A 288358-nucleotide genomic window follows, 5' to 3' on the forward strand; every position below is an offset into this window, starting at 1 on the left:
ATACAGCAGTAAACACAGAAATAAATTCTTTGGCCAATCTAGTCTACATAAGCTGTTATCTTGCCTAGTGCCATTGACCAACAGCTAGACCATAGCATTCCATACCCTTCTCAACCATGTACTTACCCAAACTTTTCTTAAAAGTTGTATTCGAACCCACATCCACCACTTCCTTTGGCTGCTCTTTCCACATTCACACCACTCTCTGAGTGAAGTTCTCCCTCAGATTCCCCTTAAATATTTCACCTGAATCTATGACCAATAGTTCTAGTATTACTCAACTTCAGTGGAAAGAGCCTGCTTGCATTTAAGCTTCTATACCCTCATAATTTTGCATACCTCTATCCAATCTACTTCCTTCATTTTCAACCTCTCACTGCTATGGGCAGAAGTTTCCACTTGCTTCAGAAAGGCAACAATCATACCAGTGCATAAGAAGAATAATGTGGGCTGCCTTAATGACTATTGCCCAGTAGCACTCACATCGACAGTGATGAAATGCTTTGAGAGGTTGGTTATAGCTAGACTGAATTCCTGCCTCAGCAAGGACCTGGACTCATTGCAACTGGCCTATCGCCACAATAGGTCAACGGCAGACGCAATCTCAATGGCTCTCCACATGGCTTTAGACCACCTGGACAACACAAACACCTATGTCAGGATACTGTTCATCAACTATAGCTTAGCATTTAATACCATCATTCCCACAATCCTGATTGAGAAGTTGCAGAACCTGGGCCTTTGTACCTTCTTCTGCAATTGAACCTGGACTTCTTAACTGAAAGACCACAGTCTGTGCAGATTGGTGATAACATATCCTCCTCACTGAAGATCAACACTGGCGCACCTCAGGGGTGTGTGCTTAGCCCACTGCTCTACTCTCTATATACATGTGATCGTGTGGCTAGGCATAGCTCAAATGCCATCTACAAATTTGCTGACGATACATCCATTGTTGGTAGAATCTCAGGTGGTGATGAGCGGGCGTGCAGGAGTGAGATATGCCAACTAGTGGAATTGGGACGCGGCAACAAACTTAGTCAGTAAGATGAAAGAGTTGATTGTGGAATTCAGAAGGGTAAGACAAAGGAGCACATACGAATCCTCATAGAGGGATCAGAAGTGGAGAGAGTGAGTAGCTTCAAGTTCCTCAGTGACAAGATGTCTGAGGATCTAACCTGGTCCCAAATACCGACGTAGTTATGAAGAAGGCAAGACAGTGGCTATATTTTATTAGGAGTTTGAAGAGATTTGGCATGTCAACAAATACACTCAAAAATTTCTATAGCTGTACTGTAGAGAGCATTCTGACAGGCTGTGTCACTGTCTGGTATGGAGGGGCTACCGCACAGGACCAAAAGAAGCTGCAGAAGGTTGTAAATCTAGTCAGCTCCATCTTGGGCACTAGCCTACAAGGTACCCAAGACATCTTTAAGGAGAGCTGTTTCAGAAAGGTAGCATCCATTATTAAGGACCTCCAGCACGCAGGGCATGCCCTTTTCCATCAGGTAGGAGATACTGAAGCCTGAAGGCCCACACTCACCAATTCAGGATCAGCTTCTTCCCCTCTGCCATCTGATTCCTAAATGGACATTGAAGCTTTGAACACTACCTCACTCTTTTTAATATGCAGTATTTCTGTTTCCTTTTAAATCTATTCAATATATGTAATTGATTTACTTGCTTATTATTATGTTTTATTATATTTATCATTATTTCTCTCTCTCTCTCTCTCTCTCTCTCTCTGCTAGATTATGTATTGCATTGAACTGCTGCTGCTAAGTTAACAAATTTCATGTCACATGCGGGTGATAATAAACCTGATTCTGATTCTGATTCCGATTCATTCTCTTATGCTCCAGGAAATAAATTCCTAACCTATTCAACCTTTCTCTATAACTCAGATCCTCCGATCACAGCAACAGCCTTATAAATTTTCACTGTATATTTCAATATTACTGAAATCTTTCCTGTATGCTAGTGACCAGAACTGCACACAATACATGTTCAGACACACCGATGTCATATGCAATTTCAACATAACATCCCAACTTCTGTATTCAGTATTCTGAATTATGAAGCCCAATGTGCCAAAAGCTTTCTTTATGACCCTATCTCCCTGTGACACCACTTTCAAGAAATTATGGATCTGTATTCCCAGATCCCCCTGTTCTGCTGTACTCCTCAGTATCCTTCTGTTCACAGTGTAAGTCCTACTCTGGCTGATCCTCCCAAAGTGCAACACTTCTCACATGTCTGCATTAAATTCATCTGCCAACTCTTAGCCCATTTTTCCATCTGGTCTATATCCCACCGCAAGCTTTGACAGCCTTCCTTGCAGTCTATCTAAATATTTATATATATTTTATCCCCCAATAATTTACCCACTATTGATGTCAGGCTCACTGGACTATCATGAACCGGCTTATTCTTGAACAATGAAACAACATTAGCTATCCTCCAATTCTCTAAAACCTCACCCGTGACTGAGGACATTTTAAATACTTCAGGCAAGGCCACTTTAATTTCTGTACTAGCCTCACAATGTCGAAGTGGCCACTTTAACAGGGTTTGAGGACTTAACTACCCTAATTTGTCTCAGGACTGCAAGCGCAACCTCTTCTGTAATCCAGATATTGTTCATCAACTCACTACTGTTTTGATTAAGTTCTATAGACTCTGCATCCATGTCCCAAATAAATTCAGATACAAAACATCCATTTAAGAACTCCCCCATCTCTTTCAGCTCCACGCATAGACGACCACACTGATCTTCAAGAGAAACATTTTCTTCCCTTTGCTAATATTTGGCTCTTAATCTGTAAAACCCTTGGGATACTCCTTCGCCTTGTCTGTCAGAACAACCTCATGTTTTCTTTTAGTGCTCTGGATTTCCCTCTTGTGTCCTTCTAACTTTCTTATACTTCCAATTGTGTCATCTGTTCCACGCCGCCTATACCTGTTATGCACCTCCTTCTTCCTCTTCTACCATGTCCACAATATCCCCCCAAAATGAAGGTTTCCTGAACCTGTTAGACTTGGCTTTTGTTCTGACAGGAAATTACAAACTCTGTACTCTCAAAATTTCACTTTTGAAGTGAAACTTTAGAAATTTCACTTACCAAGCATCCCTTTGCCAGAAACCAACCTATCACAAATGAACATCTGCCAGATCCTTCCTGATGCTGTCAAGATTGCCCTTTGTCCAATTTAGATTTGCAATCCAAGGACCAATCTTATCCTTCTCCGTAATTACCTTGAAACTAATGGAATTATGATTACTAGATCCAAAATGTTCCCTCTACACTCATTTCTGTCACCTGCCCTGTATTTGTTCCCCAACAGCAAATCCAAGGTTACGCTCTCTCCAGTTGGGATTTCCATACACTAATTACGGAAACTTTCCTTATATTGTAATTCCACATGCTCATCCATGTTTTGCCTTATCTACAATATAACTTGCACGGAAATAGTTGAAAATCAGAACATTAGTTTTATCACTCTCAAACTTTTGGTTCCTGTCTTTGTATGTAGCCTTAACTTAAAAGACCCTATCGTTTCCACCTCCACCACCACCGCCGGCAGCCCATTCCATGCACACACTCTGTGTAAAAAACTTACCCCGACATCTCCTCTGTACCTACTTCCAAGCACCTTAAAACTATGCCTTCTCGTGCTAGCCACTTCTGACTATCCACATGATCAATGCCTCTCATTATCTTGTACACCTCTATCAGGTCACCTCTCATCCTCTGTCTCTCCGGCTGAATTCACTCAACCTATTCTCATAAGGCATGCTCCCCAATCCAGGCAAAATCCTTGTAAATCTCCTCTGCACCCTTTCTATGGTTTCCACATCCTTCCCCTCGTAACTCTAAATCCCCTGGAGCAGAACTAATAAATCCACGTGCAAAGATGTTGGTCTCCCTCCATTTCAAGTCCAAACCATTCTATTTGTATAGGTGCCACACTCCCTGTAAGAGAATCTAATGAAGCCTTTCCTTCTGTGCCATCTCTTCAGCCGTGTGTTAAACTATATTATCTTCCTATTTCTAGCCTTTGCAGCACATGGCACAGGTAGTGATCTTAAGATCAGCATCTTGAGATCCTGTTCTTTAACTTAGCACGTATTTTCCTCAGCTCACTCCATGGGACCTCATCACCTCTCTGTCTATGTCATGGACCACGATGCCTGGCTGCTCACCACTCCCTTTAGGAATGCTATGGCTTGATCCAAGATGTCCCTGACCTTGACATATGGGAGGCAACATACCAGCCATGAATCTTGTTCTTGTCTACAGAACTTTCTCTCTGCTTCTCTAACCAATGAATCTCCCACCACTACTGCTTGCATCTTCCCCACCTTCCCTTCTGAGTCACAGAGCCAATCTCAATGCTGGATACATGACCACTGTGGCTTTCCTCTGCTAAATCATTGCCCCAATAGCTTCCAGAACAATATACTTGTTATTGAGTGTAATGGCCACAGGGGTACCCTGCACTGGCTGCTTATTCCTTTTGTCTCTCCTGACAGCCACACAGTTACCTGGTTCCTACTGCTAGAGTGTAAGTACCTCCCTGTGTCTCCTGTCACACAGCCTTCCAAATGATCTGGACTTCCTGCAGCTCCAGCTCCTTAATACTGTCTGTAAGGAGTTGCAGCTGGATGCACTTTCCAAGTGTAGTCATCAACGATACTGGGAATTTTCCTGTCTTCCCATATCCAGCAAGAGGAGCACTCCACTGTCCAGAATCTCATTATCTATTGTTCTAACTGTGTGATAAGAAAGAAAGAAACTCACCAACAGATAAACTTAGCCACTACTTTTTCTCACTGAAGCCTCTTGAGCCAAACTTTCAACTCCCCAGTCAAATCTTGGCCCACTCACACAATGGCTGCTCCCATAATGGATGTTTCACTTAAACCTAACTTATTTTTTATTGGCCTTTCTCAAGTGCCCAATAACCTACGTGAACTCAAGCTCTGTTAAATGTCTCAACAGGCTCCGCTCACTTTTTAAAAACATTTCAGAATGATATTGATTTGTCCATTATAGCTCCTCATGATGAAAGATATGGAGGGAAATGAACAGTCAACACTTTGGGCCAAAACCCTTCATCAGCACTCTGTCCTCTTTCTTTTCAGTCCTGAGTCTCAGGGTCTCATCCTGAAACATAAAATGGCTCATTACCCTCCTTAGATATTGCCTGACCTGTTGAATTCCTCCAGCATTTTGCGTGTTGTCTGCAGAATCTCTGGTGACATAGTAACTTACTCCTTCTGTTACATTTTGAGACTGAATCTTGCCAATCAAATACTGATTGATTTAGAGTTTGATTGAACACAAGTTAACTTCCAAAGTATTTTTGATACACTTTGTCACTCTTAGAGACCAGCCTAGTCAATGTTGTTAATCTGTGATGTATTTTGTGGTTTCCAGTTGAAATGCCATTCAAATCCTAATGATGTCATAACACAGTAATATATGCACGGGAATTCCACCTGCATGCATCAATCATCTGCAAATTTGAGTTCCTTAGCCAACTGTAACAAGTGCATAGTAGTTTACATAAACTTGGCTGAAATGTCAAGCAAATGCTCCCCTTCTATTTTTGCCCTGCCTACCTGCTGTCTCGAACAGTGATTAAAATATTTATTTAAATGATGTAATTTTTGTTTTAAAAAAACCGCGTCCTTGTTTTCCTAAGTATCAGTTGTCTTGCTTTTCTGGGTCTATTGCATTTACTCCTTTTGTTTTTGTGACAAAGGTCATCAGCCATCAAAATAACACATCAGAGATATTGATGTGAAAGGCAAGCAGGAATTATTACTTATGGGATAGAGTAGCTCTGACCTAAAAAAGCTCATCTTGTCTCAATTTAACCTATTTTACTGAGACAATTTCAGCTGTCAATTCTCACAGATTAGGCATGTTCACAAGCCGGAACCCATAAATCTAGCTACAAACTGATCTTCTTTAGTTTTTGACAGATGACTCAGCAGGGAAGTGACCAACAAATCAATTTAGTGTCAAGTATACAGTACTTCCATGATTCAGTTTGCGGTTTTATTCAGAGGAATCCGAATCTGTGAGGGAACATCTAAAAGTCCAAATTATTTTCTTTCTGTTTACTGCATTATCAGTTTCTAAAACGTTAAATATGCCTCAGCTGGGTTTCACTAAAAAGAAAACACTGAACACCATTATTCTACAAGTATGTTAACTGACCTGCTGAACATTTACCAGATGTTCCATTATTCTGGGTATCCTGCACTTGCCCCAGACATGATGACGGGTCTTGGCCCAAAACATCAACTGTGTATTCCCTTCCATACTTGCTGCTTTACTTGCTTTTCCTTCGGCATTTTGTGTATGTTTTTCTCCTCCCCTTCCCTCTCTCCCCCACCTCTCTCCATCCATGTCATTCATCTGCCTCTGCCTTCCAACTACACCGCTGCTCCCCTTCCCTACCTGAGGCAACACCCCTGTCACATTGTACCCCACCTCAGTCCATCAGTTCTCCTGGACTCATTTCTTACCACTCCCCTTTTCCTCTCTTTAAACAGGCCACCTTGCCTCTCCACTCTCGTTCCTGATGCTGGGACGTTGACAAGTTCTTTCCTCCAGAGGTGATACTTGACCCACAGAGTTCTTCCAACAGATTGCTTGTTGTTCCATACTTCCTGGTTGCTTCTTTGTCCTTTAATCTGATTCACTGTAAGGATACAGGAGATTCTATGCTCTCATTGCGGAGTGGCCATATTAATTGCAATCTCCATCTAACAAGGAACAAACAACTCAGCACTTGGATGAAGCTTTTACCTCTCATTTGGCAATCTCAAATGGTAATGTTTATTCTCAGATTTCTAACTGTAGAACATAGTACTTCTTTAAAGAAATCACAGGCAATTTGCTGATAGGCACGTGTCTCTGGTTAACATAGCCTGTTTTTTTGGCAAGCGTTAAACGCAAAATCCTCTCTATCTACTGACAGGATAAGCAAATTGCCAATTTCCTTTCCCAAGCCAAAATTCTCAGCAGTGAGGCCAGTTCTGAAGTTTGCATGTCTGACATAAGATTACTGAAACAGACACTCATAGATTTATACAGCACAGAAAAAGAGCATTTGCTTCAGTTAGTTCACGCCAACCAAAATGCCCATCCAAGTTAGTCCCTTTGGCCAATGCTTAGCCCATAATCTTCTAAACCTTTCCTATCCACGTACTTGTTTTATGTTAGGGGGAGACAGAAAAAATGTGTAAAGATGTTCTCAAAGTCTCCTTTAAAATTTGCAACATACTGATTCAAGGGAGCCGCCTGGCCACTATTCTAAGTGGGGCAAATCGATTTGAGGTGGCATTGAGAAAATTATATCAACAGCAATTGGAAGTCCAGGATAAACAACAGAAGGAGTATCCTATCACATAAATTCCCCTTCTGGTCAATTTTGCACATGCCTCTTTTTCGGTGTAAGGTAGAATATTTGGGTCCAACACTGAGCTCATCAGTCACGTCAGATCCCATGGAATGATTCTGAAAACAATTCAAAATAGTTCTGACAGGCTGCCTGAAGAGCAAGAAGAAATGCAGTTTTGCATTTGCTTGACAGATGAATTTTTGATCTTGCTGAAAACACAGCTAATATCTTCAGAGAGTCAAACCTGCATTGCAAGATTAAGACACACAGAAACCTAGCAAAAGTTATAAATTCTAATCAATGTTGGAGTAAGTAGATACAGTTAGTCATTTGAATTAATTAAAAGAGCAACGTGTAAATTAAGATGTTTCACAACTTTGGCAGTGTGGCAGCTCAGTACTTTATAACACCAACTCATGGGGCTAGACAGATGAGGGATAAATTAATTACTAATGAGTTCAGAACTTTTGTGAACTCAGGGAAATGAGGAAGAGATTATTCCCTGCATCTCCCTTAGAATGGTCATAATATACTTTATCATTAGCTTTTAAAAATTAAGGATAAAAGTGCAGGGAAATATAACTAAAACAGAAGTAGAAACAACTTGTGAAGGTGAATTCATCTCAGCAAAATATGTAACATTTATAACCAGTACTCTATCAATCCAAATTTATTGAGTGAAATAACTTTGTACAGGTGAACTATCCTTGTTGGAATTGTATGATCAGTTATATATGAATTCACCATGCCATTTTTGTTTCCCCAATTGTAATTCGAGTAAAGATGGCACTGGTGAGAGACTCTGACATTTTTACTGGCAGCAAATAAAACTACTAACTATTCTTTTAATTACACTTTTTCTGGACAATGATCACTGTGACTTACCATTGGGAGTTGTGCTTTTGAACTGCCTGTACAACATGGCATTTTTGCGGTGTTCTGAGGGATTCAGAGAAGTGGAGCCTTGGGGGTGCAGCACTGTCGTGTCTGCATGGCTGGTGCAGGCCACATCAAGGCCATGGGGTCAGGCCTGACAGCGAGGATTGAGTCAATGTTTGGCCAATGCTACAGCAGGCTTGGGGCTGGATTAAAGTGGCAGGATCAGTTTCCAAGCGTGTGAGCAAAAATGAAATGATATTTGGCCATTGCTGGAGCGGACTTGGAGCCCGATTAAAGCAGTAGTGTCTGAGCCCAAGAGTTGTTTGGCCACTGCTGGAGTGGACTTGGAGCCCAACTGACGCGGTAGGGTCCGAGACCAGAGTGAGGAATGAGGCAATGTTTGGACATTGCTGGAGCAGACTTGGGACTGGATCAAAGTGACAGGTCCCAGGTCTGAGAGCGAGAAAGGAACCACTGTTTGGCTAATTTAAATGCCAGGCCAGAATAAAAAGGTCAGGGTGTCAGGTCTGGTTGGTGTTCAGCTCACTGCTCCATGAGGTTTACTCACCTCTGCACTGAACTGACTCTTTGGCTGTTGGGCTCCAGGAGCAGCTGCAGCGATGAACTGGCTTCGTGGCTGTGGAGTCACTTTCATGGACTTTGTTTACTTTTTATTGTTTAGACAATTTTTCTATTTTTCCACACATTGGGTCTTTGTTGTGCGTTTTTTTTTAAAGTGGGTTCTATTGTGTTTCTTTGTTTTGTGGCTGCCGGTAAGAAGGCAAATCTCAAAGTTGTACAGAGTATACATACTTTAATAATAAATGTACTTTGAGCTTTGGAAATTAACATTATTTTGTACAGGTTTTAGACTGTTCTCAATAACAATCTAATATAGGACAAAGCGGAAGGGACACGTGTTTTCTCAGAATATAGTGATAATATGAATAGGAATATAACATTCCTTTACTTTTATCTTTCTTAAACTAGAAACTAACCCAACTGTGTCTGCATGACGTTTACATTTTTCTTTACTAAACATAAGTATTGTCTTAATAGAATGGACCAGAGAAAACTCAGTACTAATTCCTCTACAGAAATTAAAGTAACTCAGGGATTTATGAACTCAAGATTCATTTGAACAACAGATAGTTTATACTGATAGTTCTGTGAAGGAAATTACATTAATATTATAGTATGCACCAATGACAAAGTAAATATTTGTCAACGAATTAACTCTGATTCCTTTCATCCTCATTATGCATATAACTAAACAGTAAAAATTGGGCCTAATTGCAGAATAATCACTAAACAGCAGCTAAAATAAGGCTAACAACAGGAATTCTGCAGATGCTGGAAATTCAAGCAATACACATCAAAGTTGCTGGTGAACGCAGCAGGCCAGACAACATCTCTAGGAAGAGGTGCAGTCGACGTTTCAGGCCGAGACCCTTCGTCAGGACTTCATCCTGACGAAGGGTCTCGGCCTGAAACATCGACTGCAGCTCTTCCTAGAGACGCTGCCTGGCCTAAAATAAGGCTGCATATTCAGAATGTTGAAGTGCGTGGAATGGACTGAGTATCTGCAAACTTGGGCTAGAGAAAGGGCTCTTGGGTGGTGTGTGTTTGTTTAATGTAGATGTGAAATGCAGAAACCGTTAGAGAAAGTGGAGAAAATGAACAAAAGGTAGAGACAGAAAAAGTCCAAAAAAAGAACAGGAAAGATGATGGTGCTCTTTAAGTGGGAAAAATAAACCACTTAAAAAAGTGGTACCATAAAATGAAGTAGAAGTAGATGACTGTAATCCACTGTTAATCCCGGGGAAATTATATTCTCTCACTAATTTATTTCTATTTTTCTTACAACTGTGAGTAATTTCTCCACATGCCTGATCCTCAAATTCCCACTGGGGGGGGGGTCAATAATACAGTCCCACTAGAAAGGCCCCCTCCTTCTTGTTTCTATTCATATAGCCTCATTGGATAATACCCCTCCCACCAGAGGAATGTTACCTCTAACCACTGCTGTAACTATTTCCCATATCAAAAAGACCATACCCCTGCTCAATTCCTTGTACCTTTTTCATGCTTGTAGCATCTGTATCGTATCCTGAAAAACTCAGCTGTCAGTCCTACCCTTCCCTCAGCTATGTTTCTGTCATGGCTATAACCTTACAGTACCCTGGGTCACACGCTCTGAGTTTGTCTGCCTTACCTGTTAACCTTGACCAGTGAAATAAACACACCTTAACTGAGTATTGCTTTCCCTGCATTTACTATCCCCCTGACTATCTAGATTACTAGACTTGCTCTCACTGACTTCTGCTTTACCCCCGATTTACTCCTGCTCAGTGTCCCAACCCCTTGCCCCTCTAAGTTAAACTTTCCTGTGTTGCAAATTTCCCACAAGGATATTGTTCCCTCTCTGGTTCAAGTTCAACTCATCCCTCTTGTGGAGGTCACCTCTACCCCAGAAAAGATCCCAATGATTTAAGAACCTGAATTTTACTCCTTGCACCAGCACCTCAATCATGAATTTATCTGGCCTATCCTTCAATTTCTGACCTCACCGTCAGAGACTGCTTGCTTTTAAGCTTCCTGCCTAATTCCTTATATTCAATCCGCAGAACCTCACCTCTCATTTTACCTATGTTGTTTGTTCGAATATGTCCAACCACCTTTGCTGTTCCGCTCTTCTTGAGAATTTCCTACAACTGCTCAGAGTTATTATGCCCAAACATCCTATCATCTTTTTTTAGGGCTACAAAATCTCCCGACCGCCTCCTAACTAGTAAATCTCCAATTAATTACTGTAGTTTTTATTTCCGTTGTGCTTAGGTAAAATAGGTTGACTGATCAAATGGATTTTTTTTAAATGCATAAGGAGGTTATTTCCTGTGAGATTCACCTACAACGTTATCTGACATGGTGTTGACAACAGATATAAAATGAGTTAACAGCTCATTTTGGAAATGGCAGATGTCACTTCCTATATTGAGACTACCTTTACTATTTTCATTTATCGTTCAAAATTCAGTTATAGCAAACAATGCTACAAACCTTAAAATACAAGCAAGTTTACTCTATATGACGCTGCAAAAGACAATGGGATGCTTATTATATACTTATTTAGATATACAGCACAGAAGATGCCCTTCTATCCCTTTGAGCTGTGCCACCCAGCAGCCTACCAATTAAACCCCAGCCTAATCACAGGACAATTTACAATGACCAATTAACCTACTAACCGGTCCGCCTTTGGAGTTTGGGAGGAAACCGGAGCACCTGGATGAAACCCACATGTACAAGAGAAGAAATGTATTACCATAATCGGTTGGAGGGGCCTCACTTCATATTCCATCTGGGTAGCCTCCAACCTGACAGCATGAACATCAATTTTTCTAACTTCCAGTAATTTCTTCCCCACTTCTCCTTTGCTCATTTTGCTTTCCACATTCTTGCTCCCCGCCTATCATCGACTTACTTGTCCATCACCTCCTTCTCTTTCTCGCATGGTCCACAGCCCTCTCCAAACAGAATCCTTCTTCTTCAGTCCTATACCTTTTGCACTTATTACCTTCCGTGTTCTAACTTCATACCCCTCCCCCACCCACCCACCCACATTCCACCTCATCTGGTTTCACATATCACTTGCCAGATTGTATTCCTTCTCAATACACCACTTTCTTATTCTGGTTTCTCCTCCTCCCCAAATCTGATGTAGGATCTTTGATTAAAACTTTGACTGTTTATTCCTCTCCAAAAAAATGCTGCCTAATCAGCTGACTTCCTCCAGCACTCTGTGTGTGTTTCTTACAGTTTACCTGTAGCATTAAATCCATTTCTTTTTCTGTAGATGCCTAAATTCTGCCTAAATTTTTATCATCACTTTTTATTCTTACTTCAGACTTGTCATATCCAGTTTGCTTATGATTCTCATTTTTAGCAACCTCCCCAGTTTAGATGTGTTCAGCTAAATTCACACTCTGAATAAATAATGAAAGAATTCCCTGAGGCACTTGAATTTCAACCAGTGTGTTTTACTTTTTGAAAATGGTATGGTTTTGAAGTTCACACAGAAATTCATCTTGTATTTCCATAATCAACTGTTTCACTTATTGCCTGGAGAAGCCACGTGAGTAACTTTCAGAATGAGGGAAGAGCCCTTCAGAGAGTGGTTCAGACTGAAGATAATCAGCTCTAGCCAATACTCTTCTTTGGCAAGGTTACACTAGGTTTCAATTGTGTTCAGCAGTCTCAATGTTACCTTGCTACATGATACTTAGATTTAGATGTACCTATATGACCATTTTTGCAAAGGAAGAAATAAGTCAAAAGAAATGAATCCCATGAGTTTGAAAAAAAAATGAAAAGACAAAGATATTCAGAAACTGATAATAATTTAGATCAGGGTTTAGAAACTTGAAACATGAATAACCAAGGCCAAATCTCCACTGAAACTGTAAGAGAGAGAGAGCTTAGGATGCTGAGGGTACTTCTCCCAGAGGTATGCGTTTTGGCCATTTGGCTCATTGGGTATTGGTTGTACCAAATTTTTGGAACCCATTTGGTCCAACTGCTCCACTCTCTCCCTCGAACTTTGGAATTTATTTATCAAAGTATGTATATGTCACCATATACTACCATTAGATTTATTTTCTTCACAGTGAAACAATAAAATCACTAAAAAACTACACACAAAGATGGACAACAAGCAACGGGCAAAAGACAAACTGTGCAAATACATTTTAAAAATGACTAATAAAAGCAAATAATTAAATAAATACTGTAAATAATATTGAGATGATAAGTTGTGGAGTTCTTGAAAGTGATTCCACAAACATAGGTTGTGGAATCAATTCACTGTTGAAGTGAGTGAAATTATGCACACTGGTTCAGAAGCCTGACAGCTGAGGGGTAATAACCGTTCCTGAACCTGGTGGTGTGGGAACTAAGGCTCTCATACCTCCTTCCTGATGGCAGCAGAGAGAAGAGAGCATGGTCTGGATGGTTGGGGTTCTTGATGATGGATGCTGATTTCTTGTGGCAGTGGTCATTGTTGATGTGCTCAATTTTGGGGAAGGCTTTTCCTGTGATAGTCTGGGCTGTAACCACTACTTTTTCTGCATTTTTCTGTTCTTTGGCATTAGCGTTTCCAAACCAGAAACCCTGCATTTGTTTTTTGAATTGAGCCCTTTTCCCATCAGTAGTGTCACAAAAGAAGTTGGGGGAGAGGTAAACGTCACCATTGACAGAGCAATGACAAACAAAAAGCACAAGTATCCTATAGGCATCATCAAGAGCAAAATATGTCTGTTCAACATGGTTCAACCCGTGGTGCTGGACTCTCTTACGAACATTACACATTTAATTTTCAATTTCACTGTTGAATTTCTTCAGCAACCAGGTTATGTCATGCTGATATTTTATTCTGTGATCCAGATTTTCTATCAAGTTATTTTACAATGGAACACATGGAGAAGAGGTGTTGTACTTTGAAATGTGTTATCAGTAATATTTACTTCCAGGCATGTTAATCATATTTACTAGCCACACTCAAACCTTGAAATTAAATGTCAGAGGAACATCAGCATAAAAATTAATAATACGTTTCTTAAGAACTAAATTGTGTCCTGAGTTATGGTAATCACATTGACGCTCATACTTCTGAGTTCACTGAAAGTAGCATCAAGGCTGCCAAACAGGGATGTGGATAAAGTGGTATTGGAGATAAAAAAGCAAGCGGAAACTTTCGATTGTCATTCATAAATTGCTCACTGCTTATGCAGCAGAAAGCTCAGCCAATGTAATTACCTCAAAAATACAACACTGCATCTTCCTCCAGTGGCATTATATGTGAAATGAACGTGAAGGTCCTTTATGTATTAGCATGCCAGGTTGATGATATTATACTCACACTGTGTGCTGAAAACTCTATTCATGGAACTGTCAGATGCAGTGAGCACTTACAGTTAATGTACCTTCATTGAACAAATTTTGCCAGTTTGGACTGATTGCTAGATAGATATTGAGCAGATCACTTACCTCTTTGAGGGGTCAATATGATTGCTTATTCTAATCCAGAGAAACACACTTCCCATTTGACAGTTAACAGCAGTTCAGAATCTTAAGTGCATTCACAATCCATAACCTATCTTGCATTTCCCTTAATAGCGGTTCAAAATACCATAAAAGAACAAGTATAAAAGAGTAGAGACCATTATCTGGTTACAATGGCAGGATACAACAGTATTTGCAAAGGCAAGGTGGAACAGTATTTCATTTTCAGGCTTAATGGTTCTCAATTTGAACAATGCTGACCAAAATGTATTACTCATAACTTTAATATCATTTTCTGTTTAACATCTCATTAAATCATGTTACGTAAAATGTTGGACAATCTAAAGTAAAACTAGCAGGTAATTGTATTTCTTAAGTATATTAGACAAATGGAGATACAAAAGACTGCATACTTTATACTTTATACCTTATTGTCACCAAACAATTGATCCTAGAACGTACAATCATCACAGCGATATTTGATTCTGCGCTTCATGCTCCATGGAGGACAAATTGATAGTAAGTATAAAAAATTTAAAATATAAATCATAAATAGAAAATAGAAAAGGGAAAGTAAGGTCGTGCAAAAAAACTGAGAAGCAGGTCCGGATATTTGGAGGATACGGCCCAGATCTGGGTCAGGATCCGTTCAGCAGTCCCATCACAGTTGGAAAGAAGCTGTTCCCAAATCTGGCCGTACGAGTCTTCAAGCTCCTGAGCATTTTTCCGGAGGGAAGAGGGATGAAAAGCGTGTTGGCTGGGTGGGTCATGTCCTTGATTATCCTGGCAGCACTGCTCCGACAGCGTGCGGTGTAAAGTGAGTCCAAGGATGGAAGATTGGTTTGTGTGATGTGCTGGGCTGCGTTCACGATCGTCTGCAGCTTCTTCTGGTCTTGGACAGGACAACTTCCATACCAGGTTGTGATGCACCCTAGAAGAATGCTTTCTACGGTGCATCTATAAAAATTAGTGAGGGTTTTAGGGGACAGACCAAATTTCTTTAGCTTTCTCAGGAAGTAAAGGTGCTGGTGGGCCTTCTTGGCAGTGGACTCTGCTTGGTTAAACCAAGTTAGGTCATCTGTGATATTGACCACAAGGGACTTAAAGCTTTTGACCTGTTCTACTTGCGCACCGCCGATGAAAATGGGGCCATGCGGTCCGCTACTCCTTCTGAAATCAACAGCCAATTCCTTCGTCTTGCTGACGTTGAGGGATAGGTTATTGTCTTCGCACCATGCCACCAGGTTCTTAATTTCCTCTCTGTACTCAAGCTCATCATTACCCGAGATACGGCCTACAATTGTGGTGTCATCAGCAAACTTATATATTGAGTTCGATGGAAACTTCGCTACACAATCATGGGTATACAGCAAGTACAGCAGGGGGCTGAGTACACAGCCTTGTGGGGCACTGGTGCTCAGAGTGATTGTAGAAGAGAGCTTGTCCCCTATTTTTACAGCCTGGATCCTGTCTGTGAGGAAGCTAAAGATCCAGCTGCAGATCTGAGTGCTAATGCCCAGGTTCTGGAGCTTAGGAATCAGTTTATTTGGAATGATGGTATTAAAGACAGAGCTGTAGTCAATGAAAAGAAGCCTAACATATGCGTCTTTATTCTCCAGGTGTTCTAAGGAGGAATGTAGGGCCAGAGAGATGGCATCTATCATTGACCTGTTGCTCCAGTGGGCGAATTGCAAAGTGTCAAGGTTGACCAGTAGGCTGTAGTTGATGTGTGCCAAAACCAATCTCTCGAAGCACTTTATAGCAATTGAGGTCAGAGCCACAGGTTGATAGTCATTCAGGCGTGCCACCTTGCTCTTCTTCGGCACCAGGATTATCGTTGCCTTCTTAAAGTATGAGGGGATCTTAGACTGAAGCAAGGAGCAGTTGAAGATGTCAGCAAACACTCCAGTTAGCTCGCTCGTACAGGCCTGGAGAACCCATCCCGGGACGCCATCTGGGCCCATTGCCTTCCTTGGATTTATCTTCAGGAAGGCCCTTCTAACATCCTCCTTGGTGATGATAAATCTCGATGCCACCAGGTCTGGTTCATCCTGAGGGAACAGGATGCTCCTCTTCTGTTCAAATCTTGCGTAGAATACGTTAAGTTCGTCAGGAAGAGAAGCGCCACAGTTATTGATATTCCCAGCCTTTTCTTTGCACCCAGTGATCTCACTTAGACCCTGTCATAGTCTACTGGCATCCCTCTGGTTAGCCTGGGCTTCTAACTTGGCTCGATATTACCTTTTGGCGCCCTTAATGGCTTTCCGGAGTTCGTGCCTGGATTCCGTGTAGCGACTGGTATCCCCGAACCTAAAAGCCGCAGCTCTAGCCTTCAAAAGGGACTTGACCTCATAATTCATCCAAGGTTTCCGGTTAGGGAATACCCGGATCGTCTTGCAAGACACACAGTCCTCTGTGCATTTCCAGATAAAGTCCGTGACAGCTGAGGCATACTCATCGAGGTTAGCTGCCGAGTCCTTGAATACCAACCAGTCCACTGATTCTAAGCAGTCACGGAGGACCTCATCCTTTTCCTCCATCCCACATGACACCACTTTTGACACCGTGACCTCCCGCTTCAGTTTCTGTTTGTAAGCCGGGAGGAGGAGTACGGCCTGATGGTCCGATTTTCCGAAGTGAGGTCGTGGGACGGAACTGTAGGCATCCTTGACTGCTGTGTAGCAGTGGTCAAGTATATTCGGGCCTCTAGTGGGGCAGGAGACACATTGGTATACGTTGGAATGTGAAGCCAAAAAAACAAACTGCTGGAGAATCTCAATTGGTTGAGCAGCACCTCTTAAAGAATAGGAATTCCTTCAGCCCTTCCTGCACATGTTGTACAATCAGTTGGGGTCCTCCAGCAGTTTATTATTGAAATTAAATAGGTGCCATTCTCAACCATGTTAAATCTTCCTGGGATGAATCAAACAAGGGTTTTGTAATGCTTGCTGAAGAGTGGCAAAGCATTTAAGTGGAACCCTGCAGCAAACTGCTTTTGATTCTAAAGTGTTGAAGTAGAGCCTTTATTGGTATTTGGGGTGCCATTTTATAATGTATCATATTATAAACAGACACAGAATATGCCTGCAATATGTGCAATATATTCAGATTATAAATTTGTTTCCCTAGCAACTAAACTATCCAATTGCAAAACTTGAATTATATCATAATGGAAATGTATTCAGTTTAAAATTAATTTGCTTATTGCTGAATAATTTGAGACCAAATTTAGACTTTCCCTTGTAAACCAATGCTTTTGGCTTTTATCATATGTGCATGTGATGCAATTTTCATTGAACTGCTTCCTCACTAACACATTTTCATTGTAACTGTTACTCAGCATATCTGGGCATATGACAACAAACTCAGCTAGCAAGTAAATAATGTGCATCCTCGGAAACTGGGCATGTTGTATATGAAGGGAATAAGAAATTGCGTAAATCCTCAATAATCAGGAGTTCAGGAAAGGGAAATACTGAATACAATGTACTGAACAAGAAATACATATTAAAGCACTCTGCTGACCCACGACTGCAGCAATAAATACACAGCTCAAATCACATCATCAAGTTCGCCGATGACACGACAGTGGTGGGTCTCATCAGTAAGAACGACGAGTCAGCATATAGAGAGGAGGTGAAGCAGCTAATGGACTGGTGCAGAGCCGGCAACCTGTCTCTGAAGGTGAACAAAACAAAAGAGATGGTTGTTGACTTCAGGAGAGCACGGAGCAACCACTCTCCACTGAACATTGACCGGTCCTCCGATGAGATCGTTAAGAGCACCAAATTTCTTGGTGTTCACCTGGGGAAGAATCTCACCTGATCCCTCAACACCAGCTCCATAGCCAAGAAAGCACAGAAGCATCTCTACTTTCTGCGAAGGCTGAGAAAAGTCCATCTCCCACCCCTCATACTCACCGCATTCTACAGAGGTTGTATTGAGAGCATCCTGAGCAGCTGCGTCACTGCCTGGTTTGGGAATTGCACTGTCTCAGATCGCAAGACCCTGCAGCGGATAGTGAGGTCAGCTGAGAAGATCATCGGGGTCTCTCTTCCCGCCATTACAGACATTTCCACTGCACGCTGCACCCGTTAAGCCCACAGCATTGTGAAGGACCCCACACACCTCTCATACAAGCTCTTCCCCCTCCTGCCATCTGGCAAAAGTACCGAAGCATTCGGGCTCTCACGACCAGACTGTGCAACAGTTTCTTCCCCCAAGCCATCAGACTCCTTAATACCCAGAGACTAGACTGGCATCAGCATCATTTATTATTATATTGTAATTTGTCCTCTACTGTGCCTGTTGTCTTGTTTATTATTTATTGTACTGCCCTGCACTGTTTTGTGTACTATATGTAGTCCTGTGTAGGTCTGTAGTCTAGTGTAGTTTTTGTGTTGCCTTACATAGTATAATGTAGCCTTGCGTTGTCTCCCTTAGTCTAGTGTAGTTTTGTGTTGTTTCATGTAGCACCATGGTGCTGGAGGAACGTTGTTTTGTTTTTACTGCGTACTGTACCAGCAATTTATGGTCCAAATGACATTAAAAAGCTATTTGACTTGACTTGAAGCAAGATAATTCAATGTCAAGTTGTATGTAGATAAAAAAAAAGAGCAAACAGCAGGATTAAGAAAGAAAAAAACAGAAAATTTTAACAAACTTAAAAGAAAATTAAATTTTAATGAAGGAATGAAACTTCTCTGGTTGTTAATTTTCAGTGTCAGCAAAGTGGCAATTAGCACATCATTTTTTTGAGGCATTCTAAACAGAAATCATCTACTCGAAGCAGATATTTCATGACATTCATTGTACTTTAATTGTAAGTAAGGCAGTCGGATGTCACTTTCACAAAGCTAACAGTGGTGAGGCACATCTCAGACAGCAGTTCTTGAATTGTTAGTTTAATCATGCATCCTCCCCACACCTGAATTTGCCTGTAGCCACACCATTTTTTGGCAGAAACAAAGGCATGCTTTGATGACATAATAGACTTCTATATGTCCACAAGTTCTTCTTTATTCTATCATACTAAATAAAGGTAAGATGTTTTGAAAGCACCCTCAAAGTGAGCTGAAGTAATACAAGGGTAACTCTAGTAATCGTTTAAAGCACTGTAGCGTAACATAAGGTGGTATTTGTTGTGTTCACTGTTGGTGTATATCACTAGTGAATCAACAACCTAAGTTAAATTTAATAATCTTACTGTTTAAACACAAAGATAATTGAACCTATGATATCAACATGTCTTTTTTAAGGCTCAATGGTCCCTCTCAGAGGAAATGTACTTTCTGTGACTGAAGATAAAGAAGTGATACCAAGAGGGAAGATACCACATTGTTGGTGCTCACAGTAAAGCTTTGAAAGAATGTGAAGATAATTAAAGCACAAATTTTTGGTAATTTTCAATTCAGGAATCTTCAGCCTACAACATTGTTTTAAACAAATACCTATTGAAGGCACATCTGTGTTCACTCATTTTAAGTAGCATATATTTCACTCACCTGCTCAACTAAAATTGCCTTAAAAGAATTTTGGAACATGTATTCTGTGGGAAAGTAATTACTAGGAATGTGATTAATATCTGTTCTACTGAATTGCATGCATCACACTCTTCATGAAAAATACAGATTATATTGCATAATAATCTTGTAGTATAATACATTTCATGGTCATTTGATTGTCACTTTTTATAATGGTGCACAGAAGGCTACTAGGTGATGCCTGTTGTTTCAATGTTCTACACACAAACATTTTACTATTCATGTTTTCTTTGAACTCCAAGTGAACCCGAGTGAGGTTGTATAACTCAACCCTAATTATGCTTCTGTCTGGGCCTGTTTGTTCCTTGTTCTTTATTCACTCAGTGAGTGCCTATTCAGAAATTTGAAGGGCAAAAAAAATACTGCCAGCCTAAAACAAAGTCAGTACAATTAATGCAACTGAGATGGTGAGTAATGTGTAAAGTGGGTATTTCTTTCAAAAATGCTGTTAAATCTAAAGGCTAGAAACAAACAGTAATGTGACATAATTGGCTTTAATCACATAGATCAAAACTGGCATAAGTGATTAGCAGCAGTGTTGAGTAATGAATGGTTAGAATCACCCACTATGGCTGTAATGTATCCCTCGAGGTTTGATCACATCACTAGTTCTCATGTGATGATTTATTAGATGATATTGGTTACAGTTAGCAGATATTAGATAAAATGATAATCTTACTTGAACAATAAAATTGAAGCATATGAAAATATAATTAAAAGTATCAAATTGAACTAAAAGTAAATTATTTGAGTACCTTCCCTTTTGCATTATCTTTCCCTGTTGCTACCCACAGTCCTAGTTATGCATGAGGTCACATTCATCTGAAGCCAGTCTAAAAGTGTGTTATTTGCGATGTTGTAAATAAAAGTAATTTGATGTACTGGAGCTTTAAACATTCTCGAGAACGATAACTAATGACCATTGACCCATATTGTGAAATAGCCTCTGATGCACTATGTGATACATTGAGAGTTTACAAACAGGGACAATGCATGGTGTTCCTGAGGTTTTCCTTCCTGGATTTTTCACTGCAGTGCTTATGGATTGATTTTCTCATTCCTGGAGACATTTGCCAAGATCCGTGTTTCATAACTGATGAGTCATAATTAACTAAAATTGATGAAAAGTCCCATCCCAAAATTCCTTGATGGACCACAGGACTAATTCAATGCAACTTCAAACAGAAATTATAACCTATTATAGACTGAAAAAGATCTTTACGTTCATAAACACATTTAATTAAAGGACACAATTTATGTTTCTGGTTTTCTTCACAGAGGTTTTGCAGTCTGACTTCCTGAGAAGTGACCAAAGAAATAAAAATAACTTCACAAGGAGTCAATGAGACCAGAGCTCTTTCCCATCACAACTTCTCAATGAAAACTTAAAAGCAATATTACTTGAGTTAAGATGCCTTCAGAATTAAATAGGGCACTGAAGACACACTGAGGGAGAGATTTACATCAATTGTGCCTTATAATAAAGTGAGGGGGGGACTGGGAGCAAAACCAGGCAAACTTCAAGGTAACCATGGACGTCAGATTAATCTGTACAGACAGGGGATATGTACAGGATGGGTAACGTTCAGAGTTGCAGTTAGAGCTTATTGCTTTGCAGCAGAGTTACAGTTAAGTGTAAGATCACCACAATATAAAGACTGTTGTGAATAGTGTTTTATTATAGTCTACTAGGTTTCTTGGCCTGTAACTCTTCTGTCATTTCCTGTTATATGCTGTGTTATTTATATTACATAATATTAGTTGGGATATTGCTTAGTTTAAAAATAAAAACTTTAAGGATGACTGAGTTGTTCTGCTCTTTGAGTTTTAAATGGCTTTCCTCCACCTAGAAGTGCTCATTGCTATGCATCATGAACATGTAGTATCAGGAAGAACTTAAATTCTAAGTTTGATAAATGTTGTCAATTTTCAGTTTTCCTGCCATCTCAGTCATTAGCACAAAATGTAAATGCCCAAATGGTTTATAAATTGTCGAGCTTATTCTGACATGCCTAATGGCCAAATTACATATGCTCAAGTAACTACTTCACATTTATCAGTCTTCGGTATCTTGCATTTTCACTGACCTAATTCATCCCTCTATTTTCCACCAGTTTTGATTCATAACAATCATTGTACTGTACTTAACCTATTAATTACACTTGTTGACTCAGCAATAATTAACAATGACCACGAACTTATGGTTTGTATATCATGTTCTTCCAAAGAATAGACTGAATGAAATTTACAGTAGAAACTCTTAATAGCACTGCTTAGATGGTTTTGAAGATAGTTATTGCTGAATCTTTAATAGGATGTGTTTGTATATTTATTTTACTGGAACTCATCTCATTTATGTTCAATTGGCAACCTGTTTATAATCTACATATTGATGTCTACAAAGCAGTTAAATAAAACACAAAAAAATCTTCATTTTGTTGCCCTGGTACATCATCAGTACACAGGATATTATGCAAATAAATGAAATGCATGATTTCTAGAACTATGCCCAAGGAAATTTTTAAAAAATATATACATGGGCAAGGTTACGGCTTTATTAACTATCTGCAACTGTTATTGTGTAGAATAAACTACACCTTAACTAATAACACAAGAGATTTTGTAGATGCTGGAAATCTTGAGCAACACATCCAAAATGCTGGAGGAACTCAGCAAGTCAGGCAGCATCTATGGAAGGGAAAATACAGACTTCCTTTATGAAGACCGGAAAGGAAGGAGCTAGAAACCAGAATAGGAAGATGTGTGGGGGGGTGGGGAGGAGAAGTAATACGAGCTTTCAGTGATACAGGAGATGAGATGAAGGGGAGAGGGAAGTGAAGCACGAAGCTAAGAGGGGATAGGTGGCAGAGGTAAAGGGCTAAAGTATTTTAATAGAAGACGACAATTGACCATGGGAGAAAGGGAAGGAGGAGGGGCATGTCTATCCATGGTCTCCTCCACTGCCATGATGAGGCCAAGCTCAGATTGGAGGAACAACACCTTATATTCCATTTGGATAGCCTCCAACATTATTGCATAGAGATCAATCTCTCCAACTTCCAGTAATCTCTCCCCCTCCATTCTTCTCTTTTTTTTTCATTCACCATTCTGGGTATCTTCTCACCACTTCTCTTCTTCTCCACAGTCCCTTTGGTGTCCCTTCTCCTTTCCTTTCCTTCATGGTCTTCCGTCATCTCCCATTAGATCCCTTCTACAGGCGTTTTCTTCTTCCACATCCCCCCCGGCCAGCTCTTTACTTCATCCCCTCCCCCACACACTCACCTTCCCCTTCATCTACTCTTACCTATTACCAGCCAGCTTGTACACCTTCTTATTCTGACTTCTACCCCTTTCTTTTACAGTCCTGATGAAAGGACCCAGCCCGAAAATTGACTGTCTTTCCACCTCCACAGATGATGCCTGACTTTCTGATTTCATGCATTTTACTCTAACTATTGGGATCAAAATATTGATGCAACTCCAAAGAAGGCAGAACAGCAGCTATATTTCGTTAGGAGTTTGAGGAGAATTGGTGTGTCACTAAAGACTCGTAAATTTCTACAGATGTACCGTAGAGAGCATCCTAAATGGTATTCATCACTGTCTGGTTAGGAATGACCACTGCACAGAATCAGAAAAAGCTGCAGGAAGTTGTAAGCTATGCCAGTTCCATCTTGGTCTCTCGCCTCCCCAGCATACAGAACACTTCAAAAGGCGATGCCTCAAAAAGGTGCATCCATCAAGGACACCCATCACCCAAGACATGCCCTCTTCACATTGCTACCATCAAGGAGGATGTACAGGACCCTGAAGACACACACTCAATATTTCAGAAACAGCTTCTTCCCCTCCACCATGAGATTTCTGAATGTAACTTATAGTTTTTTATTATTATATATTGCAATGTATTACTGCCACAAAACAACAAATTTCACAACATATGCCAATGATATTAAACCTGATTCTTATTAGCATTTTGTTTAAAGAATAGAAGTAGAGAAATCAGTAAGCAACAAAAGCAAAGGTAGTTTCTGAAGAAGGCTCTCAGCCCCATAACGTTGAGTACCTATTCATTTCCATAGATGCTGCCTGACCTTCTGAGTTCCTTCAGCACTTTAGTGTGTGTGTGTGTTGCGATAGATATAACATGATTGCTTTCAAAATATCTGAAGGCTGGATTAAGATTATGTATGCGTTCGAGAATAGTGCAGTGGAGTAGGCAAATGGCCCATCAAACAATACCGGCCACATTGAAAGAGCAAACTTTAACTATCAAAGCAGTGTTCCTGATGCTCAAGCAATCAGTAAATTACGGTTGAAGTTATATCTCAATGTGAGCATTTCTTTATACTATGTTTATACCATATACCCCATATTTAATAATGCAACATTAGATCTCAAGTAGCTGATCAGTTCAAAACTTTTCAATGTTGCTTATTTATTGCTCACTTTCTACTGATGTAAATTATCTGATTACTAAAAGACCATTTGTAGACAAGGGACAATAAAAAATATCGGACTGAATGGCTTAGTGAGCAAATTTCTCATTGTAATACAATGTGGGTTTGAGGAAGATCCAAGGTTAAGATAAATCTTGTTACTAAAAAATGAAAAACAAGGAATTGTTTGAAAGATAGCAAATTCTATTCTATCATCATAATAAATGAAGACCAACTTCCAGGGAGTGAAACTCCTAATTGTAGCCTTAAAGATCAATTACAAGGTCTGATAGTAAAACTCATTGTCTAGGAAATAATACTAAATTAGGGCTTTCAGGAAAGAAATTGGGGGAATTAAGAAAATGAGAGCTTACTCTAACTGAACTAACTGAACTGAAGGAGTTCATTAACAGGGACAATGTTAAATGATTGATAAAATGCCACATCAAAGACTCATCCAAAGGATAAATATACATAGAGTTGGGGATAATATATTAAGCATAGATGGAAGAGAGGTTAACTAATAGAAGGCAGAAGCTTGGGATGAATGGTTGTTTCTCTGGTTAGTAATCAGTCAAATCTGGTGTGTCATAGGGGTTGGTGCTGGGCATGCAACAATTCACAAAATACATTAATGATTTGTAAAAAAGGGACCAAATGTAACATTTCTAAATTTGCTGATGACACGAAATTGAGTGGAAAAGTAAATTGTAAAGAGGATGCAGAGAGTCTGCAGCAAAATCAGGGAGGTATATACAATACAACACACATCAAAGTTGCTGGTGAACGCAGGACTACGTTAGTCCTGACGAAGGGTCTCGGCCTGAAACGTCGACTACACCTCTTCCTAGAGATGCTGCCTGGCCTGCTGCGTTCACCAGCAACTTTGATGTGTGTTGCTTGAATTTCCAGCACCTGCAGAATTCCTGTTGTTTGAGATATATACAATAGATATATTAAGTGAGTGGGCAAGAATCATGTAAATGTAAGATCATCCACTTTGGAAGGGATTATAGAAGATCAGATTATTATTCAAACGGTGAAAAATTGCAGCATGCTGCTCTGCATGGCGACTTGGGAGTGCTTGTGCATGAATCTCAAGAGATTGGTTTGCAAGCGCAATTATGGAGGTTATCATGAAGGAAAAAAAGAATGTTGGCCTTCATCACCAGAAAGATTGAATTTAAGAACAGGAAGGTTATGCTGCAATTGTACAGGGAACAAGTGAGGTTGTACCAGGAATACTACATGTATTTCTTTTCTCCTTAATTGAGGAAAGCTATACTAGCTTTGGAAGTGATGCAGAAGAGGGTTACCAGGTTGATTCTAGAGATGAATGGGTTAGCCTCCGAGCAAATATTGAGTCAACTGATAGTAACTTGTTGGAATTCAGAGGAATAAAAGGTGACCTTACAGAAACATAGAAAATTATAAAAGGGATAGATAAAATAGAGGCAGGAGAATTGTTTCCACTGGCGGGTGAGAGAAGAACTAGGGGACATAGCTTCAAGGTTCAAGGTAATAGATTTAGGACAGAGATAAAGGGAAATAGCTTTTCTAAGAGAGTAGTAAATCTGTGGAATTCTTTGCATAGGGAAGCAGTAGAAGCCTCAATAACTCTATTTAAGACACAAGATAGATGTTTGCAGATTATGGGGAGGAGGCATATAGGTGGAGCTGAACCCATGGTTAGATCAGCCATGATTTTATTTAATGGTAGAGCAAGCTCGACAGGACAGATGGCCTACTCTTGCTCCTCTTTCTAATCTTATGACACACATTTCCATAATGCAAATTGGCTACAATATAATTGAAGGATTAGTGAACACTATGAGCATTACACAGACAACATAGTTCATAGTGCTATTGCCATCGGGAAAGCCTATTCAAGTCTGTGCTTTAAAGATATGTATAGCCTATTCTGCTACAGTATGAATTTTTGTAACACTATGTTTCCTAGGAATGTATCTATCACTTTAAAGCAAAGTACATGTATGCCACAGATTTTTTTTAACATTTTATCTGCAGCTTTATAAAATTATATATTTTTGCTCTAATCAAGGAAACAAAAGAAAAATGGTGAATTCTTTAAAGATAAAACTGTGGATTTTCTCTATCAAGGTAAACTCACAAAATGCCTGATACTCATCTAATAATGCAATCAATGCCATTCAACCCTGACCAATTGCACTACTTATCTCACATTACCAGAGCCTTAGCAGAATACTGATGAGTAAAATACTTACTGCATTTCAAAATATCTCTACATGATTGGCAAAAATAATCCTGTCATTTACCTTTGACCACTTTTGATAACCAACATGTAGAATTAGTACAATGCACAGAAAAAAAATGTTTTTCATTCTTACACTGATTTCTCCAGATGTACACAACCCCAGTGGGTCCATTCTGCAGTCTCACCACAGTACTTCAGGGAACTCTGAAGCTGAGTATCTTCCATAAAGTCTATGGCAAGGCCACCTGGCTCTTCTTTGTCTACCTTCTTTAGAACATACATAAATTTATGGCAGCCTGCTGAATCCACAGTGATCCATTTTGCTTGAATGTTTTTAAAAGTCTCTGTAAGACACATTGTCCATGACACAGGTTGATTTGCCAATGAATTTTTCCTTTCCTGAGTCCAACACATTGACTAACAGTGGACTGACCAGTGTTCAACACATATACACTTCTTTTCAGGATCACAGAGAGCAACAAAAAGAAGAAACTTATGCCTGATTATCTCCTTTGCCCACATAGCCTGGACTCCCACTCTACTCTACTTTAGGAGGGATATAGTTGACAATTACCACTAAGTGGTGTAAGCAAATTCAGTGTGGATTAGAGATGGATTCTGAATCTTAACTGGTGCTGCATTGTTTAGCGCATCAGCGACCCAAGTTTAATCTGACTTCAGCTGCTGTCTATGTGGAGTTCACACATACTCATTGTGACCAGTGGGTTTCTCTCAGGTGCTGCAGCTTCCTCCTACATTCTGTAGGTGCTCTGATTTAGTTTGTTAACAGGCTTCTGTAAGTATCCCCTGGTGCAGGTTGGTGCAGAGAAATCAAGGGAAGTTGAACATGCGAGTCAGAAAACAACTGTTGGAATGGGATAAATGTGATTACTGTGAATGTATTTGTCAATGAGCAGCTGAAGAGGATGAGTGACATGAATTAGCACACTCATCTTCTAAGTACTCAGTGGGCTACATATTTCATGGAAGAGAATTCAGGTTTCAAAATCTTTAACCTTCGTCAATGTTAGAGGCATTTCATTACTAATTGGATACAAAAGAAAGCATATTTTGATTTTGAAAATGACTTTTTTTTTCAAAAGAAGCATGCTCTTATCCAGCCCCAATGAACTTAAAATTGCTTATGTAAGCTTTGCAGGAGAAATTTGTCATAGAATTGACAAAAAAGCGGTGCTTCTTTAGGTTAGGCATGTTACCACTTTAAGTATGGTAATAGTACTAGAAATATATCTTCCCGTTTCCCTATTTTTAAATAAAAACACTTTTCTACTAAGTTACTCATCACTAAAATCATCACAAAATTCTGTTTCTTAGGTGAATAATTTAACTATAGATCACACACAGTTTATTTGCCCAGGTTCTCAATTTAAAATAAATTGGCTTTTCTACACTTCATTATGCAAATAGAGGTTAGAGGTTGGAGATGAGTAGAAAAATACTAATAGTCAGCCTCTTGAGATAACATAATGGAGAAATTTGTTCATTGCAATATTCAGATTCCATGGACTTGCCTAGAACTGAAAAAAAAAGTTCTTTACATTGTAACGTACAAACCAATGATAAAGGCAATATCAGATCACATAAGTTTACTTTTTACTATACTGGAAATATCTGTTTTACAACAGTATATTGTTAAACAGTTCTTCAGCCCAAGCACCATCGGTGTCTTTTCAACAACAAAGTAAATGCCATCTGGCACCCCTAACTTCTTCAATGTGCCAGATGGCATTTATTTCATTGCAAGCCAATCATATTTAAAAAACTCAGAACTACAGAACAGCAACAGAAGCTCTAAAGTCCTTATCCCTGGGAGAGGAAGGGTCTTTGCCTGGAAGATATATGAAATTGTGTGATGAAACTGGAAGACACAGGGTCAATCAGCCTTTAGCCCAGGGCAGAAGATCCTGGTGAGCTGCATTTGGTGGCCTATGCCCCAGAAGGGGTGACGGGTTTAAGATGAAGACATTGAAAATATTCCTGAAAGTTACTGCGAGTGGGAAGATAAAAGACATGGACCACGTGAGCTCAGCTGTCATCTAAAAAATAACCCAGTGATAGAGTTGTCAGAATGCCAACTGTATTTCAGCTGTTATTTATGTACTGAAATAAGATTTTCATCAAAGCATCTCCTTTTGATAAACATTCAGAAATATATGTCAGATATATTGATCAATTTGTCTGATAATTTAGTACAGATACATCAGTCATCGGATGTCTTTTGAAAGTAGAACTCACAAGAATAATGACCAAATATTGTGCAAATTTAGAGCTGATCCTAATGCAGCAATTAAAAACTCTTCCTCCCCCTAAAGAAAATCGAAACAAAGCTGCACATTCAGTTTCCCTTCAATGAAAAGCCTTTATCAGATACATGTCATCCATCAATCTGTATGTCTGAACATTATGATTTCTGAGTATATATAGATTTGTATTGTTGGGAAAATCTGATGCCATCTGGTTGATTTCCTTTGGCTGCAAAGATTCTAATTGAATCAGCTTATGAGGTGACTCTAGCAAAACATTGTGATTGGCAAATTAAGCTTTCTTAATGGGAGCCAAAGAATAAAACTTGTTAGTAACATTAAGGAGAAAATTGAGCATATAAGATTCCCCAAATTCTTTTCATTTCACCAATTCAGCATAAAAGGGAAAATTACGCATACAAAGAAAAATCTGGAGTAAGTCCACTGAATTTAAAACATGTTTTTCTTCAATGGAAACTTGAGTATGGTGTCTTTAAACACTGTAAAATTTTGCAGGAGAATTAACAAATAGAAATTTGACATCAAGCTACAAAAGAGGTAAAAGGGTACAGGCATTAAGTGTTAACAACAATTTAGAAGGAAGGGAGAGAGGCAGAGAGGGAATTGCAAACCTTACAGACCAGGTAACTGAAAACATATTCCTCATTGTCAGAGCAAACACATTCGGGATGTTGATTAACTTGCAATTATTATTTTTTATATTTCACTAACCTGAATCAAAATTAGAGTCACAAAAGCTTTTGTTCCTTGAATATGTCTCATGAGGAGATGTTGCATGAGCTCGGGTTATTTTCTTTTGAGAGAAAGAGGATGAGAGGAGAATTGATAGAGTTGCATAAGATGATAAAAAGCATAGGTAGAGTAAACAGCCAGCACCTTTTCCCCAGGACTGCAATGGCTAATACCAAAGAACATCCTTTTGTGAACTGCAGGCAGATTTAGATGAAATGTCAAAGTTTTTTTTAAAAGACATAGAATTGAAAGTGTCTGGAATGCATTGCTAGGTATGTTAGTTGAGGATGATACTATGGGGTATTTAAGAGACTCTTAAGCGCATGGATGAAAATAAGTGGAGGTTGGCGAGCTATGTAGGAGTGAAGGGCTATAATGATCTTGGAATTGGTTAAAAGATTAGCATAACATCGTGGGCGGAAGAAACTGCACTGTGCTGTACTGTTCCATGTTTTATGTACTAAGCTAAAATGGGAAGAATGAATCCAGCTAAGTTCTTCTTTCTGATTTCCAACTTGTGCTTTGCTAACTCAGGATAGATCACAGTTCAAACTGAGATGCTTTTGAGTGAATAACTTGGACAAACAGCATATATATTTTATGTCTTGTCCTTCAGGTGTAGATATATAGCCAAGTCTTGACCCAAGGTGTCAGCATTCCTATGTTGGCCATCCATTTGTGAAGTGGCTGTTCAGTCTCGTCGATACACAGGTGACCCAACATAGGAAGCTAACACCTCAGGACAAGACCCAGCTGTATATCTACACCTAAAGGTCAAGGGACACATCTTTGATAATAACAATGTGCACATTTTGGACAGGGAAAACAGGTGGTTAGAAAAAGGTGTTAAAGAAGCTATCTTTGTCCAACTGGAAAGCCCATCCCTGAACAGACGGGGTATGGTACGACACTGCCTATCAGCTACTTACAATGCAATCCTAACATCTCTACTCTGACATCTCCACAACAGTTCACACCTCCATCCATGCAAAGATAAGACTAATTACCTCTACAACGCTTAACAACCCTCATGTGATTGCTATACCTTTAAACAATTCACGGAGTTTATAAACCAGGAAACTACCCACCCTGGATCAGAACTGAAGAGGCCTCTTGAATAAGTGGTGAAACGTTTTCTAGGCAACACAGCAAGTCCAGTTGCTTTGATTTACTACTGCTTAATATTCAATACCGATGTTTCAATTAATCACACTTTTCCACACAACACAGGAGCAAAACCAAAACAAGTGAGCTTTCGGCACATAAAGCATGATTTTAATTTTGCGTGTACAAACATGGGAGCAAATCAATAAACACAGGCCTAACTCTGATATTACATTCACTGCATTTGATATGAGTATTATATTTCAATTCACATTCATAATTTGAGGCATTTTGGAGAAGTTTTGAAACCTGGGTTTAATTCAATTCATTTAAGTTTGGCTTCAAGTAAGGTAATTGTGATCCTTTGGTGAAGAAAGGTAACAACAGTTGTGTATCTTCTAAACTTGAGCATTTTCACCTGCATTTTTAATGCAGGCTCAGAACAGGGCAGGTGCGTATGAGTCACAACCATGGGTGGAAGGTAGAGATGAATGGAATCCAGCAGGAAAGAAAAAAAAAATCAATAGCTTTACAGAACTTTGGGTGGGAAATCCACCCAATGACCTGCATCAAACTCCATTCCATTTACTTGAAAGACACAAGCTTGGGCTAATTTTCTTTATATCATTATATTTCTTGAGCTGCATAACTCTATCTGCTTTCTATCAAGGGTGTTTCAGAAGCAGGACACCTATACAACTCTGTCCGCAGCCCAGTCATCATCCAGACTTTACTACTGTACATGAAGATTCAGGGCAAAGGGACCCTGGATGGCAAATCTGAGCAGGACACTAGGTATTCAGGAACCAGCCTATTGAGCAATTGAAACAGTGTAGGCTGAAGGCATGTCATAAAACAAAAACAAAAAAAAATAGAAAAAGGCTTTTGCAGAGTTCTTCGTACTTATTCTTTTTTAATGTTGTAGCTAATCCCATATTGGTAATCGTAGTGGCCATTTTCGACAGAACAAATCATGCAAAATGCTATTCATCTGATTCCAGTACTGTTTGTGGAGGGAGGGAACTTTGAGGACTTCTTGTTCTTGTAAGTTACAATACAGCTTATTGTTCAGCCTCAGATATCTTCTTTCTCGTCAGTTGTAATTTGATCACAGTAGCATAGCAGTTGGTGCAATGCTACTACAGCTTGTGGTGTCATAGTTTAGAGTTCAATTCTGGGATTCTCTGCAAGAAAGTTTGCACATCCTTCCCATGAACACGTGGGGTAACTTTGGGTGCTCCAGTTTCCTCACACAGTCCAAAGACGCGCCAGTTGGTAAATTAATTGGTCATTGTAAATTGTCCTGTGATTAGGCTAAGGTTAAATAGGTGCGTTTCTGGAGCTTGCTGGACCGAAAAGGCCTGTTCCGTGCTATATCTCTAAATAAGTAAATAAATAAGCTCTCTTGACCTCTCCTGAAACCTTTACGATCTGATGCACTAAAAATATCCAACAATAATCATCTTCCCATTCACAAAAGTCATTCTTTAGCCTTGTAGAAGTACGCCAATACACATTATCAAGCCAAATTTGATACCAGACCTCTGTGCACATACATCTATTGATGCTTCTGGACATATCTTCAGTGATGTTCCTGGAATCATCGGGTGTTTCGGGCCTTTCAACATCATACAACCTCCTCCAGGTGACCCAGCCGGGGCTGATCAGACCCCAGCTTGTGTCCAGATGGCTAGCTACTTATGACTCCATGGCTCCCCTCTTTTGAGCCACAGCCATCTTGAGGCCCTCTCTGCCGCATCGGTGGTGCTGCGGATGGCTCTCCTCTTCCTCTCTCCCTCGATGCCCACAATGCTGAAGGCCCTAACTAAAGAACGGGCTATGAATCCCCTACGACCAACCTCCACTGGGAGACCTCTCGCTCTCCATCCAGCCTGCTGACAGTTGCTGACCAGTCCTGCGTAATTGGAGAGCTTCCTTTCAAAGGCCTCCTCCAAGCTATCTTCCCATGGGACTGTCAGCTCCAGCAGCACCACTTGCTTAGTAGACTCAGACACTAGGACAATGTCTGGTCGCAGGGTGGTGGCTGCGATACGGTTGGGGAACTTCAGCTGCCCTTCGAGGTCCACCAACAGCTGCCAGTCCCTTGCAGAGGTCAGAATGCCTGCAGGTGTTCTTTTGGCAGGTGTTGGCTGCTCCCCAGCTCTGACAAAGGTAATGGTCTGCTTGGAGGGTCGGGACCACTTCACCCACTCAACTTCTGCGCTGACGGCTTCAGCGATGGTCTTCAGGACCTGATCATGCCTCCACCTGTACCGTCCCTCACCAAGTGCCCTTGCACAGCCACTGAGGATGTGCTCCAAAGTTCCTAGTTTGGAGCACAGTGGGCACGCAGATGACTCTGCCTTGCCCCATGTGTGCAGGTTTGATGGGCTTGGAAGCACATCGTACACTGCCTGGATGAGAAATTGGATGCGGTGTGGTTCGGCTTTCCAAAGATCAGCCCAGATCACTTTCCTCTCAACCGCATTCTCCCATCTTGTCCAAGCTCCCTGTTGCTTCATTCCCACCGCCTTGCAGGCTCTCATCTCCTCCACTACTGCTCTCACCTCCTCCTGAACTAGATGACACCTTTCCTTCCCTCTGGTGTCCATTTGGGGAGTTGGAAAGGATCCTAGCCCAGCTCGGCCTTGTGTGACCACTCCCACCAGCCTCCTGTGACGCAGCCTCGCCTCTGCCTCCTGAACAGCTTCCTCTGCCCTCCACTTCCTGCCAGTACTTACTTGGATCTCTGCTCTAGCCACCTTCGGGTCAATTGAGTCCCTATACTGTAGCACTTCTCTGGCTCCTGTTACCTTGAATTCTTCCTCCAAGGATTTGAAGGGCAGTTGCAGTTTGTTGTGGTGTCCAGGATATAATAAGGGTTGAAGATTTTAAGGAGAAACTTTTAAAAAGCTACAGGTTTTAAGCACCCCCTTTGAGCGGCTCAGTAGTGTAGCGGTTAGCATTACAGTATTACAGCACCACCAAGCCAGGTTCAATTCCCGTCACTGCCTGTAAGGAGTTTGTATGTTCTCCCAGTGACTGCATGGGTTTCCTCTGGGGATTCCATTTTCCCCTCACATTCCAAAGAAATATAAGTTGGTAGGTTAGTTGGTCACAATGGTGTAATTGGGCAATGGGGCTCATTGGGCCTGAAGGGCCAGTTACCGTGCTGCGTCTCTAAATAAAAATAAATAAATAAGATGCAGCAATGTTAAAGGCAATATATTTTTCAATAAAGAATTAATCACATTTTTATGACATCAGACATGTGACCTTTAATTAGAGAAACTAAACTTTTATCCTGGGAGAATTTTGTTTCTTATTAATTGCATTAGTCATATCCTTTCAGTCAATATTGCTAATGTCCTGCATCATTACTAGAAATACCATATAAAACTTGTAGATTGAAGGAATTTTTCTTCTTTCTCATTCTTAAGGCAACATTAGACTCTGAAAACACATTACAATCACAGCTACCTGTAACTGGAAATGCAAATGATAAAAAAAATGGTGTAGAAATAAAACATTCTTGCCTTTTCAAGAAGATTCCCCTTAAATGATTATTCTTTGTAATCACTGTTGTATAAGTTCCTATTGAACTTATTATCAAAGTCCTATGAATCAATAAGTACTACAAATCTTGGAAATCGAGTATTTAAGCTGTTACATCTACCTGCACCAAGTTAGCTTGCACTGTGAGATTTGCACATGTATCTAATGAAATGGTATAATATTTATGGATTTCATTCGAGCATTGTCATTTAGTCTCCTTCTCTACTATAATACTGCCTATGATGACATGCAAGGGTGACCCTGACCTAGCTGGATCCAATTGTTTAATTTTAAATGTTACTTCCCTATAGTTTAACAATCAATTATCTGCTTGTGTTTTCTGTAGCCTTTATATACATAACAGTTTAACAGTTTAATACGCCTCCAGCGTCTATCATAAGTATAATTCTGGAAGCTTCTTAGCTTCTTTGTTCTGAAGGAATATTTCCTCATTGGCTGATTTTATTCCATTAATTTCCAATTGGATTATTCTTATCTATGGAGTTTTCTTAACTTTGGATAAAAAAAGTAGCTGTTTTATGTTAGGCATTAACACTTTCTTTAGCTTTTCTTCAAAGTAGTAAGACCCCTATCACTGTCCTGTTTCAGTTTTATTTGTTCTATTAAATCTTAAGAAGCAATTGTCAAGCAACATTTTATGCATTTCCCTGACTCCAAAATAACCTGGGATTCAAGATATATCAGAATCCTACAACCGTGTTTTCAGGAAATGCTTGGGAAAGAAGAAGTCAAGGCTTGGCTTTTTTTTTTTACCTCTTACCTGGGTTGTCATGATCTTTAATTAAATTGTTGTCATAAATTTGTTGAAATTCTCATAGTTTTCTATATATGCTCACTATGAATTCCAAAAGAACTTGTGTAGAGCTGGTACAGAGGGAGATGTGTGGGAATGAACAGCAATTACAGAATGAGCTACCTTTGTTAATGAAAGGAAAGGTACGATGCATCCGGAATATCTCTGGTTAGCGGACGACTTCCGTCCACACCACTGTGATGTAGACGGAAGTCACTTACGAGGCAAGTTACAGCAGTGGTTTGCCATTGTCTTCTGCTGGGTGAGTTTCCAAAGAGGTCACCAGCTCGTAACCCAGCATAGATGGAAAGCATGAAGGGGAGCCGGCTGGATTTGAACTCGGGATCTTTTGTCCCGAAGTCCGGCACTGATGCCACTACGCCACCAGATACCGGTAAATTTGTCCTCTTCCCCATTGACAAATTGAAAATTTGCTGAAAAGATTACAACAAAGAATCTGATCTTTCTTGCTATTATCAGAGTAGAACTGGGTCAGATAAATAGAAATATGACAAGACCAGGACTCTGATACCAGGAAGTATCACACAGTGCACAAGAAAAATTCCCAGAAGGAATAGAATAGAATCATCTTTTGAAGGATTATTCAATTTTTTATCCATATACTGACTGATCATAACAACGTAAAAGCATAAAATACAGTGGATTTCAGTTAATTTTTACACATCAGGACCAGTACATTTTAGGCCATGTAAGCTACTGCCCCAATTAGCCGAAGTTTCAGGTATAAAAAAGACTAGCCACCATTTAACTGAGTAACAAATTATGTATTTAAATGAAATACATAACCAATTAGAATGCTACCAAAACTACAATACTATAAAACTCTGTAGGAATTCTTCCAGAAAACACTGCCACGTTCTATTGATTGATTGTAAATGAAAAAAAAATCAGCGCAGATACCTATTGCAGATAATGATTGCCTTCAACAATGCATTCCATGATTACATCCTCCAAATCTTCATTTTCCTTGTAACTTTCAAGCTGATTGTTGATACATTCAAAATCTGCAGAGTTTTTAAACTTGTAGAAGTAGTGAAATTGTTTCATTTTCACTCCTGGCTGTTTCTGGCATCTCCCAGCCTGATTGCTTGAAATCGTAGTGAGCAAAACAGTTCTAAATCATCTTACTGCTTATTACTAGGCAAATGTCTGTGACAAAAACCACCCCTTTTTGAACACAAACACACACAACTGAAGCTATTTAAAAATTATTCACTCTAAGCATGGTGTGGTGTCCCTAGTTTGAAACTGTTCAGCAACAGTCTGGAGTCCCAATTAATGAGCATAGTACTCCAAATAAACAAAGGGCTATTTCCTTGATTAGATTTTGTTTTTAAGAGTTGTCACAAAAAAAAAGCAGCTGCCCCAATTAACCAGAATCCACTGTACTCAATTAAACAGCCATTATTTGAAAGTTTCAGTTGGCATGTCAGCAAGACAAAATGAATGCTAAAGTAATGCAATCTGACAGATAGGTACTATTTTGCTGAAAAATGCAATATACTCTACTATTTTCTAACAGCTGCCTTATTCAAAGGTGAAACTGACAAGGTTTATTATATGTACAGAGCTGAATGTCCGGTATAAATGTAATCAATTTGGAATTTGGAGCTCCTACTACATCATTAAATTTTGACCACCAAAATATTTTTTATTTCAGAAAACAGTTTCTCATTCATTGATTCTCATGCTCAGCAGAATGGTCCCCATAGATAATAAAATGCCTTTGATTAAGCAGTAGATCTTCAAAGCAAACAATTAGAACTTTATAATTTTCTAATGCATTATTGTGCCTTTCGAGTGTTGTATCTTTGCAGGCATCAAAAAATGCCTTAAACTCTCACCAAATGCTTCAAATGGAATATTTATCTATCAAAACTTATCATACTTTTTGTAATCCATTAAATCTCCGAAGTTTTAGTTGCTCTTGTGGAACTAGCCCTATGATTTCAATTGCACTTTTGCAAATTATGCTACTCACTCCTGGTATTACCCTGCTAAATCTGCATTAAATGTTTCCTGCATCTATAATGTGCTTTCTACACGAGGGTAAATGAAATTTCACACAGTACTCTAATTATAACTGAACTAAAGTCCAACCTATTCAGTCATTTGTATAGAAGACCCACATTTTTCCACATGCACTGAGTATCCAGGATTCATTGAGCAACAGATGGCACATCTGTCACCGAAATGCTCATGGAGTTTTCTGGGATTGCCCATGGTGTAGAATTTAAGGCTATTGATTTCAATAAGGATTCTAAACCTTTAGACAGAGGGAAGAGATATTTCAATCTATTTAGTTGTTCATTTATTTGCTGAGATACAGTTCGGTGTAGGGTCTTCTAACCCTTCGAGCCGTGCTGCCCACCAATCCCCACAATGACCAATTAACCTACCAACCAGTACGTCATTGGACTGTGGGAGGAAACTGGAGCACCTGGAGGAAACCCATGTGGTCACGGGGCGAGCGTACAAACTCCTTAGAGGCAATGGTGGGGATTGAACCCATGTCATTGGTACTGTAACGCGTTGTGCTAACCACTAGGTCACCATTGTTAACTTGTTACTACAAATTACTTCAATTTATCCATGTTTCCAAATGTATGTCAAAATCCTGCTAAAGTTACTTACGGCTTTGGCTGAAGAAAATGGTCCATTAATAGCCTGCCTCCACCAAGGACTATAACTGTCAGGGAATGGAGCCTCTCCACAAAATTCCTGAACCACAATATCTGATTCCAGGGTGCAGAGTGTCAAAGATTATGAGCCCTTGCATCTCGGTCAGTTAATTATGCAAGTGTAAGGGCTATGAAAAGTGATTCTGAGTACTGGTCTGGGTCAAGCAGAAGACTGGAGAATACATTATCCAGATGTATCACTAAATTTGGTTTAATATTTTCTGCACGTTTTGAGAAATAAATGAAATGATTTTGCTTCTATTTTCTCAATCTTTATCTACCTCATCCCTTTGGGAAATTAAGTAGAGCCAAGTTTAGGTTATCTATTGAACCACATCCTTTCATATGTGCATATATTCACTTCATTTCTCCCAAACTGGATTACCTCAGAAGCAAAATCCTTCTGCCAGCAGTGAGACGCCTGTTGTAGTAACTACACACTCACTTTTTGTAGAGCTGCACAGATCATCAGTGGCAAGACACCGTGCAGTGACTGGACCTTGACAGTGACCTTGGACTGTCACATAACCCAGGGAGAAAGTTGGGGATAGTGAAAGATATGCGACATGCAGAATAAGCCTGAGCTTTGAGATAGGTGAAGCTGTTTTGACAGCCAACTAAAGCACCCAGGTATAGCTGGCTGTCAAACCTGTCAAAAGCTAAAAATATTTCCAACTCATTGTGATATTGAAAATTATTCAAAAACCATCAAAATCTGTTAAACCTCAAACAAACAAACAGTAATGCACAGAAAGTTAGGTTTCCAAGGTTAACCCATTAAAAGAAAAAACACTTAATATTAAAGTTAATATATAAGTAATTCATCCAAATTAATATTAGCTAATATATCTAATTTTATGTAAGATCATTGGCAGATATTTACCTCTATTCAAGTGAATAGACTTGCTGTTCCTCAGCCAGGAAAATCCTCTAGTGGATTGATTCAAGTACTCAAATTGCAGTTGGTGTCCAATGTTAGAACAAAATTGAAAAGTTGCCAAAGAATGGCTTGTAAATTTAGGAGTATTGCATTTGTCATATCCTAATCTCAGTGGAACTTACAGAGAAATGCAGACAAGTCCATATAAAATTTATGATTTTTTTATATTAATCACTAGACTGCTGTACATGCCACTAACATTCTCCCATGAAGTACACACCAAATTTGCATGGCTGTCCCCAAATGACAAAGAGAACAATCAGGTTCACATAAAGGAACACAAGAATTGATGGTCAAAAATATATCTACGTCCCATCCAATTTGTCTTCATACGAGGCAATAAAGAAGTGGGTTGATTGATTATATATAGTGCATGATACTGTGGAACGCAAGTCCAAAATGTAGAACAGAAAATGGAGAGACCTTCAAGTGGACTGATAATAAACATAAAAGACTATGCAAATGCTGGAATCCAGAGCAATGCACTCAAGATGCTGAAGGAACTCTGCAGATCAGGCAGCATCAGAACTAGAAAGGAGGCAAGAAGAAGCCAAAATTAGAAGGCGGGGGGGAAGGGAAAGGAAATCAAGCTAGAAGGTGATAGGTGAAGCCAGATGGGCGGGGGAGGGATGATGAAGTAAGAAGCAGGGAGGTGATAGCTGGAAGCAGTAAAGGGCTGGAGATGACCAAATCTGATAGGAGAGGAGAGGAGAGGAGAGTGGACCATAGGAGAAAGGGAAGGAGGAGGGGCTCCAGGGGGAGGTGAGTGGTAGTTGAGGAAAAGAGGAGAGCAAGAGTGGGGAATGGCAGAAAAGAGGAAGGGGGTGAATTACCGGAAGTTAGAGAAATCAGTACTCATGCTATCAGGTTGGAGGCTACTCAGACAGCATATGAAGTGCTGCTTCTCCAGCCTGAGAGTAGCCTCACCATGACAGTGGAGGAGGCCATGGGCCAACATGTTGGAATGTGAATAGGGATTGGAATTAAATTGTCAGCCTGCGGAAAGTCCTGCTTTTTGCTGATGAAGCAAAGGTGCTGATAGGACAAGTTTATTAATAGTTCAGTCACTGATTATGTATAGTTATTAAATATTAAAGTAATGCATGTCTCCTGAAAACACACTATCTCCAAAACAGACCCTTGAGAAAAGTAGCAGAGTACCTTCTCCACATCTTGAAATGCTAATTAAATCTTTAATCTCTTTTAAGACTGTTCAAAATTTTAAAATGCACCAAAAGGAAGCAGATCCTAATGTATCTTTTATGAAGCACTGACAGAAGTTTTGCTGTCTACAAAAGGAAAATAACCAGTCTTGAAAAGGTTAATGATGCAGGAATGAATGTCTGCTCATATGTTACTGAGAATGGTCAAAGATATCATTTGAAAATATGCCCTGCAGCATACATTTCCGTTCCTTATTTATGCAGATAATGATGAATGCACTGTGAGTGGGCTGAGCACCATTAAAAAATAATGACTCACAAAATCATTGTGCCTCGCAATATTTTCTGTAATTCTGCTGTATAGAAAATTTTACCTTTGCCCTGGTGGCAATAATAAACACTGTTACACTGCTGAATTGCAGGAGGCAGCTAACTGTCACTGACCTTCCAACTTTAGAAGTCTATCACTCTTGCACTTCTTTCATTTGTTCTTGACATTGCACTGAAGCATTAAAAAGAACTCAGTTTTCTATTCTGTAGTTTATCATTTACATTCATCATTTATTATTATTTCTTACTTTTTGGAATACATAAAATTAAGCATTAACCTTTCATGAAGTGAATATGGAGACATACCATGTAAATAAGTAACTGCACGTCTGTATATGCAGTTATATAAATAAACTCATAAAAGGTGTATATACAACTTGTTAACACACATGTTCTGATTCACAGTTCTTCACATTGTAAAATACACCCAAATTGCATTCTCTGCAGTCATACTTGATGTTAAGGCAAATTATGTGTTCAAACAAAATGGAAACTAATTGCATTGTTGTTAATTTTAACTACACTGGGAGAAATAATCATGATTATTAACCTTGAGTTCAATTTACCCAAGATCCCACCTGCTCATAATTTCTGTGGCAAAGACCATTGCTATATTCTATACAATTCATTCCAGTATGACCACAGTAAAAAACTGTCTTTCCATAACAAGTCATTTGCGTAAGGAGAAGTCACAAAATAAGAGGCAAATAGCAATTTAATATGGTACTTAACTGATTAATAAAGTAAAAGGTGTAATATACAGCTTCCTCATCACTTACCAACAGAGAGCATTCTACAGTCAACTCTTTCTCCAGTCTTGCCACATTCCGCTCAATACCACAATAAATAACAATCAAAATGACCTTACCTATAAAAAAGAGACACAAAAAATATCATTAACATCTTGCATCTTGATGAAACCATTCCATTTGCAAATTGTAAAAAGATTAATCACTTAACTTTGACATAGATTAGCTGAGCTGAACAATATGTACCTGTATCTGCTGTAAGTTCCTTTTAACTCTGCGAGCTATAGAAAAAGACAGTCTACGGCTTGCCCAATATCATATAAATAATAACAAATTTATAGCTCTTTTACAAATTCCATGCCATCTGCAAACTTACTCATCACACCTTTAATACTAGTTCCTTCTGAAAAATGTTTCCGACACAGTCTTCACTCACAGCTTGAGATTTTTTAATAGCTAAATATACAGTGCCTTTAAGAAGTATTCCCAACGCCCCCCCAGAAGTTTTCATGTTTTATTGTTTTACAACATTGAATCACAGTGGATTTAATTCAGCTTTATTGACACTGATCAACAGAAAAGACTCCTTCACGTCAAAGTGAAAACAAATTTCTACAACCTGGTCTAAATTTTTTTACAATTATTAAACACAAAATAATTGACTGCATAATTACTCATCCCCTTCAATTCAGTATCTAGTAGATGCAACTTTGGTAGCAATTACAGCCTTGAGTCTGTGTGGATAGGTCTATCAGCTTTACACATCTGGACACTGCAATTTTCCCCCATTCTTCATTACAAAACTGTTCAAGCTCCGTAAGATTGTATGGGGATCATGAGTGAGCAGCCCTTTTCAAGTCCAGCCACAAATTCTCAATTGGATTGAGGTCTGGGCTCTGACTTGGCCACTCCAGGACATTAACTTGTTGTTTTTCAGGCATTCCTGTGTAGCTTTGGCTTTATGCTTGGGGTCACTGTCTAGCTGCAAACACATCTTCTCCAAAGCTGCAGTTCTCTTGCATTCTACATTAGGATTTCCTCTAGTATTTCCTGTATTTTTCTTTTGACCTTCACAAGCTTTCCAGTGTCTGCTGCAGTGAAGCATCCCCACAGCATGATGGAACCACCACCATGCTTCACAGTAGGGATGCTGCTTCATCTTTCAATGAAACCATAGAACCTTTTCCAGCTGACTTCAGAGTCTCCCACATTTCTTCTGGCAAACATTAGATGAGAGTTTTTTTCAACAGTGGCTTTCTCTTTGCCACTCTCCCAAAAAGCGGAGACTGGTGAAGCACCCGATCAACAGGTTGTATGCACAGTCTCTCCCATCTCAGCCACTGAAGCTTGTAACTTCTCCAGAGTTGTCATAAGTCTCCTTGTGGCCTCCCTCATTGGGCCCCCTTTTTGCTCGGTCACTCAGTTTTTGAGGACGGCCTGCTCTAGGCAGATTTACAGCTGTGCCATATTCTTTCCATTTCTTGATGATCGACTTAACTGTACTCCAACGGATATTCAGTGACTTGGAAATTTTCTTGTATTCCTCTCCTGACCTCTGCTTTTCAATAACCTTTTCACAGAGTTGCTTGGAGTGTTCTTTTGTGTGCATGTTGTGGTTTTTACCAGGATACTGAGTCACCAGCAGTTGGACCACCACCACCAAGTCCACCACCTCCACCACCTCCACCACGACCACCTCCACTACCTCCACCACCTCCACCACCACCACCTCCTCCACCACCACCATCACCCCCACCACCTCCACCACCACCTCCTCCTCCTTCTCCTCCACCATCACCTCCTCCTGCTCCTCCTCCTCCTCCACCACCACCTCCTCTTCCTCCTCCTCCTCCTCCTCCTCCTCCACCACCTCCTCCCCCTCCTCCTCCTTCTTCTTCCAACTTTTAATGGCAACTGGCAATCCAACATAAACCTGCACTACCGCCACCAACTGGACTGGAATGTGGTGTCTAGAGTTGGGAAATAAAACCCCTACTAGTTATTTATCAGCTGAAAACCAAATTATGCCCAAAACCCCTATAGATTTTAAATAATGAAAGTCAATATTGTGAATTAAAGTCACTTCCGTAACTTAGTAGTTTTTAACTGAAAACTGTCAACCCCCAAAGCTAGTAGTGCACCCGGCATTTGCTTTCTTTCAACTTTGTGTGCTTCACAGTGTAAAAGAATGTGTTCAACTGTTTATAATGATGACAACACCTACACACCCCAGAGTGATGTTTTCCAACAAGATATAAGGAATAATTAAGCAAAGTACTCCCAATTCTGAGTTGAGTCAATATAATTCCTTCCCTTCTTGTCTTACTACCTTCTCCCATCAATCCAACAGTTTTATGTATTCTGTAAAGGGGTCTCCCCTTATGCCCAATGTCCCATAATCCCTTAACTCTTAGCCCCACAAACCCTTTAGCTTCTGATTTGCTAAGTGGAAGGTCAACATCCAAATATGAATTTTTAACGTCTTCTTTGGCTAAACAATCAACTCACTTATTCCTCTTAACACCTCTATGTGAAGGAATCCATAAGCAGAAGACATGTAGACCAATACTTTGAATATGAAATAAAATTTGAAGAGCTTCCAGCATTAAATCAGACCTACTGCTAGAACGACTTGTTTTAAGACTAGTCAAAACTGAAAAAGAATCTCAACAAATTGTAACTTTGTAAGGACAGATTTCCTCCACCCACCATAAGCCCAAAATTATGGCAACCAGTTCTGCAGTATACACTGATAAATAGTTAGTAAGACATTTCTTTATTGTTAACTGAAATTCAGGCAAAAAACAGCCACACCAACATTTCCATTAAATTATCAGTAAAAATGGTTAACACATCACAATAATTCTCCTTAACGTACTGATGAACCAATAAACTCTCAGGCATATTAGGATCCTTGGATTTCATTAAGTCATGCAACCTGAAATCAAGTAAAACCATTGGAAAAAAACATGGTGGGGTTACCAAAAAAACTACAGTAGGACAAATTACATAATCCAGCAAACCCATATTCCCTGAGTGATGAGAACCCAGGTAGTCCCAATGGTCTTCCAACACACTTTTAACAAGGTGATCATTCCTCTGCCCCCTCAGGTTAACCCAGTATGTTAACAACAACTTTATCCTCTGCAATTGTAAAGGTAATTTTTTTTTTATTTCAAAATATACTTTATTCAAAAATAAATATATACAATAAACCATTCAATAACTTTTCATCCTTTACATACATTTCCATTATAGTCAGTACATATCCGTATTTATAGCCACCCGCGTGGCACTCCAGTAGTTGCCATATAGTAAATACCATATCATTGTTGAGGGATATACTCCCCGCCCCCGACCCCTCCCACTCCCACAGGTGGAGAAACCTATACTGTTGTCCTTCCCCACCGGGCCCTTGCGGTAGCTGCACCGAGTTTCAGTGCATCCCTCAGCACGTACTCCTGCAACCGAGAATGTGCCAGTCGGCGGCATTCTCCCATGGACATCTCCATGTGCTGGTAGATCATCAAGTTTTGGGCCGACCAAAGAGCGTCTTTCACCGAGTTGATGATCTGCCAGCAGCACTGGATGTTGGTCCATTTCAGTCAGTTAAACTGAAACAGGAGATGACCTTACTGCACCACAACACAGTCTTACGTATCACATCCAAACACTTTAAAGTGGAAGGTGAAGCTGATCAATAAGCCACACAGCCATAACCAAGTACCGATCTAATAAAGCAAATATATAAAGTCAACAAAGATTTGCATATAGCACTCCAAGAAAACCCACATAGATAACTAAGGATATTTAACACCCCTTTACATTTGTCAATTATCTTACCAATATGGTACTTTCATGTCAGCTTATTATCCGGCCACATGCCAAGAAATCTTACTGCTGACACTTCGTCAAGAGTTTGACGATACGATTTCAAATTGAGTGCAGGCCTATTGACACACACAAAATGCTGGTAGAACGCAGCAGGCCAGGCAGCGTCTGCAGGAAGAAGTACAGTTGATGTTTTAGGCCGAGACCCTTCGTCAGGACTAACTGAAAGAAGGGATAGTAAGAGATTTGAAAGTGGCTTCAAATCTCTTACTATCTCTTCTTTCAGTTAGTCCTAACGAAGGGTCTCGGCCCGAAACGTCAACTTCCTATAGATGCTGCCTGGCCTGCTGCATTCCACCAGCATTTTGTGTGTGTTGCTTGAATTTCCAGCATCTGCAGATTTTCTCGTGTTTGCAGGTCTATTGATTCTCTTTGCAAAACATATAACTTGTGTTTTAGCTACCGAAAACTTAAAATCCCATGTATTTGCTCACTGCTCGACTTTATTAATTGCTAATTGCATACAGTTAAATGGATTTTTTTTTTCCTCTAGTCAATAAAGCTCCATCATCTGCACAAAGTAATTTACCCACACCAGTGCCTGTCTCAGAGAAAATATCAGTAATCATAATATTAAACAATAAAGGGCTGCAAATACTGCCTTGTGGAGTCTCATTCTCTATTTCACAGAAGCCTGAATATACCTTTCCTACCCTTACCTGCACAGACCGTCCAAATAAGGAACTCAGAAAAAAAATTATATAGCCGTTCTCCCACTGATAACGTCCATAATTTAATCAAAAGCCCCTCCCTCCATAATATATCATATGCTTTATCAATATCAAAAAAATTCTGCTATTACAACTCCTTTATTTACCTTTGCTTTCCTAATATCATCTTCCAAACATAAAACTGAATCCAATGTCATTCTACCCTTCCAAAATCCACTCTGATAAAACGCTATATCATCTCTTTTTTCCAAAATATAACTCAACCGCTCTATTACCATATGTTCCATAAGTTTACACAAATGGGACGTTAATGATATTGGTCTATATCTAGAAGGATTCGATGGGGTTTTCCAGGTTTTAGAATAGGCACTACTACTGCCATTTTCTATGAAGAGGGAACATGACTTAAGTTCCAAATATGATTCAGAAATTTTAATATTATCTTATGAGAGTTGTCAACCATATGTTTAAACATGGAATAACATATATAATCCCTTCCTGGAGCCGTCTGACCTGTACCATTAATAGCTTTCATAAATTCACACAAAGAAAACTCTACATCATTAATACTATCATTGCTACAGCTGGCTTCCAACACATCTGGATATTCACGTTGAACCTTATCCTTACATTGTTTAGCCTCTTCACTTAAATTAACTTGATCATGAATTGCAGCAAATGACCAAGCCAGTAACTCACATTTCTATTTCAGTGACAATCACATTACCTTCTTTAATCAATTTTGTAATGTTATTAGCCCTATGAATTCCCCCATATTTTTTAATCATTCCCCAAATATCTCCCAGTTTAATATCCTTTCCAGTACTATCACAATATGACCTCGAGTAAACCTTTTTCACAACATTCACAGTTTTCCTCACCATGGCCTGTGCCCTTTTATACTTAATAAAGTCACTCAGAGAGTGATACTTCTTAACTTCCCAAAACATCTTATTTCTCCTAATTGCCTCTGCACACTCCTCAGGGCGCCATAGTACAGCTTTTCTCCTACTAATACCCTTTTTAATTGGAATTATTTCCACCGCAGTTTGACAAGTAGTGTGACATAACCTTTCATTGCAGAAATCTACATCATCCTCAACATTCAGCCCTGACAGATATTCATCACATAAAACCTTAAACCTCTCCCAATTTGCTTTACCAAAATTCCACCTCCTAAAAGTGGCCTCCTGTCCGCTATACCAATTCACATCCAAGCTTATAAATAAAGGAAAATGATTATTTCCCAATGTTTCTTCTCCCATGACATCCCACTCGCTCATTCCAGCCAGAATGTTTCAAACTAAGGTTAAATCTATAGCAGTTTCAGAACTATTATTAACATTAAATCTTGTGCCCCTCCCATCAATAAGACACATAAATGTGAAATAGCTAAAAACTTTTCTACAATCAAACCATTACCAACATTCTGCAAACAACCCCACAGTGAACTATGTGTTAAAATCCCCACATCATACAACCCTTAATGAGCTAGAGCTAAATATGCTTTCCAGAAAATCAGTCAAGAGCATTTCACAAGGATTTTAAAAATTTGCCACTTTAATACCCCAGCTGCTGAATCAAATACTTCTACTGCAAGTGCCTTATGTACTTCATTTACTGTACATCCACAAATGTATGTCCTATCCCTTTCCTTATAAAACTTGCAACATCACTCCCTCTACCAACTAATCTATCACACATAATTGCAATACAGTCCTGCAAAGAAAAACTTAAATGTGATACAACCAGGTTTCCTGAATATATGTAACATCAGGTGGATCTGATAAATCAAAAACAAACTTTTTAAAGTCTTGACCATTAAAAATCAGTCTTCTCATATTACACTGCAATATTCTAATATCCATTATGTACCTTCACAAGGAGACTGAAATACAGATACCCCAGCCATCAGAGTTTCATTTACAACTTCCCACATAATGCCAGTTATACCCAGATACTTTTCAGCAGCTTTCACAGTAATTTTAATTTTCTCAGTACAACTAAATGACTGAGCACTACAATACACCACATCCATTATAAACATCACAAACGTCATTTTATCAACTAGTGGAGTATCTTTAGTAAGAGAAGTACAATGCCGACACAAAGCCTCTGACTCCACAGTCTGCTCTCAGACTGGTAATACTTTATCAATGTTAGGTTTAACTTTTTGCACAGCCTCTGCATAAGTCACACCTAACTGTACTTTAACCTTTTGAACTTCAGCTGCCTTCATAAGCACTTCTCATCCTCTATAAACTGCATTACGTTCTCCTCTGCAATTACAACAATTAAACTTTATGCCTTCACAATCTTCATATTTATATTCCCCACCATTCTTACAACACCTTAGTTTCCCACGACATGCTGCCACAATATGCCCAAATCTCAAATCTAAGTGGGGGGTGGGGGGAGAAGTGGAATATAAGTTTGAACGTTATAACTAACATACCCCAAGCTAAATTTATCAGGGGCTTCACTTCATAAAAACATATCATTGAAGCACCTTGACTGCACACAAGTAATTGCCATTTAACTTATTATGTGACTTCTAAAACCAGCTGGCTGGACCAGTGATGATTTGGTTTGCAATATTAAAGGGGGGGGGGAGGGGGAGTGTTTTTGTCTTTTATATTTGTAATCAATTTCGATTACTTTGTAGAAATCTATTTTCCCTTTGATGCAAAAGAATCTTCTTCTGTTGATCAGTATCAAAAATGCCAAATTAAATCCACTGTGATTCAATGCTATAAAACGATAAAACATGAAAACTTCCGGGGTGGTTGAATACTTTTTATAGGCACTGTATAAGAAAACTAGATATGAAGTCCTTTGCTGTCTGCAAATGAGTTCTCCACAATAAGCAAAGACTTACAATGTTCAAATCTCAATGCATTTTGTTTGTACTGGGTTTCGCCTTAAAGAAACAGCACATGCAGCATTAGATATCTGCGGCTTATGGTCATTGCAAACTCAAAGGTTATCACTTAAATCTCTTCAGTCCATCTAATAGGATTTACCAACTATCACTTGAGCATTGCTTCTCATTGAGAAAGCCGCTTACAGAGATAAGAACAGTAAAAAAAAAGGCAAAACTTGACAAATGTTTCATGTCATAACTATGCCAAGGCTTCTTTAGCCCTTTGAGTTCATTGAGGCATTCTTGAACTTTATCTGAAAGTTACCTGTATTAATCAGCATTTTCAGCCATTTTCTTTGTCCACCACCCCCATAAGTTTCTGTATACATTATTAGATGTCATGAACTGAAAGTATTGAATGCTGTATAAAAATGAGGAAATGAACTTGCAAGCAGAATATACAGTCAATGTCACTTCCAATTTTTGTCTTGTTGGCACTTTTTAATTTAGCTCAGCAAATAAAGTAATGCTTGCAGTTTGTGCAACAATGTTTAATCAATTTATTTGACAGATCAGTTAAAGGCTCAAGAAACTAATAAGCAACTGAATCTGCAGCAAATTTTAAATTTTCCACTGCTCAGGTTGACGTGACAAGATATGATTGCACAATACAGGACCAGTGAAAGAAGAAGGGAAAAGGCAAGTGTCAGGTCTTCTCAGAAAGAATGGTATTAAAAAAGATTATACTCGTAAATTTCCTATCAACATGTCTGCATTTTGAAACCCCATTCCACACTGATACTGAGGTAGTCAACTGTTGATGCTGAAATTAGGCATTCAAATATAAATAGTTTTGCATGATATAGGGAGGAAATTTGTACGAAATCAAGTATCTAACAGAAATACCTTAGCACCATCTGTGACAAGTGCGTATTTAACATTAGAATCTAAGATGAATCTTGGGAAAAGGCCTTTAATAACAGTTGACCAAACAATGTTACTGCAGGTCATGAGGGATATTTAAAACAACACAGTAGGGTATGAACTGCAGAATTGTTTAACAATGGAGAAGTTCAACAATTCGTCTCCTTCCCTGAACCTTTGTGCCTATCAGTGAAATCCACAAATCAACACATAAATAAAAACCATGATTCTACTTAGCCAGCATTTGTAAGGTCATATAATTTTCTTTCAAATAAAATCACTGTTTCACTGTTTCACAACAACTATGTAATTTATTTAAGTCAATTAATTCATGGCCCACTGAGTCTGCTTCGTCATGTGATCATGGAGGGAAAATTTATTTCTTGCCTTCTTCCTGTGACCTTTAACACCTTTACTAATCAAGAATCTATCAACCACCACTTTAGATATTCCCAATCATTCAGTTTCCACACTCGTCTATGGCAATGAATTCACAGATTTGCAATTTCAAATAAATATGATCAAAATATGGTGTGCAGAAAGACATTCAGTGTTATCCAATGTATTTTATAACATTAAGAGCCACATAAATGTATTTCTGGTGTCTAAAAAATTTGCACATAAACATAATATACAGTATTTATGAGCTGAATTCTTACATGCTCAAGGCCAAGCGACTCAGAAGTGAACAAGAAAGACTTGCAGTCTGTGGCCAGACAGAGCAGAATTAGTCCATTTGGCCTCTCAGCCTTCTCCACCATTTGATCATGGCTGAATTATCTTCCTTCTTAACCCTATTCTCCTGCCTTCTCTTGTAACACTTGATGCTTGTAAAGAGTAGGGAGAACAGCAGCTTCAAAGACAAGTGAAGCCAAGTCATGGACAAATAGAAGCTGTAGAGAATAAAAGTCCACATTAGCTGTAAACCACTATCATCCCATCCCATGCCTGCATTTTGTAACGTCCGATCATCTGGCTAAACTTCTACTCCCAACATATAGGCAGAGACTAAAGATCGCAGCACCACTGGTGAGGACCAAGAAGGTATAGTCAAGGGAGATAGAGATCAGGAATGCTTTGAGTCAATGGACTGGACAATATTCAGGGATTCATCTTTGAATCTGAATGAATATGCTACAATTGTCACTGACTTCATCAGACTTGTGTGGACGAGTGTGTACCTTCGAGAACATACCAAACATACCCAAACCAAAAGCTGTGGATGAACCAGGAGATTCACAGTCTGTTGAGGGCTAGATCTGTGGCATTCAACATCGGTGATCCAGAACTACACAAGAAGTCCAGGTACAACCTGCAGCAGGTTATTTTAGGAGTGAAGAAACAATTATGCTTGAAGTTAAGGATGGAATTTGATGCACGCCAGCTCTGGCAGGGTTTGCAGGCCGTTATTTCCTACAAGGCAAAACTTAACATCATGAATGACTGTGATGCTTCACTCACACATGACTAAATGTCTTCTTTGTATGCTTTGAAAATGAGAATAAAATTATACCTGTATGAATGTCTGCAGCATCTGATAACCCTGTGACCTCTGTTTTGGAAGCCAACATCAGAACAGCTTTCATAAGGGCAAACCATCACAAGGCATCAGGCCCTAATTGTGTACCTGGTAGGGCAGGCGTGTTTAAGGACATCTTAAATCTCTCACTGTTGCAGTTGGAGGTTCCTACTTGCTTCAAAAGGGTGACAATCATACCAGTACCCAAGAAGAGTAGGTTAAGATGCCTCTATGGCTACCGCCCAGTTGCACTCACATCTACTTTGTTGAAGTGATTTGAGAGATTGGCCATGGCCAGTATTAATTCCTGCCTAAGCAATGAACTAGAACCATTGCAATTTGTTTATCACCACAATAGGTCTACAGCAGATGCAATTTCACTGGCTCTCCACTCAGCCTTGGATGAAAAGGACAAGAGCAACACTTATGTCAGGCTGCTCTGTATTGATTACAGCTCAGCATGCAACAGCATCATACTCACAGTTCTAATCAACAAGTTCCAAAACCTGGGCCTCTGTACCTTCCTCTGCAACTGGATCCTTGACATCCTCATTGTGAGACCACAGTCAGTGCAGATCAGAAATAACATCTCCTCGCTGACGATCAATACTGGCATAGCTCAAAGCTGTGTGCTGAGCCCATTGCTCAAATCTCTCTACACCCATGACTGTGTGGCTAGGCACAGCTCAAACATCATCCATAAATTTGCTGATGTCTTAACTATAGTGATGAGGAGGTGTACAGGAGTGAGATATATCAGCTGGTTGAGTGGTGTTGAAACAACAACCTTCCACTCATTGTCAGTAAGACCAAAGAGTTGTTTGTGGACTTCAAGAAGAGGAAGTCGAGGAAACACACACCAATCCTCATTGAGGAATCAGCAAAGGAAAGGTAAGCAGTTACAAGTTCCTGGGTGTCAACATCTCTGAAGATCTATCCTGGGCCCAACATAATGATGCCATTACAAAGAAGGCATGACAGAAGCTATATTTCAATAGGAGTTTGAGGAGAATTGGTATGTCACCAAAGACTCTCAAATTTATACAGATATATTTTAACTAGTTACATCACTGTCTGGTATGGAGGGGCCACTGCGCAGGGTTAGAAAAAAGCTGCAAACAGTTGCAAACTTAGCCTGCTCCATTATGGGCATAGCCTCCCCAGCATCGAGGACATCTTCAAAAGTTGAAGCCACAAAAAGGAGGCATCCATCATTAAGGATCCCCATCACCCAGGACATGCTCTATTCTCATTGCTGCCATCAAGGAGGAGGTACAGGAGCCTGCAGATACACACACAGCATTTCAGGAACAGCTTCTGCCCCATCAGCATAAGAGTTCTCAAAGGACAATGAACCCATGTACACAACCTCACTACTTTTTTTTCTCTTTTGCACTATTTATTTAATTATACTGTATAGTTTGTCAAACCTGACAAACCTGGTGCAGATATGGGTCTCTACTGTGGACTGAGAGTGGGAAGGAGGCTGGGAGAGGGGAATCATTGTTGGGGAAAGACAAAGGGAGAGGGGAGGGAGTGGGAAGCACTAGAAGGACATTCTGAAATAATCAAAAAAACAATTGTTTGGAATAATATAACCTTGGCTGGTGTCTCTAGGCTGGGTGTGTCTGCGTTCATGCCAACCCTCACCCCTGGCACTCCTTCGCTGACACATGCCCCACACCCCTCCATGGCATCCACACTTGCCATTCCTAACATCCATTGTTTCCGCTAGATTTACAATCTTGCTCTCCACTCCACGTTGACAAACACAGTACTGTGAACAAGTCTTAGGCACCCAAGCTACAGTACATATAGATGCTTAAGACTTTTGCATAGTACTGTATACTGTATATATACATATACAATATACTGTGTATATATAACATATAATCTATTATATATACAATATGCTGCTCGTGTGTGTGTGTGTGTGTGTGTGTGCGTGCGTGTAATGTACTGCTACTATAAAACAACGTATTTCATGACATTCACCAATGATATTAAACCTGATTCTGATTCTAAATAAACAGCTGTTCACTTGGGAAGACAATGGAATTGAGAAGAAAATACCTGGTCAAGCACCTTCAATACAGATATTGCTATCAGACCAGAGCAATCTGGACAATAATTGGAATACACAAAATCTTCAGTGGAATAATCACCGGGATGGGCATGGGTATGTGGGTTAGGCATGTAATTAATAGGGAATGGGACATTTTGATATCAGTAGTTAGCTTGAATTATTGCAATCTTTTCATTCATATTAAGGCAGAATTACATATAATATGAAATTTGTATCTGTCACCATTTATTAAATTCATCCCCTTACATTGCTAACAGTAGTTCAATCCCTATCCATTTTAGACATGTGCAGGCTTGAGTGAGATATCTGTTTGACATATAAAACAGCCTACATTTAATAAGTAGTACTGAGAGCAGAAGTGAAAGGGGGAGGACAGCAAAACAAACACTGAAAGGAGCTTCCAAGAACTATGATAAAATGAAAAAACTGGTATTGGAGCTAGAGCCTGGTGATCCTCTGAATAGGAATAATGCTTATGCATTATGAATAATGCTTCACATCCTTTAGGCCAATCTAGAACAAAAGATTTCATAGATGTCATTGCTCAACATCTGGGTAGACAGGCATAGGTAAGGCATGCAACAACTGATTCCCTCACAAATATAGTTGCTTTACACAGCTCAGAGGAAGCAACACCTAAGGATGTCAGCAAATATATGGAATGACTTGATCCATTGATTGTTCTAAAGATTTTACAAAGTTGGTTCTTGTTAACAACAGTTGATATGTAAAGTTATTACAAGTAACAGAATATATTTCTTGTTCTAATTATGCAAAATGTATTTGTATCAATTTAAATTTGTAAAATGTCTGGGTAGTCATGGAAATAGTCAAAGACTCGGTGCATCATTATACTGTATCTGCCCATTGGAAACAAAACAAGGTGCAGGAGAAGATGATGACTTCAGAAGAAGACTTGCCCATTATTGGTCCTTGGAACCAATAAGCATATTGGAAGCAAGCTGAGGAATCTTCTGGGTGTCCCCTACAGCTTGTGGATGAGAATCTCTGGAATTTCAGTTCATGCTAAGTGTCTGAAGGTAGATTTTAAATTTTAAAAAATGCAGTCAGAAGCGTGAGTGATTAGATGAATGGGGTATCAAAACAAAAAAGCTGAGTATATGATAGTCAGTCAGAACAGCAGATGGGATGGGATAGCTAACAGAACATAAGAAATGTTTTTGGAGGAGTAGGCTAATTGTACAAGGAGCCCTTTGCATAAATATCTAGTTTTATTCCACTGGGAACACAATAATGTTGCTTTTATCACTACTTTGATAAATTTAATTTTAAATACCACTTGTCTATTCATCCCTCCCCACTAATCTCCCTCCTGGTATTTATCCCAGGAAGTGGCCAAAGTGCTACACCTGCCCATTCAGCTCCTTTCTCGCGTTCATTTAAGATCCCAAACAGTCTTTCCAGGTGAGGCAACACTTCACCTTTGAAACTGATGGGGTCATCTATTGTGTCTGGTGTTCTAAATGCAATCTCCTCTGCATTGGTAATACCTGTCTTAAATTGGGGCAACACTTAATTAAGCACCACCGGTCCATCTGCCAAAAGTGGAACTTCTTGGTGGCCAAACATCTTAATTCCAATTCCAATTTCTGTTTTGGCATGGTGATCCATGGCCCACTCTTGTACCACAATGAGGCCACCCTCAAGGTGGAGGAGCAATGCCTTATATTCCATCTGTGTAGCCTCCAACCTGATGGCATGAACATCACGTTCTCCTTCCAGTTAAAAAAAATCCTCCCACTCTCCTCTTCTTCTATTCCCTACTCTGATCTCTTACTTCTTCTCACCTGCCTATAACCTTCCACTGGGTCCCCCTCTTCCTTTTCTTTCTTCTATGATCCATTCTAATCTCCTATCAGATTTCTTCCTCTCCAGCCCTTTACCTTTCCTACCCACCTGGCTTCATATATTTCCTTCTAGCTATCCTCCTTCCCCTCCCCTCACCATTTTGTTCTGGCATCTACCCCTTCTTTTCCAGTCCTGAAGAAAGATCTTCAACCAAAACAGTGACTCTTTATTCATTTCCATAGATGCTGCCTGACCTGCTGAGTTCCTCCAGCATTTTGTGTTTGTTGCTCTGGATCTCCAGCATCTGCAGAATCTCTTGTGTTTACAGTACTCTTTTATGGCAGCTTTTTTAGCCCTTTATTAAGCACATGAGCCCTGGCTTTCCTGAAATTGCACTGGGAGCAAACAAAATGTTTGGCATGTAGGTTTAAAACAGTTTATTTAACATGTACAACAAGCTATGTTTGTCAGACTGTTATAGATGATTACTTTGAGACATCTTACCTTTGCCTGCACAAACATATACATTAATATTCATTTAAGAATTTTAAGATATAACATTAAATAAATTGAGAAAATTGTTACTTGACATGATGGTTTTTGAAAAAATTTTCAAGGTGCAACAATGTGTAGATCAGAAGAATTTGAGACAATAGACATAAGCCTGCTTAAGCAATCCAATTAGTAGTTCATGCAAATTAATACATGTAACATAATCCCTCTTCTAAAACTAATGTAAAAAAGGTGGTGAGGAATTTAAAAAAAGCAATAATTCATGGAGATATACAAAGTAAATTCCATGAAGGTGCTATCAGGAAGCAAACAAAAAATCAGGAGTGCTCTCAAGAATACTATTACAGAATTGACTTGTATTCAAAATGACAACACATGGGACATGCATTTTCACATTTTCCTTTACAAATCAACAACTGAGGCTTACTAATACTTAATTAGGCAGGCAATAGTTTAAAAAAAAAGTTTTAAATTAAATTCCAGTAGAGAAATGATTAATGTGGTAGAAGTAAGTATATACAGTGGTGATCTTTGCTCAGTTGTTCAAGCAACCAGACATCTTTAAAATTACAATGGAAAGTGCTGAAAATACACAGTAGAACACAGAGCATATGTTGAGAAACAAACAGGCTCTTAACGATCTCTGTAGAGATCATTAGGAGCACCAAATTTCTTGGTGTTCATCTGGCGGAGAATCTCACCAGTTGCCTCAACACCAGCTCCATAGCAAAGAAAGCCCAGCAGCGTCTCTACTTCCTGCGAAGGCTGAGAGAAGTCCATCTCCCACCCCCCCATCCTCACCACATTCTACAAATTGGTATTGAGAGCATCAAATTGTGGCAATGTAGGGTGAACTGTACTTCTTTGAACACAAGAGATTTCTGCAGATGCTGGATAGCTTCAGCAACACACACAAAATGCAGAAAGAATTCAGCAAATTAGAGGTAACCTGGCGATATTTTGCACTGAGACCCTTCAACAGGTTGGTCCCATAGCTGTATTGAGAGCATCCTGAGCAGCTGCATCACTGCCTGGTTCGAAAATTACACCATCTTGGGTCGCAAGACCTTGCAACGGATAGTGAGGTCAGCTGAGAAGATCATTGGGGTCTCTCTTCCCACCATTAAAGACATTTACACCACATGCTGTATCCTTAAAGCAAACAACATTATGAAGGACCCCACACACCCCTCATACAAACTCTTCTCCCTCCTGCCATCTGGCAAAAGGCACCGAAGTATTCTGGCTCTCACGACAAGACTATGTAACAGTTTCTTCCCCCCAAGTCATCAGACTCCTCAATACCCAGAGCCTGGACTGACACCAATCTACTGACCTCTACTGTGATTATTGTCTTGTTTATTATTTATTGTGATGCCTGCACTGTTTTGTGCATTTTATGCAGTCCTGGGTAGGTCTGTAGTCTGGTGTAGTTTTGTGCTGTTTTACATAGTTCAGTGTAGTTCTGTATTGTTCATGTAGCACCATAGTCCTGAAAAACATGGTCTCAGTTTTACTGTGTACTGTACCAGCAGTTATGGTCGAAATGACGATAAAAAGTGACTTGACCTGAGGCAATGACCCCGTATCAGAATTAATTAAATTTAGCCCATTGACCTGAAATATGAACTGTCTTTCAACAAATACTACCTGACTTGCTGTGTATTTCCATTAGTTTCTATTTTAATTGCAGATTGTTATCATCTGCAGCTTCTTTTTTATTTTAAAAAATTATATTTGAACTAGAAAATTGTTATGGATGTTTGTGAATCCCTGCAATGAATTACCCTTCTTTAAATTTTAGGTACGGCTATGTTTTTGCACAGAAGGCTTTTTAAGAAGTACTTCTTCCTCCCTTCAAACTCTTTTCTCTCTCGAGGGTAGTGAGATGGAGTTTTGCTCTGGATTTTTCAGAAACTGATTAATAGGATAAGATATCACTGCCAAGGCATGCACTTAATGTCCTACGGACTTCCCTAATAATTAATTCTGTTATGCTTAATTGCTTTCAGAGTTTACCCAGCTATGGGACCAACCTGCTGAAGGGTCTCAGCGCAAATATCGCCAGGTTATTTCTGATTTGCTGAGTACTTTCTGCATTTTGTGTGTGTTGCTGAAGCTATCCAGCATCTGCAGAATCTCTTGTGTTCAAAGAAGTACAGTTCACCCTACATTGCCACAATTTGACTAAATTGTGTTTGTGTATAATCCATACAATGATCCATCTCCACCTTCATCTTTCTCTCTGGGAATCTCAAAGCAGTTTTACCACCCATATCAGTACATATATCTACTGGTTTTATTTTTAATTATTTCCAATCATAGAGCTTCTAAGCATTTATTTCATTTCTCGATTCAGGGTGCCTAAAACCATTCTTCCACTCTCTCATTTGCAATTGTTTCTCCAATCTTTAAGAAGGGAGGAAGGCAAAAGAAAGGAAATTATAGGCCAGTTAGCCTAACCTTAGTGGTTGGGAAAGTGTTGGAGGCTATTATTAAGGATGAGGTTTCGGGGTACTGGAAGACCAATAATAAAATAAGCCAAAGTCAGCATGGTTTCTGTAAAGGGAAATCTTGCCTGGCAAATCTGTTAGAATATTTCGAGGAAGTAACATGCAGGGTGGACGAAGAAGAGGAAGTGGATATCATTTACTTGGATTTTCAGAAGGCATTTGATAAGGTGCCACACATGAGGCTGCTTAACAAGATAAAATCCTATGGCGTTACAGGAAAGCTACTGGGATGGATAGAGGCAAACAACAGGAATTCTGCAGATGCTGGAAATTCAAGCAACACACATCAAAGTTGCTGGTGAACGCAGCAGGCCAGGCAGCATCTGTAGGAAGAGGTGCAGTCGACATTTCAGGCCGAGACCCTTCGTCAGGACTCCTGGCCTGGCCTGCTGCGTTCACCAGCAACTTTGATGTGTGGGATGGATAGAGGAATACCTCACAGGTGAGTGCAAACAAACTTTTCTGGTTGGTTGATAGTGACTAGTGGTGTTCTTCAGGGGTCAGTATTGGGATCGCTACTTTTCACACTACCTTCGGGTTTGACCTTCCAAAGTGCATCACTTTACAATCCAGCTGCCACTTCTCATTCATGTTCTGAATCCTTCCTATGTTCTGTTGTAACCTATGACAACCTTCTACACTATCCACAACACTATCAAATGTTTTGCCATCTGAAAACCGGGAAACCCATTTCCTCACGGAAGTCACTAATCCAGCGGTCCCCAACCACCGGGCCGCGGACCGGTACCGGGCCACAGAGCATGCGCTACCGGGCCGCGAGGAAGCGATATGATTTGCCGATATGAGTCAGCTGCACCTTTCCTCATTCCCTGTCACGCCCACTGTTGAGCCATTACCCGCGCATCGTCCATGTCAGCACGGGAAGGAGATCAACTCCTCGAGCTTGCAAATGACGGCGAGCTGAAAAGTCTGCTTGACATAACATCTCTGCCGACATTCCGGATCAAAGTCAAGGCTCAATATCCTGAAATAGCCACGGAAGTACCGAAAACGTTGCTTCCATTTCCAACATACCTGCGATGAATGTAACAAAAACTAAATTGCGGATTAGACTGGACATAAGGAACCCCATTCGAGTATCGCTGTCCCCCATCACCACTCGATAGGACCGTCTTGTTGCAGGAAAGCAAGCCCAGGGCTCCCACTGATTCAGTGATATTGGTGCGTTGCAATGATTTTATAAGTTCATACGGGGAAAATATGGGCTGTGTTTAATATCCAAACGTTACTTAAAATGTTATGATGCTATTGACTTATATAACCATATAACAATTACAGCACGGAAACAGGCCATCTCTGCCCTTCCAGTCCGTGCCGAACTCTACTCTCACCTCGTCCCACCGACCTGCACTCAGCCCATAACCCTCCATTACTTTCCTGTCCATATACCTATTCAATTTTTCTTTAAATGATAAGATCGAACCTGCTTCTGACATTTCTACTGGAAGTTTGTTCAACATTTAGCTCCCCTGTCCTCCCCTGATAATTGACTTATCGCTATATTCACGTGAGGAAAATGGGCTGTGTGTTTAATATTAAATTTGTATCTAGATAAAGCCTTCTAGAAACGAAATTGAGTGTATTAGCCACTTATCACCGATATTCCGGTCGTGATTAACACCCCCCTCCGAACAGAATCGCCACACACGATTTGTGGAAAAATAATCGGCAGGTGCACGCATGCGCAAATCAGGCATGCACACTGGTGCCCGCGCAAGGCTTCATCGTCATTGTAGTCTTTCTCTGGGTAAACGCAACGTATTTGACTGCTACTCTTGTCCGTTGGCAACCATCCCACCCCCCTCCCCCCCAGTCGGCCGGTCGGCAAGAATATTGTCCACATGAAACCGGTCCGCACTGCAAAAAAGGTTGGGGACCCCTGACTTATACAACTCACAACATACAGGGATCCCAGAGCATATCCTTGCAGAACACTACCAGTCACTGACACCCCGTCTACTACTACCCCCTGCCTTCCGCAGGCTAGCCAATTCAAAATCCATGCTGCCAAACTTCCATGCATCTCATCTCTCATGACTTTCTGAATGCGCCTTCCATGATGAACTCTGTCAACTACCTTACTAAAATCCATATACACTACATTCACTGCTCCACTTTCATCAATTTGCTTTGTCATTTCTTTGAAAAAGTCAATCAAGCTTATGAGGCATAACCTTCTCCTTACAAATCCATGCTAACTATCTTTAATAAGACTAAGCCTCTATTTACATATTTGTAGAATCTCTTGGGTTTTCCTTAATCCTACTTGCCAGGGCTTTCTCATGTCCTCTCCTAGCTCTCCTAAATAATTTATTAAGCTCCTTCCTGGCTATCTTAGGACTCTCAGAGCCCTAGCTGATCATTTTTCCCAAATCGTAAGTATGCATCCATTTTCCACTTGAATAAAAGTTCCAGCTCTCTTGTCAACCGTGTTTCTTCACCCTATCACCTTTTCTCTGCCTCAGTGGGATAATCCTGTCCAGAACCTCATGAAAGTTCTCCTTACAGAATCTCCACATTTCTGCTGTGCATTTCCTTGGGAACATCTATTCCCAATTCATGTTCCCAAGGTCCTGCCTAATACCCTCATAACTAGCCTTTCCCAAAAAATACTCTCCTGTACCATTCTTGTCCATGGCTATGCTCCAAAATGCTCAATGATAGAGAGATCTGTCACCTGAGTAGGTTCATTACCATGTACCAAATTGAGTATGGCCTCACCACTAATCGGCCTGCTCACAGACAGCATCAGGAATCCTTCCTGGACACACCTAATGTACTCTAACTCAAATTGACCTTTTGCACTAAGGACATGTCAATCACAAAAGGGCGGTTATCTCTTCCATTCTTCATTGTTATTATAATCTAGCGCTACACATTAAATTTCTTCATGACTGGTAGAATGAAAAATAAAGGAATAAGGATATGAAAATAGGTAATTTTTGGATGAATGATGACAGTGAAAATATGTGGCTTTTAAGTTCATTAGCAGTCCCAGAATCAGAAGGAAAAAAAAACAACGGACTGATAGAGATTGGGAGGAGAAAGGAAATTTCTCCTAGATGCTTTAAAAGAAGGGTTAGAGTTAGTTGGACATGTATTATAATCCAGTTGAATCAAAGTATATGGTAGGCACTAGTCTCATGACAATGAATAATTAGGACCAAGATGGATCCTCATGTTTGTAACAAATGTCACAGAGACCACAAAACCCCTTTCAGAAGAATGTAAAAGTGGAGATAGTTTGCCTGCCCTTTGGTCAATGCATTATAATCTCATAGCAGAAGCCCTAGTGGCAGTAGGACCTGCAAAGCAACAAGGTGATCAAGCAGAGCCAGCAGCATCAAATACTGATTGATCGCATGCACAATTCTCTCTGATTCGCTCTTTGATTGTAAGAAATTGTCTGCACATTGAATGAAGATATTTTAAGACAATATACCATGCATCTAATTTGACATAAAAATCTTAAACTCTTGCAGTCAGGGAGAAAATGAATATCTTCTCCCACTTTCTACTCTAGAACTGGTTAGAGTAAATTTGCTTCTGTTTCATGCAGAGAAGACATGGTGTAAATAATTCTTCTTTCGACAACAATGCCCTTCATCATTCTGCAATTTCAATGTTTTCCTGATACCTCATTTTGTCTTAGTAACATAGACCTTAATCCCCCAATTGGCAGAATAATATTTAGCTATAATAGTCATAGTAGTCATACTTTATTGATCCCGGGGGAAATTGGTTTTTGTTACAGTTGCACCATAAATAATAAATAGTAATAAAACCATAAATAGTTAAATAGTAATGCCTTGCATTATCAAAAATCTCCCATCCTAATTCTCTGATACTTCCCTTTCTCAATCAATCAAAAAAGGCTAACGAAAACCTATGATGTTCAATCATTTCTCATTAATTGAATATCATAGGTTTTCGTTAGCCTTTTTTAATCTAGTGCACTGGCTTACATTCCTTTTACTTGTTTCATATCTGCTTTATCCTGCCTTCCTTATAGCATACTCCGTTCTTTTGGCATTAAAATATCTTAACAAGAATAGTCAATATAGTACTGTTTGGTAATTGGGGAGGCCTATAGATTAACACTGAGATTTAAGCCTAGTGCAAAAATAGTCAGATCGTTTGGAAAGAAGTTGGATGACCAAGGGATGTCCAAGTTGACTGATCTCAATGTAATCTGGAACATCTTCCATGCATTCAAAATGCATTTTAACATGCACCATGCTGAACCACAACCAAAAATCTTCGTTCCCCATTGGATAATATATTACGCATTTCTAATTGCTTAAAAATACAAAATGGAAAGAGTGATGACTTATTGAAAGAGTCATTAAAATATAGAAAATATTGGTTCTCGAAGCTGCTGCATTTTATACTTGCTCGGCATGGTTTTGTTCAAGTCACATTATAAAAGAGCATCACTTTTCCCAAAACCTGTTATTAACTGGGGTGATTACTCTTGCAGTTTAAATGCTGATATACAAAATAGTTTTAAATGAAGCCAGTCATGTCAATCATGTCATGCCAGTCAGGTAAATACTTTGCACAGCTTGTCCGACAGAGTGAATTTGCATAATATACCCAAATAAATGGAGCAATAGCAAACTTGGTTATTCACCGCAGTCATTGTATTAATGTTAAAAGTAGCATTTTGATTGAGAAAAATGATTAAGAATGAAACTTGAGCTGAGTTATTTATGACATACAGTTTGGAATTCTGATGATCAATTCAAAGGTCCAAGACCAGAAGACTCTAGCACAGTATTTCTCAACTGGCTATACATATGCACAAGGTTATAAGGTTACTGCTTCTTTGTGCAGTATATTAGATAATTCTAATTATTTAGCCCAGACATTAGCCTCATGTTACAGAGGTTAATGTCTGAGCTAAAACTGTGCACCAAGATGAAGTCCTAAAATGCAATAATCAATGCATGAACACAGAATAATAAATACATGATACTGAAAATTCTGATCCACTGGCTTTGAACATTACGTACAGAGGAGAGACACTAAGATTTGTAAGATTAATACCCAAGGAAAAGGCTGCATAAATATTGTTTGCATTCACCTGGGCTTTGCAGACTGAGGGGAGATCTGCTCAAGGTTTTCTAAATGACAAAAGGGTTTGATGGAAGAGGTCATAAAGTAATTTACAATATGGGATCAATCTGAACATTGAAATTAAATCACTTGGAAGTGAAACCAGGAAGGGTTTTTGTCAAACAAAATATAGTGGAGATTGCAACAGTCTTTTCACAAGCCTGGGTCAAATGTTAAAAGTGAGAATGTTAATTGATTTTTATAAAGCAAATGCATCAACTAGTAGATTAATGCATCTGAGGGAAAGTCTAGTCATAAATTAATAAAATTATGAAACAGACACAAGGGGAAGAATGTCCTAACCCTATTCCTATATTCATATATATTAAAACCTCTGTTAAAAAAAAATAAGCTTTGATTCACTCAGCAATTTCTTCAAAGTAATACAATGAGGTCACATTTTAGATCTTGAGGTGACTTATTCTCTAATACTCTTTACTACAATACCGCAGAATTCAATATTCAGGGATTCTCAGGATGCATAAAAGATTGATTCTCAGAACTCAAAACATCCAATAATCTCTTTCAAATCCTCATTAGAATTGATTGCATGGTACTGTAGCAGCAGCATGATTATATTACCCACTACTTTATGCAATTCACCGTGTATAGTTTTCACCATCCAATCTCAATAATAATAGAGGTCTATTGCTGCACACTGAATGAGTATAGTCACAAGTGATTAGCCAGGACATAATCAATTAACATTTTTGTGGTCAATTAATTGTAAGCTGTATTCTGTTTTACCTTACAAATTGGCACTTAACTGCTATTTCACTTCACAAATTGTTTGAATTGTATTGCTTGTGTTATATTCATGACTGGAATGATTCAGGAGAGTTTGCTGTTTTGGAGACAGATAAACATAAGGTGAAATGGAGCAGGCTTTTTTTGAGCAGCAAATAGCAAAATGGAGACCATACCAACTACTCATGTCTTTTTGAAATTGAACTTAAGATATATTGTCCTCACCAAGACTCAGGCGAAGGTGAGATGTTGCATTTTAATTAGACAAACAGGTATAGGACATACACAATAAATTGTCAGTCCCTGGGAAGTGTTGCAGGACAAGGCAATTACATACTTCCTTGAAAGTGGTGACACAGGTTGACAGGGCAATAAAGATGGCAGTTGGCATGTTTTCCTTCACTTTTCGGAATATTGAGAACAGCAGTTGGGACATCATGCTTCAGCTGTGCAAGAAGTTGCTCAGGTCACATTTAGAGAACTGCATACAGCCCTTATCATCCTGCAGTAGAAAGGAGATTACTAAACTAGAATCAGTGCAAAAAAAGATCTGAAGGACGTAGGCAAAATTATGAGGGGTATAGACAGGGTATATACATTCAGGATTGTTCCCGACATTGGATGAGACTAGAACTAGAGATCAGAGGTTTAGAGTAAAAGGTGAAATGTTTAAGGGGAACATGAGGCGAAACTTCTTCACTCAAAGGGTGGTACAAGTGTGGAAAAACTTGCTAGTGGAAGTGGTAGAAGCAGGTCCAATTGTAACATTTCAGAGAAGTTTGGATAGGTACAAAGATGAGAGGGATATGGAAAACTATATTCTGATTGCAGAGAGATGGGACTAGGCAGAAAAAATAGTTCTATCCATACTATCCTTTGGCCTTAACAGTCACATACTTACAGATACTAATTGCAACATTTCAATGGTAAACCTGGCCAACTTCCTCAGGCCCAAGTTAGTCAAATGAGATCCCCCTAGAGAGACCTCCTTATACACTAGAGTTTACGTTAAAGGTTTACCATTGAAATGTTGCAATCAGTATCTGTACATCTCAGAATCAGGTTTATTATCACCAGCGTGTGTCGTGAAATTTAATAACAGCAGCAGCAGTTCAATGCAATACATAATATAGAAGAAGAAAATAATAATAAATGTATAACTAAGTAAATCAATTATTGTATATGTTTATTGAATAGATTAAAAATAGTGCAAAAACAGAAATAATATAAAGTGAGGTAGTGTTCACAGGTTCAGTGTCCATTTACGAATCTGATGGCAGAGGGGAAGAAGCTGTTCCTGAATTGCTGAGTGTGTGCCTTCAGGCTTCTCTGTTAAAGCCAAATCGATAGATTTGATAACCAGGAAAATAGTGCATCATGAACTAGATGGGCCAAAGTGCCTGTTTCTGTGTTGCAGTGCTGTATAACTCTATGACTGTAGAGCAAATAGAGTTAAACTGAGAGACAGAAGATTTAAAGGGACCCGATGGACAAGTTATTTCACACAGAGGGTGGTAGGTATGCAGAAAAGACTGCCAGAGGAAGTGTAGAGTTGGGTCCAACTATGTCATTTAGAAAACATTTGGATAAGTAAATGGAGGATTAGAGTTCAGAACAAAATGGGCAAACGCAGGGAAATGCAATGAGCTCAGTTAGGCAGCATGGCTGGCCTGGACAAATTGGGCTGCTGGGGACATTTTCCATGCTTACAGTTGCATGACTCTATGACTTATTACCACAGCCGATGTCTTTCCATGGCACTTGTGCTTTCAAGCATATTGCCACTGACCAGCCTCTATAACACCACTCTACTGCTATATACTGGCAATCTCTCCTTTTTCCTCTCAGTCCTGATACAGGGTTATGATCTCAAATATTAATATCTGCCATTTGCATTAATAGATGTTGATCAACCTCCTGAGTTCTAAGAGTGTGCTGTTTCATGTTCAAGACTTAGGACATTTATTTCTCAAATACACGACCTATCTTTGTATTTTATCAAGTTTAAGACACCGTGAATCAATTGGACTTGAAAATTTAATGCTACTTGTTAAAACAAAGTGTCCAGAACCTGGTATGGCTGCTGGCAATGTGGGAGTAGCTTCATTACAAGAGTTGCAACTGTTCTGGGAGGTGAATTACCACCATTTTCCCATTGTTTGCTTGCTAGCTACGTCAGCATTCCAGCAATGAAATTCAAGGTTAGTGAAAATGTAGCATAATGAACCACACCACTATTTTTGGTAGAATCTCCGATGACAACAAGGAGGCACACAGGAGCGAAATAGATAAGCTGATAGAAAAATCTTGCACTCAATGTCAGCAAGACCAAGGAATTGATTGTGGACTTCAGGAAGGGGAACTTGGGAGAAAGTAAACCAATCTTCATTGAAGCATCAGCAGTGGAAAGGATGAACTGTCTCAAGTTCCTGGGCATCAACATCTCAGACACCCATCATATTGGTGCAATCATGAAGAAGGCACACCGGTGGCTATATTTCATTTGGAGTTGGGGGAGATTTGGTATGTTACCAGAGACCAGCAAATTTCTACAGATGGACCACGGACAGCATTCTGACTGTTTGCATTACCATCTGGTATGGAGGAATCAGTGCAATAGATCATAAGAGACTAGCCAGCTCCATTATGGGCACTAGCCTCCCCACCACTGACAACATGTTCTAAAGGCGATATCTGAAGAAGGCAATATCCAGCAAGAAAGGACCCTCGCCATCCAAGATATGTCCTCTTCTCATTACTACCATCAGGGTGTTCAACTTTTTCATCTTTTTACAAACAGTTTCTTCCGCTTTTTCATCAGAATTCTGAACATTCCATGAACATTACCTCAGTAATACTCTTTTGCACTATTGATTTATTTATTATATATTCTTGTGATTTATACTTATTTGTTATGACTGTACTGTACTACTGCTCCAAGTCAACAAACTTCATGAATATCAGTGGCAATAAATCTGATTTTGATGCTGATCCTGAATTTGCTAAAATTTTGATAAAGCAACTTTGTCTTGTTGAAAAACATACAATCACATTTAGAGTCAAAGTCCTGTCCTCAGTCCGAATTAAGCCAGCGTTCCATTTGCCTCCACTTAAAAATGAGCAAAATTACTTGTCAAAGGGAAAATAAATAGACACAGCTGAGAGCTTTGCAAGTGTATTAAAATATTTATTTTAGCACAGTGCATCATATTTGCACTGACCACAAAATGCGTTAATTATGTAGAGTGGAGAATTGCAACAGCGGTCCTAATGGAACGATGTAGTAATCTTTATTTTTATTACTGATCACTGGGCAGATTGAATGGTTGTGTTGATCATTACCTGTTTGGTCCTAATTTGGGATTGGTAATAAAAGCTGATTTTACCACTGAAGGTGGCCTTGAGGAATGAGTAATTGGGAAAAAAAAAGTTGCCTTGGTGAATGCTGCTTATTGCAATCCTTGCACTTATTTCACTTTAAGGAACAGAACCCCACCTTCTCCTCACAAGTCACATTGAACTTGCTGATCATGGACAATGCCTGCAAAGACAAATGGTGCTAATTATTTGTAATTTCCATTGGCACCATGCAAAACTGTATCAGTCAGCCAGCTACTCTGAGTAATTCAATAAGTATCTTGCATTCCTTGTTAATGTGTGATTACCTTAATTGTGTAATGTTCGCTACCTATGCTTGAACATCTTTGCTGATTGCAGAATATATGAAGTGTTCATTAAATGTCATTCAATTTGTACAGTTACCAAACTGATCATTGGCAAAGAAAACGACAGAATGAGGAGATTTATTTTTATTTCACAGCTGGTTCTTATGATTTAGAATGTATCACCTTGAAAGACATAATCACAGAATCAACTATAACTTTCAAAAAAGAATTGTATCTATAATTAAAAAGAAACACTTGCAGGACTTCAAAGCAAACAAAGGAGAGGCAGAGACAGAAACAGAAAGAGAGGAAGAGACAGTCAGACAGGAAGACAGACAGATGGAGAGAGAAACAGAAAAAGAGTGTGAGAGAGAAAGAAAAAAAGAGGGAGGAAGAGAGAGACAGTGAGACATGTAACTGGGCATTACTTTAAAAGATTTGATGGGCTGAACGTACTCTAGTATATGGCTTCATGATTCTTGTTTCCCAGTAGAGTCAAAAGGCAAGAAAAATTGAGTTTTAAGAAAAACAACTGGAATTAGCAGGTGAATGTTTAAGTTTGAAGTTTCAGCTAAACCTTAAGTTTTAGGAAATAAAGATCTCTTGAGAGTTATAAGGAGGCCAGGAAGGAGCTTAAGAAGGGATTTAGGAAAGCCAAGGTAACACACACAAAATTCCGGAGGAACTCAGCGGGCCAGGCATCATCTATGGAAAAGAGTAAACAGTCGGTGTTTCGGGCTGAGACCCTTCATCAGGACTGGAAAGGAAAGGGTAAAGAGTCAGACTAAGAAGGTGGGAGGAGGAGATGAAGAAGTACAAGGTGGCAGGTGATAGGTGAAACCAGGAGAAGGGGAGGGGATGAAGTAAAGAGTTGGGAATTTGAATGGTAATAGAGGTAAAGGGTTGAAGAAGAGGGAAGGTCACCAGGGGGAAGTGATGGGCTGGTATGAAGAGAAGGCATGAGAGGGAAACAGGAATATGGAACAGTAAGGGGTGAGGAATTACCGGAAGTTCGAGAAATCAATGTTCCTGCCATCAAGTTCAAGGGGACCCAAACGGAATATAAGGTGTTGCCCCTCTAACCTAAGTGTGGCCTCATTACGGCAGTTGAGCAGGCCATGTATCGACATGTCAGAATGGGAATGGTAAGTAGATTTGAAATGGAAGTCAGGAGGAAATCGTGCTTTTTGTGGCAGACGGAACAAAGTTGCTCTGCTAAGTGGTCTCCCAGATATACAAGAGGCCACACTGGAAGCAGATGACCCCAACATTCTTGCAGGTGACGTGTCGCCTCACCTGGAAGGACCGTTTGGGGCCCTCAGTGGTAGTGAGGGAGGAGGTGTAGGGGCAGGTGTGGCACTTGTTCCACTTACAAGGATAAGTACCAGGAGGGAGACCGGTGGGGAGGGACAAGTGGACAAGGGAATCGTGTAGGGAGCGATCGCCGCAGAAAGCGAAAAGTTGGGGGAGGGAAAGATGTGCTTGGTGATGGGATTGCATTGGAGAATTATGTGCCAGATGTGGGGTGGTAGGTGACGACAAAAGGAACACTATCCCTAGTGGGGTGACAGGAGAATGGACCGAGGGCAGGTGTGGGTGAAACGTGGTGGTGCGGGTGACTGCAGTGTTGATGGTGGAGGAAGGAAAGCCCCCTTCTTTGAAGAAGGAGGACATCTCCTTAATTCTGGAGTGAAAAGCCTTATCCTGAGAGCAGATGTGATGGTGATAGAGGAATTCAGAGAAGGGGATAGCATTTTTATAAGTAGTAGGGTAGGAAGAGTTATAGCCCTGGTGTCTGAGAGAATCAGTGGATCTTAGTGGGATGTAGAAACAGGAGGTGTTGGGTAAAGGAACTACGAGGTTGGTGGCAGTGGGTTGGAGATCCCTCGAGTTAATAAGGTTGTTGATGGTGTGTGAGACAACGGCCTGGCACTCCTTAGTGGGGACCTGTTCAAGGGGTAGGTAAGAAGAGGTGTCTGAGAGTTACCATCTGGTTTCAGCAAGGTAGAAGTCAGTCCTCCAGACTAATACAGCACTTTGCCTTATCTACGGTTTTGATGGTGAGCTTGGAATTAGTGTGCAGAGAGTGGAGAGCAGTGGTTTCAGAGGGAGTGAGGTTTGAATTGAAGAGAAGAACTTTATAGTCAAGATGGTTGATCTCTCATCAGCAGAGCAGGCAGAAGACCAAGGCAAGGTGTCCAAGAAGAGGAGAGGGGTTGAAGCTGGGAGAAGGGGTCATCATTGCATGTGCAGAGACCTTGCTAAGGAAGTACGCTTTGAGATGGAGGCGACAGAAGGAGAGCTCCGCGTAATGGCAGGGACGGAACTCACTGAGGTGCAGGAGCAGGTGGACAAATGTGAGACCCCTACTGGGGACAGTAGGTGGGGAAGTTTGCAGGGAATTGTGAAGACTTGGCATGGATGAGAGCTGGAATTAGAAGGGAGAAGAGTGTTGGAAGTGTTTGAAGAGTGAGGATGGTTGGTGTGTATAGGGAAGGTGGGTAGGAGGAAGATGGATGCTCCAAGGACCCAAGGGCTGACGGGACGTGCCTGAGGGACACAGGATTGTGAAGTGATGGTGGAGGAAGGAGAGACTGGGGTCCAATGGAAGTGTGTAAAGTTTCGGACTGGAGATGCTGTCCAGGCTGGAGCCGAAGTTAGAGTTTGAAGGAGTCTGGGTTCTTAAGAACCGGTGCTGCTGGCGGTGGAATCCATGTTCTGAATCCGATCGGGATTGTTGGAATTGGCGTTGGTTATGATAGTGCCACCAGTATCGAAGTGTCCAGAGCTAGCAGGGCTGAGGATGGATTCAGAGAGATTCATAATCTGATGGTATTGAAGTCCAAGTGGGAAGCAGCAGGGATTGCGGTCTAGAGAATCTTGGGACATCGGAGTTGGAGACAGCAGCATCTGCAGTCTGGAGATGGGCAACCTTCTGATCCTTGTTGGACACGAGAAAGGCGAAGAATTGGTGGTTGAAAGCATAGAACCAGCAGAGGATAAAATATCAGGGAGGTTTATTGCAGTTGGAAGAGGGAGAATCCCACAGCTGTGGCAGCAGTAAGGCTAGAAGGGGATATGAGAAATTCATGGCAAGTCGAATTAAGCAAAACTCCAAGGCATTCTACATGCATTTGAAGAACTTTATAGTGAAGTTAGGAAATTATATACCAGTGAGTTTTACATCAGTGTGGACAGACTATTGGAGAGGAACCTTACAGACTTTTTTAAGGAAATGTCAAAACTATTGATGAAGGTACAGTGGTGGATGAGGTGTTTCCCTGCAGTTTGAGATGGCGAAGATAAAGTCAGATGTATCAATGTTGTAAAGTGAATTACGGAGGCATGAGAAAGTAGGATGCCAAAATTGATTGGAAACAGACACTAGCAGGGATGATGGCAGAACAGCAATGGCTGGAATTTCTATGGTAACTCAGAAGGTTCAGAATAGACCCATCCCAAAGATGAAGGAGTACTCTAAAGGGAGGGTGACAAGGGAAGTCAAAGATAGCAGAAGCAAAAGAGAGGGCATATAACATAGCGAAAATTAGAGGAATGGGAAAACAACAGAAGGCAACTAAAAATCCATAATGAAAGAAAACATGACATATGAAGGTAACATAAAAACATAGAAACATAGAAAATAGGTGCAGGAGTAGGCCATTCGGCCCTTCGAGCCTGCACCGCCATTCAGTATGATCACGGCTGATCATCCAACTCAGAACCCTGTACCAGCCTTCCCTCCATTCTCCCTGATCCCTTTAGCCACAAGGGCCATATCTAACTCCCTCTTAAATATAGCCAATGAACTGGCCTCAACTGTTTCCTGTGGCAGAGAATTCCACAGATTCACCACTCTCTGTGTGAAGAAGTTTTTCCTAATCTCGGTCCTAAAAGGTTTCCCCTTTATCCTCAAACTGTGATCCCTCGTTCTGGACTTCCCCAACATCGGGAACAATCTTCCTGCATCTAGCCTGTCCAATCCCTTTAGGATTTTATACGTTTCAATAAGATCCCCCCTCAATCTTCTAAATTCCAACGAGTATAAGCCTAGTTCATCCAGTCTTCCATCATATGAAAGTTTTACCATCCCAGGAATCAATCTGGTGAACCTTCTTTGTACTCCCTCTATGGCAAAGATGTCTTTCCTCAGATTAGGGGACCAAAACTGCACACAATACTCCAGGTGTGGTCTCACCAAGGCCTTGTACAACTGCAGTAGTACCTCCCTAATCCTGTACTTGAATTCTCTTGCTATGAATGCCAGCATATCATTCACCTTTTTCACCGCCTGCTGTACCTGCATGCCCACTTTCAATGACTGGTGTATAATGACACCCAGGTCTCGTTGCACCTCCCCTTTTCCTAATCGGCCACCATTCAGATTTCTTTTTTCTGTTTTCCTGTTTTTCCCACCAAAGTGGATAACCTCACATTTATCCACATTAAATTGCATCTGCCATGAATTTGCCCACTCACCTAACCTATCCAAGTCACCCTGCATCCTCTTAGCATCCTCCTCACAGCTAACACTGCCGCCCAGCTTCGTGTCATCCGCAAACTTGGAGATGCTGCATTTATTTCCCTCATCCAAGTCATTAATATATATTGTAAACGACTGGGGTCCCAGCACTGAGCCTTGCGGTACCCCACTTGTCACTGCCTGCCATTCTGAAAAGGTCCCGTTTATTCCCACTCTTTGCTTCTTGGCTGCCAACCAGTTCTCTATCCACATCAATACGTTACCCCCAATACCGTGTGCTTTAAGTTTGCACACTAAGCTCCTGTGTGGGACCCTGTCAAAAGCCTTTTGAAAATCCAAATATACCACATCCACTGGTTCTCCCCTATCCACTCTACTAGTTACATCCTCAAAAAATTCTATGAGATTCGTCAGATATGATTTTCCTTTCACAGATCCATGCTGACTTTGTCCGATGATTTCACCGCTTTCCAAATGTGCTGTTATCACATCTTTGATAACTGACTCTAGCAGTTTCCCCACCACCGATGTTAGGCTAATCGGTCTAAAATTCCCTGGTTTCTCTCTCCCTCCTTTTTTAAAAAGTGGGGTAACATTAGCCACCCTCCAATCCTCAGGAACTAGTCCAGAACCTAAAGAGTTTTGAAAAAATATCACTAATGCATCCACTCTTTCTTGGGCTACTTCCTTAAGCACTCTGGGATGCAGACCATCTGGCCCGGGGATTTATCTGCCTTCAATCCCTTCAATTTACCTAACACCACTTCCCTACTAACATGTATTTCCCTCAGTTTCTCCATCTCACTGGACCCTCTGTCCCCTACTATTTCTGGAAGATTATTCATGTTCTCCCTAGTGAAGACAGAACCAAAGTAAGTATTCAATTGGTCTGCCATGTCCTTGCTCCCCATAATCAATTCACCTGTTTCTGTCTGTAGGGGACCTACATTTTTCTTAAGCAATCTTTTTCTTTTCTCATATCTATAAAAGCTTTTACAGTCAGTTTTTATGTTCCCTGCCAGTTTTCTCTCATAATCTTTTTTCCCCTTCCTAATTAAGCCCTTTGTCCTCCTCTGCTGAACTCTGAATTTCTCCCAGTCCTCAGATGAGCCGCTTTTTCTGGCTAATTTGTATGCTTCTTCTTTGGAATTGATAATATCCCTAATTTCCCTTGTAAGCTAGCCAACAATGTCAAAGGGATACCAAAAGATTTTTGGATATATAAAGAGTAAAGGAGAGATGAGAGTGGATGTTGGACCACTGTAAAATGATGCTGGAGAGGTAGTAATGGGGAACAAAGAAATAGCAGTCTTCACTGTAAAAGTATGCCAGAAATTTGAGAGTGTTGGGGCCACAGAGAGTGTAGTTGCTATTACCAGGAAGAAGGCATTTGGGAAGCTGAAAGGACTGAAGGTAGCTAAGTCACCCGGACCAGATGGATTCTACCCCAGGGTTCCAAAAGAGGTACCTGTAAAGATTTTTCAAGATTTACTTGATTCAGATTTCTGGATCATTGGGACCTCCTTTGGGGTAGGTGTGACCTGTACAAAAAGGACGGGTTGCACCTGAATTCCAGGGGGACCAAAATCCTTGGCGGGGAGGTTTGCTAAGGCTACTGGGGAGTGCTTAAACTAGAATTGTTGGGGGGTGGGAACCGAACTGAGGAGTCTGGGGAAGAGGAGGTTGGCTTACAAGTAGAGAAAGCTTGTAGACAGTGTGAGAGGGAGGATAGGCAGGTGATAGAGAAGGGATGCGCTCAGACCGAAGTTTTGAGGTGTGTCTATTTTAACGCAAGGAGTGTTGTGAACAAAGCGGATGAGCTTAGAGCGTGGATCAGCACTTGGAGATATGATGTGGTGGCCATTACAGAGACTTGGATGGCTCAGGGACAAGAATGGTTACTTCAAGTGTCAGGTTTTAGATGTTTCAGAAAGGACAAGGAGGGAGGCAAAAGAGGTGGGGGTGTGGCATTGTTGATCAGAGATAGCGTCACGGCTGCAGAAAACGTGGACGCCATGGAGGGATTGTCTACGGAGTCTCTGTGGGTGGAGGTTAGGAACAGGAAGGGGTCAATAACTTTACTGGTTATTTTTTATAGGCCGCCCAATAGTAACAGGGATATCGAGGAGCAGATAGGGAAACAGATTCTGGAAAGGTGTAATAATAACAGATTTGTCATGATGGGAGATTTTAATTTCCCAAGTACTGATTGACACCCCCCTAGAACAAGGGGTTTAGATGGGGTGGAGATCGTTAGGTGTGTTCAGGAAAGTTTCTTGACACAATATGTAGATAAGCCTATAAGAGGAGAGGCTGTACTTGACTTGATATTGGGAAATGAACCTGATCAGGTGTCAGATTTCTCAGTGGAAGAGCATCTTGGAGATAGTGATCATAATTTTATCTCCTTTACAATAGCATTGGAGAGTGATAGGCACAGACAAGTTAGAAAAGTGTTTAATTGGAGTAAAGGGAATTATGAGGCTATCAGGCAGGAAATTGGAAGCTTAAATTGGAAACAGATGTTCTCAGGGAAAAGTACGGAAGAAATGTAGCAAATGTTCAGTGGATATTTGTGTGGAGTTCTGCATAGGTATGTTCCAATCAGACAGGGAAGTTATGGTAGGGTACAGGAACCGTGGTGTACAGAGGCTGTAATAAATCTAGTCAAGAAGAAAAGAAAAGCTTACAAAAGGTTCGAAGAGCTAGATAATGTTAGAGATCTAGAAGATTATTAGGCAAATAGGAAGGAGCTTAAGAAGGAAAGTAGGAGAGCCAGAAGTTGCCATGAGAAGGCCTTGGTAGGCAGAACTAAGGAAAACCCCATGGCATTCTACAAGTATGTGAAGAGCAAGAGGATAAGATGTGAAAGAATAGGACCAATCAAGTGTGACAGTGGGAAAGTGTGTATGGAACAGGAGGAAATAGCAGAGTTACTTCATGAATACTTTACTTCAGTATTCACTATGGAAAAAGATCTTGGTGATTGTAGTGATGACTTGCAGCAGATTGAAAAGCTTGAGCATGTAGATATTAAGAAAGAGGATGTGCTGGAGCTTTTGGAAAGCATCAAGTTGGATAAGTTGCTGGGACCGGATGAGATGTAACCCAGGCTACTGTGGGAGGCGAGGGAGAAGATTGCTGAGCCTCTGGCGATGATCTTTGCATCGTCAATGTGGACAGGAGAGGTTCTGGAGGATTGGAGGGTTGTGGATGTTGTTCCTTTATTCAAGAAAGGGAGTAGAGATAGCCCAGGAAATTATAGACCAGTGAGTCTTACCTCAGTGGTTGGTAACTTGATGGAGAAGATCCTGAGAGGCAGGATTTATAAACATTTGGAGAGGTATAATATGATTAGTAATAGTCAGCATGGCTTTGTTAAGGGCAGGTCGTGCCTTACAAGCCTGATTGAATATTTTGAGGATGTGACTAAACACATTGATGAAGGAAGAGTAGTAGATGTAGTGTATATGGATTTCAGCAAGGTATTTGATAAGGTACCCCATCGAAGGCTTATTGAGAAAGTAAGGAGGCATGGGATCCAAGGGGACGTTGCGTTGTGGATCCAGAACTGGCTTGCCCACAGAAGGCAAAGAGTGGTTGTAGATGGGTCATATTCTGCATGGAAGTCAGTCACCAGTAGAGTGCTTCAGGGATCTGTTCTGGGACCCTTACTCTTCGTGATTTTTATAAATGACCTGGATGAGGAAGTGGAGGGATAGGTTAGTAAGTTTGCTGATGACACAAAGGTTGGAGTTGTTGTGGATAGTGTGGAGGCCTGTCAGAAGTTACAGCGGGACATTGGTAGGATGCAAAATTGGGCTGAGAAGTGGCAGATGGAGTTCAACCCAGATAAGTGTGAAGTAGTTCATTTTGGTAGGTCAAATCTGCTGGCAGAATATTGTATTAATGGTAAGACTCTTGGCAGTGTGAAGGATCAGAGGGATCTTGAGGTCCGAGTGCATAGGACGCTCACAGCAGCTGCGCAGGTTGACTTTGTGGTTAAGAAGGTGTACGGTGTATTGGACTTCATCAATCATGGAATTGAATTTAAGAGCCGAGAGGTAACGTATATCAATAGACAATAGGTGCAGGAGTAGGCCATTCTGCCCTTTGAGCCACCATCTCCCTTCAACACTGGTCAGACCCCACTTGGAGTACTGTGCTCAGTTCTGGTCGCCTCACTACAGGAAGGATGTGGAAGCCATAGAAAGGGTGCAGAGAAGATTTACCAGGACGTTGCCTGGATTGGGGAGGATGCCTTATGAAAATAGGTTGCGTGAACTCAGCCTTTTCTCCTTGGAGCGACGGAGGATAACAGGTGACCTGATAGAGGCGTATAAGATGATGAGAGGCATTGATCATGTGGATAGTCAGAGGCTTTTTCCCCAGGGCTGAAATGGTTGCCACAAGAGGACACAGGTTTAAGGTGCTGGGGAGTAGGTACAGAGGAGATGTCAGGGGTAAATTTTTTACTCAGAGGGTAGTGAGTGTGTGGAATGGGCTGCTGGGAACGGTGGTGAAGGCGGATACGTTAGGGTCTTCCAACAGACTTTTGGATAGGTACATGGAGCTTAGAAAAATAGAGCACTATAGGTAAGCCCAGTAATTTCTAAGGTAGGGACATGTACAGCACAACTTTGTGGGCCAAAGGGCCTGTATTGTGCTATGTTTCTATGTTTATGTCAATTCCAATATACAAGTGTAAAGGAGAATAAAATAACTGTTACTCCAGATCCAATGCAGCATGAAAAACACAATAAGATAAAGAACACAATGATAATTTAAAAAACACACTAAATATCAATACATAAAATAGTTTATATACCTAGATGGAATGTATGTCCATAAGATGACATTAGGCATAGGAGTGTCTTTACATAAGGTGACTAAGAGGAAATGATAAAGTAGCGGTGGTTTGGAGTGTGAAGGGGTCTGGATATGAAGGCTGATAGGGTGGTAGGTTAAGGACAAGGAAAACTTTGTCTTTGTTATTGCAGTGGGAAGGTGCGGGGAAGGTGAATGTCCTGGAAATGGTGGGGATGCAGGGGAGAGCAGCATCGAATGCAGAGAAAGAGAATCCCCTTCCCTTTAAAAAGGAGGACAACTGAGTGAGATATTGCATATGCATAGGTTTAACAGGATTGTTAATTTTTTAACACTTTCATTAATGAAATCAGAAATGAACAATTCATAAGGAAATAGTTAACGTCTCTGGTACTGAGGAAAATTCTGATTAGCAGTAACATTGCTCATCATAATGGGAAATGAATATATTAGCCTCCTCTGCATTACTCACTCTCTCTCAGAACCTCGACTCATTGACATTGTATATCCTGACAGCTGATGTTAAATCTTGCACTACATTTCCCTCAGTGACAGATGGTATTCCAGCTTGTCTTGTACTCCTGACAGCTCTAGCCTTGACTTGCACTGCATCCTTTAACTGAGAGCCTATGTTCCAATTTCTGCTTAATTCCCTTGCTGACTGTGGCTTTTATAACCTACAAGAGTACACCAATTTATTTAAACCTTAACAATCAATGCGAAAAGTGTCATAAATCATCAGTCGTGTTTGGAAGCTGCTGAGGAATTTGAACATTGTCCACATTAAGTTCTGAACCTGAACACTTCTGACATATAGAATAGCACAGCACAGTACATAAGAGTCTCTTAAATGTCTCTAATGCATCTGCCTCTATCACCAGCTGGAACAATATGTTCCATGCAATTACCATTCTCTGTGTAAATAAACCCAACCCCTCCACTTTCCTCCAATCACCTTAAAATTGTGCCCTCTTCTATTATGTATTGCTGTCCTGGGGAAAATAAGATTCACTCTATCATCTTATCCACCTGTATCAAGTTGCCTCTCATTCTCCTTCACTCCAAAGAGAAAAACCTGAGCTCAACCTTTCATCATAAGACGTGCAACTTCCTAGTATATCTCCTCTGCACCCTCTCTAACTCTTCCACATTTTTCTTATGATGAGGTGGTAAGGATTGAGTAAAATATTCTAAGTATTATAGAACCCATGTTTTATAGACCTGCGACATTGCCTCATGACCCTTGAACTAATGAAGGCCAACACACCATACACCTTCTTAACCACACTATCAACTTGCATGGCAACTTTGAGGGATCTATGGATGTGAATCACACTGCTAATATCTTACCACTAACCCTGTATTCTGCCTTCAAATGTGACGGTCCAAAGTGTATCGCTTCACACTATTGAACTCTGTCTGCCTCTTCTCAGCCCTGCTCTACATCCTATTTCTGTCCTGTTGCAACCTACAACAATCTTCTACACTATCCACAACACCACCAAACTTTGTGTCATCTGTAAAATTACTAACCCACCCTTCTACTTCATTATCCAAGTTCTTAATAAAAATTCTTTGCCCATTATCCCAATCTAAGTCTTTCTGCAGTCTCCCTGCTTCCTCAACACTATCTGCCCCTCCACCTATCTTTGCATTTTCTGAAAACTTGCCCACAAAACCATCAGTACTGTCATCCAAATCATTAACCTGTAATGTGAAAAGATCGACCCCTGATGAACACTACTTATTACTGGCACCCAACCAGAATAGGCCTTCTTTGTTCTGATTGTTTACCTCCTTTCAGTCTGTCAATCTTCTATCAATGCTAGTATCTTTCCAGTAATACAACAGCTCTTACCTTGATAAGCAGCGTCAAGTGCAGCGCTTTGTCAAAGACTTTCTGAAAATCCAGTAAACAACATCCACTGACTCTCCTTTGTCTTCCCTGGCTGTTAGTTCCTCAAAGAACTCCAACAGATTTGTCAGGCAAGATTTCTCCTCAAGGAAACCATGCTGACTTTGGGCCTATTTTATCATGCACCTCCACGTGCCCCAAAACCTCATCCTTAATAATTGACTCTTACATCTTCCCAGCCACTACAGTCAGGCTTAGTGGCCTACAATTTCCTTTCTTTTGCCTCCCTCCTTTCTTAAAGAGAGGAGTGACATTTCCAATCAAGTAAATCTTGAAAAATCACTTGCCAGCTTGTCCTGCTTCCCTCCTCCTTCATCTCCTTATACTGGCTTCGCGCCCCCCCCCCCCATCCTTTCCAGTCCTGATAAAGGGCCATGGCCCGAAACATCAACTGCTTATTCCCCTCCATAGATGCTGCCTGACCTGATGAGATCCTTTACCTTTTTGTGTTTGTTGCTCTGAATTTCCAGCATCTACAGAGTTTCTTGTGTTTAAAACTATGGCATCAATTCTAATTCCTCTAATCACCGATAAATATATTTCATGTAATTTTAAAAGAGTATTCATGGAATGTGATGTCATACATTTGAATCAGACTTGAGGAAATAGTGTACATGAACCAGAAGAGTGGAAAGCGAGTGGAAAGCCACAGGAAAGATCAGAGGTCACAAAGCTGACAAGAAAATTACCAATCCAGAATGACCAATCAGGAGTCATGCCAATTAAAAAAAGAGGGCAACAAAGTAAATTGCACAAATTAAAATTTTAATCTGCTCTCTGGTTTGCCTGCAGCTAGTGTCATTGTGTGAAGATGTTATTTTTGGGAAAATAATATTGAAGTAAACATTTACAATTCATATCAAAATTTTGATGCAGTATTTGAAAGGTACACCAGAGATGAATTTAAATTGAATCTTTTTGCCTGTGCTGCTCATTGTTCATTCATTGACCTTGCATCAGAGCTGGGAATAATTGCAAATGATACAAGCCTTTAGTTACAGAAAATACAGAAAGAGAGTGAAAACAAAGGGAAGGTGGTAGGGCAAGGACTAAGAGAACTCAAACTACATATGTGGTATTGCGAACCCTCATTGCAATACATGGTTGTACGTGGGTGATCAAATTATGTCAAATAAAATCTGAAATACTAGTAGAGAAAAAGGTGTTTCATTTGTCTCCTATTTTGACTCATCAAATGGCATCAGGAACATCTGTGGCTAGTCCTGGAAAGCAATGATGATTTAGTATGATGCTGATCTTGATGAAGGGTCTTGGTCTGAAACATCGACTGTTTATTCCCATCCACAGATGCTGCCTGACCTGCTGAACTCCTCCAGCATATTGTGTGTATTTCACTATAGTGTTGCCTGGTATGAAACATTTCAGTTATGAAGAATGAGTGTATGGGTTGAATTTGCTAACCCTGAAGTGGAAATGGCTGATAGGAGACTTGATTGAAGTATACAAGTTATGAGGAGCATTGAGAAGGTAAATATTAAAAAACATTCCCCATAGCAAGGTGGTATCCAGAAAACAGTTAATCAGTAAGAGGTTAGAAGGATCTTAAGAAGAATATTTTTCACTTGGAGTCTGTTTGGACTCTGGATTATACTGCCTAAGGAGTTTCTCATGGAAGATCCTCTCACAACATTTAAGAAGAAATTGGACAAACACTCCAGTCAAAGTAATAGAAGGCGACAGACCAAGAGCTATAAATCAATACAGGTAATGTCACCATGGAAATGGTGGGCCAAAGACCGTATTTTTGTGCAATGTAAAACAATAATGTTGTTTCTCTCTCCACAGATACTGAATAACTGCTGAGTATTCTGAATATGCTCTGTTTTAAATTAGAGTTCTTTTATTTTTAATACTTTTAGTATACCTTCTCTAAGTGTGTCATCAGCTATAAATCATTGTGAGCTCTTAACATCAAGAAAAATACAATGCAAATTTAAGTAATTTTCTTGCAATTAAATTTCTCTCACAGTTATTCCATCCAACTATTTATCCAATTCGAAAGCATTTACTGACTCTCCCTGCACCAAATTACTGGACAGTGCCATTCAAATCAGAATCAGAATCAGGCTTATTATCACTGGCATGTGTTGTGAAATTTGTTAACTTAGCAGTAGCAGTACAATGCAATACAAGAAAGAAAAGTAAATCAATTACGGTAAGTATATACATGTATATATACATGAGAAATAATATCAGAAATAACATATATTTAAAAATTGAGGCAGGGTTTATAGGTTCAATGTCCATTTAGAAATCTGATGGCAGAGGGGAAGAAGCTATTCCCGAATTGTTGAGTGTGGGCCTTCAAGCCTCTGTACCTTCTTCCTGATAGTAACAATGAGAAGAGGGCATGTCAGGATGAAGGTCCTTAATAACGAATGCTGCTTTTCTGAGACACTGATCCTTGAAGATGTCTCGGATAATATGAAGGCAAGTACCTAAGTTGGGACTGACTAATTTTACAACTTTCTGTAGCCTCTTTTGGTCCTGTGCAGTAACAACCCTCCCCCCCACCCACTCCATACCAGACGGTGATGCAGCCTGTCAGAATGCTCACCATGGTCCATCTATTGAAGTTTTCGAGTGTTTTAGGTGAAAAACCAAATCTCTTCAAACTTTTAATGAAATATAGCTGCTGCCTTGCCTTCTTTGTAGCTGCATTGATATGTTGGGACCAGGTTAGATCCTCAGAGATCTTGACACCCAGGAACTTGAAATGGCCCACTCTCTCCACTTCTGATCCCTCCATGAGGATTGGTTTGTGCTCCCTCATCTTACCCTTCCTGAAGTCAACAACCAGCTCTTTCATCTTACTGACATTGAGTACAAGGTTGTTGCTGCAACACCACTCAACTAGCTGGTGTATCTCGCTCCTTTATGCCCTCTCATCTCAACAAATCACAACAAACCATCACACAAGAGGAATTTTTCCTCTCTTGGCTCTTTTGTCAGTCACCTGTTCACAGATGCAAATGTAGGACTATCATAATGCAGCTGCGTTATTACATTCTTCACTTTATGAAGATTGCAGGATGAAAGCTATTAGCAACAAAAACGATGCACTAAGCTAGCACCAATTGCTCCTTACGACTTTGAAAGGATAAAAAATCTTGGTCAAAGGCCTTCCTTTTTTCCCATTCTGATTGTTTTATTCTGGGATTCATTGCTTTAGGCCCCTCAATTATTCTTTCTCCCATTGAAGACCAGTCACAAAAGCACCCATATCTAATCAAATGTTACAGAAGTCTCAGGCTACATCCAAACTAGACTGGATAAATCCACAAATGAAGCTTTTTCTCTTAGTTTTGACCCTCTGTCCACACTGAAATGTCGTTTTCCTCCCCCGAAAATGGAGCTTTTCTAAAAACACTCTCCAGAGTGTTTAAATCTGAAAACGCCAGTTGGGCGTTGTAGTGTGTATGGGGTAACTGGTGGTTTTAAAAAACCTGTCGTCCCTTTCATCAGTGAAGAGACTATGACTGTAGGAAATGTTTCCAGGGTGACCCCTCTGTGGGAGTGGGGAAGCTGTTGGTGGGGCCACCCGGGGGTCTGTGTGTCCGTATGTGTAGCTATTGTAGTGGCTGTGAAGCTGGTATTGTGGCGGTGAAAAGTACTAGCGGCGGGGGGAGCCATCATATTCCTCATCATTGCAAATCCCTCTGCAGCAGAGTTAGTCAGTTTTTCAATGTTTGTCGTCAGCCGGGCCATACTGTCCGTGAATTCCCTGTCGGTTGCCTCCATATGCTCCAGTATTTGATTTTTTAGTTTTAAGTCCTCCTGCACGAGAGCCAACAGCTGTCCGTCGTTTGGCAATTTGCTTTTAAGTTTTTCTAGTCTGTAACGGGACAAATGCGCAACAAGTATATCGTTTCCTCTTTGTTTGTTTTCTAAGTGTCCTGCGCATGCCCAGTAGGAGGAGATTCGCCCAAATTCCCGTTTTAATGTGGACGACGGAATTTTCAAAAACACCTGGTGTGGACACCTATCATTTTTACGCAAAACTGGCATTTTCAAAATCATCCAATCTTGTGTGGACGTAGCCTCAGTTCACCAAGTGGATAACTTATCTGTCACCTCAAAATGGGGCTTCATAGGGAACAAACACTTGGTTTCCAATTTAATACCCAACAAATTTACAAGTCCTTAAGAATCTTATTAAATAACAGGAGTTTCTGTCAACTATTCAGTTCTGTTTGTTAGTTGTAATTATTTAGCCTAATGTGCAAGATATATCAAAATGATTTATGCACAATGATTTACATTATCATAGTGTACTTTAAGCATGCAAATTGCACAAGGGTACATAAATAGTCTGATCTGGATGCATGATCAAATTGCACTCAAAAGGGAGCTTTGAGCACATAAACAACATGGCCTATATAACATTATTACTCCACTGTGTAGAAATCATTTGTAAGAAATAATACCATTTAAAAACATTTATTCAGGAATGGGAATTTGATAATATACATTTACACAAGAAAAGGAAAATAATTCTATGAAATGGAGAAGCCAAAGCATGAGAGGCTACTTCTAAAGTAATGAAATAATTGTACATTTTTACAAATTTCCAAATAGATTTATTTATTCTTAATTAAAAATATAATTACTAATATGATATAAAAACAGTGTATCTCAAAATCCTCAGCAGATCAGGTACCAATATTTTTTATTTCATATTTCCAGGTCTTGCAACATTTTGGTTTTCTAAAGTCTCTTACTATTTATATTATTAAGTACTCCAAATCATATGTGCTTCTAACTAAAATATGTCAGATTGCAATATTTTGAAAGAAAAATTGTGATAAATTCAAACTGGCATATGAATTTCTCGACAAGGCAGTTTTTTATAGGATTCATTCCAATGTTAGCCCAAACACAAATTAAGCTGCCAAATTGGAAAAAAAAGAGCTTGATTATAGAGAAGCAATGTTGTCAGCAAGCTTTACATTCAAACTCACACTTGGTAATGTCCCTGAGCACAAAGTAGTTGGTGAGACTTCATGCTGAAAGGAAATCCACCATCTGGATGTAACACAAACAAGTTGTTGCTTGTGTTGCATCATGTTATCATACATTTTGAAAATCACCAGATAAATTATAGCAGGGGAACACATAAAAAGGAGAAAAAGGTTGGGGTGTCCTCTCATTCTGATGCTCTTTGTAGGTTGTTTTGCAGAATAATTTTGTACAGAGAGTATCTGAAAAATATGCATTGTTCTGGCAAAACTGCTTCACGATTGGAATGCACACAATACCAGTTACAATAATCCATGAACAGATAAAATGGTTTATATGCAATGATAATTAACTGAAAATCATTGTATTCTGGCTACTAGCTACAAAATAAATCTTAGAATAATACACATACATTTGAAAAGAATAAACAAACTTTATTTTAATTTTAAAATCTTTGGATTTTAAAATAATTATACTACAGGAATTATTTTTTTCGGTGCCAAAGAATCTGATCAACAACATGCATGTGATCTGATAAAGGTTTATTTACACTTCAAGCATTCACTGAACTGTTTTCAGTGTTCTGTTTTAATTGTATGCACCAAATGAAGTTTACATTAAGTCACTGAGTCCATGCTAATTTCCTTGGCAAAGTCTGGAAAACTCCGGAAGAGTTGGTTGTCACTGACATTAAATTCAAGTTTTCCACTTTGGTATAAGTGAAGCCTCAAGAAATTGTTCAAAGCTTTGCAAAGTAAGAATTGAAAAAAAATAGTGATTTGCAAAAACAAGTTTCAGATTTATTCAAGATTTTTTAAAGGGATGTTATCACATGCACATCAAAGCACACAGTGAAATGTGTTATCTGTGTTCACAACTGCCACATCCCAAAGATTAGTCTCACCACACATTCTGATGACATAATCACATACTTGGATGTATGTGCAGCAGGTAATAAACCCATTTATTCCTCAATCAATAAAAGAGATTCCCTGTTTATGGGATCTATCTGTGTGCAATTTGTCTTCAGAGTTACTAACATGAGCAAATGATTATAGTTGAAAAGTACTTCATTTAATGAATATCATTTCTGAGTTCTTCATGATATTTAAGGTGCTAACAAATTTAAGTTACATGATTGTATCTTAACCACAATTCATTGCAACTTAAAAATACCTAATTTAGGACAACATTAGCATTTAGATTAAGCTGAACTGTCTTAAAATATTTTGTTAAAAATTCTGAACAGGCATTCTTTTTCAAAGACGAATCAAAAATGTTTTCTAGTATAAAATATTAGAAGATGTAACCCTGTCCTGATGAAGGGTCTTGGCCCAAAACGTTGACTGTACTCTTTTCCACAGATGCTGCCTGTTCTGTTGAGTTCTTCCAGCATTTTGCATGTGTTGCTTAGATTTCAAGCACCTGCAGATTTTTTCTTGTTTGATATTTTAGAAGATTTTTCTTTTTACTATAATAATACTAACTCCCCTAACATGAAGCTCATCTCCAAATGACCACATATCAATCACCAGACAGTTCCTGAGTGAAGCAGCAACAAAATGTCTTAACTGGGAGGCAAGGATGAGCCAAAGCAAGATCCACTTATCTCAGTCCATGTGCCAGCTTTACTGGCTGTTGAAACAGCATAAATGAAATGTATCTCTGAATGCAAATTTTAAAAAATAATATTATAATTTCAAAAATTGAGTACATCTGTTGCAATCACTTGAAAACACTTAAATAATGAAATATCATTAAATAAACCACAAGTAATTAAATAGAGGGCATTTACCATAATCATCTCTTTCTTTGCCAGCTATCTACACTCCACCGAGTTTTCCCAGGTTTAGCCAATATAATCATTGGGGAATCTTAGCTGCTTGACCTATGCAGCATTTATTTGGTTGGCAAAGTTTCATCAATAAGCTGGAGAACTGTGTTTGTACAGCAGCATTGGAATTTACTGGCTTAGTTCCACTAAGAAATATTGGCATTTACCAGCAAAATCACAGGTCTCTGTAATTTCCTGGCAAATATGAGGGAGCAATTTTAATGCAAACATCTTAGCAAACAGTATGGTTTTCACCCAATTTACTTTTACGATAATTGTAACAGTAGACTAAGTGAATACCATACTGCTTTAAGTCAGTCATCCAGTTTAAAAAAACTAAATGGTTAATTATTCAACTGACAATCCAAGGTGTCTGTTCTATTAAAGCATAAATGAATGTGCCAGAGGCAAAGGAGATACCAAAAGAAAGAGAATTTAGATTTAATTTCTTATCCCAACAATCCACTTAATGTTGACACCTATGTGAAGACCATGAAGTAGTTTATGGCATTATATATAAAACAGAGACAGGTGATAAAATGCAGCATCACTGCAACAATTATTCAAAAATAAATGTTGATTTATATCACTGGACATTCAAAAGGAATCTGACAGCATCTTCATATGAAATTAGATGCATAACAAAATATCTTCAAGGACTACCCTTCCGCTTTCTGTATCTGGGATAAAGCCATGTTTTAAATTCAGTTATGTGTATTGTAGCTATTAATATAAAAACAATATTCCACTTCCCTCAGGCTACTTACGTCTGAAAGCACAATGAAACAGTTGACATGTCTTTCCCTTTTCTGATTTTACTTATAGATAAAAACAAATTACTTATTCAGGGTGAACAGTAGCACAATCCAATAGCTGAGTGTAGAGATAATGCTAATGTTTTGTCCCTGGGGCTATTTTGCCTGCAAGAGAAATATTTATCTTGGTTTTGGGCAATAGTTTCTACTCAAATCAAACTACAACAGAGGACCTTTTGTCTCTGAGTAGAATAATTACAGTTTTAAAATAGAGGTCAACTGGTCCAGTTCTCCTTTCAACCAAAATCATCTTGAGACAAAATTCCACAATTAAGTTAAATTTAGTAGAAGTTTCAACAACTTCACGTCCCAAAGTAGTTATATAATATATATCGTTTAATATTAGTCTGACTCAGCTGAAGGTTTCTTCCACAGAGCTTTGCTGCTTTTTGTCATTGGAAGCAGACCAATTAACAATCTCGTTCATGTATTAACTCTAATAAGTTTTGATGAGCACGGTAAAAATCAGCCTTTAAAGAAAACACATCTTGGATAAGGCTGCTCTCTGAGGTAACAAAAATATTTAATTACATAAGCTAATGATAGCTTATGTAATTAAATGTCATACACATGACTTTAAGGCTCCAAAGAAAACCTTTGTTCTAATAGCACTAAAAGGACGAGCTTTGTTTATGTTGCCTTCAATGCTGAAAGTTATTTTCCCTACGACCTTCTTCCAACTGACGTTGCTTAAGCAATCCAGCTCTCTTGACAAAAGAGCCTTGTTTCAAAATCCTTTCTAAATGCTATTTTTCTGAAAAAGATGTTTTACAGGACTGTCATGTCTGGTGCTCTGATTTAAAAAAAATTCTGATATCTTATTTTACTTTGTAACAAAGTATTTGAGAAAGGTAAAGGTAATTTAGGGAATGGCTTCAGGATTCAAGCTGATGCAAAATCAGCCAATAATTGATAAACAATTAGCAGTAAAGAAATAGATTTCCTTTGAATGCTGTGCAATTAATTATATGTGTTTATGAAGAACAAATGGCACAAATACACAAAGAAATCTGAAGAATATTTTCACCAATGTGGCAATACACTTCCTTAAATTGTATGCCCTACCACGAAAACCATGCCAACTGTAGAAATTAAAATAAAGTTCAACATACTTTGTTTCCTTTCATATTGTCAGTCTATGGAAACACATTCAAGTTAAATGAACACTGCCTGAGCTTTCATAAATATCTGGATATCTTGCATGCAATTTACTCAAAACCAGCAGAATTAATGGACATTAGAATGCAATTTTCATTTTGTGCAACTCAAGCTTCTGCAGTTGGTTGCAGTGCTTTTGTTTGCAAATGCTGGGCATAAATAAGTCATACCACACCCTGACAATTTGCCATTCTCCCACACTACACCCTTGTTAATGCCAGCACTGAATTCTGAAGTACTTCAGTACTTGAAGCATTTGTTGAACTGGAGCTGAGGTGTTGTTTAGACTTGGCTTACTACCAACAGGCTTCTGTACATCAAACTAAATCTTTCCCTCCCCCACCACCAATCCCCAACCAGAAAGTAATCCATTTAATGAGCAAAGGAAGTAGAATATCTGACAGAAACTACTGTCACTTTCCCCAATAAAACCAGAATAATTTCTGGTGAGAGATAATGAGTGAAGGATTGTGATACTGAAATTATTGGTGTTGTCATCAGTTTTTTCAAAATTGTGAAATGAATGAGTCTATTCCATGCTGGCCGGGAAAATGCTATTGTAATGCGCAGCTTTAAAACTTAAGTTTCAAATGTTGGATGCAAGGGCACTAAAAGAGCATAAGGCAAAGGAGCAGAATTAGCCCATTTGGCCCATTGAGTTTGCTCTGCCATTCCATCATGGCTGTTTTATTATCTCTCTCAACCCTATTTTCCTGTCTTCTTACCCATAATATTTAAAGCCCTGACTAATCAGCAACCTATCAATCTACCATTGCCACAGCCATCTGTGGCAATGAATTCCACAGGTTCACCACCCACTGGCTAAAGAAAGATATGATTTAAGAGCTTCTAAGCAATTTTTGTTTAAATTTATTCAGAATTTGATACCTACGACAATGTAAATGTAAAACATTTTTCGTTGCAGGTAATTGTATACAATTTGAATCTCATCTCTTAGTTTTCTTAGACTTGGTAGATTGTCGTTGAACCAGGACCAGAGTAGATGCTTGGCTCTTCACTCAACCCTGGAACATCTCGATAGCAAAGATGCATACATCAGGATGCTCTTTATTGACTACAGCTTGGCATTCAATAGTATCATCAAAACTAATCAATAAGCTTCAAGACCTTTGCATCATTGTGCAATTGGATCCTCGATTTCCTCACTTGCAGACCTCAGTCAGTTCAGATTGGCAACAATATCTACTCCACAATTTCCATCAGCATAGGTACATCACAAGGCTGTGTGCTTAGCCCTTGCTCTACTCATTTTCTACTTATGACTGTGAGGCTAATCATGGCTCCAATGGCATATTTAAGCTTGCTGATGACACCATTGCTGCTGGCCAAATCAAAGATGGTGATAAATCAGCATGTAGGAGGGAGATTGAAAATCTGGCTGAGTGGTGCCACAACAATCTTTCACTCAATGCCAGCAAGACCAAGGAATAGGTTATTGACTTAAAGTGGAAGAAACCATAAGTCCATGAGCCAGAACTCATTGGGAATCAGAGGTGGAGAGAGTCAGCAATTTTAAATTCCTCAGTGTTATCATTTCAGAGGACCTGTCCTGAGCTCAGCACATAATATGAAGAAAGCACAGCAGTATCCCTTCTTCCTTAGAGGTTTGCAAAGATTCAGCACAACAGCTAACACTCTGACAAACTTCTATTGATGTGTGGTGGAGAATATATTGACTTGTTGCATTGGAGCCAGGTATGGCAACATCAACGCCCTTGAGCAGAAAATTCTCCAAAAAGTAGCGGATACGGCCCAGTCTATCTTAGGTAAATCCCTCCACACCATTGAGCACATTGATAAGGAGTGCTGTTCTAGGGAAGCAGCATCCATCATCCTACCATCCAAGCTAAGCTCTCTTCTTGCAACTGCAATCAGGAAGAAGGTACAGGACCCTCCGGACCCATACTGCCAGGTTAAGGGAAAATTATTAACCCTTAACCATCAGGCTCTTGAACTAGTGGGAATAACTTCACTCAACTTCACTCACCCCATCACTGAACAGTTTCCACACATTATGCGATCATTTTCAAGGACTCTTCACCTCATGTTCTCCATATTTATTGCTTATTTATTTATTACTATTATTTCCTTTTCTTCTTTTGTGTTTGCAGTTTGTTGCCTTTCACATTTTGGATGTTTGTCCGTTCTGTTGGGTGCTGTCTTTCATTGATTCAATTATGGTTCTTGGATTTACTGAGTATGCCCACAAGGAAATGAATCTCAGGTGATATCAAACCAAATCCAATCAAGTTTAGTTCTTATTCAAACCATACAGAGACACAGCTGAATGAGACAGGGGCCAAAGTGCAAAACATTCAAAATAACAAGCAAACTTCAAAATAGCGAATAACATAATTAAAATAGCAAGTAAAGAAGTATATTCACTTGAAAAAAAAGCCTGTATATGGTCCAAGACCCTAAGGTTCTGCATCTGGCAATTGAGGGTACAGTCTCCCGGCAGTGGGCAGACTCACGCATTCCACCACTCGAACATGGGAGGGCAGCACTGATGGCAGAGGCCAGGCCTCAGCCCAGCATGGATACAAGATATAGTGCTTCCATGTCCTTCTCCTGCTCTGCAACAGCAGACAAGCCTCAGGCTTGAGGCCTAGTCCTTGCTACAACTGAGGCAGCATAGCTCCCATGTCGTTTATCCCACCACTGGACAACTGTGACAGGCCTGCAGTAACTTACACTCTCACTGTCCAAGAAAGTCTTGCAATCGCAAGTGAAATGTCTGAGACAATCTCCCACGGTTACTGATGGAGTAGCCCTGCAGTATCCAAAGTTATTGAAATAGAATTGCCTTGTGATCAAAAAAAATAAATTTTACAAAGAAAACAAGCTCCTTTGGTTGGCCCCAGAGAGGCCCTTGCAATTGCATGTGTTGCCATCTTACTGGAAGTAATCTATGTATTTTGATAATAAATCTACTTTGAACTTTGTACTTTGAAATGAAATTTGAACTTTGAAAATGCTTATCAGCTAGCTTTGGCTGTATTCAAACCCCCATGTCTTCACTTCTAAATATAGGAAGGAATGTAATTTTAACTGAAACTTAAAAATAAAATTCATTTTAAAACACTGCCTAACTGTACAGATTAACAGCAGATTGTGCACTTTGGATATGCAGGAGGGGCAATCCTTCAAAATGGGCCTGAAAATAAAAGAAAAAAAAGTTGTATCCAAAGTCAAAACTCTCTTGCAAGAAGTTATTGGTTCAAAAAAAATTCAATGTAAAGAACAATGAAACTACATTAACATTAATAGATACAGAGTCAAGAATCAAGAGATGAATCAGCATCAATTGTGCATAATAATTAACTACCTGAGACTGCTTGGCCAGTTGCCTGATTGCATACTTTAGCAAGTAAACTGTGTTTTATCATTTAGGACATTAAAATGAGCTGGAATAAGAACCACCATTATAAAAGGGCCTTGCTGATTTCTTCAGTATTGTGTGCAATTGTGATCTGCATATAATAGAACTTCTGTTATTGCCACAGGGAGAATGCAGCAAAGATACACCAGTATGATTCCTAAACTATTGTTACTGAAGGACAAAAGGTTGGGTTCACAATGCTTTCATTCACTCAAGGTCAGAAGGATGAGAAGTGACACACATCAAAGTTGCTGGTGAACGCAGCAGGCCAGGCAGCATCTCTAGGAAGAGGTACAGTCGACGTTTCAGGCCGAGGCCCTTCGAAGGGCCTCGGCCTGAAACGTCGACTGTACCTCTTCCTAGAGATGCTGCCTGGCCTGCTGCGTTCACCAGCAACTTTGATGTGTGTTGCTTGAATTTCCAGCATCTGCAGAATTCCTGTTGTTTAGGATGAGAGGTGGTCTCGTTAAAATGTGTGAAATTTGACATGGGGAGTGTGTTTCAATTGGCTTGGGTGACCAAAACCAAGATCACAATCTCAGGAGAGGAAACCAGGGATTGATATGAGGAAAAGTTTCTTCAAGTAGAGGTTGTGGAATTTTCTACCTGAATGACAGTGGATGCCAAGTAGATGAATATGTTTAAAAGGATACACATAGAATTGCAGACATAAATTATCTCAAAGGGTCTAGAGAGAGAGTTAGAATATAGTGCCGAGAGGAGAATCAACCACAAGGCCTTTTCCAGCTCATATATTGCTACATTTCAGTCATCAATATTGTAAAGTCATATTTTTGCAATCACACCAATCAATACTCTCTAGGAAATATATTCAGAATTTTACAGACAGCACAATTTAAGGGTAAAAGAACTTTCCTTTTTGATTAAAACAAACTGCTTAACCATTGACTAAAATTGCAGTTAATGCACAAGTTCCGTATCACAGAAGGTAAAAGTTATTTCTCAAATATTCTGTAAATCCATAAAATAAGGAGCTTTTAGACGTCATTTGCGACACAGCCTAATACTCTGCCACCGGCACAAACAGTAAAACTTCCCCCACATTCCATTATTTTTCACCATTTGCAATCTATAATGTGAACATTTTAAAATGACAAATGTAGAGCAGATCAAAAGATCAGCAGAAGCAGAGTATGAAATCTAAAGTGGAGTCAGCCAGAGGGATAAAGTCCAAGAGCCATCACGGTTATTTATACATTGAAGAAGAACATCTGTGATTAATTATTTAAAACTCTTAGAGGAGTTGAATGATCTTCTTGCAGGATGTAGGAGGGCAAGGATACCTCCAGTGTCCCTGACGATTTCACCTGCAAGAAGTGCATCCAGCTGCAGCTTCTGACACTCCCCGTTAAGAAGTTGGAGCTGGAACCGGATGGGCTCCAAGATCATTCAGGAGGCTGAGAGGGTGAGAGACAGGATATATAGAGAGGTGCAGGACACAGGAATCTGGGTGACAGTCAGGAGGGTGAAAGGGATGAGATAGCCAGTGCAGAGTACCACTGTGGCCATACCCCTCAACAAAAGGTATACGACTTTGCGTACTGTTGGGGGTGGGGGGGGGGTGACCTTGCAGAGGAAAGTCACAGTGGTCAGGTCTAGCTCTGTGAAAAGAGAGGAGCTGTGGTGAAGTGGATCAGTTAGTTAATGGAACAGAAAGGAGATTCTGTGGGTGAGAATGAGATTCCTGGATGGTATTTTGCCTCCGGGGGCCAGCGCCAGGGACATCTCGGATCAAGTCCTCAGCATACTTAAGAGGGACTGCGAGCAGCCGGAGGTCGTGATCCACATCCGTACCAATGACAGAGATACAAAGAGAGATGAGGTTTTACAAAAGAGGTTCAAGGAGTAAGGTGCTAAGTTAAAGGACAGGACTTCAAGGGCTGTGATCTCAGAATTGACACCCATGTCACATGCTAGTAAGGCCAGAGCGGGAGGGAGGGATTAAAGGGGGTGAGGTGGCATTACTAGACAGGGAAAATATCACAGCCATGTTCAGTCAGGACAGACGGGAGAACTCATCTAGTGAGGCTTTACAGGTGGAAATGAGGAATAGGAAAGTTATGACAATGTTAATGGGGCTATATTACAGACCACCCAGCAGTCCTGGGGATTTAGAGGAACAAATTTGTAGAGAGATCACAAAATGCTGCAAGAAACATAAGATTGTGATGGTAAGTGACTTTAACTTTCCACATACTAACTGGGACTCCTACACTTTAAAAAGACTAGATGGGATAGAGTTTCTCAAATGTGTTCATCAGTACATAGAAATCCCAATGACAGATTGTGAATTACTTGATCTCCTCTTTGGAAGTGAGACATGGCAGGTGAAAGAAGTTTGTGCAGGGGACCACAAATGTCATTAGTTTCAAGGTAATTATGGAAAAGGATAGGTCTGGTCCTTGGGTTGAGATTCCAAATTGGAGAAGGAGCAATTTTGATGGTATCAGAAAGCATCTGCAAGTGTGGATTGGGACAGGCTGCATTCTAGCAAAGGTGTATTTGGTAAATGGAAAGCCCTCAAAAATTAAATTTTGAAAGTGCAATGCCTGTCAGAGTCAAACATAAGGGTAACAGGTTTAAGCAACCTTTGTTTTTGAGAAATACTGAGGCCACGGTTAAGTAAAAAACAGAGATGCGTAGTAGGTATAAGCAGGTAGGAGCAAATGAAGTACTTGAGGAGCACAAGAAATACAAGAGAACACTTAAGAATGAAATAAAGAGGGCTAAAAGAAGACATGAGCTTGCTCTTGCAGACAATGTGAAGGAGAATCCTAAGAGCTTCTACAGATACGTTAAGAGCAAAAGAATTGCAACGGACAAAATTGGTCCTCTTGAAATACAGAATGGTAATCAATGTGTGGAGCTAAAAGAGATGTGGAAGATCTTAGATGGATTTTTTTCATCTGTATTTATTCAGAAGACGGACTCAGAGTCTGTAAAGTGCAGCAAAGCAGCAGCAAGGTCATAGACCCCACACGATTACAGAGGAGGAGGTGTTTACTGTCATATCAGGGTGAAGAAATCCTCAGGGCCTGACAAGGTGTTCTCTCGGACCCTGAAGGAGGTAAGTGCAGAAATTGCAGGGGCTGTAGCAGAGATATTTAATGATCTTTAATGACAGGTGATGTACCGGAGAATTAAAGGATAGGTAATGTTGTGCCGCTGTCTGAAAAATGCTCTAAACAAAAATCATGAAATTATAGACCAGTGAGCTTGACATCATTGGTGGGAAAGTTATTGGAAGCTATTCTAAGAGGCCAGATATATGAGTATTTGAATAGCCAGGGTTTGATTAGGATGGCTTTGTGATGGGAGGTCATCTCACCAAACCTTGAGAGCTTTTCAAAGATTTTCCAGGCAAGTTGATGAAGGCAAGGCAGTGAATGTTATCTACATGGACTTCAGCCAGGCATTTGACAATGTCCCACAGGGGACGATGGTTGAGATCTTTTGGCATTCTAGATGACATAGTACATTGGACAAGACATTGGTATTGGAGAAAAAGCAGAAAAGTTCTAGTAGATGATTGCCTCTCAGACTGGAAGCCTGGGACTAGTAGAGTACCGCAGGGATCGATGCAGGTCCATTGTTGTTTATCGTTTATATCAATGATCTGGATGATAATGTGGTTAATTGAATTGGCAGATTTGCAGATGACACCAAGTATTGGGGTGTCATTCACAGCAAGGAAGACAATCAATGCTTACACGGGGTTTGGACTAGCTGGAAAAATGGGCTGAAAAATAGCAGATGGAACTCAATGCAGACAAGTGTGAGCCATTGCACTTTACTTTATACCTTATTGTTGCCAAACAATTGATACTAGAACGTACAATCATCACAGCAATATTTGATTCTGTGCTTCACACTCCCTGGATTACAAATATTAAATATTAAAAATAGTAAAAATTAGTAAATATTAAAAATTTAAATTATAAATCATAAATAGAAAATAGAAAAATGGGAAGTAAGGTAGTGCAAAAAAACCGAGAGGCAGGTCCGGATATTTGGAGGGTACGGCCCAGATCCGGGGTCAGGATCCGTTCAGCAGTCTTATCACAGTTGGAAAGAAGCTGTTCCCAAATCTAGCAGTACGAGTCTTTAAGCTCCTGAACCTTCTCCCGGAGGGAAGAGGGACGAAAAGCATGCTGTGTAAAGTGAGTCCAAGGATGGAAGACTGGTTTGTGTGATGTGCTGCGCCGTGTTCATGATCTTCTGTAGCTTTTTTCAGTCTTGAACAGGACAACTTCCATACCAGGTTGTGATGCACCCTAGAAGAATGCTTTCTGCAGTGCATCTATAAAAATTATTGAGGGTTTTAGAGGACAGGCCAAATTTCTTTAGTTTTCTCAGGAAGTAAAGGCGCTGGTGGGCCTTCTTGGCAGTGAACTCTGCTTGGTTGGACCAAGTCAGGTCATTTGTGATATTGACCCTGAGGAACCTAAAGCTTTTGACCTGTTCCACTTGCGCACCACATATGTAAATTGGGTCGTGCGGACCGCTACTCCTTTTGAAGTTAACAACCAATTCCTTCGTCTTGCTGACATTGAGGGATAGGTTATTGTCTTCACACCATGCCACCAGGTTCTTAATTTCCTCTCTGTATTCAAACTCATCATTACCCGAGATACGGCCTACAATTGTTGTGTCATCAGCAAACTTATGTATTGAGTTTGATGGAAACTTGGCTACACAATCATGGGTGTACAGTGAGTACAGCAGGGGGCTGAGTATACAGCCTTGTGGGGCACTGGTGCTCAGAGTGATTGTAGAGGAGAGCTTGTCCCCTATTTTTACAGCCTGGGTCCTGTCTGTGAGGAAGTTGAAGATCCAGCTGTAGATCTGAGAGCTAAGGCCCAGGTTCCAGGGCTTAGGAATCAGTTTATTTGGAATGATGGTTTGGGAGGACCAACCACAGTAGGTCTTACACAGTGAGTGGTAGGGCATTGAACTTTATTCCCTTGAACCTTGAAGATTGAGTGGAGATTTGACAGGGGTATACACAATTATGAGAGGTATAGATAGGCTAAATGCAAGCAGACTTTTTCTACTGAGGTTGGATGACACTACAATTAGAGGTGATGGGGTTAAGGGTGATAAGTAAAATATTTATGGGGAGCATTAGGGGAAAGTTTTTCACTCTGGGAGTCGTGAGAACGTGGGACGAGCTGCCAGCACAAGTGGTGAATGTGATTTTGATTTCAAAGTTCCAGAGAAGTTTGGAAAGCTACATGGAAGGGAGGGGCATGGAGGGACATGGACCAGGTACAGTTCAATGGGACTAAACAGATTAAATGGTTTGGCAGATACAGGATGAGCCAAAGGGCCTGTTTCTGCACTGTAATTTTCTATCACTCTATGACTCTGAAAACATTCTTCTACACTTAAAAATTGACAATTTTTTTAGATAGAATTTCCCATTTAAAATTTTTCATTCTATTGGTTTATATAATGCAATAATGCTTATATATGGAAGAGAACATTACACAGTTCAAAGTTCAGAGTAATTTTATTATCAAAGTACATATGTTACCATATACAACCCTGAGATTCATTTTCTTGTGGGCATTGTCAATAAATCCAATAACCATAGTAAAATCAATGAAAGATGGAACCAGCAGGGCAGACAGCTAGTGTGCAAAAGACATCTAACTGTGCAAATATAAAATGAAGGAAAAATAACTAACAATAATAATAAATAAAGAAACAATAAATGTTGAGAACATGAGATGAAGACTCCTTGAATGTGAGTCTATAGGCTGTGAAAGCAGTTCGGTGATCGGGCAAGTGAATTTGAGTGAAATTATCCCCTTTGGTTCAACAGCCTGATGGCTGAGGGGTAATTACTCTTCTTGAACTTGGTGGCGTGAGTTCTGAGGTATCTGTACCTTTTTCCTTACGGCAGCAGCGAGAAGAGGGTATAACCTGGGTGGTGGGGGTCCCTTATGATGGATGCTACTTTCCTGTGACAATGTTCCATGTAGATATGCTCAATGGTGGGGAAGGTATTTTGCAGGATTTTCCATTCAATGGCATTGATGTTCCATACCAGGCTGTAACGCAGCCAATCGAAATATCGAAATGCTTTGCACCACATATTATAAAAGTTTGACAAAGTTTTAGATGACATGCTGAATCTTCACAAATTTTGAAGGAAGTAGAGGCACTGTCATGCTTTCTTCATAATTTTACTGAGGTGCTGGGCCCAGGACAGATCCGTGGAAATGATAACGACAAGGAATTTAAAACTGCCGACCTTCTCAACTACTGTTCTCCAAATGAGGAATGGTTCCTTGACCTCCAGCTTCCTCCTCTTGAAGTCAATAATCACCTCCTTGGTCTTGATGGCATTGAGGAAGTGGTTGTTGTTGTGGCACTACTCAGCCAGATTTTCAATCCCTCTCCTACATGCTAATTTGTCACCCTCTTTGATTCAGCCTACAACAATGGCGTCATCAGCAAACTTAAATATTGCATTTCAGCAATGCTTAGCCACACAATTATAAGTGTAAAGCAAGTAGAGCAGGGGGCTAAGCACACAGCTTTGTGGTGCACCTGTACTGATGGAGGTTATGGAGATTGTGGAGGTGATGTTGTGAAGAAAATCTGAATAAAATATCTTCTAAATTCTGAACTAATAAAGGGCTATTTGCTAGAACCAGAGCAGTTACATTTTGAGATCTGACAGTGAATCGGCTGAAGATTAGGATATTTAAACATCCTAACAAATGCCTTGACTACTCTGCATAATGAAGTTGAGTGTATCTTCCAGAACTATATTCAACTTGTGATACAATTTTGGATTTGCTACTAAATTAGTCACTGGTGTTGTACTTAGTCATGCTCTTTGGTAGTAGAAATAAATGTGCAGATTATTTTGTAAATAGGGAGAAAATCCAAAAATCTGAGATGCAGATGGACTTGGGATTCCGTGTGCAGAACACCCAAAAGGTTAACTTGCAGGTTGAGTTGATGATGAGGAAGGCAAATGCAATGTTAACATTCATTTCAAGAGGTCCAGAATACAAGAACAGGGATGTGATGCTGAGGCTCCACAAGGTGCAGGTGAGGCTTCACCTTGAGTATTGTGAAAAGTTTTGGGCTCTATATATAAGAAAAGATGTGTTGCCATTGGAGAGGGTTGAGAGGAGGGTAACAAAGATAATTCAGGGAATGAAAAGGTTATCATACAAGGAACATTTGATGGCTCTGGGTCTATACTTGCTGGAATTTAGAAGGATGAAAGGGGATCTCATTGAAAGCTTTCGAATGCTGAAAGGCCTAGAGAGGGTAGATGTGGAAAGAATATTTCCCTTGGTGGGTCAGACTCGGACACGAGGGCACAGTCTCAGGATAGAGGGGTGTCCATTTAAAACCGAGTTTCTTTGGTCAGAGGGTGGTGAATTTGTGGAATTTGTTACCACAGGCAGCTGCGGAGGAAAGGTCACTAGGTGTATTTAAGGTAGAGATTGATAGGTTCTTGATTGGGCTCAGCATCAAAAATTATGTGGCGAAGACCTGGGAGTGGAGCTGAGGAGGGAAAAAAGAATCAGCCATGATTGAATGGAAAAGTAGACTCAGTGGGCTAAATGGCCTAATTGTGCTCCTATGTCTTATAGTGTTAATCAAGAAATGAAAATCTGCAGATGGATTAAACCTGAAATAAATACACAATACATTGGAGATTTTCTTCAAATCATTCATATTTATACAGAGAAAACAGAGAGAAATAGAAAATTATTTCAGGTTGATGATCTTTAAACAAGTCTCTCTGTACACATGCTGCTAGACCTTCTGAGCATGTCCAGGTTTTTGATGCCAATTTAAACCATACATGTGTCTGAACTCTGGTTGTATTCCTCCATCACCTGCCTGTTCACGTACCTACCTAATAGCCTAAATTATCTTTGCTCGCATCACATGCCGTGACAGAGCAGTCCAGGTACCTATCAGTTGGTGCAGAAAACTTGCTTCAGATATCTGCTTTAAAGTTTCTCCCTCCCACATTAAAACCATGCCTTCAGTGTTCGATACTTCTACCTGAAAAAAGACTCTGCTCTATTTACAAACACGAGAAAATCTGCAGATGCTAGAAATCCAAAGCAACATACACAAAATGCTGCAGGAATTCAGCAGGCCAGGCAGCATCTATGGAAAGGAATAAACAGTTGATGTTTCGGGCCGAGACCCCTCATCAGAAATTATGGCTCTCACAGTTTAATATTCTTCAATCATGTCACTCCTTAGCCTTTGATTCTCTACAGAAACAAAATATCCAAATTTGTCTACATCACAGTTTTGCAAATATCTTTAATCAACACAATATCCTGAACCACATATGCACTCTCTGCAAAGCCTCCACATCCTTCATGTAGTGTGAATATCAAGGACAAAAAGTGGAGAACAAAAGGATTAGCATGGGATGTGGCCACGAGATAAATTCAATAGGCAGAGACAGCAATACTGCAGAAGAGATTTGGGATGAGCTCTGTGTCCACAAGAGTTTCTTGAAGTTAGTAAATGACTACAGTCAAATACAGCTCTGGCTGAAAATGTTAAAGCAGGACAGTGTTGATGAGAGGATGTTATTCAGAAGTTCTGAAATTTCTATGTGAGATGTCACAAAGGGTATGGAGACATTGATATTAGCAAATACAATGTCAAAAGAGTGGTGGAAACAAAATCAGAATCAGTTTTATAATCACTGAAATATGTCATGAAATGTGTTGTTTCGTGGCAGCAATGTAGTGCAAAATATAATTATTACTATTAGTTACAATAGATAGATAGATAGACATAGAGGCATATAGATAAATAGTTAGATAGACCGAAAGAGGTATAGCAAGGCCATGTTTATGGGTTCATGGTAGAGCACTGAAACAACCCAGTAAGGGCAGATCAGAGATAATTATGTCTTCAAAGGGGCCTGCAGGAAATTTAAATGCTCTGGAATGCAGAACCAAAGACAGATATAAGATTAAGATAAAGTAAAACTGCAGCAACAGAAAAACGCATAAATGCAATCACTGTATATATTGCTGAAAATGCTTTCATATCTCATAATGCTCCAAATGCAGTGTTCATTTGTAACTACTGCAGTAGTTGATAAAAACAATTAGCCTGTATGAATTTTAATGTTAATAGTTGCAGTTATTGAGGCAATTATGGCAAAAATTGGAGTAGAATGTGAAAGAGCAAATACATTTTAAGCACTCTGGAGAAATAATTAACTGGTATTATAAGTGCCTGGAGTGAATACTTCAAAGATACAATTATGATTGATGACAAAAGTAATAAAAATGCAGATGCTGGAAATCTGAAATAAATTCAGAGATTGCTCTGACCAAAGTACTAATTGTTCCTTTTTCCAAAGGTGCTGCCTGACCTGCTGAGCTTATTGAGATTTTTTTGTTTTTATTATATGATCCAGGAGCTTGTATTAAGTTGATCAAGAGACTCCACAAATATATTTGATTAGAATTATGACTGCCTACATTTGTCTTCATGAATAATAACTATATAACGATGAACAATATAATTTCATCCCTGCAACTAAACAACTAATGTTTTAATGTTATTAACGTTAATGGCTATTAGCTCAAGTGGCTTCTTACAATTTTTAAAGGGAAGCAGTATAGTATATGAGAGGTACTGAAAATTTAAGAACTGAGTTTACCATATAATATGACTATATACTGTATAATGTTATACCAGCCTTCGTTGTTAGTGGGAACTGACTGTCTTCAATAAAGAATGTTGTGCTGATGTCTCTACCTTTATTATTTGCTACCTAGTAGAATTGACAACGGCACTAGAGATTATACTTTATACTTTATTGTTGCCAAACAATTGGTACTAGAACGTAAATCATCACAGTGAAATTCGATTCTGCGCTTCACACTCCCTGGATTACAAATACTAAATATTAAAAATGTTAAAAATAGTTTAAATTAGTAAATACTAAAAATTTAAATTATAAATCATAAATAGAAAATAGAAAAATGGGAAGTAAGGTAGTGCAAAAAAACCGAGAGGCAGGTCTGGATATTTGGAGGGTACAGCCCAGATCTGGGTCAGGATCTGTTCAGCAGTCTTATCACAGTTGGAAAGAAGCTGTTCCCAAATCTGGCTATACGAGTCTTCAAGCTCCTGAACCTTCTCCCGGAGGGAAGAGGAACGAAAAGTGTGTTGGCTGGGTGGGTCATGTCCTTGATTATCCTGGCAGCACTGCTCCGACAGCGTGCGGTGTAAAGTGAGGCCACAGATGGAAGATTGGTTTGTGTGATATGCTGCACTGTGTTCACGATCTTCTGATTCTCCGTAAATCATTCACAGATATCCATTACTCAAGATTTTTAAATAATGCAATAATTTGCTCTCATACGAACAATACGTGCTTGTAACAGACTTATCAATGTTCCATGTTCTGATGAGTGATCATTACCAGCAACAGATGATTTACATCCAGAGATAGCTAAGATTTGTCCATCTTCAGCAAGGCTTATTGTCATCTCTACTTCAGATCCTAGTGAGCAGCAACACCAAAGATACTAGAAATGCTACCACCAGTGCACTAGGAGTGATTGGTCAGCTCAGCATGACAAAGACCTGCATTGGAGGTCGGTAAAATAGGTTCACTCGCTTGGCATTCAATGTGAAGTAGTAAATTGGATTAGACATCGGCTTTGCAGCAAAAACCAGAGACTTCCAGTAGATGGTTGGCTCTTTGACTGCAGGTCTGTGACTAGTAGTGTGCAGCAGGAACCTGTGCTGGGTCTATTGTTGTTTGTCTTCTATATCTATAACATGGATGAATGTGATAAACCAGATAGACAGATTTGTGGAAGACACCAAGATTGGAGGTGTAATGAGGAAGACTATCAAAGCTTGCAGTGGGATCTAGACCAGATAGAAAACTAGGTTGAAAAATAGCATTTTAAACATAATTTAATGTAAACAAGTGTGAGCTGTTGCACTTTGGGAGGACCGACCAGGGTAGGTCTTACACAGTGAACAGTAGGGCACTGAGGAATCTTGGAAAACATCTATAATTCCTTGAAAGTGGCATCACATATTCTGTTGTAAGTCGTAAAGAAAGCTTTTGGCACATTGGCCTTCAGAAATCAAAGTATTGAGTACAGGAGTTGGAATGTTATGTTGAAATTGTATAATACATTGGAGAGGCCTAACTTGAATTATTGTGTGCAGTTTCTGTCACCAATCTACAGAAAAGTTCCAAATAAGATTTAAAGAGTGCAGAGGAAATATACAAGGATGTTTTCAAGGACTTGAGGACCTGAGTTATTAAGAAATGTTGAATAGGTTATGAATTCATTCCCTAGAATGTAGAAGATAGAAGGGAAATTTGCTAGAGATATACAAAATTATGAAGGATATAGATAGAATAAATGCAAACAGGCTTTTTACACTGAGGTTGGGTGAGACGACAACTGTTGTGTCTGTGCAACTACGTATCAATTAAATAAAAGCTGGCACATGGGAAATGGCTTTAACTGGTGTATTCATATTGCGGCGAGACAGAGAGAGAGAGAGAGATCAATGTGTATGCAGAGACAGCATGTTAATTTGCATGTGTAGACAACAGATCATACATAGTGCCAAGGGGAATCATTGCTCTAAAGTAAATAGATTCAAACATTACACTTCCTCCCCATTTAGATTAATGTATTATAAAACTGTATAGGTACAAAACATTCAATTACCCTTTCCCAAACCATATTCAAATAAACATGCTTTCACAATAACAGTCTATAACTAACTTTGCTGTTCTAAAGATTCAATCTTTTGGGTGGCACTCTGTTTCCTTCAGGATGGCACATCTGAAACTGTGGAGTGGCATTTGGTTTGGCAGTTGTCTTGTCTAAGACAACATTCTCGGTTGCCAGTGTCACATTGCTGTCAATGACATGATCATCACTGAGACGCAAGTCCAGTGGCTGTAATGTATCCATCTTGTTGGATGCAATCAACTGAGGTGTGTTCTTTGGTGGAGCATCCAGTTTCTGGTCCACATGAAGTCCCCATGTCTGATCTCCAACATCACTGTATACATCAGTGGTCCAGTTCTTGTAGCTATCCTATCAGGTGTGCACTTGTCTTCTTGGTAATCATGCACCAGAACTTCCTGTCCAACCTCAAAGCTCCTTGCTGCTTCACTTGTCAACTGGCTGAACTGGTTATTCTGCACTTTCCTCCATAGATCTGGTTTCAGGAGGTCTATGTGAGATCTCAGATTCCTGCTCATGAACAGCATTGCAGGTGTTTGATTTGTAATCACATGAACAGAGTTCCGATACACAAAAAGGAAATTGTCCACCTCGTGCTGCAGAGAAATGCCCTCCTTGTCCATAGCCTAAATGGACCTTGAATATTTGGATAAACCTTTCAGCTAACCCATTTATTGCTGGGTGTTAAGGAGCTGACTTGAAATGTCTGATGCCACTTTTCTTTATAAATATTTGGGATTCTTCTGATGTGTATTGTGGTCCAATGTCAATCACAATTTGTTCTGATAAGCCACTTCTGGCAAAGATTGCCTCAGGGCAGAGATAGTCTTTGCTGAATTGGTTGACTTCATTGGTATGACCTTCGGCCACTTCAAATGAGAATCCATGGCAAACAGAAACATGGAGTCTATAAATGGCCCAGCAAAGTCAATATGTACTCTTTGCCATGGTGATGATTGGCACTCCCACGGGTGTAATGGTGCCTGTGAGGGTGCATTTTGAACTTTTTGGCATCCCAAATAGTTTTTGGCAAAGTCTTCAATCTGTTTATCTATTCCCAGCCACGGCACATAGCTCAGGGCAAAACTCTTCATCTTGACTGTCCCCAGGTGTCATTCATGCAGACTCTCTAACACTCTGGTGTGCAGTTTAGAGGGAACTACAACACAAGATCCACACAGCAGCGTTCTTTGACATACCAACAGTTGGTCTAATCTCACTGAGAACTCTGGAAACATAGGGTTACCATGAGCTGGCCATCCTTGCATGGTAATGTCACAGACTTCTGACATTAGGTCATTCCTTGTTTCGCTTTCCATTTTCATATTTGTTACTGGCAACTGGTCCACCTCTACTGTGTGGAACACTTCTGCTGGGTCACAGTTTGAAGAATTTTCTTCTTCAGTTGCCAACAGTGAAAGATGTGACAAGCCATCAGTATTGCTCTGTTGTTTGGTACCCTTGAACTCTATGTCACTAGAGTGGGCTCCTAGGAACAGTGCCCGACGTTATAACTGGTAGCAGTCATCACAGGACTTCCCTTCCTGGGATTGAAAATGGACAGAAGGGGCTAGTGTCACCAGCATAAACGTTGTCCGTAGAGATAGTGGTGGAACTTTTTTATTCCCCATATGAGTCAAAGAACCCTTCCGTTGATCTGAGCTCATCAGTGATCTTAAAGAAAATGCAATAAGATGTTCAGATCAGTTTCAATTAGTGAAAAAATGGCTCTAATGCCATAAGGGTTGCATTGCACACAGTCTGATGGGTAGAGATGGGTCATAATGAGTGAACAGTTCATCTGGTGTTATTAGTCTCTTTGTTTCTTTGAATGCTCTTTCATATCTTTCTGAACACTCCTACTTTGCTTCAATGGTTGCAGCACTGTAGCAATGTTTGGGGGAAACTCATGGTAGTAGTTTACAAGGCCCAAGTATGACCTGAGTTGTGACACATTTTCCGGTTTGGGTGCCTGTGGCACTGCTCCATTCTTCTCTTGTGACTTATGTAAGCCATGCTTGTCAATGACATGTCCACAATATGAGATTTCATTCTTGAAAAATTCACATTTCTCTCTCTTTGAGCGCAGACCATACTCACTCAGCTTGGTAAGCATTTTACCAAGGTTCTGGAGGTGCTCTTCCTCATTGTTGCCAGTCCTGATGATGTTATCAAAGTAATATTGTGTTCTGGGATATCCTGGAGCACTTGGTCCATTGCTCTTTGCCAAATTGCTGGAGCAGATGCAACGCCATAGGTAAGGCAATTATTCTGGAACAGTCCCCTGTGAGTGTTGATTGTGAGGAACTTCCTGATTGACTCCTCAATCTCCATTTGCAAATAGGCTTATGACAAGTCAATCTTTGAAAACCTCTCCCTGCCTGCCAAAGATGCAAAAGTGATTTCTATTTGTGGCAGGGGATACTACACAGTACACACTGGGTTGATGCTCACTTTGAAACCCCACGTATGCGAAAGGCTCCGGCCTTCCCTTTCTTGATCACTGGGAAATGGGCTTGGCCCAGTCACTCCACTCAACCTTGGAGAGAATTTTAGATGCTTCCAAGATCTGCAGTTCAGCATTCACTTTAGGAAGTAGTTCAATGCTGGCCTTCATGCCTTTGAGTTTACCAATCCCCTTCTCAAATACCTTCTCATTAGAGTTAAGCAGCTGTGCCAGTCTCTGGTCAGCCTGTTGATGCCACAATCAGAGCTTTGATTGTGTGCAAATCTAGTTGGGGTTTTTCCAATCCATTCACACCCGACAAGTGCTGGCCCTCTATTTTTTGCTACATAAAGCTCTAATTGCTGTGATGGGTCACCATACGTCACATTTCCTTTCAGTTTGCCTTTGGGAGATACTTTTTCACCTGTGTAGGTCTTTAGACCACTGAGGTCTTAGAAAACAGACTGTTGTAGTCAGCCTCTCAAATTATAGACAAAGTTCCATTTTCAGTTTTACACCAAGGACATCTATTGGGATCCATATGATTTAGTGATCTGCTTCAGGAACATTATTCAATTCTCGGCATGACAGCTCACCTTTGTCAGACTCTGTTGTTTGAATCTGTTTCACATTCGGTCACTGTATGCATTTGCTTAGTTTTGTATTTGAAACTTTTCACTCGGCTGTGCTTTTCGTCTGCCTTGCACACTTTCTCTATGTGAGGTTGACTGTGACACTTTCTGCAAACTTTTTCTTTGAACCAACAGTCATTTGCATCATGGGAGGATTTGTCACATTGAAAACAATTTTGGCTTTTTGCATCATTCAGGGACATCTTGTGCATTTCACATTCTAACCTCTCTTTCTGTAGTTCTGCTGCATCCTTTGCTGCATTCTCTATCAATATTGCAATGGTCAATGCCCGTTCTAAGGATAAGTCTCTTTCTGACAGTAACCTCTTTGGAGTGCTTTGACTATGCATGCCACATACAAGCCTGTCCCCTAATGCATCAGAAAATCCACCTGTAAAGTCGCAGTACTGGAAAAGTCTGTCCAGTTCTGCAATGTATTCAAAAATGTTTTCATCATTTGACTGGTTGCTTTTATAAAATCTAGATCTCTCAGCTATTACCAGCGGGTTATGGCTCAAGTGATTTTGTAATATTGTAACAATTTAATCAAACATCTTGCTTGTTGGCTTTTCAAGAGTTACTAAGTTACGGAAGAGACTGTATGTTCTTGCACCCATTAAGCAAAAAAGCTTGTTTTTTTTTGCTCATCCATGTCATTCGCCTTACAATACAGTTCAACCCTCTTGATATACAACTCCCAGCCTTCATTAGCACTATTCAGTCCATCAGCTTTTCCAAATGAAGCCATCGTCACATTATTTTTACTTTAACCTTGCAAGTTCCATCTTTCACTGTATACTATGCACTGTAACTCACGCATCCCTTTATTAGCATCCTTCTTCATATCTTTAACTCTTTCCTCCCGCTGTTTCATCCCGTAACTGTCAGTGCAATTGGCTATATTCTCTGACATTCAGGTTCATACTTATTGCCAATTTGTTGTGTCTGCGCCACAACATATCAATTAAATAAAAGCACACATGTGGAAGATGGCCTTAACTGGTGTATTCACATTGCAGAGAGAGAGAGAGATCAATGCAAATGCACAGGCAAGAGCTCAATGCTAATGCAGACAACAGATCAATATGCATGCATAGACAACAGATTACACAAAGGGGAGTTGTTGCCCTAAAAGAATAGGTCCCAACTAGAGGTTATGGTTTAAGAGTGAAAGGTGAAAAGGTTAAGGGGAACATGAGGGGGATCATCTTCACTCTGAGGGTGGTGACAGTGTGATATGAACCGCGAGCGCAAGTGGTGGCTATGGGGTAAATTTCAACATTTAATATTAAATTTAGATAGGTAAATGGATGGGAAAGGTATAGAGAGCTATTGTCCGGTTGTAGGTCAATAGAACTATGCAGATTAATAGTTCAGCATGATTAAGGGCCTGTTTCTTTGCTGTAGTGTTCTATGACTTCATCCAAAACTGACCTTTTGGCTGCAAGCCAACTTCCAAGTCTTACAATAGGTCAGCGATTTTTTACATGGCTCGAAACATACTTGTTGCACCACTGTTGAACAGGCAAAAGATCAAAGGGAAAAATATGTTGTAGGAGCTGACAGAGTCACTGCCAAGTGTAGTTTACTGGAGGGAGACAGAGAGGACTGTGAATTTGGACATGGTGCAAGAGGGGCAGAATGTCAATCATATGGAAGTGGGAGGAGGAATGGGAAGACGTTAACTGGAGGGCGATAGATAAGGAAATCATTGCTTGAAAGTGCAGATCTTGTGCAGCTCAGTCAGTTAAATATTAGTTATGTGAAATATGGGTAAATGGCTATACATTACAATAAAAATCAGAATCAGAATCAGGTTTAATATCACCAGCATATGTCATGAAATTTGTTAACTTGATGACAGCAGTACAATGAAATATATGATAAATAAAGAAAAAAATACTGAATTAGATTAAGTATATATATATATGTCTATTAATTAGCTAAGTTAAAATAATTAGTACAAAAAAAGAAATAAAGGAAGTAGTGAGGTCACGTTCATGGGTTCAATATCGATTTAGAAATCAGATGGCAGAGGGGAAGAAGTGGTTCCTGAATCGCGGATTGTGGGCCTTCAAACTTCTGTACCTCCTTCCCAATAGTAACAATGAGAAGAGGGCATGATCAAAGTGAAATAAGGGTATTCACAAATAAGTTAAATTAATAAGAATGTTTCAATTTTAATTCTAATATTCAGAATTTACCAGAGCAGCATGTCCTATACCCCAGCTGTCAATAAGGCAGGAGTAAGGCACATTTGAAAGCAGTTCTAAATTACAACTTGCATTTCAGAATGATAGGTTACCAACTTTCTCACTTAACTGAAGCAGTAAAATCACAGCAGGTATGACCCAGATATGCAGTATAAATCAGTATGTCAGGTGAAATACAAATAGGAATGGAGTTTACTGATTTACCACACAAAATATAATCATTACTCATCATTATCTAGTCATCCTTTTCTCATTTGAACTTGGCAATTTTACTACAAGTGAGTGCCATGTTTACTGTTGCTACTCATATTTAACAGTGTGATAAAATGAAGGATCACAGAAGGGCAGCTCAATAGGGCATCATTTGGCCTATCCTGCCTGTGTTACTTTTTCCCCAAAGAGCAATGCAATTAATCTCAGCTCATGTCTTGCAGCCCAGCACTTTTTTCTTTTTAAATTAAATATTCAATTTGTTTTAAAAGTTAGAGTTGAATGTATTTCCAGCAAACTTTCTGGAGGTGCATTATCACAATTCTTCAGTTTCTCATCCCTCCTCTGGCTCTTTTGCTAATCATCGTACATCTGTGTTTAGCAACTCATGACTTTCTTGTTTATTTTCTTAAACCTGACATAGCATTGAATACGCCAATAAAATCCTCCATCCTCTGCTGATGATCTTACGTTTATAATGGCTTTTTATTAAATCTGTAAGATGCTTCAAGGTGCCATTAATTTAAATTTGTTTAAAGTAAGTTTATGAGGATCGAATTGGCAGCGAGGATTATAGTGTCATACAGCACTGAACTAGGCCATTCAGTCCTTCTCAGCTACAATGACCAGTGGGTACCCTTGCATGTTAATTCTATCATCCAGCAGTTGACCCATTGAGTTTGTCTCCTTGACAACATATAGTTTTAGAGTGATACAGCATGGAGCCAAACAGGCCAACATGCAGTGAGCTCCTAGAAACAAAAATTGAGATAACTGACCAGTTAACCACTTTGCTTGTTAGTGTTGGTGTAAGGACAATAAGCATGCTTTAAGTGCTATATAAGAGCCAAACAGTGTCACTAGATCCTTCACACCTATATAGTCAGATTCAAAGACAAAGCATTTGGCAGAAAACTGTGTTGAATCTGCTGTGTAATTATGATAAGCTCTTCCATTCGAGCCAAACTTCAGACGCAGATGAGTCTTTTGTACAGAAAGACTGCATCTCTGAAAAAGAAGAAGAATCCATTATAATGGCATTAAAATCTTAAGATATGGAGTTCTGATACCAGATGTAAGAAGACCAACAATTCAAGAAGCAGACAATTAAAACAGCCCAGAAGTTACACTCTTTCATATCAACATACATTAATACAGCTGTCTTTAGTTTACTGGACTCAACCCTTCAATTAATTCCCTTAACCTCTTCTCCTTTAAGATATACATACATATTTGACCTATCACCAATCTGAATGCCTTCTTCCTTGGCTCAATATCAAGAGCAAATTTCTCATATTGGGATTTATCAAAGCTTCTAGACTTACGTACATAAATGACTATGGTAAAAATGCTACATAAATGAAAGTTGTTTTTCTCCATTTTGCAGTTCAGTTTAAAAAATTGCATTAAATATTCATATGAAAAGCATAGTTCCAGGTTTCTACAATCCACAAATGTGGGCTGTATTATAATACCTTAAGACATAGGAGCAGAATAAGGCTGCTCATTCGATGAGTCTGCTCCGCCATTCAATCATGGCTGATTTGTCATCCCTTTCAATCCCATTCTCCTGCCTTCTCCCTGTAACCTTTGATGGTCTATCTAATCAAGAATCTATCAACTACCACTTTATATTAACAGCCGTCTGTGGCAATGAATCCCACATATTCACTACCCTCTGGCTAAAGAAATTCCTCTGTTCTAAATGGATGCCCCTCTGCTCTGAGGCTGTGCGTCTCATCCTAGACTCAACCAATACAGGAAACATCCTCTCCACATCCACTCAACTGAAGCCTTTTAATATTCAATAGGTTTCAGTGAAATCCCCTCTCATTTTTCTCAACCCTAGTGAATACACATCCAAAGCTATCAAACATTCCTCATATTTCATCATTTCATTCTTGGAATCATTCTTCTGAACCTCTGTTGGACTCTTTCTAGATAAGGGACCAAAAACGGCTCACAATGCCTCAGCATCACTTGCTTGTTTTTATGTAGATTGGGTGAACCAAATTGGTAAGGGTGCTGAGGAAGAGGATTTCTTGGAATGTATGGGGGATGGTTTTTTGAACCAACATGTCGAGGAACCAACTAGAAAGCAGGCTATTCTAGACTGGGTATTGAGCAATGAGGAAGGGTTAATTAGCAATCTTGTCGTGAGAGGCCCCTTGGGTAAGAGTGACCATAATATGGTGAAATTCTTCATTAAGATGGAGAGTGACATAGTTAATTCAGAAACAAAGGTCCTGAACTTAAAGAAGGGTAACTTTGAAGGTATGAAATGTGAATTAGCTAAGATAGACTGGCAAATGACACTTAAAGAGTTGACGGTGGATATGCAATGGCAAGCATTTAAAGATCGCATGGATGAACTACAACAATTGTTCATCCCAGTTTGGCAAAAGAATAAATCAAGGAAGGTAGTGCACCCGTGGCTGACAAGGGAAATTAGGGATAGTATCAATTCCAAAGAAGAAGCATACAAATTAGCCAGAAAAAGTGGCTCACCTGAGGACTGGGAGAAATTCAGAGTTCAGCAGAGGAGGACAAAGGGCTTAATTAGGAAGGGGAAAAAAGATTATGAGAGAAAACTGGCAGGGAACATAAAAACTGACTGTAAAAGCTTTTATAGATATGTGAAAAGAAAAAGATTGGCTAAGACAAATATAGGTCCCCTACAGACAGAAACAGGTGAATTGATTATGGGGAGCAAGGACATGGCAGACCAATTGAATAATTACTTTGGTTCTGTCTTCACTAAGGAGGACATAAATAATCTTCCAGAAATAGTAGGGGACAGAGGGTCCAGTGAGATGGAGGAACTGAGGGAAATACATGTTAGCAGGGAAGTGGTATTAGGTAAATTGAAGGGATTAAAGGCAGATAAATCCCCGGGCCAGATGGTCTGCATCCCAGAGTGCTTAAGGAAGTAGCCCAAGAAATAGTGGATGCATTAGTGATAATTTTTCAAAACTCTTTAGATTCTGGACTAGTTCCTGAAGGAGGGTGGCTAATGTTACCCCACTTTTTAAAAAAGGAGGGAGAGAGAAATCAGGGAATTATAAACCGGTTAGTCTAACATCGGTGGTGGGGAAACTGCTAGAGTCAGTTATCAAAGATGTGATAACAGCACATTTGGAAAGCGGTGAAATGATCGGACAAAGTCAGCATGGATTTGTGAAAGGAAAATCATGTCTGACGAATCTCATAGAATTTTTTGAGGATGTAACTAGTAGAGTGGATAGGGGAGAACCAGTGGATGTGGTATATTTGGATTTTCAAAAGGCTTTTGACAAGGTCCCACACAGGAGATTAGTGTGCAAACTTAAAGCACACGGTATTGAGGATAAGGTATTGATGTGGATAGAGAATTGGTTGGCAGACAGGAAGCAAAGAGTGGGAATAAACGGGACCTTTTCAGAATGGCAGGCAGTGACAAGTGGGGTACCGCAAGGCTCAGTGCTGGGACCCCAGTTGTTTACAATATATATTAGTGACTTGGATGAGGGAATTAAATGCAGCATCTCCAAGTTTGCGGATGACACGAAGCTGGGTGGCAGTGTTAGCTGTGAGGAGGATGCTAAGAGGATGCAGGGTGACTTGGATAGGTTAGGTGAGTGGGCAAATTCATGGCAGATGCAATTTAATGTGGATAAATGTGAGGTTATCCACTTCGGTGGGAAAAACAGGAAAACAGATTATTATCTGAATGGTGGCCGATTAGGAAAAGGGGAGGTGCAACGAGACCTGGGTGTCATTATACACCAGTCATTGAAAGTGGGCATGCAGGTACAGCAGGCGGTGAAAAAGGCGAATGGTATGCTGGCATTTATAGCAAGAGGATTCGAGTACAGGAGCAGGGAGGTACTACTGCAGTTGTACAAGGCCTTGGTGAGACCACACCTGGAGTATTGTGTGCAGTTTTGGTCCCCTAATCTGAGGAAAGACATCCTTGCCATAGAGGGAGTACAAAGAAGGTTCACCAAATTGATTCCTGGGATGGCAGGACTTTCATATGATGAAAGACTGGATGAACTAGGCTTATACTCATTGGAATTTAGAAGATTGGGGGGGATCTGATTGAAACGTATAAAATCCTAAAGGGATTGGATAGGCTAGATGCAGGAAGATTGTTCCCGATGTTGGAGAAGTCCGGAATGAGGGGTCACAGTTTGAGGATAAAGGGGAAGCCTTTTAGGACTGAGATTAGGAAGAACTTCTTAACACAGAGAGTGGTGAATCTGTGGAATTCTCTGCCACAGGAAACAGTTGAGGCCAGTTCATTGGCTATGTTTAAGAGTAGGTTAGATATTGCCCTTGTGGCTAAAGGGATCAGGGGGTATGGAGGGAAGGCTGGTACAGGGTTCTGAGTTGGATGATCAGCCATGATCATACTGAATGGCGGTCCAGGCTCAAAGGGCCGAATGGCCTACTCCTGCACCTATTTTCTATGTTTCTATGTTTATGTTTCTATATTCCAGTCCTCTCAAAATGAATGCTAACATTGCATTTGCCTTCCTTACCACCAACTCAACCTGCAAGTTAACGTTAAAGGAATCTTGCACAAGACTCCCAAGGCCCTTTGCACATCTGGTTTCTGAACTTGTTTTGAAAGTCCACCTTTAATCCTTCCTCCAAAGAGCATGACTGCACACTTCACTATGCTATATTCCATCTGCTAATTCTTTGCCCACTCTCCCAAACTATCTGAGCCCCTCTGCAGATTCCATGCTTCCTTAACACTACCTCCCCTCTACCTATCTTTGTAAACTTGGACACAAAGCCATCAATTCCATCATCCATATGGTTTAACAGTAAAAGAAGTGGTCTCAACTCTGACCCCTGTGGAATACCACTATTCATTTTGTTCCTTTTCACGCCTTGTGACGCATGGGGCAGCATTTTCGCTGTTTCCATAGCATTTGATTGTTTATGTTTTGAGGCCACGTTGCTAGCTTGACGCTCATCCCAGTACAGATGGAAAGTGCACAAGGAGCCAGCTGAATTCGAACTCAGGACTATTTTCCTGAAGTCCCATGCTGATGCCATTACACCAATTGGCAGCCAACCAGAATACACCCCCTTTATTCCCACTCTTTGCCTCCTGCCAGCCAGCCAATCTTCTCTCCATGCTAATGCACACAAAATGCTGGAGGAACTCAGCAGGCCAGTCCTGATGAAGGGTCTTGGCCCAAAATGTCAGCTGTTTACTCTTTCCCTTCGATGCTGAGTTCCTCCAGCATTTTGTGTGTGTTATTTTGATTTCCAGCATCCGCAGATTTTTTCTTGTTTGTATTTCTATCTTTGTCTAACCTGCCTATTCTTTCCTCAAGGAATACCAACAGGATTGTTAGGCAAGATTTCCTCTGAAGGAAACCATGTTGACTTTGGCCTACTATATCATGCACCTCCAAATATCCAAAACATCATCCTTAATTATGGACTCTAACATCTTCCCAAACACTGAAGTCAGGCTAACTGGCGTATAATTTACTTTCTTCTGCCTCTCTCCCATCTAAAAGAGTGGAATGACATTTACACTTTTCCAGCCTCTGGAACTATTCCAGAATCTAGTGATTCTTGGAAGATCATGACTAATGCCTTCACAATCTCTTCAGCTACCTCTTCCAGACAGTGGGGTGTAGTGCATCTGATCCAAGTGACTTATCTATCTTCAAACCTTCCAGTTTGTCAAGCACCTTCTCCTTACACTCATTTCTGCCCCTTGACACTCTCGAACTTCTGACATACTACTAGTGACTTCCACAGCAAAGACTAACTCAAAATACTTGTTCATCCACCATTTCTTTGTCCACATTACTACTACTACACCACCATTTTCCAGCAGTCTAATATCCACTCTCACCTCTCTTTTACTTGTTATATATCTGAAAATACTTGTGATATCCTCTTCGATACTATTGGCTAGCTTATATACGTTTCATCTTTTCTCTCCTTACGTTTTTTTTTTCATTTGCCCTCTTTTGGTATTTAAAAGCTTCCCAATCCTCTAACTTCCCACTACATTTTGTTATGTTTAATGCCCTTTCTTTTCCTTTCATCCTGTGTTTGACTTCCCTTAGCAGCCAAGGTTGTCTCATCCTCCCTTTAGAATACTTCTTCATCTTTGGGATGTATCTATTCTGTGGCCTTCTGAATTGCCCACAGAAACTCTAGCCATTGCTGCTTTGTCATTATCCCTGTTAGACCTCCTTCCAATCAACTTCTCGTTCATGCTTCTGTAATTCCATTTACTACACTGTAATACTGATACATCTGACTTTATCTTCTCCCTTTCAATCTGCAGGGTGATCTTGATCATATTATGATCACTGTCTCTGCTGGGTTCATTTACCTTAAGCTCCCTAATCAAATCTGCTTCATTACACAACACCCAATCCAGGATTGTCTTTCCCCTAGTGCAGACAATCAAAAACACCATTTCATAGGCATTCTACAAATTCCCTCACTTGGGATCGAGCACCAGCCTGATTTCACCAATCTACCTGCATATTGAAATCCCCCATGACTAGCATTATATTGCCATTTTTACATGGCTTTTCTACCTCCCATTGTAATTTAGATCCACATCCTGGCTATGGTTCAGGGGCCTGTATATAACTCCCTTCAGGATCACTTTACCCTTGCTGTTTCTTAACTCTACCCACAAGGATTCTACACCTTCTGATCCTATGTCACCTTTTTCTAAAGTGTTGATTTCATTTTTGCCAACAGAACACATACATTCCCTCAGACTACCTGCCTTTCCTTTTGATAAAATGTGTATTCTTGGATGTTAAGCTCCCAACTATGATCTCCTTTCAACCGTGACTCAGTGATTCCCACAATGTCATACCTGCCAATCAGGACTGATCCAAGCGAGTAAGGGTTATATAAACACGAGCACTCCCAGAGAGAAATACCAACAACTGTGCACTGAGAATGTCACCTCGACTGGTGATGAAATGTCGGTAAGCTAATTGCCAAGCTCAGTGAACACTGCAACATCAAATCCCTGCCAATCTCTAACTGCACTACAAGATCACCTACCTTATTCTATATACTGCATGCATTTAAATATAACACCTTCAGAAATATAGTCATCACCCATTTCATTTTTCTCTATGTTATACTTCAACTCATCTCACTAACTGAAGTTTTGCTTGTCCTTCTTTAGAGTCTCACTACACACTGCAATTACTTATATACCAATTGCCCCTTCCTCAGCCCTGTCACTCCAGTTTGCAATCCCCTGCCAAATTAGTTTAAGCTTTAAACCAGCCTCAACAGTTCTAGCAAACTTGCTCGCAGATATTGGAACCCTCCGTTTCAAGTGTAACCCATCCTTCCCCAGAAGAGATCCCAATGATCCAGAAACCTGTAACCTTGCCCCATGCTGCACTCCCTCAGCAATTCATTCATCTCCACTATCACCCTATTCTTGCTCCGATTAGCATGTGGCATTGAGAGTAATCCAGAGATTACCACATTGAGATCCTGATCTTCAGCCTTTTCCCTAACTTCTTATACTCTCTGCACAGGACCTCTTCCCTTTTTCTATGTACTGTATGCCATTGGTGCCAATATGCACCACAGCATTTGGTTGCTCACCCTCCCCCTTGAGAATCTTCTGTGGCCACTCTGAGACATACAGAGCCTGAGCACCTGGGAGGTAACACACCATCCTGGATTCCTTTTCATGGTCACCGAATCTGCTATTCATTCCCCTAACTCTCCAATAACTATTGCTCTGTTTGGCTTTATCTTTCTCTGCTAAGCCTCAGAACCGGCTGGCTGGCTGCTGCTGTGCCCTGAGAGATAAACCCCCCAGCAGTACCCAAAAGGGTGTGCTTATTGCTGAGGGCGATGGCCATAGGATAGCCATGCACTGTTTGCTTACTTCCATTATTTTTCTTGGTGGTCACCCACCTACTATCTGAAGCCTGCATTCTGAGTATGACCACCTCAGTAAAAGTCCCATCTATGTGATTGCTCATTGGTCTTGTTATGATTGCTCTTGTAATATTATAAATGTTTGGGAAATTTGAAAAGAACAAACAATTCAAATATCGATTACGTCAGCTTTGCGTCTGAATTCATTTATCATTTTTTTATTGTTGCCCAGAGGTACTTCAGATTGAATCAATTATAACAAAACTTCTCAAGGAAAGAAAATATGAATATAAAGAAATAAATTTGTAGTAAAGAGATCCAGGCATTTGTACTAAACTATCATTTTGTCCTTAAAATCTCATTTCTTTAGGACTGAGATTTATTTCCAAGGTGATTACCAAAAATGGTTTGATCTTGCATTTCTAAAGATTTCACATCCCCCCAACAAGTTCACTATTATTTGTTGTGCAAGAAATTATATTCAGAGATGAAAGATAAATAAATACTGGGGAAGACTTTAAAGCTCAGTCCAAATGACCAAAAGGCAATAATGATCCATTATACCATCGGTAACTCATACAAAATGCTGGAGGATCTCAGTCAATCTATGGAAAGAAATAAACAGTCGATGTTTCGGGCTGATACCTTTCATCAGAACTGGAATGGAAGGCAAAAGAAGCCAGTATAAACAGATGGGAAAGGAATACAAGCTAGAAGTTGATTGGTCAGACCAGGTGAGGAGGAAGGTAGGTGGGTGGTGGAAGGGGGATGAAACGAGAAGCTGAGAAGTGATAGGTGGAAAAGGTAAAAGACTGAAAAAGAAGGAATCTGATAGGAGAAAAGAGTGGACCATGGGAGAAAGGGAAGGAGGAGGAGAAAACTGTTGAGAAGGTGTAAAAGGATAGTCAGTGTGGGGAATGGAAGAAGAGAGAAGTTGGAGGGAAAATTACTGAAAGTTAGAGAAATCAATGCTCATGCCATCATGTTGGAGCCAGATGGAATATGAGGTGTTGCTCCTCCAACCGGGGGGTGGCCTCAGAGTAGCAACAGAGGAAGCCATGGGCCAATATGTTGGAAATATAATGGTTAGCCACTGGCAAATCCTGAGTGTTGCGGCTGGAGCGAAGCTGCTCAACAAATCGGTTCCCCCATTCTACATCGCATCTCACCAACACAGAGGAGGCTGCACCAGGAACACCAGCAGTGATTATACTTATTTAACTTATTCTTCACCAGGAACTCAAAGCGCAAGTGTAACATCTTCTGTTATCACTTACATTTATAATATAGAAAATTCTGAATTTCAAGCTTTGCATTATTTAGCAATTTGATAACCTCCTATTCTTTCTGACTTTTTTGAATTCTCTTTAAAAGTTATCAGATGTAATTCAGTGATAATATTCTCACATTTGCATTAAAATATTGTGGGCTGAAGCTCCTTGTGAGGAGGATAATTGGATGGCAGCTTAATTACTGGGAAAGTGTTATATCTTGAGTGTAATGTTAAACCAAGGTCTTCATCAGATGTTAAAAGAGAATTACTAATTGCAACACTTCAAGAAGTGGGACAGCTCTCCAAAGTGTATTTGGTCAATATCTGTCCTTTATATAAAATAAATAAAACATTTGCTGCTCAGTATCATGCTGTCAATTATGGGACATACCTATATGTTAGTTGCCTGCTTTATTGCATTGTAACAGTGGCTGTATTTCAAACAATATTTACTAAGCTGCATGGAAAAATTGCATTCAGTCCACAGGAGCAGCAGGGAGTTTCTTGTTAATGCTCCACTCCACTCCCACTCTGGCCTCAGTGTCTGTTCCTTCTGCACTATTACAAGAATGTCAACAAAACCTTTGAGAACATTTCATCTTCTGTCTCTTCATGCTCCCAACCACTCAGTGCTGAATTGGCCAACTTTACATAGCTCGCTTTCTTTGTAGCAGAGCTGACTGTTTCTTCTTCAAAGGATCTATCTGTGTTAACTGGCTTAGCTTTTGTCCTGTTGGTACAGCCTATCCTATTCTGCATGTCCTACAGGCTGATTGCTAGCCATACACAACACAGTATAAGTGTAAATAGTCTCTAACTGTCTAATGAACCAATAGAACACGGAACAGGGCACATGGCCCTTTCCATTCATGTTCATGTGTCCATCTGGGAGCCTCTTAAAATTCACCAGTTTGTCTGCTTCTACACACTACCCAGGCAAACCATTTCAGGCACCTACAACTCTCCGCATTAAAAATAAACTTGCTCCTTATGTCACATTTAAACACCCTTCCCTCTAATGTTAAAAGCATGTCGTTTGGTATTGGATATGTTTAACTTGGGAAACAATTCTGACTGTATCTGTTCTTCTCATAATTTCAAAAAAACCTCTATCAGATCCTCCCTTCGCCTCCAAGACTCCAGCAAGAATGACTCAATCTTTTTTTATAGCTCATACCCTTTCATCCAGGCAGCATCCTGGTAAATCTGTTCTGTACACACCCAACAGTCGCCACATCTTCCCTGTAATAGGGTGACCAGAACTGCATGCAATGCTCCAAATGCAGTCTGAATAAAGTTTTATATAGCTGCAGTATGACCTCCTTACTCTTACACACAACATCTCTACCAATGAAGGCAAGCAATCCATACACCTTCTTTACCGTCACTTTCAGTGAACTGTGGACCTAGACTTTGTATGTCAGTGCTATTCAGAGGTTTGCCATTAACTGTATACTTTCACGTTTCATTTCACCACCCAAAGTGCAACACCACAAGCTTGAATAGATTAAATTCCATCTGCTACTTCCCTGCCTTTATATAACTGATCTAAATCTCACTGTGTTCTCTGATAGTCCTTTACAGTGCCACAACTCCACCAGTCTTGGTGTCACCTACATTATTAGTATTCAACCTATCTATATTTTCATCCAAGTTCTTGACATATATCACAAACAAGAGTGGTTCTAGCACTAGTTGTTATAATAGGCAACCGTAGATCCCAGAGGATCATGGGTTTGTGCCTCTGGTGGACAGTGTCCTCTCTAGTGTGCAAGCCTGGGCGGGAAAATTTAAAGAACCGGCTGTTGCCCATGCAGCAGGTTCCCCCTCTCTACATCACTGATGCAGTCCAAGGGAAGGGAAAGCACCGATACAGCTTGGCACCAGTGTCGTCGCAGATGTTGCCAGAGTGGAGTTGTAAACAACATCAAATTGCCTTAGGGACCCCAGCTCCAGATTTCTTCCCCAGGGTTCACTCCCATACTCCTGAAGCCTTTCCCATTGGAGGGTATTGCCGCAAGGCAGCGGAGGTTTAAAATCAGAGTTTTCCTTCTCCTAGGCGGGCTGCTGTCCCAAGGCTGATAAGCCCCACCTACCCGATCCTTGTGGAATATGACTGGTCATGGACCTGCAGCCAAAATAACAGCCTTCCACACCTACCCTCTGCCTTCAATGGGCAAGTCAGTTCCAAATCCAAACTTGCAATTCACCCTTGGCCTCTTGCATCTTTATCTTCTGAATCAATCTTCCATGAGGGACATTATTAAATGCCTTACTAAAGTCCATTTAGATAATGTCCACTGCCTTCCCCTCATCAAGCTCCTTTGTCACTTCCGCAAAAATCTCAAATAAGCTTTTAAAGATACAACCTGCCCTGCAGAGCATCTTTCCAAATGAGCATAACTCCTCTCCGCAGTATCCTCTCTAACAGCCTCCTTACTACTGACATGAGGCTCACTGGCCTATTTCCTGGATTAACCCTATTTCCTTTCTTGAACAAAGGCACAATGATTGACATTCCCTGGGATCTCAACTGTTGCTTGTGAGGACATAAACACCTTTGTCAAAATCCTAGGGATCTGCTTGCCTAGGTTTGGCTAGCAGCTTAATCTAGGGGAAAACAGCCCTTGGCCCGGCCAAATTTAAGAAATCTTGTTTGGGTGGATGCTGCGTGATGTGTTCCCCAGTTACAAATCTGAACTCCAAAATAACAAGCAGTACACAACATGCAATTAAATGATTGGACTTTATAATTCTTAATTTGACTATAGAGTTAGTATAGAAAACAAAAAAGAAATAGGGTCCATTCTCATGAAACAGTCTAATGCGCAATGTAGGAGCTCACTGTTTTCCTGTCTGTTCGTTCTCCATAGATTTCCCCTCAGGTGTCGACTCCTGACTCCATTCCAAGTCCACTCCATCTTGCAGTTTATGACTTCTCCGTTCTGGCATCTTCTCTCTCCATTTTCCGCCAAACAACAGCCCGCGAAACCTTTGCCCGACTCGTTCGAGCACACAAGAAAGAAAAACATCTTTCCTCATTGCCCAGTGCACATTCCAAAGCCCCTGTTATCTCTAGTCACAACCCTGGAACTTATCCACAACCCTGGAACTTATCCACCTTAATGCTTTTCAGAAGACATGGCAGTCACTCTCCCTTGTTCTCAAAATGTCTCAGCATATTAAAATGTTCCACTCTGCCTTCACGATCCTCCATATCCTTCTCCTCAGTAAAATAAAATATTCATTTAGTACCTCAGCCATTTGCTCTAATTTCAAACCCAAATTCCCTCCTTCATCAATAAGCAGTCTCATCCTGTCCTTAGTTAACTTCTTTTTCTGAATATAAGTACAAAATTCCTTGGGACTGTCCTTGATCCTGTTTGCCAAGAACATTTCTTGGCCACATTTGACCTCCCTAAGGACTTGCTTAAACACTTTGCTGATATCTTTAAATTCTACAGGGGTCTAAGTCTGATTTTAGATTGTTAAACCTTATGTGCACTTCCTTTTCCTTCCTGATTAAATCTAGGACCCCTTGGGTCATTCAGGGTTGTCTTACCTTGCCATTATTGTCCTTACTACTTATCAGAACAACCAATCATGAACTTAGTTCTACTAGTCTTGAAACAACTCTCATACATCAGTTGTGGACTTGTCCAACAACAGACACTCCCACTCAACACCCTTTAGCTCATGTCTTGTCATAATTGCTCTCCTCCAGTTTAGTCCCTTGCCACAAGATCCAGTTATATCCTTACTCAAAGCTGTTGTACAAAATAATGAGCTGTGGTCACTGTTTTCAAAATGTTCACCCACTATTAGGCCTGTCCCTTGCCCTGTCTCATTTACAAAAAAGCAGGTCCAGTGTATTGTCTCCTCTAGTAGACTCTCCACACACTATTTCAAGATCCCCTCTTGGATGCACTAAAGAAATCCTGCCCAATCTAACCCTATTGTATTAAGGAAGTTCCAATCAGAAAATGGGGAAATTAAAGTCTCCATTGATGACAGCTCAGTGGTTTCTGCACCTTTCTCTCTGTGTATCTGTTACGCTACCTCTGGCGGCTATTGGGGTATCTATAGTATAATCCCATCGCCGTAATTGCACCTTTATTTCAGAGTTTCACCCAAATTGCTCTGTGGATGAGTTCTCTAGTGTGCTCTCTCTGCTGTGACACTTTCCCTTGTTACAAGTGCAAACCCACCACTTCTTTTATACTCTTCCCCACCATCACTCCTAACTCAACAAAATCCAGGAATATTGAGCTGCCAGTCCTGTCCCTCATGCAGCCAGGTCTCTGTAATTGCAACAACCTGGTAATTCCACATACTGATCTAGTCTGCAAGTTCATCCTCCATACTCAAATATACTACCAGTGTTAAAGTAAACACATTTTAGCCCATCATTCACATCTTGTTTATTAGCCTGTCCCTCGCTGTGTACCCTTTCAATCTTCCCTCAACCCTACAACTAATTGTCCTGCTGCTGGAGTTCCCAACCCTCCTGCCACTGCCACCCTAGTTTAAACCCTCCTGAGTAGCACTAGCAAACCTCCCTGTATAGATATTCACTCCTCTCCAGTTCAGATGCAAACTACCTTGAGTGTACAGATCTTCTCAGCCCTGGAAGAGACCCCAATGCTCCATAAATCTGCAGCCTTCTTTTCTGCACCATTTCCTTAGCCATGTATTGACCTGCACTATGTATCTATTTCTCACCTCACTAGCACATGGCACTGGCAGTGATCCCAATATTACATCCCTGGATGTCCTGCTTTTTAACTTTCCTTGCTCCCATTCATCTTCAGGCCTACATAACTGGTACCTGCACTGACCATGATTTCCGAATGCTAACTCTCCTCTCTCAAAGTGTTCTGCATCCTTTTGAGACATCCTTGACCCTGGCACCAGAAAGGTAATGCACTATCCTGGAGTCTCGATCGTGACCACAGAAACAGACAATGGCACTGACCTAGCTACTACTGCTGGCCTCTGAAAGGTCACCCCCACCCCCCGGCCACCCCCGAGTGTCCAAATGGTTAACCCCATTACTGAGAGGAGCAGCCACAGAGCAATCCTGTACTGTTCACTTACCCTTCCTCACAAAAACACTCATTTGTGATCTGCTTAGCTTCCCAGACCATGAGTCCATCCACCTCCTCCTCCAGTTCCATGATCTAGTCTGTCAGAAGCTGCAGCTCAGTGCACTTCCCACAGATTTAGTCATCAGGGAGACCACCAGGTTCTCTGAACTCCCATATCATGCAGGAGGAGCATTCCACTGCCATGATCATCACTTTATCAACACTGTCAAAGGTCACAGATCAACAGGATAACTAAAAACCTTCCCTGTTCTTACTTCATACTGAACTGTGCCTCCTAGCTAAAACTTCATGAGCCAAAGCCTCAGCTTCCCCACTCTCAACCTGACCACTTCAAATTCGCCATTCCACTTTACCTGATATTCATTTTATTAACTGAGTTGCCAGAGAGTTAGCCTATCAGAAACAACTTTTTTAAAACAGCTGTTGGCTCATTCCTTCTACAGCTCTGGCTCTGTACCTAGGAAAATAACTCACAACTGAAAAACAACTAAAATAAAAGAGCTCTCTGTACCCTATTATAGATATTCCTAGTCCTATCTATCCTCCCACCAGCTTCTTTGCAACTTATTATTTTTATTTCACTTTCTCAGTTCTGACACAACATCTCTGACCTGAAATTTCAAAGCAGCTTCTCCTCCTACAGATGCCACCTGATTTGTTGAGTGCTTCCAGCATTTTTTGGGTTTTGCTCAAATGTAACATGAGGGTGAAATGCACCACAGTCTTTCTTCAATTTTGAAAACTTGTACAAAAATCTTCTTTGGTTTCGAAAACAGCGAGAAGTACAGTCTTAAATAGAAAAGTAAATGATGAGAGATATCTTAGCTAGATCTTTTGTTAAAAAATATACTAACTTATTTAATACCAAAAAATGAATATTTCCTTATGAGTATGAAATTTTAAGAGTATAAAACTTTCACAGCACTGTTTGAAATGATGCCTAATCAGCCTCTTTTTTTGGTCGATCTTTTTTCTTTTTAATCAGTTTAGAAAAAGTAGAAAGTCACATGCCTTGCTATTTTGCAAAATTGAAATAAATGATCGCATAAATCAAATGCATTCAGCTTATATAGAAAATATTTCAAAACAAATTTCTTCTACAAAATTCATAGCCAATTGACTAGGTATCTCTAGCAGTATCACTACTTGCAGTCATGGCTCAAATCACTACTGCCTGACAAATACAAAGGTGCTTAGATAGTTGAGGCTTTACTATTAAAGATAAACATAGTTTTGTTATTTACAAGCATTTAGAGTAGGGCATATTTTCATTATTATTCTTCCAATCTCATTGACTGATACTAATGTAACAGGAAATAAGCAAGTTCTGAGGATTTGGATCAATGAGGGAGAAAGAAAACTTCAAAGTTGCTACAGAGTACTCATTTAAACTATAACACAGGATAAGAAAGATATCAATACAGATACATAAAAAGTGCAGCAATATTGATGAAAGAACGCATCTCACACCTTTCTGCTCATCGGGGTCTCCAATTTACGATGTCTGGTCTGGAGGATCTCAGAGATCATTGGCACCAATCGTGAAGAGAAGTCCAATGAACTTCTTCACTTACTTTAAACCCTCTTATTACAACCAGAGACATAATTGACTCAGGATACAAAGATTAATGAATGTGGTTAGGGAGAGTATCATCTCGTAAATGTGTACGACTACCATTGAAGAAGTGTAAAAAGAATGCAAAGTTGGAAACCAGCAATACACTTGCCATTGAAAATAGCTTCCGTGGGGACAGATTGAGATAAGACAGCACATGGACTGCGAAAATTTGTGTCTGCTGCTCCGTTACAGCATAGTCAACTCTCTGCATTCCCAGTCCACTTCAGTTACCCACCTCAGTAATGGAGAGAAATTCTTTGCTGGTGCAGTGGTATATAGGAGATTAACCAATGCTTTCCTAAAGTTAAAGACATGAGAACCCTTAGAAATTATCATTCATCTTCAAAACACAAATAACATGGTCCCCGAAAAAAAATGTCAGTAGCAACAAAAACAGAAAATGCTGAAATACTCAGTTCAGGCAGCATGTAGATATACAGAAACAGAGTTGATTCAGTTTGATGGCACTTGATTAGAGCAAGAAAATGGTTTAAGACAAATATAGGAGGAAAGGAAAAGAACAATAGGAATGTCTGTCACGACCAAGAGAAAAGGATATATAGATTACTAGCAATTGAGCGAGAGGTGAAGCACATTAATGACAGCTAATATGGCTGGAGGATCTGGAAAAAGGGGGAGATGGTTGAGAGCAGAGGAGGCAAGATGTTGATGAGATCACACATGGAGTATTGTGCATATGGGGCCACAGTAGCATAGTCATTAGCGTGATTGTTATTATAAACATCCTGTGATTAGATAAGGGTTAATTGGAGTTCTGGAGTGTTAGGGTAGCGTGGCTTGAAGGGCCAGAAAGGCCTACTTTGCATTATATCACAAAATAAACAAGCAAATAAATAATAAATTAGTTCTGGTCGCCAAGCTATGGGAAGAACATCATTAAGCTGGAAAGGGAGAATAAAAGGTTCAGAAGGATGCCACTGGGATTTAAAGGTTTGAGCTTATAAGGAGATACTGGATAGGCTAGGGCTTTTCCCTGATGAATAGAAGGCTGAGGGGTGAACTTACATAGAAAATTATGAGGGTCATGGATAACGTAAATTGCCACAGTCTTTTTCCCAGGGTAAGGTAATTTAAAACAGAAGGTCATCGATAAAATTAAGACGGGATACCTGAGAGGCAATTTTTTCCACACAGAGGGTAGCGGAATGAGTTGCCAGAAGTAGTAGTCAAAGGAGGTACGACAACGACAATTCCTAAAGGACAATTGTTCAGGTGCTTGGATAGGAAAAAATTCAGAGAAATATAAGCTAAATGCAAGTAAATGGGTCAAGAACAAATGGATGACTTGACTGGCAAGGATGAGTTGGGCTGCATGCTCATTTCTGTGCTATTTGACTCGATGATTATGGCAGAGATACACCTCAAGAATCTGCACCATTCTGGTGGACCAAGAGGTCATGGTTAAAATCATCCCTTCAGGATTTTAAAAATGAAGCCCCTTTCATTTTTAGGTGTGGTAGGATGGATTTGGTGGGTGATTTCATATCAACAGTGGCAGAAATTCTGGCTGCGTGGTGTGCCGACAACAATCTGGCCCTCAACACCCAGAAGACCAATTCATTGTGGACTTCAGGCATGCCAGGAGTCACACTCACATCCCTATTTACATCAATGGAACAGTAGTGGAGCATGTATCAAGCTTCAAATTCCTTGGTGTCCACATTTCCAAGGATCTCACCTGGTCCCTGAACTCCTCCATCCTGATCAAAAAGGCGCAACAGCGCCTTTATTTCCTGCAGAGCGTCAAGAAAGCTCACCTCTGTCCAGGATACTGACGGACTATTACCGCTGTACCATTGAGAGCATACTCACCAACTGCATCTCAGTTTGGTATGGCAGTTGTCCCGTATCCGACTGCAAAGCACTCCAGCGTGTGGTGAAAACTGCCCAGCGGATTATCAGCACCCAATTGCCCACCATTGAGAACATCTACCATAAACGCTGCCTGGGCAGGGCGAAAAGCATTATTAGGGATGCATCTCACCGTAGCCATGGAATTTTTACTCTCTTCCCATCCGGTAGGTGCTACAGCAGCCTCTGCTCCCGCACCAGCAGGCACAGGAAGAGCTTCTTCCCTGAGGCTGTGACACTGCTGAACCTCCCATCACAGCGCTAAGCAGTATTGCATCTGTATTGTACTGTCTCAGTACTTTTATATTTGTGTGCCGTAGCACTTTTTTATTCGCAGTTATTTTGTAAATAACACTATTCTTTGCATTTCTGGTCAGATGCTAAATGCATTTCATTGGCTTTGTATCTGTACTTGGCACAATGACAATAAAGTTGAATCTAATCTAATCTAATCTAATGAGAATCCTTTGAATGCAGAGGCTGTTGGGGAGAAAGGAAAACATATTAATGCTTTGTGCGGGAGCAGGAGGGCTGAGGAGAGAAACAGAGGAAAAAGTATAGATGTGGTTGAGAACATTGTCAACTGTAGTGGAGGTAAAGTCAAAATAATAGGGAAAATGTCAGCATTCCAGAAATACTGGTGATGAAAATCTCACCATCAGAACAAATGTGAATTAAAGAAAGCTACTGGCAAATGGAAAGGAGTCCTTGTAGGAAGCAACTTGGGAGGATGTTCAGCTAACCTGTGGGAGGTTGGAGGCTTGTAATTGAATCAGTTTGCTAAACTATCCTTTAAGATAGGAAGTATCATGAACAAGTGAGAGTAGAGTTAACACTGACAGCAGTTTTGAGCGCTACATGAAAAGAAAGCAGTAGCAAGACAGACAACAATTTACCAAAAAAGAACAGAGCTTGAGTCAGTCTTGGGACAGAACACTTCCATGTATACCATGACAGGCAGAGTTTGCACCTCTGTGTATTCCCACATCTAATGTAGATAAAGTGAGAAAAGTGACAAATCAGGTTGTCTGATGAGGGATCTTCAGCCTGAAATATTAACTCTGTTCCCCTTTCCGGTGATGCTAACCGACCTGTTGAGTGTTTCCATCAACTTCAGTTTTTATTAATGATTTCAAGCATCTACAATTTCCTTTTGATTACCAGTCTGCAGTGGTTACTCAGTAATGCTTTCTCCTCAGATGCTCACCAACTTGCTGGGATTTTCTTGCATTTTTTTTTGTTTCACATTTCTAGCAGTTTCTGTATTCTGTCTCAGGCTACGTCCACACTAGACCGGATAATTTTGAAAACGCTGGTTTCGAGTAAAAACGACAGGTGTCCACACTAGGCGTTTTTCAAAATATCTCTGTCCACATTAAAACAGACATTTGGGCGAATCTACTCCTACTGGGCATGCGCAGACACATCTACAGAAAACAAGTGAAGAGGAAACGGTATGGTATTTACATTTCTGTGGTGACTACAAATTCAGCAAAGCAGCGGAGAACGTGCAGATGTTTAACTCCAAACAAGCTATTAACGTAGACAATAAAGCACATGCATGAAGCCATCCTCTGCCCAAGATCAACAAGAGAGTGGAATCTTCTGCCGCCAGACCTGCGCAGTATTTCTGGACATTAATATTTTTAAAGATAGACTCAATCAAATCAATTTAGGAGATCTAGTCAAAAAAGCTCACTTTACAATTAACGTTCACGCCGTTCACACTGACTGTGCGTCATAACATCCATTCGGCAGTGCTTGCGCAGTACCAAGCAAAGCAGAAAAAGCAGTGCTGTTGTAGTGTTGTCATGACGGTGTTTTTAAATATCTCAGTTTACCCCATCCATACTACAATGTGCAACAATCATTTTCAAACTTACACACTCTGGAGAGTGTTTTAGAAAAGCTCTGTTTTCCAGGGATGAACACCATTCCAATGTAGACGGAGGGTCAAAACGAAGAGAAAAAGCTTTGTTTTCAAAATTATCCGGCGTAGTGTGGGCGTAGTCTCAGTTACACCACTGTTTGTTCCTTCAGTTCTCCCTCCAGTTACACCCACTCTACACAAATTAATTGCCATTAACAAGCCTTCACCACACACTTTCAGTAGTAATGCATTTCCACTCAGTTTCACCTCACCAGACATCCCTTTTTTGCGTTCCATCCATTTAAAACACATCTACTTTCTAACTTTTCTTAATTCTAGTGAAAGGCTTTTAACCTGAAAGATTAACTCTGTTTTAGTCTCTCCACAGATGCTACCTGAGCTGCTGAGCATTTCCTGAGTCTTTATTTATTTATACGAATTGAGTTGTTATTTTGCTCATAAATGACTGGAGGATATTTTCAGCAGGAACTACAATCCAATTGATTTAATTAAGATTAACCTGTTCCGAAGCTTTCATTGTTTATAATTGTTTGGATGAGGAAACAAAATGCGAAAGCATGGCTTCTGTGTCAAGTATTATCATTCAAATGCACCTCTTCCAAGCTGGTTTATTGCATTCAGTCCTCTCAAAGACTAGGCAACTGCTTTGCTGAGCACCTGCAGTCCATTCACCATAGTTGTCGGGAGCTCATAGATGCTAGCTATTTTAATTCCACTCCCCATTTTCACACTGACTTTGGCCTCCACCACTGCCAGGGTGAGGTTAAGCACAAATTAGAGGAACAGCACAAAGTATTCTGCCTGGATAGTCAAGTGCTTCTACCTCTTGGAGCACCCGAATACCAGTTTTGACAAGTCCTGACTATTTACACTGAGTCCACAGTTTAAGACTCTTAAATGGACCTCTTGATAGATAAAGATGAACACTTGATCTCTCAAACTACCTACACAGTACAATCTCTGTAATTGTGACACTACGATCGATCAGTAACATTCAGGTCGAGCAACCAAGTACGATTCAAGCCGTGCTGGTATGATCTTCAGAAAGCCATCTCGTGTGCAAAGTGGCATTTCAAGACCAAACATGAATCACTGAAGGATGCTTGACAGCTGTGGAAAGGCTTGAATGATATTATCTATTTTGAAGTGAAATCAAGTGACATAGGCGAAAACAAGGCTTCACTCCTAGATGAGCTCAGTGGCTTCTATGCTCATTTTGACTGTCAAAACTTTGAAGAACCTTCATGAAATCTCACAGCCCATGATGACCCTGTGAAAGAGCATCTTTCAGGTGAACCCATGGAAAGCATCCGGCCCAGATGGGGTATCTGTCCGAGATATATTAATGACCTATGCTGATCAACTGGCTGGAGTTTCTCCAACACTTTAACCTCTCACTTTGGCAATCTGAGATACCCACCTACTTCAAGCAAACTTCAGTTATACCAGTGCCTAAGCAGAACATGGTAAGCTGCTTTAATGACTGTTGTCCAGTAGCACTTTCACCCACTGTAATGAAGTGTTTTGAGAGAGGTTAGTGATGAAACACCAACTCTTGCCTGAGAAGCAGCTTGGATCCACTCCAATTTGCCTATTGATACAACAGGTCCACAGTTAGATGTCAATTCATCGTTTTTTTTCCCTCAGCCCTGGAACATCTAGATAGCAAAGATATATACATCAGGATACACTTTTTCGACTACAGTTTGACATTCAATAGCATCATCCCCTCAAAACTAATCAATAAGTTCAAGATCTTGGCCTCAAAACATCCTTGTGCAATTGGATCCTCGATTTCCTCACTTGCAGCCCCCTCCACAATCTCCATCAGCACAGGTGCACCGCAAAGCTGTGTGCTTAGCCTCCTGCCCTATTCTCATTTTACTTATGACTGTGAGGCTAGGCACAGCTCCACTGCCATATTCAAGTTGGATGACAACATGATTGTTGTCCAAATCGAAACAGCATATAGGAGGGAGATTGAAAATCTGGCTGAGTGCTGCCATAACAACAACCTCTGACTCAATGTCAGCAAAACCAAGGAGCTGATTATTGACTTTAAGAGGAGGAAATTGGAGGGCAATGAGCCAGTCCTCATTGGGTGATCAGACGTGGAGAGGATCAGCGATTTTAAATTTCTTGGTGTTATTATTTAAGAGGATCTATTCTGGATGCAGCACCTAAGTGCAATTATGAAGAAAGTGCAGCGGCACATTTATTTCCTTAGAATTTTGCAAAGACTTGGTATAACATCTGAAACTTTGACAAACTTATATTGATATGTGGTGGAGAGTATATTGACTGGCTGCATCTTGGCCTGGTATGGAAACACCAATGCACTTGAATGGGAAATCTTACAAAATGTAGTGGATACAGCCCAGTCTATTTCTTTTTGTTATTTTGTATTTGCAGTTTGCTGTCTTTTGCACACTGGTTGTTTGTCCGTCTTGTTGAGTGTGGTCTTTCATAGATTTTATTATGTTTCTTGGATTTACTGAGTATGCCTACAGAAAACGAATCTTAGGGTTATATGTGATGACATATATGTAATTTGAAAATATATTTACTCTGAACTTTGATGGTCCGCATTCTGATATTCTTTTACCTTTTATATTACCTTGTTGTAGGGTATATCTGTGTCCAAGGAAGGACTTATCTTCTGATGAAGAGGCTTGTTATGTCCATTCTGGAGCAGCTCACTCACTTTGGACCGCACAGACACTTAATTCCCACCTTTGGCCCCACATCACTTTGTGTCACATGTGACACACCCCGTTACACTGTTTCGGCAGGTTCACTAAAACGGGTGAGGGTAGTGACAGGCCTAACACCCTGAAGAGATAGGGACATGCCTTTTCCTAGCATGTGATGTTTGCTTCAGTGGGCTGTGCAGATGAGATCATCAGAGAGATCCAACAGCCATGGAGGTGGTTCTGCAATGCTTCATGGAGAGTAAAAAGCACAATGTCACAGAGATCATGGACATCCACTGCAACTGAGGAAGACTCCTTCCTTGTACCACCAGCACCAGTGGACCCAGAATTCTGAGGTTGAGAGAGCAGAACTGTCACACAAAATGCAAGCAACACACATAAAAGTTGCTGGTGAACACAGCAGGCCAGACAGCATCTCTAGGAAGAGGTAGAGTCAACATTTCAGCCCATCCCTCCCCCTCCTGTCATCTCCTATCATTTCGGGTCTCCCCCTCCCCCTCCTACTTTCAAATCTCTTACTAGCTCTTCTTTCAGTTAGTCCTGACGAAGGGTCTCGGCCTGAAACGTCGACTGTACCTCTTCCTAGAGATGCTGCCTGGCCTGCTGCATTCACCAGCAACTTTTATGTGTGTTGCTTGAAATTCCAGCATCTAAAGATTTCCTTGTGTTTGCGTTTTTAAACACACAATGCAACAACACTTCTGCTTTAAAAATTCTTCTGCACAGGTTTAAAATCTGTCATCAATGGATACGATGAAGCTCTAATCAATTAATCAATAATATATTGTTGTACTTACATCAGGAGTAACCTGTCTGGATGACACACAAAAAAAAGCTTTTCTCTGTTTCTCAATAGATGTGACAGTCATAAACTGATTAGCTAACACCCATGGCAGCTCCCTTATTTGCTTCCATGATCCATGTCACTTTTCTATCAAATTCCATCATATCTAGCACTCTGCTTGCCACTTCCCAGATTTTTTCCCCAGTTCTGACGAAGGTTCTAGCTCAGCCTGAAATGTCAACTCTTCATTCCTTTCCATCGATGGTGTTTGACCTGTTGAGTTCCTCTATTATTTTTTGTGTTATTCCCAGACTTCTTCACCATTTTTACTCTTGCCTCCTCCATTTGCCCCTCACTTGGCTTCTCAGATTTTGCTTCACTATTTCACCTCATCTTTTGATAGCAGCTATCTCTCCCTCCATCTTTCAGTCCAGATGAAGGGACTCAGTCCTAAATGTCAACAGTCCATTTATCTCCACTGCTAATGCCGAACACATACTTTCCAGATTCCAGAAACTTGCAGTACTTGTCACCTTAAACATTAAGTCACCTGCAAAATAAAACAACTGTGTGGCAGTAGCATTTTTTTTGCATTTAAAGTGTTATGGAGATTCTCTAGTACAGTTTGTGAAAATTGCATAAAGAGCAAGAACTTCAGTTGCATTGCCAATTTTCCCAGATCATTTTCAGCAAGACTTTCCCAAAGAGTGGGTGGCAAATCCTCATTGATGTCAACATGTCGCAGGGGAGATAATTCTTTGGTAGGTGACTTCCAAACAGTATGTCATGATGCCTGTGTTTGGGATTGTTGCTAGTGGATGAATTGATGCTGTATTCCTCTGGGGATGAATACCCAGGGCAGAATGATCACTAATGTTTACAACAAGGATGTACCAGGCTGTGGTAATTCACCAAGGGTATGATCCTTGAGTGTACAGTTTTGAGACTTCCCAGTACATAAGTGAGTAGCAAACTTTGGCTGAGGCAGAGACCAAACAATTACCATGCAAGTATCCTGAGAAGGGGAAGCTAAGGGTGATCATGACTCTGACCTCCTAGAGAAAGTCAAAGCACACATACGAAGTTACATATGAAGTCACTGAAAATCAGAAGAATGGAGTTTGAGTGTTGGTCTTTCATAAACAGATTTCAAGGAGAAGCACCGTGAGTAAATATTGGTGCATTCAATGAAAATTAGTTATCATTTCTCAGACCAACAAGATTGAAAACCTCACTGCAGAATCAGAATCAAGTTTATTATCACTAGTATGTGTCCTGAAATTTGTTATGTTAGCAGCAGCAGTACAATGCAATACATGATAATGTAGAAAGAAAAAAAAATAACGCCTGTGGTGGGAAAGCTATTGGAAAAGATTCCTAGAGATAGGATCTATGGGCATTTAGGGAATCATGGTCTGATCAGGGACAGTCAACATGGCTTTGTGAAGGGCAGATCGTGTCTTACAAGCCTGATAGAGTTCTTTGAGGAGGTGACCAGGCATATAGATGAGGGTAGTGCAGTGGATGTGATCTACATGGATTTTAGAAAGGCATTTGACAAGGTTCCACACGGTAGGCTTATTCAGAAAGTCAGAAGGCATGGGATCCAGGGAAGTTTGGCCAGATGGATTCAGAATTTGCTTGACTGCAGAAAGCAGAGGGTCGTGGTGGAGGGAGTACATTCCGATTGGGGGGTTGTAACTAGTGGTGTCTCACAAGGATCGGTTCTGGGACCTCTACTTTTCATGATTTTTATTAACGACCTGGATGTAGGGGTCGAAGGGTGGTTTGGCAAGTTTGCAGACGACACAAAGGTTGGTGGTGTTGTAGATAGTGTAGAGGATTGTCAAAGATTGCAGTGAGACATTAATGGGTTACAGAACTGGGCTGAGAAGTGGCAGATGGAGTTCAACCCGGAGAAGTGTGAGGTGGTACACTTTGGAAGGACAAACTCCAAGGTAGAGTACAAAGTAAATGGCAGGATACTTGGTAGTGTGGAGGAGCAGAGAGATCTGGGGGTACATGCCCACAGATCCCTGAAAGTTGCCTCACAGGTGGATAGGGTAGTTAAGAAAGCTTATGGGGTGTTAGCTTTCATAAGTTGAGGGATAGAGTTTAAGAGTCGCGAGGTAATGATGCAGCTGTATAAAACTCTGGTCAGGCCACACTTGGAGTACTGTGTCCAGTTCTGGTCACCTCGCTATAGGAAGGATCTGGAAGCATTGGAAAGGGTACAGAGGAGATTTACCGGGATGCTGCCTGGTTTAGAGAGTATGCATTATGATCAGAGATTAAGGGAGCTAGGGCTTTACTCTTTGGAGATAAGGAGGATGAGAGGAGACGTGATAGAGGTGTACAAGATATTAAGAGGAATAGATAGAGCGGATAGCCAGTGCCTCTTCCCCAGGGCATCACTGCTCAATACAAGAGGACATGGCTTTAAAGTAAGGGGTGGAAAGTTCAAGGGGGATATTAGAGGAAGGTTTTTTACTCAGAGAGTGGTTGGTGTGTGGAATGCACTGCCTGAGTCAGTGGTGGAGGCAGATACACTAGTGAAATTTAAGAGACTACTAGACAGGTATATGGAGGAATTTAAGGTGGAGGGGGGTTATATAGGAGGCACAGTTTAAGGGTCAGCACAATATTGTGGGCCGAAGGGCCTGTACTGTGCTGTACTGTTCTATATTCTATGTTCTATGTTAAATAAGTAAATCAATTCCAGTAAGTAATAATGTATATTAAATAGTTAAATTCAAATAGTGAGTGTTCATGGCTTCAATAATCATTTAGGAATCATACGGCAGAGGGGAAGAAGCTGTTCCTGAATCACTGAGCGTGTGCTTTCAGGCTTCTGTACCTCCTTGCTGATGGTAACAATGAGAAGAGGGCATGTCATGGGTGATGGAGTCCTTAATAATGGATGCTGCCTTTCTGAGGCACCACTCCATGAAGATGTCTTGGATATTACAGAGGCTAGTACCCAAGCTGGAACTGACTAATTTTACAACTTTGTGAGCTTCTTTTGGTCTTGTGCATTAGCACCCCACCCCACCCCCATGCAAGACAGAGATGCAGCCTGTTAGAATGTTCTCCACAGTATATCTATAGAAGTTTTCAAGTGTTTTAAATGACAAACCCAATCTCCTCAAACTCGTAATGATATGTAGCTGCTATCTTGCCTTCTTTAGAGCTGCATCAATATGTTGTGACCAGGTTAGATCCTCAGAGGTCTTGACACCTAGGAACTTGAAATTGCTCATTCTCTCCATTGCTGATCCCTCTATGAGGATTGGTTCATGTTCCTTCATCTTAGCCTTCTTGAAGTCCACAATCAGCTCTTTCATCTTACTGACATCGAGTGCCAGGTTGTTGCTGCAACACCACTCATCTATCTGGTGTACTGAACTCATCTTGCTCCTGTATGCCCTCTCATTTCCATCTGAGATTCCATCAGCGATGGTTGTATCATCAGTAAATTTATAGATGGCATTTGATTTATAACTTGCCACACAGTCATGCGAAAAGAGGTTCCCATGAGTAAATGCAGATACGTTTTACACAATATCCAGGACACCACAAGACAAAGCCTTATGATGGAAAAAACTGCGAGAGAAAGCGTTAAACCCGCCAGTTTTCGGGTGGTTGCCAAAGTATGTCGTCTGACACAGGCCAATGCAATTTTCAATCACGCGGCATTGTTTTACTTTTGGATTTGTGTAAGCAAATTTCTAGCCCGTTTTCTCCAACCCCAGAAACACACTCCCACCTCAACTGACCCAAAACCCTGCCTCCACTATGCACACACTGAACAGAGGAAACAGCGCCATTGCATAATGCGAGGAATATGACTGTGAAGTAAAATGCTTGCTTACCGTGACTTACATCCATCAAGGCTCGATTGTATTGGATTGTATCTGATTACTTATGAATAATGGTGCAGTTAGATGTTGAGAGGTGCCACGGAGCAGCCCATTTTGGAGAATGCTTCCATAACCCTTTTTGCAATAGTCTCTGACCCAGGGCTACAAGAAATGAAATATTTCCCTAAGGAAAATGTTCTCCTGAATCACAATAGCTGTAGCAAAATATCACAGAGAATACATAATTTTGTAATTATTGTGCACCATAAAAGCCATGCATATAGAATTTATCTATTGAGGGTTTTTCACTTGATCAAGGGCACAACTGTGTGTATGAATCTAACTTGAAAACAGAACTTTCTACATCAGAATCTGCAATCCTGAGTGAATCCTTTATTCCAATCATGGCAGTTTGTTGTAAGCCATTAAATACATAAAAAAATAATTAACTTTGAACAGAACTTTGTCACTGAATTCATAAAATGTTCAATAAAACCCTTGCTAACAATAAGCTATTTCAGACCTCAGCCTTCCCGTGATGAAACCAATCAAGTATAAAAGCAGTTAGCTATTACATTTAATGCTAAATTTTATCTCAAATGAAATTTCCATTGCATCAAACATTTAACACCTTTTGGAGACTCAGTTCTCAACAGTTCCCTTTTTTTGTGATAACTTGGTCCCACACATTTACCCTGCAGCCTGCATTGAACAAATAGCCTTGGTAAATTATTCCCAATAAAAGTACTTCCTCTAAATCGGTTTATTCTTTAAAAAAAAATCTTTTTGCACAATGAATGGATGTATTGGCAGAATGCAAAAAGCTCCAAATCACAAAAAATTGGCATACTCCACGATACAAATTCTCTTTAATATTCTGGGAACATATCAAGGCATTCACTCTCAGTGAAATACACTCAGTGGCCACTTTTTTAGATATACCAGTACAGTTAATGCAAATATCTAATCACCCAATCATGTGGTAGCAACTCAATGCATAAAAACATGCAGGCATGGTCAAGAGATACAGTTGATGCTTAGAAGCCCACAGACATACACTCAGTTTCCACAATATCTTGAAGTGGGAAGGAGAACAGCCAAAGGTCATGGTACATATTAGTACCAATGACATAGGTAGGAAAAGGGAGGAGGGCCTGAAAACAGACCACAGGGAGTTAGGAAGGAAGGTTGAGAAGCAGGACCTCAAAGGTAATAATCTCGGAATTACTGCCTGTGCCACGTGACAGTGAGTATAGGAATAGAATGAGGTGGAGGATAAATGTGTGGTTGAGGGATTGGAGCAGGGGACAGGGATTCAGATTTCTGGATCATTGCGACCTCTTCTGGGGCAGGTGTGACCTGTATTAAAAAAAGGACGGGTTGCACTTGAATCTGAGGGATATTTTCGCGGGGAGGTTTGCAAAGGCTACAGGGGAGAGTTTAAGCTGGAATTGCTGGGGGGTGGGAATGGAACTGAAGTGATGGAGGAAAGGGAGGTTGGCTCACAAATAGAGGAAACTTGGAAACAGTGTGAACGGGAGGTTAGGCAGGTTACAGAGAAGGGACGTACTCAGACCTATGGTTTGAGATGTGTCTACCTCAATGTGGCCAAGTGGTTAAGGTGTCAGTCTAGTGATCTGAAGGCCGCTAGTTCGAGCCTCAGCTAAGGCAGTGTGTTGTGTCCTTGAGCAAGGCACTTAACCACACATTGCTCTGTGACGACACCGGTGCCAAGTTGTATCGGCTCTAATGCCCTTCCCTTAGACAACATCAGTTGCCTGGAGAGGGGAGACTTGCAGCATGGGCAACTGCCGATCTTCCATGCAACCTTGCCCAGGCCTACGCCCTGGAAACCTTCCAAGACACAAATCCATGGTCTCATGAGACTAACTGTTGCCTATATTTTAATGTGAGGAGTATTATGAATAAAGCGGATGAGCTTAGAGCATGGATCAGCACTTGGAGCTGTGATGTTGTGGCCATTACAGAGACTTGGATGCTGCAGGGGCAGGAATGGCCAGGCTTTAAATGTTTCAGAAGGGACAGGGAGGGAGACAAAAGAGGTGGGGGTGTGGCACTGTTAATCAGAGATAGTGTCACGGCTGCAGAAAAGGAGGAAGTCATGGAGGGGTTGTCTACGGAGTCTCTGTGAGTGGAAGTTACGAATAGGAAGTTAGCAATAACTCCACTGGGTGCTTTTTATAGACCACCCAATAGTAACAGTGACATCAAGGAGCAGATAGGGAGACAGATTCTGAAAAGAAGTAATAATAACAGGTTTGTTGTGGGGGGAGATTTTAATTTCCCAAATACTGATTGGCATCTCCCTAGAGTGAGGGGTTTAGATGGGGTGGAGTTTGTTAGGTGTGTTCAGGAAGGTTTCTTGACACAATATGTAGATAAGCCTATAAGAGGAGAGGCTGTGCTTGATCTGGTATTGGGAAATGAACCTGGTCAGGTGTCAGGTCTCTCAGTGAGAGAGCATTTTGGAGATAGTGATCACAATTCTATCTCCTTTACTATAGCATTGGAGAGGAATAGGAACAGACAAGTTAGGGAAACATTTAATTGGAGTCAGGAGAAATATGAGACGATCAGACAGCAACTTGGAAGCATAAATTGGGAACAGATGTTCTCAGGGAAACGCACAGAAGAAATGTGGCAAATGTTCAGGGGATATTTGCATGGGGTTCTGTGTAGACATGTTCTAATGAGACAGGGAAAGGATGGTAGAGTACAGGAACCGTGGTGTACAAAGGCTGTTGTAAATCCAGTCAAGAAGGAAAGAAGAGCTTATGAAAGGTTCAAAAAACTAGGTAATGCTAGAGATCGAGAAGATTATAAGGCTAGCAGGAAGGAGCTTAAGAATGAATTTAGGAGAGTCAGAAGGGACCATGAAAAGGCCTTGGTGGACAGGATTAAGGAAAACCCTAAGGTATTCTACAAGTATGTGAAGAGCAAGAAGATAAGATGTGATAGAATGGGACCAATCAAGTGTGACCGCGGAAAAGTGTGTGTGGAACCGGAGGAGATGGCAGGGGTACTTAACAAATACTTTGCTTCTGTATTCACTACGGAAAAGGATCTTGGCAATTGTAGGGATGATTTGCAGCAGACTGAAAAGCTTGAGCATGCAGATATTAAGGAAGAGGATGTGCTGGAGTTTTTGGAAAGCTTCAAGTTGGGTAAGTCACCAGGACTGGATGGGATGTACCCTGGACTACTGTGGGAAGTGAGGGAGGAGATTGCTGAGCCTCTGCCGATGATCTTTGCATCATCAATGAGGACGGGAGAGGTTCCAGAGGATTGGAGGGTGCAGATGTTGTTCCCTTATTCAACAAAGGGAGTAGGGATAGCCCAGGAAATTATAGACCAGTGATTCTTACTTCAATGGTAGGTAAGTTGATGGAGAAGATCCTGAGAAGCAGGACTTATGAACATTTGGAGCGGCATAACATGATTAGTAGTAGTCAGCATGGCTTTGTCAAGGGCAAGTCGCGCCTTACGAGTCTGGTTGTATTTTTTGAGGATGTGACTAAACACATTGATGAAGGTAGAGCTGTAGATGTAGTGTATGTGGATTTTAGCAAGGTATTTGATAAGGTACCCCATGCAAGGCTTATTGAGAAAGTAAGGAGGCATGGGATCCAAGCCGACATTGCTTTGTGGATCCAGAACTGCCTTGCCCACAGACGGCAAAGAGTGGTTGTAGACGGGTCATATTCTGCATGGAGGCCGGTGACCAGTGGTGTGCCTCAGGGATCTGTTCTGGGACCCCTACTCTTTGTGATTTTTATAAATGACCTGGATGAGGAAGTGAAGGGATGGGTTAGAAAATTTGCTGATGACACAAAGCTTGTGGGTGTTGTAGGTAGCGTGGAGGGCTGTCAGAGGTTACAGCAGGACATTGATAGGATGCAGAACTGGGCTAAGAAGTGGCAGATGGAGTTCAATCCAGTTAAGTGTGAGGTGGTTCATTTTGGTAGGTCAAATATGATGGCAGAATATAGCATTAATGGCAAGACTCTTGGCAGTGTGGACGATCAGAGGGATCTTGGGGTCTGAGTCCATAGGACGCTCAAAGCTGCTACACAGGTTGACTCTGTGGTTAAGAAGGCATACGGAGCATTGGCCTTCATCAATTGTGGGATTGAGTTTCAGAGCCAAGACGTAATGTTGCAGCTACATCAGACCCTGGCCAGACACCACTTGGAGTACTGTGCTCAATCCTGGTCGCCTCATTACAGGAAGGATGTGGAATCCTTAGAAAGGGTGCAGAGGAGATATACAAGAATGTTGCCTGGATTGGGGAGTATGCCTTATGAGAATAAGTTGAGTGAATTCGGCCTTTTCTCCTTGGAGCGATGGAGGATGAGAGGTGACCTGATAGAGGTGTACATGATAATGAGAGGCAATGATTGTGTGGATAGTTAGAGGCTTTTTCCCAGGGCTGAAATAGCTAGCATGAGAGGACATAGTTTTAAGGTGCTTGGAAGTAGGTACAGAGGAAATGTCACGGGTAAGTTTTTTTACACAGATAGTGATGAGAACATGGAATAGGCTGCCAGCGGTGGTGGTGGAGGTGGAAACGATTGGGTCTTTAAAGAGATTCCTGGATGGATACATGAAGCTTAGAAAAATAGACGGCTATGGGTAAGCCTAAGTAGTTATAAGGTAAGGATATGTATGGCACAGCTTTGTGGGCTGAAGGGCCTGTATTGTGCTGTAGGTTTTCTATGTTTCCATGTTTCACGTTATTTGGTGCAGGAGGAAGCTGATAATGTGGCCACTCAGCATATATCTCCCGCATAGAAGAATAAAATGTTAAAATTGGATGGGTTCCAAAAGTAAGAAACTGCAGATATTGTAAATGTGAAATAAAAATTGAAGATGCTCAAGATACTCAGTAATTTGGGCAGCATAAATGGCCAGAGAAGCAGGTTTAACTTGCAGGGTGATGATCTATTTTTTTGTTAAGCTAAGACCCTATTGCCCAGGTATGCCTCATAGTCATATTACAGTAATATTGTGGTCTTATTTCATCGCAACAGTCCAGGAAAAGTCATCATTTGTTGCACAGCTCATGCAGTAACCATGTCAGATAAGTAACCAATTTCCTGATGTATGTTCAAATTTTCAGGGTGACACAAAACTACAGTACCTGAAAATAATCATGTTTCATTCCTGGCTAAGTGTATTTTCAATCACGCAACATGGAAATAAATAATAAACAGAGCTGTGCAATCTAATTTCTTTGCAGTAACATGGAAGCATAAAGCCTCTTAATCCAGCATATAAGAAAACACTAAAATAAGCAAATAAACATTTGATTATTTTTGTATTTTTCTTATATGCCAGATTAAGAATGATACAGCACTCAAAATCAATAAAATGGAAGCATGAAAAATGGCCAGAAAAAATAGCCAAAAAGATTTTAAGTATATCTGAACTGTAATGGGACGAAAAATATTTAGATTTGTGATGTAAGAATGTGAGGCTCATTGCAACAAATTCAGGAGTGCTGCAACAAAATTTATGAAAGAAATCATAGTTTAAAACTGCATAAGATAACCAAAGAATTGAAACATTTCCTTGTCAAGTTCTGTTTTCAGAAGTGAGTCTTGAATCTCAAAAGCAAATTTAACCTATATTTAATTCAGCAAACCCATAGTGTCCTAATTAAGGAAAGAATTTTCCAAAGCTTTAGCAAATTGCCTAAAACAAAGACTTCCATAAATATTTTCTCAGTTCATGTGCATCTTTTCCTGAGTGTTTCTTACTTATAAATTAGTGATAAAAATTTTCAAATCTGAAAGAAGAGTGAGCTAATGTTTCATGCCGTCTTGCAGATTGTTATGTATAGGACTAGAACACTCCAACCGGTTAATTAATTTGTACACCTCGCCCATGCAGAGCAAGTAGCTGGCTCTTATCCAGCAGCTCCCACCACTGCTGGTGACATCCCAGAGAGTTGTTATGGCTGGTGACTTCAGTTGCATTATCTGTGCAGTTGGATGATCCAGCAGATCCACAGCCTTAAGGATGTGTATCATCCTTGCAAACAGACATTTTAAGGATCTGCAGATCATTTAATGCCAGTCTGTTTGACAGGAAGTCCACAGACAGCAGACACTCTTCAATCTTATCTTCTGTCACGGAAGCCTTAGACAACGGCAAATGCGAGTTACTGACCCTGAAAGAGCTGACTGTCTCCATCTGTTCCTTTGATTCAAGTAAACTTTCGGAAGCAATAGCTCACAGACAGAATTGTACTTGGCTCCTTAGAGCCGGCCCAGATATACTGGAAGTGTACACCGTTGTGCTTCTGGCTGGCAACATATCAGAATCCATGAGGAAAGGTATCATTATCCTCATCTACAAGCAGAGGGGGACAGGGATGATATCAGGAATTGGAGACGTATCTCACTGTTGAATATAGATCATAAGATCCTATCCAAGGCTATCGACAACAGAGTCAAGGCTGCTCTCAGGTGAAACCAAACCTGAGCTGTACCTGACGAGAAGGTCTTTGCACTCTTCAGGTATACCATCACTTCCATGTAGGACAAAGAGGTGGACATTAGCCTGGTCAGCTATGACCAGAAGGCGGCCTTTGACATGGGAGTTTCTTCCATACTTCAAAGATGTATGGATCAGTAGGTTAATTTATCGCATGGGTGTACTTGGGTGGCATGGGCCTGTTTCTGTGCTGTATCGCTGCTAAAAAATGGAATTGAAGTAAAAAACTGATGGGCATCCTTTCCAAAGTGGGATTTGGGGAGGGTGTCAGGAACTGGATCCAACTGCTCTGCATAAATATCCCTCTACCCTATCTTGTTTGTGTGTTGTGCAGATTCCTTTGCCAAATCCACCAGGAAGTGAAAACATGGGTTGATGTTGGCAGGAAGTAGAGGTACCTAGATATGCAAACCTCCCTGTACATGGACAACATCACCATCTTCTGCTCAGATCCAAGTTCAATTCGCAGATAAAATAGTGTCTCCAACCAGTATGAGTTGGCATCAGAGGCCAGAGTTAACCACGCAACGAAGAGGCCATGGACTTCAGCAACTGGCCTAACTCATCCAACATTCCTTTTACAATCAGGTTTGAAGTCAAAATGGTGCTGGGAATCAAGTTCAGAGAGGCTGAGGCATGAAACAGGAAATGGCTGGAGTGGTTTGGGATGGTTAAACATCATTCGGGACTGTTGAAATACAGCTCCTGCTCAATAACTGGGAAGAACTTGGTCATCAGGTGCTGTACTTGGGGCTGCTTGATTCAGACACGGCCTGTTCCACACCCCTCCACATGGAAGTTACCAGTGCCATTTTCTGGTTCAGTTGGGGATCCAAAATGGAATGAATCCAATGGACCACAATGCACAAGCACCTGGACAACAGGTCAAAAGTGTACCAAATCTCACCCTCATCCTGATCACTACCTTTGTTTACCGCTGCTGCAGGCTGTGCATGGAACCAAAGTAAGTGGCCACTGGGTATCACTATGTGCTGTAGTTCTGTCTTTCCCCCCACCTCCTTCGCTAACTCCACTCAACTTTGACCTAGGGACAACTGTGGAGGCAAAGAGGCCACCTACTTCCCTGCAGACCATGGAGTTGCTCAGAGCACGTGGAGATGGATGCAATCATTTGTGTCATGTTCTTGCGCAGCAGTTTCATATCAACAGAATCTCTGATTTATGGGCTGTTCCCAAGGATACACACTGTGAGAGACAGCAAATGCTGCTGGAAGGAAGGTCATCAACTTAGTGAAAGACACTTCTGGTCTGCGCGAACTTGTTGGTCTTTCAGCATTGTGAGAATAAAGGATTGCCACAGACTGGAACAGTCCAGGCCACAGGAGTACCTGCTGAAGGATGCTCTGAAGCTCTGTATACTTTATTGTCGCCAAACAATTGATACTAGAACGTACAATCATCATAGCGATATTTGATTCTGCGCTTCTCGCTCCCTGGATTACAAATCGATAGTAAATATTAAATATTTAAATTATAAATCATAATTAGAAAATAGAAAAATGGGAAGTAAGGTAGTGCAAAAAAACCAAGATGCAGGTCTGGATATTTGGAGGGTACGGCCCAGATCCGGGTCAGGATCCGTGCTAAGGTTCTGTGGGGAACGTCTTGGCTCCTTCCACTACCGCACATGAAGGGAAGGTTTTGGCGTAGGGAAGCCTCTTAAACGATAGAAGTGGAATTGCATCCAGGAGCCAAGTGAGTGGTTTTGGGGCTATGTTTGTGCTTCCTTTCAATTTTCACTAATGAGTAGAACAACCATTAATGTAAAAGTTGTTTTGCATTGTTTCTTCAATTGCATATTTTTTTTTATAAAAAAACCTATTTTTGAAATAAAAAATACTCATAAACTAACGCTCAATATTAAAAAATCTGATGCATTTCTTCTCCAAGATGGGAAATATTGCATTGGATGTCAGCTGCTGGTTCTGGGCATCAGTTTCTCAGAACTTTCCTGTAGCCCTGAAACAGTTCAATTTCTTATCCCTGATATATTAATCTGGTTTAGGGATAGATTGTCTCAATTTCTGTTGTTTTGAAGGTAGATAGTTAAATTTACATCAATATGCACAGAGGAAGTTTTAGCACAATTGTAGGAAGATGGGGTGACTGGTTCTATCAGGATAAATAGTTGCTCACAACCAATTCAAACATCTTCACTACGTATAGATAGCAGTGACAAGCAACTGTTAAACAGTCGCATGAATAACAGATTATGACACTTATTTTCTCAGATCTAAGGTGCAAAAGCATATTGAAGGCCTGAGGGATTAATTGTATGGGACCACTGAAGGGAGTAATTGAGTCTGGAGCTGACAAAGACATGAATGATGCCTTCAGTGAGGGAGATAATAAGGCAAGTTGGGGACATTTGCTGTCACAGGAAAACTATTAATGGAGAGTACATAGTATCTGTTGCTCAGCCTGGATTTACATAGAAAGTAAAGGCAGTAAACAATCTGGCTCGGGAAGACCCAATGGTTAGGGAGTGTGATGACATGAGAGGCAGGAGTATGGTGGGATTAAAGGTAATGGAGGCAACTTTTCAACATTGATTATATTGAAAAAGTTAAACTCCCTCAGAATATCTTCATCGCAAAGGGAGCCTAAAGCTACAATTTAGTTCATGTTTCTTGTCTGCAAATCTCATTACACCTTTATCCAAACAGATCAAACAGCAGAGTTCCAGAGATGAGGTGACAACGGTCATGCTAGTTATAAGGTCAGCATTTGACCAAGTGTAGTGTGGATATTCCTTGGTAAAATTTAAGCCAAAGGTCACAGACTGGAAACAATTTCACAGACAGGAGTAATATCTTGAGGAAGAAAAGTGGTTGTGGATGCTTGGAAGTTAGTCATCCCAACCCCAAACATTACTGAGGTAGTTCCTCAGGTAGGAATCCAAATTCCAATCACATTCAGTAGCTTCATTAATGGCTGCAATTTCTATACGCAAACATGAGGAAATCTATAGATGCTGGAATTTCAAGCAACACACATAAAAATTGTTGGTGAACGCAGCAGGCCAGGCAACATCTATAGGAAGAGGTGCAGTCGACGTTTCGGGCCGAGACCCTTCGTCAGGACTAACTGAAAGAAGAGATAGTAAGAGATTTGAAAGTGGGAGGGGGAGAGGGAGACCTGAAATGACAGGCGAAGACAGGAGGGGGAGAGATGGAGCTAAGAGCTGGAAAGTCGATTGGCAAAAGGGATATGAGAGGATCATGGGATGGGAGGCCCAGGGAGAAAGAAAGGGGGGGGGGAGCCCAGAGGATGAGTAAGGAGTATAATGAGAGGGACAGAGGGAGAAAAAGGAGAGAGAGAAAAAGAATGTAGTAATCATAAGTAAATAAATAACAAATAGGGTACGAAGGGGAGGTGGGGCATTAACGGAAGTTAGAGAAGTCAACGTTCATCAGGTTGGAGGCTACCCAGATGGAATATAAAGTGTTGTTCCTCCAACCTGAGAGTGGCTTCATCTTGACAGTAGAAGAGGCCATGGATAGACATATCAGAATGGGAATGGAACGTGGAATTAAAATGTGTGGCCACTGGGAGATCCTGCTTTCTCTGCCAGACAGAGCATAGGTGTTCAGCGAAATGGTCTCCCAGCCTGCATCGGGTCTCGCTAATATATAGAAGGCTGCATCGGGAGCACCGGATGCAGTATATCACCCCAACCGACTCACAGGTGAAGTGTCGCCTCACCTGGAAGGACTGCCTGGGGCCCTGAATGGTGGTAAGGGAGGAAGTGTAAGGACATGTGTAGCACTTGTTCCGCTTACAAGGATAAGTGCCGGGAGGGAGATCGGTGGAAAGGGATGGGGAGATGAATAGACAGGAGAGTCGCGTAGGGAGTAACCCCTGTGGAAAACAGAGGGGGGGGGGGAGGGAAAGATGTGCTTAGTGGTGGGATACCTTCCACCACTTCCAATGGGATACTATCTCTTCTTTCAGTTAGCCCTGACGAAGGGTCTTGGCCCGAAACGTCGACTGTACCTCTTCTTATAGATGCTGCCTGGCCTGCTGTGTTCACCAGCAATTTTTATGTGTGTTGCTGCAATTTCTATAGTGTGTTAGAAGTGGGGATGTTCACAGCTGAATTTATGAAGCTCGATTCCATTCACGTCTCCTCAGAAAATGAGAGGATCTGTACCTGCATGCAGAAAGGCTGAGAAAATTTCCAGTTTTGATTCAATCAGTTCCAACTAATATTGCATCACCTAAGCGGCATTGACTACACTGACCAGAAACTCAATCGGTCCAACCACATAAGTATTGTGGCCCCAAGAGCTGGCCCACGTTTAGTCATATCCTGAGAAGTGAATTTTTTCACATAAGTCCTGACAGCTTTTCTGTCATATACAAGATACAAGACATGCAAGAAGCTCAGAGCTCTCTTCAGAACACAGCAGCCCACTGAATTCTCACCAACCTGAGAATTCACTCTCTCCAATGCAAGTGCACAGTGAGTGTCGTGTGTGCAAACTGCAAAATGCACTGCAGTTACTTATACAGGCTTCTGCAACAACACCCCTGAAACCTGTGCTCTCAACCATAAAGAAGAGAAGGGTGTTGATGCACGAGAACACCTACCTGCAACTCCTCTCCAAATCATGCTGCTTTCTGACATAAAATTATTGTACTGGCCCTTCATTATTACTGTGTCTAAATTCTTGTATTTCCTTATAAGTTTATCAGAATGTCTGCAATGATTCAAAAGATGGCTTAATACTACCCTAATGGTGGGCAATGGATTTTGACTTTAGCAAGGTATTCACTTTCTATAAATGAGTAAGAAAAAAGAGGAAGATGTGACATTAGTATATTCCAAGTACAGAGGGAGAGGTCAGAAGTGGATGAATAATTCACTGACTTTTAATAGGAACTGTGCAGAATTAAAGGAGAAACAGTAACCAAGGCAAACAGGGCCGGTAAATAAATTTTCAAACTGAAAGCTAACACTGACACTGTGGCCAGGATGCAGTAACTTAAAACTACACAAATACAGCTCCATTACTGCGTTAATCTGAATGATAGCCTCTTTTTTTCCCCGGAACAAGGACAAAGGTAAGAAGGGAACAAAGACGTTGCTGTACTTTTGGTCTAGTCACAACAAGACTGGAACAAAGGAAACAGAGTTAACTACAACCACAAAGAAACACTAATTAGCTGGAACACGCATACTCACGAGCGTGATTGCTGTACTTGCTCTGGAACCCACTTGCAAGGGCTCGCAGACTCTGCAGCAGCGGCCGTGGTTGTGAGAGGACCCCATTCTCTAGACAAAGCTCCTGAGGTGAAAGAGACCAATACTAGTCAGAAATCTCAGATGAGAGACTTGTCCGAGATGTCATGGGCTGGAATCCAAGAATGGTACTCAGGGCCATACCTCTCCCAATCCACAAGATTTTGGTCATTGCCTCACAGCCAGCGAGATTCCAGTTGACATCGCACAGAACGAACCAGGGACCCATCCCCCGAAGGGGGGTGACTGAAGCACGGGAGGAGGCTTGAGCTGGAAACAAGGAACATCATCACTGTTGATGGTACGTGTATATGAGACCTTGTTAATAGCCTTCTCTAGTACGAACGGCCCCATGTAGCATGGGGCTAGTTTGCAACTCCTGACTTTCAATGGAAGATTCTTGGATGCCATCCAGACTTTGTCCCCTGGCTTGAGAGGTCCCACCTGTTGATGGAGCCAAGTAATCTGCCAGACATGTTTTTGAGCACGCAGCAGAGAAGTCATGGCCCATCTCCACGTCCGCCTGTAGCACTGGACCAATTTCCATGTTATTTTCTTGGTCAGGGGAGAGCAGTGGCTGGAATCCCTTCAGGCATTCAAAGGGGGACATGCCAATGGAGAATGACTGGAATTTAGTCTGGGCAATCGCTGCCCAAACCAATTGGGAAATCTAGGACATGGGGTTGGAAGAGACAAGGCAGCACAGGATTGTTTCCAGGTCCTAATTCACTCTTTCAGTCAGCCAGTAGCTTAGGGAGAGCAGCAAAGTGGGCAGCTTTGGAGAACCAGTCCACAACCACCAGAATGACTGTGTTTCCATCAGTTAAGGGCAGATCACTCATGAAATCTACTGAGAGTTGGAACCAGGGTCAGTGAGGAATAGGCAGCAGACATAGTAGACCCCGAGGGTGCCAGTGTGATGTCTTGTCCTGGGCAGAGTAGGGCAGGCAGAGACAAATTTGTGGATGATCTGGGCCATAGGTGGCCATAAAAATTGCCTCTGGATAAATTCCAGGCTCCGTTCAATTCCTGGATGTCCAAGCAGATGGGAGGATTGACCCCATTTCAACAGTCTGGGGTGAACTGTGGCAGGAGCAAACAGCCAGTTGGAAGGCTCACACCTGGGCCTTGATCCAAAAGTTGGGAGGCCTTCACTTCTGCCTCTGTTCCCCAAACCACCAGAGCAGCAATGCACGAGCGAGGAAGGATGGGTTCTGAATTGGCATCATCCTCAGACACTTTGAACTGCTGGGAGAGAGCATCGGCTTTGCTATTCTTGCTTCCAGGTCAGTAGGTGAGAATAAAATTAAAGTGGGTGAAGAAAAGAGCCCAGCAAGCTTGACTGAAGTGCTGAATGAAGGAGAGGTTCCTATGACCTGTCTATACCAAAAAGGTATGCTCCGCCCCCTCCAGCCAGCGTTGCCATGCTTCCAGGGCCTCCTTGGTAGCCATAAGTTCTTGTTTCCCAACATCAGAGTCAAGTGACAGGAAAGAAAGACACAGCGGTGCAGCCAGTTATCCATAGAAAAGCGCTGGGAGAGTACTGTTCCAGTGCTGACATCGGATGCATTCGCCTCAACAATGAATGGATGGGATGGGTCTGGGCGTTGAAGCACTGGGGCAGCGGTGAAACATTGCTTTAGCTCTGAGAATGCTTGGTCTCCTTCACTGGTCAATGGGATCCAGCAGAGCTCTTATGAAGAAATTGAGTTCCTGATGAAGCAGCAATAAAAGTTTGTGAACCCGATATAGCGCTTGTGTGACTGTAAATGGTTTTGGCCTGTTTGTGTCTGGGTCCATTTGAACAGTGGAATGGGTGAGTGTATAGCTTGAAAATGACACCTACTCTTGGGGAAACTCACACTTCTCCGGCTTGGCATTAGGGTTATTCCTGCGAAGCTATCTGGGGACCCGCCAGACTTGCTGGATGAATTCCTGGCAAGAGCAGGAATAGATAAGAAGGTTATCCAAATACACAAAAATAAACTGATTTAATGTGCACTGGAGTACATCATTGACCAAGGCCTCATCCTCCCTTTATCTTCTTCATCTTTGGGGTGTATCTATCCTGCATCTTCTGAATCACCCCTAAAAACTCCAGCTACTTCTGTTCTGCCATCATCACTGATAGTGTCCCTTTTTAATCATCTTTGGTGAGCTCCTCTCTCATGCCCTTGTAGTTGCTTTTATTCTCCCTCTCAAACTGTAGTGTCAATTCTATCATTTTATCATCAGGGCCTCCTAAGGGTTCTTTTACCTTAAGCTCCCAATCAAATTAGGTTCAATAAACAATATCCTATCATAGTGGGCTTACACATAAGCTGCTCCAAATGCCATCTTTTTGGCACTCTACAAACTCACTATCTTGGGATCCAGCACCAACCTGATTTTCCCAATCTGTCTGCAGATTGAAATTGTTCATCACTATCCTAACATTGCCCTTTTTACATCTTTTACTATCTCCCATTGTAATATTTTACAGGTTAAACCTAATGATCCAGAAATCTGAAACTCTGCCCTCTGCACCAATTCCTCAGCCATTCATTCAGCTGCCAAATCATCCTATTCTTACCCTCACTGGCACGTGGCACAGGTAGTAATTCAGAGATCATGACTCTAGATGTCCCTCTTTTCAGCTTTCTACTGAACTCCCTATATTCTCTCTTCAGGATCTCTTTTCTTTTCTTATCTATGTTGTTGGTACCAATATGTACCATGATTTCTGGCCTCCCCTCTTAGAATGTCACAAAAGGCTCTAACAAGTTTCTACTCATGTAGCATGTAGAGCATTCTAACTGGGTGCATCACTATCTAGTCTGGACCACTGCACAAGATCTAAAACAAATTGCAGAGAGTTGCAAACTCAGCCAGCCCCATCATGCACACTAGCCTCCCAATATTGGGAACGTCTTTAAAAGGTGAGGTCTCAAAAGGCAGCATCAATCATTAAGGATCTCCATCACCCAAGATATACCCTCTTCTTATTGCTATCATTAGGGAGGTGGTACAAGAGTGTGAAGACACACATTCATCATTTTAGGAACAGCTTCTTCCCCTGCACCTTCGGATTTCTGAAAAGAGAATGAACCCATGTACACTAACTCAGCAATTTATTTCCCTCTCTTGTTGCACTATATACATTTTTATTGTAATTTATAGTTGATTTTATTATATATTGCACTGTACTCCTGCCACAAAACAACAAATTGAATGATATATGCCAATGATAATGAAGCTGATTCTGAGTTAACTGCAGAGCAGTGCAATAAGGAGAACACATTTCTTTCAATAAGGTGTCAGAGGGATCACCTGGAACTCACTGCAGCTGAAGCTGCACTGTGAATTATAATTCATTTTACTGTGGCCTACATCCTTTCCTGCTAACGTTTTCCAAACTGTGCCAGGGGAGATTAGCCATAGCACTCAGCGCAAACAGATTACTGCTTGAATTAAGCAGATGAGTCACCTTTGCAAAAGCAAACACTATCATCACATTCCCCAAGGTCACTGTGATTTAGCAGCTTAATTCTTCAGGTTTGCTGAAGATTGTGTGTTTCCTCAGTCCAGACAAAGTACGATTTTACCCACATGAGCACATGCGCAAACAGAAGCAGCTTGCCAGAGTGTTCAAATCAGAGTTCAACAGTTAAACTACTACAAAAGCAGAAACCATGGAAGAAAAACAAAGCAGTGTGATATATGAACATTTCTTTCACACACGGAATAGAATTTTTCTTCAAATTCAGAAGTACCTCATTAAGTAGACTGTGCAAAACTTATGTTGCTATTAAAATATAGTTTGCAATGAACGCAATACAAATGTCTTGCAGACTTATGCACCTCCTTTGTAGTGAAGATTAAAGACCACCTTGAGCCAAAGTAATTGCTGCCACAGCATTCAATCTCATTACTGGTGCTTTCAAATACTAAATAGCTTTTTTAATGTGCTTAGAAAAAAAAAACTCGTAACTGATCACTGCAGAGAGATGAATGGTTATTGCAAACAAGGCAATCCAGTTTCACGACAATGATGCATAATTACTATTCCCATTAAAATAACAAATTTGTAAGAGATTAATCACATCCCATTAGTAACCTCTCTGATTGAAGATAACCAATGATGGAATAGTTTTGGTTTGTTCAAAGTACAAAACTCACTCTATCTTCTTCTCAGACCCTAAGACAACTGACTATCAGGCTTCTGCCCTCTTCTTTTCCAGTGTTGACGTAAGGTCCGGACCTGAAATATCAACTGTTCATTTCCCTCCATAGGTGCTGTCTGACCTGCTGAATATTGGTGTTGGAATTGGTTTATTATTGTCACATGCACCAACATACAGTGAAAAGCTTATATTGCATACTGCTCATTGGATTAATTAATTCCTCAATGCATTGAGGTGTAACAAGGTAAAACAAAAACAATGCAGAATACAGTACGCATAACCAATAAAGTACAAACTCATAATCAGGTATATTGTTAGATCAAGAGTCGAGCTTATCACCTACAGTTGCAATGAGGCCACACTTAGGTTGGAGGAGTAATACCCTATGTTCCATCTAGGTAGCCTCCAACCTTATGACATGAACATCAGTTTCTCGAACTTTGGTAATTATATGCACCCCCCCCCCTTTACCATTTCCATTCCCATTTCCCTCTTTCATCTGATCTCCTTGCTTGCCCATCATCTCCCTCTGGTGCTCTTCCCCCTTCCCTTTCTTCCACAGTCTTCTACCCTCTCCTATCAGATTCCCCCTTCTCCAGCCCTTTATCTCTTTCACCTATCAGATTCCCAGCTCATTGCCTCAATCCTCCCTCTCTCCCAGTTTCACCTATCACTTATCTCTTTCCCCTTACATTTGATGTCTCAAAATGCAACACCTTACACTTGTCTGGAATATTGTCTTTTCTCTGTCTGATTCTCTCTTTCTGTGACAGAATTTGTGACAGGGAGAGAGGGAGAGAGGGAGAGAAGGAGAGAGGGAGAGAGGGAGAGAGGGAGAGAGGGAGAGAGGGAGAGAGGGAGAGAGGGAGAGAGGGAGAGAGGGAGAGAGGGAGAGAGGGAGAGAGGGAGAGAGGGAGAGATCCAAAAATGAAAGTTTCAGTGAAGGAATTCACAGTAAATGTGAGAACAGGGTGGAAATTTGCTCCAATAATTTGATGAAATTTATGAATTCTGTATGAGTGCAGGATGTAGTCCCAATGGCCATTACTGTATGAGGAAAGAGTTTGGGAGTTGTCCCAAATTGGCCGAAAAAGACAGGCATAGTTAGGGCATATGCAAATTCCTACTGCTACATTCTTGTAATGGAAAAAAAAGTGAATAGAACCAAAGGAATAGCTGTTGAGTGTAAGGAAAAGTTACATAAATCAAATGAGTGTGCTGGTGGAAAGCAACTGGTTGGGCCTCTGTTCAAGGAATAAGCAGAGAGCCCTCTGACTGTCCTGATACGGTATGGAAGTGGAAAGGGGCTGATTACTAAAGGTGAAGATGAGCTGGTTGGGACCTGGGAATTGGAAATTATCAGAATGGTGGGGACTTCAGGAATGTCACAGATATAAGTGGGAATAGAACTAAGGAAGGGAAAAGGTAAGAACATACTGAAACAATTGCTCCTGTTTGTGGATCTTGGATAGGAGGTCAAAGCTGGCAATGTAGGGGTGGGCGCCATCATGGAGTAACGATTTCCCAGTGAAATGAGATCTGTGTGACAGTCTAGGAGACAAAGGCTTAATGTTCGTTGGTAGGATCAAGCTTCAGAGGAAGGATTGAAAATGTGTTTGAGGGTTGTGTTCAACCTCCACAAGTAAGACATCTGTTCACCAGACTATAACATGAACACTATCCCCATTCCTACCCCACTTTCCTCTACCCTGCTTCCAAGGGATCTGGACTCAGACATACTCTCCTCCTTTTCAAAATGTGGCTGGTAAAACAGATGACAGAACATCTCCCCCATTTTACATTTGCATCTCAATTCACAAAGCAGCTTAATTGTCCATTCAATGGTTGTCCATTATTTCTCCCTATTACAAGCATCCCCTTTTGTTGTTCTCTAGAGCCCTCCCCCATTTTCTTTCTTACTCAGAAACAGCCAGTGGAATACAAAGGTGAAGTTTGGAAGTATTTTCATTTCCTCCATTTGCTAATTTGCAAAAGGTTAACATTACTGTAAAACAACTTAACAACCAACTTCGAGGAATTCTGCAGATGCTGGAAATTCAACAACACGTTGCTGGTGAACGCAGCAGTCCAGGCAGGATCTATAGGAAGAGGTACAGTCGATGTTTCGGGCCGAGACCATTCGTCAGGACTAACTGAAGGAACAGCTAGTAAGAGATTTGAAAGTGGGAGGGGGAGGGGGAGATCCAAAATGATAGGAAAAGACAGGAGGGGGAGGGATGGAGCCAAGAGCTGGACAGTTGATTGGCAAAAGGGATATGAGAGGATCATGGGACAGGAGGCCCAGGGAGAAGGAAAAGGGGGAGGGAGGGGAAAACCCAGAGGATGGGCAAGGGGTATAGTCAGACGGACAGAAGGAGAAAAAGGAGAGAGAGAGAAAGAATCCCTCCCCCTTTTCCTTCTCCCTGGGCCTCCTGTCCCATGATCCTCTCATATCCCTTTTGCCAATCAACTGTCCAGCTCTTGGCTCCATCCCTCCCCCTCCTGTCTTCTCCTATCATTTTGGATCCCCCCCCCCCACCCAACTTTCAAATCTCTTACTAGCTCTTCCTTCAGTTAGTCCTGACGAAGGGTCTCGGCCCGAAACGTTGACTGTACCTCTTCCTAGAGATGCTGCCTGGCCTGCTGCATTCACCAGCAACTTTGATGTGTGTTGTTTAACAACCAACCTTATCACCAGAGCAAGCAAATGGAGACATCTTTACATGTACAGTACATAACATTCAAACAGACTGACAAAGCTTTACAGTGATTGACATAGACCATAAGAATAGAGGTAAGAAAGATCAAAAAATACAGGACAGAATAAATATATTTCAAATTGAAACTATTGACTACAAGGAGCCGATGCAAATAGCTCCAGAGGCCGATGTTCCCACCACCGCAAATAATAAGTACTTTTTTTCTCTCCACAGAGTGAGCCCAAGTTATTTCAAACTAATTAATTCACAGATTCACAAAGAGATTCCTGCTGGAAATAATGCCAAGGTTTAAAGATAAAACTCCAGGCTACTAATAAAGATTGTCCATAGTAATAACTTGACTGCAATCCTCAACAATAACTCATCCTATAATGATGCGGCCTTCTATATATTGGCGAGACCCGACACAGTTTGGGAGACCACTTCCCTGAACACTTACGCTCTGTCTGTCAGAGAAAGCGGATCTCCCAGTGGCCACACATTTTAATTCCACATTCCATTCCCATTCTAATATGTCTATCCACGGCCTCCTCTACTGCCAAGATGAAGCCACACTCAGATTGGAGGAACAACACCTTATATTGCGTCTGGGTAGCCTCCAACCTGATGGCATGAACATTGACTTCTCTAACTTCCGTTAATGCCCCACCTCCCCTTCGTACCCCATTCCTTATTTATTTATTTGTTTGTTTGTTTTCTCTCTCTCTTTTTTCTCCCTCTGTCCCTCTCACTATAGCTCCTTGCACACCCTCTGGGCTCCCCTCCCCCTTTCTTTCTCCCTAGGCCTCCCATCCCATGATCCTCTTCCTTCTCCAGCCTCATATCCCTTTTGCCAATCAACTTTCCAGCTCTTAGCTCCATCCCTCCCTCTCCTGTCTTCTCCTATCATTTCAGGTCTCCCCCTCCCCCCCCTCCCACTTTCCATCTTACCATCTATCCTTTTAGTTAGCCCTGACGAAGGGTCTCGGCCCGAAACATCGACTGTACCTCTTCCTATAGATGCCGCCTGGCCTGCTACGTTCACCAGCATTTTTTATGTGTGTTGCTTGAATTTCCAGCACCTTCAGATTTCCTCGTGTTTGCAATAACTCATCCTGTTATTTATATTTTTGCTTCATGGCATCAATTCACAATTCATTTTTAAATTTGCTTATGCCCTCATAACCACTCCAGCAATATACTAAACAGCAGCTTGAGAAAGTGAAAGATATATTGTGAAGCAAGTTTAAAACTTCCAGAATTTCTGTGCTGATTAGTTTGTCATTCAACATTAACTCTCCAATATGCACGGTTTGTCACTGAATCAGGGAATAAGAACTCAGCAGACTTTAAGTGGGGGGAGATCAAAGATGGAAGAATATGTGTTATTTTCAGCCCTGCCATCTTATTCAGAAATATAGCCTGAACGGCGATCATACATTCTGAAGCAAAGGTAAGTGACGTGAGTTTCCCATCCTGTATCACTTCATCTCAACCAAGGAGCACTCTGTGCTCTATAAATCACCAGAGCAGTAGCTGGGCAGTAAAAGGAAGGCAACTGCCATAAGACAAGTACAATATTTGTGAACTGTACTCAATTGAAATTTGTTCAATGGTTCTGCCACAGATCGCTCCTTTTAGGTGAAACTTTCAAATTTATATCTAATCACAAATGACAGCACTCATTAAAGAAAACTTCTCATTTTAAATATTTTTCATGTTATAAAAGAAAGTCCCTCAACCCACCAACTCAATGGCAACTCTCAGAGCAATCCCATCAATCCTATGCCCTACTAATTTGCGAGGAAACTACTCTCATAGCTTCACCCTGATGGCAGGAGATTAAGAGTGCATGGCCTGAATGTTTGATGTCCTTAATGATGGATGTTGCTTTCTTGTGGCAGCACTCCTTGTAAATGTGCTGAATGACAGTCAATGACTAGACTGTATCCATCACTAATGTAGACATTTCCTTTCCTGGGCAGTGGTGTCTATATACCAGATCATGATGCCACCTCTGAGAATACTCACCACTGTGCATTTATTGAGGTTTGTCAATATCTTAGATGACAAGCCGAACCTACACAAACTTCTAAGGAAGTAGAAATGCTGCCAAGCCTTATTTGTGGACTAACACTTACGAATTGGTCCCAGGACAGATCTTCTGATATGGTATCACCAAAGAATTTGAAGTTATTGATCCTCTCTACCTCCAATTCCCTAATGAGGACTGGCTTATGGACCTTTGGTTTCTTCCCCTGTAGTCAATAATCAGTTTTTTGGTTTTGCTGATGTTGAGTGAGAGGCTGTTATTATGAAACATTTCATCCAAATTTTCAATCTCCCTCCTCATTTAGCAAAAAGTTTGGATACCAACCACTCTATGCAAAAACTTGCCTGTCAAATCCCCTTTAAAATTTTACTTTGCCTCATTTTTCTTTAATCTCGTTACTGAATTCGGGAACATGATCAGATTTCTCCCTCTCTAATCCTGATCTAAATCTGAGCTAAATTGAAGAGTTCCTTACACTGTCAGAACTTAGGTCAGATTTGTGGGGTTGTGTAGTACGTACCAGCACACAAGAAACATTGGGAATGCCTATGAGGTTGTATATCAGTAGCTAGTGTTGCAGAAGCAATGGACAAAGGAAGAGTGGCATAAGAGACCAGCTAAGCATAAGGACACAAAAAGATCAGACAACCAACTGTGAGTGAAGTAAGTAATAATCCAGGCTATCCATCCTATCTGGCTGTATTCTGTTGATTAGAATGAGTCTAGTGTTAAAGTTGCTTTCTTTCTGATGACACAATACTGAAGTATTCCCCACCACCCACCCATACAAAGGAACAGAGAATGTCCTTGAAAAGTAACCTCCTGCACTACTGTTAACAATGATATAGCACATTCAGTTTTCATGGGGATAAACTGCTTTCTTTAAATGAAAAAGCAAGTAAAGCTTTTCTCCCACAGCTGTCGGGGGAAGAGATAAATGATGTGCTAACAGAACAAAAGGTGAAAGTGCTTCATAGAGGTGAAAATAGACGACATAGGCAACTGTGACACTTGAGCTTTAGTTCTATGCTGCTGTCAGTAAAAGGTACTGGACAATTTTACATTGGCAGCAGTTATAACAAAAGTCAGAAATCAATGAATTGAAGGTCAGAGCAATTTCGGAGGTAGGTATCTGTGGCAATGGAACAATTTTACCCACAGGAAATATTATCTTATCTCAGCAGACTTTTATAATTGACCACCCTACCAATCATAGCACAAATCACTTTTACCTTGTAGAACACACGTTGGATGAATGTTGAAGGTAGAAAGCCGGTAAAATGTTCTTCTACAGATATAGCCACAACTCTGATAGGTGCTACAAGATAAATAATCTATCAAAGCAAGATTTCCATGAACATTTTCATTCATATTAATTCTACTTACTATATCTAATGCCATAAACTTCAGTAATTTGGAGAAGTTCTGTGAGTAGAAGATGTACAAGAGTTTAATCCAAGTATGGCATCCCTTACAGCCTCTGAAAGATGCAAACTGTTCAAGCAATCCAAGGTACAGGTCATGTGTCTAATTAACTATCTGAATGAAATTGCTGTTCATTTTGGAAACCTACTGTGCCAGACAGATTACTTTTCTTGCTCAGGTGGTTAAAAGCTATTTATTCCCTTGAAAAAAAAATGGAAGTGCCATCACTTTGTAAACTGGATTGCATGGGGTTCCTTTTCTTTCAATTTGGATTCTGTTTCTTAAAATGGAAGAAGCACTTCAGGGTAGTAGAATTGTAAAACTTGAACAACTATTAGAAAACGTTGAACCAACCCACACCTTTGAACTTCACATATTCCTGGTTAACAGATATGTGGTATGTGGAGTCATTGAGCTAGGCAACCACAAGGATCCAGAGTTTCAGGATCAATAATTGGTCTCTGGTGTCAATTGATCCTTACCAGGGCAACAGTTGTCTACCACACTTAAATTCAGCAATCCTAGAGTCGGAGAGAAGAAATAGCCAGAGAAGTATATAGGTATTGGTGAGTACTGATAGATTTGGTGTTGCTATTTTGCAGAGAGGAATATTGAAATAACATTCACTATGTATGCTTCTACTTGAGGTAAAGATGGGAAGTCAATTTACTGTCAGACAACGTGTATACATGGCAGCATAGCCAGAATTAATAAAGAACAGACTATATGCATTACAAATTAGTAAGGTAAATCCACAAAATAAGATGAACGTTGTTTCAAACATAATAATAAAAAAAGTCAAACAACTGATACACATGGAATAATAATGTTTCAATTATAATTCACAATAACATTTATATATACAACTAATAGATGACTAGACAACTTTAGATTTTTATGTGTCACTGACAGGCTTCTTCCCATTAAAAGCTGTGAATTCTGTGAATTAAGTTCTGTGAATCACAGAAAATATCCTCCATTCATGGTCGTTGACAGGGCATTCTGACCCCAAAAGTCATGGTCAGGTTTGCAAGCAGAGTGCATACAAAAGTATTACCAGATTCAAAATCTATCAAACCATTTCCAAGTAAAATGCCCTTTTGCTTTATCTTCTCCTCTATGAATTTTCTCAAAGAATTTTTGTCTTTATTATAAAAATCATGTTCAGCAGACATTACTACTACTGCAAGACAGTTTGCATTACAATTTGTCTCTCTTGATTTTATTTGAATATTTGGGATATAGAATATTAAATTGATTGGGAAACCTGTGCACACTCTTGACTTTTCTCCTATTACACACTATTTAGGCCTTATGATGTGTATAAGAGGTGCCAGGAACAGAGCATTCGCTTTGGAACTCATTTACATATGTGAGCAATACAATGGCGTAATACCTGAAGACAAGGCTATTTTAGGATAAAATCCTAGAGTATTGTAAACATCAGGGGAGAAGAGCACACTTTCTGTTGCCTTGACTGTTTCTTATCAAGGAACAACCAGCCAATAAAGCTAATGTATTTGCAGTTTCTACCACATCCAAACAAACTGCAAATTTGTAGCTCCAGTGCCACTACATGAACACTTCAAAAATTGAAAGACATTATGGGATGAATTAAGGTGTCACACAAAAGAATAAAATCTAAAAGGTCTCAATTTACTTATCAGATTTCAAATGTATTTGCGAATATTACGTTTTAAAGTTACAAATTACCACTTACTACTTGAATGTAAGTTTAGATCTGGGAAACACGAGAAAATCTGTAGATGCTAGAAATTCAAGCAACACACACAAAATGCTGGTGGAACGCAGCAGGCCAGGCAGCATCTATGGGAAGAAGTACAGTCGACGTTTCGGGTCGAGACCCTTCGTCAGGACTAATGGAAAAAAAGAGATGGTAAGAGATTTGAAAGTGGGAGGGAGAGACCTGAAATGATAGGAGAAGACAGGAGGGGGAGGGATGATGCCAAGAGCTGGGAAGTTGATCAGCAAAAGGGATACAAGGCTGGAGAAGGGTGAGTATCATGGGATGGAAGGGCTTGGAAGAAAGAAGGGAGGAGGGGAGCACCAGAGGAAGATGAAGATCAGGCAAGGAGTATTTGTGAGGGAAAGAGAGAGAGAAAAAAAGAGAAAAAAATATTAAAAGTATAGAAAAATAAATAAATAAATACATAGATAGCTAGATAGATAAGTTAGGGATTGGTTGAGAAGGGGAAGAGGGGCATTAACGGAAGTTAGAGAAATCAATGTTTATGCCAACAGGTTGGAGGCTACCCAGATGGAATATAAGTTGTTGTTCCTCCCACCTGAGTGTGGCTTCACCTTGACAGTAGAAGAGGCCATGGATTGACATATCTGAATGGGAATAGGATGTGGAATTAAAATGGGTGCTGTCCAAGTTGCATGCCATCTTGGACAATGTCTCCCATCCACTACATAATGTACTGGCTGGGCACAGGAGTACATTCAGCCAGAGACTCATTCCACTGAGATGCAACACACAGCGTCATAGGAAGTCATTCCTGCCTTTGGCCATCAAACTTTACAACTCCTCCCTTGGAGGGTCAGACACCCTGAGCCAATAGGCTGGTCCTGGACTTATTTCCTGGCATAATTTACATATTACTATTTAATTATTTATGGTGCAACTGTAACGAAAACCAATTTCCCCCGGGATCAATAAAGTATGACCATGACTACTATCACTATGACTATGTGTGGCCACTGGGAGGTCCTGCTTTCTCTGGCGGACAGAGCGTAGATGTTCAGCGAAGCGGTCTCCCAGTCTGTGTCAGGTCTCACTAATATATAGAAGGCCACACCGGCAGCACTGGACACAGTATATCACACCAGCAGACTTACAGGTGAAGTGTCGCCTCACCTGGAACTGTTTGGGGCCCTGAATGGTGGCGAGGGAGGAAGTGTAAGGGCATGTGTAGCACTTGTTCCGCTTACACGGATAAGTGCCAGGAGGGAGATCAGTGGGGAGGGATGGAGGAGCGGGGGGGGGGGAACGAATGGACAAGGGAGTTGCGTAGGCAGCAATCCCTGTGGAAAGCAGAAAGTGGGGGGAGGGGAGGAAAAGATGTGCTTGGTGGTGGGATCCCATTGGAGATGGTGGAAGATACGGAGAATTATATGTTGGACACAGAGGCTGATGGGGAACCCTATCCCTAGTGGGGTGGTGGGAGGATGGGGTGAGAGCAGATATGCGTGAAATGGGGGAGATGCATTTGAGGGCATAGTTGATGGTGGAGGATGGGAAGCCCCTTTCTTTAAAGAAGGAAGACATCTGCTTTGTCCTGGAATGAAAAGCCTCATTCTGAGAGCAGATGCGGCAGAGACGAAGGAATTGAGAGAAGGGGATGGCATTTTTACAAGTAACGGGTGGGAAGTCGAACAGTCCAGGTAGCTGTGAGATTCCGTGGGCTTACAGTAGACATCAGTAGATAAGCTGTCTCCAGAGATAGAGACAGAGAGATCAAGGAAGGGGAGGGAGGTGTCGGAAATGGACCAGGTAAATTTGAAGGCAGGGTGGAAGTTGGAGGCAAGGTTGATGAAGTCAACGAGCTCAGCATTCGTGCAGGAAGCAGCACCAATGCAGTCGTCGATGTAGTGAAGGATAAGTGGGGGACGGATACCAGTATAGGCTTGGAACATGCAGGCATAGCTGGTACCTATACGGATGCCCATGGCTATACCTTTAGTTTAAAGGAAGTGGGAGGGGCCAAAGCAGAAATTATTAAGAGTAAGGACCAATTCTGCGAGACGGAGGAGAGTAGTGGTAGACGGGAACTGATTGGGTCTGGAATCCAAAAAGAAACAGAGAGCTTTGAGACCTTCCTGATGGGGGATGGAGGTATATAGGGACCGGACATCCATGGTGAAAATAAGACGATGGGGGGCAGGGAACTTGAAATCATTGAAAAAAATCCAGAGCGTGAGAAGCATCACAAACATAGATGGGAAGTGATTGAACAAGGGGGGATAAAACAGTGTCAAGGTATGCAGAAATGAGTTTGGTGGGGCAGGAGCAAGCTGAAACAATGGGTCTACCTGGACAGGCAGGTTTGTGGATCTTGGGTAGGAGGTAAAAACGGGAAGTGTGGGGTGTGGGAACTATGACGTTGGTGGCAGTGGGTGGGAAATCCCCTGAGCTGATAAAGTCGGTGATGGTGTGGGAGACAATGGCCTGGTGCTCCTGAGTGGGGTCATGATCGAGGGGTAAATAAGAGGAGGTATCTGCGAGTTGTTGCTGTGCCTCGGCAAGGTAGGGGTCAGTACACCAGACTACAACAGCACCCCCCTTATTAGCGGGTTTCATAGTAAGATTAGGATTAGTGTGGAGGGAGTGGAGAGCAGAGCATTCGGAAGGAGTGAGGTTGGAACTGCAACAAGGTGTGGTGAAGTCGAGACGGTTGATGCCCCGTCGGCGGTTAGCAATAAAAAGATCCAGAGCAGGCAGAAGACCAGAGCGGGGTGTCCATGAAGAGGAGGAGGGTTGAAGACAGGAGAAGGGGTCATCAGTGGAGGTAGGAGAGCCCTTGCCGAAGAAGTAAGCTTGGAGACGGAGCTGGCAGAAGAAGAGTTCAGCATCATGGCGTACGCGGAACTCACTGAGGTGTGGGCGCAGGGGGACAAAGGTGAGGCCCTTACTGAGGACAGAGCGCTCTGCCTCAGAGAGTGGAAGGTCGGAGGGGATGGTGAAGACCCGGCATGGATGAGAGCTGGGATCAGAGGGGGGAGGGAGGTTTGTAATGTCAGTGGAGAGGGGAGGGTTGGGGTGAGAGGAAGATGAAGCCTCTGTGGGCCCCGGAGCTGACAACAAGTTCTGGTAACAAGTTAACAACTTTGAAATGCTGAAGAAGAATATAAATTTCAATGCATTTTTGGCACTAGGCTGTTAAGTGGCAATACTTAAATTTGTTTTTGTGATTTCTTTTCAAAGGTGTTATCAATGCAATGTTGGTAGGAAAAGATAAAAGTAGGCAAATTCAGCAAAAATATGAGGGTTATGAATACCTTATGCGGACTCATACAACATTTTTTTTACACAGAGGATGGTGGGTTTGTGGAAAGAGCTGCCAAGGAAGTGGTAGATGTGGTCACAATTATAATGTTTAAAAGACTTTTAGATAGCTTCAGAAGGGGAGGGACATAGGCCAAAGGGCTTGCTTCTGTGCTGTATGACTCTTACTCTGCGCTTCAGCTCTCAAAACCAAATACAACACTGACAGTTATCATCTATAATTGCTCACCTATGGATACCTGGATGTCTTTTGGAGGAAATAATTGCGCTGAAGACATGATACCAGAAAAGTATTATTCAGCTATATAACTTGACTGTGATGTTTTCTTCACATATAATCAAATGAAGTTTAAGCAAAATGTGAATGAATGCCCTCACTAAGAGTAACAAATTATGTTTCACGTTCTTGGCTTTTGTGGATAAACCTGGGGAAAAATTAGTAAATTTATTTAACATTTCAGTGTGAGTTATTTAATTTAGTAAGAATGCTAAAGATTATGTCTTTTAGAAATAAGAATCAAAGTGGCATGAGGAAGAACAGAGCACAATTCAGTGATGGCATATGAAAGTATTAATGCTTATTTCTGAAGGGTCACAATTTTAAAATAGAAAAGTTTTGTTCAACTTACACCAAGTGATTATTGGGTAACATTTAAAATATTGCATATTGTTCTGTTTGTTGTTTTATAATGGCACATAAGTGCTGATGTGTTTTTTTCCAAAAATCATTGTCAAGGGTGAGCTCAGTAATGTTGAGTAAACCCATCAAAAAAGGAAGAAATTATTAGGTATGGTAGCAAGAGCTAAGTTACTGGACTGACAATCGAGATACACTGAATGATGATCCAGAGGTACAAGGTCAGCACATTTGGAAAATTTAAGTACAGTGAAGTAAATACATTTAAAAATAAAGGCACATATCAATGGTAATATCTGTGAAACTGTTGATCTGTCAAAAAAGCACAAGCGATTCACAAACATCCTTCAGGGAAGGATTTGGTGATCTTGAATATTTAGGCTTATGTCTAACTTCAGAGCCACAACAATGTGGTTAACTCTTAACAGTCCAGTGACATGATCCACTTCTCAATTCTAGCACAATGAGGAATGGGTATTATAATGCTAACTGAGATAACAAAACACTTACTTTAAGAGGACAGATTATTAAAGGTGATTGGGCAAGGTCCCAAATATCGAGAATAAAGAGAGATAAAATAGATTATGAAACTGGGAAACTTAAAAACACTTTTCAGGGCTTCTACTAGCATTTGAAAAAAGAAAAAAAACAACTAAAGCAAGTGCCGGTGCCTTAAAGGATGAGTGGAGAACAAAATAATAATGGAGATTGAACAAATAAAGCAGGACATCAAGACATTAAAAATAAAAAAAAATGCTGTGGAAATTCTTGGGAATGAAGACTTGAGCTGGACCTGTAGACTAAGCAAAAGAATAAAAGAAGTAGGACAAGTATTGCACAGAGGTACCAATTATTTTTCAAATCTACCAACATTCTAGTGGATTGATAAAGCACAAACTTGAAGAAATAGGGAAACAGAAAGCAGAAAATAATTGGCAGTTAGCCTTCAGGACATTGCTGGAAACCATTTTTAAAAATAACTCGAAGGACATTTCGTAGTACATGATCATACAATAAAACAAACTCAATGTTTTTTATGAAAGGGAAATCACATTTGACAACCTTCTTAGTGTTCCTTAAGATTTAAACAAATAGATTTGATAATGAAGAATGTGTAGATCTGCAGAAAACATTTCATATGATAAAGAGTTACTGTAAAAGGTAAAGCATTCATGGTGTGAGGAATAATAGAACAAACAGAGGACTATCTAACAGAAAATAGATTCCCAAAAAAGTATATCATTTTCAGATGGCAAGCTGTAATTCATGCAGTGCCACAGTGATCAAGAAAATACAATTTACTTAATGACTTTGGGAAGGGACAGGCATATTACAGCATAGACACATTCACTGATGACACTCAATCACCAATGACAATGGATCTGTAAGGTCATAAAGATATAAAGGGATTTTGGAAGACTTCTACATAAAAAATAATAAGCTATCATACATGTATAGCAGATGATTACAAAGGAAGTGGAATGTTAAATTTTAATGAAAAGGGATGGATTATGAAAATAGATCAGTTTTAATAAAAAGACAGATTGCTGACATGGCCACATCTAGAATACAGTGCAAATTTTTAGTCTCCATATTTAAGAAGGATATACTTCCTCAGTTCTCAGTGCTCAGTTCTGGTCGCCTCACTTCAGGAAAGATGTGGAAACCATAGAAAGGGTGCAGAGGAGATTTACAAGGATGTTGCCTTGATTGGGGAGCATGCCTTATGAGAACAGGTTAAGTGAACTTGGTCTTTTCTCCTTGAAGTGATGGAGGATGAAAGGTGACCTGATAGAGGTGTAGATGATGATGAAAGGCATTGATCGTGTGGATAGTCAGAGGCTTTTTCCCTCAGAGGCTGAAATGGTTGCCACAAGAGGACACAGGTTTAAGGTGTTGGGGAGTAGGTACAGAGGAAATGTCAGGGGTAAGTTTTTTACGCAGAGAGTGGTGAGTGTGTGGAATGGGCTGCCAGCAACAGTGGTGGAGGCGGATATGATAGGGTTTTTTAAAGAGACTTTTGGATAGGTACATGGAACTTAGAAAAATAGAGGGCTATGGGAAAACCTAGTAATTTCTAAGGAAGGGACATGTTTGGCACAACTTTGTGGGCCAGAGAGCCTATATTGTGCTGTAGGTTTTCTATGTTTCTATTCTGCCAAACTAACAGGTATGATTTCATAGTTGACTTCTTTTATTTTGGAGTCCTAAAATGAGGGATAGCAATGATGTATAAAGTTATATTTTTTTCCCCAATTTTGACATACATTATCAACAATGAGGAGATTTATCTCAGTGAGAAAGTCAAAATGGGGCATTGAAAGAGCAAGTAGTGGACAATAAAGTTCAGATGACTACCTTCTGGGCTCTTCACCATTACGGATGACATTCTCCAACACATCCATTGAGAAGCAGCCAAGTACATTGTTCATACTATGTATATCAGTGAAACCCTAACGTAGATTGGGGGGTCGCTTTGCCAAGTACCTACGCGCCATTCACCAGAAAAAGTGGGATCTCCCAGTGGCCACCCATTTTAATTCTACTTCCCATTCTCTTTCTGACATGTCAGTCCTCTACTGCCACAATGAGGACACGATCAAGTTGGAGGAGCAACACCTTATATTTTGTCTGTGTAGCCTCCAACTTGATGGCATGAACATTGATTTTTCAAACTTCTGGTCATGACCCCCCTCACTTTTCTCCATTCCCATTTCCCTCTCTCACCTTATCTCCTTACCTGCCCATCATCTCCCTCTGGTGCTCAACCCCCTTCCTTTTCTTCCATGGCCTTCTGTCCTCTCCTATCAGGTTCACCCTTCTCTAGCCCTTTATCTCCTTCAGTGATCAACTTCCCAGATCTTTAGTTCACCACTCCACCTCTCCCGATTTCACCTGTCACCTTGTACTTCTTCCTCTCCTCCCTCTAACTTCTTGCTCTAACTTCTAATCTTCTTTCTTGGCCCGAAACGTCCACTGTTTTTTTTTTCATAGATGCTGCCTGGCCTGCTGAGTTCCTCCAGCATTTTGTGTGTGTTGTTTGCATTTCCAGCACCTGCAGATTTTCTCTTGTTCATACTGATTGCCATTGTCAAAATGCAGAAAATGTGGTAAGGAACAACATAGTACTGTCATCACTAGGCTGTTTGAGTATAACAATGAGATGAACATTAAGCCATGATTGTAGAAGATTGGTCAGGTGTGCCTTACCCACAGAACAAATGAGAAACAATGTGATGCCTCAATTTAACAGTCACCTTTCTCCCAACTGCTAACAGAAAATTTATTTCTAAAATGCCAGCCATTGGTTCTGCTAATGTGAAATGCATGTTGCTTTTAACATTAAGGCTAAGTCATCATTATTGTAGGATATCAAAATTCCTTCATTTACTTCTTCATTTCATTCACCTCCAGTACATTATCAGTGATGTACTCTTTAGGACTTCTCTCAACAAGTTTCATGTATTTGACTGCTTGGCAAAATTGCTTTAAATGAAAGGGCGCATAGCAAGTTATACCAGAGTTGGGATAGTAGATGGAGCAAATGTTTGTGGCATTTAAATGCCCAGGAATGGCTTCCTTTAAGTCTGTCATCTTTCCTTAATTTGTATTAGATTCTCTGTATGGTCAGTGATATAGCATTGTATTAACATGGTTGCTTTTTAAATGGATCTGTCTTGTAAAAATTTCTATAATGTTTCCTGAAATTTATTTTTAAGTTGAAGTTTCGATTTAATTTCCATTGGGCAGGTCTTCCTCATTTGCCTTGTTTACTCTCCTTGCTTTTTGATGTCCACTGAAATGAATCTAGAATAATTAATGAAGATAATTTATGCTCATTATGGTAATAAATCAATATAATTGAAAATTGGATTTTTTAAGTTGCTGCGGACAGCATATTTATAATCAATAATAAACATTAATCAATAACAACCTTGAAAAAATATCACCATTTATGTGCTTCTGTCATCTGCTTATGTTCCACAATTTAATATTTAATTCCAAGGGTCCAGCGAAAAGGACAACCAATTTTGAAGCACTCTCTGTTTGTAATGTTAATACAGACAGCATATACTACTTGATACTTGCAGCTAATGATTCCGATTAAAAACATAATGCATAGTGTTTCTTAATACCTTCGCTGTTAATCACTTCAAGGTGGCCGGAAAAATGTCACAATCCCTCTTCTGCATTCCATTATTTTGAAATTAAATATAAGGTTACGAAACTAGTCATCCCACATCTTTTGATTTCAGCTTCTTCTGTAGCCCAAATCCTGTGGTATACTCTCAACAGAGTCAGCAAAGTTTCACTCATCTGTCATGAGGAGAGATATGTTGGTTAGGTTTCTATTTTCTAGCATTTAGATGGGTGAGTGCTGACCTAGTTAAATATAGAAACTGCTCAAAGAGCTTGATAAGATAAAGTAGGGATAATATCTTCCCTGGCGGAGAAGTCTAGAAAGAGGAGGGCCAAAGTCTCAAAACAGGAGATTGCATTTAGAGATCTTCACTAATCTTTTAGATGATTTAGAAACCTCTCTGCCAAATCGCTATTGAAGCTCAATCTTTAGTTCAGACAAAGCGAAGTTTAATAGATGTCTGGATATTAGAGAAATCAAGTGAAGCTAAAGTCACATGTATCAGTATTACAGTGGAGTAAAGGGAATTACAGAGGCATGAGAGAGGAGTTGGCCAGAATTGATTGGAAAGAACACAGGCAGGGATGATGGCAGAGTAGAAATGGCTGGAATTTCTGGAAGCAATTCGGAAGGCACAGGATGTATACATCCCAAAGAGGAAAAAGTACTCTAAAAGAAAGATGACACAACAGTGGCTAACAAGAGAAGTCAAAGCCAACATAAAAGCCAAAGAGAGGGCATATAAAAAAGCAAAAATTAGTGACAAGTTAAAGGACTAGGAAGCTTTTAAACACCAACAGAAAGCAACTAAAAAGTGTTATTAAGAAGATAAAAATGGAATACAAAAGTAAGCTAGCCAATAATATTAAAGAGGATACCAAAAGTTTCTTCAGATACATAAAGTGTAAAAGAGAGGCGAGAGTGAATACTGGACTGCTGGGAAGCAATGCTGGAGAGGTAGTAATGAGGGACATCAAAATAGCAGAAAAATGGAATAATTATTTGGCATCATTCTTTACGGTGGAAGACACTGGCAGTATGTGGAAGTTATCATAACTAGAGAGAAAGTTCTTGGGAAACTGGAAGTTCTCAAGGCAGATAAGTCACCTGGATCAGATGGTGTATACCCAGGGTTCTGAAGGAGGTGGGTGAAGAGATTGTGGAGGCATTAGTAATGATTGGTAATGGTTCTGGAAGACTGAAAAATTGCAAATGTCATTTCACTCTTCAAGAAGGGTGAGAAGCAGAAGAAAGGAAACCCCAGGCCAGTTAGCCTGACCTCAATAGTTTGGAAGATATTGGAGTTGGCTATTAAGGATGAGGTTTCAGGGTACTTGGAGGCCCTTGATAAAATAGGCCACAGTCAGCATGATTTACTCAAAGGAAAATCTTGCCTGACAAATCTGTTGGAATTATTTGAAGAAATAACAAACAGGATAGACAAAGGAGAATTGCTTGATGTTGAGTACTTGGATTTTCAGATGACCTTTGACAAGGTGCCATACATGAGGTTGCTTAACAAGTTATGAGCCCATGGTACTAGAATGGATAAAACTGGCAGGAGCAAAGTGTAGGAATAAAGGGGGCCTTTTCAGGCTGGCTGCTGGTTATTAGTGGTGTTCCACAGGTGTCTGTATTGGAACCAATTCTTTTTACATTATATGTTAATGATTTGGATGATATTATTCATGGCTCTGTCACAAATTTCGCAGATGATACAAAGATAGGCAGAGGGGCAGGTAATTTTGAGGAAGCGAACAGGCTACAGCAGGGCCTAGAAAGATTAGGAGTGTGGGTAAAAAATTGGCAGATGGAATTCAGTATCAGGAAGTGTATGGTCATGCACTTTGGTAGATGAAATGAAAGGGTTTACTATTTTCTAACTGGACAAAACATGCAAAAAAACTGAGGTATAAAGGTAAGTGGGATTTCCAGAAGGTTAATTTGCAGGCTGAGTCTGTGGTGAGGAAGTCATTTCAAGAGGACTAATATAAAAGCAAGGATGTAATGTTGAGGCTTTATAAAGCACTGGTGAGGCCTCACTTGGAATATTATGGGCACTTTCGGGCCCCTTAAAGGATGTGCTGAAAATGGAAAAGGTTCAAAGGAGGTTCACAAAAATGACTCCAGGATTGAATGGCCTGTCATATGAAGAGCCTTAGTTGGCTCTGTGCCTGTACTTCTTGGAATTCAGAAGAATGAGAGGTGACCTCATTGAAACCTATCAAATGGAGAACGGCCTTGAAAGTGTGGATGTGGAGAGGATGTTTCCTATGGTGGGATATTCTAAGTCCAGAAGTACAGCCTCAGAAGAAGGGCACCCTTTTAGAATGGAGATGAGGAGGAATTTCTTTAGCCCGAATCTGTGGAAATCTTTACTACAGGCAGCTGTGGAGGCCAAGTTTTTATGTATATTTAAGGCTGAGGTTGATATATTCTTGATTGTTTAGGGCATGAAGAGAGAAGGCAAGAGATTGGAGCTGAGAGGAAAATTGGATTGACCATGATGAAATGGCAGAGCAGACTCAATGGGCCAAATGGCTCAATTCTGCCTCTACATCTTATGGCCTTATGATCTTGTAAGAGAAGTTTACTGGAAAATGCTATGAAAGAAACAAATCAGCAATGGTCTTGTTGCATAGTTTCACAGGCCCTGGTGGAGGTGGAAGTAAGGTTTCACTCTTAATATTCTTCTATGTTTCTGTGTTCTCAAAGTACCGTATCCTACTTTCAATAAAAAAGCCATGTCTGTCAATAAATGAGGTAGACAAGCAGTTCGAAATCTGGCAACACTGGAAAATATAATGTAACTTTTCCAACCAGAGCACTTTTAAATACTGGGTTGAGATCATCACCAAAAAAGAACCACAACTGTCAAATTCCAGCAGAAACCTGTTAAAAATCTTCCCTTATTTTAAACAGTAAATGGTAATCAAGGATAATACAAATTAACACCAGAAAAATATCCTGTATTTCCAATCCACTGCTATACCTATTTGGTGGGATTATAGAGAGTACTGCAGCCATTTCTTGTTTGGATTTAAGACTTTATGAGATTACCAGAACACAACGTTGTGTACAGATGTTTGATAGTAAATACCATTCAATTACCCTTCACATTTTTAGCTTAAAAACAAATATTTAGACTTCCTATTTTGATCAGAAACATCATTCAGTAGAGCATTTGCATCTACTGACATTCTCTGACTTGGCCACAGCTGCCACACAAGGCAGCAGAATCAATTTCTCTGCCAAGGAGTGAGATCTGTGGTTCACCACAGTATATATTGGACAGAAGCCAGAGAAGATAACAAATACAGTTAGCCCTTAACCTTCAATACATGAAGTGTGCAAGCTGCTATTCAGTAATTCAGTCTCATAAAATGTTTTCTATCATCTGGCACACGACTGCACATTAAAGACCTGATTAGTATTCTGATTAAGTATTTACACGTGCCCTTATTATCTGTCTCTTTCCACCCACCATTGCACTTTCTGACATTTTTCACTATCAAACGGCCTAAAGCCAGCTTTCCCTGTTAATGCTCCATATTCTGAGCTCTTATTTTTCCTCCCATCTTTTGAGATGCACTTTGAAAGAGAATGTAAAAAGATAGAAAATCAAACAAATGGCATAGCTCTAAAATGTGTACAGGGACAATAGAACTTAGGCTCAAATGTGCATTCATCCTTATAGTAAAAGAGCACATTGAGGGAGAGGAGAGTGAAACATGGTCAGTAAAACATTTGGGATCCTGCAATCCTTCAACAGAACCAAAGACAACAAACAAATGGAAAAGATGAATCTGTATAAAGTAGCAGCTTAACCATAACTGCATCCACTTGGGGCTCTTTGGATTCAGCAGCAAATGTCTGAGACAAGTTACAGGAAAGATTTACGTGAATGATTCCAGAGAAGATAGATGACTGGCAAGGCAGGTCAGACCACAGTCACCAGGGTTATTCTCCTTGGAGCAACTTCAGAAATGCACAAGATCACAGCTGGTTGTAATAAGGTACTCAGAAGCAAACATGGTTCCACATACATATAGTTCAAAGACAGGCCTAAACCTTTAGGCAAAGATACAAGTTAGGCAACAATGTAAACCTCTCTTTATTCGAAATAGTTAGGAACTGGAAATCTCTGGCTATTCCAATGTTTCCATCAGAATAAGCCAGGGTATTAAAAAGGCATTTCTAACCAATGGAGAGAATGGATTGCAGGTATATGGTATGGAGCCAGCATCAATTTAATGGGCTCTCCTTAGGTGCCATTACAATACTATTTTGCCTTCACTCTTTCTTTCTTACTGTGCACTATTTTCTTTTTATGTCTTTCTGTTGCTTTATTCTTCCCACTTCTTTTACTGTTTTCCCTTTCAACTCTTTCTCTCCATTACTCACTTACAATGTACCAATGTCAAGATAAAAGGAAACAAAACATTACATTATATGTTGCAGTTGTACAAGACATCAGTGAGGCTACTCTTGAAGTACTGTGTACAGTTTTGGTTATAATGTTATTGGAAAGATGTCATGAAGCTAGAAAGAATGAGGAGATTTACAAGAATGTTCTCAAGACTTGAGAGCATGAGTTATACAGACGGACTGGGCAGGCTACGATTTTATTCCCTGTAGTGTAAGAGAGGTGATCTCATTAAGGTGTATGGTATCATGAAAGCAATGGATGCATTTCCATGTTATACCCTTTCCCAACCATTTTCCTCAGATAAAGGAATCAAATCCTAGATGGCAGAGGTTAAACGTGAAAAAGGAGCAAGTTAAAAGGGTCCTGAAGAGAAACTTCTCCACATAGAAGGTTGTGTGCATGCTGAACAGGCTGCTGGAGAAGGTGGTTGAGGCAGATACAACAACAACATTCAAAAGGCACTTGGACAGGTATATAGATAGGGCAGCTTTCAAGGGATACGAGCCAAATGTAGGCTAATGGAACTAACTTAGGTCAGCAGCTTGCTCACTAGGGGCCTGTTTCAATTACTTTATTATTTGATACATCTAAAGAGATGCATTTTGGCAGGATAAACAATGATAGGATATAAACAATTTTATGATGCAGCTTCAGGGAGATTTGAGTCTTGGGTATGTCCATAAATCCCTGAAAGTAACAACCCAGGTGGAGAAAGTGGTGAAGAATGTATGTAGAAAGCTTTTCTTCATGATCAAACGCATAGAACCTCAGAGCTGGAGAATGTATTACAAACTTATAAAGCATTGGTTAGCCCAATCCTGAAGCATTGCCTGCAGCTCTGGTCACCACACTATGGGAAAAATGTGTTATGGCATTGTGGATGCAGAGAAGATTCATCAGAATGTTGTTTCGATTGAAGTATTTCGGTCATAAGAGATTGAAATAGACTAGGCTTGTTTTCACTGGAATGAGACACACTGAAGCGTAAACTGATAGAGATATACAAACTTATTACGGTCAGTAGAGAGAATTTCCCCACTGTGGGGGTGACTAAGATCACCAAAGCATAGAAGGCTACATTATGAATGCAATTAGAAACATAGAAACATAGAAAATCTACAGCAAAATTTAGGCCTTTCGGCCCACAAAGCTGTGCCGAACATGACCTTACCTTAGAAATTACCTCGGGTTACCCATAGCCCTCTATTTTTCTAAGCTTCATGTACCTATCCAGGAGTCTCTTAAAAGACCCTATCATTTCCACCTCCACCACCGTCGCTGGCAGCCCATTCCATGCTCTCACCACTCTATGCGTAAAAATCTTACCCCTGACATCCCCTCTGTATTTACTTCCAAGCACCTTAAAACTGTGCCCTCTCATGCTAGCCATTTCAGCCCTGGGAAAAAGCCTCTGACTACTCACATCATCAATGACTCTCATCATGGAGCCATAATTCTCGGCATGGAGGTGGTGAGTCAATGATCTGTTTTGGGTTGTTCAATTCTAAGACTCTATCTCTCCTCAGTATACCTGGAATACCCAGTTCTTTATGTCAGGTGTGTTTATTATGCCAGTGAGAAACAGAAAAGAGAAATTTTAAATCCACAGGAAAGGATCAGTCTAATGGTAATGGACAGTCCTTCAAGCAACTGATCAAGAATCTCTGTTCTCTACTTTGAATGGAGTTGGGCATGAAGTCAGAATAGAAAATGGAAAAGAAAGATGAAAGGAATCTGTAACTTTGTAGCTGCCTGTTATTTGGGTGATTTATTTTATAAGATCCCGGTGGATCAAGATGGATACATTCAGCAGGATCTGAATGAAAAGTAAACCATGCATGATCCCTTCTGATTTTGTCACCACATATAAGCCTGAATAAAAGGAATTTTCTCTTAATAATATTTTTGTGGTTCTCCTTTCAAAATAGGCTTCATATCCAGGTATTGGGAATGAAAACTAACTGATGGCTCTGACATCTACTGCACAGAATCACACAAAGCAGGCCATTCAGCCTAAGAAGTTCAGAAATGCTCTACACAAGAGCAACCCAGCTAGTCCTATCCCCTCCCTCAGTATCCTTGCAGTTATTCAGTTCCATTTCAGACACTACAACTGAATCTCCCTCCAACCCCTGCTACTGCATTCCAGTCACAAAGTGCTCATTGTATACAAATTACCTAATGTCGCTTTTGGTTCCTTTGCAAATCATCTTCATTCTACTCCCCTTAGCTTGTTAGGTAGATTTTGCTATTTCTTCCTTTACTTCTTTTTACAATAAAGAATTCCTCCATCCAGTCTAGGTGTAATTAGCCTTTTTCATCTCCTCTTCATCCAAAATCTCAATTACATTACAGGAGGGATGGGAAAGCTTTAGAGAGGGTCCAAAGGAGATTTACCAGGACGTTTCCTGGAAGTGAGAGGAAAACATGAAGACAGGTTGATCAAGCTGGGCCTTTTCTCTTTGGAGTAAAGGAGGATGAAATGTGACCTTATGGAGGTGTCCAAGATGATAAGCACAGGCAGAGTGTACAGTCAGAAACAGGGTGGAAATATGGTGGGGTGTAACTTTAAGGTGATTGGAGGAAATTATAGGGAGGACGTCAGCGGTGCGTGTTTTCCACAGATAATGATATTGCTCGGGGTGGTGAAGGCAAATACCTTAGGGACATTTAAAGAATTCTTAGAAAGGCACAAGAATGAAAAGAGAATGGAGAGTGATGTAGGAGGGAAGGGTTAGATTGTTCTTGGAATAGGTTAAAAAATTGACACAATGTCATGCACTGAAGGAGCAATATTGTGTTATACTGTTCTATGAGCTGTCTTCTATGTTCTATGTATCCAGGCAAGATCTGTTCCCAATAAAATTGGTCCTTTGTCAATTAATAACTTTGCAGTAGATTGATCTTTATCTTTTTTCCTGAGTTTTTCTAAATCTTGTATTATTAGGTCTTTAGCCCAAAGAACATTACAAATATGTTGATGGTGCAGGAACTCTGTATCTCAAACACTTAGTACATGTCTAAATTCACACCAGGTAACAATTTTTTTTTTTTGGCAGTCAAACAGCACAGTGCAGAATGGAGAATTTCAGCCATTTCATTTGTCATCTTCTATCTAAGGCTTTAACAAGGTCACTGGCCAACCAGGCAAAATAATTAATGCTTCCCTGCTGTTGAGAGGTTATAAAAGTGACAAAAAATAAGATTTATTTTTCAATTGACATGAGCAAGGCTTCTAGAAGCCTTTTAAGATGACTGGAAAATTATTAGTGATTTTGTATATTCCTGCTAATAAAGTTGAACACTTCGACAATTATTTCACTAAGGTGTTGTTCTTTAAATCAGTGAGTTCAGACATTATAAGAATGAAATAAGATGGACTGAATATCTCTTAAATTAATCAAAGTTCAAATGTATAAGTTCCTAATATTCATTCACACTATTTTAAGTCATAAAAGAGAGTCGGAGTTGAAGCCCAAGATGAATAAAGTAACAGATACAAAATGCTGGAGGAACTCAGCAGGTCAGGCAACATCTATGAAAATGAATAAACAAATGACATTTCAAGCCGAGACCCTTCCTCAGGACTGGGGGAAGATGCCAGGATAAAAAGGTGGGGGAGGAGATGGAGTACTAGCTAGAAGATGATTGGCAAGATCAGGTGGGCAGGAAAGGTAAAGAACTGGAGAAGAAATAATCTGATAGGAGAGATTAGTGGATCATGGGAAAAAGAGAAGAAGGGGGGGCCCCAGGGGAAGGTGATATGCTGGTTAGAAGAAGGGGTAAGAAGCCAGAGGGGGGTATACAAGAAGAAGGAAGGGCGAGGAAAAAATAAAAAGATAATAATACCAGAAAGAGAAATCAATGTTCACGCCATCAGGTTTGAGGCTACCTAGATGGAATATGAGGTGTTTCTCCTTCACTTTGAGGGTATTCTTATCATGACACAAGACTAAGTCATGGACTGGCATGTCAGAATGAGAATGGAGATAGGAACTAAAATAGTTGTCCATTGGGATATTCTTCTTTCTGTGGATGGAGCTAACATGTTTGACAAAAAGGCCTCCAAATTTATGTCATGTCTCACCAATGCTGAGGAGGCTGCATCAAGAGCACCGGTTACAAAAGATGGGTGAAGTGTTCCCTCACCTGAAAGGACTATTTGGGGCCACAAAGTGAATGGGCAAGTGTAGCATTTCTGTCGCTTCTAGGGACATGTGCCAGGAGGAAGAATGAATGGATAAGGCAATCATGAAGGGAACAACCTCAGTGGAAAGTAGAGAGTGGAGGAGAGGGCAGGATGTGTTTGATGGTCGGATCCCATTGAAGATGGCAGAAGTTGCAGAAAATGATCTGTTGGATGAGGAGGCTCATAGGGTGGTAGATGAGTACAAGAGGAACTCTACCCCTCCAGTAAACGTGGGATTATTTCCAGGGCTCCTTCAACAAGTTACTTTTGCATTGAAACAAAGGGATCAAAACCATCCTGACTGAATAATCACAAAAAACAATTCACTGCACCAAAGTTCAAAGTAAATTTATTATTAAAGTACATACTGTGTATGTCACCATATACAACCCTGAAATTCATTTTCTCAGGGGCATAGTCAATAGATCCAATGACCATAATAGAATCAATGAATGACCACACCAACAGGGTGGACAACAAGTGTTAAAGACAAGAAACTGTGTAAATACAAAAAGAGAGTAAAAAAGAAATAATAATAGCAATAAATAATAAGTAATATATTAAAAGTTCAAAGGTTCATTTATGAGATTTATGAGATTTTTCTTCTTCAGATAGCCACAAAAACGAGATAAAGAATGAACAGCAAGTAGAATGGCCCCCAAGTACTCCTCTCCCCACCCAAAAAAAACTTAACTGCAACAAAATCATTGAGTTACAAACTATTCGCCCCCCCCTGCACGAAACGCAAAAAGAACATCAGCCCCCAAATCCCCCTCCCCACCGCCTGTACAAAGCAGGTTGTGGGGAACAGTTCAGTAATGGGGCCAGTGAAGCTGAGTGAAGTTATCCCCTCAGGTTCAAGAGCCTGATGGTTGAGGGGTAATAACTGTCCCTGAACCAGGTCGTGTGAGTCCTACAGCTCCTGTACTTCCTTCTTGATGGCAACAATGAGAAGAGAGCATGATCTGCCTGGGGTCCCTGATGATGGATGCTGCTTTCCTCTGCCAGTGCTCTATGTAGATATGCTCACTATGCTAATGTTCAGACAGGGAAACCAAACAAAAAGTCAGTAACATCTTTCTTTGCAGATTTTGGACTAACAAGTGACACGTCTTTACTGTGAAAATGTTGGCAGGTATTCTTCATCATAAAGAATCACAGGATTTGATAATCAATGTCAATTTTTTCCTCAGCCAGTATGTCTTGACTTCAAAGCAGCATCACTCAATTTGATGCCCACTATACCACTAAGAGTTACAAGTTTGAAAGACATAATATATCATTTGTATGCTTAGAATAGAGACTTGTCAAAGAGAAATGTTGAGAAGCAGTACAGCAGGATTGTGTCACCTCTTCTCAGATCTGTCATCATCATATTTGCTTACAGCCAGAACAGCACTGGAGGACAAGTGTCTTATCAGCAAACACCTAGCCAGTTTGATGCCTCTATTCTACAAAGGTAGACCTTGCAAATCAAATGCAGTTTTCCTCATAGGCAGCTGTGGTTGTATAGCCACTGACACCTAGTGCCAGAGACCCAGATTTAATTTTAACCCTGACTGATGTTTGCACATGGGGTTTTTGGTGGTATCCATTTCCTCTGAGTGCCCATTTCCTCCCACAAACCAAAAATTTGCTAGGTGGTTGATGTTTTGTAACTCCAGAACATAAAACTAATTGAAAGAATGGCACAGAAGCTGTGGCAAACTGGTCTACATTATTTTACTCTTGTGAGGCACACACTTAATGGTGTAATGGCATATGTCATAGGCCAACCCATAATGAATTATGTAAACAACAAAGAATCCTTAATCAAACAATATATTTACAATATTACTCAAATATTACTGACATATTAAATACACAATACTCCCACCTGCTAAGCTACATAGAACACCATATACACACAGTATATATAAATTCAGCATATACACACACAGAATACTATATACTGCAACTCACATACAGACATCTACAGCAGAGTAATTTTTACATTGTCCTAATCAGGCCTATAGATTTAATTGCTGTGGAATATTTCTTACTTTTGTGGGATAATGCCTTTCCTCACAAGGGTAGTAACTAAGCTTGGCAGGTGAAACATGTGGCTGTGAAACAATCTCAGGTTGTGGGGCAACACACACAAGACGCTAAAGGAACTCAGTAGGACTGAAGGGTCTCGGCCCGAAACGTCAACTGTACTCTTTTCCATAGATGCTGACTGGCCTCCTGAGTTCCACTGGCATTTTGTGTGTGCCGCTTAGATTATCAGCATCTGCAGATTCTCTCTTGTTTGTGATCAGGTTCTGGGGCCTCGTCTGTGGTGATTGTAGGAGTTGACTCTGGGACTGCAGGAAGTGGTTCTGACAGCTTTAGACACCTTTCTTCTCTGACAATTGATCCTGCTTTCCCCAGATGATAAATGTGTCATCTCCAGATGACATCAGATGCAATCTCCACTGTGTAGAATCTTTCCAAGTACCTACTTTTGATCACCTTTGTAGTCCCTCGCCAGGACTGTTTACTCTTGTTTGAGGAGGTCTCAGTTTGTTTCAGATGTTTTCCCTACATACTCCTTCTGAGATTGGATTTGAGGAAATTGAACGTGAGGCAGGAACCGCATATCTTATGAGTTGTTGAATGTGGAAAGTGCTGCATTGTGATATGCAAGGAGGAAATTGGTGAGCTTCTGATTCAGTATCAGTGCAGAGTGTCCTGCAGACAGTGATCGCAGTGCATGTTTAGTCTCTGGGCAAGACTTTCCACCAAGCCATTTGTAGTTGCGTGATACAGTGCGGATGTAATATGTCTTATTTCATTCATTTTCAGGAATGACGGAAACCGTTCACAACAAACTGTGGTCCATTGTCATTGATTAAGTGTTCTGGAAAAGCAGTCCTTGAGAAGTAGCTTCTCATCACCTCAACAGTATGCGAGGCTGTAGTGGACGTTATTCGGAACACTCCTGGTCAGTTTGTAGCAGCATCCACTACTACCAAGAAATTTGTGCCCATGAATGGTCCAACAAAATCCACATGAACCCTTTGCCAGGGCAATGTCCAGCCTTTCCCAAAGATGGAGAGGCACAACTCTTGGCATCTCCTGGGTGTGTTGGCATGCTGAACAGCACATGGTAAGCTGCTCAATCTGCTAAACTATCCTAGCCTACCAGAGAAAGCTTTGAGCCAATGCCTTCATTTTGATCACGTCTAGATGACCAGCATGTAGCTCGTCCAGCAATTTAGCTCTCAGGTTGGATGGTGCAACAACTCTCAATCACCATCTAAGGCAACCCCCATCAAGGGGAAGTTCATCTCGGTGCTTGTAAAAATGGGAGAACTTGAATTTCTGCGGTACATTGCAGATTTTGGGTGGCCATGTAGACCTGATTCATTTCTGGTTTCCCTTTGGATCATCTCTGCAGTACTAGGAAGACTTTTGATTTGCATGAGGGAGAATACATCAAGTGGAGTGTCCACTTTTGTAACATTTTCAGGTATTTCCTTTTCCAAGGGTAAATGGGACAGTTCATCAACATTTCCACGATTAGTTGTCCTCTTGAATTTGAATTTGTACTTGTGTTCTCCAAGAAACAGAGCCCATCTCTGCACTTGTGTAGTTGTTGTCAAACCCTTTTGGGGATTGAAAATGAACACCAGTGGTTGATGATTAGTAATGAGGGCAAACTCTCATCCATACAATTACTAGCTGAAATGTTTTGCACACCAAAACATTCTTCTCTCTTTCCAATATTCTATTAATTTATATATATAAATACAGAGTACGGGAAAAAATATGCCAATACATTAAACTAAATCGCATATAAAGACTCCTTACCCTATATTTGTACAAGTCAATTAGTTCGTAACACTGAAAAATAATAATTTTATTATATAAAAAAATCTAACCCACTACCAAGATGGAAGCTGATTAGTAGAAAAAAAAGAAAAAAGATTGTTAGTTATCATCTGTGCTTGACAGCAAATCAAAGGTTTTGAAAATAATTCAGAAAAAGTCCCCACAATGTTTGAAAGTCTGGATTAGATTCAAAGATTGAACATTGAATCTTCACTAAATTTAAACATGACATCACATCACGTAACCATTGGGCATGAATAGGAGGGGCCACATCTTTCCATTTAAGCAAAAGCGTCCTTCTGGCCATAAGAGACATAAAAGCCAAAATCTGCAAATCAGATGGCTCCAAAATAATATCCTTTCCTCCAACAATACCAAATAAAGCAGTCAAAGGATTAGGCTTGAAATTTACTTTAAAAAGTATCAAAAAGGTTTGAAATACTTCTTTCTAATATTTTCCAAGACTCAGACATGTCCAAAACATATGAATGAGTGAAGCTTCTCCATTACTACATTTATCACAACACAGAAATATATCTAAATAAAAATGAGACAACTTATCCTTAGTCATATGGGCCCTATGGACCACTTTAAATTGAAGGAGAGAGTGACGGGCACATAATGATGAAGTGTTGACCAATTTAAAAGTTTGGTTTGATGTTTCCTCAGAAATTGAAGTCTGTAAATCTTGTTCCCAAAGATTTTTAATTTTATCTAAAGGAACACTTCTTTAGATAACACCAAAGCATTCTTAATGCCTCTCTGTTAATTTATCACTGCACCACTAAGAGAATGTGATGCAAAGACTATGGGTTATTCACATCCAACACTCAATATGTGACAATAATCTTGTAATCTTTTTAACACAATTTTGAGACTTTGGAGATGTCGCTTGTCATTCCCACTAGTCACAATGATGCACTCGAGGTAACACTGAGTGCCTGGGCTGCCTTGTAACACCTGGTCCATGGCTTTCTGCCAGTGTGCAGATGCAGGTGCTACTCCAAAAACAAGCATACTATTGTGATAAAGCCCTTTCTGAGTGCTTTTGTGAGATACATTTTGGACTCATTCTCCTACTGTAGGTAGGCCTCAGCTAAGTCCACCTTGCTGAAGGGTTTGCAAAGATATCCTCTTTCCTGGGTGTGGGTATTGATCTACTTCAGTACTGGGTTGATAGTGACCTTAAAATCAACACAGATTGTGACAGACCCATCCTTCCTGGCTATTGAGACCAGTGGCATTGCCCATGTGCTCTACCGAAACTTGGAAAGAATACCTTCAGAATCAATGTGAACTCGCTCACTGGCTACTTTATCACATATGATATAAAGAATCAGACAGGCTTTGTAAAACTTGGGTGTGTCATTTTCATTTAACACTATTTTATCCTTCATACATCTGAGTTTTCCAATACCATCCTTGAACACTGCTATAGCATCATCCAGTACCAATCTTAATTCACTTTCTGTTGACTCTATTGCAGAGAATTTGGCATGCAAATGGTGGATGGATCGCCAATCAAGTTGGAGTCATCTTAGCCAATCATGGCTCCACAATGCTGACCCTCCTGTTTTTACCACAGACAAGCCCAATGTTTCTGTTCTGTTTAAATGTTGCAATTTTCATCATGCTTACTTTCATTCCTGACTGCAACTCAGTTGCTTCTCTGTCTGCTGTTTCTATTATTACAACGATTGCAACTATTCTTTTAAACATGAGTTGTGCTTCACTTAGGACCTTCTTTCAAATGCTTTCTTGTAAGATTCCATAGACTAAACAATCTCTTGGAGCATCATTAATCCTATCAGTGAACTGACAATACTCAAGACAATTTCTTCAGTTCAGCCACATAAGCTGAAATGATGAACTCATCTTCCTTTATTTCTGCTTATGAAACCTAAAGCAATATGCAATCAACAATGGCTTCGGTTCTAAATGTTCCTGCATTATGTTCACAATATCAGCCAAGCTCATTCCGACTGCTTTGACTGGAGCAGTGAACTCCAATCATCAAAGTGTATACTCTTACAGCTATTGCATTCAGTAACACGCCTTTCATTGTGTCATTTGCTTGAAAATACATCTCCATTCATTCAGTATACATGATCCAGTTATCTGATATGCAAGTGTAGCAGCCATTTCCTGCTTTTTAAAATACATTACTATAATCACCCAGTACTCACTGTTCATCAACCCCTGAATTTTGTCCATTTTCTGCCTTTTATTAAACTTCAATGTCCTTTCCCCTTCCAAAGAAAAAAAACATGCTGCACTTTTTAAAAAGTCAAACATCTTTCTCACTTGCAAGGGGAAAAAATCATGCTGCACTTCAACAAGTCAGTAGTCTTCTTCGGTTTGTTTTAAAACTCGCTCATTGTCACTGTTATGTTTTGTAACTCTAAAGCATAAAGCTAATTGAAAGAAAGACATGGGAGCCGAGGATAACTGGTCTACTTCATTTTACTATTGTGAGGTGTGCACTTTTGATGTGGTGGGAAAATGATATATGCTATTCATGTACTTCATACATATAACCCGGAATGAATTATGTAAATAAAAAAGAATGCTCAACCAAACAATATATTTACAATATTACTCAAATATTGTACAGGTGAGCGGTGGAATCGGGGAGGGGGGTATGTGGTTGATGAGAATGTAGGAAGAACAAAAATATAAAATTAATCCAGGATTAATGTAACTCTGTGATGGTCAGCACAAGCTCAGTGGACAGATGGCCAGCTTCTGTGCTGTTCCTCTCTGTGACTCTACTCCATAGATTAGCAGCTCAAGGGCACAATTTGCAACAGTATCAATGTACCATTGGCAGGAAATACTACAAAAGTATCCAGTTCCTCCAATCTTCTTCCAGTTCTTCAATAATGAGATGAAGAAGAAAGATCAGCAGATACGGGAGTGAAAACTGAAAGACCCCAAAGAACACAAATTCAGTGCAAAGCCTTCACGTGGTCCAATCATGTACACAGAATATAAAAGTTTCACAAAATGATATTATTAATTTGTCTAAACCTAAGTGTGTTGATATCACTAAATGCTGATACAATCATATCCTAATATTTCAACTATCTATTTATATATTGAAGCATCAAGATGGCTGGGAACATTCTAGAAAAGCCACAGAGCTCAGCTATTTCTTATCATACAACATAAAATTGTGCACAAACTTTCCTTCATCCTTCCATTCTTCATCCTTGTAGCTGACCTGCCTGTTGTAATAGTACTTATACATCAAAAACCAATGATCTGTCAAATATTTAGCCATTGAAGCACATGCCACTGACGTGCTGGCTGTCAGGGGTAACCTGCTGTGTTGGTGGCAGCTTCTAATGCATAATTAATTAGACACTTAATCAAAAGAACCAGCAGGAATAACTGTGCACAATACGTCAGGCAGCTATCTCATTCACACAATCCTCACTGTGGGATTATATGTTATAACATTTCAACTCTTAATCCTCCTGTATGGATCACATTCCAAGCACAATTTGTTTGGAAGGATATTGTTACTTGGGATGAGTTTTTGCATCAATGTGCCCTGTGTATGCAGAAGCAGATACTGCCAAATACATACTACACTTTGCTCTTTGGGACATCATCAGGAGACAACATGCTATGTTAAAAATGATGGCTGCTTGAGAGAATTTGTAAAATTTGATCAATTAAACTACTTATAAACAGGTGTAGCAAGAAATTTAAATGCAAACAACAGGAATTCTGCAGATGCTGGAAATTTGTAGGAAGAGGTGCAGTCGACGTTGCAGGCCGAGACCCTTCGTCAGGACTAACTGAAGGAAGAGTGAGTAAGGGATTTGAAAGTTGGAGGGGGAGGGGGAGATCCAAAATGATAGGAGAAGACAGGAGGGGGAGGGATAGAGCCAAGAGCTGGACAGGTGATAGGCAAAAGGGGATACGAGAGGATCATGGGACAGGAGGTCCGGGAAGAAAGACGGGGGGGGGGGGGGCCCAGAGGATGGGCAAGAGGTATATTCAGAGGGACAGAGGGAGAAAAAAGAGAGTGAGAGAAAGAATGTGTGCATAAAAATAAGTTACAGATGGGGTACGAGGGAGAGGTGGGGCCTTAGCGAAGGCGATGTTCATGCCATCAGGTTGGAGGCTACCCAGACGCAATATAAGGTGTTGTTCCTCCAACCTGAGTGTGGCTTCATCTTTACAGTAGAGGAGGCCGTGGATAGACATGTCAGAATGGGAATGGGATGTGGAATTAAAATGTGTGGCCACTGGGAGATCCTGCTTTCTCTGGCGGACAGAGCGGTCTCCCAGTCTGTGTCGGGTCTCGCCAATATATAAAAGGCCACATAACAGGTGCTCCCGATGCCTATCCCCTTTTGCCTATCACCTGTCCAGCTCTTGGCTCTATCCCTCCCTCTCCTGTCTTCTCCTATCATTTTGGATCTCCCCCTCCCCCTCCAACTTTCAAATCCCTTACTCACTCTTCCTTCAGTTAGTCCTGACGAAGGGTCTCGGCCTGAAACGTCGACTGCACCTCTTCCTACAGATGCTGCCTGGCCTGCTGCGTTCACCAGCAACTTTGATGTGTGTTGTACCAAGAAATGTTGGGTATACAACCTATCTTTCAATTGGACTTTGAAATCTGAGCAAGGCTTATGAACTCAATGCTATTTTCTTCGAGATGATATAAGGAAAAATAGCTAAGCACAAACATGAGAAAATCTGCAGATGCTGGAAATTCAAGCAACACACACAAAATGCTGGTGGAACGCAGCAGGCCAGGCAGCATCTATAGGAAGAAGTACAGTCGATGTTTCGGGTCGAGACCCTTCATCAGGATCTGACGAAGGATCTCAACCCGAAACGTCGACTGTACTTCTTCCAATAGATGCTGCGTTCCATCAGCATTTTGTGTCTGTAGCTAAGCACCATCTAGTTTAAGCAGTGTGACAAAACCGCACTAAACGTTTGAACTTCTGTGCTGAATAAGTGACCAACAAGAGTGATGAAGGTGGGGAAGTAGACATTATCCTTAGCAAGGTCTTGCAAGGTAAATTGGTCCAGAAGGTTAAACCAATGGCATCCAGGGTGAAGTAGGAAATTGGATACAAAATTGACTTGATGGTAAGAGACAGAAGATGGTAGTGGAGGATTATTTTTCAGATTGAAGGTCTTTGATGAGCAGTATGCTGCAAGGATCAATGCAGGGTCCTCAGGTCGATAAGGTGGTTAAGAAAGCTTATAGAATGCTTGCTTTTATTAGTCGAGGCATTGAGTTCAAAGTCAAGAGATTATGTTGCTACTTTATAAAACTCTGGTTAGGCCACATATGGGGTATTGCATACTAGGTTGCCTCACTATAGAAAGGATGTTGAAGCTTTGGACAGGGTGCAGAAGAGCTTTACCAGGATGCTGCCTTGTTTAGAGGGTGTGTGCTATTATAAGAGGCTGGATAAATGTGGGCTGTTTTCTTTGGAGTAATTGATGCTGTGGGGGGGGAGGGGTTAGATCTGATCGAGGTTTCAAAGATCATGAAAGGCGGAGAAAGAGTAGACAGGGAGTATCTATTCCCAGGGTTGAAATGTTTAATACCAGAAGGCAGGCATATAAGGTGAAGTGGGGGTGGGGTATGTTCAAAGGGATTGCGGGTAACTTTTTTTACTCAGAGGGTGGTGGATGCCTGCAATGTGCTGCAGATATGCTGGTAGAGGCAAATACATGAGAGATTTTTAAGATACGTTTAGATGCACACATGAACATAAGGAAGATGGAGGGATATGGACATGGTGCAGGTAGGAGCGATTAGTGGATGGGTGTTCTTGATTTGCTTCTTAGTTGATGTAGTTTGTTCATCTATATTAACAATTTGGACGAGATTGTGGTTAGTAAATTTATGGATTACACCAAAGCTGGGGGTATAACAAACAATGATGAGGTAAAGTTGGCTTAGGAGTGGCAGATGGAATTTAACTCAGAGAAGTGCAAACTGCTGTATTCTTAAAAAATTAAACCAGGACCCTGAGAGAGTATTGCAGAACAGAGACACCTAGAAGTACGAGTACATTGTTCCCTAAAAGTGCTGCAAAGGTAGTCAGGGTGATGAAGAAGGTGTTTGCCAAGCTTGCTCTACTACCCTCACTGTGCATGTGTACACGGCTACACAATGAGCTAAACAACTTCTCAAAAATCACCTGAGATGAAAGCTTTCTACAGGGATTTTAATGAGATCTCTTTTCTGTGAAACTCCAGAGTGAAGTAAAATACATATTAAGTTCAACAGAGAATCAATAAGTGCCTGAATATACTGATATTATTGATTATTCTCACAACTGATGTTAACCAAGGTTATGCACCACAAATGCACCACTTCATAGCAATGCAGTGTAAACAGAAGTAAATTTGTGGCACAAAAATAAACTTAAACATAATACTTCTTTCAAAATATATTTACTAATTGTTTACCAAAATAGCCAAAAATTTAAGACTCACAATTATTTCTTGTTTCAAGGGCAAATAAAGAGTGGATGGAGATGTATATCTTTCCACCATGTGCTTCAAGTAGAATAAAAACTCACCTGTCCAGAATATGATACCAAAAAAAGCACTTTAAGTATAGGAAGTGAAGTTCATGCAAAATGAACTGTATCTCCAGAGGTCAGAATACTCCCTGCCTGGCATCCATAGGATGTCAAACTTAAAGTCAAGTGATCACTTCACTATGTCTTTGGCAAAAGAAGCATAGTCTCAGAGACAGGTCTCAAAAACAGTCCAACTACACCATCTTTTACTGTTCTCACTTAAAAAATGCTGGCCTTGATGACATACATACAGAGCTAATGAGCAGCGAGGTGTGAGTTACCACGAAACAAGTTTGTGCCTTCTTAATACATCCTCCAACATGCAGTAGCCCCTCAGAGTCAAGAAAGGTTCTGAGATAACTAAGGGAACTTTGCTTCAGGAGAGATTTCTGCTTTGTGATGCCCTGTACCTCCTCTGTGTAAACCCATCTTTGAACAACAAGAAAGATTCTAACCTTTGCCCAGTTTAATTTCTCTGCACTGTGTGGTTGCTTACAAATGTGCCAATCGGTGCAAGGCTGTCTTTGCCTACTCCTTTAAAGGAGAGGGCACCATGTGAGAGCTAGGAAATAGCACTGGTAAGCAAGATCCAAATTAAAATACTCTCAAAGTATGCACTGCCAAGTTGGAGCAGTAATAAATAAGTGATCTTGGATGGCACTTGAGGATGTCTTTCCACATCTGCCTCAGGGTCAGCTAAGTCAAACATCTCCTTTCAACTTGGAGCACAGTGGAGAATAGTTTGCTATATTTGTTTCTTGAGATGGATGGAAGTTCAGTATTTCCATGCCTGCGGTGGGATTGGCATCATTAGTAACTCTTAACTGAGGTTTTGCTGTTGTGGACCTTGGCTGGCAATACCTGGACTATGTGAAAGACATGCTGGCTGAGTGATGAGGACTGCTTCTCCTTGTGGAGCTGGGCTACTGTCTTTTTTTTTATAGCCAAAATATGTTTGGATATACAGTAGTCCTTAGTAAGATGCATTGGCTGTTGTGATGGAATAGCATGACTGGTTCCCGTTATAGACTCACAACAGTCTAAGTCAGCTGTTGCTTCATACACGTTTGCCTTTGCTGAGGCATCCTCAGATTAGTACTCTACCTTAAGCACAGTCAATACAGCCTCCATACATGCCCTTTCCATGCCTACACGTGCTTTCTCCACTTGCATTTCAATTTCACGCTTAGCATCCGGTTTCAGCTATAGAGCAAGCATATTCTGCAGCTATTGTAATTGTGGTTTCATTTGAGCGTCGCAATGATGTGGTAGATGAGTCACATTCTGACCTGACTTCCAGGTCTTGACAACCAATATTTCTCAGGTCAGAAACTGAGATTATCATCTATGGCATTCAGACATGACTCCAGTCCAGGGCGATGCATTTGAAGATCAGCTATTTTTTTTTTCAGTCTACTGCCCTCACTGTGCATTTTACACAACTATACAGCAAGCTAAACAACTTCTCAAAAATCACCTGAGAAAGAAACTTTCTTCAGGGATTTTAATGAGATATCGTTTTTACGAAACTTCAGAGAGTTAAGTAAAATAGGTTTTAAATTCAGCACAAGATCATCATGTGCTTTAATGTACTAATACTGTTGATTATTCTCACAACCAGTGTTAACCAAGTAGGTACACATATACAACACTCCATTGCGTCATGAATAACAATGCATTGTAAACAAGAGTAAACTCATGGTGCAAATATAAACTTAAACATAATACTTCCTTCAAAATATATCTATTTATCAATATTATCAAAAAATTAAGACTCACAGATATGAGAAAATCTGCAGATGCTGGAAATCCAAGCCACACACACAAAATGCTGGAGGAACTCTGTTGGCCAGGCAGCATCTATGGAAAAGAGTACAGTCGACGTTTCGGGCCGAGACGCTTCAGCAGGACAAAATTGGCATTTGGTGTGTGTGACGCACAGTCACTGCTGCTTCAAAGGCAACTGGATGGAGATCCATGCCTTTACAGTGTGTACCTCTAACAGAGTAAAAACTAAACTGCCCTGGAAACGATATAAAGAATAGTTTTCATAATGGAAGAATGTTCATGCAAAATGAACTGCGCCCCTGGAGGCTAGAACACCTGCATCAGTGGTCAAGACATTGAGACAAGAATTGCAACATCGTGTTCCACTGCACAAAACATTGGTGAGAGCACACCGTGCATCGTTCACTCGCCTAGCTATAGGAAGAATGGCATTAAGACTGAATTAATGCAGAATGCTACTACAACTGGAGGGTTTGAGTTATAAAGAGAGATTGTATATGCTGGAGCTATTTTCTCCGGAGTGTAGATGGTTGAAGGGTAACTTTATAGAGATTTTTAAGATTGTAATAAAGGCATCCGTTAGTCTTGCGAGACCATGGATCTGCGCCTGGAAAGTCTTCGTTCTCCAGGGCACAGGCCTGGGCAAGGTTGTATAGAAGACTGGCGGTTGCCCATGCTGCAAGTCTCCCCTCTCCATGACACCGATGTTGTCCAAGGGAAGGGCAAGAGCTGATACAGCTTGGCACCAGTGTCGTTGCAGAGCAATGTGTGGTTAAGTGCTTTGCTCAAGGACACAACACGCTGCCTCCGCTGGGGCTCAAACTCACGACTTTCAGGTTGCTAGTCGAATGCCTTAACCACTTGGTCACGTGCCCACACATGGATTAAGATTGTAAAAGTTATAGATAAGGTGAATGGTCTCAATCTTTTCCCCAGTGTAAGGGGACTGAAACCAGAGGGCTTGGATTCCAAATGAGAGGGAAAAGATTTAAAGGGAACCTAACATGCAACTTTTTTGCAGTGAGGGTGCTGAGCATATGGAGCAACCTGTCAAAGGAAGAGGCAGAGCAATGGTATAATTGCAATGGTTAAAGGATATTTAAACAGATAAATGGACAGCAAGGGTCTAGAGAAAAATGGCCCTAATACAGGCAAATGGGGCTAGTTAAGGTAGGCAACAATTGCCATGGACTACTTGGGCCAAAGTGCCTGTCCTATCCTGTACAACTATGAATTTATAACTGGTTAGCAATGTGGTTATTGATCCAATTAATAACCCACTTTTATGTTTATTCATAGCTCAAACACCATCTATTGAAATTCAGTATCAATTTGTCAGTCAATTTGTCAATAATATTATTCAGAATTCCAAAGGACTGTCATTGCAACCGCTATTTTAGTTTCATGTTGATAATCGTTAATACTTTCATTTCAAAACAAATTTATGTTTGAATAATGTCAAAGCACATTTACATTGCTAATGAATAAGATCATCAATATTGTGTAAAAAAATTAAATTACCAAATAGTTATAATTTTTATTCAAGAGATTAACTATTTTATGGCAAGTTCATTGATTTTATTATACAAAGTGAGTTGGGTAAATGATCTCACAAGTTATGATCATTGGTTATTTGCAATAAAGTTCCTTATGATGAATGCAATTATGAAGTTAAGTGATGCCCTGCCTTTAATTTATGCATTTCATGTTTCTGTTTCAGACATGCCAGGTTGCTTTTGACCAAATCCACCTGATGGGAACAGGCAGACACCCTCTGCTCCATTTGTGTCAATTGCCATTTTAACTGTTCTTGTTTGTGTCAGGACACCAGTTCTTGGCAGGCATAAGTCTCATTAACATGTAAAATTAGTGCCACCAAGCGTAAACTTAAATTTGACCATTGATAACGCATGTTATGCAGTAAGCTATGAAACGTAGGAACTGGCACAATTGATGGCACATGACTGGGTATGTTTCAGTTTTTAATTGTATTGCATTCTGTAGATTCTGGTAGACTTGGGCCTAAAAAATAACTGGAAGTAGGGAAAAAAATACCTGTGAGAGGGAAAATTGAATGCCTATAATAACCTGGGAGGAACAACATCATGAAAAACCACACGTTCAAAAAAATGCTTGTAGGGCAATGGGGAGGCACAAAGGTTAAAATGGCAAGGGGAAAGGATGAAACGGAAGGAAATTGTGATATCAAGGAAGGCAGGTAGGTGGTTAACTACTGAGCATTACAAATTCTTCCTTCCTCTTTGGAATTTGGACTCAAATCTGTGCAAAACATGGCTAACTAATTGGCAATTTATATGATATTATATACAAAAATAAAAACTGTGAAACGTTGACGGAATCACATAAATGAAGTAAATAAACGAGAGTGAAGATGTCAGGCAGGAGATGTGCTGCAGCTGGAACAGGTGTTGAGGGAAATCTTGCGAGATCACATCTGCTAAGGTCTCAGCAGTTCAAGTAATTTCAGCTCAGGATTAATGAGCTTAAATCACAAATTCAAATTAAGCAGTTGGGCAACAAGAAACTTGGAACAAAACTGGAATGCAGAACTTCAAAAATAACCACCTCTCAAGTGTTATTACTCAAGTTGTATGGAAATTGGCTTAAAACCAAACAGAAATTGGTGTTTGACAAAAAGGTATCAATTCATACTGTTACCAACACCAGAGGAAGAGTTTGCAGCTCTTTTAGGATGGGCTTCAATTGAAACTTACTGGGATAAGAGTACTGAGAATATGAATGACTGAGGTTTAGGATGAACTTTCATGAGGTATTTGGGAAGAGGATGAAGTGGAACATTCACCTTTATTGCCTGAACAATGGATTGCAAGTTAATATATTAATAATTTAACAGCAAGATAGAAAGAAATTTTCCCTCCCACTATTTATCATGCCCAGCCACCCAGTATATCAAAGCTGAGTCTCTCAGATTTTAGAATACAGGTGGTATGAAGGCTGTGTAAATCAAGCAAGAGTGTAGAATTGAGACAAGTCATCAGATCAAATTTACTTAAGCACAAGTTTTTTTCCTACTTCAAACTAATTTGTCTGGAAGAAAGGAGTATCCTTTCCCATATAGCCCTGGACCTCCCTGCCTCTCTTCTGCAACCAGCTCTCCTCCATCCATCACTATCTCTTTTCATTACTAGGAACTTCCTGACATTTGCTTCATGCAAGCTTGCCATCTCTTCTGTCATTGGTCCTAGTTGTCCAGCCTTCAGGAAAGTGCTTTATTTAAAATTGGGCCAACAATATCAGCTTCAATGCTTCTGGCTGAAGTAAGTCTGCACAGCTGACATATGAGAAATGTTTCCCTTCACAGCATCAGGCTGGAGTGGATTCAAACTCAGGAAAAAAAAACTCAGGCAGTAAGAGGGAAAAGATAATCTTGCAAAGAAACCAGTTACCTTTGCACATCTATTGGTGCATCTTTCATAACTTGAGCTGAGTGGCTGTTTCCTGTCTGGATAATATAGGCAGCAGCAGCATGACTCAATTGCAGTGTTTTACTGGTCTGAGGATGAAGGAAGTTGTCTCAGGTTGATGACAGTGAAATGCACACTCTGAAAATGAACTTGAGGTTGGGTTAAGTAAGTTGTTAAGTTGTTACTACCTCACTACTAACACATGGGCTTCAGACAGAAAAGGTGAAGAGGCTTTCTTTCATGATTTTTTTTAGATTTTTAGATTATAAGGACACGCAGTCTTCTTTTATTGCCATTTAATAATGCATGCATTAAGAAATGGTACAATGTTTCTCCAGAATGATATCACAGAAACACATGACAAACCAACTGAAAAACTGACAAAAACCACATAATTATAACATATAGTTACAACAGTGCAAAGCAATAGCATAATTTGAAAAAGAACAGACCATAGGCATAGTAAAAAGTCTCAAAGTCTCTCTAAAGTCCCATCATCTCACGCAGACGGTGAACCTCCAGCACCGCAAACTTGCCGATGCAGCATCCTGGAAGCATCCGACCACAGTCCGACTCCGAGTCCGTCCGAAAACTCCGAGCCTCCGACCAGCTCTCTGACACCGAGCACTGAGCACTATCTCTGCCAAGTGCTTCGACTCCAGCCCCGGCAACAGGCAATAGGCAAAGCTGAGGATTTGGCGGCCTTCCCCTCCGGAGATTCTCGATCGCACAGTAGCAGCAGCAGCGAAGCGGGCATTTCAGAAGTTTCTCCAGGTGTTCCTCTGTGTTTCTCACGGCTGTCTTCATCAAATCAGGATTGTGCTCGGCCCCTAGTTAACACATATGATATCATTCGGAACGGCGGCGTGCGCCGTTGATTTTGAAGATTCTCCTGCATTACTGACTACTGTGAAGGATATTGCTGAGAAACTAACAATTAGTAGAAAGACTATTGTTATTGCAAACAGATTCAAATGGAAAAGGATACTGATTTTAGGGCTTGCATCAATAAACTGACTAAATTTGTTTAATCTTGTTAAGGCCAGTTTTTATGGGGGTAAAGTGATGTGCGCTTGATCGCAACAGCATCTCTGGGTCCAACCAATGGTGTAATTGTATGTCATTTATATCTTAAAACATTGCAGATATTAAGAACACTAAGTACTTCAGGTTTAACTCACAAGCAAGTTGCAGGATCACACCACGGGCTTGAATGTATTGGAAGTGGTTCGTGGTCTAACGAAAGATGTAAATGTTATGGTAGTCATGGGAGATTTTAACGTGAAGGTTGATTGGGAAAATCAGGTTGGTAATGGATCCCAACAGAGTGAGCTTCTTGAATGCCTAAGAGATGGCTATTTAGAGCAGTTTGTCGTTGAGCCTACTAAGGGTTCAGCCATATTGGATTGAGTATTAGGTACTGAACCGAAGGCAATTAGGAAGCTTAAGGTAAAAGACCCCTTAGGAACCAGTGATCACAGTATGATTGAGTTCAACTTGAAATTTGATAGGGAGAAAGTAAAGTCTGATGTGGCAGTATTTCAGTGGGGTACAGTGGTATAAGAAAGCAGTTGGCCAAAGTAAATTGGAAGGAGATGCTGGCAGGGATGTCAACAGAGCAGCAATGGCATGCGTTTCTGGGAAAAATGTGGAAGGTAAAGGACATACGTATTCCAAAAATGAAGAAATACTCAAATGGTAAAATTGTTCAACTGTGGTTGGCAAGGAAAGCTGTTGTAAAAGCAAAAGAAAGGGTATACAACAAAGCAAAAATTAGTGCGAAGATCGAGGATTGGGAAGTTTTTAAAAACCTACAGACAGCAACAAAAAAATCATTAGAAGAGAAAAGATGAACTATGAAAGCAAGCTAACAAATAATAACAAAGTGGAAAGTAAAACCTTTTTCAAGTATATTAAAAATAAAAGAGAAATAAGAGTGGATATAGGACAGCTAGAAAATGAGGCAGGAGTAATAATAATAGGGGACAAAGAGATGGCTAATGAACTAAATGAGTATTTTGCATCAGTCTTCACTGAGGAAGCCACGAGCAGTATGCCTGATGTTGTAGTTTCTGAAGGAAGAGAAGTGGGTGCAGTTACTATTACAAGAGAGAAGGAGATCAAAGAGCTGAAAGACTGGAAGGTAGGTAAGTCACCCGGACCAGAGGAATTACACCCTAGAGTTCTGAAAGAGGTAGCGTTAGAGATTGTGGTGGCATTAGAAATGATCTTTCAAAAATCATTGGACTCTGGCATGGTGCCAGAGAACTGGAAAATTGCAAATGTCACTGCAGTCTTTAAGAAAGGATGAAGCAGCAGAAAGGAAATTATAGACCAGTTAGCCTGATCTTGGTGGTTGGGAAGTCATTGTTAAGGATGAGGTGATGGAGTACTTGCTGACACAGGACAAGATAGTACAAAGTCAGCATGGTTTCCTTCAGAGAAACTCCTGCCTGGCAAACCTGTTGGAATTCTTTGAAGAGATTGCAAGTAGAATAGATAAAGGGGATCCAGCAGATGTTGTATATTTGGAATTTCAGAAGGCCTTTGGCAAGGTGCCACACATGAGACTGCTTATGAGTCCATGGAATTGCAGGAAAGTTACCAACATGGTTAGAGCATTGGCTGATTGTTAGGAGGCAGCAAGTGGGAATAAAAGGATCCTTTTCTGGTTGTCTGCCAATGACTAGTGGTGTTCTGCAAGGGTTGGTCTTGGGACCACTTCTTTTTATGTTGTATATAAATGATTTAGATGATGGCATAGATGGCTTTGTTGCCAAGTTTGTAAATGATACAAAGATTGGTGGAGGGGCAGGTAGTGTGGAGGAAATGGGTAGGATGCACAAGGGCTGAGACAGATTAGGAGAATGGGCAAGAGAGTGCCAAATGAAATACAAAGTTGGAAAATACATGGTCATGCACATTGGTAGTAGAAATAAGTTTGCAGACTATTTTCTAAATGAGGAGAAAATCCAAGAAACTGGGTGCAAAGGGACTTGGGAGACCTTGTGCAGAACACCCTAAAGGTTAACTTGCAAATCGAGTTGGTGGTGAGGAAGGCAAATGCCATGTCAGCATTCATTAGAATACAAGAGCAAGGATGTGATGCTGAGGCTTTATAAGGGACTGGTGAGGCCTCACCTTAAGTATTGTGAACAGTTTTGGGCCACTCATCTTAGTAAAGCGGTGCTGGCATTGGAGATGGTCCAGAGGAGGTTCACAAGAATGATTCCAGGAATGAAAGGGTTATCATACGAGGAACATTTGGTGGCTCTGGGTCTGTACTCGCTGAAATTCAGAAGGATGAGGGGGGATCTCACTGAAACCTTTCAAACATTGAAAGGTCTAGACAAAGTAGATGAGGAAAGGATGTTTCCCATGTTGGGAAAGTCTAGGACAAGAGGGCACAGCCTCGGGATAGAAGGGCTCCTTTTCAAAAACAGAGATGCGGAGAAATTTCTTTAGCCAGTGGTGAATTTGTGGAATTTGTTGCCACATGAAGTTGTGGAGGCCAGGTCATTAGGTGTATTTAAGGCAGAGATTGATCGGTTCTTGATTGGACATGGCATCAAAGGTTATGGGGAGAAGGCCAGAAACTGGTGCTGAGGAGAAGAAAAACGAGAGGATCAGCCATGATTGAATGGCAGAGTTGACTCGATGGGGCAGATGGCCTCATTCTGCTCCTATGTCTTATGGTCTTATGGTCTAAATAATTGTCTTTGGATGTTTTTCTTGTGATCGCAAGACCCTTTTGGCCATTGGTAATGTGGAATACTGCAAGCCTAGTTCAATGATGACGACATACAGTAGCTGAGGGGGTCAGGAGTGGCAGAGGCTGAGGGGAGTTCTGATAGAGGTCTGTAAAATTAGACAACAAGGATCTTTTTTTCCGGGTCGAAATATCTAATACCAGAGAGCATGCATTTAGGGTGGATGAGGATTGGGGATGTAAGTTCAAATGAGGTATACAGGGCTCGTTTTCATTGACACAGAGTTGCGGGTACCTGGAATGGTGGTAGACGCTAATACAAGAGAGCCATTCAAGAGGCTCTTAGGTAGACACATGAATGCAGAAGAAATAGAAGGATATTTTGTAGGCAGTAAGGATTAGTTTAGTCGAGCATTTAATTAATAATTTGATTATTTCATTTGGGTGAGAAAAACCCCATTCTCTGTTCAAAGAACAGGATTTCTCTCATCCACATCTCCACCATTTCCTGAACATCTGCACTCACCCCATCTTCCCATGTCCCTAACAGGGATAGTGTGCCTTGTGTCATAATCTACCCCCCACACACCCACCCCAGGACATCTCTGATGAACTGGAAAGGAAAGCCTCATCCTGGGAACAGATACAGTGGAGACGAAGGAACTGAGAAAAGGGAATAGCATTTTTGCAAGAGGAGTATAGTCTAGATATCTATGGCAATTGGCAAGTTTATAAAATATGCCAGTAGACCATTTATCTTCAGAGATGGGAGACAAAGAGATCAAGAAAGGGGAGGGAGGTCCATTTGTATTTCAAGTACAATTCAAATATGCCCTTTTTGTCAACTTGCACTGTCATCTTCAGGGATCCTTGGATTTACACACTGAAGTCTCTGTGTTCCTCAATACTCCCAAGGCCCCTCCATTAACTGTAAATGTCCTACAGTTTTATATCCTCCAAAAGTGCATCATCTTGCACTTATTTAGATTAAATTCTGGCTGTTATGCTTCTGTCAATTGATCAATATTATCCCTTGACCTGTGACCTGTACTGTCAACATCACTGATTTCCACATTGTCTGTAAACCTACTAATCTTAACTTCTACATTCATATCCAAAACAGTAAGGGTAGTGAAAAGTAAGGTTCCCAGCACTGATATCAATAGAATACCAAAAGTTGAGGCTTCTGACCACAAATACCACCCTCCGTATCCTGTTGCTAAGCAAATGTTCGATCCATGTTGTCAGATTGCTCTTAAGTTTTTGGTGCAGCTTATTGCGATCTCTTGGTAAATAAGCCAGAATTAATTCTGAACGTCTTTGCTAAGGGAGCCAACAATCACCGTGGCTTAAGTTTACTATGGCTTAACAAATAAGGTATGTGGCACGCTATTAGGATCCTTCATATCTATTTCTTGCCTGAATTGTTTGCCTTCACTTGTTCTAAATACGTGCTGATTCATCTGCAGAGTCTTTTCTGCATTTCTCATTTTGTTTCTCAGAATTATAACTGTTTAAGAATTTTGTTATGAAGCAAAGAAAATATGGCCTCTTTTGAACTGTTTGATAGCTGCATTTGAAGTACAATTCATAAGCAGCACAGTACAGGTTAACTTTTACTTACTGTATAAGAAACTTGTTGAACTGTGTATTGTGAAGAGCATATTTCTTATTTTTTGCTAATATTGTAAATAATGACTGCAAGTAATTCTTCAAAGAACACAGACAAGATTTTCAAAGTTAATTTGGCATTCAGCAAACTGAAATAAAAATAGGAATCTGTTGGTGATTCATTAAAGATTTCATCACACCAGCAAAATATCAATGTATGTATCATAAATTCTGAAATGTAAAGCTAGCTTTTTTTCTATTGTCCTTGATGACCTAAGCAAAACAAAAAAAAAGGCCTTAGTATAGAAACACATTTACTTAGAGCCTTGACATTACTTCACCTCATTAATATTTCCTGGTAAGGTGACAGATTTCCACAGTTTCAAAAATATAGTTCTTTTTGTCATTTACAAAATAATCAGTGCAATCTTTGAGAGTGTTCCAAAAAACATGATTGTATAAACTGATACCAGTTACTATAAAGGATTCAAGTGCGATGTGGTGAAGAATCTAGTTCTCACCTAAAGAGTGAAAAAGTCATTCTGATTGAAGTTAGAGACAGAATCGGCTGTACATCAGCTCTGGTTGAGTTTGTAGGCCTTTATAAGACAAAACATTATGAATAGCTGTGATGCTTCACTCCCAGATGAGCTCAATGCCTTTTATGCACACTTTGAAAGGGAGAATATAACTACAACTGTGCAAATCCCGAAAGCATCTGGTGACCCTGTGATCTCTGTCTCAGAGGCCCAGGTCAGAACAACTTTCAAGAAGGTGAACCATTGCAAGGTGTCAGGCTCTGATGGTGTACCTGGTAGGGCACAGAAAACCTTATGTTTTGACTATGATCAAAGTCACCACAGAAACAGGAGAGTTGGAAGGATATGAAAGTCATTATTCATCACGACAACCAGACATTTTCTTGGAGACGATCTTGGTAGAGTGCTCTAAGCCAAAAGCACGTCACTTTTTTATATACCATTAAGTTCAAAGGTGATTCAATACAATTTCAATAGTTACAATGACAATATTTATTTCAATATGTTTGGGTTTAGGTACATACTTACAGTGGAAGTACACTCTAATTGATATGACACCTCCGAAGGTTCAAATGCCTTTGTTGTGAGAAACTAATTAACTCAGGTATTCTAAAAACTCCTAGCAACAGTGAGCCAGAAGAAACACATAGATCTCAGGGTTCATGCAAGCCAATTAACACAACCACATTATCTTAATGTTTGGCTGCTGCATATGCAAACATATCATGGTCACCATTTTGCAAACCATATCTCTTACAAAGAGTATTATTTATTTGCAAAAATGTTCTTTAAACTTTAATTTACAGCTTGCAATCTATAAATTACATTAAAAACTAAAGAGTGGTTTCTGTTTGAATTAGTACCTGCTATATTTGCATAACTCCAGAATTTTTCCTAACACCAATCAACTGGCGAAGTATTCAAGGATATCTTCAATCCCTCACTGCTACAGTCCGAGGTTCTCACCTGCATCAAAAGGATGTCAATCATACCAATGCCCAAGAAGAGCAGGGTGAGATGCCTCAATGAATATCACCCAGTTGCACTCACATCTGCTGTGATGAAGCGCTTTGAGAGGTTGGTCATGGCCAGAATCAACTCCTGCCTAAGCAAGGACCTGGACCCACTGCAATTTCCCTATCGCCTCAATAGGTCTACAGTGGGTGCAATCTCACAGGCTTTCCACTCGTCCTTAGGGCACCCGGACAATGGCAATACCTACATCAGGCTGCTGCTTGTTTATTACAGCTTAGCATTCAACACAATCATACCATCAGTATTAATCAACAAGCTCCAAATTCTCGGCCTCTGTGTCTCCCTCTGCAACTGAATCCTTGACTTACTCTGTGGGAGACCAGTCTGTGTGGATCAAAAGTAATATCTGCTCCTCACTGACAGTCAACACCAGCACATCTCTAGGATGCATGCTTAGCCCACTGATCTACTCTTTCTACACCCACGACTGTCTGGCTAGGCACAGCTCAAACCCATCTATAAATTTGCTGATGAAACAACTACTGTTGGCCGAAATTCAGACGGTGACGAGGAGGCATACAGGAGTGAGTTAGATCAGCTGGTTGAGTGGTGTTGCAACAGAAACCTTGCACTCAACGTCAGTAAGACCAAGGGATGACTGTGGACTTCAGGAAGGCATGATCAAAGGAACACACACAGTCCTCATCAAGGCATTAACAGTGGAAATGGTGAGCAGTTTCAAGTTCCTGTGTCAACATCTTTGAAGATCTATCTCGGGCCCAACATATTGATACAATTACAACAGCAACTATATTTCATTAGGAGTTTGAGAAGATTGGTATGTCACTAAAACCCTTGCAAATGTCTATAGATGTACTGCGGAGAACATTCTAACTGGTTGCATCATGGTCTGGTATGTAGGGGCTACCGCACAGGATCAGATAAAGCTGCAGAAAGTTGCAATTTCAGCCAGCTCCATCATGGGCACAGCCTCCCCGGATCGGGGACATCCTCAAAATGGGTGCATACATCATTAAGGACCTACCATCACCCTAGACATGCTCTCTTCGTATTGCTACCATCAAGGAGGAGGTACAATAACCTGAAGACACAAACTCAGCATTTAGAACTGTTTCTTCCTCTGCCATCAGATTTCTTAATGGACAATGAATCCATGAGCACCCCCTCACTATTATTTTTTTTTTTGCTCTCTACTTGCACTTCTTATTTAATTTAATTTTCATATATTTTTTCTTATTGTAATTTATAGTTTTTCAGTAATATGTATTGCACTGTACTGCTGCCACAAAACAAAGAATTTTGCAACATATGCCAGTGATATTAAATCTAATCATACCATGAGGATCTCATTTTTTTTTGTGGAGACTGATTGTATAGTGTGCCCAGCTTTGTCCTGATTGGATTATAAATGTGTCCTTTTTAAGTGCATGTTCAATTGAATTTTTGATGTTCACTCTGAAAAACATTTTCTGCTTTTGTCAATTACACTATGTCAATGACTTCTACTTACAAACATACTTGCCACAGGGAAGTATGCTTAGTCCATCAAATTTCTACAAAATTTAAGAATCTCCATTAATTTTGCCTTGTAATCTTTTCCACTTGAAGGGGATGAATTATTCTTCAACCCTTTTACATATCTTAAATTTATTATCCCTGAAAATATCCTATTAATGTATCATGGACTATGTTCACATTTTTTGTTCTTTCCTTAACCGTCCTCAAAATTTGCCTTATCGACTTCAGAATGAGTTTCCATTCATTATCCCTACCTCCCTACCCCTCAACTTAAAGTTATAAGACTTATACTTAATTCTCATTTGTTTCTTACAAGATGGAAAACCAAAACTCTGTGTTAAGCTACATTTTGAATGTAAAATTCATTTGTAAATATTCTTAAATTGGTTTTTTTAAAATTAGATTATATCCAGTAGGCTGAGGAATGAAAATGGTTGTTTTGTTTTTGTCAAGTAAAGCTTGTGAAATGTGACTGAAGATGCCTATAAAGTTAAGTGTGTGATTTTTTAAAAAATTTGTGTGTAATTCCGGCTTTGTCTCATTAGTTAACTGTGACTTCAATAACCAGTGAATCAGTTGTTGCCCAAAATGGCACATCTGATTTAATTACTTGAATTATGGCGAGAACATTTGTTAGCAGACTTTTGAGTTGTAGTAACACTGACAATCTGATCAATGCAAATGGGGTTGCCAGCTTTCCATCTGAAAATGTGCTAAGCATCGGGATCAGCCGTCTTGCTAAATAAACATTTTTAACTTGCACCAGAGCAAGTGAATATTGGCAGGGTACTTGAATGTCCTGATCCGCAGTTTAATAGGCATATGCACACAACAGATGTTACTGGACCATGGTCAGGGGCAGAAAATTGCCATTTCACCTCCTCCGCCACCCTCCCACCGACCTGCACTGACCTGATTGCCTTGTGCAATTATGGTTCAGCAGCTGACATTGGTAGGAAAATTACCTGTGCTTCATTGCAAATGAATGAATAAGGGACACTACTTGGATCTCTGAAAAACACAATTAAAATCACAAAGAAGTATGCTCCTAAATTTCTGACATACTCAGAATGAATACTCAATTGTTATCCAGTTTTAATGGCTCACATCAGTCTCTCGTAAATCCCGCAAGTCCAAAATGAAACTGCAAGACAGCATCTCACAGCAAGAATAAACAAATTACCGATCTCCAGAGCATTTGCTGACTGTGACAGTGATAAAGAGGGCACTTATATGAGCTGCAGTGATTGACTAATATAAATGCAATGTCTGAGTTGGTGCCAGGATCCATAGCATCAATCTAGATTGTTGCTTTAAATTCTACTTTTATGGGAGTCATTTGTATGTCACTATCCCATTTTCTTTTATCATATTAAAATCTGTCTGGACCTCAGCTGAGACAGATGATCACACAGTTAAAATAAAGATTGATTTCTGGTAACTGGAGTCACTGAAAAGAATTGTGTTCAGTGGAAAGATATTACTCCTGGTTAGGATACTGACTTGACATTTAAAATATTCGCATGCATTTTGTTAGCCTGACATCATCACATCAGAGTCCTTGAACTGTATTGCTGACTACGGCATTACACCATTCAGCTCCAAGAAGAGCTCTATTGAAACACTTGTTCAAATGTGTTTTATTCATTGATGTTCCTCTCAACCTTCCCATTCTAAACTCAGAAAGCAAATTCTCTCTTGTGAGCATGACAAAGTCTAAAACAATCTGATAATCATGCAACACTATGATTAGAACATCTCAATCTCTAATAGTTATTGTTTTCCTTTTGACAGCCAAAATAAAGGATAGGTCATCTTTGTTTAAGAATAATCCAAATCATAGGGAAGGTTGTCTTTGTTTAAGAATAATCCAAATTCAAGTAATAATTGAAGGAGTAATATCTCTCAAAGGAGCTTCTTAAATAATGTCACTGTTTTATTTCCCTACTGGAATTAGTGACTAATGTATTGGCAAATTGGTCATCCTTAGTCAAAATGATAATATTTTTATACAATACAGGTGTCCCCCGCTTTTCGAACATTTGCTTTACGAAACCTCGCTGATACGAAAGACCTACATTAGTTACCTGTTTTCTCTGTTACCAAAAAAGGCAGCGTGCGCCCCGAGCAGCAAAGCTCCTCCCCTGGAACTGCATTCTAGCTGGCATTGCTTAAACACGCGCCTGTGAGCAGCCATTAGCAAGTTGAGTTCTAAGGTATCGGAAAAGCCTAAAAGAGCTTGTAAGGGTGTTACACCTAGCGTAAAACTAGACATAATTAAGCATTTCCGTCGTGGTGAATGAAGTAAGAACAAAGTGAGTCTGGCTTGTGGAAGTTGACGAAGATGATGGTGAAGAGGTTTTGGCATCTCATGACCAAGAACTGATAGATGAAGAGCTGATGCAATTGGAAGAGGAAAGGATAACAATCGAAACCAAATGCAGTAGTGAACGGACTGAAAGTGAAGTCGTCCAGGAACTGAACGTGAAGCAACTGCGTGAGATTTTTGCTGCAATGATTGCAGAAAAGTACGACTTTAATTTTGAAAGGGTATGTAGGTTTAGGACACATTTGCAGGATAGTTTGAGTGCTTACAAAGAACCGTATGATAGAACAATACGTGAGGCTGAGTAGTCAAGCATACTGTCGTTTTTCAAGCCTTCCACATCAGCCACAGCAGACGACGAACCTCGACCTTCGACATCCAGGCAGGCAGACATAGACAAAGATGAGCTGCCTGCCCTGATGGAAACAGACGACGATGAGATGACACCCCAGTGTCCCACCACCCCAACCCCCGGGCCGCAGACCGATACATTACCACGGAGAATGCAGCGGTAGCCGGGGCGCACCCAGCACATCTTTAAGAAAAAAGCCGAAATAAACAAGCTAATTAATTAGGTGCCGCCCGGCATGTAAATGTCGGCCCACATCAGAGGCGATTGCCGATTGCGTCGCCTCTGATCTGGGCCGACATTTACGTGCCGAGCAGCGCCTAATTAATTAGCTTGTTTATTTCGGCTTTTTTCTTAAAGATGTGCTGGGTGTGTCCCAGCCACTGCTGCACGCTCCGTGGATTGGTATCGGTCGGCGGCCTGGAGGTTGGGGTCCACTGCACCACCCCAACCTCCGATGATTCAGCCTAACACACCATCATCAGTGTGCTCGGTGCTGTCTTCCTGATTCCAGTAAGTGATACTACACTGTACATACATTATTTCTACTTTATACAGGCTGTGTATTTTTATGTGTTATTTGTTATGATTTGGCAGCTTCATAGCTTAAAGGTTACTGGAGAGAGTGTTTCTGTCGAGAGCACTTGTGTGAGATTTTCACAACGGAGAACAGTGCGGCAATGATTGTAGAAAAGTATTTCTACTTTATATAGACTGTGTATTTATCATGTCGTTCCTGCTTTTACTATATGTTACTGCTATTTTAGGTTTTATGTGTTATTTGGCATGATTTGGTAGGTTATTTTTTGGGTCTGCGAACGCTCACAAATTTTTCCCATATAAATAAATGGTAATTGCTTCCTCACTTTACGACATTCTGGCTTACAAATCGTTTCATAGGAACGCTCTACTTTCGGATGGTGGGGGAAACCTGTAGACACTTCTTTGAAATTAACAGATATATTGTACTGGATAGCAAGCAGCAAAAGGCTCAAAAAGACTGTGATTACAGAAGAGGATCCTTGGTCTTGCACACAGAGCCACAATTTAATGAATGCAATTAATTTTTTTTTTCCTCTCTCAGTAATCCACATTCAAAAATCTAGTTGGTCTGCTATAAAGCATCTAACATTATCAAACCAGTGTCAGCAAATAAACAGAATTATAGAAAGTGACTAAGACAGGCTTAGGCTACAGGCTGATAATGATAAATTGGTAAATTCAGCAGAACGATAGTAGATGAAATTAAATAGATATATCCATCTCCAATAGCTTGTTGTGGTCCAACTACTTAGACTCAATGGTCAAGAAAACACACCAGTTCCTCTACTTTTTCAGAAGGCTGAGGAAATTTGGCATATTTATGTACAGCCTCACCAATTTTTTTATAGATGTATCATTGAAAGAATCCTATCTAGATGCATCACAGCTTGGTTTGGCAACAGGTCTGCCCAAGACCACAAGAAATCAGAGAGACATGGCTTAATTGGGAAGAGACAGCATGGCCTAGTGTAGGAGAAGTAATGATTTATTAACGATTCAATCTTTTGTGGAGGCGGTGAAGGTGATTGGTGAGGGTAGAGCTGTGGATGTTGTCTGCAAGGACTTTTAAAAAGGCATTTGACAAGATGCCACATTTTGAGCTCATCCTGAATATTGAACTATATGGGATCCACAATGACTTGCAATTTAGATTCAGAATTAGCTTTCTTATAGAAGACAGAATGTAGAGGTCAATGGGAATATTCTGGCTGGAAGTCCACAACCAGCGGTGTTCCATCAGGACTGTACTGGGATCCCTGCTCTTTGTGATTATGTACAATTGATAAGAGCAGAGAAGTCACAGGTGGAGTTTAATCTGGCCAAGTGTGAGGTGATGAAATTGGGAGATCAAAGGTAAAAGGTCAAAGCACAGTTAATGACAGGACCCTTAACAGTATTGACAGATAGAGAGATTTTGGGGTCCAAGTCCATAGCTCCCTGAAGGGGGTTAAACAGGTTGATACAATGGTAAAGAAGGCATATCGCATGCTTACCTTTATTAGTTGAGATACTGGTATGTTGTGGCTTTATAAATTCTGCTTGGATTGCATCTGGAGTACTGAATTCAATTTTGGTCACCCCATTATAGGAAGGATGTGAATGATTTGGCAAGAATGCAGTAGAGGTTTACCAGGATTTTGCCTGAATAGAAGGACATTTGCTGAGAGGAGAAGTTGGATAAACTCGAGTTTTGTTTGAAGTGGCAAATGCTAATGATGACCAAAAGAGCTTTTTAAGATGATGAAGGCTACAGATAGAGTAGATAGCTGGTATCTTTTCTCCCATGGTCAAAATGTTGAAATGTCTACTACTAGAGGTCATGCATTTAAGATGAGAATAGTTAGCTTCAAAGGAGATGTGTGGGGCTAGGTTTTTTGTTTTACAGAGTGGTGGGTGCTTGCAATGCACTGCCAGGGACGGGAATGCAGGCAAATGGGCCTGGGGCATTTAAGGGGCTCTTAGATAGACACATGAATATGCAGAAAATAGAAGGATCTGAACACATAAGAACAGAGTGGTTTAGTGGGGTTTGCTTACATAAAAATTAGTTAGTTTACACAGCACTGTGGGCTGAAGGGCCTTTCTTGTGTTGTATTATTCTAAGTATGTTCTAATGTTGTGGACACATCTCAGTTGATTACAAAACCAGTCTCCCCTCCATGGGCTCTGTCTACACGTCTCACTGCCTTGGAAGAGCAGGCAACATAATCAAAGATCTCTCCAACCCCAGATATTTTCTCTTCTGCCCTATCCCATGGGGGCAGAAGATACATAAGCCTGAAAACTAACTCCACCAGGCTGAAGGGCAGCTTCTATCCTGTTGATTTAAGAGTCTTGAATGGACCCCTTGTTCAATAATGCTGAACTCTGGACCTCAAATTTTCCCTTGTAATAAGCCTTGCACCTTGTTTTCTGCCTGCACGGTGCTTTGCTGTAACTGTAGCACTATATTCTGCATAAACACTAGTAATTCTGCAGATGCTGGAAATCTAAAGTAACACACACAAAATGCTGGAGGAACCCAACAGGTCAGGCAGAAATAAATAAACAGTCAACATTTCGGGCCAAGACCCTTCAACAGGACTGGATTTTGCATTCTGTTTTTGCTTTCTCCTTGTATTACCACAATGCACTTATGTTTTGAAATGATCTGTATGGGTGGCTTGCAGAATTAAATGTCCACGATTTTTCAGTACATATAACAATAATAAACCTATTCCAATACTGGTAAGTGTGAGGTGATGTTCTTTGGAAAATTTAATAAAAGTTGGACAATCTCAAAAGATGACAGTGCAGTTAGATCAGCTGGTCAACAATATATACAGAATCATGTCCTTCACTAGCCAAAACAAAGAATTTATGAAGGTAGAAGTCGCAGTACAATATCATAAAACTTTGTTTCAGCTACAGTTGGCAAACTTTGCAGAGTTCTGCAGCAAGGATCTAATTCACAACAAAAAATGGAGAGCAGCTTCAGCAGGATGATGCCATAAACTGAACATTTCAGTTATGAAGATTGGATGGACTAGATTCGTTTTCCTTGGGGCAAAGGAAACTAATAGGGTACTGATAGAGATATTCATAATTATGAAGGACATAGGGCAAATAGTCAGATGTTTTCTTGTCACAGAGGAGTCTGCAATCAAGTAACAAGTTTAAGGGTAAGAGACTTAAAAATGATCTGAAAACATTTTTTTTTTCCAGAGCATGGTTGGAATTCAGAATGCACTGTCTGAGTGGGCTGTAGAAGCAGATCTTCACACAAAATTTAAGAATCATTTGGATGAGCACTTGAATTGTCAAAACATCGAAGCTTATGAACCAAGTGCCTGTAAATAGGATTAGTGTAGATAAGTACTTGATGGTCAGCATTTACTGAAGGAGCTTGTTTCTGTGCTATATAACTGTGGGGACAAAATGAATTCATCTAATATTATTTAAAATAGAGAACTTCTCAAATCATCTCAGATACAAAAGAGAGAAGACAGTATGACACTAAACCAAAATCTGCCATTTGCTCTAGCAAAAATTGAAGAGCAATGCTGTCTGAGAGTTTCAGACCTAAGCCATGTTAATCAACAGGAAATGCCAACACTGACAGCTTCAACAGACATGAAGTCTGACAAATATTAAAGCAACACACATCAAAGTTGCTGGTGAACGCAGCAGGCCAGGCAGCATCTGTAGGAAGAGGTGCAGTCGACGTTTCAGGCCGAGACCCTTCGTCAGGACTAACTAAAGGAAGAGTGAGTAAGGGATTTGAAAGTTGGAGGGGGAGGGGGAGATTCAAAATGTTAGAAGAAGACAGGAGGGGGAGGGATAGAGCCAAGAGCTGGACAGGTGATTGGCAAAAGGGGATACGAGAGGATCATGGGACAGGAGGTCCGGGAAGAAAGACAAGGGGGGGGACCCAGAGGATGGGCAAGAGGTATATTCAGAGGGACAGAGGGAGAAAAAGGAGAGTGAGAGAAAGAATGTGTGCATAAAAATGAGTAACAGATGGGGTACGAGGGGGAGGTGGGGCCTTAGCGGAAGTTAGAGAAGTCGATGTTCATGCCATCAGGTTGGAGGCTACCCAGATGGAATATAAGGTGTTGTTCCTCCAACCTGAGTGTGGCTTCATCTTTACAGTAGAGGAGGCCGTGGATGGACATGTTAGAATGGGAATGGGATGTGGAATTAAAATGTGTGGCCACTGGGAGATCCTGCTTTCTCTGGCGGACAGAGCGTAGATGTTCAGCAAAGCGGTCTCCCAGTCTGTGTCGGGTCTCGCCAATATATAAAAGGCCACATCGGGAGCACCGGACGCAGTATGTCACCCCAGTCGACTCACAGGTGAAGTGTTGCCTCACCTGGAAGGACTGTTTGGGGCCCTGAATGGTGGTAAGGGAGGAAGTGTAAGGGCATGTGTAGCACTTGTTCCGCTTACACGGATAAGTGCCAGGAGGGAGATCAGTGGGGACGGATGGGGGGGACGAATGGACAAGGGAGTTGTGTAGGGAGCGATCCCTGCGGAATGCAGAGAGGGGGGGGAGGGAAAGATGTGCTTAGTGGTGGGATCCCGTTGGAGGTGGCGGAAGTTACGGAGAATAATATGTTGGACAAATATCCTTGGATTCTAATCAAACTACGACAAGTAACAAAGGTAGCAGGTGAAGGCTTTTTTTTAATTTTTAGAACTGGTTTTGTCATTGGACACCCTACTTATGTGTGGCTGATTTCAATTCCCATTGTAGTTATAGAGGCAATGACTTTATGCAGGTGATGGAAATGAATAAAAGGCAATTATATCATAGTCAACTATATCATAAGCAAGGTATATGTGGAACAGTAAATTTTCTATCTGCACCACTAATGAAACCCCACTGGTGTGAGGTTCAGAAGCCCCACTACTGTATTCTTAGTTAATTACTGACCCAATCGTCTGACAATGCAATTTCCCAGACAACCATGTTCATTCAAGTAGAAATATCAAACAGAATTTATTAACATTTTATATTATTACATTGCAAACAATAAGCTGTGTTTGCATTCATGCTTATTGTTCATTAAGTCCTCAAAAAGAACATGCCCAAGTTTCATGTACAAAAGAAATTAATTAATTCAAACAATGTTAAAGGAAATCTAAACTGGACTGCAAGGATGAAAGAATAATATGTTAACCTTGGATAATTTTCTGAACCTAATTAATTCACGTTGTTTTTAAATGTACACGTTTGTAAATCTCCAAATTATGAAGCTCTCTATTTCACAGTTAGCATCAGTAACTACTTAACCCCAGTGTGAGAAATTCATTTACTTAGACAATGAAATTTAATACAAGATTGTAAACACTTAATCACTTCATCACAGTATTACAGAAATCATTATGAAGTTTTCAAACTAATTGTTATTTTACTAAAGTCAGTATGCACAATGGAACAATGAAATGTTGCTGATGCACTGTATTTGAAATATGCCTTCCTGACTAAGAATCCCAAATTCACTTCAGATGGGGTTTAGTATGAACAGCCTTGTTAGAAGGTTCAAGTTTTTCTAATAACTTCTTCAAGGAAATCAGCTTATGCCGACACACCAATGCAGATTTGAAAGAATGTTGCAGGACTGGAGATGCTAATTTTTCAATGAGGCTAGTCTGAAACCCCCTCTGCAACAGATTGGGTGATTGTTTTGAGAAATGCTTCCATTAAGACTACTTCCAGTTGCCTGCTACTTCAGTTTTCTGGCCCACTTGTATACTACGCTGTCTGTCTATGATCTGCTACATGATTCTAATGGAGTCCAAATCAATTTCAAGGAAAAGTACATCATTTCTGCTAACTCAGCTAGATCCAAGGTTATGAATATGGAATATCAATTCTTTTGTTTTTGCCTCTCTATAGTAACTATCTGATCTATGGGACATTTCCAGCTTTCTACTTTGGATTTCAGGTTTCAGCAATAAACCTCTGCTTGTTTTTTGCTCTCTGTAATTTCCCTCATGAACCTAACAACCAGACAGTTCTTTAAACACTGGAATCACCTGGGCACACCTGATCATATTTATTCCTTTGTCTTGCCTGTTTCTTGACCCCTACCATGCTATAACCTAAATCTAACCTGTTTTCTTATCTTTCAAATTTTATATAAGATCTTTTCAACCCAAAATGTTAACTTTGACTTTTGTTGACCTGTTTTAGACACGTGCTGAAGTATTTGTGAAATGCTGAAGTCACAAAGGGAAGGACCAGCCAAGATCCGATTAAAGTGCCAACAATTCCTTCAACATCATTTTCAAGGTGGCATTGTTTGTATACACTGCAGGTTGACACACTTAGTAAACATCAGAATAACGATTCCAATTCAGCCATTTTACCACAGACAATAATTTTAAGACTTCAAGAGGAATAGGTATTTTTACCAATAAACTCACACTGCTCAGATAAATGTAATTTCACTAATCCAGCAGTCCCCAACCACCGGGCCGCGGACCGGTACCGGGCCGCAGAGCATGCACTACTGGGCCGCGGGGAAGCGATATGATTTGGCGATAAGATTTAGCTGCACCGTTCCTCATTCTCTGTCACGCCCACTGATCAGCCATTACGCATGCAAGGTCATGACCCGCGTGTCATCCGTGTCAGGGCGGGAAGGCGATCAACTCCTCGAGCTTGCAAATGACGGCGGGCTGAAAAGTATGTTTGACATAACATCTCTGCTGGCATTCTGGATCGAAGTCAAGGCTAAATATCCTGAGATAGTCAGGAAAGCACTGAAAACGATGCTTCCATTTCCAACATTTTTCTGCGAAGCGGAGTTTTCTGCAATGAATGCAATGAAAACTAAACTGCGGAATAGACTGGACATCAGGAACCCCCTTCGAGTATCGATGTCTCCCATCACCCCTCGATAGGACCGTGTTGTTGCAGGTCTCCCCCTGATTCAGCGATATTGGTGTGTTGCAATGATTTTATATATTCATACAGGGAAAATATGTGCTGTGTGTTTAATATCCAAATGTTACTTAAAATGTTATGATGCTATTGACTTATAAGTGACCTATATAACCATATAACAATTATAGCTCGGAAACAGGCCATCTCGGCCCTTCTAGTCCGTGCCGAACGCTACTCTCACCTAGTCCTGCCGACCTGCACTCAGCCCATAACCTTCCATTCCTTTCCTGTCCATATACCTATCCAATTTTTCTTTAAATAATCATATCGAACTTGCTTCTGCCACTTCTACTGGAAGTTCGTTCAACACTTACTTCAAGCTCCCCTGATAATTGACTTATCATTATATTCCTGCCAGGAAAATATGCGCTCTGTGTTTAATATTAAATTCGTTAGATAAACCCTTTTAGAAACAAAATTGAGTGTATTACCCACTTATCACCTATATTCTGGTAGTGATTAACACCCACCCCCACGAACAGAATCGCCAAAAAGGATTTGCTGCGGGGGGGATCGGCAGGTCACGACGTGCATGCGCATTGGTGCCCGTGCAAGGCTTCATGGTCATTGTAGTCTTTTGGGTAAACAACGCATTTGACTGCTACTATTGTCCGTTGGCAACCCTACCCCCCCCCCCCCACCCCGATCGGCCAGTCCGCTGTGCAAAAAAGGTTGGGGACCCCTGCACTAATCTATCCACCTGATGGAGTTTTAAAAAATAATCATTCCTTGATCTGGGTAATATAGAACTACAGTAGTTCAGAATCATCAGCCATCTCAAATATCTCTTTCTGTCCTGACTGCATCAGGAGTGCATATATAGTTTAGCAAACAGAATGGTGCGCACTTTTGATTTCTACACTATGGGAAGGACGTAGAGATTTTGAAGAGGGTATGAAGAGCTTCATAAGGACATTATCTGGATTGGAGTTTACTTCCTATCAGGAGAAGTTGGACAGCCATGGAATGTCTTCTCTGGAGCATCAGATGCTGAGGGGTGACCTGATAAAAGTATATAATATAATGAGAGGCAGAAATAGGGTAGTTAGAGTCTCTATTCCAAAGGTTTAAAGGTGAAATAGTAGGTCAAATAGATGAGAGTGGGAAAGATTAAAAGGCATTTGAAAAGAGCTACAGAGAGACTGGTTGGTGCCTGAAAAACACTGTTAAAGGGGGTAGTAAAAGATGTGACATTTATAAAGCATTTATACAAACACTTGAAGAGTCAGGAGAAGGAGGAATATGGACCATGTGCAGACAGAGATATTAGTCTGGACCGGTATCGTTCTCAGTGCAGACATGCTAGACTGAAGGTCCTATTACTCTGAGATTCTGTGTTCTATTGTGACTCAGGCAGTAATTAATTCATCAATCAAATCCATGAATGGATTCATTTAAATATCCATACATAAAGTAATTATATTTTGTTTGTGAAAATTGGATGCAATAGATTTATCTCCAAAAATAATTAAACATGGTTTTGATTTCCATCTACACCAAAGATTCGAGTCAACAATGAAAGAAAATCCATTCCCATATCGACCTTTAAGTGTATTTTCTATAATTACTTCCCTTTAGTTTTAAAGTCATACAAATTCCTTTTCATCAATGTGACTGTTGTCACATGATTTGGAATTATTAGCTTTGTAAGGTATGGCAGATTTCAACAAGGTGACCAAATTCAATTTAATGAGAAAACAAATTTTGGTTTAAGTGTATTTCTTTCCCAGCTAAGGAGGGCATCGCAAGATACGAGTGACATTGCTAAGTCTGAAAGCATAACAACACACACTACATGTGTGGGTGAAAAAAGTAGTAGAAAAATTAAACTGAAACACATTAACAGATCCAGTAAATAGCTGCATAACTTTATCATGACTGAGCCACTGATTAGGCCTCGACTCCTATTCATTTTCCTTGAAGCGAGAGACTAATTTAAAGTGTAATCATCGGTTTTAGAAAACACACATGTATTGCATTTTAGAGTATTTACATGAACAAAATTAGCGAACAAAAATGCACTAATAATTGGATGTCTGTACTGTCACCATCTCTCCCAGAGCAGCAAGGAAGTGCTCCACCATTAATTGTGCATTACTGTTCTGGATCCAAGGCTGTTAAAAATGTGATATGCCCGAAAGGCGCAAGAGTTTGCATTAAAATCATATAATTAAGTTAGACTTCCATTGGACATGTCCAGAAAATTTAATTGTCCAAAACAAATGACATTTACAAAATTTGTCAAAAAGTGAAAAGATAAATACTCTTTGTCATGAAGTTAATGACCCACTACTGATTTAGAAAGTAGGGCATTCTTCCACTTCTTTATGCTAAATGATGATTTTATCTCATTTAAACTTTTGCAAACATTTTATGTACAAGAAATATCTTGAGAAATTTACAGTTATTGCAGCAAATTAATTCTACTTATTACCCTCTGGGAATGATCACTCATAGGCGGAAGGTCACCTCTGTATATTGCACCAGTGATTCCAGCTCTTCTTTTCCACAACACCACTGGCTTTGGGGATGGTGCTGTACTCCTCAATTGCAGACCCATTGTCATTTCCAATTGGCAACAGCAACTCTTCCACGATCTCCATCAGCACAGGTGCACCACAAGGCTGTGTGCATAGCTCTCTAGCTCTCCTCGCTTTATACTTATGACTGTTTGGTCAAGCACAGCTCCAATGCCATATTCAAGTTTACTGATGACACCACTATCGTCGGCCGAAACAAAGGTGGTGGTGGATCACCATATAGGACAGAGATTGAAAATCTGATTAAGAAGTGCCATAACAACAACCTCTTACTCAATATCAGCAAGATCAAAGAGCTGATTATTGACTTCAGAAGAAGGAAACCAGGGGTCCTTGAACCAGTCCTTATCAGAGGATCAGAGGGTCAGCAGCTTTATATACCCCTGTGTTTTTGTTTTGGAGGACCTGCCCTGGGCCTAGCATGTAGGTGCAATTACGAAGAAAGCACAGCAGCGCCTCTACTTAATTGGGAGTTTGCGGAGATTAGTCATAACATCTAAAATTCTGACAGATTTCTATAGATGTATAGTGGAGAATATATTGACTGGGTGCATGACAGCCTGGTATGGAAACACCAGTGGTCTTGAGTGGAAAATCCTACAAGTAGTAGTGGATATGGCCCAGTATATCACACGTAAAGCCCTCCCCACCACTGAGCATATCTGCATTGTAAGCTGTAGCTGGAAAGCAGCATCCATCATCAGGGACTCCCACTACACTGGACATGCTGTCTTCTCACTGCTGTCATCAGGATGAAGGTACAGGAGCCTCAGTACTCACACTGCTAGGTTCAGGAACAGTTACTACCCTTCAACCATCAGGTTTTTGAACCAAAGGGGGATAACTTCACTCAACTTCATTTGCCTTATCATTGAAATGTTCTCACAACCAATAGACTCACTTTCAAGGCCTCTTTATCTCATGTTCTTGATATTTATTGCTTATTTATTTCTGTTATTTCTTTCTTTTTGTATTTGCACAGTTTGTTGTCTTCTGAAGTCTGGTTGAACACCCTAGTTGGGCAGTCATTTATTGATTCTATTATGGTTGTTATTCTATTATCTTACTGAGTATGCCCACAAGAAAATGAATCTTAGGGTTGTATTGGGTGACATATATGTACTTTAATAATAAATTTAGTTTCAGCTTTGTACTATTTGACAACCTATTCAATACCAAGTCCTGTATTGCCCAAACGTTCTGAGTCCAAACGCAGAAAAATTTTAAAAAATTCTGTTCAGCATGTATTAGCATCACTGTGCCACTGAGATTTCTCTGTAGCATCTCTCATGCCTGTTTGTTTAAGATAAGCTCACAAGGTTGCCTTCTTGAATAATAACTGTTTACAGTTCTACTTCAACAGCTTTGCTGCTGAAACCACGATCTGAACCTTCATCATCTGGAAAGCTGATATCTCAAATGTCCTCAATGCTGATCTTCATAACTCCATCAACCACAAATCTCAGCTCAGCTAAAACCTTATGCTTCAAACTCATTTTCACACTAAGACTTAAGTATCTACTAGCTCCTTATAGCCAGGCAAACTAACGTCATGATCCTTATCCTCACTTAAACTTTGTGCCTTTTTTCTATAATTGTACATCCTGACTCTATCCTATTGCTCTCTATTGCTTCTTATTCTTTCCACTGGTTTAATGTATCACCTATCATAAACCTACTCTCTGACTACAACAAATTTTGTTGTAATTTCTCCTCGCCTTCAAAAGTCTCTGGAAAGCTTTCTCTTTAGTCATGCCATAATGTCCTTATTTTCCATCAAACTCTTCATTTGTTTTTTTGAGTGTAAGCTGCTTATTACATGGTAAGTGCCCTATAGATGCAAATTATTTTGAAACCTAAGTATCAGCTTTGCAACTTGTGTTGTGACTTGCATGCTAAACACACAAGAATCCAATCATTATAACGAAAGTACCCGGAATGCGTGCAAGGACAAACTGGGTAGAATCGGGTGACACTTTTGGACCTCCGGTGTTGTTTTTCATGACATGCTGTATTTTTTGAGAGAATGTTGACAACCAAAACATCTTCATTTGATAAAAGAGTTAAATCAGATTGAGAGCTAATTCAAGTGCCAATAATGAAGCAAAAGGAGAAGTGGCTAACACACTTTAAGGGAACACACATAAAAGTTGCTGGTGAATGCAGCAGGCCAGGCAGCATGCCTAGGAAGAGGTACAGTCGACATTTCGGGCTGAGATCCTTCGTCAGGACTAACTGAAAGTAGAGCTAGTAAGAGATTTGAAAGTGGGAGGGGGAGAGGGAGATCCAAAATGATAGGAGAAGACAGGAGGGGGAAGGATGGAGCCAAGAGATGGACAGATGATTGGCAAAAGGGATATGAGAGGATCATGGGACAGGAGGCCTAGGGAGAAAGAAAAGGGGGAAGGCGGGAAAAACCCAGAGGATGGGCAAGGGGTACAGTGAGAGGGACAGAGGGAGAAAAAGGAGAGAGAGAGATAAAGAATGTGTGTATGTAAATAAATAACAGATGGGTTACGAGGAGGAGGTGGGGCATTAGCGGAAGTTTGAGAAGTCAATGTTCATGCCATCAGGTTGGAGGCTACCCAGGCGGAATATAAGGTGTTGTTCCTCCAGGCTGAGTGTGGTTTCATCTTTACAGTAGAGGAGGCCATGGATAGACATATCAGAATGGGAATGGGACGTGGAATTAAAATGTGTGGCCACTGGGAGATCCTGCTTTCTCGGGTGGACAAAGCATAGGTGTTCAGTGAAATGATCTCCCAGTCTGCGTCAGGTATCGCCAATATATGGAAGGCCACATCGGGAGCACCGGGCACAGTATATCACCCCAGTCGACTCACAGGTGAAGTGTCGCCTCACCTGGAAGGACAGTCTAGGGCCCTGAATGGTGTTAAGGGAGGAGGTGTAAGGGGATGTGTAGCACTTGTTCCATTTGCAAGGATAAGTGCCAGGAGGGAGGTTGGTGGGGAGGGATGGGGGGGACGAATGGACAAGGGAGTCTCGTAGGGAGTGATCCCTGTGGAAAGCAGAGAGAAGTGGGGAGGGAAAGATGTGCTTAGTGGTGGGATCCCGTTGGAGGTGGCAGAAGTTACAGAGAGTAATATGTTGGACCCGGAGCCTAGTGGGGTGGAAGGTGAGGATAGGGGGAACCTTATTCCTAGGGAAGATGGAGTGAGAGCAGATGTGCGTGAAATGGGGGAGATGCGTTTGAGAGCAGAGTTGATGGTGGAGGAAGGGAAGCCCCTTTCTTTAAAAAAGGAGGACACCTCTCTCGTCCTGGATTTAAGGGAAATAGCCTGTTGCCACTGCAACAAAGGCAGAAGGGATAGGAAGGACTCTGGCAACTGTGAACCGGCACTAAATGCAGGGACTTGTAAAGGAAGCAAAAGGAAGTTGAAATGGAATTTCTAGGATAACAGGCTTTTGTAGGTAAAGTATTTCAGTATAACAGCATTTCCAGTGCAATGCCAGAATTTGCTTTTGAAATTGCATTGTGACTGCAATGAATCCCAATTGTGCAATTGAATCTTAAAAGTGGCCATTGTAGAATAAAAAGGATCTTCAAGTAGAATGCACAGAACCAGACAGCACTTTGATTTTAAATGAATATTTTGCTGTGCATCAACCTTTCACCTTATCAACATATATTGGCATTTACAAGGGTGTAGATATGAGAACTTCCAGTTTTCTCTTCTCTTACACTCCATTTAAAGTCATATCATTTTTATTATACTGCCTTTTAATAGTTCTTTCCAAAATACATTGCTTCAAAAACCCGTGTAAGAATTTATAGAAAAGTGCATTTGCCTCAGGATGAAGCAATGTAATTAATAAAAATTACTGCATCAAAACAGCATGCAAATTTGCCCAGGCTTCACCGAGTTCCCTGACAAGGGAAACACAATAGACCTTCAAAAAAGAAAGATCAGATTCATATCAAACATTTAAAAGATTATAAATCCAATCTGCAAATAGATAGCTGGAAAGAAAAAGAGATGTAAGGTGGCACAAAACTGAAGTTGCATATAGATTCAATAATTGATCAGTTATTCTCATATGCAACTTATGGTCAATGATGTACCAGTATTTGGCAGTTTATATAGATTGTAATGATCAAGGAGACAATACATTGAACTTGTAATGTTATCACGTTCTGTCAGAACTACGGAAAGTCCAAATGCATTTTTTCAATATGTGATGTAAAGGGAGAAATTTCTTTTCTGATCTAAAGAAATCAATTAAATAATCCAATCCCATTCTATTAAAAACATTCACTGAGTGGTAAATGATAGTGATGATCTTGCCATCAGTGGCCTGCAGTGCTCTCGAAGCAAACAATTATTCAGATCTATACTTGGTCCACAGCAGTTCCCGAAGATGCTTCCATGGTCTTATGATTTTAGTTAAACCTTTTTCACTGAAGATCATCACCCAGCTGCAAAACCTGTCATTTACTGCTTTATGAGGCAACAGAAGGGGTGGCTTCAATAAGTGAAATAGCCTATTGCCCTTGCATGCCCAGGTCAATAAAGGCAGGAGGATAAGGAGCTTTGAACATGCACCACATGCAGGGAACTTAAAAGGAAGCGGAAAAAAAAACAGTTGGAAAGGAAATTCTAGTATAAGCAGTTTTTCAAGATGAAGTATTTCAGCATAACAGCAATTCCAGTGCAATGCCAGATTTTTTTTTTTTTTGAAATTGCATTGCAACCACAATGAAACTCAAATGTATAATAGTGCAATCGGATCTTGGAAAGTGATGGTACCAAGATCTTTGGTTCAAAAATTATTGCCAATTTTGTATCCTATGGGGTTGTTTTATTAAGACTCAAACTCTGCTACAAAGGGAAGGCAAAACAGAAATTAAAGTGGCCTGTGTAGAAGTAGAGAGAGCTTCAATACTGATGAATAAATCTCTGTGCATCAACCTTTCACCATCCCAAAAATATGTACCTTTATCCACAAACCATTGCCCACTGTTCGATTTGCCTTGAATCAAGTCCACATAATACAGGTTCATCCTGAATATTTGAAGGTATAGAATGCTAATGTTATGCAAATGATCTTTCATCAGTTTTGAGTTCTCAATCTAAGTCTTGCTATATAAGTTCCACAGGAGCTTAGGCAGGTATTCATAGAACGGGAATTGGAAAATTACTCTGGGCTTCTGATCCAGTGGTGAGGTACAACTATCACAGATTTTTCTCTTTCCTTGCTGGAATATCACAGGGCGTTGATGAATCCTTACAATTTGTTTAAATAATTCACTCCATTTCATTGTGACATGTCAAGTTCAGTTTTGTGTTTTAAGTTTAATGCATCAAACACATGAATTCTTCCGGTACGATCTATATATATTCAGTCGGTATGCCACGTGAGTTATGAGACAATACAGTAAATATGGTGCCCCAGAAGTTATGTAAGCAACTCAATTTTATTCATAATGCCATCTTTACCTTTTCTGCAAATGAAAAACCATAATCAAATTTGAAGCAATAAAGTTGGGAATTAATGGTTAATTAAGCCCTCCTTTCCTAAACTATTACTATCATTAGATATAATTGCCCTTTCAGCTGTGCTACCAGAAAAATTGTGTTTAATAACAATTATATTTAAAAGAATTGCTTCATTTTGATGTATTTCATTTTACATTGAGATGTTTCCATAAAATGTTTAACCTCATTATTAAAAATTAGTGTATTCTGCAATCTGTGCATTTCATTTCAACTTTATTTCTTTTTATCTGTCCTATTTTACTTTCTTTGCTATGTCCAGCCCTTGAATAGGGTTAACTGGATGTCTCCCCTCCATCTCCCAAGAGCCATTGAATGCATTGGTAGTTTTAACCTTTAACCTGGTTGCAATTGCTTAAAATCTTCTATAAATTCCAATTGTAAACAACCTAGCATGCTAAGTATTGTTCTCTGAAAAAAGGACTGCCCAATTAACTGGCTATGTCCAGCAGTTTCGTATACTTAATGTATAAATAACTTCATTTTTAAATTTGATTTTTTTAAAATCCTGCCTCTGCAAAGCACCTTGACACATTCTTCACTCTATAGGCACTATATAAATGCAATTTTTTGCTGTTGTTGCAAGAGTTCTAAAGAAATAATATGGAATGCCACAAGCAATTTACGTTACAAGTCTCTACAGACCATAACAGATGATAGGGCACGCTGATCATCCTTCAACATTCATTTCAGCCCCTTGAGAGTGAAGTTGAATCCCATCATTTATGCTTTATTCGCATCATTTTATGGGTATAGGCGGAGAAACGCTTTCACACTTGCAACTAATATATTTCTACTTAACTGTGAAATGTGCAAAAAAATTCTCAGCAGTTTTCATATAAAATAGTGATACAACTTAAGTGATCTTTCATGCATGAGAATTTTGTATTACTGTGCTCACATGTGCACCAAATTTAAATAGATGAGACCTACGGACTGAAAAGTCAAGGTTCAAGAGAACTAATGCTTTCAAGGCCAGACTGTGGGCAGTAAAAGTAGTCTAAACAATGGCTAAGGAGAGAAAGGGGTTGTGCTCTAGAAGGTGAGGACTGTTGGTAAAAGGAATTGCATTCCAATTTAAAATCATTTTTTCTTAGCAATGAGATATCTTTGTATTTCCCCAGCTTTACCTTGCATTTGCATTACAAAGACAGACTTGAGCACCAGTGATGTGTGCTTCATGTCCTTAGGTTGATGTGAAGTGGCTTTCACCACTATGGTGGAGCAGATCGAAAGCAAATGCAATTTCGTTTCAAATGGATGAATGTATTGCAAACATAACATTAGTAGGTCATATCATTTTATGAAAACATGAATAATAAATGACTGGCACCCGCATTAAAATGTTGAAAGGCAAAAGCATATTTCAATCATTCTACAAATCACAATAAAACTTTTCCTTTACTGAAAACAACTACACATATTCAAAACACTTAAAGATGAGTACTATTGCTGGCGAGGGCGGGGAAAATGTTCAATGTGTTAGTTTTGAAGCAATGTATGAACTCTCTTGTTTTTAGTGACTACTTAAGGAAAGGCACATTTTGCAAACCATGCAAGCTGAATGATTTAACCAGTGGTTGCCCTCAGAACATGGCATATCTGGCCACGGACTTAGATCCCCCAACTGCCTTTTCCTCTTACCCCTTAATTCCTCTGCTAACTATATCTTAACTTGATTTAATGTGGTAGCCTGAACCGTTTCTCTGGATAGAGGACTACAGATTCACTATGCTTTGGGAATAACAGTTTCTCTGATGACTTGTGCAACCTTGTATTATTAAAACTATGTTTTTGACAACAAAGCAGAAAAAATAATATTCCTAGAATTTGTTTTAAGTTGGCAAATTTGACTTTTCTCTTCAGAATTACAGTCACATTAGAACTGGGCCAGAATCAAATTAAATCAACCATTCATGTTTATTTTCAAGCTCATCAAAATCCAGTGAAACATTTCACTGTCTCTACTTTTGATTTACTATATAAAGTCATTTGTAACATAAAATTTTCTTACCACAATACTTGAAATTAAAATGATTGTACTGTAATAGATAGATGAATAGTGGTATAGTTCATGTCGGGGGGGGGGGGCGGGGCGGGGTTACCTTTTAAAAAAATCATCTTAAAATAAATTGCCCAATCATGAGGTAGATAACAAAAGATTTTCAAAGCAGTCTCTTAAGAATACTAAGAGGATGGAAGAGTGAAAAATAACACTTTGCAATTGCAGTTACTGGGTTGTATATAACCATTTAATGCTGGCATTACTAACAAGCTCAGCTTTTATTGGCCATCCCAAATTGCGCTTCAAAAGATCGTGTGAATACACCTTCCTGAACTACTGTAGTCCATACTGTAAAGGCGTTCTCACTATGATCATGGTACAGGGGCGCAGGAACTTAACAACTAAAGATAAGGTGCTGATGCATTGCCACTTTAAGATGGTGTCATCTTGGAGAACAACTCAGAGAGATGCCAGTGTTTCAGGTGATAGTTGCTGGATTTTGGGAGCTTCCTTGAAAGACATTTTTGTGAAATGTATCCAATCACTTTGCAAACTGGAAGCACTTCAAGTGTGATGTTTGCTTGAGATGGTAGATGAGTGTCAATCAATATTTCTGTTGAGGTCTGAGTAACAAAGAATCCTTGAGCATTGACGGAGTTCCACACGTCCAATTTCTTACTTCACAAATTCACATATCCAGCCTACATTTCATTCCATTATTGGTCTTCACTTGTTGTAAAAGGCTCTGACGCAAAGCAAGTGCATTGAACTGAGCTCAAAGTTTAAAGTTTAAAATGTATAGAAAGCTCATCAGACCTGAGGCACAAGCATTGTTTCTATATAATCTTTCTTCCACTGACGACTCACCACCCTTGTAGCACAGTTATAAATTATACTGGACTATATGGTCAGAATATAAAGGAACTAAGATTAATAAGAACTGAAAGAATAACCCCTGCACTCTCTGTATTAAGTTTCTGGTGAATCAACTTGAAAAATTCTGATGTGCTATCTCAATTTTGCCTTCCTCATCATCCTAACTGTGCCTCTTTCGTCTCACCTGCTGAGATTTTTGGGATGCATTGTTTCAGGTTTATGTTGAATCAACTTCTATCAACACAGTTTGATGTTTATTGAATTGGTTGGAAAATAACAGCTGCATTGAATAATTTAACTGCAGTGTTTGGCTTTCCCTCTAGTGAAGATTTAATTCACAAACATAATATGGATTGACAGATAAAACGCTTGTATATTAACTGATCTTCCAAAAATCAATACAGCAGATAAATAGGTAAAAAGCATTATTTTGTAATGTGAAATATACATGAATATGGTATGAGAGTTTCATTATTCAAATTTATTTTCAAATTCAAATTTAGTCTCTTAAATTCTGAGGCATATTTAGCTAAAAAATTAGCCTGATTTTATAACCTTGCTGCATATGTATTTATATAAAACGACTTGTTTATAAAGAGTAGTGGGTTATTACGTGTGTACTTAATAAAGAACTTCAGATCCCACTGTGTAATGTGGGCGGTTCACCCGGGACTGGAAGTGACGTCGGTGAGCTGGTTGCACACACTCAGATCGAGCTGAAGCCATGACTGGAGTGTCCAGTGAATAAATATGTGTTAGTTTTACCCATGCTGTTTGTCTTTATTAAGAACAAACATAACATGGTGTCAGCAGCCGGCATGAGGTCTAAATATGGAGCATAAATGAACCGCACAGCGGTGAGAAAGAGGCGCTAGTTCTGATGGGGATAAAAAAATCCTGTGATAGAAGCAAGTGAGGTAGGCAGCCACCATGGCAACAGTGCACACTGTGTTCAGAAATTCACCAGGTTCGCCAAGACAAATCCAGGTAAATGCCTGTCATGGATAAACTAAGTTCTCCTGCACTTGTGCAGTTTCCCAGCATTCTAACTGATGACTGGAAAAGCTTCAAACAGTGATTCAACATATATTCAGAGGCCAGTAGAGCAGAAGGGGCAGATGAAAAAGTGTCCATTTTTTATATGTAATTGGTGAAGATGCTTTGAACATTTACAACAGCTTTCAAACTTACAAGACAGCCTTGACATTGAACACTCCGGTGACAAAATTTGAGTATTTTGTCCCAAGTAAAAATATCACATTTGAAAGATACAATTTATTTTCCTGTGAACAGAAACAAGGTGTTAGTTTTGACCAAGAGTTAGCTGAGCTTCACACACTGAGTAAATCCTGTGAATTTTGAGATTTGAGAGACTCACTAGTTAAAGACAGAATAGTCTGCAGAAGCCCAGATAATGGACTTAGAGAAAGGCTCCTCTGTGAAATAGACTTAACACTGGTAAAGGCTGTGGATAGGTGTAGGGCAGCAGAGACCACACAATCACGAGCTAACAAGCTCTCTAAAAATAGAGGGCAGAGCACAAGGCATTTCCCAAAGCAACACCATAGCAAAGAGGTAGACTCAAACAGTAAATTCAGCAAATGTAGAAGCAGGCACATCCCAGGGACGTGTCCTGCTTATGGATAGTCCAACAATAATTGTGGTAAGGAGAATCATTTTGCAAAGTGTTGCCAAGTGGGGACTACCAAGAGAAAACTGCACACTGTTGCTGAGGGAATGGAGGAAGTCTTTGTAGATTCTTTACAGACTGTGGGTGCAGGTAAGACAGAATGGATTGTTCCAGTGACTGTGAATGAGACAGTAATTCCATTCAAGATTAACAGCGGAGCCTAGGTGAATCTGTTATCCATGGATGGTTACAAGACTCCCACAGTAAAGAGCAAGATTCACCCAGTGAAGCTAAAAGTGTCAGGCTATACTGGAGAGAACATTCCAGTAAAAGAAATCTGTATAGTGACCTTCAAGCACAAGAAACAGCACCTAAAGGCAAAGCTACTGATTGTAGAAAAAAGAGTACAGCCAATATTAGCTCTGTGTATGTGAAAAGCTCAACCTGGGGGAAATAGTTTTTGTAGTGGCTTCACAGACCAAAGATGAACACACAAATCTCATGGAAGAGTACACAAATGTCTTTGAGGGGCTCTGATACTTACCTGATGTCACTCAGGACACTCGTAACAGCATCCATAAGAGTTCCAGAAAGGTTACACAAGAGACATACTTTCCATAGACATCTGTACCAGCTACACCAGCATGACAGTCAGGAAGCCAGTGCTAAACAGAGTGATCATGATGACAAATCTGCCAGTTTTGCTTCCACAATGTGCAGCTGTGGTTCAAAATCTGTCTCTTGCTCACTTCCATTTAAAGACTGGAAATCAAAAAATCTCCATGATCCTCTCCAAGTTTGAAGAGGAAAATTAAAAAAAAGAAGATGGTGAGACCACACAGATCCCAAGGTCAGAACAACAGCAACAGTTCAACACAGACCCACAGGAGGAGTTGCTATCTATGATGCAGAGCCAGCAGAAGGAGCTCTGTGAATTGAAACAGAATCAGTTGGAACTTGTGCAAAGACTCATTGATCACATGGATAGAGTCCAGAGGACTATTATGAGGCATGCGGAGCAAATAATGGGCATATAGCAAGAACAAGAACAGAGACAAACAAATAGGACCTTGGCAGAAGGATGTGAAAGAAAGGAACTTGTAGTTCAGAGTTCTCAGAAAGACACACAGAAATAGCTACTGAAAGCAATACAACTATGGAGCCAAATAGCAGACCAAAAAGGATTATCAAACACTGCAGAGACTGACTGAGAGTTGATGAGTCAATTGGGAATGTATTTACTCATTACAATGGAAGTTAATGTAAATACATTTGTTGTAAAGTATTTTTGTTCCTTTCAGGATTTATAAGAACATAGTATTGAGTTTGTTTTCTTAAAAGGGAGAAGATGTAAGCATAAAATAAAGAACTTCGGTTCCCAGTGTTCAATGCAGGCAGTTCACCTGGGACCAGAAATGACATTGATGAGCTGGTTGCAAACTGAAGCCATAACTGGAGTGTCCTGTAAATGTGGGTTACCGTTATTACCCACACTGTTTGTCTTTATTAACAACAAACATAACATGTACTAAAGACACTTTCCTTTTTTTGATCTGACCTTACAGTTCTGACATTTTCACTTTCAGTGGTGTGACCATTGTGCGAAATGCAGCAACAGAAATGCCAATGTTACCTGGAAGATCAAACCAAGCACAAGTAAAAAAAAAGGTGTTTCCTTTTGTTTGAGACATACAGCATGGAAGCAGATTCCCTTCAGCTCACCCTGTCCTCAATGACCATCAAACACTAATCTACACTGCTCTGATTATTATTTCACATTTCCATTAACTTTCTCCGACCATCTTGGGATGTCAGGCTGTATCTATAAAACCAGCTCTTACAAATGCTGTCAAGTTTCTCAAATTTTGATATATTGTTTGATTTGCTTGACTCATCGACCAGACTGTAAATGATTAAAGTTAACAATTTAGGAAATATAATCGTAAATTTATGAATAAATACTCTATGTTCATTTTGACACTTATTAATTGAGTGGAATATATCAATCAATGCTAAAAAGCTGGGGAAATTCAGGCACAGTCATTTATAATTTGATTTTAAATAACCAGGAAGTCACGACTCTTTAAAAAGTTACCTTTTTAGTATGATGTAAGCATTAACCAATCTACATTGTAACATTATTACCATAGAAGTGTTTTGAAACTACAGGCCGATCAGATGAAGTATGATGTAGCAATTCTCAGACATAAACAAAACTTACAAAAAAAAAAATTGAAAGCACGCATGGACATGGGCCTCATCTTCTGAACTGCTCACTATTAAACCAAGAAAGCCCACAGCTGGAGTAGTAATAACTTAAAAGTGGAGGTTAAACCAATAACAACATCAAACTGAACTGAAATGTTTCAGCCCATTCACAACCATTCACAAGCATTCTCTCAAGGGAGCAAATCAGTAAATCCTCTACAGTTAGAATCTTTTGTTAGAATTGTTTCATGTCTTTTGATCAACTTTCTAATAAATATAACTTACCCAGATCTCACTTTTCTAGATATCTACAGATTAGAAACATTTTAATTACTGTTTCTCCCAATTTTCCACACCCATATCCAATGGACACTTTGGAAAAAATTTTAGACTTAAATCTTTCTCAAAAAAGTGTTGTAGCAATTATATATAATTATGAATTTATGTCCTGATGTTTCCAATAAAATTAAAGCTGATTGGGAAAGAGAACCTAAGATTATTATACCAATTGAAAAATGGGAAAAAATACTTCAATTGGTTAATTTATCCTCTATATGTGCTAAACATGTTTTGATACAGTTTAAAGTAGTGCACAGGGCTCATATGTCCAAAGATAAACTATCTCATTATTATTCTTATATTAATCCAATATGTGATAGATGTCATTTCGAGATAGCTTCTTTAACTCACATGCTTTGGTCATGTCCTTTGTTGGAAAAACATTGGAAAGATATTTTTGACATTATTTCAACGGTTTTGAATATAGACTTACAACCTCATCCAATTACTGCTATCTTTAGATTACCAATGATAGATTCAAATTATTTAACCTCTTCAGCACGCAGGATGATTGCATTTCTTACTTCAATGGCTAGAAGATCCATTTTGCTGAATTGGAAAGAGATTAACCCTCCTACTGTACTTCATTGGTTTTCACAAACTATGGTCTGTTTGAATTTGGAAAAAATTAGAAGTGCGGTTCATGACCCTTCCATTAAATTTGAAAAAACTTGGAGGCCATTCATTCAGCATTTTCATTTGATGTAATTTGACCATTTCCAAACTTATTTTATTTCTCTGTACTGTTGGTTGAGAGGAATGGAGTCGTTGACACTAAGGTTTTCTTCTTTCCCATTTTTAAGTTGTTAGAATTGCCCAAGTCTTTTAGTTTAGTTGACTAATTCCGTTTAGTTTAGTTTTTTTTTTGGGATGGGGTTTGTTTTTTTTTTCTATTTTTTTTCTTTTTCATGATTTTTCTTCAGTTTTTTTTTGTCCTATTCATTGTACTATTCATTGTTATTCTACACGATTGGGAGCTTTGTCAATTTATACTATTTGGTCTTACAATTACTCATTTTAAGTACAGCAATGTATCTCCTACTATTTGTGGTATTGCTATGTTATGTTTTCATTTTATGAAATTAATAAAAAGATTGAAAAAGACAGAATCTTCTATAAAATAGTTACCAAATAACTTCAAAATCTTCACCTAAAGCAATTGGCCAAGTTGCATTGCTCTTCGTCTTATCCCAGTGATTACTGCCACTTCAGTTCTTTGTTGCACTAAATTGCTCCAAATGCAATACTGGCATCACTTTCTTCCACTCCCACGAGGTGCAGTGAGCCATGAATAACAATTTTAAAAAACACTAGTAACTGCTATTTCTTCATGGAAATAAATATATAGTGATATAACAAATAAATAAAAACCTTGCATGAGCTTACCTTTTAATTGAAGGTTGTCATTTAAATGAGTTCCACATTCAATCCATGTGGCGGCAGGGGGGAGGTGTTGGGACACATGAGATGTATCAACTATAGCTGGCACAAAGCTAAGGAGCCCCTTGCATATCAACTTATGAAAGGCTTTTTGGCTCAGTGAGGAGTGTGGAGGCAGAACAAGCACACATGAATCTGACCTCTACCATATTCCCAACTTCCATTCTGCAGGGCAGAAGACTGGGAATGGTTGCCACATACTCAGCAGTTAGGCAGTGGTTCCTTACAAAATTGTTAGTGAGCGTTCAGCATCTCTGGCCCATTACGTGCACACAGCAATATAATTATTTAATATAATTTTTCTTGCTTGGTTTTCAGCTGGCACTGTGATAAGAAACACCAATATACCAACAATGCCAATTGTTAACTGTATAAATGTAAACAGCAAGCTGCCAAAATAAAATCCGCCTCAGACTGCCAGCAATCATTTACAACTAAAATGTATCAATTTGCAAAATTTAAAAATCTTACCTTCCTCCCTGTTGACTTCATGGTGCCCAAATCTAATGGGTTTGATTAGTCAAATCCAGTTGCTGTTTGAAATGGTAATTTCATAATGCATAAATGCATAAGACCATAATGTACAGGAGTTGAATTATGCCCTTCAGCCCATCGAGTCTGTTTTGCCACTTGATCATGGCTGATATATATTCATTCTCAACTACCTTCTCCTGTTACATTTAACAACTTAAATTAATCAAGAATCTATCAAACTCCACTTTAAAAATAATCAATGGCCTCCTCAACCATCTGTGGAAATAAATTCCATGGATTCATAAATAAATTCCTCCTAATCTCTATTCTAAAGGTGTGCTTTGAGTCTGAAACTGTGCCCTCTGGTCCTAGACTCTCACACTACTGAAAATTTTCATCCATGTCCACTCTATCTACACCTTTCAATATTCAGTAGATTTCAAATAGATCCCCTGCTCATTCTTCTAAATCCAAACAAGTATAGGCCCAGAGCCTCAAATACTCCTCTTTTGATAACCTTTTCATTTCTGGGATCATTCTCATAAAATTCCTTTGGATACTCTGCAATGGCAGCACATTGTTTCTGTAAGGTAGGATCCAAAACTCCTCACAATGCTCAAAATGAGATCCGACCTATGCCTTATAAAGCTTCAGTATTGCTTTTATATTCTAATCCTCTTGAAATGAATGCTGAGTGGTGCCATAACGACAACCCCTTACTCAATGTCATGAAGACCAAGGAGCTGATTATTGACTTCAGGAGAAGGAAACTAGAGGTCCATGATCCAGTCCTCAGATTGAGGGTCAGCATCTTTAAATTCCTTGGGGTAATTATTTTGGAGGACCTGACCTGGGTCCTGCATGTAATGTACACTTACGAAGAAAGCACAGAAAAACCTCTACTTCCTTAAGAGTTTGTGAAGATTGAGCATGACATCTAAAACTTGGAAAAACTTTTATAGATGTCCAGTGTAAAGTATATTGACTGGCTGTATGACAGCTTGGCCAGGAAGGACAAATGCCCTTGAATAGAAAGTCCTACAAGAAATAATGGATACAGCCCAGTCCATTCCAGGTAAAACTCTCCCCGCCACTGAGCACATCTATTTTCAGCATTGTCACAGGAAAGCAGCATCTATCATCAGGGACCCCACCATCCAGGAGATATTCTTTCTCACTGCTGCCAACTCTTTGCCCATTATCCCAATCTGTCCAAGTCCTTCTGCAGACTCCCTGATTCAATGCTATTTGATCCTCAAACTGTAGTTGTATCATCTGCAAATATGGACACAAAGGCATCAATTCTGTCATTCAGATCATTATCATATGTAAAGTTTCACTGCTAATATAATGGCCTGTCCATAATATTTCACTGCTAAGGCTAATATAATGGTTTCTCTGTAGCAGCAATGTTTGGGTTATGACTAGAGATAACAGGGCATGTTAGCCAATGCGCAGGATGTTGTTCTTTCCTGTGTGTCTGGGATCAAGGATTTCATGGTCTTTTGTCGGGGAACAATGAATGGAGAGGACGCAAAAGGAGAGAGTTGGTAGACCGCCGGATGGACTGGACTGAGGACTGATGGTCGGCTATGCTCAGAGGAGGTCGACGGGAACAAATGGATGAACTGTGAGCTCCAACATTTGTGCATTACACTGTTTCATGAGAATGGGCCCTTTTCTTTTTTTATTAACCATATAGTCAAATTAAAGTTATAAAGCTCAATCGTTTAATCGCATATTGTGTACTGTTTGTTATTTCGTGGTACTGATTTGTAACCGGACAAATTGCGCAGCATCCACCCAAACAAGATTCCTTAAGTTTGGCCGGGCCGAGGCTATCATTCTCTAGATTAAGCCACTAGCTGAACCAAGGGTTACACATACAACATGAAAAGTAACAGACCCAATATGGAACTCTGCAGAACATAACTAGTCACTGGTAGCCAAACAGAAAAGGCCCCCTTTATTGCCTCCTTTTGCCTTTTGCCAGTCAACTAATCTTCTGTCCGAATTTGTATCTTTCCTGTAATACCATTGTCTCTTCATTGCATCCCTTCATAAAGCATGGAGTGACATTTGTAACTTTCGAATTCTCCAGAACCATTCCAGAATTCCGTGATTCTTGACAGATCATTCTGAATATCTCCACAACATCATCAGCTATTTCTTTCGGAACCATGAGATGTAGTCCATTTGGTCCAAGTACTTATCTATCTTCAGATCTTTCAACTTCCCAAGCACCTTCCCCTTACTAATAGTAACTGCCCTCACTTCTGCCCTCTGACACTCTCAAATTTCTAGTGGACTGCTCGTATCTTCTACAGTGGAGATTCCATATTAAAAAGTTCAATGTTCAAAGTAAGTTTATTATCCAAGGTCATATATGTTCCCATATGCAACCCTGAGCAGTGTTTTCTTGTGGGCATACTCAATAAATCTAGTAACCATAATAGAATCAATGAAAGACCACACCCAACAGGGAGGTCAACCAGTGTGTAAAAGACACCAAACTGTGCATAAAAAAAGCAAAAAAAGAAAGGAAATAATGTTAATAATAATAAATAAGCAATAAATATCAACAACATAAGATGAAGAGTCCTTGAGCATGAGTCTAGATTGCGGGAACAGTTCAGTGATGAGGCAAGTGAAGTAATCCCATCTGGTTCAAGAGCCTAATGGTTGAGGGGTAATAACTGTTCCTGAATCTGGGGGTGTGACCCTGAGGCTCCTGTACCTTCCTGATTATGGCAGCAGAGAGCATGACCTGGGAGGTGCGGCCCCTGATGATGGATGCTGCTTTCCTGCAACAACATTCTGTGTAGATGTTCTCAATGATGAGGAGGGTTTTACCTGTGATGAATTGGGCCATATCAACTACACTTTGTGGGATTTTCCATTCAATGGCAATGTTGCTTCGATACCAAGCTGTGATGCAGCCAGTCAATATGCTCTCCAAAACACATCTATAGAAGTTTGTCAGATCTTTAGAAGTCATGCCAATTATTTGCAGACTTTTAAGGAAACAAAGGCACTGCCATACATTCTCCATAATTAACCTTAAGTGCTGGGCCAGAACAGGTCCTCTGAAATGTTAACATTTAAAGTCGCTGACTCTCTCCCCCCTTATCCTTCGGATAAGGGATGTGTGCTTTGTCCATTGCTCTACTCTCTCTACACTTGTGATTGTGTGGCTAGGCATAATTCAAACAGCATCTATAAATTTGCTGATGATACAAGTATTGCTGGCAGAATTTCAGATGGTGACGAAAGGGCGTACAGGAGTGAGATATAGCAGCTCGTGGAGTGGTGTTGCAGCAACAACCTTGCTCTCAATGTCAGCAAGACCAAAGACCTGATTGTGGACTTCAAGAAGAGTAAGATGAGGGAACACAAACCAATCCTCATAGAGGGATCATAAGTGGAGAGAGTGAGAAACTTCAAGTTCCAGAGTGAGAAATTTCAAGTTCCTGAGTGTCATTATCACTGAGGACCTAACCAGGACACAACATATTGATGCAGTTATAAAGAAGGCAAGACAGTTCCATCATGGTACCAACATCCATGGTATCCAAAACATCTTCAAGGAATGGTGCCTTAGGAAGGCAGCGTCCATCACTAAGGACCATTGCCACCCAGCACTTGCCCTATTCTCATTGTTGCCTTCAGGAACGAGGTACAGAAGGCTGAAGGCACAAACTTAGTGATTCAGGAACAGATTCTTCTTCTCTGCCATCCAATTTGTAAACGGACATTGAACCCATGAACACTACTTCACAATTATTTCACTTCTGTTACTTTGCACTACTTATTTTAAGTTAATGATTTAATAAACTATATAATCTAACAGTTTTTTCCTCTATATTTACAGCATTTATCATGTATTTTGTTCTACTGCTGCCATAAAGTTAACAAATTTCACAACATGTGCCAGTGATATTAAATCTGATTCTGATTCTTGTTTATCCCCCAATGAGGATTGGGTCATGAACCTCCAGTTTCCTCCTTCTGAAGTCAATAATCAGCTCTTTGGCCTTGTTGTCATTGAGTAAATGGTTGTTGCTGTGGCACTACTCAGCTAGGTTTTCAATCGGCCTCCTACGTGCTGATTTGTCATCACCTTTGATTCGGCAAACGATAGTGATGTCGCCAACAAACTTAAATATGGCATTAGAGCTGTGCTTAGCCACAAGGTCATAAGAATAAAGTGAGTAGAGCAGCCTTGTGCTGCACCTATGTTGATGGAGATTGTGGAGGAGATGTTGCTGCCAATACGAACTGACTGGCGAATACAAGTGAGGAAATTGAGGATCCAATTGCTCAAGGTGGTATTGAAGCCAAAGTCTTGAAATGATTGATTAGTTTAACCTCTTCAGTGGCATTTTCCAGCAGTCCGATGTTCATTCTTGCTTCTCTTTTACTCTTTATTTATCTGAAAGACTTTTGGTATCCTCTTTTATATTATGGCTAGCTTACTTTCATATTTTGTCTTTTTGACTCGCTATTGCTTTTTTCAGTTGCCTTCTGTTGATTTTTCATAACTTCCCAAACTTCTAGCTTCCCATTAATTTTTGTTATATTGTATGCCCCCTCTTTTGTTCTTACGCTGCCTCTGACTTTTCTTGTCAGCCAAAGTTCCTTTATCCTCCCTTTAGATAGCTTCTTTTTCTTTGGAATGAACCAATCCTGCATTTTCCGAATTATTCATGAAAACTCAAGCCAATGCTGTTCGATCACCATCTCTGCTAGTGTCCTCTTTCAATCAACTTTTGCCAGCTCCTCTTTTAAGCCTTTGTAACTACCTTTACTCAAATGTATTACTGATACATCCAATTTTTATTTTCTCCTTTCAGATTATAGGGTGAGTTTTATTATATTATGATCACTGCCTCCCAAGCAGTCCTTTACCTTACTCTAATCAAGTAGGGTTCATTACACACACCCAGTCTAGAATTGCCTTTTTCCTAATGGGTTCAATCGCAAAGCTTCTCTAAAAAAGCCATCTCACATGCATTCCAAAAATTCCTTTTCTTGGGATCCAGTGCCAACCTGATTTTCTCATTCTACCTGCATAATGAAAACCCCATGACTATCACATTTCCCTTTTTACATGCCCTTTCTATCTCCTATTTTGATTTGTGTCCTATCCTGGCTACTGAGTGAGACCTGTATACAACTCCCATCGGGGTCTCTTCACCCTTTCAGTTTAACTCTAACCACAAGAATTCTATACCTTCCGATCCTAAGACACTTCTTTCTAAGGATTTGAGTTCATTTTTTTTTTACCAACAAAGCTATCCAACCTCTCTGTACATCCCCCTGTCCTTCTGATAGATTGTGTATTGTCAAATGTTAAACTCCCAGCTGTGATCTTCTTTCAACCACAACTCTGTGATGCCTACAAAACCTGCCAATTCCTAACTGAGCTACAAGAGCATCTACCTTATTTCATATACGATATGAATTCAGATACAGCACATTCAGTCCTGTATTCATCACCCTCCTTTTCAATTTTGTCTCTATTCAGTCTGAAGTTAAACCCTTATCCATTTGTAAGCTTTTGGTCTTATTCTTTATTCTGGAGATTTCAGTAACTTCTCAAGCACTTTCCTTTCCTTTTAATTTATCCATACCTTTTCAATTTATTGAACTTACACACCCCACCATTCACGTTGTTTAGTTAAAAGCCTTATCCACAGCCCTGGTTATGCAACTTGCCAGGACTTTGGTCCCAGCATGGTACAGTTGGAGGCCATACTTTGCAACAGCTCCCTCATTCCCCAGTCCTGGTGCCAATTTCCCACAAATTCAAACTCACTACTTCCACACCAACCTCTAAGACACACATTTAACTTCCTGATCTTATTGTACAAATGAACAGTTACGCTCACAGGAATCAAACAGGAAAAGTAAGCATTTCATTTGTACAGCAGGGAAAGTTTTTTTTTCTAAAGGTTTACATTATTTCCTTTCTACAAAGAGAAGTTTATTTTACACCTAAGTGGTATTAGTTTGTGAACTCACCTTGAGTTTGCAATCTGTGATTTTGGCAAAATAGTGATTGTGCAGCTGTAATGAAATTCAGCTGATTGGGGCTGGGTCTACCTGATCTACTTTATCAGGTTATATGCTAAAGAATTAACGTGTCCTAGATTAATCAGCTATTTCAGGTTACAGAAAATATTCAGAAACTCTGAAGTGAACTTCCTGTATCAAATTATCTTCTTTTGATTTATTACCATGTTCTTCTAGGGTTCTTATTCATCCATGAAACTTAACTGGTACTTTTTAATATTGAATAATGGAAGAAGATGGCGCCAGCGAACAATATGACTAAAGCTGACATTCTTCAGACCTTTCACGAAACTACCCTGCTACTTCTTTTCTCAAATATGATTCTGGTACGAAGTTTTTACGTGCGATTGAAACCTGTAATTTACATTTTGACGGTGTGTTTTCAGGCTGATGGAACGATCTGCAGCTTTACTGTCTCCAAGGGAGTTTGAGCAGAGTGTGCTCCTGCAGACCAAGAAGCCTGGAGACGGGGCACAATCTCTTGATCGACTCAATTTCTCAATGGTGAAAGGCCTTGAGAGAAGGGATGTTGAAAGGATGTTTCCTATGGTGGGAGAGTCTAAGACCAGGGGAACGTCCTTTTAGAATAGAGATGAGGAGGAATTTCTTTAGCCAGAGAGTGGTGAATCTGTGGAATTCTTTGTCACAGGCAGCAGTGGAGACTGCCTTTATTTATATTTAGGGCAGTGCTTGAAAGATTCTTGATTGGTCAGGGCACAAAGGCATACATCAGACATCCCACCTCTCCTGGAAGATCGGGAGTCTCCCGCATATCGATAGTGGCTCCCTGATGCCCAGAAATTATATACAATATCCCGGAAATAGATTTTTTTGAGAAAGAGAGGGAGAGCAAGCATCCTGATTGGTCTCCCTTCGTGTTAAGAGTGGTCTCCAATCACTGGGCCATGAGTGAACACTATGATTTGGTGATATGAAACGATATGAATCATTTGCACCTTTCCTCATTCCCCGCCATGCACTGTTGAACTTGAACGCACATGATGTCATTACCCGTGCGTCATCCATGTCAGCGTGGGAAGGAGATCAACTCCTCGAGCTTGTAAATGACAGCGGGCTGAAAAGTTCGTTTGACATAACATCTCTGCCGGCATTCTGGATCAAAGTCAAGGCTAGATATTCTGAGGTAGCCACGAAAGCACTGAAAACGTTGCTTCCATTTCCAACATCATATCGCTGCAAAGCGGAGTTTTCTGCAATGAATGCAACGAAAACTAAATTGTGGAATAGACTGGACATAAGGAACCCCCTTCGAGTATCACTGTCTCCCATCACCCCTCGATAGGACCGTCTTGTTGCAGGAAAACAAGCCCAGGGCTCCCACTGATTCAGCGATATTGGTGTGTTGCAATGATTTTATATGTTCATATGGGGAAAATATGCACTGTGTGTTTAACATCCAAACGTTACTTAAAATGTTATGATGCTGTTGACCTATCGCCTATATCCCGGTCGTGATTAACACCATCCCCCCCTTCCCCCCCCCCGGTCGGCCGGTCCGCAAGAATATTGTCAATATTAAACCGATCTGCGGTGCAAAAACGATTGCGAACCCCTGCTAAGTAGACCTATCAGTTTTCTCTGTGGGCGAGCTTTACAGTCGACCTCAAATAACGACAGTGTTGCTCGCTGTACTGTTGGCAACAGTGACTTTTCTATTGCCCATGGTGGGTTAAAATGTAAAAGACATGTTGAGGTGAGTTTAACAGGTGTCATTACAGCATAGCTAACATTATTTAAATAGCTGGCTAGCTGCTAAGGAGCTACGCTATTGATGTCCAAAGTGATGAGGCCAAACTCCCTGTAGACTTGCTTAAAGTTATAATAGAATAAACATGATAATATAATATAATATAAGCACATATTTTAATGTCACATTTGCTGCATATACCCAACTTGGTTTACAGATTAGACAAAATCTCTAAACAAAGTATTACATACACCCTTGGAGGTCGACGGGTGGGGATATGGTGTTGCGGGGGGGGGGGGGGGTGCTACCTCCCTGAAATGAGTTTTTGCAGGGTAGGATGTCTGCATACATAGAGAAGACAGGAAATTTGGGCTGAGAGGAAAGTTGGATCATAGACTCGATAGGCCAAATGACCTAATACTGCTCCTATGTCTTATGGTCTTATATACTTCATCAAGATGATCCATATTTTCATTTTCACATTTTTCTCAAAGCAGAACCAGTTCCAACTCTGTAGTCTTTAAAAGAAGCTAGGCCATGGCAGTATTGTAACACCATGAACTAACCTTCTGGTTTATGTTGCTCCCATTGCAGGCATGGATACAAGTGGTAATATTGTGTGTACATGAATGTGACAGCATTGTGAAACAAAGAACTTCTGAAGTCCTTTGCACCCCAGTCTACATAAATTCAATTAGATGAAGACAGGAATAAGCTTGTCATGATAACAGGCCGAAATATGCTTTTCACATGCAAGTATCCTAGCTTCTTCCAATCTATGAAACTGCAGCTGCCATTGCTATTCATTCTCACCGCCCCCTCCCCCCACCAAGCTGTAGCTAATGAATGACACTTTGGTGATAAATATTGACAATGCAAGTCACGTCAAAGTAATATTTGCAAATGTGAGCAACTGTTGATGTGCCACTGGTTTCTATTCGCTTTAGATTTCACTCTTAAAATCTCTTTAAATGCACTTTCCTCTCCCTTTGATGCTGCACAAAAATGATATGTCGAACTTCATTGCTTTAATATTGGAAAGAGCCATCAATTATGAAACAAAAATACAGAAGGTGACACACCTTCTGTATTTCTGTTGCTCTTTTTTAAAGACTGGAAGACAAAGGTGTCCGGAAGTAATATTCTATATCATTAATCATAGTGTTAAGATACATGCCTGGAGTGAAGTATACTGAGCAGATAGGGCCACTCTCCACCTGAAGCAACCAGACAATCTGCTGCATCTGGAAAGGTCAAATTAATCATTTCCAAATGCTGAGCCAAAAAATGCACTTTAATTACCTCTGTTAATACTTTCTAAAGCAACTTCCTAAAAATATGAAGCAAATACATCCTTCTAAACACATCTATTAGCATTAGGGCTCTACCTGCTTAACACTGCTCCCAATTTTTATCATAATATTGTTGGCCTTAATAACTATTTAAACTATTGTATCAACCCTGCCATAAATATCACTGTAACTTATTGATATAATATGTCAGAAATACAGCATTTAAAATTAATCAGAAAAAGTGAAAGTTTTTTTTAAAATTCAATTTCCAGAAAGTGGTACACAACCTTACATTTACACACCAATTTCCATATAAAAAAATACTCCTAGACATTATTGAACTAAACTTGAACTTGAATTATCCAGGAGCATAAGCAGACTGATAAAAAACTGCTCCCAGGCAATTTGCAGGAATTTAAGTATAACCGGTTTAATGGGGAATTTTAAAGCACATATTTAGAAATCTGCATATAGACATGCCAACCATGTTCCAAATAATGATTTCAGGGGTTAAGTCTATATCGCTGTTGATGTTTGCTTTTGCTGATCTTCTCTCCTACACCATACTTCTTCCATAAAGCATAGAAAGAGACATTCTCAAAGATGAACATAGTGTGGTCAGTTTTTTAAAGTGTCTAAATTAGGACAAGAGAGATAAATGTTTAAGATGGAAATTCCAGTCAAAGTCGAGTTTATTGTCACATACACTAGTACATTTGTGCACAGGTGCAAACAAATACTTAATTGCAGCAGCATAACCGGCATAGCATCACATAAGAAATATCACAAGAAAAGTAACATAAATTATACCCAACTGTAAAAGAAAGAATACAGTTAGTACAGCAAAAAAACAAAGCAAAGTGCAAGATCTGAACTGCTGAAGGCACAGCTGCTAATGATTGAGTCATTGAACATGCATAAATCCAAAAGTGGAAGAACAGAGTTTTCACGGCTATTGTTGATGGAACAGGTTACTGATCCATGGTAAGACAGGTGGGGGTAGGGACCACAGTTTATCAAGGGATTTGAAGGCAGGAATGAGAAGTTTAAATCTAAAGAATCAGTAGCCTTGAGTTAATGACAATAATGAAAGAAAAGGGAGAAAACATTATTTAAACTGTGCGTACTTTACACCATCTTATTAATAGATTTTCATTTCCAATCTTTTATTATTGTCTCTAAGTCTCACATCTCTAACTAATAACATTCTGAAAGTATTCACAGCAAAGGAGCAGCTGCAAATCAAGGTAGCAACTAAGCATCATCTTCAAAGAACATTTATGGATTGGCAATATAAGTTGGTCATGCATGCAAAGTCTAGGATTTGTCTGTTTTTTAAAAGGTTATTCTCACAGAGGACTTTCTAAGAAAGATTCAGTTCCAAGAAAATAGAATCAATCATTTCCTCTGGAAGTATATCACAAGAGTCATTGTAGGTAGAGGTTTACTAAAAGAAAGCTCTGCAAGCAGTCTGAAAGTGTCATGTTGGAATAATGCTGCTATTCAAACTAAGATGTGAATGCTAGTGTGAATTCCTGTGACCAAACTCAAAAGTCTTATACCAAAAATATTTAACCTTCAATTTGTATCACTTACAATTGATACTACTCGTTCATTTCCATTTTCTTCTTTTGGGGGGACTTGGTCATTTCTTCACCTCTCATCAATTCCTAGTGGGAATCAGGGAACTTGCCTGTAGGCATTTTCAAGAGTCTACATAACCAGTTAACAGAGAATGTGCACAACAACATGGGGAATGTGTTCTCTCGTGGTCTTCCCCCATGGCTTTGTGTTAAACTGTTTCACCTTCCCTTCAGGTCTTTTTCCTCCTATATCTGAGTAAATTAGGTCAAAGCCTTACTCCAGGGGAATTATGTGTCCGAACATCCATCCAACCATTCAATCATGCAATGCTTAATATCCTCTTGTAACATATCAGTAGGTAACCAGAGCCAAATCAAATTTTAATTACCATGATTCCCCGCTGCTGCTCCCTCACTTTGAGAGAGCTGGTTGAATGAAGAAGGTGGGATTGATTTGTAAACTAATATGTGATATGGATGACTTATCATTTTTAAATTGGTTAGCATGAATGCAAGGCAGAAATGAGTAGGCTGTTTCTTTTCTTATTACTGTTGGCTGAGATATGCTTTTCTTCAGACAGCAAGTGTTAGATAGTAATTCTTTAATAGTATAATTGACTTTAGTGCATCTGAGCTGTGAAGAGTGTGAAAGGCACAGGGACTGAATTACAATTGCAGTTATTACTGGGAACCTGAGCCAAAGAGATCAACTGATAAAACAGATTTGTGAAATTACAAATGTCAGGTGAATGATGAAACTGGAAAACTGATGGAATCAACCTGTCATGTGTAAGGATTCTTTATATGAGCAACACACACAAATGCTGGTGGAATGCAGCAGGCCAGACAGCATTAGCAGGAAGAAGCAGAGTCAACGTTTCAGGCCGAGACGCTTCGTCAGGTCTAACCGAAAGAAGAGATAGTAAGAGATTTGAAAGTGGGAGGAGGAGATCTGAAACGATAGAAGACAGGAGGGGGAGGGATAGAGCTAAGAGCTGGAAAGTTGATTGGCAAAAGGGATACAAGGCTGGAGAAGAGAGAGGATCATGGGACGGGAGGCCTAGGGAGAAAGAAAGGGGGAGGGGAGCCCAGAGGAAGATGGAGAGCAGGCAAGGAGTAATTGTGAGAGGGACAGAGAGAGAAAAAAGAGAGAGAAAAAACGAAAGAAAAACAATAAATAAATAAATAAATGAATAAATAAACAGATAGATAAGGGATGGGGTAAGAATGGGAGGAGGGGCATTAACGGAAGTTAAGGAAGTCAATGTTCATGCCATCAAGTTGGAGGCTACCCAGACAGAATATAAGGTGTTGTTCCTCCAACCTGAGTGTGGCTTCATCTTGACAGTAGAGGAGGCCGTGGATAGACATATCAGAATGGGAATGGGACGTGGAATTAAAATGTGTGGCCACTGCTTTCTCTGGCAGACAGAGCGTACGTATTCAGCGAAGCGGTCTTCCAGTCTGCGTCAGGTCTCACCAATATATAGAAGGCCACACCGGGAGCACCGGATGCAGTATATCACACCAGGTTGGAGTGTTAGATGGAAAAGGTAAAGGGGTGAAGAAGAAGGAATCCCATAGGAGAGTAGAGTGGACCATAGGAGAAAGGAATGGTGGTCAGGCACCGGAGGGGTGATAACCAGGTGTGAAGAGAAGGGGCATGAGGGGAACCAGAATGGGGAATATTAAAGAGAGAAGTGGGAGGGGTGAGAAATTACTGGCTGTTGGAGAAATTGATGAGAATATGATGATTCCCCAATGAGGCTCCCCTCCTACCCCCTTCTGTGTCACTTCTTCCATATCTTCCCCTACATTCCTCCCCCACATTATTGTGATTGCTTAAAAAATACATTCTATTGCATCCAATCAATGCTATTGATAGTCAATAACTGAATCATATATTTAATGAACAAGATTTCCGTTTCCAAAGGTTAACGTTATTCACATAAATATGGAAGTCACTTAAATGAATTTTTGAAGATGTCCTCGATGGTGGAAAGGCTTACAGCCATGATGGAGGTAATTGAGTCTACAGCCTCTTTCACTCCTGTGCATTGGAGCATCCACACCAGGCAGTGATGCAACCAGTCAGAATATTCACACGGTACACCTAAAGAAATTTGCTAGGGTCTTTGGTGACATATAAAACCTTAAACTCCCAGTGAAGTATAGTCACTGTTGTGCTTCCTTCATGACTTTCACTATTACATGAGAATACAATGATTCAGCAGTGGAAATCTGGCAGTTCAAATCAAAAGACCTATCATTGAATCACGGCTCACATTTGACCATCATGAGATAAAGAGGAACAGGAATGAGCCAGAGACTCTTGGGCCTACTTCGCCACACAGTTAGATTATTGATGACTCTTAACATTACTCCTAATCACAACCTTATACTTTGGTTAATTTAAAAATCCACATAATAATTGCCACTCTCTGCTTTGAATATACACAATATTTGAGAATCCATAGTGCTCCATGAGAGAGAGTTCCAAAGATTCACACACTATTAGGTCAGTAATGTCTAATGCTTATCTGAAAACTTCGTTGTCGGCTTTTCAACCTGAAAAAAAATCTCACTCAGCATCCACCCTTTGAATGCTTAAAGGTTTCATTGAGACAACCTCCCATTCTCTATATTCCAGGTCCATCCTGCTCAACCTCTTCAAGGGTAACTTCACCATCCCAGAAATCAACTTATTGACTTTCTTAAACAAAAGCATCGTTCCTTGGATATGGAAACCAGAACTGCACACTGCAATCCAAATGTGGTTTCAAAGTTGCAAAAAGCACATTTCACAACATATGTTACTGATAATAAACTCGATTCTGATATGACTCTGATATATTTGAATTATTGTGTTATAAATTATTATAAACTCTATTTTGTTTCCTACTCTGTCCAAATGAATAATGACTGGTAAGCTCTCATAAAATTACTTTGTAGATTAGATTAGATTAGATTCAACTTTATTGTCATTGTGCCGAGTACTGATACAAAGCCAATGAAATGCATTTAGCATCTGACCAGAAATGCAAAGAATAGTGTAATTTACAAAATAATTGTGAATAGAAAAAGTGCTACAGCACACAAATATGAAAGTACTGAGACAGTACAATACAGATGCAATACTGCATAAAATATAGTCATTATTGTTTTTAATGTTTTCCGCCTGCTGTTACCACTTATCTCTGTCCATCAAAATTCAACACCTTGATATTCCTCAAAGCTCATCTCAGACTGTAGCTTGATATCAGCATTTTCCCATCTAATTAGCCAGTTTGAATTTTAATGCAAAAGTGAAACATATTCTGTGAATATCTCCCTATCAAACTACCAGAAGTCTATTTTTGAAACCTAAGTAATAAACGGCTCAATGACTTACTCTCTCAAAAAATTTGATTTGCTTCTTGCTGAATTACACATGCCTGATCATCATTAAATATAATTTGCGAAGATCTTAACTATGCTTACTTTGTCTCAGAAGAGGTAGAATTCTGACCTACCTGAAGCAATTTGTCATTCTGTAAAACTTTGTACTTACTTCAGTAGGTCAACAGTTCCAAATGGAATTGCTGGTATTTAGCCACTAATGGCTCCTGCACATATATTGTCAAATGTCGAAGTCCTGAACTTAGTACTCAGCAGGTGGTTCCACATTGTGCTCCTTGGAGCCCAGTGCTGGAATCCATTTTTGTTCTGGGATTGTTCTGTATTATACTGGAGAATATTGTCTCTTGGATCATGCACCATGTTATTCAGAAGCAGGATCCCATCCATTTCAGGCTATGGAAAAGTGAATGTAAATTGCTCTCTTCAAAAGAAAATCAACTTAGTGCTTTCAATTACACATTGCATCAATAAATAATTACAGCTTTTTAAAAGAATTTTTGCTTCACTTGAAGATCTGAGACACTTAAATGCTTTTAAATATCATTCTCTGTTTTTACAGCCGGTAAAACTTGGAGCAGGCTTTGCTGGCTATAAGAGTTTTCAGGGCAGTTTCAGGGGTTTGGAGCCATACTGGGTATTCAGACCATGCCACTGAACCACTAGAGTTATGAGATCAGCAATGGTTCAGAGAGATTCCAGGCAATGACTCTGGCTAGTGGAAGTAGGTATGCAAGTAGGTATGTATCTTTCTATAGATACATAAACCACGATAAAACAACACACTGGGGGAAGCAAACAACAAGAATTCTGCAGATGCTGGAAATTCAAGCAACACACATAAAAGTTGCTGGTGAACGCAGCAGGCCAGGCAGCATCTCTAGGAAGAGGTGCAGTCGACGTTTCAGGCTGAGACCCTTCATCAGGACTAACTGAAGGAAGAGTGAGTAAGGGATTTGAAAGTTGGACGGAAAGGGGGAGATCCAAAATGATAGGAGAAGACAGGAGGGGGAGGGATGGAGCCAAGAGCTGGACAGGTGATAGGCAAAAGGGATATGAGAGCATCATGGGTCAGGAGGTCCGGGAAGAAAGACAAGGGGGGGGGGACCCAGAGGATGGGCAAGGGGTATATTCAGAGGGACAGAGGGAGAAAAAGGAGAGTGAGAGAAAGAATGTGTGTATAAAAATAAGTAACAGATGGGGTACGAGGGGGAGGTGGGGCATTAGCGGAAGTTAGAGAAGTCGATGTTCATGCCATCAGGTTGGAGGCTACCCAGACGGAATATAAGGTGTTGTTCCTCCAACCTGAGTAGGAAGGAAGGGATTGAACAAGGGGGGATAAAACCGTTTCGAGGTATGCAGAAATGAGTTCGGTGGGGCAGGAGCAAGCTGAGACAATAGGTCGGCCAGGACAGGCAGGTTTTTGGATCTTGGGTAGGAGGTAGAAACGGGAAGTGCGAGGTGTGGGAACTATAAGGTTGGTAGCAGTGGATGGGAGATCCCCTGAGCAGATAAAGTCGGTGATGGTGTGGGAGACAATGGCCTGGTGCTCCTTATTGGATTCACGATTGAGGGGTAAATAAGAGGAGGTATCCGCGAGTTGTCGCTGTGCCTCGGCAAGGTAGAGGTCAGTATGCCAGACTACAACAGCACCCCCCTTATCCTCGGCAAGGTAGAGGTCAGTACGCCAGACTACAACAGCACCCCCCTTGTTCAATCCCTTCCTACCTATGTTCGTGACACTTCTCACGCTCTTAAACTTTTCGATGATTTTAAGTTCCCTGGCCCCCACCGCTTTATTTTCACCATGGATGTCCAGTCCCTATATACTTCCATTCCCCATCAGGAAGGTCTCAAAGCTCTACGCTTCTTTTTGGATTCCAGACCTAATCAGTTCCCCTCTACCACCACTCTGCTCCGTCTAGCAGAATTAGTCCTTACTCTTAATAATTTCTCCTTTGGCTCCTCCCACTTCCTCCAAACTAAAGGTGTAGCTATGGGCACCCGTATGGGTCCTAGCTATGCCTGTCTTTTTGTTGGCTTTGTGGAACAATCTATGTTCCGTGCTTATTCTGGTACCTGTCTCCCACTTTTCCTTCGCTACATTGACGACTGCATTGGCGCTGCTTCCTGCACGCATGCAGAGCTCGTTGACTTTTGCCTCCAACTTTCACCCTGCCCTCAAGTTTACCTGGTCCATTTCCAACACCTCCCTCCCCTTTCTAGATCTTTCTGTCTCTGTCTCTGGAGACAGCTTATCCATTGATGTCTACTATAAGCCTACTGACTCTCACAGCTATCTGGACTATTCCTCTTCTCACCCTGTCTCTTGCAAAAACGCCATCCCCTTCTCGCAATTCCTCCGTCTCCACCGCATCTGCTCTCAGGATGAGGCTTTTCATTCTAGGACGAGGGAGATGTCTTCCTTTTTTAAAGAAAGGGGCTTCCCTTCCTCCACTATCAACTCTGCTCTTAAACGCATCTCCCCCATTTCACATACATCTGCTCTCATTCCATCCTCCCGCCACCCCACTAGGAATAGGGTTCCCCTGGTCCTCACCTACCACCCCACCAGCCTCCGGGTCCAACATATTATTCTCCATAACTTCCGCCACCTCCAACGGGATCCCACCACTAAGCACATCTTTCCCACCCTCCCCCCCCCTGCATTCCGCAGGGATCGCTCCCTATGCGACTCCCTTGTCCATTCGTCCCCCCCATCCCTCCCCACTGATCTCCCTCCTGGCACTTATCCATGTAAGTGGAACAAGTGCTACACATGCCCTTACACTTCCTCCCTTACCACCATTCAGGGCCCCAAACAGTCCTTCCAAGTGAGGCAACACTTAACCTGTGAGTCGGCTGGGGTGATATACTGCGTCCGGTGCTCCCAATGTGGCCTTTTATATATTGGCGAGACCCGACGCAGACTGGGAGACCGCTTTGCTGACCACCAACGCTCTGTCCGCCAGAGAAAGCAGGATCTCCCAGTGGTCACACATTTTAATTCCACATCCCATTCCCATTCTGACATGTCTATCCACGGCCTCCTCTACTGTAAAGATGAAGCCACACTCAGGTTGGAGGAACAAACCCTTATATTCTGTCTGGGTAGCCTCCAACCTGATGGCATGAACATCGACTTCTCTAACTTCCGCTAATGCCCCACCTCCCCCTCGTACCCCATCTGTTATTTATTTTTATACACACATTCTTTCTCTCACTCTCCTTTTTCTCCCTCTGTCCCTCTGAATATACCTCTTGCCCATCCTCTGGGTCCCCCCCCCCACCTTGTCTTTCTTCCCGGACTTCCTGACCCATGATCCTCTCGTATCCCTTTTGCCTATCACCTGTCCAGCTCTTGGCTCCATCCCTCCCCCTCCTGTCTTCTCCTATCATTTTGGATCTCCCCCTCCCCCTCCAACTTTCAAATCCCTTACTCACTCTTCCTTCAGTTAGTCCTTACGAAGGGTCTCGGCCTGAAATGTCGACTGCACCTCTTCCTAGAGATGCTGCCTGGCCTGCTGCATTCACCAGCAACTTTGATGTGTGTCACTGGGGGAAGCAACTTAGTCAAAAAGATAATAGAATTTTTCTCCATGTGCTACCTTCTCCAGTCCTCCTACCTGGCAATGTTTCCAATCTCCTATTTAAAATTACTTATAAATGCAATATGCCGTCAACAGTTGCAATTCGATCATACTTTTGATGCTTCATTTCTTAAAAGGTGCTGCATGGCTTACCCACTGTCTCACTGATTTTCAATTAATTAACCTGCTTCTCCCAAAATGTCAACATGATAATGGCTCCATCTGAACTGAAGGATATGAATTGAAAAAGTTTGAGTATTTGCCAGTTCCAAAAAATTTGGAATGCAGAACTGCATTGAATGTCAGGCTTTGTTGTGAGAATTGGTACATGGGAAAAATATCGGAAAAATATCAGGTCTGTTTTTAAAGGACTTGAAATAGAACAAACACGGGTCACATAATAAGATCACCTTTCTGTGTTTTTCTTTCAGACTTTACTGAAAAAGAAGATAAAAAGATGTGTACTCTTTACCTGGTAAGTGAGCAGGAGCTGCCAGTGTCCAATCATAAATATAAAGGCATCCAATTATCAACGCGACGGTTTTAGGCCTTAGCAATCAGTATACATCACACCCCCTGATCAATCAATCTCCAATGCACTAGGGCAAAATTCACTGCAAGAATTCACTCACATGGAAGCATTATGATTAAAGAAATAATTTCAGAGTCAATCAGGATCATTGTCGCATGGGAACAACTAACAAAATAATTTTATCCATTTTAAAAAATGGAGGGAGATTTTTGGGTGAATATGATAGGACTTGTGCTGAATGCCTTCAAATTCATTAGCCAGAGACAATTCTTGCAAAAACTATTGCTATGTCAATCAAACAATATTCTATGGAATCAAGGCTTAAAATTGATCGCTTTTAACCTGTTATCTTCCTAAATCAAAGTACCAGTTCACTGATTTTTAATAATCAGTTCTGACATTTTTAGATTGTATATATAAAAGGATTAAAATATATTTATTGTCTGTTCAATATCCTTTCTGACTGCTGAATAACCACCTGAAGAGATTGGAGCCATCCTGAAGCATAAAAACTTTGAAACCATGCATCAATGGCAACTAGTTGTTTAGAAAGAAGGACACTGATTGGCATGTCAAAGTCAAGGAATTCTTCAAAACAGATGGATTAAAAAGCAACTTTAAATGCACATATGAATACTGTGACGTAAAAGATCCAAGTAAATAATTTACAAGCTACGGGTATTAATACAAAACATTTTGTTTCAGTGAGCAACTGATTCTGATTCTTTTTTAATATGAAAATTTATAAAATTCACATTGATTTTTGTGAGTAAGATTCCGAATGCTTAACAATGTCACTTCAGGCATTATTTGGGAAACTTTAAAATAATTGGGTATTAAAGCACTACATATGCAATCCTTTATCTCAACCTAGCTTTCAAAGAACATCTATGCCAAGACTGAATGAAATAGCCTTCATAAAATTATTTTGTTCAAATACAATCTTACTGAATGGGATTCAAAGTTTAAAATATACAACTAGTAGATATAAGTTTCAAAACGATCAGCAAGTGTTGGTCTGATGTCTCACCAGTACAGTATATTAAAGTAAACGGAAAGCCTATTGCACTGAAAGAACATCTGAAAAACCTGTGCATCTTGAATAATTAACCCACCACAAGTCAAAGCAGGAAAATAAATTTAAAAAAACCTGAATAGTTTTTGAACACTCTAAATCCAGGTGTACTATCACCAGTATTCTTTTTTGACCAACATTGAAGTTCTAATTACACCCAATTGGCTCCAATATGTAGGCCACATTATTTACATACCCAGTACCAGAGCCCCAAAACAATTACAGAGTTCTGAGCTCTATCTGGTTGAATGATGACCAGATGGAAGAATTGAAGATTATTCTCAAAGGCTCTTTAAATAACAAACAACATTCCCACTGAATTCTGCAAATTCCTGGTTAATAACTGTTCAAATGGATAAGGAGCTGTCCAAGGAGCACAATGTGGAGCCACCTGCTGAGTACTGGGTTCAGGACTTCGACATTTGACAATATATGTGCAGGAGCCATTTGTGGCTAAATACCAGCAATTCCATTTGGAACTGTTGGATAATGGATAAGGAATAACTGTTCATATGGATTTGGGATGTTTCTGAAGATTTCAAGTCCATGTAACAATTGCACTTGAGAAGCTCAATATAAATAATGGAAGAAGCACATCATCTCCTAATATTCTCACATCCCACCCCTTGTGCAGCAGAGTTAGCCATCTCATAAATCTACTAAACTTGAATTATCCTTCCTCCTGAGGAAAAGCCGAAGCAGATAATTCCTTGCGCTTTATCTCTCAAAGTTTTCTACACACATGGTTTCAGTGCAACAACAATTCCAAATATCACTTGCTTTCTTACGTATAGCTCACCAAACGATTGATACTTTGTCATGAAAAATTGTGATTAATAATATCACATTTGCACTTGCAATAGCCAGCTGCTATTTCTAAGATTTTTCTGAAGCAATGAGTGCATCATCGTCAAAGAAATGAAATACAGAAGGAACAGAGACGGGAAACTACCACACTTACTTCTGCATTAACAGCATCAATCAACAATTAAGTTAACCAACATCTTCAGGATTATTCTCCAAATATCCTCTGTATACCAAAATATTTAACAGAAAAAAGTTATAATTTATAATTTATCACCATTCTTTCAACTATTAAAATGTGACAATAACTACACTAATCATATTTAATGATTAATAATAAAAATCTCAGTGGAATGCATTTTAAAGTGTGTCTGATTTATGATCATTTTACAACCTAGAGACTAGCATGATCCAAATGCAATTTTTCACAGCATTAATAGGTGACAAAGGAACATACTTAATGTGTGATGAGACGATACAGACAGGGTTGATTTTTCCATTGTAGATACCCAATTCTTAACATTTCATGAGGGAAAATCAAGAATGATCAAGGTTTTCAAGTGTTTAGGGACCTATAGATGCAAATAACTCCAATTTTCACTGTCATAGTGGAAGAAAAGAGGATAATGGTTCAAAATTAACAGGCCTCAAGTGACAAAGAATTAGGGGCCTTGTTTCCCCACAGAGTAAGTGGTATTTTAAACTGTATTACCAAGTAATAAGTAAACTATATGTCAATTACATGCTTTCAGAACAGAATTACAATGTGAAAGAGTATCTTGACAGGAATGTGAATGAAACTTAGAGAAAGAACTATATAGGTGCAGATCATTATCAAATGCTACGCAGAAATAATTCAAGTGACAGCCAACTTATGGAAATGTCATTTCTCCAAACAAGTCAGTGGAGGCTGAATAACGTTGGTGAGATTTGGCAGATCATCTATGTTGTGTGTTTGATATTTCAGTAATAATTGATTAATATTGTAAATATATTGTTTGATTGAACATCCTTCGTTCTTACATAATTCGTTACAAGTTTTGTGTAAAAGTATGTGAATGGCACACATCGTTACACCACCACATCAAAAGTGCGCATCTCACTGAATTAAAATTGAAGAGTAAACAATTATCCCTGTCTCCCCTGTTTTTACTTCAGTTCATTTATGGAGTTGCAAAGTAACAGCTGCAGCGAGTAAGTTTTAAACCTACCTGCTGAAGTGCAGTATGATTAATTTTGGAGGGGAAGAGAGAGAAATTTGAGTTATAAAAAGTTCAGCATGTGTCTCTTCAGAAGGGGATAGAGATGATAAAGATTAAAAAAAGGCTGAAAATAGATGAAATTCATGAGTTCATAAACATTGAGTACCAGGTGATAATGATAATAAATATAAAAAAGCAGAAATGGCTGGCTACATCGGAAAGATAGATGTGTTCAATTGCACAAAAGATAACTGACTGAATTTTAAAAGAAATGGAATAGCCGATGAGATATGAGTGTTACTCTTGTTGAGCGCAATTGGTGGAACAGCAAAGTTTACATAAATTTTTGCTGCTCCAACAAATCAGCCGAAATGAGCTTTGCTGATACTGTGAAAGAAATACAGGAACCCTTAGAACTGAATATATTGTTGAGTATTGTAATATATTGCTGCCGGGGGCCCGGGCTGTCGATTGGGTCGGGCCCCGAAGCTGACACTTAATCCCGGATAGTCGGGCTCCTGGCTGAAACAAATCCGTAAACCAAGTCACGGTTGCGGAAGCCTCCGCTCCAGGACGGCCTCGGGCTCGATTTCCGAGGTCGGCAGCAGAGGACTCACTTCAGGCAGCTGTGGATGGCCACCAAGGGGGCTTGACGGTGGTTGCTCCGGGGAAGTGTCTGGGGCACCTTGAGGTCTCTGCCGTCACTTCTGTGTGGGGGGTCGTCTGCTCCGGAAAGGTGCTGGTGGGATTGGGCCGTGTCTCCAAGTGCTCCGGCACGTTAGCAGACCGCGGGTCTCCAGGAACGTAGTGAGCCTCGTTGGTTGGATCCAGATGCGGTCCGGAGTTTAAGAAGCAGTTCCGGTACGGTGGTCTCCAGTTGGGTCAGTAGCTTCACCAGGGTGTCGTTGATCTTGATCTTGCTAGATTGAGGCTTAGAAGGATTTCTCGGGTATAGGATAGTGGAGAGGGCAGTTTGCTCGGGAGAGTACACGCAAAGTCGCCAGTTACCGGCGCCATCTTTAACATTACATTACATTAACATTACATTTTTAATATTTACCAAGTTTTACTATTTTTAATATTTAATATTTATAATCCAGGGAGTGCGAAGCGCAGAATCAAATATTGCTGTGATGATTGTACATTCTAGTATCAATTGTCTGGTGACAATAAAGTATAAAGTACAGAACACTTAAGGTTTCATAAGTGGAATTAAAAAGCAGGGGCGTTCATTTTAGCTTATGTGGCTGAACTAAAGAATTTGTCCTATTATTGCCAGATCAGTGTTGGGCTTACTGATGTAATGAGAAATCATTTAGTTTGTGCAATCTTACAAGAAAACATGCAAAAACGGCTTCTAACTGAAGCACAACTCACATTTAAAAGAGCAGTTGAAATCACAATATCAATGGAAATAGCAGCCTGAGATGCAATTAAGTTGCAGTCAGGAATGAAAGTAACCATGAACAAGACTGCAACATCTAAACAGAAAGCTCATATGGGGATTCAGAGTTGTTGTATCATCCAAGTTGAGAGCTAAAGTGCTGGAGGAGCTACATGCTGGTTATCCAGGCATGATCAAAATGAAAGCGTTGGCTTGAAGCTTTGTCTGATCGTTTGGGATTGATTAGCAGATCGAGCACCTTGCTATGCACTGTTTGCGATGCCAACATATTCAGAAGATGCCAAGAGCAGTGCAGCTCCAACCCTGGGGATGGCCTGTATTACTCTGGAAAGGATTCATGTGGATTATGGCAGACCATTCATGGGCATAAATTTCTTGTTAGTAGTGGATGCAGCTAGAAAGTGGCTCCACTACAACCTCACACACTGTTGATGTCTTCTCAGGGACTCGTGTTCCAGAACGCCTTGTCAGTGACAATGGACCACAGTTTTTTGTGGAACAGTTTCAGTCATTCCCGAAAATAAATGGAATAAGACATATGACATCAGTATTGTACCACCCAGCTACAAACGGCTTGGTGGAATGGGTTGTCCAGAGTCTAAAGCACTCACTGCAAGCAATGTCAACAGTATGCATTATACCAACTTGCATATCATAATGCAGAAAAGTCCACAACAAACAACTCATCAGCTATGCTGTTCCTGAGTTGTCTCCTCCACTAACACTTAGATCTCCTCAAACCCAATTTCAGAAGCAGTGTGCAGGACAAACAGCTGAGACAAACTGACAGCTTCTTAAACAAGGAGGTTCAGTGTTTTACTCCTGGACAAGCAGTCCTGGCAAGAGACTTCAGAGGTGATCAAAAGTGAGTACTTGGAAAGATTAAGGGCAGAACTACACCAATGTTCTACAGTGAAGATTGCATCTGATGTCACCTGGAGACAACATATTGATCAATTGAGGAAAGCAGTTTCAATTGTTAGAGAAGAAAGATGTCCAGAGCTGTCAGAACCACTTCCTGCAGTCCCAGAGTCAACTCCAACAACCACCACAGAGGGGGCCCAGACCCTGAGGTTGTTTCACAGCCACAGGTCCCATCTGCCAAGCAGAGTAAGACTTGTCAGGAAAGATGTGATCCCTTAAGAGTAAGAAATCCTCCACAGCAATTAAATCTTTAGGCCTGAATGGGACAATTTCAAATTTACTATTCTGTGGATGTCTGTATAAAAGTTGCATTATATAGTAATAGCCTTAGGCACCCTAGATTTTTTATATAAATTTTGTTTCAGATGTTTACTTTTTGTCTTCTGCATTAGTGTGCCAGTCAAAAAGTGGAAATATTAATTTTCCAAAAACTTAAATATGGCAGAGGTATTTTTATATTTTGTTGAAGAAAGAAACATATTAATTATTAGACCATTTTTCAAATAAAATCTTGAATAATGTGTAGGTATTTAGTCCAGTGCACGATTAAACAAAGATAACAAACAGATGCTAATGATCAATGACATAACGAGTTGAATGAAATAAACTGATTAAATGAAAGAGAAACAGGTGTAGAAAGATCACACTGGATGAAGGACAACCAAACTAAAAGGTGAAGGTGTCATATGTGTGACAGTTTGACTTTCAAATCATCAATTCTTACACCATAGCAAAAGTGAGCATAGCAACAAGGCACAAGGGTGTTACACTGCATCAGTAAGGTCTCCCCCAAGAAGAAATTTCACAGCAAACAGGAGTTTCAAGATCTGCCCAAGACTTTTGCACAGTACTGTATATATAAGATGACTAGAGAGCAATATGTTACATATTTGATTTGAGATGTATTCCATATTGAGCTGTGCTTATAGCTAAGCAGGGAGAAGTGTTATGTATTTAATATTTCAGTAATATTTAAGTTAATATTGTGAATATATTGTTTGATTCAGCATTTATTTTTGTTTACACAATTCATTTTGGGTTATACGTAAAAGTACACGAATGGTGTATGTCATTACACCACTACATCATAAGTACATACCTCATTAAAGTAAGAAAGAAGAGTACATGTTTATCCTGGTCTCCCATGTTTTTACTTTTGGTTACTTTATGGTTTTTAGTTAGTTTAGTAACAAAACTTACGGTCTGGAGGTACTTCATTTAATTATCTTTGTGGTAAGCATGTTGTATTATTTTACCTTAAAATAACATGCTTACCACAAAGATAGCTAAATGAAACACATCTCTAAGGAGATACAATCTTAGAAAAATATGAAAACAGAAGTAGGTCTATAGTCCCTTATGCCCATTCCTCTATTCAACAAAATCATGACTGATCTTTTGCATCAGTAACGCTTTCCTGCACATATCACAGAACCCTTGATTCCTGTAATATCAGGAAATCAATCTCTGAATTGAACATACTCATCCAATAAGCCCAGAAGCTCTCTGGTGTGAAATGTCTGAAAGATTCACTAAACTCCACATGAAGATAATTCTTCTTATCTCTGTTGCCTCTGTTGTAGGTGACCCCTTATTTTGCAAACCATCACTCCCCACATTTATTCTGTCAAGCCCTTAAGAACTTAGTTTGTTTCAATGAAAACAACTGTTATTCTTCTAAACAAAAAAAAAAGGTCCAGTTAGTTCTATCACTCATGCAGGGCAAACTTCCTATCCCAGGAATCTAAATGGTGAACCTCAGTTGTGCTCCCTCAAGCACAAGTACATCCATCCTTAGGTTAAGAAGGTAGACAAGTTTTAAGATACAGTCTCTCCAGGGCATTATATTATTCCCGTAAGACATCTATACATGTACTCAAAGTCCCTTCCAGTAAAGACTAATAGACAATCTGTTTCCTGACTTGCTGTAACACATACATTAACTACCAGTGTATCATGTAGGAGAACACCAACATCCTTCAGTCCCTCAGCATTTGAAAAGGCAATCTACTTTCCTATTGCTTCTCTATTAAAGTGGATGATATTATAATTTTTCATATTATTTTCCATATCCTAGTCCATTAATGTAATGTGCATCCTCCTCAAGCCTCTCTGCATCCATCTCACAACTTACACTGACATCAGAATCAAAATCAAATTCAGTATCAGTAGCATAGGTTGTGAAATTTGTTGCTTCCTGGCAAGAGTACACCATAATACATAGTAATAAATCTGTAAATTACAGTAAGAAATATAAATATAAAAATAAATTAAATAAGAAGTGCAAAAAGTGAGGGAAAGCAATGCAGAAGAGTTCATGGGTTCATTGTCCATTCAGAAACCTGATGGCTGAGGCGAACAATCTATTCCTGAAATCTGAGTATGTAACTCCTCCTTTATGGTAGCAATGAGAAGAGGATATGTCCTGCGTAATGGGAGTCCCTAATAATGGAAGCCATCTCTCAATGATGGGGAGGCTAGTGCCCATAATGGAGCTGCCTGGGTTTACAACTTTCTGCAGTTTTTCCCAATCCTGTGCACAGGCCCCTCCATACCAGATGGTGATGCAACTAGCTAGAATGCTCTCCAAGGTATATCTGTGAAAATTTGCAAGTGTCTTTGGTGTCATTCCAATTCTCCTCATACTCCGAATGAAATCTAGCCGTTGTCATGCCTTCTTTGTAATTGCATCAGTATGTTGGGCTCAGGATAGATCCTCAGAGATGTTGACATCCATGAACTTGAAACTGTTCACCCTTTCCACTTCTGATCTCTCAATGAGGACTGCTCGGTGTTCCCTCGACCTTGCCTTCCTAAAGTCCACAACCTGTTCCTTGGTCTTACTGACTTTGAGTGAAAGGACTGATCAATCCTGCTCCTATACGCTTCCTTATCACCATCTGAATTTCAGCCAACAATAGCTGTATCATCAGCAAATAATTTATAGATGGTATTTGAGCTATGCCACATAGTCATGGGTGTAGAGAGAGTAGAGAAGTGGGCTAAGCACACAGCCTTGAGGTGCGCCAGTGCTGATTATCAGTGAAGAGGAATTATTACTTCCAATTTGCCCTACTTGTGGTCTCCCAGTTAGGAAGTCTAGGATCCAGTTGCGGGGGGAGGTACAGAGCCCCAGGTTTTGGAGTGTTTTCATTAGAACTGAGGGCATGATTGTGTTGAACGTTGAGCTGTAGTGAATGAACAGCAGGCTGACATAAGTATTACTATTGTGCAAGTCATCCAAGGCCCAGCTGTGAGCCAGAGAAATTGCATCTGCTATAGACTCATTGTGTGATAAGCAGTGGGTCCAGCTGCTTGTTTAGGCAGTTGTTTCTAGACATGACCAACTTCTCAAAGCACTTCATCACAGTTGATGCGAATGCCACTGGGCAATAGTCATTGAGGCAGTTCACCCCACTCTTCTTGGGTACTGGTATGACTATTGCCCTTTTGACGCAGGTGGTAACCTCTGACTGCAGCAATGAGAGACTGAATATGACCTTGAACACTCCCACCAGCTACAGAGCTCTACCAGATACACTATCAGGGCTTGATGGGGTCACCCTCTTGAAAGATATTCTGACGTCAGCCTCGAATACTGAGATTACAGGGTCACCAATGCTGCAGGAATTCACATAGACATAGTGTTACTTTCCATTTCAAAGTGTGCATAAAAGGCTTTGAGCTTATCTGGGAGTGAAGCATCATTGCCATTCATGATATTAGGTTTTGCCTTGTAAGAAGTGATGACCGGCAATTCCTGCTTAATATGCTTCTGTTTCCATCTTGAAGCTTAATTGGAATTGTGTTCTCACTCATAGTTTGTGTTTGAACTTCTTGTATAGTTCTGGATCATTGGTATTGGTGGCCACAGATCCATCCCTCAGCAGACTCAGAATCTTCTGGTTCATCCATAGCCTTTGATTTGGGTATGTCCGGTTTGTTCTCAAAGGCACACCCACACATCCACACAGGTTTTGATGAAGTCAGCAACAATTGTGATGCATTCATTCAGATTCGAAGATGAATCCCTGAATTTTGTCCAGTCCACTGACTCAAAGCAGTGCTTTAAGTACTCTTCTGCCTCTCTTAACCATACTTTCTTGGTCCTCAGCACTGGTACTGCACTCTTTAATCTCTGCCTATATGCTGGGAGTAAAAGTTCATCCAGGTGTTAGGACTTTGCAATGTGTGGACATGGGATGCCATAGTAAATGTTCTTGATGGTGGTCAAGGGTGTTGGCTGCTCTGGTGGGCATGAAGTTTTATATGATCAACAAACATCTGCACCGTCATTCAAAACAAATCAGGTTAATGTGTCTTAACAACTACCACCTAATGGGTCTGACATCTTGAAATTATTCAAGAGGCTGGTCATGACAAGCTTTTCAGACAACCCTAACCCATTGCAATTTACCTACCGCCTAAACAAGTCTACAGCAGGTGCCATCTCACTGGCCCTATACTCCCCTGGGGCATCTGAAGAGTAAAGACACCTACGTCAAAACATTGTTTATTGACTACAGTTCTAATTCGATATTGTTATTCAAAGCAAATTCATCACATGACTCTAGACCCTGGGAGTTAATGCCTCCCTTGGCAACGGGATCCTTGGCTTTCTGGCCAACAGACTGTAATCAGTATGGATAGGAAAAAGCACCTCCATCAACTATTCAAAACACTGGTTCTCCACAAGGTTGCATCCTCTGTCCCCTACTCTATTCCCTGTATGCACATGACTGCATGGACAGATTCTGCTCTAGCTTCCTTTACAAGTTTACAGATGATATCACTCAAACAATGATGAGTTGGAGTACAGCAAGAAGATAGAGAGCTTTGTGATATGGTGCCATGAGAACAACCTTTCCCACAATATCAACAAAATAAAAGAGCTGGTCATTGACTTCAGAAAGCTGGGAGGGGGTTCAATGTCATGTTCCTGTCTACACCAGTGCTGTTGAGATTAAAAATGTTGCGAGCTTCCAGCTCCAATATGTGAACATCACCAATAGCCTGCCCTGGTCCAATCACATTAAAGTCATGGCCAAAAAATTTCCCCAATGCTTCTCTGCTTCATCAGAAGTTCTGGAGAAATATGGTATGATTCTGTTGACCCTTACCAATTTTTATTGAGGTACCACAGAAAGCATTCTGCTTGGAAGCAATATTGCTTGGCATGGCAACTCTGTAGAGTTGTGGACACACCTCAGCACATCACGAGAACAAGCTTCCTCTCTATGGATTCTGTCAACACTTCTCACTACCTCAGTAAAGATGCCAGCATAATTAAAGACCCCACCAACTCCAAACCTTCTCTCTTCTGCCCTCTCCCATCAGGTAGATGATACAACACCCTGAAAGCACAAACCACCTGGCTCACAGACAGCTTCTATCCTACTACTATTAGACCTCTTTCACAAAAGGATGGACTCTTGACCTTGTAATCTACATTATGATCTTGCACTTTATCATTTACCTGCACTGCGCTTCTTCAGTAACTTTTACACTTTATTCTGCATTTTACTAGCTCAATGGAATATGCATTGATTTGTTTTGCATTAACGGTATAAAGATAAGCTTTTCCCTGTATCTTAGTATATATGACAATAATAAACCAATACAAATAGCATTTTAAACTTGATTCTTTCTTCCAAATCATTGATAATGATTGTAAATGTTTGGACCCTCATCACCTATCCACATTTCTTCCCAATTTTAATTTTCTATTTGTTGTTTCTTTGTCTATTTGAGTATATTATTCTAAACCCATGCACTCTAATTGTCCATCTGGCAATCAGCCCTCTTCATTTGTATATACCTATCACTTACCATTTCTTGCCCCTCCCCTTCCTCTCACTTCTTCAGAGTAACTGTCTCCCCCCCCTTTTATTCCAGATGAAGGACCTCAATCCGAAATACCCATTGTCCATTCCCCTCTACTGATGCTACTTGATACATTTACACCAGCAGACTGTTTTTCCCTGTTATTCAATAATTACCCAAGTGAGTTGAATTCAGAAATCAGGACAAAGTAGCAAATTCTGTGTATTATGACAGTCTGAATACAGATGCTCTTAATAAAAAGAATGACTTCACCATAAAATAATTCATGAGTATTTGGCTGTGCAAATGGAAAATTAATGTTAAGTTCAAAGTTCAAAGTAAATTTCTGATCAAAGTACCCAGAGCTAATGTCATCATATATAGCACTGTGATTCATTTTCTTGCAGTCATCCTCAGTATACCATAATAGAATAATAACCATCATAAAATTAATGAAAAAACAAACCAACTTGGGCATTCAGCCAGTGTGTATAAGATAAGAAACACTGCAAATACAAAAGAAATAATAATAATACATAAATAAGCAATAAATATCAAGAACATGAAGAGTGCTTGAAAGTGAGTCCATTGGTTGTAGGTACATTTTAATGATGGGGCAAGAGAAGTTGGGTGAAATTATCCCCTTTGGTTAAAGAGCCTGAAAGCTGAGGGATAATAACTGTTCCTGAAGCTGGTGGTGTGAGTCACAAGACTCCTGTACCTTCTTTTTGATGGTAACAGGAAGAAGAGGGCATGTTGTGGGTGGTGGGATTCCTGGTGATGGATGCAGCTTTCCTGTGACAATGCATCATGTAGATATGCTCGGTGGTGGAGAGGACTTTACCCATGATGGGCTGTACCAACTGTTTTTTGTAGGATTTTCCATTCAAAGGCATTGGTATTTCCATACTAGGCTCCGAGACAACCAGTCAATATACTCTCCACTATACATCTATAAAAGTTTGTCAAAATTTTATTTGTCATGCCAAATCTTCACAAACTACTAAGGAAGTAGAGGTGCTGTCATGCTTTCTTCGTAATTGCACTTATGTGCTGGGCCCAGGACAGGTCCTTCAAAATAATAACACCAAGGAATTTAAAGTTGCTGACCCTCTCCACCTCCTATACTCAATGACTACTGGGTCATAGATGGCTAGTTTCCTCCTCCTGGTCAATAATCAGCTCTTTGGTCTTGCTGACAATGAGTAAGAGGTTGTTGTTGTGGCACCACGCAGCCAGATTTTGAGTCTACCTCATATGCTGGTTCATACTACCTTTGATTTGGCTTATGGCAGTGGTGTCAGCAAACCTGAATATGGCATTGGAGCTGTGCTTGGCCACACAGTCATAAATGCAAAGCGAGTAGAGCAGGGGGCTAAGCACATAGCCTCGTGGTGCACCTGTGCTGATGGAGATCGTGGAGGAGATGTTTTGCCAATCCGAACTGACTGGGGTCTGCAAATGATGAAATCAAGAATCCAAATGCACAAGGAGGTATTGAACCAGAGTTTAAATGAGATAAGGTGGCAAAGCAGACCATGAAGTATTTTTTAAATAAATCATTATAAGTAGCAATACAGCTTAATAAGGATATAAACATTGGAAACAATGAAACATGTGTTAAAAGTACATAGAACCTTACTTGCACCTCACTTGGAGTTTTTATAGCACTTCTGCTTGCAAAGTGTTACAATGGAAAGGCCAAAAAACACTTAAGGATGATGAAAAGGCTGAAATTGAATTAAGGGAAACCCCTACTTTCAGAAAAATATCCCAAAGGGTGAGGTGAGCTGGCATACAAAAGATGTTTTCCCTTTTGCAAAAGCCCCGCACAGCAAGCCAGGAACTTATGGCAGTTACAAACCAAACCAAAGAGGAATTTACTTCAAAGATTATAAGGATGTGGGAATCACCTTGACATTTTATTCCCTTTTCTCTGTGCATTCATCTGGTTTCCACTCAAATACAACCATGTAAGAAGAAACTAGATAAGCACAGTTCCCTCTTACATGGGTGTCTACAAGAGAAGAACAGAAAAAAGGTGGTTGTTAATGCTGCCTCAGAGCTCAAGAGGCTTGGGCCATTGCATGTGTGCTGTTTTAGAATTATCTCTGTGATGAAATAGATTCTCCTCCATGTGCTCCACTTTCCTCCCATGTGTCAAAGAGTTGTTGGTCCTTTGGTAAACTAGCTACTCAAAAGCCCAACTTTACGTATGTGATAGAAGGATCGAGGATGCGACAGAACAAAGACGATGGAATGTGAAAGTGAAACATTGGGATAAGAAGCAACGAAAACTGGAGTAAACATTGACAGTTTGGATTTTCTAGCCTGCACTGCTATTCAATATGATCATAGCTGATCACCCAGATTCAGTGCCTTTTTCAACTTAAATCGATCTTTATCTCTTTAGATCTCCTTGAATATATTTAATAATTTGGCCTCAGCTGTCTTTCTCTGGTAGAGAATTCCATTGCTTCACCACTCTTTGGCTGAAGAAATTACTCCACATCCCAATCCTAAATAGCTCACCCTTTATATTTAGGCTGTCACCCAGTTCTGGACTCCACAACATCCTTTCTGCATCTAGTTAGTCCAGTCCCAACAGGGCTTTATAAGCATCAATAAGATCCGCTCTGGTTCTTTCAGGTTGTTATAGCTGATGGTAGTAATGGGGAAAGCTCCCACTACCTATTAAATGCTCCCAATGGCGTGTGTCTCAAATAGCTTCTGACACAAGTCCAGTTCCTGGCCTTCATGTATGGCTTAGCTACTAAGCTCAGTGGGACTCTTTCTACTGACAGAAGAAGGGGCAAAGGCAGATTACTGGCACCTTAAAACCAGTCGCTTCGGGCAGATGACTCTCGTCAGACATGGTTGGCAGCTCATCTTGGAGAAGGAAAGTTCGGATCTCAAACCTCCGCTGCCATGCGTCCAGACCCACTCATGGGGAAGGCTTAAGGGGTAAACCTAGAAGGAAAAATCCAGAGCTGAAATCCCTAAGGCAGTCCTACTTTGAGTTCAATACTGTCTGGCAACTCCTGCGATGCGGCTGGTACTAGACTGTATCAGGCTCTGCTGTTCCTTTGAGTTTATCGGTTGTGTGGAGCATGGGCAACAGCTTGTTCTCCACATTGTACTGCATAGGCTTGTGCATCTAGGCGGATAGGATGGAATCTATGGTCGACCCTGTCCAACGGAGGCCTCACTCACTCAAGACCCCTCTCATAATTCAAAACTTCCTCAATCTCTCTTCTTACATCAGTCCAGCCATCCTATCATCTTTACTGTCTTAGCAGATTGTCCCTGAATACTGAACACTATAACAAGCTTCTGCAGATACACTTTTGAAAGTGCCATTACTGGTTGTATCATGGTCTAGTATAGCAGAGAGTCATGGACTCTGTCCAATATACATCAGGCACATATTTCCCCATCATTGGTAGTACCTACAGGACATGCAACCTCAAGAATGTCACATCTTTCATCAAAAATCCCAACCATCTGGGCCATGCTATCTTCTCTCAGCTACCATGGGAAGGAGATAGAGAAGTCTAAAGTTCTACACCACCAGGTTCAAAGACAACTACTTCCATTCAACAATTTGGCTCCTGAACCAACTGGCAAAACCCTAATCACTGCAGCTGAGAAAAATTATGACCTCTTTGACCACTTTCCACTAAAACAGACATGAGTTTATTTTTGTTCCAATTTTTTTTTGCAAACTTGTGTATATCTTTCTTTCTAATTTATGTTTTTCTTGTAAATACTACTTATGTCATCCTATTGATCTGTTACCAAAGACTGCAACAGAAGCAAATTTTAACAGGTGTACAGTGCAGAGCATATAAGGGTTTGCATCACAGGATCAAAAAAAGCTGCAAGGGTTTTAGACTCAGCCAGCACCATCATGGACACCAGCCTCCACACCATTCTCAAAAGGTGCTTCCTCAGGAAAGCAACATCCATTACTAAAGATCTTCACCACCCAGGACATGAACTCTTATTATTACCATCAGGGAGGAGGTACAGGAGCCTGAGGACACACAGCGCATTTTAGGAACAGCTTTTTCCTCTCTGCCATCAGATTTGTGAACAGTCCATGAACCATGAGCTACAACTGGAAATAGAAAAGGCTTGTCAGAAGGGCAGTGTTATGATAATTGTGGGGGGTTTTAACATGCGAGTAGATTGGAAAAATCAGGTCAGCACTGGATCTCAAGAGAGAGAATTTGTAGAATGTCTGCGAGATGGCTTTTTAGAACAGCTTGTTGTTGAGCCCACTAGGGGATCGGCTGTACTGGATTGGGTATTGTGTAATGAACCGGAGGTGATTGGAGAGATTGAGGTGAAGGATCCCTTAGGAGGCAGTGATCATAACATGATTGAGTTCATTGTGAAATTAGAAAAAGAGAAGCCGAAATCTGATGTGTCGGTGTTTCAGTGGAGTAAAGGAAATCACAGTGGCATGAGAGGGGAACTGGCCAAAGTTGACTGGAAAGAGGCACTGGCGGGAAAGACGGCAGAGCAGCAGTGGCTGGAGTTTATACGAGAAATGAGGAATGTGCAAGACAGGTATATTCCAAAAAAGAAGAAATTTTCGAGTGGAAAAAGGAGGCAACCGTGGTTGACAAGAGAAGTCAAAGCCAAAGTTAAAGCAAAGGAGAGGGCATACAAGGAAGCAAAAATTAGTGGGAAGACAGAGGATTGGGAAGTTTTTAAAACCTTACAAAAGGAAACCAAGAAGGTCATTAAGAGAGAAAAGATTAACTATGAAAGGAAACTAGCAAATAATATCAAAGAGGATACTAAAAGCTTTTTCAAGTATATAAAGAGTAAAAGACAGGTGAGAGTAGATATAGGACCGATAGAAAATGATACTGGAGAAATTGTAATGGGAGATGAGGAGATGGCAGAGGAACTAAACAAGTATTTTGCATCAGTCTTCACTGAGGAAGACAGCAGGATACCGGACACTCAAGGGTGGCAGGGAAGAGAAGTGTGCGCAGTCACAATTACGACAGAGAAAGTACTCAGGAAGCTGAATAGGCTAAAGGTCGATAAATCTCCTGGACCAGATGGAATGCACCCTCGTGTTCTGAAGGAAGTAGCTGTGGAGATTGCGGAGGCATTAGCGATGATCTTTCAAAAGTCGATAGGTTCTGGCATGGTTCCGGAAGACTGGAAGATTGCAAATGTCACTCCGCTATTTAAGAAGGGGGCAAGGCAGCAAAAAGGAAATTATAGACCTGTTAGCTTGACATCGGTGGTTGGGAAGTTGTTGGAGTCGATTGTCAAGGATGAGGTTACAGAGTACCTGGAGGCATATGACAAGATAGGCAGAACTCAGCATGGATTCCTTAAAGGAAAATCCTGCCTGACAAACCTATTACAAATTTTTGAGGAAATTACCAGTAGGCTAGACAAGGAAGATGCAGTGGATGTTGTATATTTGGATTTTCAGAAGGCCTTTGACAAGGTGCCACACATGAGGCTACTTAACAAGATAAGATCCCATGGAATTACAGGAAAGTTACATACATGGATAGGGCATTGGCTGATTGGCAGGAAAAAGAGAGTGGGAATAAAAGGGTCCTATTCTGGTTGGCTGCCGGTTACCAGTGGTGTTCCACAGGGATCAGTGTTGGGGCCGCTTCTTTTTACATTGTACATCAACAATTTGGATTATGGAATAGATGGCTTTGTGGCTAAGTTTGCTGACGATATGAAGATAGGTGCAAGGGCCGGTAGTGCTGAGGAAACGGAAAGTCTGCAGAGAGACTTGGATAGATTGGAAGAATGGGCAGAGAACTGGCAAATGAAGTACAATGTTGGAAAGTGTATGGTTATGCACTTTGGCAGAAAAAATAAATGAGCAGACTATTATTTAAATGGGGAAAGAATTCAAAGTTCTGAGATGCAACAGGAGTTGGGAGTCCTCGTACAGGATTCCCTTAAAGTTAACCTCCAGTTTGAGTCAGTAGTGAAGAAGGCGAATGCAATGTTGGCATTCATTTCTAAAGGAATAGAGTATAGGAGCAGGGATGTGATGTTGAGGCTCTATAAGGCACTGGTGAGACCTCACTTGGAGTACTGTGGGCACTTTTGGTCTCCTTCTTTAAGAAAGGATATGCTGATGTTGGAGAGGGTACAGAGAAGATTCACTAGAATGATTCTGGGAATGAGAGCGTTAACATATGAGGAACGTTTGTCCGCTCTTGGACTGTATTCCTTGGAGTTTAGAAGAATGAGGGGAGACCTCATAGAAACATTTTGAATGTTAAAAGGCATGGACAGAGTGGATATGGCAAAGTTGTTTCCCATGATGGGGGAGTCTAGTACGAGAGGGCATGACTTCAGGATTGAAGGGCGCCCTTTCAGAACAGAAATGCAAAGAAATTTTTTTAGTCAGAGGGTGGTGAGTCTATAGAATTTGTTGCCATGGGCAGCAGTGGAGGCCAAGTCATTGGGTGTATGTAAGGCAGAGATTGATAGGTATCTGAGTAGCCAGGGCATCAAAGGTTATGGTGAGAAGGCGGGGCAGTGGGACTAAATAGGATAAAGTGGATCAGCTCATAATAAAATGGCAGAGCAGACTCGATGGGCCGAATGGCCTACTTCTGCCCTTTTGTCTTATGGTCTTATGGTCTTATTATGCTCTCTTTCTGCACTATTTTGTTTAATATTTCTTGTTATATGTTACCGTAACCTTTTATGTACTGCGATGTACCGCTGCCACAAACAACAAATATGCATTAGTGATAATAAACCAGACACTATTATATAATGCAACGTGCCCGCAATGGTGTTGCAAGTATCTTTTTCATTACGATTTTGCATTTTCTACTTGTGTATATAACAAAAAACTCAACTTTGGACTTTCAATCACTCTCAGTGAGAGTGTGAAGTTTTTCAAACTACAGCATAAAATACTTCCAAGACTTCTAATATTTATTTCAGCTCTATTTCCAAGTGGATTATAAAAAGATACCTATGGTACCCTCAACCTTAACTTCCCAACCTGGAGTCCAACAGGATCACTGAGTTCACAAGCTTCTTTCTCACAAAGACCTATTATCATCTGATCAACTTCTCCTTTGCAACCAAAAATCCTACTTGGAATCCTTCCAAATGTTACTTAAAACCCTGCTCCAGTTTATTCCCCATCACCTTCATCCACCTTCTAAGTTGATGTCCTTGAGACCCACTTCCCCTTCACACACGTTACCTTAACACAAAACTTTCTGGCATTTCAATGCACAATATGGTGAATCGTTTCCTGTCCTTGGATCCCCCTCCCATTATCTTTGACAACCAATGTTTCCAAAGAACCAGGCCTCAGGCTATGGTTCTTGCTATGGTGTCTCCTGCTTACAGCTGGTCAGGGGAGAAGTATCAGTGTTGCTACACTCCAGTGAAGGCGGTGTGGCCCAGTGCTCAACCTGGAGCACGTGCTGTGCCCCAGTGTTCATTAGGCAGATGACAAGCTGTATTGTGTTCTGAAACATTCATGGACTCATGGTCTTGGAGTTCTTTTTGTGTGACTGTGTTTTACTGATATCTTATATGTGCTTGCTAACTGATATGTACTATATATGCCTTGTGCTGTGTTTGACTGTTAGTACTATATTTTGCACCCTGGCCCCAGAGAAATGCTGTTTCATTTGGCTGTTTTCATGGGTATTCATTCACAAGTAAGAGAAAATCTGCAGATGCTGGAAATCCAAGCAACACACACAAAATTTTGTAGGCCGGGCAGCATCGATGGAAAAGAATACAGTCGATGTTTTGGGCCGAGACTCTTCAGGAGAACTGCAGAAAAAAACCTGAGGAGTAGATTTAAAAGTTGCGGGGAGAGGAAAGAGAAACACAAGGTGATAGGTGAAAACTGAAGGGGGAGGGATGAAGTAAAGAACTGGGAATTTGATTGGTGAAAGAGATACAGGGCTGCAGAAGGAGGTGTCTGATAGAAAAGGACAGAAGGCAATGGAAGAAAGAAAAGGGACGGAGAAACATCAGAGGGAGGTGGTGAGTGGGCAAGGAGATAAGGTGAGAGAGGAAAATGGGGATGAGGAATGGTGAAGGGGCGGGGGCATTACCAGAAGTTCAAGAAATCGATGTTCATACCATAGGTTGGAGGCTACCCAGATGGAACATAAGGTGTTGTTCCTCCATCCTGAGTGTGGCCTCATCATGACAGTGGAGGAGGCCATGGATAGACATATCAGATTGGGAATGGGAAGTGGAATTAAACTGGGTGGCCACTGGGAGATCCTGTTTTTTCTGATGGTCTAAGTGTAGGTGCTTGTTGAAGCAGTCTCCCAATCAGGTCTTACCAATACATAGGAGGCCGTACCAGAAACCCCGGTCAGAATATATGACCCAAACAGACTCACAGATGAAGTGTTGCATCACCTGGAAGGACTGTTTGGGGCCCTGAATGGTAGTGAGGGAGGAGGTGTAGGGCAGGTGTAGCATTTGTTCCGCTTGCAAGGATAAGTGCCAGGAGGGAGATCAGTGGGGAGGGACGAATAGACAAGAGAGTCGCATAGGGAGTGATCCCTGTGGAAAGCAGTGGGGGGAGGGAAAAATGTGCTTGGTCGTAGGATCCTGTTGGAGATGGTGTAAGCTGCAGAGAAATATGTGTTGGGGTGGTAGATGAGGACAAGAGGAACCCTATCCCTGGTAGGGTGGCAGTAGGATGTGTTGAAAGCAGACGTACATGAAATGAAAGTGATATGGTTGAGTGCAGCATTAATAGTGGAGGAAGGAAAGGCCCTTTCAACTCCACCACCATTCTCCTCTGCCTGGAGGAACTCGTCCTCACTCTCAATAATTTTTCCTTTGGCTTCTCCCACTTCCTTCAAATAAAAGGTGTACCATGGGCACTCCCATGGGTCCCAGCTATGCCTGTCTGTTTGTCAGCTACATGGAACAGTCTATGTTCCAAGTCTACACTGGTGACTGTCCCGCACTTTTCCTATGCTAAATTGATGACTACATTGGTGCTCCTTTCTGTACCCAAGCTGAACTCGTCAACTTCATCCACTTTACCTCCAACTTCCACCCTGCCCTCAAGTTTCCCAGGTCCATTCCCAACACCTCTCTCCCCTTTCTCAATCTCTCTGTCTCTGTCCCTGGAGATAGCCTATCTATTGGTGCCTATTACAAACTCACAGACTCTCACAGCTACCTGGACTATACCTCCTCCCCCACATTGTTGCTTGTAAGAACACCATCCCCTTCTCTCAATTCCTCTGTTTCCACCGCATCTGCTCTCAAGATTAAGCTTTTCATCCAAGAATGAAGGAGATATCCTCCTTTTACAAAGAAAGGAGCTTCCTTTCTTCCACCATCAACGCTGCCTTCAACTGCATCTCTTTCATTTCAGGCACGTCTGCTCTCACCCCATCCTCCTGCCACCCTAGCAGGGATAGGGTTCTTCTTGTCTTCACCTACCATCCGACCAGCCTCCGCGTCCAGCACATAATTCTCTGCAACTTTCGCCATCTCCAACGAGATACCACCACCAAGCACATCTGTCCCTCCCCACCTACCCCAACTTTCTGCTTTCTGCCGGGATCGCTCTCTACATCACTCCCTTGTCCATTTGTCTCTCCCAAATGATCTCCCTCCTGGCACTTACCCTTGCAAACAGAACAAGTGTTACACCTATCCCTACACCTCCTCCCTCACTAACATTTAGGGACCCAAACCATCCTTCCAGGTGAGGCGACAATTTACCTGTGAGTCTGTTGGGTGGTGTCCTATATATTGATGAAGATTGTCACAGATCAGGAGGATGCTTCACTGAGTACCTATGCTCCATCCGCCAGAAAGAGCAGGATCTTCCAGTGGCCACCCAATTTAATTCCACTTCCTATTCCCATTCCGACATGTCAATCCAAGGCCTCCTCCACTGTCGTGAGGAAGGCACACTTAGGCTGACGGAACAAAACCTTATGTCCATCTGGGTAGCCTCCAACCTGATGAAATAAACATCTGGAATGCCCCGGTTTACACATTTTTACTGTTATGCTGTATATACTTCATTTTGTGCTGCTCTGCGTGAGCTGCTTGTTTTCAGCTTATGTTTGGGTTATTGCTGAAGATAAGGGATGAGGAGAAATGTGTGCCATCCAATTAGGATGATTGGATTAAAGGGACAGTAAGGTTGGGCTTGGTGCTTTCGTTCGAGAGGAGATGAAGAGAGAAGACGCTGGGGAGAACCGGTCGTAGCATACGATCCTGTGGGAGACCCGTTTGTTCGAGATGGATTGTGAGCGACGTATGGAAGGTGGTGTGTGCTTTCAAGTTGACTGAGGGCCCAGCGTGCGAGTGACAGAGAGGTTCAAAATGAACTCCAACTTTTGCACGTTTAATTAGAATGGGCCCTTTTTGTTTTTTATTCTTTACTCACCCTTTAGTTAAGATTCATAAATATCATTCCTTTAATCGTTTGCAGTGTACTTTCTGTTATTTCATGGCATTAATTTGTAGCAAGGTGGCAAATGACACAGAATCCACACAAACCGGGGTTTGAGGTGGGATCGAGCGCACCTCAATCTCATGAGTTTGGCAGGGCCGGAGGTTGTCTTCCCTTTAATTATGCAGCCAAGGAAATAAGGGTGTTTCACATTGATTTCTTGAACTTCTGGTAATGCCCCTCCACCCTGCTCCCCTTCACCATTCACCATCCCCTTTTCCTTCTCTCATCTTATCTGTTTGCCCATCTATCATCTCCATCTGGTGCTCCTGCCCCCCTTTTCTTTCTTCTATGGCCTTCTGTCTTCTTCTATCAGACTATCCTTTTCCAGCCCTGTAGATATTTCACCAATCAACTTGCCAGCTCTTTACTTCATCCCCTCCCCCATCAGGTTTCACCTAACACCTGGTGTTCCTCTCTCCCCTCCCCCCTACCTTTTAAATCTACTCCTCCGCTTTTTTTCTGCAGTCCTGCCAAAAGGTCTCAGCCCAAAACGTCGACTGTACTCTTTTCCATAGTCCAGCATTTTGTGTATGTTTCATGGGTATTCATGTATGGTTGAATGACAATTTAACTTGAAATGAATTGAGCTAAAATAATTCTACTTCAATTTTTTATTCTGCCTTGTGACATACTAACAATGCTTCTAACAATGGCAAAAGCTCGAAGTGATATTCGGTAAGTGATTTGTGTTACATTCAGCCTTGTTGCGTCATGTGGTGCAAATGCACAATTATGCTGCTGTATTTTGTTCTGCACAAAGCCAATAAAATAAAATGGAGGCTAAATTTTATCAAAATTATTATCACTGGAGTTTTTGAGACGGTGATATGTTGCAGAATCATATACATTTCTGAAAGTGTTTGACAGATGGTTGCAATGAGAAAAGCCTCTCATTCACACAGACTCAGAAAAGGGGGTCAGCCACTTAAAACTACAATGAGAAAGAATTTCTTTCCCCAGATAACTGTGAGTCATTGTGATTTTTACTTCAGACAGTGAGTGAGAATTCTCAAGGCTGAGAGAGGCTTTTGAGCTGAAGGGTAATGGTGAAATTTCAACCTTAGTTTGTATCAGGCATGATATTCTGGAACGATGGAGACGCTCAAGGGAATAAATGGCTGGTTCCTGCTTCTATTTATTAATTATTAAACCATAAACTAACAGATAATCTGAGCAAACTTAAATTGTATTATCTTCGTGTTCCTGAATGAAAATTTAGATGACGAGTATTAATGCTGGGATTGTGCAGTACTCTAAGTTGGAATATTAAATTTCATCAGTGAAAGTTGGCTTGGAACCTCATCATGACCGAACACTAATGCTTCGATATAGATTAGTTTGGCCACTTGCCACTTAATCAAAATAATCTTTCCCAAGGATATTGATAAGTGCCCAGTCATTAAAATTTGTGCATGCTTCTGAGTTTACAGATTAAGACAGGCTGCTGCAATGAAGTTCAGAAAGGTTTGCTACGCATTACAATAATTGACAGGCAATCACTTAATTCTTAAATTTCTGATTCAAAATTATTTTACCACAAATACTGAAATCTTTTGCTCAATACAAAATGATTAAAATGTCTGTGGGCCCATGCATTTGTCTATAATAAATTCTACTGCCTGTCAGTTGAATTAGAGGTTCCTGCAGAGTGTGTTAATAACTGGGTTGCATAAAAAGAAAATCAATCAAGCCTCCATAATTTCATCACTAGTGCCAATTTTTTTTCTTTGCACAGCATCCACCTATCATTAGAACTGTTTATTTACACTTAACAATGTTACATTTGTCAAAGAAGATATGTGGCATGTTAATAACAAAATGATCCTTTCTCTTATCACAAGTGTATCCCACAGAGCAATAAACAAATCAATGGGCTCTTCAGTAAGCAAGGAAAAGTATAAAGTTGAAAGGATAACTGCAAATGCTGTAAATCCCAAACAAATGCAGAAAAAAAAACAAAAGATTGGAGAAGGGTTTGCACAGAAAGCTCAGATCTTCTGTTTGGTCATGTGGTAAACTTACTGTGTACCACTTGTTTTCATTTAAACATGTTTAACTGGTGCACTTCGAATCACAAAACAGTAATACACAAACCATTTCAACTCAACTTTATAAGTGATTCCATAAAACCTATGTTTGTTAACTCCATTAGTTTGCAGGAGTTTGTCAAACTCATAAGGGCATTACTCAGTTCCAGTAATAATAAACCCAGACAATCCAATCTCTCCCTAGAATTTATAGCCCTCCCTTCCATACAACGTCCTCTTCTGCATACAGATTTAAACTGAGGGATTTAGCCATTAGTTTTACATTAAATATGCTAAAATAAAATCCAGGGCTACTAAATATAGGAGTAGGTTTTTAATGGCAGGCTGTATTTACCTAAGCTAATTCAGCAGCACTTTTTGTAATGTATATTCCTTTATAGACAATTGTTGCCTCAAGATTTACCAAGTTGATCCATTGTAAGTGGAATAGAAATGCTAACTGGTGACTAAACAATTCATTTGACCCTCTTGAAAATAGTTTTAAAATCATAACAGTCTCTACCTCAGAGATTTATGGAAGTTATTCTTTCTGCATATTCCTTTAATTCCAATGCCCTTGCCAAATCTTTAATTTTCTTTCCGTACATCATTTAAATTTGATCTATATTTACTGCCTTAGAGTTCTTTAAACTCTGAAAGAGTACTTCAGTATACAGACATTCCACCTCTCTCGGAAGTTCCAGGAGTCTCCCGCATATTAATAGTGGCTCCCTGATGCCCGCAAATTATATATAATATCATGGAAATCAATTTTTCTGAGAGCGAGCGAGAGAAAGCAAGAGAGAGCGCGAGAGCGACCACGAGAGAGAGCGCGCGTGCACGAGAGCGAGCGAGGGAGAAAGCAAGCGAGAGCGCGCGAGCAAGAGTGAGCGAGGGAGAAAGCAAGCGAGAGCGCGCGAGCAAGAGAGTGAGAGCAAAAGCAAGCGAGAGCGTGCGAGCGAGAGAGAAAGCAAGCGAGAGCGCTTGAGAGCATACAAGCGACCACGAGAGAGAGAGCACGAGCAAGAGCGCGCCATGGCAGAGTGTTCCAAAACAAATATAAAACGTACATCACCCCAGACTACACTAAAGTGTACCTCTGCCTAATAGGGGTCAAAATAATGACAGTGTTGCTCGCTGCACTGTTTGCAACAGTGACTTTTCTATTGCCCATGGTGGGTTAAGACTGTAAAAGACATGTTGAGGTGAGTTTAACAGGTGTCATTTGTTCATTAGCATAGCTACCGTTATTTAAACTAGCTGGCCAGCTGCTAAGGAGCTACTCCATTGCAGACATCCCAGCTCTCCCGGAAGTCTCCAGCAAACTGATGGTACTACCTCCCTGAAATGAGTTTTTGCAGGGTGGGATGTCTGAATATAAAAACCTTGATGCTCCTTCCATTGTTCCCAAAAGCCAAAGAACCCCTCTAGAGGATACGTAACAGCAACTGATGCTGGATTAGTAGAAAACAGAACTGCTCTTTGGGAGATAAATTGTATAAAATTGTCTGGGTATAGCAGAGATTGTGTTCTGGTAGGTATCCTACAGCAGAGACGACAAACTATCTGACAACTATGGTATATTTTGGGCCTAATGAGGCATTATTTACTTACAGGTTATTTCAATCCATGTTAGCTAGTAGAACAAAGAGGTGTATAAAGTGTATATAAATGTAAAACACTGGAAATACATGGCATGTCAGATGACATCAGTTGGAAGAGAACAAAATTGCCATGCCACCTTAAAATATTCCATCAAAGCAGGACAGAATGGAATGTGAACTGCTCATAGATAATTTGTGACTTCCCAAAAAGAGCAATGATTCTTTAATTTGTGATGATTGTTGTGAAAATGGAAGATAGATGCCAACAGCCTGAAGTAAACCAAGTTCAGATTTAAAACTTTGGTGGTTCAGGTGTTGATAATTAATACTTATATGTACATGCATATAAACAACAACCATTGCAAGGTGTGCTTAATCTTTTTTATTAACAAAATGGGCCCACTTCATTGTTGAAATGATGATGAGGTTCACGGCAGTCAATATAATTTATATGGAGAAGAGAGAGCAACTCCAGGGAGATAGAAACATAGAAACATAGAAAATAGGTGCAGGAGTAGGCCATTCAGCCCTTCGAGCCTGCACCGCCATTTATTATGATCATGGCTGATCATCCAACTCAGAACCCCGCCCCAGCCTTCCCTCCATACCCCCTGACCCCCGTAGCCACAAGGGAATATCTAACTTCCTCTTAAATATAGCCAATGAACTGGCCTCAACTGTTTCCTGTGGCAGAGAATTCCACAGATTCACCACTCTCTGTGTGAAGAAGTTTTTCCTAATCTCGGTCCTAAAAGGCTTCCCCTCTATCCTCAAACTGTGGCCCCTCGTTCTGGACTTCCCCAACATCGGGAACAATCTTCCTGCATCTAGCCTGTCCAATCCCTTTAGGATCTTATACGTTTCAATCAGATCCCCCCTCAATCTTCTAAATTCCAACGAGTACAAGCCCAGTTCATCCAGTCTTTCTTCATATGAAAGTCCTGCCATCCCAGGAATCAATCTGGTGAACCTTCTTTGTACTCCCTCTATGGCAAGGATGTCTTTCCTCAGATTAGGGGACCAAAACTGCACACAATACTCCAGGTGTGGTCTCACCAAGGCCTTGTACAACTGCAGTAGTACCTCCCTGCTCCTGTACTCGAATCCTCTCGCTATAAATGCCAGCATACCATTCGCCTTTTTCACCGCCTGCTGTACCTGCATGCCCACTTTCAATGACTGGTGTATAATGACACCCAGGTCACGTTGCACCTCCCCTTTTCCTAATCGGCCACCATTCAGATAATAATCTGTTTTCCTATTTTTGCCACCAAAGTGGACAACTTCACATTTATCCACATTAAATTGCATCTGCCATGAATTTGCCCACTCACCCAACCTATCCAAGTCACCCTGCATCCTCTTAGCATCCTCCTCACAGCTAACACTGCCACCCAGCTTCGTGTCATCCGCAAACTTGGAGATGCTGCATTTAATTCCCTCATCCAAGTCATTAATATATATTGTAAACAACTGGGGTCCCAGCACTGAGCCTTGCAGTACCCCACTAGTCACCGCCTGCCATTCTGAAAAGGTCCCGTTTATTCCCACTCTTTGCTTCCTGTCTGCTAACCAATTCTCCACCCACACCAATACCTTACCCCTAATACCGTGTGCTTTAAGTTTGCACACTAATCTCCTGTGTGGGACCTTGTCAAAAGCCTTTTGAAAATCCAAATATACCACATCCACTGGTTCTCCCCTATCCACTCTACTAGTTACATCCTCAAAAAATTCTATGAGATTCGTCAGACATGATTTTCCTTTCACAAATCCATGCTGACTTTGTCCGATCATTTCACCGCTTTCCAAATGTGCTGTTATCACATCCTTGATAACTGACTCCAGCAGTTTCCCCACCACCGACGTTAGGCTAACTGGTCTATAATTCCCCGGTTTCTCTCTCCCTCCTTTTTTAAAAAGTGGAGTTACATTAGCCACCCTCCAATCCTCAGGAACTAGTCCAGAATCTAACGAGTTTTGAAAAATTATCACTAATGCATCCACTATTTCTTGGGCTACTTCCTTAAGCACACTCGGATACAGACCATCTGGCCCTGGGGATTTATCTGCCTTCAATCCCTTCAATTTACCTAACACCACTTCCCTACTAACATGTATTTCACTCAGTTCCTCCATCTCACTGGACCCCCTGTCCCCTACTATTTCTGGAAGATTATTTATGTCCTCCTTAGTGAAGACAGAACCAAAGTAATTATTCAATTGGTCTGCCATGTCCTTGCTCCCCATAATCAATTCACCTGTTTCTGTCTGCAGGATGTGTTGTAAACTCAAATATCAAGTCTATTTCAGGTAAAGTACATAATCAGTGTGCACGATTGACAGTCAAATTCACTGACATTAAAAAATAATGTCCAGTTTTAATGTTCCTTTCCTTAGGTTCTAGTTGTTGAGGAATGAAATGCTGTCAATATTTTGTTTTGTTTTTTCCTTGTTTTCTCCTCCCTGCAGACCATCTTTCTTCTGTTTACCTGTCTGTGAACTGACATGAAATGCACAATTCATTGTCCTTCCTATTTATTGCACATTCCTTTAATCTGTTTTAATCTTAGTCACTTAAATCCCCAATGCCTAATTTCTCTCACTGTGACATAATCAGCTTGCAGCTTCAGCAGCCTGCCACACGAAATTTTCTAAAACTCCGTGTGAACCAGGGTAAGTGTAATCAATGTTGGATACCATTAGCCGACCCAGTGCTGAAAATTATGGCCTATTAAATTTCAGTGAGAAAAATATCTGGTGTTGGAACCACATTATTTTTCATAACTAGTCACAATGAAGAAAAGCAAGTCAGTAATATTGAGCAACTATGCATATGATTAATGTGCAACGAAGTCTTGACACAGTGTGAAACAGCACTTCTCAAGTGCGGCTGGAGATGGGCTGAGTTACAATGCCCCATCATGAAGAGCATCTATTCTTTCTATAGATGCTCTGACATGAACCATAGTTTCTTGACCAATTTAGTGAAGGTTGACTGTTGTTCATGTCCTTCTGGCTGAGAGAGAGAGTGGGAGTCAGGAGAATTGTTTGAGGAATTTATGAAAACAAAACAAAACACAAATTACATCACTGGTTATTGGATTGGGAAGGAACGAATTTTTCCGATGACTTTATAGCTGCTCAACACACACAAAATGCTGGAGGAACTCAGCAGGCCAGGCAGCATCTATGGGAAAAAGTACAGGCGACATTTCTGGTGCTGTTCCATTGTTTATTGATCAATACAAAATGGACAGAATCCCCATTGAATAATGTAGATGCAGGAACAGTTATGTTTCTTGTTCATTTTGTTTTTCCTTCAAGTGATGTTCTCTTCACTGGCTAAGCCAGCATTTAATTGCTCAGCCCTAGGTGACTTTTGAGAAGATGATGGTGAGCTATCTTTTTGAACCACTGCTGTTCCTGAGATGTGGGTATACACACAATGCTGTATGGGAAGGAATTCCAGGATTTTGACACAGTGGCAGTGAAGAAACAACAATATATTTCCAAGACAGGATGGTGTGTGGCTAGAATAGCAAATTTTATGCGGAAGTGTTCCCAGCCTCTTGCTACCCTTGTCCTTTTCGTTGGTAGAGATAACAGGTTTTGAAAATGCCATCTAAGGAGTCTTGGTGAATTGCTGCAGTGCGTTCTGTGGATGATACATACTGCTGCTACTGTGCATGGCAGTGGAGTGAGTGAATGGTTGTGGATAGGGTGCCTATCAAGTTAGCTGCTATGTCCTGTATGGTGTGAAGTATTGTTGAAGCTGCACTGATCCAAGCAAGTGGAAGATATTCCAACATACTTCTGACTTGAACCTTGTTGCAGCCCATGACCTGCTCTTTCAGCAATATTTTGTGTTTGCTTGCACCAGTTCAGAATCTGATCAATGATATCCCCAGGATGTTGATACTGGGGGATTCAGTGATGGATTTTCTAATGTTGTATTTCATCGTTGCTTGGCATTGTGCAAATGTTACTTGCCACCTGTCAGCCCATTCTGGATATTGTCCAGAACTTGATGTATTTGGATGTAAACTGCTTCATTATCTGAGGAGAAGCAAATGGTGTCAACATCGTGAAGTCATCAGCGAACATCCCTCCCTCTGATCGTATGTCACAAGGTCATTGAAGAGGCAGCATAACATGCTTTAAAGAAGATGATTTAAAGATTGGCTTTATTTGTCACAGGTATGTTGAGGCATAAACTGAAATACGTTGTTTTTTGTCAACGCTCTACACAGTCTGAAGATGTGCTGGAGGCAGCCTGCAAGTGTTGCCATGCTTCTAGTGCCAACATGGCCCAAAGCATATATCTTTGGAATGTAGGAAGAAATCAGAGCACCCAGAGGAGGACCACATGGTCAAGGAGAGAATATATAAGCTCTTTACTGTCAGCAGCAGGAATTGAACCCAGATCTTCCAATCGCTGGTGTGTAAAGCATCACACTGAACATTATTCCAGTGTACCATCCCTTATGCTACCATGCTACGCAGGAATTACCATGAGAAACTCCTGTAGCCCAGATGATTAACCTGAGGCCACCACAACCATCTTTCTTTCTGTTACAATTCCAACCAACAGTGAGTTTTTCCTGATTCACATTCAGTTTAACCAAGACACTTTGATGCTCTAATCAATCAAATGATGCCTTTATGGCAAGGGCAATTACTCTCACTTTAACTCTGGTGTTCAGCTCTCTTTATCCAGTTTTTGGACCAAGGCTGTAATGAAGTTGTGGATCTGACCTACTATGGCAGAATCCAAACTAAGCTTTCGTGAGCAGTTGTTGCTAAGGAATTGAATCTCAGTTGTATTTTTGATTGTCCCTTCAATCATGTTGTTAATGATCAAATGCAGACTAAGGAAGGATGTGGAAGCATTGGAAAGGGTACAGAGGAGATTTACCAGGATGCTGCCTGGTTTAGAAAGTATGCATTATGATCAGAGATTAAGGGAGCTAGGGCTTTACTCTTTGGAGAGAAGGAGGATGAGAGGAGACATGATAGAGGTGTACAAAATAATAAGAGGAATAGATAGAGTGGATAGCCAGCACCTCTTTCCCAGGGCACCACTGCTTAATACAAGAGGACATGGCTTTAAGGTAAGGGGTGGGAAGTTCAAGGGGGATATTAGAGGAAGGTTTTTTACTCAGAGAGTGGTTGGTGCGTGGAATGCACTGCCTGAATCAGTGGTGGAGGCAGATACACTAGTGAAGTTTAAGAGACTACTAAACAGGTATATGGAGGAATTTAAGGTGGGGGCTTATATGGGAGGCAGGGTTTGAGGGTCGGCACAACATTGTGGGCCGAAGGGCCTGTACTGTGCTGTACTATTCTATGTTCTATGTTCTATGTTCTATGATCCTGCTTCCAGTATTGGAGTTGTACTGGCACATCTTGGCCAAGGGTGCAGCAAGTTCTAGAGATAAGACTTTGGTGCTATTTCCAGAGGGCCATATCCTTTGCTGCATTCTGTGCCTTTTGCCATTTCCTGATATCACATGAAGTGAATTGAATGGATTTGAGACTGGCATTTATCATGCTGGGTACCACTGGAAGAGATTGAGATGGATCATCAACTCAGAGCTTTTGGCTGAAGATTCTTGCAAACACTTGCTTCCTCTTTTAAGCTGATGTACTGGGCTTCCCACCATTGAGAACAGGGATACTTGAGGAAATTCTTCCTTCGGTAATTTCTCATATTGATAGGGTAAAGTAGTGGTCACATGTAACTTGCCTACTATTTTATCTTGTGTTTCAACTGTCAAGGGTACTTGTCTCAGGGTGTTGGCCTGAAACATCGACTACTTATTCCTTCCATAAATGCTGCCTGTCCTGTGGAGTTCCTCCAGTATTTTTGTAATGCATTACTCCGGACTTCCATATCAGCAGAATCTCTAATGTTCTCAACTCATTTGTTACTTTCTTTAAATAAAACACCCAAATGAATGAATAGCCTTTAGTGGAAAACAAGATTTTTGACTTAGAAATGAGTAATTTGGGTAGTATTTTTTCTTAGGGTAGAGTACAGTTGGGGGTTCAGGGATGTCAGTGAATGCACTGAGCCAAGTATTCTAACTACTACTGGTGTTACAGCTTTAGATATTGGACTCCGTAATTACTCCCTGTGGGAGACCACTGTGCTTAGAATGCTCTCTAGCACTGAGACATGAGCATGCTCACTAGATCAGAAACAAGCAGAACACAAATATCGACGTCCACCCGCCCCAGTGAAGCTCAATACACCAGTTAGGAATATAACCACCCAAATACATCAGCTTGCTATATGTTTAGTATGTTACAGTGAACACTGACTTCACATCAAAAGCCTTTTGTAATTTGCAAAACAGCTGCAGTACAAAAGAAAATGATTCAGTTTATAAAATTAAAAAAAATCTATAAATGCTTTTAAAATAAGACTTCTATAATTTTACATAAAAGCTTCTTACTCAATCTGTAAAAGGCACAGTTTGGTACTTGAAGTCCAAGTAAAAGTTATATCAAAGTAATTTGGCTGCTATAGTTAGAAGCTAAAGGCATTATTTGGTGAATAATTACCAACCAAGGCAAATGATGCACTGCAAACCTGATGGATGAAGAATTATTCAAGAAAAGAAGCTTAAGAGCAAATTCTCAGAAGTGACAGAATAGCCATTCATTGCAGGAAAGAGATTTGTCCAACTCATTGCCTCTATTGCAGGGCAGCTGCGTGGCTAGGTTTTCTTTTCCCAATATTTAATTATTTGTTGTAATAATTCACTGAATAGACTAAGTTCAAATATCTTGCACTTGAAGCTATGAACTTGTATTCCTAAAGTGAGCATGGATTTTAATATGGTGGCATTCATGACCTACACAGTAGATGCTAAGCAAAAATGTGAAAAAAAAACCTGGAAGTTCATTGGCATTACTTTATTGAAATTGTGATGTAAATCCAATTTGCATACTTCTAACAAAACTTTCCAGGCCATCAACTGTCTGCAATCTAGCAAACTTCAAATTATTTCAATGTGTCCTTCGGGGACCAAGGAATTGGTGCAAATGCATTCATATTACTTGCCTCCTACTAAAGGAGATCAAATGCAGATTTTATAGTGCATTTTGACCTTTTGATGTTCTTGACTTTAGCAAGTTGTGAAAGAAATAGAAAACCAATTGGAGCTACAAATATATCTTAGCAATGGTAAAATACAGTGTATTATCACAAAATACAGCCGATTCTGGTTAATTGGACAAACAGTTAATCAGGTCAGCCACTTATTTGGGACAATTCTTAAAGGAAAATATCTCATTGAGAAAATTGCCAGGATTTCCTTTGCTTATTTGGGAGAGTACCACTTATTTGGGGCAGGAATCTGTTGCTGAACAAGTTCTAACTAGCATCAGACGCCTGCACTTGCATGGCCGTAAAACGCCACACTATGCTTAGAGCCAACAGTTTTTAAATAGTGTCAGTTGTGTGTGTTTGTGTTCAAAAAGCAGTGAGAAGTAAGCAGTAGGAGAGTCCTGAACTGTCTTGCTCACTGCCGTTTCAAGCATTCAGGATTGGAGATGTCAGAAACAGAGTGAAAATGAAATGATTTCACTGCTTCAACAAGTTAGGAACTATGAGCAATTTGAAGGTATTGGCAATCATCTTGACTAGTTACAATGAAAATGAAGATTTTGGGATGCAATCATCAATAACATTGTATGAAGGCTGTTCATTAACTGAACTAAGTGTCTACACTGAATTCCTCCATCGATAACTATTGGGAACTAATAAACAGCTTTATAATACTGTAGTACGATTGATAGTGTCTAATTTGTTCCGTATTTCATTTAAATACATAACTTGATACTCAGTTAAACGGTAGTTTGTTTTTTTCATACCTTTTTAACTATTTCCATGAAACTTCAGCTAACAGGGATCGCCAATTAATTAAGTCTAAATCTACTAGTCCAGATGTATCCCGTTTAACTGGAGTCCACTGTATTGTGGAATATTGAAGCAATGAAGTATATTTTCCATTCATCAAGTTGATATCTTTAATTAGTTTGCTTTACATCACTTAAATTATTTCAGAGAGGAAGCAGTAGATCAAAAACAGGAGTCATAGAGTCATACAGCATGGATCATTGGGTCCTCTTCCAGGGAAGGTGGGATCTGTAAAGAAGGGACAGTTTGCACCTGATTTGGAGTGGGACTAATATCCTAGCGGAAGGTTTGTTAATGCTGCACAATGGGGTTTAAACTAGATTTGCAGGGGGATAAGAACCAGAGTACCAGAACAGTTAGTGGAGAGATTGTGGAGGCAGATATTGGTAAGACCTCAGATAAAGTTAAGAATCAAAAGGTTGAGATGGTGTGACTAGTGTCCTGAGCTGTGAATCCTTCAATGCAAGAAGTATCATAGGAAAGGCAGAAAATAGTGCTGAAGATGATGTAGCTGGTTTACAAATAAAGGCAATGTGTAGTGAGGAGAGGCTGTTGATAGGGCAAAATTGCAGTCAACAGGATGAGTTACAATGTAAAATGTGGACAAAATGGAGAAGAATGAATACAGGACTGAAGGTGTTATATTTGAACTTTTTGAACTTCCACTATTGCAGATTGGAAGGTATGATGTAGTCAGGCATGATTGAATCATGGCTGAAAGAAGATTGTATTTGGAAGCTTAATATCCTGGGATACACATTGCTTTGAAAGGTCAGGTAGGAAGGCCGAGGAGACAGCATTGCTCTGTTGGTAAAAACTGAATGAAATCAAGTCATTAGAAAGAGATGACATAGGGTCAGAAGTTGTCGAATCATTATAGATAAAGCTTATGGACTGCATAGGTAAAAAGACCCCAAACAGTAGTACGGATGTGGTCTACAAATTACATTGGGAGATAGAAAATGAATGCTAAAAGGGCAATGTTACAATCATCACGGGGGATTTTAATAGGCAGGTAGATTGGGAAAATCAGGTTGGTGCTGGATTCCAGGAGGGGGAGTTTCTAGGATGCTAATGAGATGGGTTTTCAGAGCAGCTTGTGGTTGAGCCCACTAGGGGAATCAGCTATTCTGGACTGGGTGCTGTGCAATGAAAGAAAATTGATTAGGGAGCTTAAGGTAATGGAACCCTTAGGGAGAAGTGATCATAATGTGATCAAATTCACCCTGAAATTAGTGGGAAGTTGGAGGATTGGGAAGCTTTTAAAAACCAAAAAGAAGGCAACTAAAAAGTTATTAGAAGGTAAAGATGGAATGCAAAAGTAAGCTAGCCAATAAAATTAAAGAGCATACCAAAAGTTTCTTCAGATACATGGTGTAAAAGAAAGGTGAGAGTGGAAATCAGACCACTGGAAAACGATGCTGGAGAGGTAGTAATGGGGGACAACAAAATGGTGGACAAACTAAATAAGTATTTTGCATCAGTCTTCACTGTGGAGGACATTAGCAGTTTGCTGGTTGTTCCAGGTGTCTGGAGTAATGAAGTGCATGAAGTTACCATTGCTGGGGAGGGGTTCTTAGGAAACTGAAAGGTCTGAAGGTAGATTAGTCAGCTGGAGCAGATGGCATACACCCCAAGGTCCTGAAGGAGGTGACTGGCAATATCAAGGAACTTGAGCTGGAGCTGAATGTACTCAGGATAATCTGGGAGGCTGAAAACCTCATACATGAAACTTTTAATGAGGTGGTCATAGTCAGAGTGCAGGCTTTAGATTGTAGATGGGTAACCACAAGGAGAGGCAAGTGGAATAAGCAATTAATGCAGGGTTCCCCTACGACCATTCCCCAAAAGTTTACACCCTTGGCGATGACTGGGGTGCATGATATATCAGGGCACAGCATCAGCAGTCAGGACACTGGCAATATGACCAGCTCTGACGCTCAGCACAATGGCGATAGAAGACCTGATATTTAGGGGGACATACAGGACTCTCCGGCCGCAAATGAGAGGCCAGGATGGTGTGTTGCCTCCCAGGTGTTCGGATAAGGATGTCTCAAAGTGGCTACAGAGGGAGCAGCCAGAGACTGTGGTGCACATTGGCACCAATGACATAGGTAGAAAGGGGAAAGAGTTCTTGCACAGAGAGATAGGAAAGAGGTTGAAGAGCAGAATCTCTGAGGTAGTAATCTCTGGATCTCTCTGTGCCTTGTGTTCATCAGGCAGGAATAGCATGATAGTATAGATGAATGAGAGGCTGAGAAACTTGCAGGAGACAGGGTTTCAGATTTTTAGGTAACTGGAACCTTTTCAGAGGCAGCAGTGACATGGTCGAGGAATGGGTTGCACCTAAATTGGAGGGAAATAATATCCTTGCCAGGAGGTTCGCTAGTGGTACTCAGATGTGTTTAAACAAGTCTAGCAGGGGAATGAGAACCAAAGCACCAGGTCAGAAAATGGAGGGATGGTGAGGAAGGTAAATGTCAGGGACAGGAAAAAATAGAAAGGAGCAAAGTAATGGATACTCTGGGACAGATTGTTTGATGTGTGTGTATTTTAATGCGGAGTATTATGGGTAAAGGTAATGAACTTAGAGTTTGGAACAGTACATGGAACTATGATATTGTAGCCATTACAGAGACTTGGCTGAGAGACGGACAGGAATGGATGCACAATGTTCCAAGGTGTCGATGTTTTAGAAAAGATAGAGAAGGGTAAAAGTGGAGGGAGGGAGTTGCACTACTAATCAGGGACAATATCAAGGCTACACTCTGAGGGGACATAATGGAAGGTTTATCCACTGAGTCTATATGTGTACTTGAGTGGCTCCATCTGTCTAAGTAGACAACAGATGTGCTCAGCCTCTCCGGGGCGCAGACCTGGGTGATGAACATGGAGATCCTGGGCTGCCCAGACATCAAGATCCCCCTCTCAGCCCCGCAGATGTAGTCCAAAGGAATGCAAAGCAGTACGTTTGGCATCAACTTGGCTGCAGGAGCTGCCGGGAGGTGACGTGATACATCATCCAACCGCCTTAGGGGCTCCACTCCGGATTTGTGTAGGTTTTACTCCTTAGCCTTCTCTTCTCCCGAAGATACCCACAAGGCAGTGGGATCCATAACCCTGGATAGGGGCCCATAGTGGGTACTGTCAGCCGGAACCAGATGAGCCTGGGACTCGTGGAAGGCAGGGTCATCATGCCCTGTAGTAGTGACATATGGAGCCACTACCCACTACCCAATAGCTGCTCTGCTACTTAAGAAACCCTGAGCAAATAAACCTATAAGTGTAGAACTCAAAAATAACTCCGATGGGATTGTACTACAGTTTCCCCAATAGCCACTAGGATATTGAGGAACATATATGCTGGCAGATGAAGGAAAGGTGTAAAAACATCAGAGGTTGTTGTCATGAGGACCTCATCTTCCCTTATATAAACTGGGCAGGACCAAGGAAGAGTTAATTGTGACCAGTTGTCTTTGAGGAAGTCCACATCTGGCCTATGGAGGGTGTATAAAGACCAACTGCACATGGCACAGAACAGGTGTGTTTCAGTAAGCAGGGAGGACAAGGATGGCAATGTTAAGGGAACCTTGGATGTTGAGAGAGGTGACAAATTTAGTCAAGAAGAAAAAGGAAAAGTATGTAAAGGTGAGGAAGCTAGAATCAAAAAGAGCCCTTAAGATTTATAAAGAAACCAGAAAAGAACTCAAGAAGGGAATTAGGAAATCCAGGCGGGGTCATGACAAGTCCTTGGCAAGAAGGATTAAATAGAATTCCAAGGCATTCTATACATACATCAAGAGCAAGGGCTAACTAGGGAGAGAGTAGGACCACTCTAAAATATAAAGGTGGGATGCAGAGGATGTGGGTGCAGTTATTAATGAGCACTTTACTTTAGTATTTACCAAGGTTAAGAACATGGGGGATAGGGAGATCAGTGCTGAGCGTATTGATATGATAGAGCATTTTGAGGTAAAGGAGGAAGTAGTATCGTATTTCTTAAAGAGCATTAAGGAAGATCAGTCACCAGGGGCTGATGGAATTTACTCCAGGTAATTGAGAGAGGCAAGAGAAGAGACTGCATTCTTTATTAAGGGCATTAAAAAGCCAATACAGTTCTTGATACAATGTATTAGACGTCTTCCCACAAGGTGTTCGGAGCTCTTAAATGTTTCTGCAAAAAACATCAGTTACAACAGAAAATTATACTATTATTAATGGCTTACATGTGAACATGAACAGTTAAATGATGAATAATGAAGAATTAAATAACAATTATTCACAGAACAATATGATGAGTTATAAAGTCATTGTCTAAGTAATTTCATCAACAAAAGCTCTGCATTAGATGTTGCAATTGACATCTCTGATGCATCTATCTATACCTGTTAACAGTAATTCCAGTGGATCATTTTCTAGAGAGGCTTCATATCATACACATCTGTTCTCACATCCTGTTCTGTTACTGATACAACAACATCATGAATTTGTATATATCGTAGACATATTTCTGGTGTAAACATTAACTATTAAAAAATCTAACAGGGTTAATACCTAATTACAATTATACATGGAATCTGGGCTTTTCTGGACCCCTTAAACTCATTTGTAACAATTCTTGCTTAGTTTTTTTTTTATTTTTGTGCTTTTGCTGCCACAACCATTTTGCGTCCTAATTATCAGCAGATGCCCAACTTTTCTTCTTTGCTACTGTACCCACTTGAAGTTACAGTTACCTCCTCTGACTTCCTCTTTCTGGATTATTTCCAATGTTTTCAATTCAGCTCTGAGCACTTCTAGGCTGTTTTACTGCATTTTGGCTACACTGAACTGGGCTGACATCAGTCAGCTCATACCCTCTGTGACATCCGTCATAGAATTTTTGGAGCTTTTGAACTGCTGCCAGAATACAGTACAGTCCTTTCTAGATCATCCAGTTTAATCTGTATTTGATTCCAGTTATTCACCAATTTTCTCAACAATAGACTCCTTGTAGACATTGAGTTTCCACTAGAACTCTAACAATACCTCTCTCTCCATCAACATTGGCCATGATATATTCAACCGATACTACCTTACTTTAACACCTCATCAGGGTTTCTTGCTTCTTGCCTTGTTTGTCAATTCTTGTTCAGAAGTTCCTGTGAACTGGCTCTCTCAGATAGTTCAAACTCTTCCTCCTAACTTGCCATTGAGATTTCTGAATAGTGGTATTATTCTGAGAAGTAGTACTTGTCATTCAGATTAATCACAATGTCAATTGGCTCTGACTCAGAATATAAGGGGCACTTCTCAGTGATTTGTTTAACTGACCAACCTGAAATGTCAACTGTACCTTTTTTCCATAGATGCTGCCAGGCCTGCTGAATTCCTTCAGCAGTTTGTGTGTGTCGATCTGATTTCCAGCATCTGCAGATTTTCTCTTATTTACCAGCTGACTTATTTGACTCAACTGCTTGGGAGCTTCCACAGCTGCTTCTGTAATCAGACTCCTACACCAGTATTCTGCTGCTATTATGATGCAAATTTTTCTGACCCACAGTGAACTAAAGATACTTCCTTACCACCGGACACCTAACCAGCCAGCAATCCTCCCAAGAAAGTCTCATGTTTAACTTTCCTATTTCCCAAATTTTACACTGCACATTCGATGGGCTACCATCAAATTCCATTTGCACTGTTTTGGTCCTTTACCATCTACACATTGGTCACAGTACATTCCTGTATTATAACCATGACCTGGACTTTCTCTTACTGCCAAGTGATAGAACACCCATCAATCAACCTTTTTCAATAAGTATTGCATTGGAACTGCAGTCTGTGACTATGGGCTGTGAGACAGAAACTTCTAAACTCTACATGAACACACATGAAAAGTAATGTGTTTGGGCAAGGCCCAATGAAGCAGAAGCGTGAGTGGATCCTGAGTTTTTATCAACCCAGTGCTTAATACTTTCAAAAACTTAAGTCTCTCAGTCTGCATAACTCTATCAAATTTGTTCCAAATTTATTGGTGTATGCCCAAACCCCAGAAATATGAAAAACAACTGAACTAATATGTCTCAAGTGGCAACCCGATAGTTCAAATGCCCACTAACACCATCTTTCTCACAATCTCAGGAAGTAACTGAAGCAATTTAGTCATTTGCCCTGGCCTAAAACTGACTGACAGCTGCTGTATCAATGTATTTGCTTATGGTTGCTTTCTCAATTATTAAAGAACATGACAATATCATACTCCTTGTGTGTGCAATCGATAATAGTTACAATTCCTATCATTTCATTACCTAATCCTCCCAAATGCAGGCAGAGATATTGGTCCCCATTTACCTTGAATCTAATGTAAATGGGGGCCAACATCCTTGCCCTTGGTTACTCTCTCTAGGGTTTTTATTATTCAACACTGCAAAAATTATTGCAACAGACTATTTTGAAAAGGCATTCAAAGGACGCTGAAAACCCATAACAAGACCTTTCACCTGTCGTGTCCATGTGACTTGCAACCTTTCTGCCTTTTGCTTTCATATGAATTATTGGTTTCCTGCCAAGGCAACCTATGACACCCAAACAATCCAGTAGAATAGAAGGCCGCCTCATCATTACTATTTCTGTGTGCTCTCTACTTGCACCTTGGAAATATGCCATGAGTTGAACTGTCTCATATTTTTAAATGTCATTGCCACAGTAATGATAACTTTGCATGTTCATTCAGATGTTAAATCCAGCATATTAGCTGGTTTTGCCTGAGTTCTCTCATCAGCCAGTCTGCATCCCAAGTGATCGTGCAACACTCAATCTAAAAACTTCTGCAAAATGTACTTCTTTGTTAACTGTCTTCAGCCTGATCACACATTCATCCACCATTTCCAGTGGTTTCTGATTGCCAAACTGGTAGCTCTTGAAAATTTTACAGGACCAGATTTAAAGCCCTCTTCAATGTTTTTATAATGTTATCACATTAGACCTCATCTGTAGGGTTGCAGCATGAATAGATTCACCATATCTCAAATGTTGCTGGCTCTGTGATTAGCAACAACATTACCTTCCTCATTTCTCTGTTCTGTGTCCTCCCCCAGAAACTCATAATATAGTTTATATTCTGAAACTTTTCCATTTGTTCTATATTGTGGCTCAATATGCTTGTATCTCTTAAACTCATCTACAAACCTATCATATCCACAGCTTGTCATCATCAATCTTCTCAGGATCATTGCTTCCAGTACTTAGTAGCAAAAATTTAAAATTGCTGTTGTTGTAATGTTCAAAGTTCAAAGTAAAATTATGACCAAAATACACATATAGGCATCCGTTAGTCTCATGAGACCATAGATTTGTGCCTTGGAAAGTTTCCAGGGTGCAGGCCTGGGCAAGGTTGTATAGAAGACCAGCAGTTGCCCATGCTGCAAGTCTCCCCTCTCCACGCCACCGACGTTGTCCAAGGGAAGGGCATTAGGACCCATACAGCTTGGCACCGGTGTCATAGCAGAGCAATGTGTGGTTAAGTGCCTTGCTCAAGGACACACACGCTGCCTCAGCCAAGGCTCGAACTAGCGACCTTCAAATCACTAGACAAATGCCTTAACCACTTGGCCACGCGCCAACACCAAAATACATATTTGTCACCATATTAAACCCTAACATTCATTTTGTTGTGGGCATTCACAGTAAATTCAAGAAACATAATTGAATTAATGAAAGATCCAAACTCCCAACAGGACAGACAAACAATCAATGTGCAAGAGGCAACAAACAGTGCAAATACAAAAAGAGAGAAAAAAAAGAAATAAAACATAGAAGTAAATAAAATATGCAATAAATATTGAGAACATCAGATGAAGAGTCCTTGAAGGTGTCCATAGACTGTGGGAACAGTTCAGTGATGTGGCGAGTGATATTGAGTGGAATTATCAGGTCTGGTTCAAACACCTGATGGTTGAGGTGTAATGACTGTTCCTGAACCTGCTAGTGAGGGTCCTTAGGGTCCCGTACCTTCTTCCTAATTGCAGCAGTGAGAAGAGGACATGACCTAGATAGTGAAGGTCCTAGATGATGGATTCTGCTTTCTTGCGACAGCGCTCCATGTAAATGTGCTCAATGGAGGGGAGGGCTTTATCCATGATGGACTGAGCTGTACAACACTTTTTATAGGCTTTACCATTCAAGGGCATTGGTGTTCCATACCAGGCCAGGATGCAACCAGACAATATACACTCCACCACACATCTATAGAAGTTTGTCAAAGCTTTAGATAACATGCTGAACCTTCACAAACTTCTTCGTAAAGGCACTTACGCACATAATGGTCCAGGACAGATCCTCTGAAATAATGACACCGAGCTTCATGAGAACTGGCCCATGGGCCTCTGGTTTCCTCCTCATGAAGTCAAATATCAGCTCCTTTTTCTTGCTGACATTTAGTGAGAGTTTGTTGTTGTGGGACCACACAACCAGATTTACAATTTCCAACCATATACTGATTCATCACCACCTATGTCAACGACAGTGATGTCCATCAGCAAATTAAATACAGCATTAGAGCTTAGCCTCACAGTCATAAATTTAAAACGAGTAGAGCAGGGGGCTAAGCACACGGCCTTGCGGTGAACCTGTGCTGATGGAGATTGCAAAGAAGATGCTGTTGCCAATCCTAAAAGTCTTTACGCTCTTAAGGATTGCTGCTTGCATGGCCACATAACAGAAGCAAATCTATCAATATACCATTCATTACTGAATATAAAAAACTTTCACAGGCAGCAGTGCCTGGTATAATATATCAAAATTGTATCACGTGGTATACTCAGTTCTTAAAAATCAACTAACACACTTATATATAGTACATTATTCTGGTAGAGGGGTGGGGTGGGGGGAGATCACATGTTCAGAAAAATGCAAGCCTCTGGGAATAATCCTTGGACAGTTAAATGTGATTGCTGGTGCCTGGAAGTTCAGAAAGGATCTTTAATGCTCACTTAGGCTCTTTCAGAAAGCAAGTTTAAGAATGAAAAATGAGCATAATAGCAGTAAATTGAAGCAGTAGCTTCTATTCTCTTGCAAGTCTACTTGGACATATTTTTAAATTAAATTCCAGCTTTAACTGAATTTGCATGTTTGAATATTATGAATTATGAATAAAATATGCAATTATTCCCCCCTTCACTACCTCTCTCTTACACTATTCTACTGGCTTACACGGACATATTTCTAATAAACTTCAAAGTGAAATTGCAAACATTTATTTTAAAGGTGTAGTCAAAAGTAAGATTTGAAAAATAAGCTTAGCAACCACACATTTTATTTCATTGCAAAGATTTTGCTCACATCAACTGTAAGGTGCTGACCCAGCAACATTTAATCATTGACATTCCATTCACTTAGTGGATGCCCAACTAACAGCCCCTGCTGCTTAGTAAACACTGCAAATACTCAGTCCGCCTGCCACCATCTGTGAGACACAATAAAAGTTAATGCTTCACTTTGATAATAATGCCAGAAAAGGTGGAACATAGTGTACGTGAGTCTTATGCTGCAGAGAAAGGTGGACAGGGTAAATGGAATATCTGTGATCACATGGACACCAAGGGGCATTACAGAATACCTAAGGTAATGGTTCCTACTGAAGGAGGACATTGCTAAACATGACTAACTTCTAAGAAATTATACGAGATGGTATAATTTTCATGATCAAATATTATGCCAGAAAAATAAATCATATTAAGTGCTTACACTCTTTTTTCTGTGAGAGACATTACACATCACAGTCAGAAACACAAGGGATTCTGCAGATGCTGGAAATTCAGAACACACAAAATGCTGGAGGAACTCGGCAGAACAGACAATATCCACAGAGGGGAATAAACATGGCTGAGATGGGGTGGATAACATACTTCCTCGCTGCTACCCCATTGTAGCCTAGTCTCTCAGTTGGTACAGCCAGGTATTTAGTTGCATTGCCCAATGTTGGACCCAAGCACTGGCTCAGTGCCACCCAGTGTTGGGCAGGGCGCCCCTTTGGTGCTGTCCCAGTGCCAGCTTGGGCAGTTTCTCAAAGCTGCCATGATGTCGGCTTTACTGCTTCCTTCATTTGCCCAACTTTTGTTCAGGAGCTACCTTGGAACTGCCAGTTATGAAAAACACTAAACAGTGAAGT

Source organism: Mobula birostris, chromosome 6 (assembly GCF_030028105.1).
Source record: "Mobula birostris isolate sMobBir1 chromosome 6, sMobBir1.hap1, whole genome shotgun sequence".
In the NCBI taxonomy this organism is placed as follows: Eukaryota; Metazoa; Chordata; class Chondrichthyes; order Myliobatiformes; family Myliobatidae; genus Mobula; species Mobula birostris.